This window comes from Ceratotherium simum, chromosome 27, assembly GCF_057802395.1.
Source record: "Ceratotherium simum simum isolate JZ-2026a chromosome 27, ASM5780239v1, whole genome shotgun sequence".
Taxonomy (NCBI): domain Eukaryota; kingdom Metazoa; phylum Chordata; class Mammalia; order Perissodactyla; family Rhinocerotidae; genus Ceratotherium; species Ceratotherium simum.
The window spans coordinates 21,009,003-21,297,360 of record NC_141926.1 but is presented as its reverse complement, the minus strand read 5'-3'; positions in this window follow the sequence as shown (position 1 = coordinate 21,297,360).

The following is a 288,358-nucleotide window of genomic DNA, read 5'->3' as shown; positions in this document are numbered from 1 at the left end:
AGAAATATTCATTTCTGAGAGGAGACATAGAGGATCAGTCAAGACCCCATCAGTCAGACTGGCCTCAGATTTTGAGGCCAGTAGATTTCTGTGTCTCATGTATAGTCCTTTCAAAGGCATTGACCCCGTCTAGAAACTCTCTCAGTTATGGGCAGAGTCCTGAGCCATTTCTCCAGACTATGCAATTTTCCCTCATTTATCTGAACGATGCCTAGATGAAAAGAGATCAGATGTACTGGATTGAAATGTCTAGTTTTTTATTCTGTCACAGAAGAAGATGTCAGCTAGCTGGAGGTCTTGCATGGGAGGACACAGGGTTCTCTCCTTGGACCTGTGCAGTTCAATGCGTTCATCAATAATCACAAGGAAGATATAAAGGGCATGTTACTCAACTCATGACAAGCACAAGGCTGAGGGGATAGTGAATACATTAAAAGACAGAGTTCAGATCCCAAGAGATTTAATAGCCTCAAGCCATTTTACAGCCATAAATAGTTCCTGAACTTTGAGCCCAAAACACACAACTCTACAAGTATAAATATCACAAGATAAATCTTAGCAATATCATATGTGGGAAAAGAATTAGATCAAGAATGGAAGTTAAAGATTTAATCAATCGTATACATAATGAAAGCCAACAGTGTGACTCTTGTCAGATTAATTTTATGGAATCTTTTAGACATTGTTAATAGGAATATAATATCCTCAAGAAAGGAATCAAAAGCCTTTTCAGGCACTCTGTTTTTCAGGTCACATCTGGAATATTGGATGAGTCTGAGCTCTATACTTCATTTGTACAAATTGGAATACCTGTTCTGTTAATGTTTCATGGATACTTACTATGTATAGATCATTATACCACTGATTTAAGATAAACAGTCTCCTGGTCTTTAGGAGAGCAAGTTAATAGTCCTTATTGATATATAACAGGGAAACTCAGCTAGATTGGGCTTGTAGAAGAAGAGCTCAGCACAGAACAAATGTCTGTGAAATATCACAGTTACCGCGGAAGATTAATGCAATTTGGAAACAAGGCAGAATTTATGAGGTTAAGAAAGTGAAAGACAATAGGAATGCATTTCAGGATTTAAGCATGGGACTAGCATGACGTTTACTTTTAAAAAATTACTCCAGTTATAAATGTAATATTTTCTTGTCCTTCATGTACAAAGTTCTTTCTAAGAGAACTGCTTTCTTTGACATTAGAAAATTCATTCATTACAGCATTGAATTCAGTTATTTTTCCTATTTGCCCTCAGTTCCAAATTAACTAGTAGGATTTGACTTGAATGCTCTGAGATAAAGAAGCAAAGAAAGTCTATCAATGAATTATTTGTGAATTATGCAAAATATAAAAAGTCAACAAATTCCAAAGGCTCAGTTTACTTCCTTCAAGCACCAGTAAGTCAAGAGAACTCACTCAATGACCTTTATATCTTAGGTGAAATTTCCCCAGTACCACTTGGCAAAGCAAAACTTCCAATTTTAAAAGATAGTATACTATTCTTTCTTTAATGTAAAAGATTTTATTGCACTTTTCTGGTGTTATTTTTCTAAAATTATTTCAAAAAAATTCATTGAGCAAAATTAAATGCCAGTAACTTTGTGAGCTACTATTGATACAAAAATCATAAACCAGAGTGACATCGCGTCATGGCGGAGTGAGCTTTCCCATGAACTCTTCCCCCCATAAGATACAACAAAAGGAACAGTCACAGACCAACAACGGAATCCCAGACAGTGAAAAGCTAGATTGGAAAGATCCACACTGCTGCACATCTGAGAAAGGAATGTGCTGCACCTCTGGAGGAAGTGGGGAAAGGTAAGGAGAACTCCTCTCCCTCCCCATCAGATCAGTGATCCCTGGCCGAGCCGCTCCCAGAGAGGGGGGAGGGGTGGCCCTCTTCAGGGAAACCATAGATCTTCGGGCTCTCTCAGCCAGTGGGAAACTCCCACACAGAGGACTCAGAAGAGCCACAGGGCTACCATCAACATCTGAGCACCCCAGAGAGCAGATAACGAGGGGCGAACGAGAAGCTCCCCATGCCAGGGACCCAGAGGGCAAAAGAGAGAGCCCTCCCCTCCCCGCAAACTGGACCCTGCAGCTCAGTCAACCAGACCAGACCAAGCGATCTGAGACAGGCCAGATCAAGCAATCCAACCTGTGGATCCAGCGGAAAAACCGAGGATGGCAGCAGAAAAACCACGGAAGAGTGCAGAGGGCTTAGATTACACAGCCCTTTACCAACACACAGTGGCCGCGGGTGGAAATTGCAACCAGAGATTTCCAGGATGAGGAAAAACAAAGCCAACACAGGAACCACCATGCAAAGATATATGAAATCACCAGACCAGAAGGAAAATGACAAGCAGCCAAAAACCAACCCTGAAGACACAGAAATCCATAATCTAAACGACAGAGATTTCAAAACAGCTATCATAAAAACACTCAATGAAATATGAGACAACACAGACAAAAAATTCAATGAGATTAGGAGTTTCTTCACAAAAGAGATTGAAATCATAAAGAAAAACCATTCAGTGCTGATGGAGATGAAGAATACAATGGAGGAGATAAAGGAGAATCTGGAATCTTTAAAGAACAGAGCTGACAATATGGAGGAAAGAATTAGCATTTTAGAGGATAGGAATACAGATATGCTCCAGATGGAAGAGGCAAGAGAACGAAGACTAAAAAGAAATGAAGAAAGTCTCCGAGAAATATCTGACTCTATTAGGAAATGTAACATAAGAATTATAGGTATTCCTAAGGGAGAAGAGAGGAAAAGAGGAACAGAGAGCCTATTCAAAGAAATAATAGCTGAGAATTTCCCAAATCTGGGGAAGGAGCAGGAAATACCAGTAAGCAAAGCCAACAGGCCACCTAAATATATTAACAGACAAAGGCCCTCTCCACGACACCTAGTGGTAAGGCTGGCTAGAGTCAATGACAAAGAAACAATATTAAGGGCAGCTAGACAAAAACAAAAAATAACGTACAAAGGAACTCCCATCAGGCTCTCAGCGGATTTCTCAACAGAAACTTTACAGGCTAGGAGAGACTGGAATGATATATTCAAAATACTGAAAGACAAAAACTTTCAGCCAAGAATACTCTATCCAGCAAAAATATCCTTCAAATATGATGGAGAAATAGTAACTCTCCCAGATAAACAAAAGCTAAGGGAGTTCATGGCCACGAGACCCCCACTACAATAAATACTCAGGAAGGCCCTCAGGCCTGAAAAAAAGAAGAGAAAGGGAACACAAAGCTTGGAGCAAGGAGAAAAATAGGTAGATAAACTCAGAAAAGTAGTAGCTCTTTACCAGAATAGGTTAGCAACCACTTAAATACTAAAATCAAAGATCAAAGGAAGGAATTCACCAAAAATAAATTTAACCTCATCACTGTAAACACACAGCCACAACACAAGATAGAATAAGGTATAACAAGAACGACTTAGAAAGGGAAGAGGAAAGTGATTGAATTGACTTAGTATAAGAAAATAGGAGGCCATCAGATAATGGAATATCTCATACACAAGATTTTTTACACAAACCTCAAGGTAACCACTAAACAAATAATCAAAACAAAAGCACATATGATAAACAAAGAGAAAACTAGAAGAGTCATAAGACAGAACAACCAAACTGAATTGGCAGTCCAAAACAAATGGGACAAGAAACAAAGGAAATGCAAAAGAACCAGAAAATAAGTGACAAAACAGCAACATTAAGCCCTCATATATCAATAATTACCCTAAATGTAAATGGATTGAACTCTCCAATCAAAACATACAGAGTAGCAGGATGGATTATAAAGCAAGACCCAACAATATGCTGCCTCCAGGAAACACTTCTCAGCTCTAAAGACAAGCACAGGCTGAGAGTGAAAGGATGGAAGACAATACTCCAAGCTAATGGCAAACAAAAGAAAGAAGGTGTTGCCATACTCATATCAGACAAAGTAGACTTCAAGATAAAACAGGTTAAGAAAGACAAAGAAGGGAAATATATAATGATAAAAGTGACATTCCACCAAGAAGACATATCACTTTTAAATATATATGCACCCAACACAGGAGCACAAATGTACATAAAGCAACCATTAACAAAACCTAAAAGGAGACATTAACAACACCACAATAATAGTAGGGGATCTTAATACCCCAATTACATCAATGGATAGATCATCCAGACAAAAAGTCAATAAAGAAATAGTAGACTTAAATGAAAAACTGGACGAGGTGGACCTAGTAGACATATACAGAGCACTCCATCCAACAACAGCTGACTACACATTCTTCTCAAGCATGCAAGGAACATTCTCAAGGATAGACCATATGTTGGGAAACAAAGCAAGCCTCAATAAATTTAGGAAGATTGAAATCATAACAAGCATATTTTCAGACCATAATGCTATGAAACTGGAAATGAACCACAAAAAAAAAACTGGGAAAGTGACAAAAATGTGGAGATTAAACAACATGCTACTGAACAACAAGTGGATCATTGACGAAATTAAAGGAGAAATCAAAAACTATCTGGAAACAAACAAAAATGAAAATATGCCATACCAAACCATATGGGATGCAGCAAAAGCAGTCCTGAGAGGGAAACTCATAGCAATACAAGCCCACCTTAACAAACAAGAAAAAGCCCAAATAGGCAACCTTAAATTACACCTAACAGAACTAGAAAAAGAAGAACAAATAAAGCCCAAAGTCAGGAGAAGGAGAGAAATAATAAAAATCAGAGCAGAAATAAATGAAATTGAGACCAAAACAACAGTAGAAAGGATTAATGAAACAAAGAGTTGGCTCTTTGAGAAGATTAAAAAAATTGACAAACCCTTAGCCAGGCTTACTAAGAAAAAAAGAGAAAAGGCTCAAGTAAATAAAATTAGAAATGAAAGAGGAGAAATTACAACGGATACCATGGAAATACAGAGGATTATAAGAGAATACTATGAGAAATTATATGCCAACAAATTGGACAATCTAGAAGAAATGGATAAATTCTTAGACTTATACAACCTCCCAAAACTGAACCAAGAAGAAATGGAGAATCTGAATAGACCAATCACAAGTAAAGAGATTGAAATAGTAATCAAAAACCTCCCGAAAAATAAAAGTCCAGGACCAGATGGCTTCTCCAGTGAATTTTATAAAACATTCAAAGATGATTTAATACCCATCCTTCTCAAACTATTCCAAAAAATAGAGGAAGTTGGAGCACTTCCTAAATCATTCTATGAGGCCAACATCACCCTGGTACCAAAGCCAGACAAAGACAACACAAAGAAAGAAAATTACAGGCCAATATCGCTGATGAACATCGATGCAAAAATCCTCAACAACATATTGGCAAACTGAATACAGCAATACATTAAAAAGATCATACACCATGATCAAGTCGGATTTCTACCAGGGACGCAGGGATGGTTCAACATCCGCAAATCAATCAATGTGATACATCACATCACCAAACAAAGAATAAAACCACATGGTCATCTCAATAGACGCAGAGAAGGCATTTGACAAGATACAACATTCATTTATGATAAAAACTCTCAACAAAAGGGGAATAGAAGGAAAGTACCTCAACATAATAAAAGCTATTTATGACAAACCCACAGCCAACATCATACTCAACAGAGAAAGGCTGAAAGCCATTCCTCTGAGAACAGGAACGAGGCAGGGCTGCCCACTCTCACCACTCCTGTTCAACATAGTACTGGAGGTTTTGGCCAGAGCATTTAGGCAAGAAAAAGGAATAAAAGTAATCCAAATAGGTAACAAAGAAGTGAAAATCTCACTATATGCAGATGACATGATTTTATATATAGAAAATCCTAAAGAATCTGTTGGAAAACTATTAGAAACAATCAACAACTACAGCAAAGTTGCAGGGTACAAAATCAACTTACAAAAATCAGTTGCATTTCTCTATGCTAATAATGAACTAACAGAAAGAGAGCTCAGAAAGATAATACCATTTACAATTACATCCAAAAGAATAAAATACCTAGGAATAAATCTTACCAAGGAGATGAAGGACCTATACAATGAGAACTACAAGACATTATTGAAAGAAATCCGTGATGACATAAAGAAATGGAAAGATATCCCATGCACGTGGATTGGAAGAATAAACATACATAGTTAAAATGTCTATATTACCTAAAGCAATCTACGGATTCAATGCAATCCCAATCAGAATCCCAATGACATTCTTCACAGAAATAGAAAAAAGAATACTAAAATTTATGTGAGGCAACAAAAGACCCCAAATAGCTAAAGCAATCCTAAATAAAAGAACAAAGCAGGAGGCGTCACAATCCCTGACTTCAAAACATTCTACAAGGAAATAGTAATCAAAACAGCATGGTACTGATACAAAAACAGACACACAGATCAATGGAACAGAACTGAAAGCTCAGAAATAAAACCACACATATACGGACAGCTAATTTTCGACAAAGGTGCTAAGGACATACAATGGAGAAAGGAAAGTCTCTTCAATAAATGGTGTTGGGAAAACTGGACAGCCACATGCAAAAAATTGAAAGTGGACCATCTGCTATTGCCATTCACAAAAATTAACTCAAAATGGATCAAAGACCTTAAGGTGAGACCTGAAACTATAGAACTCATAGAAGGAAATATAGGCAACACACTATTTGACATTGGTCATAAAGGAATCTTTTCGCATGACGTGCCTACCCAGACTAGGGAAACTAAAGAAAAAATAAACAAGTGGGACTTTATCAGATTAAAAAGTTTCTATAAGACAAACGAAACCAGAATCAAGATGAACAGACAACCCACCAGCTGGGAGAGAATATTTGCAAAACATACATCTGACAAGGGGTTGATCTCCATAATATATAAAGAACTCACACAACTGAACAACAAAAAAACAAACAACCTGATCAGCAAATGGGCACGGGAAATGAACAGACACTTCTCCAAAGAAGATATACAGATGGCCAATAGGCACATGAAAAGACATTCAACATTACTAATCATCAGGGAAATGCAAATCAAAACAACACTAAGATATCACCTCACACCCACTAGAATGGCTATAATCACCAAGACAAAAAACAACAAATGTTGGAGAGGATGTGGAGAAACAGGAACCCTCATACACAGCTGGTGGGAATGCAAACTGGTGCAGCCTCTATGGAAAACGGTATGGAGATTCCTCAAAGAATTAAAAATAGAGATGCCGTATGACCCAGCCATCCTACTACTGGGAATCTATCCAACGAACCTGAAATCAACAATCCAAAGAGGCTTATGCACCTCTATGTTCATTACAGCATTATTCACTATAGCCAAGAAGTGGAAGCAACCTAAGTGTCCCTCGACTGACGATTGGATTAAGAAAATGTGGTATATATATATATAATGGAATACTACTCAGCCATAAAAAAGACAAAATCGTCCCATTTGCCACAATATGGATGGGCCTGGAGCATATTATGTTAAGTGAAATAAGCCAGAAAGAGAAAGACAAACACTGTATGATCTCACTCATACGTGGAATATAAACCAACACATGGACAGAGAAAACTGTACTGTGTTTACCAGGGGCAGTGGGGGTAGGGGGTGGGCACAAGGGGTGAAGGGAGTCATATATATGGTGAAGGACAAACAAAAATATACAACCCAAAATTTCACAATGTTAAAAACCATTAAAACATCAATTAAAAAACAAATCATAAACCAGTCTCTACCCTGGAAGAAATCACATCTTAGTTCCAGGACATCCTCATGACCTCAAATGATTACAGTATAACATGACAAATGCCAAATGAGTGCTTTACAGAAGACGTTAGCGTAGTATAGAAAAGATTGATTATTTGTTTTGCTTGTAAGATTTGGGGAAACTTCACAAAGAGGGTGAGAGATTCACATAGAAATATGAGGGGAAAAAAGTCCTCTGAAGAGACACAGATCGTATAACTAGAGCAGGGTTTCAATCCAGAATCTGTAAAACACATTTCAAATTCTCATCAAAGGGACTTTGTGTTTAGTCCAATTCAACAAACATGTATTTAATGCTTATCAGGGTTGAGGCACTGTTCTATGAATTTGAACTGATTAAAATTACTTAAATTATTTTTTATTGCTAATTATTATCAGCTGGACATGTTCCATGTGCTTTATATGTATTATACACTTATTCTCCACAAGAATAAGATTAAGAATAGATGATTTTCTTCAGCCCATGGAGCATGAAGTCTAGCGATGGGAGGAAGACATGCATGGATATAATTTCAATACCATCTTAGTCACTTCTGGCTAATATAACAAAAATACCATAGCCTGGGTGACCTAGACAACAAATGTTTATTTCTTACAGTTCTGGGGGCTGGAAAGTCCAAGATCAAGGCACTGGCAGATTCAGAGTCTGGTGAGAGCCTGCTTCCTGGTTCATAGACTACTGTTTTCTTGTTGTGTCCTCACACGGCAGGGGGATTGCAAAAGAGATCTCTAGGGTCTCCTTTATAAGGGCACTAATGGCATTCCTGGGGGTTCCATCCTTATGACCTAATTACCTCCCAAAGGCCCCACCTCCAAATACCACCACATTGGGGTTTAGAATTTCAACATATGAATTTCAGGGAGGCATGAATAGCCCAAAACAAATACCATGCAGTTAGTGCAATGATGGATGAACACACAGGGTAACACTATAAAAACACCAAGAACAGGATTTTTGCCCAAACTCAGCACGAAATTTAGGATAGGGAGCTGTAAGAAATATGTCATGTTAGCCTTCACAAAGGAGATGATGCCCAAACTCTCCTCAATGATGCATAAAATACTGGATAAAAGCCAAGGGTAGTAGAGTAAGAGGCAGGGAGAGATGATTCTGGAAAAAGCATGAGATGACCCCAGACTTAGGGAGGTAAAGAAACACTTAAAACCACACAGCTAATACATAGGGGAACAAGGTTGTCTGAGAAAAAAAAATAACTGTTTTTAATTGGATATTTGGGTCATAACTATTCAAATTAATGAGTTGATGTCTAGGTTAAAACATTTCCATTTAATCAGGAAGAAATTCTTACTTACTAACAGGTATACTAAGATCTGGCTCCTCTTTGTGCATGGTCTATTACAAACTGTCTTCTTCTGCCTTGAGCCCAGCAGTGTACATGCCGTTCAAAGTTAAATGGGAGTGGTCATTTAGAACTTTGCTATGGGGAAATTCTATATAGAGATTGATTTATTGCTTTTTGGGTAAAGGGCTTAATTAGTTCCTTTTTTCATTTAATGGGGAATCCAGCAAAGGAATAGGTAAAAACACCTTGATAGATAATAATGACAGCTATACTTGTTTAGCTCTCACCTATATTATTGGATTGCTCCAAAATCCCAAAGAGAGAGAGAATATAGATTTCATGGCCCTGTTCTGTGCATAAGGAAATGCAGGCACAGAGAGGTGATTTAAGTTGCTTGAGAATGCTGGCACATTGACTTTCAATCTAGTACTCTACACAGCACACCCAGACTTGTTTTGAGATGACATTGGACATTTCTTTTGGACACCTAATTTATCTCACCTATATTAATTTTTGGATTGAGTATGCAATACCATTTGGATAGTTATAGTCTATCTCATTTTATCATTTCCATTACAAAAGTAGCGCTTTGAAATGGAACATTGGTTATTTTGGCTACTTATGATGAATTGTTTTTATCATGATGTGATAGAATTTTTGGTAATTTTTTTCCAAAAATAACAAATCAACTAGTTTAGTTAAGCTATAATGAAAGGAGACATCATTTCAGCCATTAAGAATCATTGGTTTATACAACCAAAGAGTAGAGGCTACCTTCTTTGATTCTCTGAGACAACACAATTTATATTAAGAATTTTTTTGTCTACCTTATTTATTTAAACCACTCCACAAATGAAATTATCAGCTTCTTACTATAAAGAGACAGCGAAGAAGGAAAAACTTTATCTGGGAGCTGAAATATGGTGACTAGAAAAATGCCTAGAAGATTTCAAAGTCAAATATTAATAGAGGACTAAAGGAGAAGAAATATAGCATGATGATCTCTGATCAGTCTCTTTTAGAACTTCCCGTGCATTTCCATAAGAGCCACGTGGCTAGGGAAACACAGGTCAGCAATGTCTTTAAACTCTGGAAGGTATTCTCCTCTCCCCATGTACCTGTACTGAACTGGCAGAGAATTTCATCAACCGTCTATTGATTTTTTCAACATTCTTAGGTTCTGTGATGTGCTAACGCTTTCCTAGGTATTGGAAATGCAAAGAAGAATACAATGGTCCTTGTCATTAAATATTTCACAGATTTGTATTCAGGGAAGTAAACAATTATGATACAAATTCTGTAGCACAAGTGTGTACGTTCCATAGCACAAGTAAAGATAGGAGATAATAGAAGAGTATCTAACTAAATGAGACAAATGATCAAAGACTGTTTCTGGAAACTATGACATGACCTGAATCTGGAAATGCAGTACTTATCCTGGAGGAACTGGTGAAGGAGTCCCTGTTAATAGTACAGAAACTACAAAGCCACAGATGCAGATAAATGGTTAAATACTATGTCTCAAGGTATTGGTTCTGGACTCACAAAATTCATCTCAATCAAATCAAGATTGAGTGTAGAGACCAAAATATGGCTGATGCTACACGTGGAAGTCAAGGATCAGAGGTGCAAAGAAAGGAAGGATGCATGTCCTGGAAATCAGACGGAGACTGAAGTTGTTAGTATCACAATCACTGGTGTGTTTTGTTTGTTTGTATCTTTGTAGTGGATTTTTACGTAATTATAATACTCCAGAGCAGAGCTTCAAAATGGCAGGGATTAGTGAGTGAAGGATGATCTATATACTTTTTATAAAACTTGCTTAAAATTTTCATAATGCAAAAAAATGAGGAAATGGTGGAGTTTATCTTCGTGTAAAAGAGCAATATTGCCCATACCAATATCTCATTTTTCAACTACCAGTGTTGTTTCCGCTTTCCCCTTTTATTTATGTAAAAAGAAATGCAGAGACTGCAGAGTGGGTTAAGAAAACCTTGTTAAACTTTTTCAACAATCCCTGCTATAATGTTCAAAGCAATTACTTTTGCTGTCAGCAGGAATAAAATTTACTACCACCAGAGAGGGCAAAGAATCAAATGTATTGCTAAGAATTACAACATAAACTGCATGCAAATAACCCCACAAGTTCTAAGGGCTTGTCTTCTATTTGTACAGCTGAGGCTTCAGTCATAAGTTGCTGCTTTTTTTTAATTTCCCTAGAAGCTGGAGTACAATTTTCTCGTTAATTTCGGTGGCACACAAAAGTCTGCTAATGCCTACCATCTTGAGGGGAAATATTATTGGTGCGCTTTTACAAAAAAAACCACAATATTTCTTTCTAAACAAACCACGTAGTAAGAACATTGTGCTATCAAAAATAATGGAAATGACACAAACAGTAATTTTTTTTTCAGACACATATTTAGACTTGACCTTCATAGGCAAGCTTGAGTGTAAACTTTAGTCTACTGCTCTCAAATAGACTTTCAGTGAAAGCTCTTAATGTTAGGCACAGTTCATTTCTGCAAGTGTATTACAGAATCCTGAAACAATGGGCTTGGCTCCCTGATATCACAGTCTCTACAACTGGAACCACCTGGTCCCCAACCCCAAAGTCTTATCCAGATCAAAGCACAGCCACACTTTTAAAGTTAGTACTGGTAAATAATAACGCATGTACATAGTTTAATATGTCAAATAATTCTCAAATAGTTATTAAACAACAGGCAGCAATCCTCTACTCTATCTTCCTCCACCAGATATAACACTTTTAGCAGGTTCATCTCGTGCATATTTCTATCTTTCATAAATATCTTGTATTTGGTCAGGAAAACAGAATCCAGTCTACATATTCCGTATGAATATTTTAATACTGGGAATCAGAGACTTACACAATTTTCAGCCTAGGAATCCACAATTTGGAAAGTGGATCCAAAACGTCTTGTCCTGAAACATGGAAGTGAGTAGTTTTCAAGAGCTCTCCCTAAAGCCACTGCAGATCTCAAGCACCTCTGGACAGCTTCCATTTGACTACTGCAATCTGCCGTACCAGGACTGGCGATTTGCTAGTACCTCACTGAAAAGCTGGTAGACTTCAGTCGTGTCCTGATATTAAGGCCTCTACTTTTTCTTTGTATGAGTAAGGAGATTCTAGAAAATGTAGTTCTAGGCTTACTCTGTGCAAAACAGAACTTAGAATGCTCTTATGATTGTGTGAAAGTAACGTGCTTATAAATGATTCGATACTTGACACCTTTTTTTCCTGAAGTTGATAATTGCTACTTTTTTTTTCAGTTACTTGTTTCTATAATTATCACACATGGAGTTCTTAAACACCTCCCGGCACTATTTTCTACATGTTCAATCCCATCGGATAATTTACCACTTCCAATCCATAATCATGGAAAGTTCTACTGGCACCCTCTTGCTCCAATCTGGAATATTTGCTCTCCTGGCCTGATGTAAGGCTTTCTATCCTTCTTCTGCTGTTCTGGATTCCCCATATCCTTCTAGATCCTGCATTCCCTTTCTTGTTTGCCCTTTTATTTTGAGGAAAGATATTCTCTAGTAGTTTTCTGAGCGCAGAAGAGGTTAGCTTTTTACTCCTCATATATCTCAAAATACCTTTAATCTCCCTGAACTTTGATTAAAAGTGTGGCTGTGTATAGACTTCTAGGCTGGAAATCCCCTTTCCTCAGGATTCAGAATACACTGCTCTATTGTATTTAAGCTCTTGATGTTACTTTTTAGAAGGCACAGGCATTTCTTTTCTGATTATTTTGTGTGATCTTTTAGTTGGTAGTGTTGTTTTGTTATCTTCTCTCAAAGAATGTAGGATTTCCTCCTTACCACTGCTATTTCACAATTTCACAGATGTACACCTTGATGTAAGAGTGTTTAGGAATGTTTGGCAAGGGGTAGGGGTGGGGATTAAATTTATTGCCCTGGTCACCTGCTCAGCCATTGCAATCTGGAGACCATGTTCTTCAATTAAGGGCAATGTTCTTGTTCTATTTGATGATTTTCTCTACCTTGTTTTTTTTTCCTTCCTGAAACTCTGAGTAGTCTAATAGTGAGTCTCCTAAGTTAATGATTTAATATTTTAGCTTTTTATTTCATTTATTTACCTTTTTATATTTTTTGTTCTTATTTCTGATAGATTTCAGCAACTTTATTTTTCCTTATTTCTAATGTCAAAGCCATTATTGCTGTTCTTCTTTTTTTTTCTGGTATGGTTTTCAGATCCCATTTTGGTTTTGTGGGTGGAATAACTTTCCCTTTTTTGGAAGATATTAATTAATTATCATTTTTGCCTTATTTTGACATTTTTTTCTGCACTGAAATTTTTAACTGAATTATCTCAGTTTTCTCCAGTTTTCTCAACATATTTATATGTTGATTTGGTTTCTCTTTCATGTTTTAATTCTTACTCAAATATATGGAGAACATAGGCAGTCCATTCATGTTGTACAATGAACTCACTCTAAAATCTATGAGAAAGGGTAAAAATTGTCAACTAGCGGACTTTGGTAATCTGAGTCAGATGTGCTGCATTCATGAATGAAATGCTAGTACAATGCATATATTTGGGATCAATTTTTTTCCTATTAAAAAAGTCTTCTAATTTTCTTCTAGATGTAATGGCATTGGGAGGAGGGGGTGTATACTCTGGGCAGATGAGCTCTGGATCAGGTGGAGGTAAGTGGCTAGGTGTTTTCCCTGCTTGGTAGACAGTTTTCAGTTGAATTGCTTTAAGTCCTCAGTCACATCTTTGGCTTTTATGGTGCCTGATGTCCCTAGGTGCAGGTACTCACTGGGTCCATTTCCTCGGAATAACACCCTCTAGTCTGAATGTGAAGGAGAGAACATGAAGGAAGGAGCAATTGCCTTGCTGTGTGGGATACAAGGACACCTGGGGAGCAAACTTCTCTGTATATAAATTTTTGCTGTCTTTCTATTTTTAGCTCCACATCTCAACATCTCCATATCTGCCTTCCATGTCTTCTTACACCGGTCTTAAGGCTGTCCATTCTCTTGTAGCAATCCAAATCATTTCTCTCTTATTTTTTTTTCCTTTTCTGCCTGCCTGTATGTTGCATCTTTCTCTCCTGAGCTGGTTACCAGTTACATAAGACATTCTGCTCAACTAGCAGCAGTGGTCTTATGTTCAAACTGATAGCAAATCTCAAAAGACGCAATAGGCTTCATTGATTCCACATTTATTCAGTTTTTAGGAAAATACAGTAAGAGCAATATAACATAATGGAGGTTTCATGACTTCTGGGTGCAGCTTCTGAGGTACCGAAGTTACTCTGAACTTTTATGTACATGGTTATGAGAGATGAGCGCGAGTGGTATAGACCAGCTCACCTCAGGGAAACCATCAATTCTTGGATCTCTTCAACTTTTATCTATATTTTAATCATGTATCCATGTATCTGCTTCAGATTTGTGTGACTTGTTACCATTCTCTAGTGCAAGTGTGTTCATGGTTATTCTTTAGTTACAGGTTATACATTAAAAAAAAAAAAGAAAGTTAGATGCTTTGTTTGAAACATAACTTCAGCAAAACTCTCATTTACCTTGCTGTATTATTCCTATAAATTCCTTAAGTTAGAGTTGCTAATTCAAGTAACCAATTCTTCTCGGGCAACTTTGAAGTCAGAGAAAATAATACAGAGCAGCTATAACGCTTTTGTAGGACAAATCACTCACCTACTTTTGAATCATAAAAAAAAAAATTTGGACATCTTTTGTCTCCTTTTTTCTCTTATCCTAGACTTGATCTTCTGGGTTTACAGCTTTCTTTAATTCTCCTTCTTATCATCTGAGCATATTTATTAAGGGAGAATTGCACATGCTTGTAATCTACCATGTGTAACTGGACGTTCCAAAGATTCAAGAACTTTTGATCACATTCATAGAAAAAACGGCAACAAAGAGAAGAAAAGCTATTTTAGTACCACTTCCCAAGGTTAGAAAAAATAAAAATAGAAACCAAAAATAATTATGACTTAGCCCCTGCTCAACTATGTTAAACAAAGCATTAGAGGAAGCACAACAGTCCAACAGGAATTTTATAGACCAGTCTAAATCTAGCAAATAACTCACAGCCAACTCTCATTATGATGTGAAGCAAGTAGACCAAAGACTTGCTGGTACTTAATATGATTCTTCTTTTGCAGGTCTCTTTTTTTTTTTTTTTTTTTTAATTGATGTTTTAATGGTTTCTAACATTGTGAAATTTTGGGTTGTACATTTTTCTTTGTCCATCACCACATATATGACTCCCTTCACCCCTTGTGCCCACCCCCACTGCCCTGGTAACCACAGTCCAGTTTTCTCTGTCCATGTGTTGGTTTATATTCCACATATGAGTGAGATCATACAGTGTTTGTCTTTCTCTTTCTGGCTTATTTCACTTAACATAATACGCTCCAGGCCCATCCATGTTGTTGCAAATGGGACGATTTTCTCTTTTTTTATGGCTGAGTAGTATTCCATTGTATATATATACCACATTTTCTTAATCCAATCGTCAGTCGAGGGACACTTAGGTTGCTTCCACTTCTTGGCTATGGTGAATAATGCTGCAATGAACATAGGGGTGCATAAGCCTCTTGGGATTGTTGATTTCAGGTGCGTTGGATAGATTCCCAGTAGTGGGATGGCTGGATCATAGGGCATCTCGATTTTTAATTCTTTGAGGAATCTCCATACCGTTTTCCATAGAGGCTGCACCAATTTGCATTCCCACCAGCTGTGTATGAGGGTTCCTGTTTCTCCACATCCTCTCCAACATTTGTTGTTTTTTGTCTTGGTGATTATAGCCATTCTAACAGGCATGAGGTGGTATCTTAGTGTTGTTTTGATTTTTTGCAGGTCTCTTAAAAGACATACTGGGGCATTTGTAAGTTCCTTTTCACAGATTAATGATAATCAAATAATAAAAGTAATTGATTATGAATTAATTCAAGATACTGTTACAAATTAAGTATTGTTCTTAAATATTTTCTATAATAGCATGTGGATTCTCATTTGTATGTTCCAGTTTTAAGGAAACTCTAAAATTATCATTTGCTGAAAGTATTATCTTTCAAAACACAGTTATTTTGGAAAAAGAACACAAAAGTAGAATGTACAAAATTGCTTTTCTCTTCCACTTAAAACTGTTGGCAGAAGTCACACAAAGCCTTTAACTGCCAAAATGCATTACATCACAATTAACATGATTTTGGGAAAAAAACCTCTAATATCAATGTAGAAAATTAACTATTTGCAATATTATAACTGGATCATAACAAATGAAACTAATGGGTTGAAGTCAGTGAAAGAAAAACCTTTAATAAAATTTAATAAAAAATAAATTTCTTAAATTTCTAAACTGGCAAGTTTATGAGTATGGCATATAAATGACTAATTGTCAGTTTCTAAATGAGATTTGAATAGTCAAACTCTGTCGTCAAACTTTTACCTAAAAACAAAAAACATTCCCACAAAGAGTCACATTTGGAGAGCCTGTATAGTAAGAAATTAAAATTTAAGTATCCCTGATGATGATTCAAATCATTACATTTTATAAAACTCCAAGCCCTGTGATTGCAAATTTAGTAAACACACCAGAAACCTGTTAAATAGATTATTTTATTGTGCCAACGTTTTATTAGCTTACCAGGTCTATTTATTTAAGACGACCTCATAGCCTTATAAAATAAATTTTATTTGATACACGTGATGCAACTATTTAAGGAAATTTGCATACTGGCATTGACTTCTATTGTTGCCTTAGGAATTGCCATTTTATTCTGACGTACAATTTCTATGAATAATTTAGTACGGCAAGTTAAATTTGTTGTATGGGCTGTTACCTGGAATCAGCCAAACTAGAAGGCTAAGGGCACAGTCCTCCAGACTGCCAAGTTTTTCCCAAGAGTTCTGACCCTACTGGCAAGTTCAGGAGTTTCCCTAATTATTGAAGTTCAAAAATTCACTGGAAAGACTCACAGAACTCTTGGAAATCTGATATACTCACAGTCACGATTATTACTGGGAAAGGATACTAATTAGAACCATCCAAAGGAAGAGACCCATATGGCAAAAGTGGGTGGTGTTACCTGCTCCTGACCATGATGTGTGAGCATGCACACAGACTATTGCCTACCAGGAAGCTCATCCAAGCCTTGATGTCCCAAGTTTTTATTGCGGTTTCATTGTGTAGGTGTGATTGATTGATTAGCTGCCCAAGTGGTTAAACTTAGTCTGGAGATCGACTGATTTCATGTAACATAAAGTCTATACCCTTTAAACACATGGTTGGTCTTTCTAGCATGGGCAGCCCTACCCTAAGACTATTGGGTGTGACCTGACCCATCCCAAGACATCTTGTTAGCATAAACTACCAGGTGTGATCCCGGGGGCCCACCATGAACAGTAAAATGACTCCTATCACTCAGGAAATTGCATGTGTTTAGAGGTCACCTCCTAGGAGCCAGGACAAAGGCCAGAACTCTCTTTGGGCAAGTCTAAATTCCTTACTAGGCAGCTGTTCATTCTCTTCCTTGTCATAAGATCTACAAGGAAATAGCAACAATACCAATAACAACAAAAGATTGCAATAACATCACAATCACATTGTGATCTTCAGTGTGACTGTAGAGAATTTTTAAAACTTCCATTTAAATTTGCAATTTAACTTCTGAAATTTTTCTCAGACTATTTTTATGACTAGATGATGTATACCTGTTTTTAAAATATAACAAAGCATATAACATCATAATCAATAAGAAACAATTATTTTGTTAAGAGATAATTGGTGACTATTGAGGATTAAGTATAAAATCAACTATAAAGTTATTAACTATAAAAAAACTGCATTTCAATCTCAGTTCTCCACTTGCTAGTGGTGTAACCTAGGGCAAGTTATTAATCAGTAAGTAGGTCCATATCTTTCTATTTTCAAATGAAGATAAAACCAGTATCTACCTCATAAGTGTTATGGATTGATTTGTGACTCCAGAAAGGATTTGTTGATGTTCTAGCTCCGAGTACCTGTGAACGTAACCTTATTTGGAAATAGGATCTTTGTAGATGTAATCAATTTAAGATGAAGTAATTAGGGTGGGTCCTAGTCCAATATATTTGCTGTCCTTATAAGAAGAGGAAGATGCCATGTGAGGAGAAACACAGGAGGAATGCCGTGTGACAACAGAGGCAGAGATTGGAGTGATGCATCTCAGGCCATGGAATACCAAGGATTGATGACCATCCCCAACAGCTAGGAACAGGAAAGGAAGGATTCTACCCAGAGTCTCAGAAGGAGTATGGCCTTGCTAAAACCTTTGCTTCAGACTTCTAACCTCTAGAACTGTGAGACAATAAGTTTCTCTTGTTTTAAGCTACCTAGTTTGAGGGACTTTGTTACGGAGCCCTCGTAAAATAATACACAGAGTAAATAGTATTTGGTATATTAAATGAGCATAAATATTAAAAGAACTTACAAGAAGCCCTGAAATATAGCAAGCACTAGGCAAATGTTTACTGTTTTTAATTCTTGCAAACATGTAATGATTTTCAGAGAATATAAATAAAAATGTGATTCTGACCTACTGACAATTAATCTGGAAGATTTTATTCTTGGACATAACCTGGAATATTACAGTTTCTGGATAGGAAGCTCAATGTGTTTTTCTACCCATACATAGTTACATTAATAACTGAGGATGGGAACTCTATACATTGTTTCTTCGTGTTTTTTTTTTTGCTTCTTATAACCACTCTTTGACATAGGTGTAGTGAGGGCAGAAAGGTGTACAAGGCATTTCCACTGAGTCATTAAGATTATTTACTCAGACTTATCCCTGCAGCCAACATTCTGCTTAGGGAAGTGGAGACTAAAACAGAAATGTAGGCCGTAGTCTTTGCCTCTATAGAACTTGCCATAAAAATACTTCTATTACTGAATTACAAAAACTAGTCCCAGAAAAGAAAAATAGTTTTCTCAGCATGAGTATTCAAATTTCGAAGCCTGTTTGTGACCAGTCAGGATCTAAATGGAATCCAAATGCATTCTATCATGCATTGGATTCAATAGAGAAAAGCCTTTGACACATGGAGAGAAGTCAACTTCATCCCTGTTGAGATCCGTATAGACAGTCTCTAAAAGTGTTTTCTCCTGATAGCTAGTTAAGTCATGAACTAATTGAGCACATACAGCTGGGAGAAACATTAAGTATCAGAAAGAAGTTTCCCCTAGGAGTTTATTTATGAATTCACCCACTCATGTTCAACTACTTCCTATTACAAGGTTAAATTTGGACTTTATAATTTTAAAACATGTCAGATCATGACATTTCTCTGCTCGAAACCCTCTGATGCCTCACCACCTGACTACAGCCATAGTTCTCCCAGAGGCCGACAGCACCCTACAAACTGGTTTCTCATTATTTCTCTCTCTAATTTCATCTGTTTTTTTCCTCACATTATTTGTTATTGAGTGTTGCAATACTAATGTTATCCAAAATCGAACATTCTAATACGTAAGTAGCAACATGAACAAATAAGTGGAAACTTATATTTGAAAAGCTATATTCAAAACATCAGGAAGGAAAACAAAATAAATAAGTTTATATGTAAATTCCATCAATATTTACCATTAAAAATGTTTTATTTTCTGTGCAGTCACATCCATATGCACATTTCCAGATTAAAATTCGCATCACCGATAACAGCCTAAAATTATTTTAGGCACTTCTAAGTATAATAAAGAGATACTAAAGACCAAGATTACTCTCACCAATATTAATTGGACAGTATTTTTTTAATAAACCCAGCAAACCACTATAAAGTAGATTTAATAATATCCAGAAAAATAATAATAATCTTCAAATAGGTCTGAAGAAGAGTATGCATTACACATTTAGCGTAAGTCAATCATTACTCCTAAGGCGGTCTATTTAACAAAGAACATCCACATTTGCCTATCATTTTATTAATGACCATGTGATGCCAGTTTTATGCGCAATAAACCAGGGACAGAAGTTCATTCTGTTCCTTTATTACACTGATATTCTCTTATACTTCTAAAACACCATAGAATGTAATGAAATATCTCCAATTCAATGGAAGTGTTGATGAAAAATATAATGATGGATGGGCAGCAGGTAAATTACACTTTTACATCAGCACTTTGGTGTGTGTGGAAATCATTGCTATGCAGAGGACACGAAGGTTTTCTCAATGTGTTACTTGTTTCTGTTAGAATATTCACATATTCCTTCTTCTACAAGGTATTCCAAAAGACCATATTGTGAACGAAACTGGGAACCCCTCCCTGGTCTAACAGGCAAACTCAGCAAGCAAGCTGCATAGGCTTAAAGTGAGTACAAAAATCTGTGCTGTACTGTGAAGCAGCCATGCAGGCCTCATGAGCCTGCGTCTAAATGACCTTGCAACCCCTCATCTCAGGACTGAAGACGCCAGCAGGATGAATTAGCAACAGGAAGAGATGACATTCTCTTCTTTGGTGTCACATTTCCCAGCTGCATTTCCTAGAGATTGAGGGAGAGGTAAAGACCCTGGTCCTTGCCTCCCTCCACGCGTCACATCAACATTCCAAGCCTTGTTTGATGTATAACCAAAAAGTTCTTGTTGTCTTTGAAGTATATGACTATTAGATGTGTAAGTTCTTTCCTGCAGGTACATTGCTTTGCTAAAAAACATATAAACTGCACTCAGATCTGTAGACCTTGGAACAGTTCCTCAGAACACTCTGTTGGACTGTTTCCCTGGACTCAAGTTCCTCATTTTGATTATCGAGTAAACTCCTTCGTTTAACCTTTACCTAGAATCTTTAATTCAGTGGACAATATCATATTCACTTTTCACGAAAACAGATTTAACATTGCCTGCTTTTGAAAAAGAAAAATAAATGTGGAAAAATTAGGAATTGTATAAATAGATCTTTGAACTTATATTAAACTTTCTCAATAAGTCTTTTTTTAAAGAAATCTTTCATGACAAGAAGCTGAGGTTTTTATACTATTTTTACGTGCTGTAATTGCATTTAAAATAGTGATGAAAAATAATATTGCCTTTGAATTTATGCCTACAAGTAGAAAAATGCTACCAAGTTTTCTTTTGACAAAAGATGTGTATTTTCTTGTTCTGTTTTCCTCTCATCATTAAAACAGATATTGTGAATATTTTCTTGTTATGGTAGTAGACATTCTTTTCAACTCGTAGTACTTTCATTTTCTATTTATTTAATGTTTCCAGATAAATTTGTTTGGAGTGAATACTCTGAGTTTATCAGCTCTTATACACAGTTCATTTCTACTCACAAGTCAATTGCGTTACAAGTAACAAGATGGATCCTAGAAAAGAAAGTCTACATTGGGAAAGAGGCTATCTATCAAACTAGTTTGGCTAAATCAACATGGCTTCATTGTGTTTCAATAGGAACTAAAAATAATGTTTGAGCATTGTAGCAATCAAAAGGTTTTATTTAGTTATTCAAAGTGTTTAGATTTTTGTGTATCTATACATAATGAGTGTCAGAACAATATTCCTGAAGCTCTAAGTAGAGTATTTTTCTTCATACAATTTATGGGTAAGATTTTCTGTTTTGTTACATCGTTTGCTAGAATTATAAAACATTTAAAAAAATATTCTACAGCATTCACTGGGAAAAAATACTGAAGGGTACTTAGCTAATCATGAATAACTGATAGAATATGTAGTAAGTCTCCTGGGGGTTAATAGACCATTTCTTTAAGACTTACTTTGATTTTTCAATAATAATTCCCATGTATTTAGGAATAGAAAAAACACATCTTAATATAAACAAGAATAAAATAAATTCAGAAGAGTAACTAGGTAACTAAAGATATGGGTTCTAGAAGGAAGATAAAGTACTTATATTTAAGCTTTTTGTTTTTTATGTGTGTGGTTTTTGTGAATGTTATTTTTCAATTCATTTTTATCTTCAGGCTGAAGCTCTAAACATGTGAAGCCAGATGTCAGGGAGAAGTTTAGAAAGCTAGCTAACTCACTCACCTACCAAAACTCACCTCTCAGGAAACAGTCCCAATTTTCAGATAGCTTCCCCTTCCTCTCATCCCATGAGATGGAGTTACACGGTTAGTCCTTCCGTGGGCTCCCTTACAAACTATGAGCACTTAGCCCATTCTACAATACTCTTTAATTCTAATAGTTAATTATTTGAATTATGGTCAAGAATATTTAAATTTTAAAATTTTGTTAAATACAGAATTTTTTTTTTTAAAGATTTTATTTATTTATTTATTTTCCCCCCAAAGCCCCAGCAGACCGTTGTATGTCATAGCTACACATCCTTCCAGTTACTGTACGTGGGACGCGGCCCCAGCATGGCCGGAGAAGCGGTGCGTCTGTGCGCGCCCGGCATCCGAACTTGGGCCGCCAGCAGCGGAGCGCGCGCACCCAACCGCTGAGCCACGGGGCCGGCCCTAAATACAGAATATTTTTATGTGAATCTTTGCTGGAATGGTTTATGCTTTGAAGTAAAATTACGATTTTTCTATTCAAATTGTATTCTCTCCAAATTTTATTAATTGGAATTCTCCCTAATAATTTGCCACAGAGCCTTTGCTAGTTCTCACTAGAGTGCAAATATCATACCATACTTGCTATGGCAGTTACCTGAGGGAGGTAATGAAATCGTGGGTGTTGGTCAAAGAAGAATAGAGCTTAATTTTTAATGTTTTGATATGTACAAGACAGTGTATTATTCTATAATAGAAAGCGTTGAATTTTTGAAGTCAGAGCAAAATCTGAATTTGAGTGGGTCCCTGAGCAGAAACAAGATTTACAGTGGTGCAGGCGATCCTCTCAGAGGCCTCATGATTCAGCTGCTCAGATGTTATTAGAAGTATCTGCAAAAGAGATATGCAAACCTGGTTCTTTGGAAGAAGGCAAATTTGATGGTTCAGTGCCTGTCTCTTGAGTTTTGGACCTGAAAGAACATGAAGCGGCTGCTCACTAAAGCCCATTTGAAAGAGAACTTGCTACTTCTTTACCAGCAGTAGGTGGAAACTAGTCCCACTACTATAGGACATCAGAGGATCATGAGGCCACAAATACTGGTCATACCTTTTGTAATGCCAAAAAGACATTCAAATAAAGAGAGAGAAACACAACATAGAAACTGGCTCACTCAGAAATTAGAAAAGGATAATCAAGAGCACGCTAAGATAGAAATTGAGAGGAGTCTACCATATGTATAATCAAATTGCTTCCCTACACATAGGGCAGACACTTCCCATCACAGTCAGCTAAACACTCTGAATCACTCCCAACAAGATAGAGCAGGTTGTCTGGATCAGCTGTGTTTTCACCTCGTCATTCCACACTCTAACAGGCCAGCAGTTTCTGGGGAGTGTGATTTTAATACAACTATAAGTAGAGCCTATGGTCATGAGTCTGCTCCCATGCCTTGTCACTGTACAGTTGGTTCCCTGGTTGAGGACTCTTGTGATATATGGATTCAATAAACCTAAGTCCCTAGAGAGTGGTGCTACTTGAACCCTATGGAAAGAAAAGCAAATCCAAACCTGAAGAATGTGTCTATTGTGGGGAAATAAACCACTGTTCCTTCCAATATAAAAGAGGACCAATGTCAGGGCTGGCCTGGTGGCATAGTGGTTAAGTTTGCACACTCTGCTTTGGCAGCCCGGGGTTCACAGGTTCAGATCCCAGGCGCAGACTGATGCACCACTCATCAAGCCATGCTGTGGGGGCATCCCATACACAAAATAGAGGAATATGGGCACAGATATTAGCTCAGGGCCAATCTTCCTCGGCAAAAAAAAAAAAAAAAAGGAGTACCACTGTAGTCAGCTTGCCAACAGATAGTCAATAGATTTCCTGGAAGAAGAAGAAGAATACCATATTAAGAACGCAGACTTGTTCTTTCTTGTTGGAAATTTGAATATTTAAGCTGGCAGTAGCTAAATGGGCCTTCACAAGTGAGAATGCATGTTATTAGTTCCATGTACAGCTTAACCTATGCAAATATAACTTCTTCATTTATGTGCCCATCACGGCAGCAGTGGGGTGGCTGTTGATAAAGACTTGCTGACATCAACTTGCTGATTAATTATTTTATATTTTCTGGTGGGCATACAAGACAAAGATTCTCCTTCTTCATGCCGACTCCTATATACACATCCACATATCTCTACCCCAGAACTCATTATCCTAATCTTTCAATCTTTTCGGATTTCTAGGTTACCTGGTCCTATCCATTGGTGCTGATCTTGTTTGGCCCCAGATACACAATTTTCAAATGCCAATAGTTTGCAGCTGAATCTGCTCAACTTTATAACTTGTTATATCCAATAGGAACTAGTTCATGATTGGCAGTTCCAGATACTTGGTAATTTCATGTTCCATGGTCAAGTTGTTTATCTTTGCCAGGACCAGTATCAAAGAAGAAAGTATATTTCAAATGACACATAATTCTGCTGATGACATGACCTTTCTCCAGAATGCCAGGACGCTGTGTAGTATGTATATCTTACTGGGGCTTGTCATAAACTCCATACCTTATCACTTTTCCACGAAAGACCTCTCCAATAACTTAGTGCCTGCTGGATTGTGGTTAGGGGATGCAGTTAGGGGAAGTATTTCCTTATAGCGCTTTGAATTGTTTGAACATGCCTGCTGGTGTCAATAGAGCACCCATACTTTCTTATAAGTGTTCCAGATGTGGGACAAATAGAAAAAAGGAGAGATGGGGCTTGAAAGCTGTCAGTGGTCAAACATCAAAAACAGTCAAATTATTTATTACATTCACATAGCAAATGGAACCCAGAGTTTACTGAACAGTGGTCTGTAGTCACTATCCTAATCACTGGGACTGTGTTGAACATAAGGAAATGTCATTTATTTTGAGATTTGACTGTAATTTAAATTGATGTTTACTTTGTCAAACATTAATATCTCTGCTATGGCTCTACGGTGTAACAAAGAGTTTGTAAGTACATTTATTATAAACAGTAACTTTCCAGTATGAGAAAATATTTGGGGAATATGAGCTGCAGCCCCCAAAACCAATTGACCTGGAAAGAACATGAATTTAGCCTTGAAAAAATTACACATTCACTTAAATGTCCTTATTAAGACAAACAAGATAGTCCAAATAACTGACGATCTAAGTCAAATATTGAAAGGAAATATGAGCAACAAGATATTTACTGACATCAGAGGATGAACTGGAAAGGAAGGAGTTAAAACAGCTGGGCTGTGATTCATTTGTCCAATGACTAAGGGCTGTGTGCTCTTAGGAAAAAAAGAACGAAGGCAAGGGTCTCAGTCTGATAGTCTTACAAAAATGATAACTTAAGCTCTGGACGAGTAGATAATGAAGTTTGTTAGCAGAATATTCCTATCTCCAGAATGCCTTGAGCACTGATTTTCTTGTTTTAGGATTGTTTATGATAAACAGACCCGTAATATGTGAATTTATGGGACATGGCTCCTTGAAGAAGATGACCTAAGAAAATAACTATCTGGGGTAAAAAGAAAAATGAAGATGTTTAATAACTTAATGATCCCTGCTGTGTGAGGTGACCTGCAATCCTCATTTAAAGACTTCGTTTACGTTGGGCCTGATAGCATGTGTCAATGGCGGACAGGAGCCATTTGTGGATGTCCTCTCTGCGCTTTCTTTCTCTGTAACCTCATTTGTTAGTAAAGCTTGCTCCTGGTGAAAAAAATCTCTGATTTGTGTGTTTCCAATTAGACACTCAGATCTCTGTGCTAGCTCAGTGTTCTACTTTTTAGGTGCTTTACTAAAATTGATTTTGTAAAACTTTAATGAGAGTTTTCTTATCTCAATTCATAGTTAAATTGGTTTGTAGTTTTAACTTTTATATGATCTTTTTAAAACTTGGGTAATACATCTATATTACTTTCATAAAAGGAATTGGGAAACATTCCATACTTTTTTTTAAGTCTAGGTATAGTTAAAATAACATGAGATGTTAGATGGAGACTTGAGCATCTATCCGTGATTTCTTCTCACCACTAACTTAGTATTTAAAGTAATACAACAATCAAGTCCCATTTGGTTTGTCAATGACAGTAGGTTGTGCAGGGATCTAGGCATAGATTGCAGGTATTATAATGTTGTCTACGTAACAACATGTGGGACTCCGGGCCTTCATGACAGTATAGTGACTTGTGCCACTTGATGCCCGGAACAAAGCCTGGGAGTTTACTGTCATTAAGGGGGCTTGGCAAGACAGTGGCTTGAGATTTTGCTCCATAAGGAACTGTAAAAGCTGAGATCTATGTGACTCCGCTGAATTGTGTTGACCCTGGTGTAAACGAAACAGACTAGACCTATGGGATGATGTGTTTCCATGTCTGCACAGTTGAGAGAGAACGTTCTCTTGCACTGTCAGGGTTGGAGGTAAGGAGATAGTGGCTGGGAGGTTGGGGGAGAGGCTAGAGCATGCACAGGAGCTTCTTCCCAGAACTTCAACGCAGAAATCAAGGTTTTGCTTGCTTCTTCAGCCCCCAGTAGCTGAAACTGGTGTTTTGTCATCTTTTACCTGTATAAGAGACACTAATACCTTGGAAAGCACAGAAATGAAAAATTATGAGCAGGTAAAGAAATTTACCACTAACTTGAGAAGACTCAGGAGTTTGAAAGAAGACCAAGCTAAATATCCAGAAAAGGTGGTTTCCATTATGAGTAGAAACGACAGAGGCAGCAAAATGTAATTCAAAGTAAACTTAATAAGAATGCTTAAGGAGTCAAACTTAAAATATAAAAAAGATTTTCTGAAATTTTAAAATAGTAATTTTAAAATTAAAAACTGCACTAGGTTGAAAACAGGATAGTTACTTCTAAGAATCTGATTCATAGGATTAGATTAGTGGTTTTAAGATTTTATGCTCATATAACCCACCTAAAATTTTTTAAACACGATGTACTTTTGACACATTTTTAAGGTGATATCTAAAATGAACTGTTTAGATATTCTTAAACGAGTTTAAGAAGTTGCAAATAAATGTTACCAATTTAGCGTATTGTAAATATTGACTTTATTTTATTTTTTATTTTTTTTGTGAGGAAGATCGGCCCTGAGCTAACATCTGCCAATCCTCCTCTTTTTGCTGAGGAAGACTGGCCCTGGGCTAACATCCGTGCCCATCTTCCTCCACTTTATATGGGACGCCAGCACAGCATGGCTTGACAAGTACTGCGTTGGTGCGCGCCCGGGATCCGAACCAGCGAACGCCGGGCAGCCGCAGCGGAGGGCACGCAGTTAACCACTTTCACCACCGGGCCGGCCCCAATAGTGACTTTAGAAAATAAAAACGTTCACGTTATTCATTTACATCAAGAAATAAAAATGCCAATATATATCAAAATACCACCCAAATCAATTTTAAAGTACATTAAAAAAGTTGTCTCTAAAGTTAGAAATTTTACATTGATCTTTTTCTTCTTGAGCTTACATTTCCATCCTACTTCTTTCAGAGAATTTCATACCAACGTAAAATATTTCATAATTGTAGTTATTTTTTATAATGGTTATTTATTTGCTACTAGATGTGTATATGAAGTGAAATTTTATTATTTTTCATTCTTGTCCTCATAAGGCTTTAAGTATTAGAAATATTATTCTGATTTGAGGTATTATTTTAGTTATTATTATAGACCATTGACCATAATGTAAGTATATTTATGAATTTTAAAGTAATGGGAATATATAACGCTTACAAAGATAAATGGGACTTAATTCTCAATAGTTCATTTAACCTTATATAGCTATCCTTTATTACTTCTATGAGACAGGCTTCAACACTGAGTCTATTCCTAAGTTCAATTTATATTGATGCAACATTGAGAAACTTTGTTTAATATAAGCAAGTGCATATGAATGGGATGAGCTTCACTGTGCAATGTCACTCAACAATATGCCAAATATGATGCAGTGCTCTATCCTGAAAACTTATTCCTAGTGGTTATTCCACTGACAAATCGATTAGATCTTCTTCCAATTATGTTGAAAACAAAAAACTGGAAATATTTGATGTGCAAAACAATTTATTTCCCAGTCATTAGATGCATTAATTAGACAATATTGTTTAGGAGTAAACAATGAAATTGAAAATAAGAGCAAGGGAACAATTATCACAAAAATCAGGATGGTGGTTTCCTCAGGGAAATGAAGATGGTTATATTTGGGTTGGAGCACACCAGGGAATTTCAGAGAAAGAGGAGTTATAACTGGATAAGTTATAGTTATTTCTTAAAATGTTATACATATATAATATATTATATTTAGTCATGCATCACTTAATGACCAGGATACCTTCTGAGAAATGCTTTGTTAGGCAATTTTGATCATTGTGCCAACATCATAGAGTATACTTACATAAACCTAGATGGAGTAGCCTGCTACACACCTAGGCTGTATGGTACTAATCTCATGGGACCACCAGAATATATGCAGTCCATTATTGACTGCAATGTCATTACGCAGCATGACTGTATATGTTATATATATTCTATGTATATATACGCACTTGTGTGTATATATGTTTAGAAACATAATGTTAGAGTAAAACAAAAATCAAAAAATTATAAATAAATTAGTAACACGGTAAAATTAGTAATAAGAGAATTTAGATAAGGTAATGAATTTCAAAGATATAAGGAGGCAAGTGTTAGGAGATGGCACACATATTTGGTCTTTAAAAATTGCAAGGTTTGCAGACTTTTTTCTTATTGAACATTTTAGGGCAATTTTTAAAGTCAAATAATATCAGAGCTAAACATAATGCATTTCAACTACTATCCAAATATAACCAGGTTCTACTGAAGAAAGCTGCTTATATTTCTGCAAATTGAGGGCATGACATCAAACAAATTAGATATAGTAAGTTATAAAAGAAACTATTTCAAAAATATACTTTATACATCAGGGAAACGTGTTTGCATAAAGACAATTTCCATAGATAATGTAAGATTCTTTATTCATCAGCAGAGCCAGCAGATTTTTTTCCACCTAGATTAAGAAGATCATCTCATATAGTAGAACTACCTGCAAAAAAAATTCTTTTTCACTCACCCCGTGTGAAACATCGTACACCCTTTTCTGGGCCAAGTCCTTTAATACGATTAGCATAAAGGAAAGTAGAAAATAATACACCGTTAATAGTGCACTACAGTTTGATATCAGAGCTTCCCTGGCTCTGAAAGAATGAAACTGTCAGGGAAGTTTTGCTAGGAAGAAGTGCTGAGGAAGTTTATGACCCAGGGAGGCAGAAAACCTCAAGCTTCTGAGTAAGTTAGATCTTTGTCCAAGATCCTATTCCAACACAAACCAGTTGCGATACCCTGAACAAGTCCCTTCACTTTCCTAAGCTTCAGTCTCTCTATCTGCAACATAGGTTTTGTGAGGTTTAAAAGTGATGTACATGCAAAGCACTTAAAAAGTGTTGTCAGTAAATGTTAGTTACAAATTTTACTTTAGAGACCTGGAAGACATCCCAGGTAAACAGAGTGTGTTTGGGAAAGAAGAGATGAGTGGTATTAATATAATACTAATATTAATATTTCTGAAACATTTTTCTTAAAGTAAAGCATGCATGAACTAAAAAGCATAAATCCTAGCTCAATAAAATTCTATAAAGTAAATGCACCTATATAATTACCACTGATATCAAAATTTGACATTGTCTGAGCCTTCAGTGTCTCGCTTATTATCCTCCCAACAAAGGTAACCACCATAGATTAGTGTCATCTGTTTTAAACTTTATATAGATGAAAGCATAGATGTGTATTACTCATATGTATATATTCTTTGATTCAATGTTTTTTTTAATTGACATAACATTGGTTTATAACATTATATAGAAATTTCAGGTGTATGTCATTGTATTTTGACTTCCGTATTGACTACGTCGTGTTCACCACCCAAAATTTAATTGCCATCTGTCACTATACAAATGTGACTTAATCTCATACTGTGAGATTCATCTATGTTGTTGAGGGAGCAATAGTTTTTTTATTTTTTTCTTGTTTGTATAGCAGTTCTGTCCAATAGAAAATAATGTGAGCCACATATGTAATTTGAAATTTTTTAGTAGTCACATCAAAAAAGTAAAAACAAATAAAATTAAATTTATAAATTTATTTTATTTAATTCAATACATCCAAATATTATTATTTTAATATGCAATCAATATAAACATTTTGAATGTGGTGTTTTACTTTTTTTTTTTACTAAATATTCAAAATCTACTGTGTTATTTTACACTTACAGCATGTCTTAATTCTAATTAGCACAGACTTCAAGTGCTCAGTAGCCACATGTGGCTAGTTGCTGCTGTATTGGAAAGTCCAGCTGTTTATTATATTAATTTATTTGTCCATTCAACTGTTAATCATATAGTGTGTTCTTCCTAGTTTGGGGCTATTACTATCACTGCTGCTGTAAACATTCTAATACATGTTTCTTGGTGCTTATATGTATGCATTTCCATTGCACATGTATGCAGGAGTGAAATTACTGACTTATAGACTATGCACATGTTATAGGCAAACAATTTTCCAAGGTGGTTGTACCAATTTACTCTCCTGCCAGCAGTGTGCAAGAGTTCCAGTTACTTCACATCCTCCCAAATACTTTGTATTGTCATTTCTTTTTTTCTTGTTTGCCACACTGGTCAATACCATTTTAAATTACATTTCCTTGATGAAAAATGTTATTTACCACTTTTATGTGTTTATTAGTCATTTTGATAACTTTTCGGTTTGAAGTGTCCGTTCTGACTTTTTGTCTATTTTAAAAATTGGTTGCCCATCTTTAGTTATCTCCTTTTATGAATTCTTTACATATTTTGATATATATTTTTGATACACACACACATATATATAAGATGTACGTATATATAAATTAAAGGACTTACTTTATCAGACCGAGACCTAGTATGTCTGTAGTTATTATAACAATGACATATGTGCAAAAAGATAGTTAAATAGAGAGCAATAAAAGAGTGAGTCCAGAGACAGTTTCACACGTATACACATACCTGATATATAGCAAAAGTACCACTGCAGTGCACTATGGAAAGGATGACATTTTCAGTAAGTAATGCTGCATAAATTAACAATCCAAATGGACTTTTGGGTATCAATATAAAATAAGAAAATTTCCTCTATCTCTTCCTCACAACATACACAATAGTAAATTCCAGATAAATTAGAGGCCTAAATATAAAAAGAGAAATAACAAAGCTTTTACAAGGTAACACAGGATAATATCCTAATGACATTTGTATAAACCAAAACACAAGCATAAAGGAAAAGTTGATATATTGGATATCAACCTTTTTAATGACACGTTTACTTATGTCTGAGTTTATAGCTAATTTCTGATAAAATGTTATTTGCAAGATGAATAAGTTATTGAACTTATTGTTAATAGATAATAAAGTCAGATGCCAAAACACTTAAAGAATGCAGAAGAGTCTAAAGTGAAAAGAAAGTCTACCTTCTAACCTTGCCCTCACTCACCTAATTACCCTTTTCTTGAATATCATTCAGAGATACAAAGGGAACCCTAGAACTTTACCTCATTTTTGCTTCACTCTCTATTTTGGAGCACAGTTTCCATCAGTAGTACCAAAGCCAACTGTCATATGATAAATTTAAGTTACACATAGACTATTTGGGCCTCCTCTCTATCAGAATTCTGAATACAAAATTATTGTTCTCTTCCTTCAGTGAATGACTTCACTGCAATTTCAGTTATCTCCACTTTTGATTATGGTGATAACTATGCTTCATTTAGATACGAAGGTTTTGGGAAGAGAAAGAAGACTCCAGGACAATAAGTTTCCCCCAGGGTGACAATTTATGTAAGACTCTCCATAAATACTTCCAGAATTTCCAGTTCCTCTAACATGAGTCCTTATGTTCTGCTCTTGTTTTTGGAGGCCATACACAAATGGCCAAAGGGCACATAAAAAGATGTTCCATGTCACTAATTATTAGGGAAATGCAAATCAAAACGACAATGAGATATCACCTCATGAGCATCAGAATGACTATCATTAACAAGACAAGAAATAACAAGTGTTGGAGAGGATGTGAAGAAAAGGGAACACTCATACACTGCTGATGGGAATGTAAACTGGTGCAGCCTCTATGGGAAACACTATGGAGATTCCTCAAAAAATTAAGACTAGAACTACCATACCATCCAGCCATTCCACTGCTGGGTATTTATCCAAAGAACATGAAAACATGAATGAGTGAAGGTATATGTACCCCTATGTTCATTGTGGCATTGTTCACAATAGTCAAGACTTGGAAGCAACCTAGGTGCCCATCAAGGGACAAATGGATAAAGAAGATGTGGTATATATACACAGTGGAATACTACTCAGCTGTAAAAAAAGATGAAATCCAGCCATTTGTGACAACATGGATGGACCTTGAGGGTATTATGCAAAGTGAAATAAGTCAGAGGGAGAAAGTCAAATACCATATGATCTCATTCATAAATAGAAGATAAAAACAACAGCAACAACAAACAAACACATAGATACAGAGATTAGATTGGTAGTTACCAGAGGGGAAGGGGGGAGGTAGAGGGTGAAAGGGGTGACAGGGCACATATGTATGGTGATGGATGGTAATTAGTTTTGGGTGGTGAACATGATGAAATCTACACAGAAATTGAAATATAATGATGTACACCTGAAATTTATATAATGTTATAAACCAATGTTACCCCCTCAAAAAAAAGAAAAAAAAAGAATCTCCTAGTTTATAAGAATGTCATACAGTGGTATAGGCAAATATGAAGGCTTATACTAGAGGTTCTATTTAATTTAGAAGAGTGGGCCGGCCCCGTGGCTTAGCGGTTAAGTGCGCGCGCTCCGCTGCTGGTGGCCCGGGTTCGGATCCTGGGTGTACACCGAGGCACCGCTTCTCTGGCCATGCTGAGGCCATGTCCCACATACAGCAACTAGAAGGATGTGCTGCTATGACATACAACTATCTACTGGGGCTTTGGGGGGAAAAATAAATAAATAAATAAATAAAATTATTAATTTAGAAGAGAATACAAATAAAGTGCAAAGTAAAGTTAGCAGAGTTTTGATCTGAAGATTCTCAGTGGAAGAAGAAACATTTGGCCTGGACCTTGAATAATAACTAAAAAGGATTCAGCTGAAAAGTAGGACAGTTTAAGCAGTGGAACTACAACCCTAAGAGGGACTGCTCATCATTCCTTTACTCACTCATGGATTTCATGCAAACATTTGTTGGTCAACTACTATATTCTGTTGTTGTGTTAGACATGAAGATATAAAAGTGAGTGATTACAAAGGAGCCTACTACATAGCGAAAAAGATAATAAAGAGATAATAGTAATACAATTGTGATATTATTTACATTTAAAAACTCAACGTGCCCTTGATGACCTTTAGTGGTTACTGTTAAAATACTAAATCCGAGAGATATTAAGTGTTTACTTTTAGGGTTTCCTGTGTCTGTTTCCTCCTATTTATTTTATTCTTCTGGTAGTATCTTTATTACTAACTCATGGGCCCAGCTAATTCATATGGTAGTGTATAAATTGTTGTAAAACTCTTCACAGAAAATATTTTTAATCCCATCAGCTGGATTTAGAAAATTGAGCCATCACAAGATTATCTAGTGTGGTTTCCATGGGTATTGTTTTAATGACACTTTTCTGTGCTAACTTCAAGAGTAGATGTACTAAAATTGGCGCCATATCAGCCATGCTTTCCTTTACACTGAGGTAGAGGAAAGGTTTGCTGGCCCTTTATAGGGACAAAAATTCTATATACATTTGAGAATTTTGAGTAGAGCTCTCACATCCAACTGAAAGGATCCAAACTGATATAATTGGAAAAGTTTGCAAAAACACCTAATTCCTCTGCACGAGGCATCTGTTAGAACATAAAACACACATCTGCACACATAGGACACATGAGACCTGATATAAGGACAAAAATCTGTGACTCAGTTTTGTAATTCAGAGTAAGGATCTAAACCTTGTTTAATAAACAGATCTGGAGTCTGGAATAAAATACAACTGAGGTAAAGACTCTTTGGGGAAAGGTTTTCTCTCATACACAATGAGCTTATAATATTAATTTAAAGGGCTTTAAGAATACATGAGTAAAGTTCCTAGGATAATCCCTGTTCTTCAAAATCTATGACGGTATTTACTGGAGGTTTGTTTTGAAAACATCTGAACGTACTAGGAAAAAAAATAGCTGTGATGAAAGTGGAAGGTGTGAAGTTAGATAAATTTCAGTGATGTAATAATTAATATAAAGGACATGTAAAATTATATAACATGCAAATTATGTAAGCTGGGGGGTGATGAGGGCAAGGGAGAAGCAAAAAAAAGCAAAGCCATTCCAAAAAGGGAAGAGTAAAATATTTCCCAGAGAACATGCACTATATAAAGAGGGGATAATGAAAGAGACAATCTACACATTGGAGGTGCAAATATAGTTAATAGCCTGAAGAGAAGGTCACGGTAACCTCCATCATGGAACAGGCGTGATGAAGAAAACAGTGGAAGCTTTTTTCTTTTTCATTTCTTAAAATTAATTGTTTGTATGAAGAAATCACTAGCAAATCTGACATTATAACTCTATTCTATGGCTATTTGCTCTTTTAGATACTGGTGGTGACAAAGTTAGCGGCATAATACATTTACCAAGATGACTACTAAAGAATTATGTGGTTGAATTATACAAAAGGATTATTCTACCTGCAATTTCTTGGTTTAAAATTTTAAAAATCACAGATTAAAAAAAAATAGTTTAACTTCTAAAACCACAGCCCCAATAAAAGTTTTTAAATTTACAAAGTTATCTAAGCTAACCTAAGTGAGTAGTTTGCATAAGTGCTTGACTCTTCATAATTTAGATCCTGTGGCAATTTTTTAAAATTAAAGGCCATATATTAACTTTATAACATAATGAAGCCCTGAACGCAAGGACAGAAGAAATTGTTGATCCGTCCAGTGCAAAAGCGTCATCGGTGGTCTTGTAGAAAGGTGCAGGAAAGCCTGACTCACTGGGGAACTGAGAGAACCAGTGTAACAGGGAGGATCCTACAATCATGATGTTTTCTTGGGTGAAGGGTTGGGGATAGGTGGGTATAGATGTGATTGTGCGTCTGGGAAGCTGAAACTTACATTAAATATTAGACCGTGTCCACGCAAATACCCAATAACCATTCTATAGATGAAAAAGGTAAGGTGAGGGGCTGGCCCGGTGGCATAGTGATTAAGTTTGCACGCTCCACTTTGGCGGCCTGGGGTTTGTGGGTTCAGATCCCTGGAGTAGACCTATCAAGCCATGCTGTGGCAGGTGTCTCACATAAAAAAATAGAGGAAGATTGGCACAGATGTTAGCTCAGGGCTAATGTTCCTCACCAAAAAAAAAATATATATATATATAAAGTGAATTTCACTTGAGCCAGGCTGAGGACTATAATCCAGGAAGGCAGTCCCAGCAAAGGAAGAAAAGCTTTCCAGAGAAGCATGATTTTCAGTACAGTTTTATACCTTTTCAGAACAAATAATAAAAATCAAACATACCCGGGATACATGTTCATCAAAGTTTCAATGATGACAGTTGCAGACTAGCAGGTCAACATGACCCTGATGTCTGGGAAAAGAAATCTGTCTTCAGGAGGACTGATACTGGCCTTACCAACACTGGCGTCATAAGAAAAGAGGTATGCATCCTTATCTTCAAAGAGTGCAGTCTTTTACTTTGAGACAATGTTTAATGCACTCTTTGCTTTAATGGTTAAAGCAGATGTACAATGTATGCTTGATAGGCTATAAGTCAAGCTTCTTTAGTCTCGACAAAATCAGGTTTAAACCAGAATAGCCATCCCATACATCCCAATATGTGGAAATTTCTTACCAACCACAAAAATGTTATGATCATAGATTCCTAGCTATTGAGTGTTTTTATTACTCTCTTTATTTCTCTAAATTTTTTTCTTTGTTTTTATGTTTGTCATTTTAATTGTCTGGATTTGTCAGAAGTTATCTCTACGCCCCTTTGGAATTGAGTCAGAAGGGAGTAAATGAGGGTAGGTATGGGAAAGGGACAAGAAGAAAGAGAGAAATAAGGAAATGTCAACCTAAATAAAGAGAGAAACTGAGGCAACCTCGAATCACCAGAAATTGAGTTTATTTGGGAATAGCAGAGGAATTGCAATTCAGGAAACCCATGCTGTAGTAAGTTACAGGCGAATCAACTGAAGGTTTAGGGCAGGCTGTGTTTAAGACAAAGAGGGCAAAGAGGGAGAAGTCCAGCCAGAGTCCAAGCAGTAAGTTCATTGGCTTCAGATTCTTGGCCGATATTCGTTGGTCAGTTGCTAAGTCTCTGTCTTCTGGAAATCAGGCATTTACTGGAAATCAGTCTCTCAGTTCTTAAATTCTGTTCTTCTGAGGGTACATGCCTGAGATTCTCCATTTCACCTCCTCCAGTTCTATTTTAGATTGAAATCCTTTCACAGAAGGAAAATGATTAACTTTGAATCATTTTAGATGGTGAAGAGGAGTATAATTTCCCATCCCAAAGTATTTCTTTTAGGCTGATTATTTTTAAGAAATGGCGGACGTAGGAAAAGCTCTGAAAACTGAGTAGAATTTACCCTTTTGTAAGAGACATTCACATTTGTAAGGGAAATCTCCATTTGTAAGGATGTGTCCAGCTCTGTACCAGGAAGAGAAGGATGACTAAGCGTCCAGAAACTCTTATCAATGGAGAAAGCAATGACCTAAATCTGCGTAACAACCTTACCCTTGTTTACTGTGTTTTTACTGATTACCACCCATAACTAACTCCCCATCCCCAACATCTTCTTTGTCTTTAGCTGGAGATGGTATTTAAGGTGGTGGTTTGAACCATTTCAGGGAGTCACTCACTTTTCCTGGGTATCTCCCATAGATACAAGAGGTATACATGTTACTAAACTTCTGTTTGTTGTTCTCTTGTTAATCTGTCTTTTTATTACAAGGAGGTCTCAGCTAAATCTAGAAGGGAAGAGAGAAAATTATTTTTCCTCCCCTATAATGGAAAAAGGAACAGAAAGATATTTTTATTAAATGTCCTTAGTGCACATGAACTTAAAATGTGACTAATAGATATCCTATTAGTTAATTTTTTCTATCATTCTTGTGCTGGAAGAAACCAAATAAAAATTAAAATGAAGCAAATTGAACCAACTTCTATAGATAAAAAGGAGAAAGTTTGTAGAGTGAATGAGTTAATAAAAATCCCCAGATTTACTTCCGAGCCTTACCTTAAACATTGGAAGAATTTAGTTCAGGGTGAAAAATATTTTGTCTTTATATCAAAGATCTAAGAGATATCTCAAAAGACTAAAATTAGATCCTTAGTCTCCTTCAGATGGAAAAGATCAAACATATGTAAAAACTTATATGTCCTTGTAATGGAATAATCTTCAGTTTGATTGACATTCACACTATAAATAAAAGGAAAGTTTTAATTTTCCAGCTCAGTATGGATCGTTGGAAAACTTAATCTTTTGGGAGATTTCACATTTACATAACAAAATTTATTATCTGTAATTAACTAACCTTTAGAAAATTCTATTTTTAATTTCTTCCTGTCAAGATATCTGGAAAATTCAAAGTTAATAAGCATTGCATAATCAACTGCATTAGTATAGAAGCTATAGCAAGCATTAGATGGATGAAACAGTCAAGTCCTAAGTTAATTAAAGAGTTGTCAACCTATCACATTGTTCACTTGAAAACAAATGGAGAAATGTTTTATACCATTTCTGAATAACAAAAATACACGTCTTCATTTTATAAAGTAGTAAGCTAAAATAACTTATTGATCAGCAACGTTTCCTTCCAAGTCCTTCCGATTTTGTGAACACCCAACTTAACAAAGCCTAAATTAAAATCTAACTATTTTCATTGCTGGGTTTTTATGTATATGTTCTGTCATTAAGGTATGCACACACACATATTATTATATTACAGACACACACATACATGCACACGTATATATGAATCAAGAATGCTTAAATAAATTTGCTCAGAAAAGAGAAACTGATTGATACCTCATTAATAAAATGCAATATTTGGGGCCATATTTTCTATAAGACAGAAACCAATTGATCTCTCTTGCACAAAACTTAATTACCGTTCTATTGACAACAATTTGAACTACTATTTTATTATTATACTTTATTGTGACCACCATGAGTTATAAAATATTCTAGGCAATTGAAATCCAATCAAAGTTGCACAACTTTACAGAATCAGTAATATCAAAAAGTCCGGTAAACAGTGCCAGCCCTTCACCAAAAGCTCACCCAGAAATCTCTTTTGCCTTGTTCCAAGTCTAACAATGAAAAGAGTTAAAAAAAAATTCAGGTTGTATTCTCACAAAGATGTTTTTCCCCTGCTTGTGTTAATAGGAAATAGTCATGCTTCTTGGGATTTGATGGATTTTTTTTCTTTGAATAAAAAAATAAATCAACAAAAACAGTTATAAAGAAAACATCCATCTTCCTCCCACAGTATTATCAAGCTCTCTTAAATGCTGTATCTATTCATTACACTGCATAGCAACCAAGGCAATAGTAGCAGACGGCAGTATGAATTTAAATGAGATCCAATGTTCTGTGGGACTGTAGGAGGTCTTCTCCATCAGTTTCTTGACCAGGCATATGAGATATCCACAAGATCAAGCGCTGAAAACTTCTCAAGTCATTCATGTCTTTCTGTTTTACTAGATTGCTCGCTTTCTCTCATATATTAGTCTTTTACTCATCAAAGCATTTATGATAAAACTGATTAAAGAAATCCAAGATCTATGTTCTGAAAGATGATAAATACAACAAAATTCTAAAAGAGTTGGTGATCACACAGCATTTATGTGTTTACACACACATACACTCTTTTTTAATAATCTAATCTGACTTCACAGCATGACCTTTGCCAAAAAAAATGCAATCACATAATTTCCTTAAAATTGTATCAAGTTTATACTTGATATTACTTACTAGATTTTTAAAATATGGAAACCTGGCTTTTTTTTTTTTTTTTTTTTTGGTGAGGAAGATTAGCCCCGAGCTAACATCTGTCACCAATCCTCCTCCTGAGGAAGATCGGCCCTGGGCTAACATCCGTGCCTATCTTCCTCCTCTTTATAGGAGACACCTGTATGTCATGGCTTGACAAGCGGTGCGGTGGTGTGCGCCCAGGATCCAAACCTTGGGCTGCCGCAGTGCGGAGTGTGCACTTAACCGCTACGCCACCGGGCTGGTGGCAAACCTGGCTTCTTTATAACATGCTTTAGAGAATTTAAAGAAGCCAAACATTATTAAAGGGCTCAAGCTCAATAATTTCTCCCCAAACCTGACTCTCTTCAATTATTTCCTATCACAATGATTGAAACCTCCATCTATCCAGTTATTTGAGAAAGAAATTTGGGATTTATCCATCCCTGTGTATAACCATGTTCTATAGATTTTACCTCTTGAAACTATTTCAAATTTTTCTGCTTGTCTCCATTTCCACCAAGTCCACCTTCGTTCAAACCAATATCATCTCTTGACAGTATTACTAGATTATTGCTATCCAATGAATGACAACTTTGTTATACAAAATTCATGAATTTAAAGTCATTAAGAGTTAAATTTCTGCTCATTCTTGCAAAAATATCTTCAAAAATATGTTCTAATACTAACCTATAAATTATAAACAAATGAGAAATAATTAAATCGTATGTTATTCACATAAGAGAATTTAACATGATATTTTATAAAGATACAAAAAGCCTCTTCTTAAGTCAATATCATAGACCACTATTTCTTGGAAAAAAAGTTTGTAGAGAAAAAGAAAATAATCTTATTATATAATTAATACACTTTTATCAGTATGATTGTTATATGGCAGGCTTTTTAAGGCAACAGCTATAATAAAATGGTAAAATTTGGTAAGGCAAACTTTCTCATATAAATAAATACTTTATTTTCTCCACTCCTCCATTGATCTTTCTTTTTCTCCAATAACTTTATTCACTTGAATGAATCAAAGTAAGACCAATACAAGGTTTTTATGATTAACTCTTTATTGAAGACCTATGGAAATTATAACAGAAAATAAAAACATCACTAAAAAATAAAATAAATAAAAATAAAAATAAAACTAAAATAGTTGTTTTATATAAAACAACTATTAGAACATTTCTGAGTCTGTTATTTGACAGCATATGTTCGCGAAATTAAACGCGAGTGTAAAAATCATATGTCATACATATTCTTTTTTGTGTGTGAGGAAGATCAGCCCTAAGGTAACATCCGATGCCAATCCTCCATTTTTTTTTTGCTGAGGAAGACCGGCCCTGGGCTAACATCCGTGCCCATCTTCCTCCACCCTATACGGGACACCACCACAGCATGGCTTGACAAGCAGCGCTTCTTGCGCCCCCGGGATCCGAACCTGCGAACCCCGGGCCGACGCAGCGGAGCGCGCACTCTTAACCACTTGCGCCACCAGCCAGGCCCCTGTCATACATATTCTTAATGATGCCGAACCTATTTGCTCTTAATTTTAAATGCACTCATCAGGTGTGCAGTAAAGGGGAAGAAATTTTTCTCTACTTCCTCTTGCCTTAAGATCCTCTGCTTTCATATTCTCTTTGTATCCAAAGTACTCAGTGTCATTTGTATGGTACATCCACTCCCATGAAGGAAAAAAAAAAACCAGTGAAATAATTCCAATTAAGACATTAATAACAATGAATTTGACATGCAGAGGTATTTGTATTTTGAAAAGAGATTCCTTATGGAAATATTAATTCTAAGGAAGACCAGTAATAGAAGTACATTAGCCCATGACCTCTTTTGTTTGGAGATATTTTAGAGGATGGCCTGACCTTCAATGGTAATTAGAAATTGCTGCTGTCATCAAAGTCAATGCTAGTGTTTTACACGAGGCTTTGTGTAAAAGCAAATGACTCCAGGAGGAAATAATTTGATGTGTGTGGGCAAGTATGTCTTAATAAGAAACGAGAATCTACTTAGGCATGCAACCACCTAAGTCAATCCAGCACCATCAGGCTTTTCAGTTTTATTCCCTTAGATGCAGCGTGGACTAGTGAATAGAGCGTGATCCTTAAACGTTAAATAAGATCTGTCACCTAATGCCACCTAACTCTATACAACTCGTGTTAGGTCTCTGAGCTTCCGTTTCCTGATTCCTCTGGGAATTACCAAATCTAATAACCACTCCCCTTTTCTCACCCAACTTGGCTTCTGTCCACACATTGCTTTGATGATCAGTTCCTCTTTCTCAAAATCATATTCTTCCTTTCTTTTGCTTGTTGACTCTCCTCCCTCCCATTTCTCCTTCAATCTCTAACAATTTTTTCTCATTTCCTTGTCTCTTCCTGAAATTTTGGTGTTCCTGAAAGTGTCTTGTTTCATTCTCTTCTTTTCTCATCTAAAAGCTATCTCTAAACCAGAAATTTTTGATTATGTCTTGTGTCATGCACCTGTTGGGCAGTCTTGTGAAGCCTATGAACCCTTTCTGAGAATTATTTTTTAATGCGTGAAACAAATAGAAAGGACAACTAAGCAAATCATTCAAATATAGTTCCAAAAATATGTTGAAATACTATCTTAGAAATTAAAAGATCTAGAGACAGGTCTAATAAGTATTATAATTTTAAAATAGGGATAAGCACCAATAATTCAAAATTTCTGCAGTAACTATAACGTGATATGAAAGTGTCTGTGATTTATGTTGGTGATAAAGCAAAGACTCAGTTAATACTACTGTGGTCTATTGTTTAAGAATGAGAAGCCTCAATTTGTTGCCATATACACAGGGCCCACAGAGCTATAGGCATGTGTTGTGAAGAAGTCTCTCAAAGCATAACTCTACCAGAGAAATCTTGTGTCTTGTGATAGTCAAAGAACTTCCACCTGAAAATCCTTCAACATCAGTCACCAAAAGCTTAAAGGAAAGCTTAGTAATCGTAAAAGGATTAAAGATCAAATAAGGCTTAAAATTCTAGGCTCAAGATTGCAGCTGGTATTTGGAGTAAAGTTGAGTTTCTCTTCCCAATTTTTTTCTGAAAATGTACAGTGTTGATTATGAGCAATGTGTCTGATTCCGAAACATCAGCCAACTTGGAAATACAACTTGCCCTGCTGGGTTTATTTGCAAATAAAATAAGAGCAAGAAGAAAAACTCAGGCATGATTATGAAAGATACTAGAATGTGGAAAAGAGATTAAACATTATTAAAATACTTTTCCTAGGAATTAGAAACAGTTTTATAATTTAATAACCAAACAGCTGATTGCACAAAATGCCAAAACAAATTAAATTTTCATTTGTGAACAGGAATAATGAGGTAACAAATAAAAAAGATTGAGCTAGGGTTTTTCTGCCACTGAAGATTAATAATTGCCTAAGGTCTATATTCAGAATTAAGACATATTTGATTGTTGAGAAAGATAATTCATAGGATGTGCAAACACTCTAATGTTGGACTGGAATCATGACATGCGCTGTACGCAATTTCCATTTCACCATCATTGGAGTCCTATTATTTCCACTATTGCCTGTTTCATTATATATACTAAAGAGAAGTAAATGTGTCCTTTTTAGAGAAAAAAATGCAATACAAAAAAAGATTTATTAAAAAAATAATACTCCTTGGCAATGTAGATGTTCAGCATAATGTTGTCAAGTTAGTTGTTGAGAGAGATTAATATCTAAAAGATGGTCCAGTCTTTTTGCAAAGAACTGACAATAAGAAAGAAAGGCTCAGGTCTGGCCCAGTGGCATAGTGGTTAAGTTCACGTGCTCTGCTTCGGCAGCCCGGGGTTTGCAGGTTCGAATCCCAGGCATGGACATGTGCACCACTTATCAAGCCATGCTGCGACAGACATCCCACGTATAAAGTAGAAGAATGGGCATAGATGTTAGCCTAGGGCCAATCTTTCTCGGCCAAAAACAAAGAAAGAAAGGATCTTGTGGAAATATTTTTTAAAACTATGTTATATTGGTGTAGTGATTTACTATAGTTTTATTTTTTCAAGACTTTAAAAAATTATTTTATCATGTTTACATTCTGGATATTAATGATATGTCAAATACTAGGTTAATTATTTTATTTCCACACCAAAAATTTAGAACTTTATTTTTTTAATTGTATGTTGTGTGTCAGGGTTTATTTTAAAAATAAGTGTATGAAATTTATAATATTAAAAACATATAAATTTTAATGTTTGGTCAGTTTTGTCTCCCACTTTTTCAATTGTAAATTATCAGGGCCCCTTGGCAGAGTCTCCCTGTGATGGGTCGTCTGTTTTAATTAGCACCTCAGCAGGCTCACAGAGCAGAGAGGGCGTGGGTGGTCATCACAGGGCCAAGAAGGCACCACACGCTTCTCCTGGTGTATCCCATCATATTCCAAAATCACTATAAAGTAGAATTTTCTATCTATTGTTACTAATGAAGGAACTAAATCTAAGAGAGATTAAACAATTTAATTAAAAAATTTGAATCCAAATCTGTTTGAGTCCAGGGTGTACTATTCATTTCAGTCTATTACATGATGAATTTGGTCCTTAATGTGCCTCAGACATTTCAACAACATTACCATTTATTATTGCTTAAGTTTAAACAAAAACATTTTTCCTACTTTTAGACTAGGGTAACTGAAAAATTATGGTAAAAGATATTTCTTGGTATTATTGTTATTGTTCTGGGTTTTTAGAATCTTAACACAAGCAAAATATGATATTCTATTTTTTAATTCAATTTACTTAACCCGAAAAGAAACAAAAACAATTCACACATTTCTCCTCCCGAACCCTGTCTCTGGCAACCACCAATCTGTTCTCTGCATCTGTGAGCTTGATATATGTATATAATATATATATATTATATGTAAATATATATATATTATTTCTCCACATAAGAGTGATCATACAGTATTTATCTTTCTCTGTCTGACTTATTTCACTTAGCATAATGCCCTCAAGGTACACCTATGTTATTGCAAATGACAAGAATTCATTATTTTTTATGGATGAATAATATTCCAGTGTGTGTGTATGTGAGTGTGTGTATGTATACCTTCCACAATTTCTTCACCCATTCATATACTGATAGCCACTTAGGTTGTTTCCATATCTTGGTTATTATAAATAATACCGCAATGAACACAGGTGCAGATATCTTTTTGAACTAGTGTTTTCATTTTCTTCAGATAAATACCCAGAAGTGGAATTGCTGGATCATATGGTAGTTCTATTTTTAATTTTTTGAGGAACCTCTCTACCATTTTCCATAGTGGCTGCACCAATTTATATTCCCACAACAGTGCACAAGGGTCTCCTTTTCTCCACATTCTCACCAACTCTTGTTATTTCTAGTCTTTTTCACAATAGCCATTCTAATAGATATGAGGTGATATCTCATTGTTTTGATTTGTATTTCCCTGATGATCAATGATGCAGAGCATCTTTTCATGTACCTGTTGGCTATCTGTATGTCTTCTTTGAAAAGAATGTCTATTCAAATCTTCTGCCCATTTTTTAATTGGATTTTTTGTTTTTGAGCTATTGAGTTATATGAGTTCTTTAAATACTTTTGGATATTAGCTCCTTATCAGATATATGATTTACAAATATTTTCTCTTATTCAATAGGTTGCCTTTTCATTCTATTGATGGTTTACTTTTTGTTGTGCAGAAGCTTTTTACTTGATGTAGTCTCACTTGTTTATTTTTGTTTTTGTTGCTTTACTTTTGTTGTCAGATTAAAAAAATCATCACCAAGACCTATGTCAAGGAGCTTGCCACCTATGTTTCCTTCAAGGAGTTTTATGTTTTCAAGTCTTGTGTTCAAGTCTTTAATCTATTTCTAGTTAATTTTTGTGTATGGTGTAAGGTAGTGGTCTAGTTTCATTCTTTTGCTGTCTGATTTTCCCAACCTCATTTGTTGAAGAGACAGTCCTTTCTCCATTGTATATTCTTGCCTTCTTTATCATAGGTTAATTGACCAAATAAGCATGGGTTTATTTTTGGGCTCTGTATTCTGTTCCATGTATCCATGTGTCTGTTTTTGTGCCAGTACATACAGTTTTGATTGTTATAGCTTTGTAGTATAGTTTGAAATCAGGGAGTGTGATATCTCCAACTTTGGTCTTCTTTCTCAAGATTGCTTTGGCTATTGAAGGTCTTTTGTGGTTCCATACAAATTTTAGAATTATTTGTTCTAGTTCTGCAAAAAATGCCATTGGAATTTTGATAGGGATTGCATTGAATCTGTTGATTACTGTAGATTAATTCTTCCAGTTCATGAGCACAAAATATCTTTCCATTTATTTCTGTCTTCAATTTTTTTCATCGATGTCTTGTAGTTTTCAATGTACAAGACTTTCACTTCCTTGATTAAATTTATTCCTAGGTACTTTATTGTTTTTGTTGAAATTGCAAACAAGAATATTTTCTTAATTTCTCTTTCTGGTGGTTCATTATTAGTGTATAGAAACACAACAGATTTTTGTGTATTGATTTTGTATCCTGCAACTTTTCTGAATTTGTGTATTAGTTCTAACAGTTTTCTGATAGTCTTTAAGGTTTTCTATATATAATACCATGTCTTCTGCAAAGTGACAGTTTTACTTCTTCCTTTCCAATTTAGATGCCTTTGATTTATTTTTCTTGCCTAATTGCTTAGGACTTCCAATACTATGTTGAATAAAAGTGATGAGAGTGGACATCCTTGTCTTGTTAGAGGAAAAGTGGATGTCCTGATCCTAGAGGAAAAGCTTTCAGCTTTTCACCATTGAGTACAATGTTAGCTGTATCGAGGTACATTCCCTCTATATATGCTTTGTTGAGAGTTTTTATGGTAAGTGGATGTTGAATTTTGTCAAATGCTTTTTCTACATCTATCAAGATGATCATATGATTTTTATCTTTCATTTTGTTAACATGATGTATCACATTGACTGATTTGTGGATCTTCAATCATCCTTGCTTTCCTGGAATAAATCCCACTTAATCATGGTGTATCACACTTTTAATATATTATTGAATTTGTTTCGCTAATATTTTGTTGAGGATTTTTGCATCTATGTTCATCAGGGATATTGACTTGTAAATTTTCTATAATATTCTAGATATTTTGGGATATTCTAGAATATTTCTAGATATTCTAAAAGCTAGTGGCTTTCACTTCTAAATTCTTGATTTAGGGGGAAAAACTCTTTATGCCAGGATTTGGAGTTATTAAATACCTAATCTTAAATTTATTTTTAAGAACGATTTGGTTCCAGAAATATTATATAAATACATAACAAGTGACTTGACAAAGTTTCTGACTTGTGGGAAGAGACATGAGACATACACAACTGGACTTTGCTATGCTGATGTGTATCTGGGAGATATTAACTCTGATTGGCCTGATGTTCTACAACTTAATTTAGCCAGAAACAGTCAAGAGAGTCATCTGGCACTACTGCCAGTCTTCTATAACATGATTCTGCCATGAATCTCATATTTTGCAATAATTTTCACTAAAAGTACATACAATTTCTCTGATGTGTGGTCTATACTATTTTATTTTTGATGTTTAACAAGGTCAGTTAATGAACAATGAAAAATGACTGAAGTAGAAAATTATTTCTATTTAGCTTTTGTGAATATGACAAATTTTCCTGAGTTTAAAACCAATCTTTGGAAAACATATTTAATAAGTCACTTACCTCATGTTAGGATGAGAAATATCAGAAGAAATATGTATGTTTTAAGTAATCAACTCTAGATTTTCTTGGCTTATATCTTCAAATCATCTCAGATTGGTAGCTCCTGAAACCTGTTCATTCCCTGAGAATATTATATTTCTTAGCAGCCTTCTCACATGGAAGTTGCTCTTATTGTATTTCTGTGTGTGTTTAATTTTAAATATACATTGCATAACTTAGATTAGATGGTGAGGTTGATATACTCCTTGTTTCTCTACTTCATTTCCTATTGATTCATATATGCATTCATTTACTTACTCAACACTGTCATAAGGACAACTGTGCTGAAGGCACAGAGCTAAGGAAATAGCTGTAATCAAGTCCGACAAGCTCCTGTCCACACAGAACTTACACAATAGTGTGCATTAGTTACCTAGGGCTGCTGTAACAAAGTACCACAAACTAGATGGTTTAGAAGGTGCTAGAGAAGGATTTGTTCCAGGTCCCTCTCCTAGCTTTTGGTAGCATCAGATATTCCTTGGCTTGTAGATGATCATCTTTTCCCCGTGTCTCTTCACATAATCTTCCTTCTGTGCCTATCTATGTCCATATTTCTCCATTTTATAAAGACATTAATCATACTGGAGTTGGACATATACTAATGACCTCATTTTAAATTTATTACCTCTATAAATACCCTGTTTCCAGATAAGGTCACATTTTGAGGTACTAGGGCTTAGGACTTCAATATATCTCTTTGGGGGACACAATTCAACCCATAGCACAGTGGGAGAAAGAAGCAATAATCAAGAGCACAAATTTAAATAAAAAAGAAAGAAAAGAACAAAAAGTATACCACTGTGATAAGTGCTAAGGAAAAAAATGTACAGGTGTGGTTGAGAACCATACTGAGAGAGGGTTGAGGACAGATATTGAAGGAGGAGAAATCTAAGCTAAGATCTAAGAATAAATATAGATCAGCATGTATAAAGCAAGGATGAACAAAGTTCTAACCCAAAAGACTAATACAAGCAAGAGCTTGGTCTATGGTTTGTCAGAAGACCAGTGCCCTAGACACACTGAGCAAGAAGAGAGTAACATGAGATACTACAGGAGGAGTCAACAGGAGGGGGATGTGCAGAGAATCATAGGCAAGTGTAGGCAGCTGAAATTTTGCTCCAGATGTGATGGGAAGTCATTTAAGAAAGAGATCATATAGCCCAGTGGTGAAGTACACAAACTCTGGACTCAGACTCTCTGATTTAAATCCTGACTCTGGGGCCAGCCCCATGGCTTAACAGTTAAGTGCACGCGCTCCGCTACTGGCAGCCCGGGTTCAGATCCCGGATGCACACCGAGGCACCGCTTGTCCGGCCATGCTGAGGCCGCGTCCCACGTACAGCAACTAGAAGGATGTGCAGCTATGACATACAACTATCTACTGGGGCTTTCAGGAAAAAAAAAAAAGGAAGAGGATTGGCAATAGATGTTAGCTCAGGGCCAGTCTTCCTCAGCAAAAAGAGGAGGATTAGCATGGATGTTAGCTCAGGGCTGACCTTCCTCACAAAAAATATACATAAATCCTGACTCTACTACTTACTAACTGTGTGACCTAAGGCATATTTCATAAATGCTCTGGGATCCACCTTCCTCATTAGTCATATGAGGATAATAATTGAATTTACCTCATATGTTTGCTGTGAGGTCTAAATATGTTAATGCTTGTGAAAAATGCTTAGAGAAATACTCGGTACACACTAAGCTCTAAGCGAGTGTTTCCTATTATTGTTAATGCGGTGGCAATTGATGTGCCTATATGATGGTCTCTTTTTTCTCAACAAAGTACAAGGTGAGATCAACAACTACCTGTTACAGTGGAGAGGGCACCACAGATTATAGAATTGTCTTCTCACAATTTTCTCTTTCTGAACTCCTAATCATCAGATTGGACTACCTGACTGAAACTACTAATTATACAACTTATTTATTTATATTTTATCTCTTTGTTTTTTTTGCTCTACTTTCTGCAGATTTCTTCAACTTCGTCTTCTAACACTTTTATTCTTAGTAGCATTATTATTTTCACAAATATTTTTCCTCATTCCCTAAATTGCATTTCTTGTCTCATATTTCTGATGATAGTAATTATATATTCTTGAAATTTTCTTCTTTTTATATGGTCTTTCTTCCTTCAGAGTTTCTTTTATCTATTTCTTTATTTTAGTCTTTGTATTTATATTGAAGATTTTCCTCAAGTTTGATAGTTATTGGCCATCCATTCACGTTTTAAAATGAGCTTCACTAATAGGCGTGAGGTGATATCTCATTGTGGTTTTGCTTTGCATTTCCTTGGTGATTAGTGATGTTGACCACTTTTTCATGTACCTGTTGGTCATTTTTCTGTCTTCTTTGGAAAAATGTCTATTCAGGTCCTCTGCCCATTTTTAAACTGGATTATTTGTCTTTTTGCTATTGAGTTGTATGAGTTCTTTATATATTTCAGATATTAGTCCTTTATCTGATATATGGTCTGCAAATATTTCCTCCTATTCCACAGATTACCTCATCATTTTAACGATTGTTTCTTTTGCTGTGCAGTGCTTTTTAGTATGACGTAGTCCCACTTGATTTTTTGCTTTTTTTTGCTTGTGTTTTGGTACCATATCCAAAAAATCGTTACCAAGATCAATGTTAAGGAGTTTCCGTGTGTTTTCTTCTAAACGTTTTATAATTTCAGGTTTTACATTTAAGTCTTTAATCCATTTCAAATTTATTTTTGTGAGTTGTGTCAGATAGGTGTCCAGTTTCATTCTTTTGCATGTGAATATCCAGTTTTCCCAAAACCATTTATTGACAAGATGATCTTTTCCTTATTGAGTATTATTGGCTCCCTTGTCAGATGTTTTAAAAGTATATGCATGGGTTTAGTTCTGGGCTTTTTATTCTATTCCATTGGTCTGTATGTCTGTTTTTATACCAATACCATATTGTTTTGATTACTATCCTTTGTAGTATAGTTTGAAATCAAGAAGTGTGATGATTCAGCATTGTCCTTCTCTCTCCAGATTGTTTTGGCTATTTGAGGTCTTTTGTGGTTCCATATGAATTTTAAGATTGTTTTTTCTATTTCTGTGAAAAAAGGCTATTATCAAAAAGGGAAGAGATAACAAATGTTGGCCAAGATATGGGGAAAAAAAGGAATCCTTGCACACTGTTGGTGAAAATGTAAATTAGTACAGCCAGTATGGAAAATAGTATGAAGCCTCCTCAAAAAACTAAAAATAGAACTACCATATCATCCAGCAACCCTACCTCTGGGTATATATCTGAAGGAAATGAAATCACTATCTTGAAGAGATATCTGTCTGCACTTCTATGTTCATTGCAGCATTATTCACAACAACCAAGACATGGAAACAACCTAAGAGTATACTGATGGATGAATGGGTAAAGAAAATGTGGCATATATATATATATATATATATATATATACACACACACACACACACACACATATACATACATGCATAGATATATACATATACATATATATACAATAGAATATTATTCAGCCACAACAAAGAAGGAATTCCTGTCATTTGTGACAATATGAATAGATCTTGAGGGTATTATGATAAGTAAAATAGGCCAGACAGAGAAAGACAAATACCGTATGATCTCATTTACATGTGGAATCTAAAAAAAGCCACACTTAGAGACATAGAGAATAGAATGGTGGTTGCCAGGTGCTGGGGGATGGGGAAAATGAGGAACAGTATAAACTTCCAGTTAAGAGATGAACAAGTTCTGGGGATCTAATATTAAATATGGTGATCATAGTTAACAATACTCTATTACATACTTAAAAGTTACTAAGAGAGTAGATCTTAAATGTTCTCATCACACACAAAACAATTGTAATTATGTAAGATGATCAACGTGTTAACTAACCTTATTGCGGTGCTCACTCTCCAGTGTATACGTGTCAAATCATCACATTGTATACCTTCAACTTACATAACGTTATATGTCAATTATATCTTAATAAAGCCAGAAAAAAATGAGCCAGACTAAAATGTTCATCAGAAACTATATGTGAGTCTGTGCATAGAGTAGGGCATGAGGAGGTAGGTTGTCAACTCTTGAGATTCAATTTAGGGTGAAAAAGTAGAGATTCAGCATTTCAGAAGATATTCTCCTGGAATGGAGAATTTGCCGATCTTTTGTCTTGAACAGAGGTGTGGCATAATTAGACTTGCATTTTACACACATATCTCTGGCTGCTGCAGGAGATAATGGCAAAGTCAGGAGACCAGAGGGACATTTTGAGTGGCCCTGGGGGCTTGCTGCAGTCTCCAGAGCTAAGTCTCAAGCCTCCAGCTGAGAGCTTCCTAGACATTCACAACCAAATTGGGGTTGACTCAAGGACTAACTAGAACTGAGACCCAGGAGAAGGGACTCGCCAACTATATCTGCTCAGAACTGGGAAGCGCCATGGGAAAAGTATCTGGAAAAATTCATTCAATATCACAGAATCCAGTCTATTCAGTTAATTAATGATAAACTTGGGGCCAAAGCGGCATATATGTGGTAAGCCAGGCTAGTCTCACACAGATTTGGATGGGAATTTACCTACTATGATTTCAGGGATACTGCAAAGGACAAATTGTCTAAAAACTTTGTCCCCGAATTCCTAAAATTCCAGAATTAGATATTTATATCTTTGTAGTTAACATTGCCTTTTCTGCAGTCTACTGTTCTAATTTAAACACACCTGTAAGAGTATCATGCTAAGCTCACAATCTCTTTATTGTGAATAAACATATGAACACATAGGAAAAGCAAATCAGAATAAAAATAATTGATCCTTGCAAGTTGGAAGTAAAAATACACTGAAATAGGACAAAAGCATTAAAAGATTGGAAAGAGAATGAACTAAATTTAATCGTCATCTGCTTCACAATTTTGCTAAGGGCTGGCCAGAGGGTAGAATAAAATCTCGAACCAGCCATAGTCAAGAAAAAGAATATTCTCTATAAATATGAGCAGAAGCAACTAATTGTCAGCCAATTGATTGGAAAGTCTTTGTAGTAGAAAATATTTAACAAAGATTTTTTTATTTAGGAATAATTATAATAATAGCTGACATTTATTAAGCAGATTAATTATTATGTGCTAGTTACTGTTCTAAGGTGTGTATGTATGTGCATGTAGTATATATATAGTGTATAATTTTGATAATTTTTTTTTCCCTTTTTCTCCCTAAAGCCCCAGTAGATACTTGTACGTCATAGTTGCACATCCTTCTAGTTGCTGTATGTGGGACAGCGCCTCAGCATGGCCGGACAAGCAGTGCGTCGGTGCGCGCCCAGGATCCGAACCTGGGCTGCCAGTAGCAGAGTGTGCACACTTAACTGCTAAGCCACGGGGCGGCCCCATATATAGTGTATATATATATACAGTGTCTATATATGTGTGTGCATGTGTGTATGAATATATATATTATTTTTTCTTAAATTAGTCTTTATCGCCACCCAATGAGTCATATGTTATTATTATACTAATTTAATAGATGCAGAAATTGAAGCACGGAAAGATTAAATGACTTACCCAAGACTAACACAGCTAAGTTCTGATTTAGAAGGATGTGAATCCAACCAGTCTCACTCCAGAGTCTATGAATTTTAACACTGTGAAGATGTCTTGAAGGAACAATATAATATTTTGTTGCCTGCATATATAGAAACTTTTTATTTCTTGTTAACAAAATTACTTGCTTTTATGTAAATACAATCTTAGGGTGTAATTGATAAACAGCACAGTCACAACAAAATCACATGCACACAAAAAAGCCTTCCATTCTATCCCCCAGGGAAATAAGTGTAAAAATGTTCAAGAATCATAGCTTCCCTGGAGGAAGTGGCCCATCGCAGTAAAAGAGCTTTGGGAACTGTGTTTGAAGTCCACAGACCAAAGAGCAGTGTGACAATGAGTAAATTACTTTATTTTCCAAACTCTCATTTTTTATCGCTAAAATGTGTAATAATATCTATCTTAACAATATTTTGTGAAACAGAAATAATACATGTAAAGCAGCTGGCATTTGGTACACAAACAATGACGAATACTTAGATCAACGAAAAGTAACCAACAAAATTCATTTCTGTCCCTGTTTTAAAGTAGAAATAACGCCACACTGGAAATGGGGATTTTGGTTTCCATCACTACCTTTTTGACAATAGAGTGGAATATCTACTGTGGACTCTCCCCTGAGGACAGCCTATAAAATAGTTGAAATCAGTTATAGGCTCTCATAATGGAGAAAGGGAACAAAGAGCTGCAAATTGAAAATACACCTTCATGTTCTCAGCACATTTTGAATTATAGTAGACCCCAAGGAAAACAACACTGATCTATTGAAAACACTAAGACTTTATGACCACTCTGGGTAAAGCTCTATTTGCCCTATGTACAATGTAAATATAACATCACCTTTTATTCCATACATTTTAGTTGTTAGAAAACAATCAGGATTTCTGGCTCTAAGAGAAATAGGTTTCTTGGCAGTAAGAATCTTTATTATCAACTCAAAATAAAATAGCAATTTCCCCACCAACCAATCACACATTAGGGAGAAAAACCACTGTTCTAAATTATGTAACAGGAGTAAAAAGTACTGGTTCTAAGAAGCTTCTAAAGTCATCATTCAGGATTAAAGCCTTAAAATTACTTGAATTATCTATGAGTTGTATGGACCTCTAGGATAACAAAATATTTTCGAAGTGCTGATCACACCCAAAAGTTGCATATATATCCTCAGAAGTATTTGAGTTGGGATGTAAGAGAGCAATACTTGAATTTAAATCTGCCATCTTTGTGGTAGAAAAGAAGCAACTATATGGCCCTCATATCAAAATACTGTTCCTTGAAGACCGCCATTTGCATTTGTAACTCCTTTTGAATTTAAAATAAGCAGTGATGGTCTGTGTTTATGTGAAGTATCCGTGTCTGTCTGAGTTAATTTCCTCAGATTCTGACTTAAAAAAAGAAACAGTATAGATTTTGTTGTTTTATTCTGTTTTAAAAAGAAGACAGACAAAAGGTGTAGGGCAAGAAAAAATGTATGATGTTCTACACTTGTGACTTTCAGAAAAATATATTGATTTACAGAATGGGAATATGGAATAAACAATCATTGGCAAAACCAAGATTATCGGTACTTAAAAATATTTTTGTTTTTCAACTATTGTACTGACAAAACTCCAAAAGTTTTACTACTTACACTTAGATTTGGTGAGACTGTGGGGGAAATACCTTTTCTTACATTTGCTGGCAGGAATGCAAATGGTTCAATCTCTGTTATGGGAATTTGGTGATATCTAACAAAATTACATATGCTTTTTCCCTTGACCTAGTAATCTCACTTCTAGGAAATTATTACTAAGATACAAAAGGACAAAAGAGCAAGGCTATTCATTGAAGCACTGCTTGTCATAGCAGAAGACTGGAAAAAGCCCAAATATGGATAAATATGGAATTGGTTGTTAAACTATGGCAATTACATACAATAGAGTACCGTGCAGCTAAAAAATGGGGTAGGAATACCTCCATATAATACTAGGGTGGCTTCCAGGATATATTGTGAAGCTAATAAAAAGCAGAGTGGAGAGAAAAGTATTTCTTATTTATAATTCAGAATTTATCATTCTTAATGACGTATTCATAAAATTCTATAGTGTTTTTTAAAGTCATTAATATTTTGGCTGTGTCTCTATTATGGTCCCAAGAATGGTGTTTCACAAAGATTTTCCCAATTTGTTGCACAATAAGAATTTAAACTTGAAAAAGAAACTTGCAAATTCATTTTACATGTCTTCATATAGACAAGTTCCAAGTACATTTTGTTGAATAGATGTGATTTTCATCTTAAAACTATATTAAACAGTATGAAATCCAAAGTCCAATGTTTATGTATAAGAGTTTTTTTCCCTTTACATTTAAATTTTACTTTCCACTATCATTCACTTAGAGTCTATGTTTTATCTCTATCTCACGTGATAAATTTCTGTTTTTGTAAGGGAATGCCGTATATATTGGCAAATTTCATTACCTAAACAGCCTGTATGAGAAATTCATTTTATCACTCTTTCATAATTTCTCAGTTATAAGTATGAACAAGATTACTATTAACCATCTCTCAGTTTGTCCATCCATGTAAATGTTTGTTATTTTTTACCAATTATATGAAGCAGTGTTTTATTGTTTTGGCAAACAAAACAGAGAGGCTATAAACCATAATGGGCCATGAATTTGTTTCTAAGTTAAGCTCCATTAACAACTAAAGAATGTATGTATATTTTTGAAAATAGTATACCAATTTCAATAAATTTGATTTTCTTTAATAATAATATAACAGATGTACTGAAATAAACATGCAGCTAACAAATATTTCCAAATTCAGGATTCTTTCAAAATGTCCTTGGTTTTCAATTTGTTTCAGCAGGAAGACAAACACAGCAGTGCTTGGAGAGATTTTGAAAAAAAATTACATTTTCTAATCTCTGATCAAGCAATCTTCACTGGCTTCCTTCTGGAGCTGTCACTAACTGGAATGATTCTAAGGAAAGTGATACTCACTACGTAACCTTGACCAAGGTGGACAGCAAAAGGAATTCCTTCAGGCACGCAAAATCTTTATTGTATTGGTTAATTGTACTGAATTAGATAAGCAATTTGCTAACTAGTCTTTGCACATTGTCAAAATCAACAATTAATGTTTAACTATTTAAATTATTTTTTCAAATGAATGGTTAAATTCTTCTAGGTTAGCAAATCACTTCAGTTGATTTGATAGTTTCCACTCTTCCACTGTACTTTGTATTACATTGACCACAACTGAATTTTTGATGGCTAGGAGGAAATTTCATTAAGCAGTTGTGGTCACAGCAACACCAAGGCACAAAATATTATTTAAAAAGTATGTGTTCTTCTTTGTTTAAGAAAAAAAAATTTGTTCCAGCTTTACATAAACAAACTACTCAAACATAAAGTTCAGCTTTGGGTGACTAATATAATTAGCTCATAGGGAAAGGAAAAGAGCACTATACAGCATGAGATGCAAAATGTGTTCTTTCTAATTGGGCATTAGTTGCTGTAACCCTTTTGAGTGAGCAGTTCCTCTCCCACACTAGCATTTGAACATGCAATTTAATTTGCTTTTGTTGATGCAATGAGAGATTTTATTAATTCTGAACCAAGTTCCCTGCTAGTCAGTAATAAAGTGTGAGAGCATCTGGCTGGCTATAGAGAGGCAACTTGGAGAGTACTAAATCCAAGGTCTTACCATGAACAACTTTTGTTCTAACCACTGGAGTTATCCAGTGGCATGCTAGCAATGTGGTCAACTTGTCCAGAGATGAAGATTATGATTCCCTAACACGTTGCTTCTTCCTGACAGATCCCATCAACTCAACAGTATTGGTTCAGCATTAGAGATCACTTCTGTCAGTTCACTTTCCACTGCAATATAGTTATGTGAAAGATGTTACCATTAATCCTTTTGTAACTGAAACATTAATTTCCCCACTCAGGGAATTTACTCTGAAAAAGAGGTTAGCAAACCCATATTGTGCTTCTTTTTCACTTACAGAGATCAGTGAGGAGAACTGATTTACCCAAGAATTTGACCCATCCCACAGTAAAAAAGCATACATTAATTTCAACGCTTCTGCAAGTCTTCGCAAAATTAAATATGGCGCATCAAAAATTCTGTAGTCTAGTGACATTTTAAGAGGCCTGCATTTCTCATGTATGACGAGTGACTTTTGATATTGTTGGGAAACAGAAGAAAATATAATATTACCTTGAAGCTAAGGAAATCTGAAAATCTGATGTAATATTTAAGAAAAAAAATATTTCCTTAATATGAAACTTGACTAATTCTATCATGGCGACTCATATTAATACCTTTTCTTTAAAAGATGAGTGTGCATGTGTGTGTGTGTGTGTGTTTGTGTGTGCACGCATGTGGATTTTGGGTCCAAAAGTTACCACAGGAAGAATAGAAAGACTGACTAACTGTGCATGGTTTTATTGTTGATCAAGTTATCTTTACCTCTAAAATTTTCTGATGTGAGTTTTTTATCTTTGGATTGCCTTGGTAGCAGGAAGGAATGAGTCATAAAGTGAGAAAAATTTTGTAGTAGTGAATAAGATTTTTAAAAAAGTTCAGAAATATGCCTTGGAATGATTGAGGAGAATCTCAGAAATTAGAGAGAAAAGAGCAAATCACAAATCTAGGGAGTAAGGCTAGGGACCCTCTTGATGAGGGTTTGTTTTGTGTGTGTGGTTTTCCCTTGTACTACTGAAACAGTATGTTTGTCACTGGCTTTCAAATTATCTCTCTTTATTTCAAAATTCCCCCTAGTTATCCTTAACTATTCAGGATTTGCATTTGCAATCTTCATGTTAGAAGAATTTTATGTAATTAACCAAGAGAATTATAAAAGGAAGTTTGGATGTCTTTGCATCACTCTTCCCCCGAAACAAGTGCCCACGGGACGAACATCATGTCAGGTGGACATGAGTCCCAGAGTTATAGACACAGATCAATAAAAAAGCCAAGGATGTCGAAGGCAGAGCTGAGAGAAGAGAGAAGGGGGACATGGCAGAACTTGTCACAATACCCGCACCTCTGTTGTATGCTTGAGGCGAACTAGCCCACTCACAGGAAATACTTGTATAAGAAAAATAATCACTTTGAGGGCAAGACAGCTATTTTTTTTTTGCCCACTGACTGCATATTTGGTGTTGAAGGAACTGTTTCATTCTTTCCTCATGAGAAATCTGATTTCAGGATTTAATCACTTTAGATGCTGTTTCAGCAGAGGAACAAGGAAGCATGCTTACAGATAGCTACAAACAATGCGGATTTTCTCCACAGCCCCTTCACTTCCATTCTAGTACTCACTGTGAGGCCTCCACCAAAGATTAATCTCTTCAATCGCACATAGTGAACGGAAACTGAGCTGTTTTATTTGTGAAATTAAATTGTCTTCTTTTTTTAAACTCCTTTGTTTATTTTTCTTGTTATCAGCTAATGTGTTAGCAAAATGCTACAATATTGAAATGTCAATAATCATTTATCAAATTCACTGTGAGGCTTTAAATGGACTGAAGCAGCAGAAAATGATTTGCATGCAAAACACTCATTGCCTAAACAGACTCATAAATTTGAGTGCATATTTAATCAATTAGGTTTATTTGATTCACTAGAAATGTATAAGATTCTTGGATCATACAAAATGCAGAATAAATAATAGTATATATATTAGGAGTTTTCTAAATTAAACTCACTGAATGAGTTTATTGCACAAACAATGAACATGCAATTAATTGCAAACAATAAAGAAGTGGGCCTTATTCTATTTCCAAAGGCAATTTAAAAACTGATGAATCATAAGTTGTACAAAATAATAAATTTTTTTCTTTCCAAAAATCTTATTTTATTTTTGCCCAGTAGGTAGATGGAAAGTATCATTTATGTAAAATTTCTTAAATGATACACTCTAAATACATTGGACTCAAATACGATAATTGTAACTATGCTATAAAATAGTCATGTGATAATTTTACCCACTGAATGTGTATCAATAAATGACATGTACTATTCCTGATGCTCAATGGAAATAATTAGAAATCAATGCTCTCAGAATTTCCTGTATAAATGAATAATGATACACAAGTTTATTTCATAGGTGCTAACAACAGGATACCAGAGCAGGAATCATTACTTTATCAATCAAGGTACTCAGATAGTGGGATAAATTTTGGCAGCATGGCTATGTAGATATTTTTATAAAAACCCACCCTTGTTCTCAAGCTGAGACACTCAAAAAGAGCATTTTCAATGCTTGATTCCCTCACCCAACTTCCCTTGGTGTTCTGAGAATCACACAAGATGTTATTGTAGGAAGAGGAGTTGAAAATGAATGAGAAGTGTTTCCGAGTGGGAGAGAAAATCATGTAGCCAATAACTTAGAGAATGCCAGACTAAGAAAAGCTGAAACCCGGGAATGTTATCTAAGTTTTCCTGCCAAGTTTCCTTGTGACCTTAGGAAAATCTCAGCCATTCTGGAGCTCACTTTTCTCAACTGTAAAATGATGTGGTAGTAATAGTGATTAACAAGATACCTTTGGAGCTGGTCTTTGAATATTGCCACTTTACTATTAAGTGCTGCAAAAAGCTAAGGTATGTAACCAATACAACTTTGCTGTAGGAATTTCAGGAATAATGAAAATAATCTCAGAAGGAAGTTTTGAGATGTAAGGAATGTAATGAATGAGGAATGATGTGGGAAAAAAGTACGCTTGTAAGGAAATATAAAAGACTGAGCTGATGTAAGATAAAAATACTTAAAAATAATAATAATGATGATATCTTTATAATAATATCAGTAGTTAATTTTTGGAATTAAGACAAAAATACTGGAAAATGTTGGTATATCAGAGGAAGGAGGACAAGAATAAAAGTATTATAAGGTCCTTTATTATCAAGGAGGGAACTTTAATGTTGATTAAATATAGAGCTTGCTAGGTTAAGTATAGATGGGAAATGGTTTTATAACAACTAGTCATATATGTGGTAAAATGAAAATGGAACCTTAGTTTCTATCATACAGTTTATCCATGGGGAAAAAACAAAATTAAATTCTCACCAAGTCCTTACATTAAGGATTGACAGGTAAAGGCCAAATGTTTTAGTTTTCTATTGCCATATAAGAAATTACACAATCTTAGCAGGTTAAAACAACATCCATTCATGGTCACAGTTCTGTAGGTCAGAAATCCAGGTGGGCTTAGATAAAAGTTCTCTGCTTAAGTTCTCAGAAAACCAAAATCAAGGTGTTGGCCGGGCTGGGCTCTTGTCTGGAAGCTCAGAGGAAGAACCCACTTTCTGGCTCATTCTGTTTATTTGCTGAATTCAGTTCTTTGTGGTTGTAGGACTGAGGTCCCCATCTCCTTGCAGGCTGTCGGCAGAGTCCACTCTCCACTACTAGAGACCTCCTGCATTCCTCATCATGTGCATCCTCCACGTTTAAGGCAGCAACCGTGCGTCAGACCACTCCTGTGCTTTGAAACTTTCTGTCTTCTACTGCTGCTGCTACCTGGAGTAAATTTTCTGCTTCTAAACGGTTCACTTGGTTAAACAAAGTCCACCAGGAGAATCTCTGAAGCTTAAGGTCAACTAATTGGGACTTAAATTACATCTGCAAAATCTCATCACAGCAGTTCCTAGTTCCATGTTTGATTCCAAGAAGTGGGAATCTTGGGAGATGACCATCTTCACCATTATGTCTAGAACACAAAACTTTTAACATTCTTAGGGAAAAAAATATGAAAAAACATATGTTGAAAACCTAAAGATGATATAGGCTTTCTTAAAAAAGAAAGCACTAAAAATAAAATAAATAAATTATTAGATGATGGTAAAATACAAAGCTTTTTTAATCCAAATTCCTTAACATGTAGAAGTCATTTCTGATACTTATAACTAACAAAGGAATTTTATCCATAATGTAGAAATAAGCCTATGAATTAAGAATAATAAATACAAGAACCCATTACAAGAAAAATGTCCAAAGGATATAATCAGACATGTTGCAAAAGAGGAGATCTGAAAAGCTAATTAACATGTCAGAAGATACCCAAAGTTGTTAACCATCAGGGAAATGCAAACTCAGACTTCAATTATGTTCAATATTGCACCTATTAGATTATGAAGAAATTAACAGCCCACCAAAATGGTATGCAGCTTATTTTAAACTGAAAACATCTGAAGAGACAGCACCTGCAGAAAGAAACATTACCTAAACTTAGGAAAGCCTCCCTCTGAGAAAATACAGTTACACAGCTGACAATGACCCTCCTCTGAGGGATTTTCCTGTTTAGCACCAGGAAGGGTGAATTTAGCCACCTTAAATTCCCCTACAGGGAAACTTCCAGTCTGGAAGAAGACAGACTGTCCATTCTCATTAACATCAAAAAGCCAAACAGAATCTTTCATATTTTCCCCCTGAAGCCCTAACACCCTTCCCACACAGCCTTTATCATTGAGTTGGTATATCAACCTTTACTCTGGGTATTTGTTGAGATACTCATTAGTTAGTGCTCTTCTGTGCAAGTGTAAATAAACCTTGTCTTTTCTCCTGTTAATCTATTATCCCAGCCCCCTCCTCTGACATTTCAAAACTAAGATTTTCCTCTTAAAGTATTCCTGCCAACAATTGTCAAACATTAAGAATTTTAGTAACACCCATCGTTGGTGAGCATTTAGAGAAAACCCTTGTGTATTGGTGATGAGAGGTTAAATTAGTATATTTGGAAAACATTTGGCAGTTTGGAAAGCAAATTGCCATTGTTTTATAAACCTGAACATAAACATATCCTGTGACCAAGCAATTCCACACATATATGTTTTCTAGAAAATCTCCTGCATAAGTGAAGCAAGAACTACTTAAAATAGGAGTCTTAGTTCATAGCAACTTGTTCATAATAACAAAAATCTGGAAATAATCTAAATGTCTATCTAGAACAGTATGAATAAAAAATAGATTATATTTATCCAATGGAATATTATATGGAACAGTTCTAAAACTTTTTAGTTCTAAAACAAATTTATACCCTAAAATTATTCAATGCAATCCCTATCAGAATCCCAATGACATTCTTCATGGAAATAGAACAAAGAATCTTAAAATTTATATAGAACAACAAAAGACCCTTAAGAGCCACAGCAATCCTGAGAAAAAAAATAAAGCCGGAGGTATCACACTCCCTGACTTCACAATATACTACAAAGCTATAGTAACCAAAACAGCATGATACTGGCAGGAAAAGAGACACACAGATCAATGGAACAGAGTCAAGAGTCCAGAAATAAAACCCAACATGTATGGACAGTAAATCTTCGACAAAGGAGTCAAGAACATACAATGAAGAAAGGAAAGCCCCTTCAATAAATGGTGCTGGGAAAACTGGACAGCCATGTGCAAAAGAATGAAAATAGATCATTTTCTTACACCATACATAAAAGTTAACTCAAAATGGGTTAAAGACTTGAATATAAGACCTGAAACCATAAAACTCCTGGAAGAAAACATAGGCAGTGCACTTTTTGACATCAGTCTTAGCAGTATCTTTTTGAATACCATGTCTACTCAGGCAAGGGAAACAAAAGAAAAAATTAACAAATGGGACTACATCAGACTAAAAAGCTTCGGCAAGGCAAAGGAACTGATCAACAAAGTGAAATGACAACCCACCAACTAGGAGAAAATATTTGCAAAGCGTATATCCAACAAGGAGTTAATTTTCAAAATGTGTAAAGAACTCATACAACTCAACAACAAAAAAATGAGCAATCCAATCAAAAAATGAACAGAGGATATGAACTGACATTTTTCCAAAGAATATATGCAGATGGCCAACAGGCACATGAAAAGATGTTCAACATCACTAATTATTAGAGAAATACAAATCAAAACTACAATGAAATTTCACCTCTTACACATCAAAATGACAATAATCAACATGACAAGAAATAACAAGTGTTGGAGAGGATGTAGAGAAAAGGGAACACTCATGCACTGCTGGTGGGAATGCAAACTGGTGCAACCACTATGGAAAACAGTATGGAGATTTCTCAAAAAATTAAAAGTAGAAATGCCATATGATCCAGCTATCCCACTACTGGGTATTCATCCAAAGAACATGAAATCAACAATTCAAAAAGATATATCCACTCATATGTTGGTTGCAGCTGTTCACAATAGCCAAGATGTGGAAGCAACCCAAAGGCCCATCCACTGATGAATGGATAAAGAAGATGTGGTGTATATATACAAAGGAATACTACTCAGCCATTTAAAAAGACAAAATTGTGCCATTTGTGACAACATAGATGGACCTTAAGGGTATTATGCTAAGTGAAACAAGTCAGACAAAGAAAGATAAATACTGTATGATTTCACTCATATGTAGAAGATAAACAAACAAACACATAGATAAGGAGAATAGACTAGTGGTTACCAGAGGAGAAGGGGGTGGAGAGAGGGCAAAAGGGGGAAAGGGACATATATGTATGGTCACAGATAAAAACTGGACTGTTGGTGGTAAACACAATGTAGTCTATACAGAAACTGAAATATAATGATGTATACCTGAAATTTATACAATGTTGAGAGTCAATATGACCCCAATAAAATAATAATAAAAAAATTATTAAGGACCCTGTGTTGGTTAATTTTATGTCAACTTGACTGGACCACAGGGTGCCCAGACAGTTGTTTGAACATTATTCTGGGTGTTTCTGCGAAGGAATTTTAGGATGAGATTAATATTTAAATTGACAGACTTGAGTAAAGCAGACTTCCCTCCATAATGTGGGTGGGCCTCACCCAATCAGCTGAAGGCCTGAATAGAACAAAAGGCCAGCCTCCCTGAGCAAGCAGGAATTCTCTATCTGACTGTCTTTGGGCTTCATCTGTAACATAGGCTCTTCCTACATGACAGCTTTCAAGCTTTCAAACTGAAACCCCAGCTCTCCTTTCCTTGGATCTCCTACACAACTGGCCTACCCTGCAGATTTTGGACTTACCAGCCTCTATAAATGTGTGAGCTAATTCTTTATAATAACTTTCTTTTTATATGTAGGGAATCTCCTATTGGTTCCATTTTTCTGAATTACTCTGACTAATATAGATCCCAAAATCTTTTGTTTTTGTGGATTAACATGGGGTAATATTTACTGTATTATTAATTAAAACAGATATTCTTAAAATATTTACTTATGAATTAATTGAAAAATAACAGTGAGAAGCCCATGGTATGTTAACATAAATAGTCTAATTTTATTTAAAAAAAAAAGCAACAATATTTTACCAAAAAAAAAAAATATTGATGAGAACGCCACCAAATGCTGGTGAGGATGTGAAGCAACAGGAACTCTTCTTCATTCCTGGTGGGAATGCAAAACGGTACAGCCACTTTGGAAGACAGCTTGGCTCTTTCTTACAAAAACTGAAATACTTGTATCGTATGGTCCAGCAATTGTGCTCTATGTTCACACAAAAACCTGTACACAAGTATTTATAGCAGCTTTATTCATAATTGCCAGAACTTGGAAGAAACCAAGATGTCCTTCAGTAGGTGAATGGATAAATCAACTGTGGTACATCCAGACATGCTAATAAGAATGAGCTATCAAGCCATTAAGGGACATGGAATAACTTTAAATGTATATTACTAAGTGAAAGAACTCAATCTGAAAGGCTACGTACTCTATGATTTCAACTACATGACATTCTGTAAAAGGCAAAACTATGGAGACAGTAAAAAGATCAGTGTTTGCCAAGGGTGAAGGTGGGAGAGGGATGAATAGGCAGAGTACAGAGAATTTTTAGGACGGTGAAAATGCTCTGTATGATACCATAATGAAGAACATATGTCGTTATACATTTGTCCAAACACATAAAGTGTACAACAGCGAGAGTGAACCCTGATGTAAGCTATGGACTTTGGGTGATCGTGATGTGTCAGTGTAGTTTCTTCAATTGTAGCGAATGTACTGCTCTGATGAGGGATGTTGATAATGGGGGAGGCTATGCATGTGTGGGGATAGGGTATGATATTTGGGAAATCTCTGTATTTTCTCCTCGATTTTGCTATGAACTTAAAACTGCTTTAAAAAAATAAAATCTTTAAAAAAATTGGTGAGAGGAATGCACTATTTTACATTTTTGCAAATCTCTTTAATGTCTGTCTTAATAAAAAATAGCTACTTATGCCTTTAAATTGTTTTTGAAATTTGACATCAAAATTCTACTAGTTGTAGTTTTTTAAATGTTGGTTGCAATTTGCAATTTGAAACCATATCAATGAAGGTTTTGTACTTTGTTACATTAAAATCTATTGGTTTATCTTCTACTTTGAATGGATCTTTACCTAGGCATGCTTTTGTAACATCATGCATCTATCATTTAGAAAATATTATTTTGCAGAGTTCAAAGTTTTGACACATTTCATTATACAATATTAAAAATTCATAATTTTAATATCTTAGCAGAAAAATTATCTAAGCATTGGGATACTGTTGAACTCAGAGTGATGGATATAAATTTTCCAAATTCTAATTTTTGCTTGATAGTTTTAAATTTTTCATTGGTAAAAATACTGTCAGGATTTTCTTAAAGTGACAGATTTACACTGTTAATTTTCAAAAATAGATCTTCCAAATCCCCAAGCCGAATGACTATTGTGTGTCTGTCAGTTAAGTGTTTAAGTAAAAGTGACATTCCATAAACAAGCAGCTAGTTCAGCTTGCAACAAAAGCAATTGCACAAATCATCTTACATTGGTTTGCATTTGGAGAGCTTTATGTGTATTTCCCATTTCTTCATACAAAATATTTAAAATATTGTATTCAAGTACAGAGATTTAATACTATTAATAGTTTACTGCCTTGTCAAGTCATTCTTAATTGAAGTTGGCTTTTAATTTTTTGAACTGCAAATGTAAGGCAGTGAAGACCACAATGACTCCTAGAACTATTTGCTTTGATTTATTCTAAGGTGCCAGCAATTTTGCTGCCACGGTTTTAGTAACACGAGTGCAAATGTCAACACAGTGAAAAAGGCAAATAACATCTTACTATATAAAAAAAAGTTTTGAATGTTCAAACTACCTGAAATTGTCATGTGGACCCCCAGGGTCTGCAGGCAACCATTTGAGAATTGCTGTTACACAGCACTGAAAATGAATGAATCAATTATACACAGCGTGTTGAATGTATCTAGAAACATGTTGCCGATTTTAAAATGACATTTCAGAAAGATACATGCAGTGTGTGATACCCTTTCTATAAAACTTAAAGATAATGATGGTTAGGAGAGCATATACACATTTTAAAACTGTGTTTTATAAAAGCAAAGGAATAATAAATCTAAAGTCAAGATGGTAGGTTACCCCTGGAGGGAAAAGCATAGGAATAGAATAGGAGTTGAGCACACCTGTAGATTCAGTAATATTGGCAACACTCTATTTCTCAAGTTGGGAAGTGAGTTCATGGAAATTTGTTTAATTTTTACATTTCATAACTAACATGTTATTATATTGTTTATGTTATCAATTGTAGCATTAAAAAAGTTTCCTTTTTTATCTATGAACTGGTACTTTTATTGTGTTTTCTGGATCCCTTTTAAGTCAGTTAAAACTCTTTTTTACATTTATTACTCTGACATTTTTTGAAAAAACTTTTTCATCTGTTGTACTCAGGATTGGGTATTTCTAGAGAAACCAAGATTTTCTACTCTCTACCATGTTGATTTAATTATTAAAGGCGCTGAGAATCAGGATCAACAGACCAATCAAAAAAATCCTTCTTTCCCCCCCCATTATATAATATAAATTCTAGGTATTTGACAATGGTGCTTGAGACTGAGTAACCAACGTGCCTCTTCTCCCATGCATCACTTCCAATGTAGCCTTCCTCCTGCATCCCGTAATTGAAAGAATGACCTGGTGCTCCATCCAGTTACCCAGAGACCAAAATACTTCAAGAAACCCCCACTTAGATGAAAAAATTGTATTTCAAGTTTAACATGTCCTAAGGCAAACTCTGAATTCTCCCCAGTATCAGCTGCTAAACTGCTCCTATGAAACTGTTCTCCACCTCAGGAAGTAGAACTACCACTCTTTCAGATGCTTAGGGGACAAAAAACTAACTAACAAACTAAAACTTGAAATCATCATCTTTCTCTCACAATCAATCCGTCAGCAGAGACATAGGCTCTGCTTGCAAAATCTATCCCATATTTAATCACTGCTTTCTGCTGTGATCAGCTAGGACTGTAGTCAAAAGCTCTATCATGTTTACATGGGATGGCTGTGATGGTCTAACCACATCGCTGCTTCCACTCTTGCACTGCCATTCTCTACACAGAAGGGAGAAAGAACCTATTAAAATATTTATTACAACACGTCACTCTTCTGACTCACGCCTACCAATGGCTTCTCATCTCTCAAAATAAAACCTAAAGCCTGAACTGCAGCTTCTGCTGGCACCCCCATTTCAAATCAATCTTATTATCACTCATGTTCCTGTCACCTGCTGTTTAAGATCTTCCAACTTTTGGGCCTTGGACCTTAATTTTCCTTCTGCCTGGAATGTTTTTCCAGATTCCCTCCCTCCCGTATTCAGGTCTCTGTTCAAATATCCCTTACTCAATGGGGCCTTCCTGACCAACTTACGGAGAATACCAAGCTATATCATTCTATTTTCCATTATTTTGCTTTTACTATTTGTTATTGTATGTATACTTCTCTTTATTTGGATATATTTTATAGGTATGTATATATATTCATGCATTTAACTTTAAAAATTTCATCATGCATGTTTACATATATGTATGTTTTTTTTAATTTAAGATCTAGGTCCCTCACTAGTTTGTTAGTATTATATTTTGTCAGTATTATCATCTATAATACCTAGAATAGTACATATTCATTTTAAACACTCAATGTATTTTTGTGAGTAAAGGAATAAATGAATGAATGAATGAATGACTCCAGAAGTAAGACACTTCTCTGAATCAATATCAACTCCTTCCTCTTTGCTTTTCTGTAAATTTCATGCCTTCCTATTCCACTGCTGCCAATATGTATATATATCATGTATATGTATGCTATGAACTGAATGTTTTCATAGCATATATATTAAGCCTCCTCTCCCTTATGGCTTCTACTTACTGTGGCTTGGACCATCCATAATTTTGACTGCCTTATGGATTCTACTTGATAGTTTCTCTTGGTGTGTCTCTTGGTTTTAGTACCACTCCACAGCTCTGTATTTCCTGTTGCCTCCATTTGGCCCACAGTTGAGACTAAGACAGTCATAAGCCAGACAGTAATCTATGTGGCAAATTGATGCTCTCAGATCTCTTCTTAATGAAATCCTGCCCTTGAACTAGATTTCTAAGAGTGAATGTTAGGGGAAAAAAATACTTAAATTAAAAATAATAGGAACATTGTTAGATTATGATTCACGATGCCTTAAAAAAATTAAGATTCATAATTAGTATTCATAATCAGACCTTTAGTGCTGACTGGCAATCACCCTAAATTTTATAGTACATTTCTTGTAGGTGACAATCTTATACCTGTTGCTCTATCCTCAAACATCCCAAGTTACCTTCTTCCTTAATCTCAGCTGACTTTATGTTCTGATTATCTATTGCTACATAACAAATTACCATACGATGTAGGGCTAAAACACAATGTGCCCTCTGACCACAAATTATTTAAAGTATCCCCACATGAAAAATGTTCCTGTCCCAAGGCATGAAAAATGAATTATTCTCATTATGCATTGGCTTGATGTCCAAGAGATCATCATCTAACCAAGTGAAAATGAGGCTCCATGATTACGGTTCTCCAGATGCCCCCACACACCCTTCCTCCTCTTCCTCCTCATCCTGTGCCTCACAATCTGAAGACCCATGAACTATAACGAAAAGTTATCCATCAAACCACACTCCCAACATACACAACGTGACAGCCATAAGGTAACCACAAAAGAAACTCCCATTCAAAAAGGGGAGGGGAGAAGGACAGGAGACACCAAGAATTCACAGGTTCATGGCAGTTTTGAAGTCCAGCCAAAGCTGTGAGACCAGTTCCTTGATTAGGATACAGATATGCTCCTTAGGAATGATTCTCTGCAGTCTGGGTTTCCTTCTCTGAATTCCGTATTTACATGAGAAACAGTCTGTGTTTGCAGCTAGGGACATTTCTCAACTTCTTCCTGCCAATAGATGTTTGGAAGCTCCCAATCTTCTTCTCATTTTGTACCATTTCTGCCCTTTTAGTCCAAACATGCAATACTTAAAAACTCCCTGGGTAACCTCTATGCCAATTCATAATTAAATCCATAGATAAAATTACAACCACTTTGTTTTCCAGGCCTTCTCTACTTGATTTACTTATTTGGGTGGTGTAGGAAAATGTCCTTAAGATTCTTTGAGACTTTTCTTAGATGGTACATAAGACATCGTCTTACATCTTTCTGATGTCTTAATAAAAGGTCTCACGGAAATTCCTTAGACATCTTTTTCCTGAGGCCATGTTCTATTGACAGTGCCTGGCCTTTTGCCATAATGTCATTTCTTAATTTGATAATCACTTGTTGCAAGAAATTGGGGACGAGAACTAATTTTATACTTGATCCCAACTAGTCCTTGTTCTTTTATCTTTTCTCTCAATTCTTCTTAAAAATATACCAATCTCTTCCTTAGATCATCTCTCTTTCTTTGTATTTTGTCATATGCAGTTAAAAGAAATAATTTGGAATTAGTCTGTATAGAAATATCCATAGTCAGATCCAACAATGTGTTAGGTAAAATTTCTGTATACTTCAGTGCAAGCAACAGTTTCGCTAAGCTTTCTGCTATTATGTATCCTTAGTCATCTTTTTTCCAGCCTTCGATAACGTTTTTTCCACTTTAAGTTCTTTCAGTAACTGCCTACTACCTGTTCTCAAGGCAATAGCACAAGTTCAGTGTTTTGTTGTTGTAGCAGCCCATTTCTGGTACTAAAATCTGTTCCAATTATTAATTTTTGTATAAAATGACACCACAAGACATAATGGACTACAAAACCAACAGTCATTTATTTTGTTCGTGAATATGTAATTTGGGGCTATCTAAGTGGAAACAGGTTGGCTTTGTTCCACATGACATCAGCTGTGTGGCTCAACTTGGGCTGGATGATATACTTCAAATTAGCTCACGGACGAAGTTAGTCAACAGAGGTTGATAATAGTTTAGGATCCCAATGAAGCATACTCCATAAGAGATGGCCAACCAAGAACCATAGACGTTGGACAAGTTCCAAAATGTTTCACCCTTGTTTTGCATTCCCAGGACATTGCATTCAAAATGATATCTGCACTTTTATTCTCCAGCTCAGCTTCTTTATGAGACAAGAAGTGAACAAAAAGAAGGAGAGTGTTTACTCAATGTTCCTGCCACACATACCATAGACCAGATTTTTTCCCATTTGAAACATTTGATGAAGGATTTTCCTAAATGAGATTTTCTTAAACTGATTTCAAAGAATGATAGGTTCTTTTAAGTATCTGAAATTGTAGGGAATGATGCACATGTGCATTTTTCTTAGACATAAGTCCATAGAAAATGTCTTTCTCTTCAGTAAATTCAGTGAGTTAATATGTAACTAATGTCCTGCTTCCACTACACCTATATTTCTCTAGACTCTTCCCTGCCTTTTAACGTCGAGTCCTTCTCCTTTCTACACCTGTGCCCACTTTTCACCCTAGCACGTTAACGTAATTGGCTTTCCTCTTTCCTATGTATACCTAAATCTAATTCTTCTAAGTTCCCACCTTACGTTTAAATCCCAGTAATGCTGATCTCAGGTCACTGTATCTATAGTTCCCCTATTTCCCTTGGGGTTTTATGTCATATTTTAGTGCTTCGATTATTCTTGTTATTTACCTAGTATGTGCACACGTAGTTGGCACAATGATGACATTGAATAAATGTGTATTGAATGAGTGAGTTGGTAGATATTTTGTCTTTCAAACTAAATTATAAGCATGAGAGAGAGAGAGAGAAAGAGAGAGAGGGAAGATAAAGAGACAGAAAGAAGCATGTCCTTGTGACCTGGTAGAGGTAATTTAAATTTCTAAATGATCAGCTTTTTCCTAGAAAGAACATCAAACCCTACCATAGTATCATTTAATTTTTTTTCCTTTCCCAAGACATTTAGATAGAAAATGTTCATATGCAAGACCTGTTTTATTTTTATCCTTTGATTATTACCATTTTAAATGGTAACTCTTCATTCAATGTTGGCCATAATTTTCTGGTGACCTTCATGTCTAATTTATTAGAAATCCTTTCTTTTTTCCCTGCCCCCTTACAAGATTTATATTTCAGAATATGATCATTTCTTATCTTTGAAGTTTGAGTATGTTAATATTAAGCCTGAAAATTAACCTTTAAGTAGCTAAGCATTTTTCAATGTTAGTTTTAGTTTCTATTATATACATGATTATCTTAGCTCAGGCTGCTATAACAAAATTCCATACAGTGGGTAACTTAAAACAATAGACATTTATTTTCCACAGTTCTGGAGGCTGGGAAGTCCAAGATCAAGGTGCCAGCAGATTCAGTTTCTGATGAGAGCCCTCTTCATGGCTGGTAGATGGTCACCTTCTCACTATATCCTCACAAGGCAGAGAGAGATGAGAGCTCTGGTCTCTTCTTACATAAGGACATTAATCCCATCATGGGGGCTCCACCCTTATGATCTCATCTAAATCTAATCACCCTAAAGATCTCACCTCCTAATACCATCACATCGGGGTTAGGGCTTTAACATATGAATTTTGGGAGGACACAATTATTCAGGCTGTAACAATGATTTATATTTATTTGTAGGGAAGGAAGTTATTCATGGAAGAATAACTAAAATGCATGAGGAAAATTGAATGTTTAAAGGGTAAGACATATGTCTGATAGCTAATATCACTGTTAGCTCAGCTACAAATGAGCTTCTGGGCTGTATCACCTCTGTAGGTTTGCAGGTGAGTCAAGGTGCCTCTATCCTTTTCTGCAGCAGTGGCAATGATGACTCTTCCTTTCCTCTTGGAAGTTTGGCTGCACACAAGCCCTCCTCTAAAAGTTCTCTTGCTGTGTTGATTTTGTCTGTCAACAGGTGGCTCACGTCTCTGGACAGATGTTCTCTATGTCAATATTGGGTAGCCCCTAGAAGAAAAACTGAACCTTCCCTTCCTCACTTTTCTCTTTGTTTCAAAACTGAAATTGAGCATGTCAAAGCCCAGACTTCTGGAGTTGCTGCTTATGGACCTGATCCTGATCAGGAAACCCCCCAAACCGGAAATGTTGATAATGTCATGTGACAAAAGTGAGATATAGACAGCTAAAAGAATATGAGAATGTGAACAAGAGGTAAGAATATTTTCATGTTAGCTATGACAGTGTAAACATAAGATTATTTCTCTGAAAGTTATTTGTAGGATCTGGTCATGGATATGAGCAACGTACCTTTCCAATTCTGGATACAGAGCAGTCAGTCGATATTTTATTGGGAGTGTTGTAGTTGTTGTTTCTGAACAGCTGAATAAAAGCAATTTCACAGGATACTATTTTGAGTAATAGTAAAATGTATGTGCACACAGCACATGCATAGTGTTTGATAGGAAAAGATGATAATTAATCAATTAGTATCCATTTTACACCTAGCACTGTTGGGCAATGCCTGACAGTGTGTAAATGCTCTACTAAAGAATAACAAGGAAGCACAAGCAGTTTCTATTTTGGCCTAAACATCATATTACTTTCTGTTGGGTTAGTCAAATATCCTAAATCTTTTTTATTAACATCTTCCTGAACACGCTGCATTTCTTATACTTAATAATGTCAAGAATTTTCACTGTAGAGTTTACATTTGATTTTGACACACAATAGACAATTCCTAAGGCAATTTGTAATTCCAATCCATTAGTCTAATGGATTGCAGCTGCTGTGAACAGTGGGCATGTCATTTTTTGATAATGAAGTCTAGTAACACATAGAATATAAAGATAAATAAACTGAAAAATGACTCTATATATAGCATACATAAATGGTTATCTTTTTTTATAAAATTCTAATATCTTTTCTATAAAATCCCATTAATTATGCATGGCCAACAGAACTTTTAGAACATTAACTTCTAATACATATGAATAATTGCATTATAAAATATTCAAGAAAGTCACTAGAGTGATAGATCTTGCTTTAGAAGTCATGTTTAATCGATATTTTTTATTCCTTGCCTTTCAATTTCTTCTTTTATGAATCTATTATAATTACTTGCCTTGTTGATTTATTACTCCATTTGTCATTATAGATTTTGTTTCCCCAAAGCATGTCATGCTACAAAATTGTGGAAGCTTTCTTAGTAGAGCTGACCTGCTCACAGAGAATGAAACCTGACGTCACAGCAGGTCTGCTCGAGTTCATGATTTTAACTTCTCTCAGTCCTTAGTACCATTTCAGGAAAAGCCAACTATGTTTTCCTTGAATTCTTTTCCTGCAGTTAAAAAGACAATTTATGTGTTTTATATTATACCTGATTTTTATGATATGAAATCTGAAATTTCCTCCCTTGGTTGCAGAATGAAGAGGAAATGCAAAGTACAAAACCCACCAGTTCTAGGCCCCAGTGGGCTACCCAATTAAGAAAAGAGCTCAAATAAATGGTAAATCTTAGATTTACTCATGAGAAACTAATCTCCTTAATATAAATATTCTTCCTCCTTTTTTCTATAAAACTCAGTGCATCCTAATTTCTGTTAAAATTTATTGCACGATATTAGATAACCAAAAGTGTCTTCATCTTCTTTGTGTTTATTAAATTATATGGATTATTTCCATTGTTTATTCTGGAAGTTTTTATTCTAAACATATTCATCAGCATCAACATACACTTTCGTTGTTTATGGAGAAGAAATATACTACCCTGCATGTTTACATATATATGTTGAGAGAGAGACACACAGAGACAGAGAGATAGAAGCAGAGACAGAGAGTGAGAGGGGTCGGGGGGGAAGAGACGAAAGAGAAGAAAAGAGAAAGAAAGAAAAGGAAAGAGGTGCAAAGAGAAGGAAGAAAGGAGAGGGGAGGGAGAGAAGAAAGGATGAGGAGCACAGACCTGGAGACAGTGAAGGTATTTACATATACTATATAATTCTTAGAGATTTCCACACAGACACAGACATAGACACACACACACACACACACACACACACACACATTAGAGAGGAATGACGTGAGAAAATAGGACTAATATAGTCGACCTTAGGAATAGAGCATTAGCAGCATCTACATTCCTTAAAGAAATGGAGGTAGGAGGGTGAGATGGGTAGTTTGGAAGACATGAGCTGTCTTTATCTCTGGAAATGCCCAGATGACAATATTTAAGAATTCTAGCAGACCCGCCCAACCAGAGCAGAAACATGCATCTATGCGGACATGATGGCTCCAAGGCCGACTTCTTAAGCGAGGGCTTTGGATGTCTAAATCCTGGGAGAATTAAAACTAATAACAGAAATGTGTCTTCCAACACCACCTGCAGGGGGCGATGCTGAGGGAGGCATGTGAACCCTGGAAAAGGGCTTCTGGGATGTACAGATGCTGCTCAGTACCTCTGGACCAGCTTCCCTCCTCAGGCAGCTACAGAGTGGCCAGCACATTTGTTGAGACTCTTGCTCATTTACGTAGAGGGAGGATATGTAGCTTTAGGGGACAGCAGAGCTACACGGTGGCCAGCAGCAGGGGTGGCCAGGCGACAGTGGAGGCCTGGCAAGAAGCTCAGGTGAGCCAACGTGGTCAGCCGTCTGGTGAGAGAGCGCAGGCGACTCACAAAGAGGCTTTTTCCTGCAGCAGCTGTCGAGTGTCAGGGAGACTGGCCCTTCTCATCCCTCCTCCACGGAGGTGAGGAGTGAACTCATCCTTGGCCTGCAGTTTCTAGGGAGGGGAGAGAGTGTGGAATGTTCTTATACATCTTCCTTCCTAGGTCTGCCCCTGGTGTTGCATACCAGAGTAGAAAGACCCTCATGGGGCCAAGCAGAAAGGACCCACAGAGCACCTCCAAGCTCTTCCAAGGGCTAATGGCCAAAAGGCATGGGTGAAAATGAGGCACACTAGAAGATTTTAGGTGGGAGTTTGGCTTAATTGATGCCTGGTCTTCCTCACTCTAAAGTTCATGTGCTGTGACCCCAAACAGATGTGAGGTCACGGGGAGAAATGTCTGATGATGAAGCAGCCCAGACACCACCAAATCCAGGGGCACCATCTGCATGGGCCGGTGACTGTGGGAGAGAGGGGGTGGGGTGCATTGTTCAACCCAACTGCATTGCATGACCACCCCGCAACTTCTAACCAGGGCTCTGCTAAAGTCACAGTACGTTTCTTAGAGCTCTTTAGGGAATTTAAAATACTGTACATCAGGAACATAGAGCTTTCAAATGTCAATGAGCTGTTCCAGAGAGTGTCAGGGCAGTCACAGAGAATAAAACTGCTAGAAAATGGACTGAAATTTTCAGTCTTCAACTGAATATTTGGACAAACTAGAGACACATATAGAGTCAAATGTAAGTTATTCCCTTCAACTTCTTCCCCAAATTGCAAATACAGGATGATTTAAATTGTGTAAACTAATGAAAAAAACTAATTATTTGTGTTTGTATTTTTTTCTCAGCAGGTGCATCTGTATTTGCCTGATGACTTTTCCTAAAAAAATTTTGAGTTATTTTACACCTTAGGATCATTTTACGTTGTAAGAATCCTGCAATCTTCTTAGAAAAATGATTTCAAAATAGGTTGTTTTAAATATAAACATTCAGTGATATCTAAAATAGACAGTATTTTAAATTTAGGCAAATAGAGCACTTTAGATTGTAACACCCTCCTCTCCCATACATTCCTGTCTTAGGCATGGTTATTGCGATTTTGCAAAAACAAAATCAAGTGCTTGGCATTTTATTAGCAGAAATAAATTTCCAATAAACTATGATAATACCAGAAACTTTGTTGTTAGTGCCGTCCAGTTGATTCCAACTCCTAGCGACCTTGAGTACAGCACAGCAGAACGCTGCCTGGTTTTTCGCACCATCCTCTCATCTTCCGGGCTATATCAGACAGTGCTCCACTGCTGTTCATGGAGTTTTCATGGTCAGTTTTTTTGGAAGTGAGTGGCCAGGTCCTTCTTCCTAGTCTGTCTACCCATTATCAGTCAGTCTCTACTCCCTCTTGCTCCAGCCCCTGACAACTATTAATCTATTTTCTGTCCCTGCGAATTTGCCTGTTTTGGGTATTTCAAATAGATAGAATCATACAATTTGTGGCCTTTTGGAACTGACTTCTTTCACTTAGCATGATGTTTTCAAAGTTCATCTATCTTTTAGCACGTCATTACTTCATTTCTTTTTATTGATGAATGATATCCCATTATATAGATATACCATATTTTGTTTATCTGCTCATTTCTCTTAGGCATATTCCTAGCAGCAGAATTGCTGGGTCATACAGTAACTCTATGTTCATCTTTTTGAGGAACTCTCGAACTGTTTTCCAAAGTGGATACATAACTACACAAACCCACCAATGACGAATGAGGTTCTAATTTCTCCACATTCTCAATACTTGTTATTGTCTATCTTTTTTTTTTTTTTTAATTTTAGCTACCTTAGTGGATAGAAAATAGTATCTCATTATATTTTTGGTTTGAATTTCCCTAAAGATTAATGATATTGAGCATCTTTTTGTGTGATTTTTAGCCTTTTATTATCTTCCTTGGAGTAGTATCTATTCAAATCCTTTACTCATCTTAAATTTTTTTTTGTCTTTTAATTGTTGAGTTATGAGTTCTTTGGTCTGGATATTAAACCCTTACTAAAAAGGGTACTGAATTTTGTCATGTGCTTTATCTACATCTATTAAGATTGTCATGTAATTTTGCTTTTTATTCTGTTAATGTGGTATATGCTTTGTTTTTAATTGAATCAGCCTTCTTACAAGATAGTCATTTCTTCTATATTATCTTAAAATCAAAGAAGATAAAGCTGAGGAAAAATGCCCTCTAGTTTGGCAGAAAATTATCTGTCATCAAGTTTACTATTGTCATTAATATTCTTTTTTTTGGTGAGGAAGATAGGCCCTGAGCTAACATCTATTGCCAATTTCCCTCTTTTTGCGTGAGGAAGATTGTCCCTGAGCTAACATCTGTGCCAATCTTCCTCCACTTTTGTATGTGGGACACTGTTGCAACATGGCTTGACAAGCTGTATGTAGGTCTGCACCTGGGATCCGAACCCATGAACCCCGGGCTGCCAAAGCAGAGTGCATGAACTTAACCATTATGCCACTGGGCTGGCCCCATACTGTTGTTATTTTTATACAACATTGCACTAGGATAATTTATATATTGTTTTATTCAACTGAGTAATATTGATTCCCTGTAACATGCTTGGACATAAGGAAATCTAAAGGCATAGCATTTCTTTCAATGCTCTAACAATGACTAAGGAAGAAAAATGACAATTCTGGTATAATTCCTGTCATTTAAATGTGACTTGAACATTGCATATCCAAATATGCTTTCTAAAAATTCTAGCAGAAAAATTGTTTAAGCAGATCTGTCTTATTTTCTCTTCTTATTTTTTTTAAAAAATATAGCTTATGGTCCCTAAGAATGTTGAGGAAAATGCAAGAAAATAGACTAATGTAGTGATACATATCTTCTTCCATGGTAACCTTTTATCCAGGTAACTCAAATATCAACCAGAGAAAAGCAGGTGAGCGCTTTTCCCCATATTAATGTTGAAGCAGTTTGGATTCTTAGCAGATGCCAAGATGGATTAGAACTGCAGGAACGAGAAACAAGCATACGAAGGATGAAGAGGAGAGGAAGCACGAGTAGTTAGGGAGAGCCTTAAGACCAGAGAGCAAGTCTTAAGGAGGAAGACATGTGAAAGGAGAGGAATAAAAGGGAAGATTAAGTAGAAAGAGATTCCGACTGTAGTATAGCTCAGAAAATATCTCAGCTCAGCATATGGGAAGCCCCAGAGCAAAGACAGACTGTTGGAAGAGTCCCATGTTGAGTCGGAAAGACCCAGATTTAGTAACCATTTCATGCTCAGCCATTGACCGGGAGTAGGTAAAATGCAAAACTGTATATCTGCTAAAAGATAATATAGGAGGAAATCTATGTAACCTTGTGTCTGGAGATGGGATTTTATATACAAAAACTAAAAGCACAATACGTGAAAGAAAAAACTAACAAATTGAACTTTATTTAAATTGAAAACTTCTGCTCTGTAAAAGACACTATCAGAGAAATAAAAGACACACACAGGCTTGAAGAAACTATGTGTAGAACACATATTCAATAAAGGACATATCCAAAACTTACAGAGAGCTGTTAATATTTAGCAATAAGAGAGAGAGAAGTCAAGACGGTGGCGTAGGCAGACTCTGAACTCACCTCCTCCCACGGACACAGCCAATTTACAACTATCATGGAAAAATTACCCCTGAGACAGAACTGAAAACTGGATACGAGGACTTCCTGCAAGAAATGACAACCCCAATTGAGGTGGAAGACGTAGAAATTCCCTCTAGAGAGAAAAAAATGCCACCTTCATAAGCCACAATGCTTCACGGCCACCCGGGAGCGGCCCACAGGTCTGCAGCCCTCCCTGGAGGCGCGGGACCCTGAGCCGGGAGAGCCCCTTCTGTGGGCATTTTGTGGACCCAGCACAATCGAGATGAGTGGCATAATATCTGACTTTGCCTGCTACTAAAACATTGGGGAGTACGCCCCAGAAAAGCTGGTTCACAAAGACATTAAAACCGGCTCTTAAAAGGCCCATGCACAAACTCACCTGTTTCAGAAAGCAACCTAAAACCACCAGAAAGAAAGGTACACAGATCTTTGGTGAAAAGAGACTTACCTGATAGGCCCTTAGTGCATCGCAGTGAGAGGTAAGACCTCTCCAGGGACTGGGACATTGGCGGCAGCCATTGTGGTGGCCTGGTGTGGGCGTGCTGACACAGACACCATTGGAGTTCTCCCTGGGGCCTGCTAGCCCAGGGTCTTCCCCACCCACTAGAGCTTTGATTTAATCCAGCTCAGCCAGGGCAGGCAGCCCACCCTAGGGGCAACAACAAGCCTTCGGGCAACTTGTGGGCCTGCTAAGGGAGCTGCCTGGATTCTCCACAGCCTAGTGACTGGGTCTGCCTCTGTAGGGCAGGGTGTGTGCAAGGAGTGGGTGGAGAGTGTGGGGCTCCCAACTTGGAGAGACTGGGTCCACTTCAAGAAGTCAGGGGACATGCACAGGGCAGGACTGTGTTGACTGTGTGTGTGGACCTATAGGTGGTGAGGCTTATCAGCTGCAGAAGACTTGTCCTTCTCAAAGAATGACATAGGGGGTTGGTCCCACCTTCCAAAGCCTGAAACAATTGGGTGCTGCTGTGCCTGAGGCCAGGCCCACCAGGCTGCAATCCTCAGAGAGTTGACAAGGGACCTAAAAGCTAGAGGCTTATAGCAATTATAAGCCCCTGAGCCTAACAACCTGCCACACTGGGGGCCTACTCACTTAATAGAAATACAGCAACAGGAATGTGCTATTAGACCTTGCAGCCAACTGTGCTGGGAGACCCCACACCTGATAAAGAGACTGAAGTGCCCACAACAACTACACATAGTTGGGCATTACAACAGCTGGCCAGGGGCATAGCTCAGCCTCCCTGGGCACCTACGGGAAGAACAATCCTGCCACAACAGAAGGACACATGTAGCCCACACAGGGGTCACTCCTGGAACATTTGCAACAGGAGAGGCGAGAGAAGCACACTGCCAGGCCTCCTAAGGCATCAATTATATAAGGTCACCTCTCCGAGAGCAGGAGAAGTCGCCAACCTACCTAATACATAGACAGAAGCACGGGAAAAGAGGCAAAATGAGGAGGAAAAGGATTTCGTTCTAAGTAATGAACAGGACAAAAACCCAGAAAAGGAACTAAGTGAAAGAGAAATGAGCAACCTACCCGACAGAGAGTTCAAACAACGAGTGTTAAGGATGCTCACTGATCTGGGGAGAAGAATGGATGAACTCAGTGAGAATGTCAACAAAGAAATGGAAGATATAAAAAAGAACCAATCAGAAATGAAGAATACAATACTGGAAATGAAAAGTTCACTAAAGGGACTCAAAAGGAGAATAGAGGATCCAGAAGAATGAATATGTGAGCTGGATGAAAGACTAGAAAAAATCACCCAAGCTGAACAGATAAAAGAAAAAAGAATTAAAAAGAGTGAAAATAGTCTAAGGGACCTCTGGGACAACATCAAGCGCACTAACATCCATGTTGTATGTGTCTCAGAAGGAGAAGAGTCAGACAAAGGGGCAGAGAATCTATTTGAAGAAATAATTGCTGAAAACTTCCCTAACCTAAGGAAGGAAACAGACATCCATGTACAGGAATCACAGAGAGCCCCAAACAAGATAAACCCAAAGAGGCCCACACCAAGACACATCATAATCAAAATGTCCAAAATTAAAGATAAAGAGAGAATCCTAAAAGCAGCAAGAGAAAGACAAGTTACATACAAAGGAAATCCCATAAGGCTATCAGCTGACTTCTCAGCAGAAACCTTACAGGCTAGAAGAGAGTGGCATGATATATTTAAAATGCTAAAAGGAAAAAACCTACAGCCAAGAATACTCTACCCAGCAAGGTTATCATTCAAATTGGAGGGAGAGAAAAAAGTTTCCCAGAGAAGCAAAAATTAAAGGAGTTTTTCACCAAGAAACCAGTACTGCAAGAAATGCTAAGGGGACTTATTTAAGGGGAAAAGAGAAGACCACAAATAGGAAAAATTATCTATTTCCATGATAAGAGGGTAATGGATACAAATGCACAAAAAAGAGGTTATATATGGTATCAAAAACATAAAATGTAGGAGGAGGGGAGTTAAAGAGTAGAGCTTTCAGACAGAGGACAAATTAAAGAGACCATCAACTTAATATAGACTGCTATGTACATAGGTTACTATATATGAACCCCATGGTAATCACAAACCAGAAACCTATAATAAATACACAAAAAACTAAGAGAAAGGAACCCAAACATAATACTAAAGAAAGCCATCAAACCACAAGGGAAGAGAGCAAGAGAAGAAAGGAACAGAAAAGAACTACTAAAACACCAAGAAAAAAAGTTAAAAAATGGCAGTAGGTACATACTTATCAATTGCTACTTTAAACATTAATGGACTAAACGCTCCAATTAAAAGGCATAGGATGGCTGACTGGATAAAAAAAAAAAGACCCATATATATGCTGCATAAAAAAGACACATTTCAGACCTAAAGACACTCACAAACTGAAAGTAAAGGGATGGAAAAAGATACTGCATGCTAATGCAATGAAAAGAAAGCTGGGGTAGCAATACTCATATCAGACAAAATAGACTTTAAAACAAAAACTGTAAAAAGAGACAAAGAAGGGCACTACATAATCATCAAGGGAACAATCCAACAAGGGGACATCATAACACTTGTAAATATCTATGCCCCCAATGCAGGAGCACCTAAATATGTAAAGCAATTATTAATAGACATAAAAACAGAAAGAGACAGTAACACAATAATAGTAGGGGGCTTTAACACTCCACTTACACCAACGCATAGATGATCCAAACAGAAGATCAATAAGGAAACATTGACCTTAAACGACACAGTAGAAGTGATGGACCTAGTAGATATATACAGAAAATTACATCTGAAAACTGAAGAATACACATTCTTTTCAAATGCACATGGAACATCCTCCAGGATTGATCACATATTAGGCCACAAAACAAGTCTCCATAAATTTAAGAAGATTGACATAATACCAAACATCTTTTCTGACCACAACGGTATGAAACCAGAAATCAATTATAGGAAGAAAATCAGAAAAGCCACAAATATTTGGAGATTAAACAAAATGCTACTGAGCAACAATTGGGTCAATGAAGAAATCAAAGGAGCAATAAAAAAATACTTGGAGACAAATGAAAATGAAAGTATGACATGCCAGAATTTATGGGATACAGCAAAAGCAGTTCTAAGAGGGAAGTTGATAGCAATACAGGCCTATATGAACAAACAAGAAAAATCTAAAATAAACAATCTAACAATGCACCTAAAGGAACTAGAAAAAGAACAAACAAAGCCCAAAATCAGTAGAAGAAGGGAAATAATAAAAATCAGAGCAGAAATAAATGAAATAGAGACTAAAAAAACAATAGAAATAATTAATAAAACCAAGACCTGGTTCTTTGAAAAGATCGACAAAATTGCCAAACCTTTAGCTAGACTCACCAAGAAAAAAAGAGAGAAGGCACAAATAAGTAAAATCAGAAATGAAAGAGGAGAGGTTACAACAGACACCTCAGAAATACAAAAGATTATAAGAGAATACTATGAAAAGCTATATGCCAACCAATTTGACAATCTGGAAGAAATGGATAAAATCTTAGAATGATACAACCTTACAAAACTGGACCAAGAAGAAATAGAGAATTTGAATATACCAATCACCAGTAAGGACACCCAAACTGTAATCAAAAACTTCCCCAAAAATAAAAGTCCAGGACCAGACAGCTTTCCTGGTAAATTCTACCAAACATTCAAAGACTTAATACCTATCCTTCTCAAATGCTTCCAAAAAATTGAGGAGTGGAGGAAGCTCCCTAACTCACTCTATGAAGCGGACATTGCCCTGATACCAAAACCAGACAAGGACAACACAAAAAAAAAGAAAATTACAGGCCAATATCACTGATGAAAATTGATGTAAAAATCCTCAACAAAATACTAGCAAATCGCATACAACAATATATTAAAAAGATTATATGCCATCATCACGTGGGATTTATTCCAGGGATGTAGGATTAGTTCAACATTCTCAAATCAATCAATGTGATACACCACATTAATAAAATGAAGAATAAAAATCACATGATCATCTCAATAGATACAGAGAAAGCATTTGACAAGATACAGCATCCATTTATGCTGAAAACTGAATCAAATGGGTATAGAAGGAGAGTACCTCAACATAATAAAGGCCATATATGACAAACCCACAGCTAATATCATCCTCAATGGTGAAAAACTGAAACCTATTCCTCTAAGAACAGGAACCAGACAAGGATGACCTCTGTCACCACTCCTATTTAACATAGTACTGGAAGTCCTAGCCAGAGCAATCAGGCAAGAGAAAGAAATAAAAGGGATCCAAATTGGAAAGGAAGAAGTGAAACTCTCACTATTAGCAGATGGCTTGATTTTATATATAGAAAACCCTAAAGAATCCACCAAAATCTTTTAGAAGTAATAAGCGAATATGGTAAAGTTGCAGGATACAAAATCAACATACAAAAATCAATTGCATTTCTATACACTAACAACAAAGTAGCAGAAATAGAAATTAAGAATACAATCCCATTTACAACGGCAACAAAAAGAATAAATTACCTAGGAATAAACTTAACCAAAGAGGTGAAAGATCTGTACACTGAAAACTCTAAAATGTTGCTGAAAGATATTGAAGAAGATACAAAGAAATGGAAAGATATTCCATGCTCTTAGATTGGAAGAATTAACATAATTAAGATGTCCATACTTCCTAAAGCAATCTTGCAATCCCTATCAAACTTCCAACAACATTTTTCACGGAAATGGAACAAAGAATCCTAAAATTTATATGGAACAACAAAAGACTCCGAATAGCTAAAGGAATCCTGAGAAAAAAGAACAAAGCTGGAGGTATCACACTCTCTGATTTCAAAATATACCACAAAGCTATAATAAGCAAAACAGCACGGTACTGGCACAAAAACAGACACACAGATCAATGGAATAGAATCAAAAGCCCAGAAATAAACCCACACATCTATGGACAGCTAATCTTCGACAAAGGATCCAAGAACATACAGTGGAGAAAGGAAAGTCTCTTCAACAAATGCTGTTGGGAAAACTGGATAGCCACATGCAAAAAAATGAAAATAGCCCGTTACCTTACACCATACACAAAAATTAACTCCAAATGGATTAAAGACTTGAATGTGAGACCTGAAACAATGAAACTTGTAGAAGAAAACGTAGGCAGTACGCTCTTTGACGTCAGTCTTAGCAACATATTTTCAAGCACCATGTCTGACCGGGCAAGAGAAACAATAGAAAAAATAAACAAATGGGACTACATCAAACTAAAAACCTTCTGCACAGCAAAGGAAACCATCAACAAAACGAAAAGACAACCTAACAATTGGGAGAAGATATTTGCAAACCATACATCTGATAAGGTATTAATCTCAAAAATATATAAAGAGCTCATGCACCTCAACAACAAAAAAACTAACAACCCAATTAAAAAATGGGCAAAAGACCTGAACAGACATTTCTCCAAAGAAGATATACAGATGGCCAACAGACACATGAAAAGATGTTCAAAATCACTAACTATCAGGGAAATGCAAATCAAAACTACAATGAGATATCACCTCATGCCCATCAGAATGGCTATAATTAACAAGACAGGAAACAACAAGTGTTGAAGAGGATGTGGAGAGAAAAGAACTCTCATACACTGCTGGTGGGAATGTAAACTGGTGCAGCCACTATGGAAAACAGTATGGAGATTCCTCAAAAAATTAAGGCTAGAACTACCATATGATCCACCTATTCCACTGCTGGGTATTTACCCAAAGAACGTGAAAACACCAACGCATAAAGATACGTGCACCCTTGTGTTCATTGCAGCATTATTCACAATAGCCAAGACTTGGAAGCAACCTAAGTGCCCATCAAGAGAAGAATGGATAAAGAATATGTGGTATTTATACACAATGGAATATTACTCAGCTATAAGAAACCATGAAATCCAGCCATTTGTGACAACATGGATGGACATTGAGGGTATAATGCAAAGTGAAATAAGTCAGAGGGAGAAGGTCAAATACCATATGATCTCACTCATTAAGTAGTAGACAATAACAACAAACAAACACATAGAAACAGAGATTGGATTGGTGGTTACCAGAGGGGAAGGGGGGAGGGAGGAGGGCGAAAGGAATAATTAGGCACATGTGTGTGGTGATGGATTGTAATTAGTATTTGGGTGGTGAACATGAGAACAAGATGAATCCATGCAGAAATAGAAGTATAATGACATACACCTGAAATTTATACAATGTTATAAACCAATGATACCACAATAAACCAAAAAAAAAAAATTCAGCAATAAGAGGACAAAAAAAAAAATCCAGTTAAAAAATGGACAAAAGATGTGAAGAGACACCTCACCAAATAAGACATACAAATGTCAAATAAGTGTAAAAATTGTAAAATACTATGATCAACAATCAACATTATTTGTCATGAAGAAATTGTAAACTAAAGCAATGATAATTTAGCACTACATAGACATTATAGTGATAAAACGTAAAAAAAACTCTGACGATACCAAATGCTGTTGAGGATGTGAAGCAACAAGAATTCTCATTCGTTGTTGGTTGGAATGCAAAATGATACAGCCACTTATTAAGAGTGTGGAAGTTTCTTACACAACTAAACATAGTCTTACCATATGATCCATCAATGATGCCTCTAGGTATTTACTCAATTGATTTGAAACCTTATAATCACGCAAATATTTGCATGTTAATGTTTATAATAACTTTGTTTATAATCTCCAAAAACTAGAACCAACCAAGATGTCCTTGTATAGGTGAATGGATAAACAGACTGGCACATATATAAAGTATATATTTTCAGCAACAAAAGAAATGAGCTATCACTTTATGAAAAGACATGATGAAGCCTTAAATACATATTGCTAATGAATGATGCCAGTCTGAAAGGGCTATATACCGTATGATTCCAGCCGTATGACATTCAGGAAAAGGCAAAACTATAGAGACAGTGAAAGTATCAGTGTTGCCAGGGGTTCAGTGGGAAGGGGAAAGGGTTAAACAGGTGAAACATAGGGAATTTTTTTTTAGGTTGCTGAAACTATTTTGTAAGATACTGTAATGTTGAATACAGGCTCCATGCATTTTTCAAATCCACAGAATTTTATAGCCCAGTGAACCTTAATGTATGCAAATTAAAAATCATTTATGATATAGAGACATCCCAGGAAAGAATGCAGACTGTGATGAGAGACTCTAGCTTTATTACAAATATATGAACTAGTCTCACAAGAAAAGTGGAGGAAAAGGTGCTGACCTAGGTAACTTTGTAGATGAGTGGAGTCTGTACGACTAAGGGCAAAATTAACTGCAAGTAAGCATCCTAGAGTTCCTCCAGGGGGAGGGTTTATAATTCTGATGCTGCTATTATGTATACAGGAATTGAACAATTAAGACAGTGAATAGCAGATAGTGGGAGCCAGGTTTTTTTACAGTTGGAGTGGGATTTTACCAAAAAGCAATGGGGGGGGGGGCTAGAATGATCTATGCGTAATGGATTAGAGTTGGAGATATTAGTAAGAACTCATGTTTAGTTTAAAATAGATATACATGTTTGCATACAGAAACATTTATAGATATGTGAACATACATGGGTTGGTATGCACGCATATATTTCATTTCTCTGTTAGCTGAGAGTGCCCAAAAGAAATGAAACCTTAGTAACACTGAGCGTGCGTAGTGTGCAGATCATGGTTTCTGATACAATTATCCGATAAAAGGAGCCAATTCTCCTCGGAGAAATGGCTGATGCTAGGACTAGGGAAAGAAATTTACAAGATGAGACTGAAGCATCTTATCACGCCTAAAAGTAAAGAAGTGCTTAAAAAACCTCTCACATTGATGTGGGAGGGGAGAGAGGGGGACAAGAGCCAACTGAAAGAGCTCCCAATGGCCAGAGCTAGAACAATTGGAGTAACAAAATCAAGTGGTATTGAATTATAACCCAAAGTATAAAATACACATCCATTTATACTGATATAAATAAATGATTGAATAAATAAATGAACGAGAGAGAAGAGAAAAAAAGAGATAAATCTCCCATGCAGAGGAATCCCAAATAATGTGTGTAGATACTCTGCCATCAAGAAAGGGAAGTATAATTCCCTCTTCTTAAGTGTGGGTTGTGTATTGTGACTTCCTTCCAAAGAGTACAGTATGGAAAGGAGAGGAGAAAAACAGAGTAGGTTTATAAAGTGGAGAAACCTGACAACCACTACTTCAGTCTGGTGATCAAGAGCCATAAGTCATGTTGCTAGTGATAGAAACAGCACTTTACCTCCTTGATCTTCCTCCTCCAAACCCATAACCTTACTCTAGTCATGAGAAGAACATGAGACAAATTCCAGTGGAGGGACATCCTATAATGTACCTAACCAGTATTGCTCAAAACTCTCAAGGTCATCAGAAAACAAGCTGAGAGACTGTCATAGCCAGAGGAGCCTAAGGAAACATAAGTCAATGTAATATGGTGTCCTGGAAGGGATCCTGGAACAGAATAAATGACTTTATGTAAAAACTAGGTAAATCTGAATAAATTGTGGACTTTATTGAATAATAAGGTACAACATTGGTTTATTAATTTTAACAAATACAGCACCCTAATATAAGACATAATAATAGGGGAAACTGTGTATGGGGAGGGGTAAGGAGGGTATATGAAAACTCTATATTATCTTCTCAATTTTTCTGTAAATCTAAAATTGCTCTAAAAAATAAAGTCTCTCTTTTAAAAAAAATTTATAACTGTGTTTATGTTATTTAAATTCTTGGCCACTACGCTAGGCAATTCACAAAGAATGTGTTTGAAAGTCTAAGTACTAAATATAGGGGAAAAAAACATGGATATAAGGAAGAAAAAATTTACATTTAATGATAAATAAGGAAACCTTTTATTTTTTTCTATTTCTTATATAATGGGAAGGATTAGAGGTATTTCAAATAAATTATATCCTTGGGCCTTGAATAAATCAGGTAACTTGACTTTCTTCTGATGAACACAGTATATAAAGCAGAACGAGCCGATGTTATAAAGAAGTCCAGATGACTGATTCTATTTAGGCTTGGGAGGATACGGTTTTGGACATCTCAAAATAGTTGCATAGACCTACCCATCCAGATACCTATCAAGTTCCACCAGCTTTAGTAGATATGCCTGTATTGTATGCAAATCTTCCCTCTTACCTCATTTCATTGGGCCTCCAAAACAATTTTATGAAGTCAAAAAGGCAAGTACTTTTGTATCCACTTCGTATTTGGAAAACCAAAAATGATTCTTGAATGATTAAGTGATTTTTCACCATACGTATTTGTAATAAGCAAACCTAGTAGTCAATTCCAAGATGGGGCAATCTCATAGTTAAAGCAATATTGCAGTAGCAACTGTAGAAGCTGAGTTGCTGTCACAGCAGCAGGATTGGTATCAATGTGTCTTAGATGTGGATACAAAGTAAATGTTGCTTATTCTCTATTTTAGAACATCTTCAATCTCTTTTGCCTCACATAGAAACAATGCAGTAGAGAGCAGTCAATCCACCGTGATTGTTTCTTGGCGTATTTTCTCCAGTCATTATCACATAGATAGAGGATTTATTTTGACCATAATAGCAAGTGATCTATTATTTTGAATCTAGAGGAAGAGACAGCTGAAAAGGAGTTCTGAAATGGAAATTGTGACATTTACTGTGGGAGCAAAGATCTCGCACAGAAGCCAGGTGGTGACCATTTACAATTCAGACAGATAAAATCCCGCACCAGAGTCGGTTTTGCTGTTGTTGTTTTCCTATTAGAAAAATTAACATAAATAATTCAAGCCTCTTTTTTTATTCCCTGCCAGATTAGTGCTTTGTGCAAAATTAAGTATTAAAAGACTTTTTCTACTGGATAAAATGTAGTCTTGTGAGAATTGATTTCTTTTCAAGCCATTGCAATTGTTTTAGTCATTTCAAGTTTTTATAACACCCTGATGATCATTTAACAGGACCAAATGATAATAGGGATCCCATGCAGCTATAATTATAAAGATTTATGCTTATAATAGAATAAACATTTGTTTCAGGAGAATTCCCTAAATTTAACTTTCTATATATCTTTTGGGCAGCATAGATGCTGCAACAATAATATTAATTTCCCTGAGACATTCAGCCTGTTTGCCTAGAACTTGATTGTGAGCCCTTTCGCTAAATATTTTATTGGAGGGGTCTTTGCATGTTATTCTCTAAATTTACTCTTTGAAGTGCTGCATTAACACCTATTTTGCTAGCTTTTGCATGTACACCCTGCAGTTATAGTCTGAGAAAAGATAGATGAATGAAAGTGATAGTTGTGGTTCATATATTTTAATTACTTGAATTGTGAGTTTTGTACTAGAAGGAAACTTTGATTCACCTAATTGAACCAATGTGACCAAATGAAACTCAAGATGATTTCATAGATTATTCCTTCACTAATTCCATCAAAGGAGAGGTTCTAAAACCTGATAACCTACACATGTTCCTGACTTGTATCAGGCAAGGCTGAGCAAAAGCCATGGTAATCAACGACTGTTAGGAGACTGCACTATAGTCAGAAACAGCCTGTGAGTAGTAACACAGTCACGGCGCATATGATGGGAATGATGCCTGTTAAAATATCATCAAAAAATTACTTTAAAGGAGCATTTATATTCTTAGATTTTATGGAGTCTTCCACCTTAATCCAAGTGGAAACTTAAAGTTTCTAGGTATATTAAAAGAGCTGATTTTCTTTTTCTTTTCTTTTATTTTTGCTGGGAACGATTCACCCTGAGCTAACATCTGTTGCCAATCTTCCATTCTCTTTTTTTTCTCCCTCCCCAAAGCCCCAGTACATAGTTGTATATTCTAGATGTAAGTCCTTCTAGTTCTTCTATGTGAGCCACTGCCACAGCATGGCTACTGACAGACGAGTGGTGTGATTCTGTGCTGGGAAGCGAACCCAGGCCATAGAAGTAGAGCATGCTGAACTTCAGCCACTAGGCCATGAGGGCTGGCTCAAGAGCTGATTTTCTATATACCTCTTAGCATGACCTCTTTTTTCTCTTCTGGATTCTAGTTTCCAGGGATGATATTTTAAGATAGCTAAACATTTCTCTTTCCATTCTGCCCTTATGGTGTGGCAAAGCATTTTCTTTTTCGTTAAGTAGTCGTCATTCAGCTCTGCTTCATTTAAATGTAAAATGTATAATTTATTAAACTTTTTATTTGTACTACTTCCCCCCTCTCAGTTTCATATCTCTTTAACTTTTATATCCGCTAATGTTAAAAGTAGGATCAGTGGAACATCTCCTTACTACCACTACTGTTTCTGTAATTTGGTCACATTTAATGTTCTGTATCTTCAAATGAAGAATTCTGTTATTCTCAGCAACATTTTTAAATATTTGAAAATATCTTTGATAATTTTAAATTTTCTCTTTATAAATTGACAAAAGACTTCACCTATTTGTGCTTTATTTCTTTGTTTACAAAATACATAAATTAGGAGTTGAAAAAAAGAGAATTGTCTTTTATATTACATTTTTCCTATTTATTTTAACAGTAAATAAATGCTCATTTTTGCTCTACATGGTCAGAGACTAAACTATTTGTTTTTCAAATTGCTTCATAATAAATTTCTAGAACAACTTCCTAATGGGTAATGAAATTGTGGTTGAGATTCAAAATAAACACACACAGACATATATATTCCATCAAAGTTTGTTTGGCAAAACCATTTGGCTAAAACCTGCTGCTCCGTACTGATGCTTTCAGCCTTTACATCCATGTTGAAACTGAGGAGTATTAATTTAAAATAACATGAAGTCCAAGTCAGGCATATTTTTTTTTTTCCTGAGGAAGATTAGCCATGAGCTAACATTTGTGCTAATCTTCCTCCATTTTGTATGTAGGTCACCACCACAGCATGGCTGGTGAGTGGTGTAGGTCTGTGCCCAGAATCTAAACACATAAACCCAGGCTGCTGACATGGAGCACACAGAAATTAATCATTATGTCATGGGGCCAGGCCCAAAGTCAGGTGCATTTGTTGAGAAGTCTTGGGCTAATGATCAGCCAGATGGGGTAGATTTACTTTTCCAAAAATTGCTTTATGTGCAATATTTTTGTGAGAAATGAGTATATAATTTTAGAGATAATACTGAAAAGTACTGAGTGATTTACATATTAATTACAGAAGGCTTAGTACATAAAATCAGTGTTTTCAAATTAGAGAATTACATACAGCTTCTTCAGTGTGAGAAAACATGAGTAAATGTAAGTACGGAAATGAGAATTTAAATGAATTACTATGGTCATCTCCCATGAATAAAAAATTAAACTATGTACCAAATTGATTCAAGAAATGAACTTAGCAACTGAATCAAATTAATATTTTTGGATAGTTCTATTTAGATTTTGGTGGGAAATTGTGTGTTCATGTCTCAGTGAGCTGTATATAATTATTGCACCTATAGCTGCTTATTTTTTCTTTACATATTAACATGCTGAAAAAAGTTAATATTAGACTCGTTAAGGATAGCTTTTTCAATATAAAACATGAGGCATACCAAGAAACGATAAGATAAAAGAGGATGTTAATTAAATCTTAGAAGAAATTATTAAAGAACTATAATCCAGTTCTGATAGGAAGATAGCATTAGTTGCACGATCCAGTGAGAAAAAAGCAAAACAAAACTCAGTTTACTTACAATATGCAGGGCATGATTCCATCATTATAACAAATGTCTCTCTAATTATGTATATAATTACATATTTATATGTGCAGATATTTTAAAAGTCTGGAAAGCTATACATTGCATACTAAAAATGGATATTATTTTTAATGGAAGTTATGCTGTCTTTTCTTGTCTAGATATTTCTCATTTTCCTCAATAAACTTATAAAGTTTGTAAAATATTGAAAGAGATATCCACCAACTAACCATTCTCAAAACTATATGTTCCTCTTAGCAATATTGTGCCACCTTAATATGCCCTGTGGTAATAATTTTATAATCCCTCCTCCTTATCAAGGAGAAAAGAATATCAGTTCAAGCATGACACCATAAGTTTAAGGGTTATTTTGAAGATTCTCACACATCCTAATGAATTTTGTGCCTCTGTGCTTCATTTCTTCTCCGGCGTACATTCCGTTCATCTGCCGTACTCACACAGAAAAGGTTACAAGAGCAAAGCATATTTGCAAGACAGTCTGATTTTAATTTTATAATTATTTCCAGGAATGCCATAATTTTAGGATTTCCTCATCTGCATTATTTGAAGAATCCATTGTAGAACATTACATGAATGATTCAGGCAGGTATGGAAGGGAGATGAGACATAATTACACCAAAGTTAAGTAATTTAGTATTCATGTATATTTGACTCTTATTCTATAAACAAATGTGATTTCTCTTAGAAGATATAACTTTCACCTCGGGTTTGGCTAATATTGACACTGAAACAATACGAATTATTGCTTAGAGAAAGTGATTTAGTAATCTATGTTGTAACGATTAAAAGTCAACCAAATACTAAATTTGTATAGAGAACCCATACATAGTTATATTAGTAATTCTAAGAGCGTGCTTCGTTTCCATAACATGACTCAAAATTTACTTCTGAACTAAAGTTTTATAGAATTCCTTTTTGGAAAACGAACTGACTGACATTTTATTGAAAATGGTAGGCTATGGCGTAAATCACTCGAAGTATAAATCTTTAACTCTATATTCTTTTTTCTATTCATTTTCTATTACCACATACTTAACATGAATTTATTAGATTTCTGTAGATCAGAAGGCTTGTACAGGTCTCACAGGACAAAAATCAAGGCATAGGCAGGCTGTGTTCCTTTCTGCAAGTTGTAGGGGAGAGTTCAATTCCTTGTTCATTTGGGTTGTTGACAGAATTCAGTTCCTTGTGTTGTGGGCCCCAATTTCCTTTTTGGCGATCAGAGGCCACTCACATTCTTGGCCTATGGCCCACTTACTCTATCTTCAAGGCCAACAGTGCAGGTCAAATTTCTCTCACTTCAAATATCTCCTCTCTCTTCTTCTGTTTAGTCTCTCTGATGTTTCTTCCTTTTTTCTTCCACTTTTAAAGTCTCATGTAAATGCATTGGGCCCACATAGATAATCCAGTATGATCTCCCCATCTCAGAGTCCGTAACTTTAATCATATCTGCAAAAACTCTTTTTGCCATGTAATGTAACATACATACAGGTTCTGGGGATTAGGAGAGGACTTCTTTGGGGAGCATTATTCTTTGTATCACAAACATATATACATACTTTTTTCTAGAAGATACTTTCAGAAAATAATTTCTAATTTTGCCATGAAATAAAAGACGAGGATTAAAATTCCATATAATTAGGGGCTGGCCCTGTGGCGTAGCGGTTAAGTGTGGGTGCTCTGCTGCTGGCCGCCCAGGTTCGGATCCCGGGCGCGCACAGACACATCGCTTGTCAGGCCATGCTGCGGCAGCGTCCCATATAAAGTGGAGGAAGACAGGCACAGATGTTAGCTCAGGGCCAGTCTTCCTCAGCAAAAAGAGGAGGATTGGCAGATGTTAGCTCAGGGCTGATCTTCCTCACACACACAAAAAAAATATTCCATGTAATTAAGTCAATACCAAGACCTCTCTTCATTTGATCTCTTAAGATCAAACTTTATTTATAAGTAACATAAAAATTTGTGAATAGCTAATGGCGGAAATTATGTTACTCATAAACGGTAAAGTTGACCATCATAAATTATTAATTAATTTATTAATTATAAATTATTATAATTTATAATAATTATTAAATAAAATATTAATTAATTATATACTTAATATTAAATGTTTTTAAATAAACCAATGAGTTACCATTCATTGTGTATATATACATACATTTGTACACATATGCTGAAATATATGTGATTTATTATTTTATTAATTGTTATATTATAATAATTTTTGTTAATGATATTTTATTAAAATTAAAATATATTTTTAAATATATAGAAAAATACATAAGAAAAATAATAAACATGAATACACACTAGATATTAACACTGTGATAATTGCTAAAAATCTGTGTTCACGTTGGTAAAAATTAGGTTCAAATTCTATATAAGTGATGGTTTTCTAAGGTTATTAGAAAGATAATAAACCATAACATTGCATATAAAAAACGTCATTTTAACCTTTTGAAAGTACAGAGGTATACATATGTGTGTGTGTGTGTGTGTATGTGTGCACGAGTGTGTGCATGCATATGTATGTATGTATGTATATGAATGTGTATATTTGTCCTTCACAGCATCAAGGGCATTGATGATACTGTATGTCAAAAGTGGTTATAAGAGTCAGTGATTTTAGGAAGAATTAAAGTGATATTTTCCAAACGAACATAAAAACACCTGACTCTTATCCCTTCAAGTGATCTCCACTGATAAGCTCTCTGGAAGGAGATTTCAATTCAGAAATAATGACAAATAGGAAGAAAGTGACATCTAACTATTATGTATCTTTTATCCTAAATTTCAGTGTAGATACCCCTGCTACACTGAGCTAAACCAGCATGCTCTTCTGAAATTTCCTAATTTCTAACATAAGTATGATATGACTCTGATTCATTGCTCACTTTTTAGTCTTATATTTTACGTTGTAATAGGAAAAAAGTCAATTTGATATACCCACAATCTCCAAGGAAAGGCATTTAGAAAAAGAGAGTTCATGAGGACAGCATAACTTTTTTGTCATTGATCTAAACAATAGGCAAATTTGGACTCATTGATCGTATTTGTTTTTCTCTTTTGCAGGAAGATCGTAATACTATATGTGAAATATCAATAAAGATTTAACAGAGACTCAACCCTTACAGCATGCAATGGTAAATCTGGTAGATCAATATAATGATTGTAGCTAATAAATAATAAGATAGATATAATTGTATAAATCAGTAAACTCTGTTTTTACCTTCTTTTTGTAAAAATATAGAGCTCATTCAAATTGGACCTAAAAAATCCTGATCACTATTATTGTGGACATAACAACTCCAACAATGAATGATATGAACAAAACATTAATTTAATGCACCATCTGACTTCAGATTTCACAACTTCTTTTGTCTTTTTAAATAAAATTTCACCCTAAAGTAATGACCACTTTCATTGATGACCACTTTCTACCTTCATGTTTAAGACAATTATAGTGTTGGCACTATTTCAACTGTGGAAACAGGACATATCTTATATATCCATATGAAACAGGGCAGAATTTAAACCATTTCACTGCAGCGGTGGCAATTTTGCTAATAACATTAAACATAACTCAGCTGTGACACTTTTATAACAAGGCTTTTTCATGGTCTAACTTAATACAAACACACTGGTTTCTTTTCTTTTGTTTTTTTTTTTTGACCAGAACCACAAATGGACACTCCTTCACGGATCTGCATTTTAAACTAGTATATGTTTCACTCAAGTCTTTGGTTAGAACTTTCTGGCAACTAATTTCTGTTGGAATCCTCTGGTAGAAGAGTGGTCATAAGTGATAAACGAATCAACACTGGAAGCGCTTATCAAAAAAAGTCTTGAGGAGAAGTCAAGATGGCGGGGTAAGCAGACTCCGAACTCACCTCCTCCCGTGTACACAGCCAATTTACAACTACTCATGGAAAAACTGCCCCTGAGACAGAACTAAAACTGGATAAGAGGAACTCCTGCAACAAACGACAATCCTGATTGAGGTGGAAGAGGCAGAAATTCCCTTCTGAAGAGGAAAAACACTGCCTTCACAAGCCACCAGCTTCACAGCCACCCGGGAGCAGCCGACAGGTATGTAGCCCTCCCTGGAGGAGTGGGACGCTGAGCCGGGGAGTGCCCCCGCTGTGGGCATTTTGTGGACCCAGCACAATCAAGACGAGTGGCATATCTGACTTTGCCTGCTACTAAAATATTGGGGAGAATCCCCAGAAAAGCTGGTTCACAAAGAAATTAAAACCGGCTCTTAAAGGGCCCACGGGCAAACTCACCCGTTTCAGAAAGTAACCTAAAATCACCAGAAAGAAAGGTGTACAGTGCTTTGGTGAAAAGAAACTCACCTGATAGGTCCTGAGTGCAACTTGGTTAGAGGTGAGATCTCTCCAGGGACCGGGACATTGGCGGCAGCCATTGTTGTGGCCTGGTCTGGGCGTGCTGACACAGACGCCATTGGAGTTCTCCCTGGGGCCTCCTGGCCTGGGGTCTACCCCACCTGCTAGAGCACTAATTTAATCCAGCTCAGCCAGGGCAGGCAGCCCACCCTAGAGACTGGCCCCACCCAACAACAAGCCCTCAGACAACTGTGGACCTGCATAGATTGGTGACTGGATTCTCTGCAGCCTGGCAACTGAGCCAACTTCAGTGGAGCAGGGCGTGCACAAGGAGCAGGTGGAGAGTGTGGGGCAGTGGTGGAGTGTGTGGGGCTCCCGCCTTGGAGAGACTGGGTCTGCTTCAGGAGGTGAGGGCACGCCCATGGGGCAGGACTGTGTTGACTGTGTGTGTGGACTTGTGGGCAGTGGGGCTTGTCAGCTGCAGAAGACTTGTGCTTCTCAAAGACCCACATAGGGGGTTTGTCCCACCTTCCAAAGCCTGAAACAATTGGGTGGTCCTGTGCCTGAGGCCAGCCCCACCCAGCTGCAATCCTCAGAGAGCTGACAAGAGAACTAATAGGCTAGAGGTTTATAGCAATTGTAAGTCCCTGAGCCTAACAACCTGCCGCCCTGGGGGCCTACTTGCTTAAAAGAAATACTGCAACACAAATGTGGTATTAGAACTTGCAGCCAACTGTGCTGGGGCTCCCCACACCTGATAAACAGACTGAAGGGCCCACAACAACTACAAGCAGCTGAGCATTACAACAGCTGGCCAGGAGCATAACTTGGCCTCCGTGGATGCCTACAGGGAGAGCAAACAGGCCACAACAGAAGGACACACATAGGGGTGACCCGTGGAACATTGAGAACTGAGGGAAGCACACTGCAGGCCTCCTAAGGTATCACTTATTTAAGGTCACCTATCCAAGAGCAGGAGACATAGCTGACCTACTTAATACGTAGACACAAGCACAGGGAAAGAGGCAAAATGAGGAGTCAAAGGAATACATTCTAAGTAAGGGAACAGGACAAAACCCCAGAAAAGGAACTAAATGAAACAGAAATGAGCATCCTACCTGACAGAGAGTGCAAACAAAGAGTGTTAAGGATGCTCACTGATTTGGGGAGAAGAATAGATGAACTCAGTGAAAATGTCAACAAAGAAATGGAAGATATAAAAAAGAACCAATCAGAAATGAAGAATACAATACTGGAAATGAAAAATTCATTAGAGGGACTCAAAAGCAGAGTAGAGGATACAGAAGAATGGATCTGTGAGCTGGAAGAAAGACTAGAAGAAATTACCCGAGGTGAACAGGTAAAAGAGAAAAGAATTAAAAAGACTGAGGACAGTCTAAGGGACCTCTGGGACAACATCAAGCACACTAACGTCCATGTTATAGATCTCCCGGAAGGAGAAGAACAAGACAAAGAGGCAGAGAATCTATTTCAAGAAATAATAGCTGAAAACTTCCCTAACCTAGGGAAGGAAACAGACATCCAGGTACAGGAAGAACAGAGAGCCCCAAAAAGGATAAACCCAAAGAAGCCCACACCAAGACACATCATAATCAAAATGTCCAGAATTAAAGATAAAGAGAGAATCCTAAAAGCCGCAAGAGAAAGTCAAGTTACATACAAAGGAAACACTATAAGGCTATCAGCTGACTTCTCAGCAGAAACCTTACAGGTTAGAAGAGAGTGCCACAATATATTTAAAATACTAAAAGGAAAAAACTTACAACCAAGAATACTCTACCCAGCAAGGTTATTATTCAAAATGGAAGGAGAGATCAAAAATTTCCCAGACAAGCAAAAATTAAAGGAGTTTGTCACCAAGAAACTAGTGCTACAAGAAATGTTAAAGGGACCTATTTAAGGGGAAAAGAGAAGACCACAAATAGGAAAAATTATCTATTTCCATGATAAGAGGGTAGTGGATACAAATGCACTAAAAAGAGGTTAGATATGATACCAAAAACATAAAATGAGAGAGGAGGGGAGTTAAAGAGTAGAGCTTTCAGACAGAGGTCAAACTAAAGAGACCATCAATTCTGTGTAGAAGGAGAAAGGAACAGAAAAGGACTACTAAAACACTGAGGAAAAAAAAGTTAAAAAATGGCAGTAAGTACATACTTATCAATAGCTACTTTAAACGTCAATGGACTAAATGCTCCAATTAAAGGGCAAAGGGTGCCTGATTGGACAAAAAAACAAGACCCATATATATGCTGCATAAAAGAGACACACTTCAGACCTAAAGACACTCACAAACTGAAAGTGAAGCTATGGAGAAAGATACTCCACGCAAATGACAATGAAAAGAAAGCTGGGGTAGCAATACTCATATCAGACAAAATAGACTTTAAAACAAAAACTGTAAAAAGAGACAAAGAAGGACATTACATAATGATCAAGGGAACACTCCAACAAGAGGATATAACACTTGTAAATATCTACGCACCCAATGCAGGTGCACCTAAATATATAAAGCAATTATTAACAGACGTAAAAACAGAAAGAAACAGTAACACAATAATAGTAGGGGACTTTAACACTCCACTTACACCAATGGATAGATCATCCACACAGACGATCAATAGGGAAACATTGGCCTTAAATGACACACTAGAACAAATGGACCTAGTAGATATATACAGAGGATTCCATCCAAAAACCAAAGAATACACATTCTTTTCAAATGCACATGGAACATCCTCCAGGATTGGTCACATATCAGGTCACAAAACAAGTCTCCATAAATTTAAGAAGATTGAAATAATATCAAGCATCTTTTCTGACCACAGCAGTATGAAACTAGAAATCAACTATAGGAAGAAAATCAGAAAAACCACAAATACATGGAGATTAAACAAAATGCTACTGAACAACCACTGGGTCAAAGAAGAAATCGAACTTAAAATCAAAAAATACCTGGAGACAAATGAAAATGAAAATACGACATGCCAGAATTTATGGGATACAGCAAAAGCAGTTCTAAGAGGGAAGTTGATAGCAATACAGGCCTATATCAACAAACAAGAAAAATCTCAAATAAACAATCTAACAATGCACCTAAAGGAATTGGAAAAAGAAGAACAAACAAAACCCAATATCAGTAGAAGAAGGGAAATAATAAAAATCAGAGCAGAAATAAATGAAATAGAGACTAAAAAAGATAGAAAAAATTAATAAAACCGGGAGCTGTTTCTTTGAAAACATAAACAAAATTGACAAACCTTTAGCTAGACTCACCAAGAAAAAAAGAGAGAAGGCACAAATAAGTAAAATAACAAATGAAAGAGGAGAAATTACAACAGACACCTCAGAAATACAAAAGATTATAAGAGAATACTATGAAAAGCTATATGTCAACAAATTCGGCAACTTGGCAGAAATGGATAAATTCTTAGAATCATACAACCTTCCAAAACTGGATCAAGAAGAAATAGACAATTTGAATAGACCAATAAGGAGATCGAAACAGTAGTCACAAACCTCCCCAAAAATAAAAGTCCAGAACCAGATGGCTTTCCTGGTGAATTCTACCAAACATTCAAAGAAGGCTTAATACTTATCCTTCTCAAACTCTTCCAAAAAATTGAGGAGGGGGGGATGCTCCCTAACTCATTCTACGAAGCTGACATTACCCTGATACCAAAACCAGACAAGGACAACACAAAAAAAGAAAATTACAGGCCAATATCACTGATGAACATCGACGCAAAAATCCTCAACAAAATACTAGCAAATCGCATACAACAATACGTTAAAAAGATTATACACCATGATCAAGTGTGATTTACTCCAGGTATGCAGGGATAGTTCCACATTCGCAAATCAATCAACGTAATACACCACATTAATAAAATGAAGAATAAAAATCAAAATTAAAAAAAATCATAATAATAAATAAATAAGGTGGTTGGCCACAAAAAAAAAATCACATGATCATCTCAATAGATACAGAGAAAGCATTTGACAAGATACAGCATCCATTTATGATAAAAACTCTGAATACAATGGGGATAGAAGGAAAGTACCTCAACATAATAAAGCCCATATATGACAAACCCACAGCTAATATCATGCTCAATGGTGAAAAACTGAAACCTATGCCTCTAAGAACAGGAACCAGACAAGGATGACCACTGTCACCACTCCTGTTTAACATAGTACTGGAAATCCTAGCCAGAGCAATCAGGCAAGAAAAAGAAATAAAAGGGATCCAAATTGGAAAGGAAGAAGTGAAACTCTCACTATTTGCAGATGACATGATTTTATATATAGAAAACCCTAAAGAATCCACCAAAAAACTTTCAGAAGTAATAAATGAACACGGTAAAGTTGCAGGATACAATATCAACATACAAAATCAGTTGCATTTCTATACACTAACAACGAAGTAGCAGAAAGAGAAATTAAGAATACAATCCCATTTACAACGGCAACAAAAAGAATAAATTACCTAGGAATAAACTTAATGAAAGAGGTGAAAGATCTGTACACCAAAAACTATAAAAGATTGCTGAAATAAATTGAAGAAGACACAAAGAAAGGGAAAGATATTCCGTGCTCTTGGATTGGAAGAATTAACATAGTTAAGATGTCCATACTTTTTAAAGCAATCTACAGATTCAATGCAATCCCTATCAAAGTTCCAACAACATTTTTCACAGAAATGGAACAAAGAATCCTAAAATTTATATGGAACAACAATAGACCGCGGATAGCTAAAGGAATCCTGAGAAGAAAGAACAAAGCTGGAGGTATCACACTCCCTGATTTCAAAATATACTACAAATCTATAGTAACCAAAATAGCATGGTACTGGCAACAGACACACAGATCAATGGAATAGAATGGAAAGCCCAGAAATAAACCCACACATCTATGGACAGCTATTCTTTGACAAAGGAGCAAAGAACATACAATGGAGAAAAGAAAGTCTCTTCAACAAATGGTGTTGGGAAAAATGGATAGCCACATGCAAAAAAATGAAAGTAGACCTTTACCTTACACCATACACAAAAATTAACTCCAAATGGACTAAAGACTTGAATGTAAGACCCGAAACTATGAAACTTCTAGAAGAAAACGCAGGCAGTACACTCTTCGACATCGGTCTTAGCAACATATTTTCAAGCACCATGTCTGACTGGGCAAGAGAAACAATAGAAAAAATAAACAAATGGAACTACATCAAACTAAAAAGCTTCTTCACAGCAAAGGAAACCATCAACAAAATGAAAAGACAACCTAAAAATTGGGAAAAGATATTTGCAAACCATACATCTGATAAGGTATTAATCTCAAAAATATATAAAGAACTCATGCATCTCACAAAAAAACTAACAACCCAATTAAAAAATAGGCAAAAGACCTGAACAGACATTTCTCCAAAGAAGATACACAGATGGCCAACAGACACATGAAATGATGTTCAAAATCATTAACTATCAGGGAAATGCAAATGAAAACTACAATGAGATATCACCTCCTGCCTGTCAGAATGGCTATAATTCACTAGACAGGAAACAGCAAGTGTTGGAGAGGATGTGGAGAGAAGGGAACTCTCATACACTGCTGGTGGGAGTGTAAACTGGTGCAGCCACTATGCAAAACAGTATGGAGATTCGTCAAAAAATCAAGGATAGAACTACCATATGATCCAGCTATTCCACTGCTGGGTATTTGTCCAAAGAACTTGAAAACACCAATGCATAAAGATACATGCACTCCTGTGTTCATTGCGGCGTTATTCACAATAGCCAGGACTTGGAAGCAACCTAAGTGCCCATCAAGGGATGAATGGATAAAGAAGATGTGGTATATATACACAATGGAATACTACTCAGCCATAAGAAACGATGAAATCCAGCCATTTGTGACAACATGGATGGACATTGAGGGTATAATGCAAAGTGAAATAAGTCAGAGGGAGAAGGTCAAATACCGTATGACTTCCTTCACTAAGTAGTAGATAATAACAACAATAAACAAACACATAGAGAAAGAGATTGGATTGGTGGTTACCAGAGGGGAAGGGGGGAGGGAGGAGGGTGAAAGGGATGATTCGGTACATGTGTGTGGTGATGGGTTGTAATCAGTTTTTGGGTGGTGAACATGTAATCTATGCAAAAATAGAAGTATAATGATGTACACCTGAAATTTATACAATGTTATAAACCAAGATTACTGCAATAAACAAAAAATTTAAAAAAATAAAATAAAATAAAAATAAAAAAAACAAAAACCACAAAAAAAAAAAAGTCTTGATTCTATATCATAACATAAATTGCTACAAAATACAATCTTATTATACGTTTTACAGGATAACATCATATTATACCTTATCCTGGAAAAGTCTGCCAAAATTGAAAATTCCACATTGTTCAATAGCATTGAGAGTGCTTCTTGTTTAATGAATTCTTCTATTAAGATTCTAATACATATGATAATGTGGATTTTGAAATCTCTCTCCCTAGTCTGTGAGATCCTTAATAATAGGGATCATGCTTGATTATCTTTTTATCCTTAAGATCTACACAGCTCCAGTTCATAGCATATGTTCCATACATATTTGATTGGTGAGTGAATGAACAGTGGTTTTTTAAATACTATTGTATTTTTTGTGCTTTTTAAATTTAATTATTTTATCAAAAATACGTATTTATTGAATGCTTATAACGTACAAACATATTTTGTAGGGCACAATGATGAAGAATGGGCAGAATTTATACCTTTGAGGATAAAATAGAAAAGCATTTCAGGTAGATAGTAGAATGAAGAAAGAACCAGGGATGGGAAAACTTATGAAATATATTGTAAGGACAGTGGCTCAGTTCAGGCAACGCCAAAAGAAAGGAAACATGGTTGAAGGAAAGGATATAGCAAAAGTATTTTGAGATCTGGGCAGTGAAGACCTTAAATACTGATGAATTTGAATATTGTCATTGTAGGCCATAGGCAAAGGGAACTCTAAAAATTTTTGTTAAAATAAAGAAGCCATCAGATCTGTGTTTCGGGAAGCTTCATCTGACAGCGAAGTATGAAACACAACGTAGAAGCAGAGGGTGGAGGCAGAGAGACAAATGTAACAGCCCTTCTTCTATTTCTACCATCGGTATTGAGGCCTTAACAAGAATAGTGGAAATGAAAATAAAGATAAGAAATGAGAAATACGCAAAGATCTGATATTGATCCAAGGACCTCTTGATCCAATAGGACCTACCAACAGATTAAATGAGGGCGACACTGGGAAAGGAGAAATCAGACTTGAGGTTCACATTCGCACAATCACACAGATATTAGGCTTGATTTTGCAAATGTCGTTATTGTCATAAATTTGATGTTGCAAAATACCACAAGGTGTTTCTTCAGTACCACAGGACCCATAGTAAACCTAGTAGAAAAAAACAAAGACAAAAACAAGATAGGTGCCTCAGTTTATACATATTCTTTGCACAGTATTTCCTGACATTAGCAGCAGATGATTAGTCCACAGTGTTCAAAATTCAAGCAAGACAATTACCTGGCTAAAACGACTAATTAAGGCAGCCCAACCTTACCTGGGCTGCACTTACATGTGTTGGCGACTGGAAGTTATTACTATGCGTGTCACTAACTGCCACCCTTCTTAAGAGCTTACTTTCTATCCCCTAAAATTACATGTTTTCTGTCTTTTATGATAAAATATATTGAACTGCAGAGGACTTAGAGGTCAGTAGTAGGAGGAATTTTATGTCCTTTAACTTAAACATACAATATCCATTTACTAATTTAGATTAAAAAATGTCTGAAGCAGAATCTCTTGTGCTATGTTTGCACACTGTGCTATGAATCTCTTACTTTCCATTTTTGGCATTATTGATTCTAATTTTTCTTTGTAAAAAAGCCCCTTTTTGTTCTTGTTATGTTATATGCATTAAATTTATTAACCAACTAAATATTTAAAGAGAATTGAACTAGAGGCGATGTATCTATATTTTTACAGGAATCATTGCAATCAGTAGGGGGAATATCACTGCTCACTTTTTAGCACACCGGATACAGAATTTTTCCCTTTAAATCTTGTAGGAAACATAATATAAAAATGAAATATTTTTTAAAAACTGTACCAAAAACTGAGGGATTGAAAATTAGAAACACATAAACACAAAGGATAACATAGTGTCTAGTTTATAAGACAAACAGGCTCTCAATCTGCTTTTTATCTCAGCTTTAAAGCACCTAAAGTAAAAGCCTAAATACCTTTAAAATAGTCTAATAGAGGAAAGGAAGACAGGAAGGCAAGGGAGAAAGAAACAGAGGAGGAGGTGGAGAAAGAGAGACATCTGTTCAATTTCAACTTCCTACAGGAAGCTTTGCAGTTTACCAGTGATTAACTCTGATTTTGGCCATGCCCTTCAGGGAAGATGTATTGAAACATGAAAACCCCAGTATTTATAAATAAAATTGGTGTTTAACGGAGTGAATTGAGAAAGTAAGATTGTCATCATGCCTATTCCTCATATGCTGTCAAAGATAAACAAAGCTAGACACTAGTTAAAGTGGTAATGACAGATTTTAATCAGTAATATGCTATGACAATTGAGAAGAGAGTCCGGTGGGAACTGAACTCAACTTTGGTTTGTACAGAGGTAACCAGTTTATCTTAAAAGGAAGATGAGAGAATAGGAAGGAGGAATGTTCAGGACTTGAGCAGAGCCAGGGGAGTGAAAAATTACAACAAGCAGGAAGTGGGGGGATTGGTCCATGTGAAACTCATCTGGGTTTGTTAACTGGCTCTTGTCACAGTCAGGCTCCTACCATCCCAGAGTCTGGGAGACAGGGGCCCTATCTTCAGGTGTGGCTGGAACAAACAGTAAAGGATTTTAGCAGCCTTGAGTTTTCTCAGGCAGGCACTTTAAGGGGGGCTGGGATTATTCCATGGATGTAGCCTTGAGCTGTTAGAAACTGTTAGTGTTTGTTCAAATCTTTATAAGCCAAGGTTGAGCGCTAGTCCAGAAGAGGCCTCAGAGGTGCTTGATTAGAGTTTGGTCAAAGAGAGAATCCTTGTCAATACACAAGGAATTTAAGGATGGGATTCAGCATTGTTCTTCTAAAACCAGTAGACATGCCTTAGCCCCTGATGGGAATCTCTACCTCCAAAGGGTTAATAAAAATCAGTTAATTTTCAGGCCCACTGATGAATATTAAGTTGGCTGGGTCCATAGGTAGAAAGGATTGAAGCTAATGGAAGAATCTGATGCCAAGAGTGAGGATGGGGATTTCTTGAGACAGGTATGCTGGAGGAGAGGTGAGTTTGCTGGAAGTGGTGGAGATCTCTACCCTGCCTACATGCAGGATGGTTGCTGTGAAAAGAAGATACAAACTAGACCACACCCTTGAGAAGAGTGGCCAGGATCCCTGGAGGCACATCTGGGGTCAGTGGAAAGCTGCTGGTAATGGGGCCCATCTCTGAGGGCTCAGGAGCACATTGCCAGAGAATGCAGGAGGAGCCTGCAGAGAAGCACTGTGCAGTGGCAAAAGAAGCAACAGCAATAACGACCTTCCCCATGGCTGGTCCAGGCCCCTACACAGGTCTGTGTCACTGTGGGAGCCTGGGCCCCCAGGTTTTGAGGTCTAAAAACCAAACAGAGTCAATCATGAAGATTCTACTTCACCATAAACTCATTTAATTCTATGATTGGGGGTAAAAGATTATTGCATTATTGAAATTATTTTGATATTTCCTTTTCGCTAATATTGCTAAAAACAAAATTGTTGACATCTAGCTAGCCATATTTATAATTCATTAACTTTTCATGAGATAAATTATGGTCAAGTCATGTTTTAAATGGATAATATAGATATGGATGGATAGGTAGATAGCTCGATAGGTAGATAGATATGGAACTTTTCCTTAGAGAATTTGGCTAAATAAAAAGATTCTAATGTTATAAATTGAATGTCTAAACAGAAAAAAAATTCAAAGACTTCACTATTGGAGAAATGTAGCTCAGTAGGTGAATGCCCATGGTCAATGGCCAGAAGAATATAATGTACTTTGTGTAGACTCGCAGAGTGGTAAGAAATAAGAAATCTTTAGGGCCACATGGGCCAGTTGTATTTGATGTTGAGTCTCCCATCCAACATGCTGCCAGACGTGTGCTTGTCCTGCCTGTGCCTGAACACTTTCAGTGACGCAGAAAATATTACAGCCTGAGGTCCTGCCTCTCCAGAGAAAGGCTGAGGTATCTTTGGACGTCTGTGAGTAGGACAAAATTCCTCTTTACATTTAGCAAAAATTATACTCCCTGGCATTTCTACTTTATCATTCCGGTTTGAAACTGCAGGGCCACAAGAAACAAATCAAATGCCTTTTGCACATGAAAGCTCTTGGTCTATTTAAGAGGAGCTCTCAAATTCCCCTTGAGTCTTCTCTTCTCCAGATTCAATATCCGCAATTCCTTTAAGGAGGCTTCATCTGTCATGCTGTCAATTCTCTTCACCATTCTGGTCTCCTCCACTCTGAATGTCTTCCGCTTTGTCAATATCTCTCTTAAAGTCTGGTGCTTCAGACTGAACAAATTTAGACTCAACCAAATGACAGGCGGAGAACTATCATTTTCCTTGCTCTGTGCTCCTATGACATTCCTCATTCTATACGCCTATCAGTGTAACCAAGATCAAGATGACTTTTCTTGGCAGTATGACTTGTGATGACTCATGTTATTAACATGACTCCCGGTGCCTGGTATTGAATTTACTGTCAATAAACTGTCAAGATTTTTTTAACTAATACGGCTGCTCTGCCTCTGTATTTGTGTAGTTATTCTGTTAAATGCTGTGTATTTTCTTGTTTTTGATCTGAGAACCTTGATTAAATCCAGCTAAATTTCATCATATAAACTTAGGCGTATCTCTCTGGCTTGTCAAAATACTTCCATGTCTTGATTCTGTCATTTACTACCTCTCCCACGTTTCATAAATATATAATGTTATGCTTTATAAGATTTTATAATGTATTATTTTTAGTTCCAAGGTTTCGACCATTTAACTTAGCCAAAAACCTAATCACAATTATATCCTATCTAAGGATTCTTTTCAAATATCAGTTAATCAGTTATCTTGCATTTATCTTCTCCACATTTCTATTAAAGACTAGACAATAAAAATTGTCCATTGGATTAGAAGCTTTGTGATGTTACATGTTTGGGTTTCTGTTGTGTAGCCAGCATCTGGCAAGGTTAGCATGTGCCGAATATATATTTAATGAATGAATTAATCATGCTACTTACACACTATGCTGTACAAGATGCATGGATATGGAAAAGCTGCTCATAAATAATTTCTGATATGTAGATGCTCTTAATGGAGCATCCTCATAAAAACATTTGAGTCAGTTGATAAACAAGCAAATAAAATATTCATGGGTAATTTATCTTAAATTTTAACAGGAAGCAGTTACTTAAAACAAACTACTATTTAAATTTTTAAAAAAATAAATATTTGTCACATAATTTAGATACAACTGGATTTTCAGGAAGTAGTTTTCCACCATCTCTAAAAATAGTTCCCTCTTTTCTTTCAATTATGGGGTTACCTGTCATCAAAGCAGGAAAAGAAACGAGCAACTTTATGTCAATTAAAGGGGCATCATAAGCTGCTGTTCTAGACAAGGTAGGTTGTATTGAAAATAGTTCCTGAGGTACAGAAAATTCCTCCTTCCCTTTTTCATCTCCCTAAAAGATTCAACATATAAGGATTAGCATCTTCATATGTGGTAAATCTAAGACAGAAAATTTATTGGAAGTGTTTTCTGTATGCTGTCCAAAATGCTACTTTATGAGCCAGAAATTCAGGGAAAATAGTGTTTATTTTGGTCTTTTGGCATCATTCTCCTAGGTCATTTGAAAACTAGAAAATAACTGGGTTTGAGAAAAAATTCTATGACTGGGAAGAGCTATACTGAATACAGCTTTAAAAAATTAATGATATGCATGAAGGCTTATTCCTAATTTTAACTAGATTTCTCCATCACTATTGGTGCATGTAGGTGAAAAGACATCTCAGAAAAAAATTTTTAAAAAACTGTTAAGATTCACTATCCTTTTGCTAATCAGATATATAAAAAAGTATCTTTAAGGCTAAGCTTGCTGACTGAGGGTATTTTTGAATCCTAATAACAGTCTTCCAGTCCCAGGAAATGGCAGATGCCATTGTCTGAAAATCATGAAATCAGAGGGGCAAAATGCCCCTTCTGAAGGTCACTTAACACTACAATGACTACGTCTTCGACTTAACTAAAGTTATCGCAAGTCAACATTTTGGGTTAAATTTTCCCTTTTATGTTGAAGAGAATGCTAAATTTACTTTCTAGGACATAAACTAAAATAAAAAGGATCCTTCTTATCTTAATCTATTGCTTTGCCAATTGTGGTCACTTGTAAGTATTGGTTGCGCCACAGTTCCAGGTCCAAGTCCAGGTCTATGGGAGTATCTATCAGCCTTTGACTGCAGTGACGTTTCTGGCTCTGTGATGTGCGAAGGTGCTTCGGAGGCTTCCAGTGGCAGCTACATGGAGACTGCACTCTTCTTTTATGGACCGTAGGAAAATACTTGCACCAGGCTTATGATTATTGTAAATATTCAAAATGTATGTGACTCATGCACATTTGCACTTTAGTATGTTAACTCCATCTACAAGGTAAAGAAGATTGATTTAAAGAGGAAAATAACATGTACTAAACCATGAATGACTTCCTCAAATGTGTCTTGTTTACCTGCACAGAGCCTCTGCGTAATCAATTCCCTGACCAGTTATCAATTTACTGTCTCTCAGGTCCAAATACACTCTTCTTTGCTGACTCTCGAAACGGAGTTGGGCCCATTAAATATTGTTCCTTAGCCAGTTGGCACAATGCTAAGCTTTATCAGTAGAGGACAGTGAAGAGATTTTGCAGAAAGAAAGAGCTCTCCCTCCTGGTCTGAGGTGCTCTTCTTGGCAGGCTCCTGCAGTGCACAGGGCATCCCCAGGGTCCAGCTTCCCATAGCGTGGATGGCTTCTCCAGGGTTGGTTACTGAAGCTTGTGTAATTCTGCAGCACACAGTCCCTGCAGTGCACAGAATTCAGCAGCCCAGAGCCCACAGATTAGTCTGGAAGCCCCCACAGGTGGTTTTGTAGGGTGGTGCCTCCAGTGACACACCTTCCAGGAACAGCTTCCCTTGGCACTTGAGAAGGCAGACTTCTGGCAAGTTCCACCAGTGTGGCCTCTCAGCTACTTCTCAGGCATGTAGCTAGGGTTGTACCCCCTCTAGCAAGAACTGGCTCTCACTGCTGGTAGAGAGGCCAGGATTTTGTTTGGATGCTCTATCCTGAGGGTAGTGGCTGTTCATTATACCTTATATTGCTATGTGTTTAGAGTTTTTTTTACTTCTCGCTAGCCAATCTCTCACTACTCCAATCCACTGTTATAGTTAACAGTTTTTTATATTATTTTATCCTGTTCAAATTGCTCTGTAGTTTTTGTTTCCTCATTAGACCCTGACTGATACCTTAATTAATGCATATTCATCTTTCTGAATTCAGCTCAAATGTCCCATCCTCAAGAAAGCCTTCTGACACCTACTTCCAGAAGAATTCAGATTCTCCTGTTCTGTTAGTTGATCTCAATGTACCATATACTTTTCCTTTGTAGAACTTACCACAGCTATAATTTTACATGTTTCTGTAACTCTACGAGTAATATATACCTCTGTTACTAGTCTCAAAGTTCTATGAAGGAGGAGTAGGATCTCTGTATCTTTTCACCATCATATCCCTAGATTCAACACCAGGTCCGGCACATAGAGGCACTCTAAATATTATTGCAAGAATGAATCAACCCCTTCAATGCGACTTAGGCCAAATGCCAAAATGTAGGAGACCTTTAGATGTACATGGTGGTTTCTGAGCACCTGTTGGAAAATTGGTGAAGGTGTAATGACTAGGAATTCCAAAAAGAATGAAGGTAAATATTACTTTTGGTGATTAAAGATAAATTTGCCTCCACAGAGTGACCAATAAGGCAGTGTTCTGCCTCTATGACCTGTTGTTGCAACTTCCACATCATCTCTGGCTTCCAAAATCTCTCCTGATCTATCACTTCCTCATTTACACATCATTTGCTATTTTTCTTCATCCCACTGCCAACTACTGAAATGATGTGCAAGCTCATCAGTATTCCAAAACACACTTTGGCCTGAAAGCACATTTAATGATTTTTTTATTTGATTAGTGAGAGGGTAATGAATAATCACATAAACTGTTTCTGATTTTTGTAAACCCAGCAGTGACTTACTTTTTATTTTCTTTCCTGGTCTTGACATTTTCATTTCTCCCCTTTTAGTACTGGGTCTCTTTTGCTCCACGTTGTCACACGATTCCTAATTTGTTTACCAGCTATTCTCCTTTACTCTCCTGAGATTAACGTATAAAAATCTCATAAGGCCTTTCTCTTCTCACCCATTCAAGAAACATTTATTTAACGCCTACTGACTTTGTGGTCAGTATTTTTATATTGATGAATTTCCAAAGCTTTTTAACTTTGTGATTCAACTTATATATTTTTTTATTTCCTCTAAAATTCGTGTATGAACTAAACATTTTTTAAATCAATAAAGTCACATTTTATAATAAAGATTTCAATAATCTAATTTAAGGAGAGTCCCTCAGAGTCATACTATCTATATCCTACATCTCTTATTCTCCTTTATGAGACCTCTGTGCTATATACAAATGTTCATAGGAGTGTTGAGACCATCTATTGTCCTATCCTCTCTTCCTGAATCCATTTCATCATTCCTATTCCAAGTCAAGGTAATACGTCAAAGCAAATATTTATTTTTCTACTGGACCAAGTGAAGATTCTCTAAGTCAGGATTCTGTTGCTAAAACCTAGGGAAATTATGCCCATACTTCACCATGTTACCATAGTTCTTTATAGCTTATACTTTGCTTTTCTTGTAACTTGGAAAAAGTTTCCCACTAACTACCAAGTTTAGATCATGAATTCCTTTTCTTTTTCTGATGACTGTTTTTTCTTTTCTAATTATTTCTCTTTAAAAAAATTATTTTATTGTGTTAAGAACACTTAATATGAGATCTACCCTCAACTCATTTTTAAGTGAACAACACAGTATTGTTGACTATAGAAACAACGTTGTACTGCAGGTCTCTAGAACTTATTCATCTAGTTTAACAGACTCTTTATGCTTTTTGATTAGTAACTGCCCATAATCCCCCTCCATCCTCTGACAACCACAATTCCCCTTTTGATTCTACAAGTCTGACAATTTCAGATATCTCATATATGTAGAATCATGTAGTATTTATTTCTCTTTTACTGGCTTATTTCACTTAGTATAATGTCCTCAAGGTTCATAGATGTTGTCACATATTGCAGAATCTCCTTCTTTTTTTAAAGCTGAATAGTATTCCATGGTATGTATATTCAGCATTTTTTATCCATTCATCTATCAATGGACATTTAGGTTGTTTCCACATCTTGGCTGTAGTGAATAGTGCTGCTCTTTTAACTACTTTAGCTATCAATCCCTCATTTTTCTTGTGCTTAAGTCAGTATAGGCTATATCTCTGTTTATCTTTTATTTATACCATTTCAATTTAGTGAACAAACCTCTAATTATTCTTTTTCAGAATTACAGTAATGATAATATTTAACCTCTCAAAATATTACGTAACATTATTCTACTTTATCCTTCCATCAACTTAAAACTTCCTGTGATGGTAAATTTTAAAATTATATCTTCTACTCTGCAATAAACAAATCCTTTAATTGACACTCTATACTCTAAGATACATGCTTGCTATAAACTGTAATCATGACTTTTAAAGATGTAATCTATATAAATGTTGAGTAGTTATTGGATCTACTAGTCAATTACTAGTAGACACATGAAAAGGACTAGAAGGTAAATCTAAACAAGCAGTTCTTGGACAAATGGAATTTATGATTAATGTCTATACTTTCACATAAATTATATCCAATATCTGTCAGCAACTTCTGAATTATTATAGGAGTTCTGTTATGTAGTGGTCGAGATCAAAGGCTTTGGAATGAGACAGATGTGTATTAATGATTAAGATGTCTTTTCTCATCTAAGTTGTGATTTTTCTGGTTCTTGTAATAACATTTTCTCTATTATGCTAGGAGATTCCAGGTCCTATTGAAATCTTTTTTTTAGGTAGGCAGCCACTGTGTTTAAGTTGAGCATGCAGGCTCTGCCTGCTTTTACGGGTTGTGGTTTCAACGACACTTAGTTTGTAGAGTTTTCATGGTGTTATTTTGGTCTGCTTGTTTCGTGTGGTGCTACTGGGCTCTCCCTGGTTCCTGCTAGTGCCGCTTGGAGATCAGAAGGAGCTTTCTCAGACCTGGCCACAAGGTGCCTCAAGTTGGGAAAGGGAAACTCCAGCCCCTAGGGACAAAGAGTCTTTCCCAGACAGATCCATTTTTTTATGGTAGGTTCATCCTTGCTGGTCTAGCCTGGCTCACTGGTGTTTCTGCGGGAAGTAGGAGGGTCTCAGGTTTACAAGGACAAACATGCTGTTGTGGTGAAATCTCCCTCACCAGTTCTGCCCAGTTGCCCCTGTCCCTAGGCAAAGGAGGGAGTCTCAGATCATGGAGACAAAGAGGCTTCCTGGGCTAGGATGCTTATAGTGGCAGGATCCCCCCTCCCAGTGATGCCCGGCTCACCCAGGTGTCTTTTAGTGTGTGTGTATGTGCACGTCTGTGTGTAGGGGGAGGAAGAAGCAATCTCAGTTCTAGGGAGTAAGGAGATCACTCCCTGTGGCTGTTTTTTTTTTGTGAGGAAGATCATCCCTGAGCTAACATTCATGCCAATCCTCCTCTTTTTGCTGAGGAAGACCAGCCCTGAGCTAACATCTGTTGCCAATCCTCCCCTTCTTTTTCCCTTTTTCTCCCCAAAGCCTCAGTAGATAGTGTATGTCATAGTTGCACATCCTTCTAGTTGCTGTATGTGGAATGCCGCCTCAGCATGGTCGGACAAACCGTGCATAGGTGCGCGCCTGGGATGCGAATCCGGGCCGCCAGTAGCGGAGTGCAGAGCACACGCACTTAACTGCTAAGCCACTGGGCTGGCCCCCCAAGAAAATACCTTGAAACCTTCAGGAATAGAACTAGAAACCTTGAGTATAGAGTCTGGAGAGGACATTGAAATAGATACAGCTAGACAGGGCTGTACACGGTCTGAACAAGCACTTAAGGGTAAGAACAGCCACGAAAGAGGCAACAGGAGATGAAAAAGAGGAGACCCCAAGGAACAGAGTTAGAAGCTGGAGTTCCTGGAGGAGGTGGCCAGTAAGATATTTCTGATAGCAGGATCAGCAAAGGATTTTTAAGAACTGTGACAACTAATATTCACTTTAAGTTGTCAATGATGATGTGATCTAAACCTGTCATTTCATCCTCATCCATCAGTGAAAGTTTACTTAACACGTATCTTTTTTGAGAAAGTGAAAAAATTAGCACAACGAATAGCATGTCGTGATAACATGCAGACAGTGTACATGGGACATTTAAATGACCCATAAAAAATAATTCTTTGAAAACAAGTAGTCTTAGCTAACTAAAAGAAGAAGAATGACTCCCCTCCTCATTTTTCCCCAAGACTTCCTTGTTAGAATGAAAAATATACTGGGTCTTTTACTGTACATCATCTGGGTGTTTGAGTCTATCACAGTTGGCTCTAAATGTACAAATTGCTCTGCATGACATGGCAATACCTGCTAAAATGAAATTAGGCCCAAGGTTATTGGACCATGACAGATATCCCTAAGTCTGCTTGAAAAAGTCAAGAAAGTCTTCAGAGGTAATGCTTCAGCTGAATTTGAAAAATGGTCATGACTGTCAAGTGGACAAGGGAAGAAAAAATATTTCTGAAAAGCTAAGTGATCTGACAAAAGCTTGAAGGCATGAAGGAAATAGGTACATGAAAACAGCGAATGACTAGAGCATAAGAGATAATTGGAGAAGAATGGAATGTTGGAGCTCAGGAACTAAATAATGAAAATCTTTGAGTGCCGTGCTATGCATGGTAGAAGTAAAACTTTATTTTATAGGCAGTAGAGAATTGGTGACCATTAAATATTTTTAAAGGGGGAAGTGATGCGATCAGTATTAACAGTAAGAAAAATAATTCTTGTGCACGTACATAGCATAACTGGGTAGAAGATAATACCACAGAAAAATAGGAGTAGACTGGTGCAAAAATTCCAGTTGATTGACAATGGGAGTCTAAACCAGAAGAGAATAGATCTGCATAGCAGAAATAGACAGGAATTGATGGATATAGAAATATTTTTAGAGTAGAAACAATGAGAGTAGAATCAGACTGACATAGAGAGTCTGAGAGACAACAAGGTAGATGGTAATGACTTTCACCAATTTCCAAAATACATACAATCATGTAGACTTTGGAGAGGTAGGATGGAAAGGCTGAATTCAGCTTGAGAATGCTATAGAATATATAGATGTTCAATAGGTAAATGATCCAGAACTAGAAAGAAAGGCTCAAGGTAGAGAAAAAGATGTGACTATTTGTCATGTGGTAATTGAAGCCTGAAGTATAAATGAGATAATTCAAATAGATTTGTGAAGTTAAAAGGATGGAAGGAAGAAGAAGAAGCTGTGCTGCACACCAAATACACTTGGAGAATGGATATGGTGGGTCGCCTGGGCTGGAGATTTAGGAGGGTCCAAGAAATAAAGGAAGAAGTAAGAATATAAAAATGAACAGGAGTGTGTCAGGAAGCAAACACTTCACCAACGGTATCAGAAGCTGCAGAGAAGTCAGGCAAGAAAGGCATGAAGTGCACCCTTTGTATTTAGCACGTAAGAAGACATTGACAACGTTATCTAAAACAGCTCCAATGGAACAGCGAGAGCTGGGTCTGTGTTGCAGTATGTTGAGGCATCAATGCACAGTAAGACAGTAACGACAGTGGCTAGTCTGTTTCTTAAGGAGCTTGTCTGTGAGCAGGAGAGATATTTTCACTTAGAAGAGCAATATAGTAAGGGAAGAAAGATTTGGGGATTTTTTCTATTGTTGTAAGCTGAGAGCAACATGAAGTCAGTTGTGTGTATGGAGGGAGAGAGACAATGAGAGACAGAGAGAGGCAGAGAAGAAGAGAAGAGAAGAGAAAAGAGAAGGGAAGGGAAGGGAAGGGAAGAGAAGAGAAGAGAAAAGAAGTTGAAGTCATAGGGAAGAAAGGAGATACGTAATGAAGTTTAGTGTTAAAATGGCAGTAGATGAGGCCACCACACAGGTGGTGGTAAGGATCAAGGTGGATCCACCTTAAGTACTAAGATGGACTTTTTATCCTTTGAAAAGGGAGGGAAAGAAGGAAGAAAATTTGTGTGTGTATACATATACTTAGATATCTCTGATTTTAGGGGCTTTGCACATGCAAGTCTTGATTGTTCCTAGGAAACAAGGATAAAAGTAATTTCTTAAAGATGAGGAGGCCAAGAATTATCCACTTGAGAAGAGTGGAAAAATTTTGAAATAGCCAGACAAATGGGAAATACATTTTACATGGGTGATATTATAGAATTTTTAAAGCAAAGCTAAAATTGAATACCATAAATTTGAAGTGGCAGAAATCCACAAAATTATACAATTTTCTCAAGCAGCCTTCAGAAAATGGGCATAGGAATAAAAACACAGTTGGTAAAAGTAATCCATGGCTGGGTTTTGTATAACAGGGACATCAGATGAACAAGGGGCTTAGGAAACGAGGGTACATGCAAACAGTGACTGTGGGACTAGACCAGAAACTCAAGGTGGTTCAGAAAAAGAAATAAAGTAGCTAGACATAAAGAAAAGCTAATAGACAGTAAAAGAGAAAGGAGGCAAGGAATTAATTATCAGAGTGGGGCCAAAATGAATGTGTGGTGGACAGACCTGCCCTTAATATTTGAGGGGGCCCAGGGCAAGAATACTAATGAAGGCCCTTATATCATTTACCTAAATATTAAAAGTAAGAAATCAAGAAAACAAACTGTTAAATGTAACATAATTGATGCTACCTTGACAAATATATCTTTATAAAAACCTGAAGGATTGGAGTTCCACACCAGAATGTGTTGGTTTAGGAAGAGCTGCTCCTCAGGTCCTGCCCTCCACTCTTCTCTTCACAGCCACAGCTCCACCCCACACTGAGAGACTTGAAACATACATGTGTGGACACCCAAGTCCTTGTGTCCAAGATCCATTTACATCCTTCATAAACATCTTGTGCCTAGGGATGTGCACACCATGTGCGGATCTCCTGAGGAGGATAGAGCTGTGGAAAGGGCTTGTGTAAGCTTTGAAAGCAGGAACAGGCCCATCTAGGCTAGAAACTCCAGCTTCCTGTGGCTCAGAACATAGTCTACGAAGGAGGCTCCAGGTGGGTGCTTATACTTGGCTCCACAGACTCCTCACCCCATCAGCAGCGATGTAGCCAGAGGAGGAGCAGAGCAGGGCACTGAGAAGGGGACCCTCTTTCCTGCAACCAATGGATGATGTTGGTAAGATTAGAGTTAAGGATATTAGTGACTCCAGAGTAGAAGATTAGGGTTTAAAATTCCACAGGTAGTATATATATGATCACTAAAAGACATCTAAGGAACGTGTGTTCAAGGGACTGAATTATTGAAGTGAGAAAGCAATCACGTTTGGCAGTTAATAACTTGTGTGAGGCTAGCTCTCCAGATGAATCAACTCAGACATTCAAGTCCTCAAGGTGAGAATCAGAATTAGAGTGAAAAAGACTGGAGAAGGAGCCAAAAACTTTCATGAATGAGGAGATATGCTGAGGTTCAATACAGGGTGGTGATGATCAGGAAGGGCAGAAACAGCCAAGTGGCAGAGACTTCAGTGCAGAAGAAATTTGGATGAACCCGGACATGGAATCTTTGCAAGCCGTGAAAGAGAAGCTGACACCACTTTCAAGGCCTGTCATGAACAGGGCATGCGAACATAAACGTCCATTACTCCAGGGAGAAGAGGTGGGTTTCAGTTAGTTGAAAAGCTAGGAACAAATAGGATGAAGCAATAGGAGAGCAATAACTCTCTATCCCTCTGTGGTAGGTGCCATAACTACTTTACTCACCATTCCATCACCAGTGCCAACCACAGTGCTGGGACAGTGTATAAACCTAACAAAAATGGGCTGAATTCATGAACTAATTTGACATAAGGAAATGCTTTCTATCAGCCAGATCTTTCCAGGAATGAGCACAGTTGCCTTAAAAAATCATGGGTTCTCCAAGTATAGTAGTCCTTAGAAAACCACCTCCCTCAGAGGAACGTTGCAGATCAATGGAGATGACAGACAGCATTAGATGTCTTTTCAGTTCTTTTCCAAAATTGAGAGTTCGTCATGATAATTTGGTTAACAAACATTTCTCACACCAGTGGTTAAGCAGAATGTGAGAAAGTCAAATGAGACATACCTTTTGTATATCTGGTAAAGTATCACTGCAGAAACATTTTTGTTATCGTCTTTATGATTAATAATCATCACCGTAATAATTGTCTTTATGTTAAGGAATAATATAGAACTCCACTAGGATTTTCACATTTGAAATTTTTTTTGAAATTTCAGAAGAATGTACAACCACATAATTATTGAAATAACTAGAAACTGTCATTAATTTTTGCCTGTATTCTCACCAACAGAATAGTTATGACATTGTTTTTCAAAATGCAAATCATAATTCAGTAGTGAGTCATGAAATCAATTTGACATGTAATGACTAGATTCTCTTAATGTGTATATACCAATTGATCATAGAGTTAAAAGTCATCTTTAAAGATAAATTTTATTATTTATCTATTCATTTATTGACCAACCAAAATTTACTGAATGTCTATGCTAAGTGCCAAGTAATGTGTTGGAATTTGGAGGTAGAATGCTCAGCTTGATAAGCAAAGATCATTACTTCACAGAGCTTAAAGCTGTGGTGTCCAATATGGTAGCCACTAGCTACACATGGCTATTGAGAACCTGAAGTTTGGCTAGTCTAAACTGAGATGTTAATGTGTAAAGTACCTACCATTTTTCTAAGACTTAGTATGGAAAATAGAACGTAATATTTTAATTAATGATTTTATATTGACATGTTGAAATGGTAGTATTTTTGATATATTAGGTTAAATAACACAAATTAATTTCAACTGTTTCATTTTTTTAAATGTTGCTACTAGAATATTTTAAATTAAGCATGTGGCTCACATTTGTGGCTTGTGTTATGTTTCTATTTATTGGATAGCACTGGCTTTGAGTCTAAGAACAAAGACAGATAATTAAGCAAGAAATTGCAATAAAGTGTACTAAGTGCTATAGAAGGAAAATTTAAGCGGCCAATGGGAGAACATGGGAGAAACATGTCATTTAAATTAAAAGAGTAGAAAATAGCTTCTCATAAGAAGAGATGTTTAAACAGACACCTGAATAATGAATAAGAACAAGACAGGAAAAAAAAAACTGGGATAATAAATAGTAGGATGGCAAAAAACAAGGAGCAAGAGAAAAATCAACGCTTGACAGACTAAAAGAAATGTAGTAAGTATAGAGAATAATGAATGTGTGAGAGTGGTACTGACCAGTGAGGCAGGAAAAGTAAGAGACCAGGGCATCAATGATTTTAGAAGTCCTCTAGATGGACTGGCTTTTATAGTAAGGTCAATGGGAAGCCAACGGAAGATTGTAGGCAGGATAGGGATATGACCAGGTTTCCTTCTTAGAAAGATCATTGTGGCAACAGAATAATGAGTTAGAGATAAACAGGACTCATCTACTCTAAGGTGCTGACCACGAAGATGAAAAGAATTGTCATTTGCCTTAATTATTGCTTAGATGTGGATGGAAAAGGAGAGGGAAGGGTCATGATCACTCTCAAGTTTGGAGTCTTGGCACTTGAGTACATACTGGCATGAATGTCTTTGACCCTTGCCCATGGAGATTGTAAACACAGCAAGAGGCAGATATTTGTGGCAAAAATAATCTGTTCAGCAAAATACTGAGTTGGCTTTGGAGGGCCATAGACGTGGGATGGATATGTTAGCAAGGCAGAAGAATAAGGGTCTGGAGCTCTGTACAGAGATATGGGCAGAGGATAAAGATATGCGTGAACCTTCAAGGAGTAAACAGTCTTGAAATCAGTTATGGTTTCAATAGATACAATTATAATTATCTGAGCAATGTGAGTAGAAAGGAAACAGAATAAGTCTTAGACCAAATCCTAAGGATAATCAGAATTTTAGATATTATTTCTTGATAATATCAGACCCAATGCTCACTTTTTGTATCAAACATATTATAATGCTCACTTTAGTATCTAAAAATGAAATACATATTTAGTAAAACCTACAACCTTCCATAAAGTAAAACAAAATTAAGAGAATGCCCTAAATATAATATTAGAAAGAAATGAAAGAAAAGTAATGTATAATGAAATGTGTAAACGCTGGGACAATTCTACGCACAAGAAAATAGTAAGGAAGAGTCAAGATTTTACCCTTCTTTGTAGAATCACGGTGAATGCGGCAGCTGCAAATACAGACCAATACATTTACTGGTAGTTCAAATGCCACAAATGATGTTGTCATTGGTGACATGATTTTCCAAAACAGTCGAACATCTCTTGGTAAAGTTTTGAATTAAATAATTTTCCTCAAACTAAGACATAGTTTTATTCTTGGAAAATTTCATTTATATTACAACTATGAAACAATATACTGTACATGTATATTTAAAACAGTTGGATTCTATGATGAGATTTTTTTTTAAAGTTTACATGTATACTAGGCAGGACATTTGAAAGGTATGCATGACTGCAGAAAAGTCTTCACTCTCTGTAACATTATTTTTGCTTTGTAGGATGTCTAGCATTCCTGACCTACTGCCTACAATAGTGCTGATAGTCCAGCATCCCAATTGTTATCACAAATAAACATATTTCCAACAATTTCCAGAAGGCTTTGTCAAGAGATGTTCAAGTGCTAATTTAGGGAGGACTAGATCTTCCAAGGAGTGTTTTAAAATGTAGTTTTTATTATTATTCTGATATTGTGAGGACAACACATCAGGAGATGATTGCCATTGAAAAGGTAGTTTGTTCCTCACAGTTTCCAAGAGGAGGGGGCATGCCATACCATGGAGGGCCACAGGGGGAAGCACCAGGGTCAGTCAGGAGGCAGAGAGACGGGGAGGAAAATGTAGGCAAGAGTCTTTATTGTGGTTTCCAAGGGAAGAAATGGGTGAGGGAGGTTACGCAGATTTAGGAATGGCCAGTTTGAATAATTTCGGTGGACTCTGGGGTACATGGGCTGTCATAAATCTGGTACCAGGCCCTGAGGTGATTAGGGCAGGGGAATATTGGCCAGGAATGTAAGAGCCTAATGGAGGAGAGGAAGGTAAGAGTGTGGGCTCTGGACTGGTTAGTTTTCATTTGAAAGGCATGCTCCCTGGTGAGTCCTGTACTATCTCTAGGAATTGGCTAGCCCTGGGGGGGGGGGGGGCAGTCTCCCCAGGATCAGTAAGGCCTGGATATCAAAACATGAGAATAAAAAGACATGCTTAATACAAAAGGACAGCAAACAAAGAGTCGGAAGAATGGGAGTGAAACCAGGAGGATGTGGTCTCCTGGAAGCCAAAAGAGAGATTTTTTTTTTCAAGACAACAACACTGTTAGATGTGCTTAGGGGCAGCTATGATAAGCATTGATATAGTTATGCTAAATTTTGCAAGAGGCAGATCATTTGGATCTCATGAGATCAGTATGAGTGGAATCATAAAGAGCAAGTCTGATTTCTAAGGACTGGGAACGAGGAAGTAGAAACAGCGAGCGCGGGCTCTTTCAATAAGAGAATCCTAGCCATCTCAGTGAAGGGAGAGACTGTTAGCCATAAGAACCTGTAATGTCCAGGAAAGGGACATTCTAATTTGTTCATTACATTTTTGGTTTAATTTTTTAGAAGACAGAGATGTAAGCATACATAAAAGTTTAAGAGAAGGAAGATACATGGGGAGAGTGATAGGTTAAATCCACAGAAAACAAATAATTGATTTTCCCCTAGAAATGTGAGAAGCAAGGAATGAAGAGCAAAGACAGAAAAATGAACTTTCTGCAGCTCATGGGGAATATAATTCTTTCTAATAGGAAATAAGGAAGAAGGATGGACTGAAAATCCATATGAGTTTGTACCTTTGGGGACAGAAGGCTGAGAGACATGTGTTCTGATGATGTCTGTTTTATTCCATTTTTTTTCTAAGAAGTAGATGAGCTCATTTGATAACAATAAGATGGGAGAAGAAAGGATTTGAAATGTAAGGAGAATTGAGAAGTTGGAAATAGCTGTGTGGAGACTCGGAGAGAGAGCCAATTAGAGAAATAAGTCCTAAAAAGAATGAGGTGAGGGATTATCTAAAACATGCAGTGGATATATTTAGAATTTTATTGTAAGTTTCTCCTGCCTCTTAGACGATAAAAATAAGTGTACTGAGAACACATGGTTCCAAAGGAAGCAGTGCATAAGAGTTTCTCATGATAACTTTGTGGAAAAGATTATATAGTTCTACAGGAATGGGCATGGGTAATGAAGAAAAATATAGGACAGAGCTGAAAGACATTTCCTCAGGATAAATCCGAACAGCTAACAAAATATGTAACTGTTCATATCAAATGCAAGAAGTTAGAAACTTCTTGAAAACTACACATCATATATCTATGCTTATGATTATTCAATCATATGGGTTGATTCTTCTATCCAGTTGTTCCTGTCATGGCAGGTGGTTTTCATGGCATGCTGAAAAAGGGAAGTAAAATGAATATCCACACCAAATTTGCAATAGTCAAGTTGTAGGAGGTTTGATGAACTCTGCACAAAATTGACCAAAGGATTGTGTTATGTTTGCAAAAGGCATAGAGTCTTACATGAAGTTTAACAGAAACACAGTTATCATCTCTCCAGTCTCATGACTAAGTCTTTCCTTTACCAGATGTTCAAGATGAATGAAGGCATGACAGCCCAGTGCCTCAAAAAAAGGCTTTAGTACACGTTTTGTTTTTTTTTTGTGAGGAGATCAGCCCTGTGCTAACATCTGCCAATCCTCCTCTTTTTTTGCTGAGGAAGACTGGCCCTGGCTAACATCCGTGCCCATCTTCCTCCACTTTATGTGGGACGTCACCAAAGCATGGCCTGACAAGTGGTGCGTCGGTGCGCGCTGGGGATCCGAACCGGCGAACCCTGGGCCACCGCAGCGGAGCACGCGCACTTAACCACTTGCGCCAGTGGGCTGGCCCCAGCTCACGGTTTTTTTTTAAAAAAAACAAAACAGAAAAAACAGCTGTTCTTTCAGTGGTCACTTCTCTTTGAGAAGTCAATAACTAAAATGTAAATCTTCACACTTTCCCGAGTAGAGTTTAGGAATTTCCAGCTGTTGCAAATTGAATTCAACAAACAATTAGACACTATCTTGGCGCTGTGGAGACACTAAGATGACAAACCACAAAGAAGCTAATTATCAAGTTCTGGAGATGGCAAAGTATACATAACACACAGTGACTACTATAATTCAGCCTTACAACAGTGATTAAAAACGTGAATTTTAGCATTAGATAAATCTAATTGGTTTCACCCTCCTTAAACTGTGTAACTTAGGGCAAGTTATTTATACTTCCTAAGTCTCAGGTTTTCTTTTCTATAAAATGAGCAGGATGACACTTACCTCATTGTGTGGAGTACCAATAAATGAAGTAAGCGTCAAGGTGTTTATTATGATGCCTATCACATACTAATCATTAACAGATAGAAACTGACGCAGTGTATAAGAGAGTTGAAGACATTAATTCAGACTAAAGATAGTAGGGTACAGGAAGAAAGGGTGTCTCCTTCCCCAACTCACACTCCCAGCTAAAGCTAAGTACAAAATATGAGTCATCTCCAATCAAGAAAGTTCCAGGAAAAAAAATCCATTTTAAAGTTGGTGTCAGCATCATCATGTCGAAAAATAAATTCCCTGATGCAGGTCATCACCCTGCAAGAGGCTTTCCATTTTGGGAGCTACACATATTAGATTTCGCTATCAGAAAATCCCCCACCCCCAAACATCTAAATTACATCAGCTGTAATCTGATTTCTCTGAATTTACTTGAACAGCAACAAAAACTGTGTTTCCATCTTCGGTGCTTATATCACTACCATGACAAATACCAATAGAAAAAAATAATAGTCTCTTGGATTTAGCCTCAAACTTATAACACATCACTTTGGGTTCATGACCTAATATGAAACTCGTGAATATAAATTCACCCACGAATAAATCCATCACCTCAACAAAGTATCCCTTCCAAATGACCTGCCCAGGTTAAAAACACAAAATCAAAAGAAATATTTAGCCTCGACTACTCCCTTCTAAACTCCCTCGAGTATATCTTGAGCAAGAATGTGCACACAGTTGGTAACACTGTTGTGTGAAAACTAAGCAACAATTTGCAATAAGCCAAGAATGGCTCATTAATTTTGACCTATTTTCTCAGTCAGTTTTCAAGAAACATGCAAACTGTCTGGGTGTAATGTGTTTAAATAAATGTGTATGACTAATATTTTGTAGGCATGTATTATAGGGTTCTAAAACTACTGTTGTAAAACCAATCTCAAAATGATTCTGTCCAGGTAACCATTATTATCCCCATTTTACTGTTGAGGAAATTCATCCAAGGTCACAGAGCCATCAGTGAAAGAGCTGGGTCCTCATCTGACTCTAAACCTCAGGCTTTCACCTCACAGTGATACCTCTTTAAATGAGAGCAATTTGGAAACTTCTTCCTCAATATTTCTCTGCTGAGCTTTGAGAAATGTACTTGAGGTATAAAGAACAAGAAGCCTCAGAAAGACATAGAACTCTCCTTGATTTTTTGAGGAATCTCCACACTGTTTTCCATAGTGGCCGCACCAGTTTGCACTCCCACCAGCAGTGTATGAGAGTTCCCTTCTCTCCACATCCTCATATACCAATAAACAAACACATAGAGACAGAGATTGGATTGGTGGTTCCCAGAGGGGAAGTGGGGAGGGAGGAGGGTGAAAGGGATAATGCTGCACATGTGCGTGGTGATAAGTTGTAATTAGTATTTGGGTGGTGAACATGACGTAATCTATGCAGAAATAGAAGTATAATGATGTACACCTGAAATTTATACAATGTTATAAACCAATGTTACTGCAATAAACAAAAAATTAAAAAAAAAAAAAAAGAAAGACATAGAACTCACTCCTCCTTCAGCCTCTACCAGTGTAATGCCTTATCATCCAGCAGAACCAAAGGCCTGTTATCAAAATAAGAGACAAATGTGGTGGTCTTGCAACTGATAATACAAAAATGGCTATATTTATGTGGAGACAGAAGTGCATGTGTATGAGTGTGTAGGTGTATGTTTTTTTTTTTTTTTTTTTTTTTTTTTTTAATAATTTTATTTATTTATGTTTCCCCCAAAGCCCCAGTAGATAGTTGTATGTCATAGTTGCACATCCTTCTAGTTGCTGTATGCGGGACGCGGCCTCAGCATGGCCGGAGAAGCGGTGCGTTGGTGCGCGCCCGGGATCCGAACCCGGGCCGCCAGCAGCGGAGCGCGCGCACTTAACCGCTAAGCCACGGGGCCGGCCCGGTGTATGTTGTTTACTAAAATTAGCAACCTGCATAGGACTGTGTGGTAATAATCTCATTTTTTGCAACATGTCATATATATATGCTTGTAAACACATAGAAAAATTTAAAAACTAGACACCAAACATCAACTATAATTACTATAAGGAATGAAATATGGAATTTTCTTTTTTAATATATATATTTCAGAAATGTTTAACTTATTTTCGCAGTGGAAATATATACTTTATCATAATAAGGGACAAAAACCTTTCTGTACCGTATAATATGTTAACTTTAACTCTGAGAGGATTCTATGACTTGTCTATTATTCTATCTCCATTTTGCAACTGCAAAACTGAGGACTCAGAAAGATTAAGTTGCACAAATTCACAGAACTATTAAGTGGCAAAGCTAGAATTTTAACCCAGGTCAAAAGCTTATTTATTTTTCACTGTCTTCACTTGACCCAAAAGAATGACACACATTCCTTTATCAGATTTCCTTTTTGTTTGAAATTCAGGGCTAGTTTTTATTAAGTACAGGTAGCTATACTTAAGATTTACAGAAATAGGAATGGTTGATTCACCTCAACCAAACCCTGTCTTAGCATATAGCTAATATATGAAATTGCTTTAGTTGGATGTTTAGGCAGATATTAAATAAAAATAGTAAAAAACAAGCTTGTAAATCCAAATTTTCTGAGAGAAAGGAAGTCGTATTGTTGTAGTTAAACTAAAATTTAAATGGATGTTTTGGTCTTTTTGAACAGGGATTTTGGTGGTTGCAAGGAGAGATATTGGAAATATGCACTGTGCTTTAAGAGATGGAACCATGGACGTCCATAAGAGAAGAGGCCAGTGAAGGCAATGGTATCACACTCATTTCAAATAGGTGAGGAAAAAATGAATTTTTCATTAAATGGTATTAGAACAACTGGAAAGTCATTTGGAAAAAAATCACGTTGTATTTCAATTTTATACCTAAATAATTCCAGATTGACAAATGATTTAAACACACAAAAAAGAAATATTTAAAGTATAAGAAGAAAGCATGGAAAATTTATTATTATATCAGACTAGAGAACACTTTTAAAATATAAAGCAAAATCAAAAGCTGCAAAAGAAAAAACTATGTTAAAAAAAATTCCTGGCAGAAAATATCACAAACGAAGGTAAAAGACCAACAACAAACTGGTAAAAATCTTTGCAACTAATATCACAAAAAAAGTTACAGTTTATTTAACACATAAAGAGCATCGCTGAAACAATCAGAACAAAAATCTTAATGGAATATAGACAAAGTATATGAATAAACAGTTCATAAAAAAGAAAATACAAATGACTTTTAAATATGTAAAGTTTCTCAAATATGTTTCAAATGGAATCTCTAATGAGGTGCTATTATTTCTCCTCTTACATGGCAAACATCAGGAACAGTTTGATAATGCTTTGTGTTGTTGAGGGGAAGGGAGGCATGGGGAAGTGGGATAAAGGAGTAGAAATTTCCATGCATTGTTAATAGTAACATAAATTGGCTCAATCACTATGAGAAGAAATTTGGCAATATTTGCCTAGGAATTTGAAATAATGTTATACCCTCATCTGTATTATGAAAAATGCCATTTTATCACTATTTTAATAGTAACTCTCATGGCTCTTACTAGTGGAGATGAGATACCATATACCCTCTTTGCCTAAATTTCTGATCTCGTTATCTACACCTGCCCAGGGAACATTGGAGAATTGTTGTCTTTGGAGTTATAAAACTTCACTTTTTCACCTTTAAATCTAGAAAATTACAATTCCTCATATTACTGTTGTAAGTATTAACTAAAGTATATAAAATTGTTTGACATATAATACACTTATATGTGCCTGGTTAATTCATTTGTTTTATCGTTCATTCATTCACCTAAGCATTTCCAAAGTAAAAAGCTGCTAAAACAGTCATTATCATTTGTCATGAAAAAAATTATCTCTACACTAAAAATAAAAGAATTGGACATATAATATTAAGTATTTCTTCTAAATTTGTTAATTTATGATTGTGCTAGACTTCCCAAAGTTAGGCATGCAAGATTTTAGAGCTTCTGCACTGATTACACTAATTTCTGTTCCTATCAAATAGTAAACCAACATTTCCTAATTTTTACTATCAAAAGCACTGCTGGGGAATTTAGCATTTCTAGAGAATCCGACTTTGACAGTGGCATTACAAGCAACTGTAGAGCAAGCTGGCATACTCACAATGTCCGTCAGTACGGAGTGAAAAGAAGCTAAAACAAGAAATTCAAGTAATGATTGTCAGCAATATACTTCTCTAGACCACACAGATAGGCAGGCAGGAGCAAGCAAGAAAAGCCATAGCCTTAAGTCTTTGTGGCAGAGTGAGCCAATAATAGTTTGATAAATAATAACCTAGGGACTTCCAAGTCCAGCAACAGAGGATGAGCTAATTGGGATCTAACCTCTCGCTGAGAAAAAAATTTTTTCTACACTGCATAAAAATATTAGGAATATCTAATTAAAGGCATCGGAGAGCTAATAAGCTCATGAAAAATTATTGGCCCAGGATGTGGGAGAGGGCAGAGGTCCATGTTTCTTTTTTATTTATTTATTTTTTTTTTGTGAGGAAGATCAGCCTTGTGCTAACATCTGCCAACCCTCCTCTTTTTTTTTTTTTTTTGCTGTGGAAGACTGGCCCTGGGCTAACATCTGTGCCCATCTTCCTCCACTTTATATGGGACGCCACTACAGCATGGCTTGCCAAGAGGTGCGTTGGTGTGTGCCCGGGGTTCCGAACCAGCGAACCTTGGGCCACCGCAGCGGAACACGTGCACTTAACCGCTTGCGCCACCGGCAGGCCCCATGAAGTTCATGTTTCTGAGAGCTTCATGGAGTTAGGGGGAGATATTGAATTCAGAGCCCAAAGGGAGGGGTACTAGTGAGTCCTAGTAAAGAAAAACCAAAGGTGTTTTTGCAGAAAAGGTAAACGATCTCTGCAGGTCAGAGGTTTAAGAAGGAAAAAGAGCAGTGAAAAGAGCTAAAGTGCAGGTAAGCACGAAAGAGCGTTGAATGATGTCGAATTGGGGTTAAAATTTATGTGGAACTAATTCACAGGAGTATAATAGCAAATATTAGGAAGACAGAGTTAAACTGCTCTATGTTTCTTTATTTTCTAAGAAAAGGATAAAAGGTACCAATTAATACTAGACTTTACTAAAATTTGAAAATAAATGAATGGAAAAAGATGAACTATGCAAATGGTGTCTATATGTACCTTATAACGTAGCTTCACATGCTTTATAATGCAAAATGTGACAAGGATACAAGGACAAATCAATGACACAAAAATCATAGTTAGAAAATTTCATCTATCTCAGTAACTACTAGAAAGTTAGTTCATAAAGATATAGAAAATTTGAACAGCTTGACCAGCAAACTTTCTCTAATGGATATATATAGAATATCATTCTTAAATGTAAGGTACATATTAGTTTCAAGAACATGTGGAATATTTACAAAAATTGACTCTTTTTAGGGGCAAACAGGAAATATCAGAAAATTTCAAAGAACCTACATCATAAGAGTAAGTACTCCACCACAATATATCTAAGTTAGATTTAGTAACAAACAGAAAACTAAACAGAAAGCTTAAATATTTGTGTGCTTGGAAATGAAAAACATACTTCTAAGTAATCCATATATCAAAGAAAAAATTGCAATTATCATTAGAAAATGGTTTGAATTGAATGAAAATACATATCAGAAATTGTGGGATGCAACTAAAACCATATTTAGAAGAAAAAATACAGCTAATATATAGTACCTAAAAAGGGAGAAAAGTTGAAAATTGTAAGATAAGTATCTGTCTCAAGAAGTTAAAGAAAGAACAAAAAAACCCAGCAAACTGAATTAAGACACTATACAAAAGGAAAAAGTAAGTATTAAGGTAGAGATTAATAAAATAGGAACTAAGAACATGAAAGAGAAAATGAATAAGTCAAACGTTGAGGCTTTTAGAAGATTAATACAAATGACAGGTCGTTCTGAAACTGATCAAGATAAAAAGAGAGAAGAGACAAATAAACATTATCAATAATAAAAATGGGGAAATTGTGACAGGTACCTCAGTTGTTATGAATATAAAAAAATAAAATAATGTTAAATAAAATACATATGATAATAAAAAATAAAGTATTAAAATAATATTAATAATAAAATAATATTATATAACAATATAACTTTAGGACAATATGTGAAAAATTTTAGACAAATGGACAAATTCTTATAAAAATAAAACTCGTCAAAATAAAAATATCTTAATATTTTAATACATTTTAAATGTTTAATATGCAATAAAACGTTTCCCACCAAGAAAATATTAGGTACAGTAAACTTTGTATGTGAATTCTACTGAAAAAAACCATCAAAAGATAAAAAAAGGCTAATCTTATAAAAGTTTTTCCATAGACTATAAGAAAAGGGAATACTCTGCAACTAGTTTTATGATGCCAGCATCTTATTGGAAGTAACACACAATAACGACCTGACAAGAAAGAAAAATCAGAGACTACTTTCACCAGAAATCCTAAGCAAAATATTAGCAAACTAATTCAGCAAACTGTATAAAGAAAAATAGATATAACCAAGCTGTATTTATTACAAGAATGTAGGATATATTGAACCCTTGAGAATCAATTTAACTCATCAACTTAAAGGAAAAAAATCTTACATTCATCTCAGTGGATGCAGAAAATCATAACCTACCAACAGGATGGCGATGATGATAATCACTTAGCAAACTAGGAATTTAAGGAAACTTCCTTGATTTAATAAAAGGTATTTTTTATAAACTCAATTAAAAATGAAGACTTTTTTCTTTTAATCACAGAAGTGAAACAAGAATGCCTGTTAAGATCACTTCCAAACAATCCTGGAAAATAAAAAAATAAAGATAGAAAGACTTGACAAGAAGTAATAAAAATGGCATTATCTTCAGAAAATATAGAAAGATTTTAAATAATTGTGAAGAAAATTATTAGAACTCTTAAGCAAGCATGATAATTTGGCTGGAAAAGTGATTCCTATGCAAAACGCATTTGTATAAACTAGCAATAAACAGTTATAAAATGAAGTATTAAAAATACACACTTCAGTATGTGCAGTAACATATGAAATAATTATGAATGTCTAACAATACTATGCAAGACTACTAGACAGAAAACTATAAAATATTATTGAAAGAGATACAGAAAGAACTAAATAGAAGATGAAAGAAACCTTGGAAATCACTTAAGATCTAATAGTTGTCAATTTGCTAAGAGTGCCTCCATCTCCAAACACACACACACACAGACACACAATCTGACATTTTCTGAAAGTGTATATTAGAGCCGTGCTTCTTAAACTCTAACTTGCATATAAAATATCTTGAGAAATTGTTATTGGGTTGTTCTGATTCAGCAGGTCTGATGTGAGTATGCTTCTGGTTTGAGGACCACACTTGGAGCAGCAACGAAACAGAATTTTTATTATTGTAATCCCTGGGACACTACTGACATTTTGTAGACAAGAGCCAGGGGTGTTGATCTTTGTGTAATGGATGGAGTCAGAACCAACAAATGAAGAAGCGTTCCATTCAAAACACAAGTAGTACACTAGTTGAGACACATCTACAGACTGACACTCTCAATGGAAAGATGAAAAAGCCATATCCAGACACGTTAAGTGATTTATATAAGGACACGTGCTGACTCAATTGCACACTCCAACACCAGAACCTAGGGCTCTTACTTTGCACCCTAGTGATTCTTCTGTAAAAGAAAAATTGCACCAGACACATTAAACATGGCAAAGAAGACTTTATTTAACATAATTGCAATAGGAATCAAGACTATTGCAATAGGGCAGAGAGAGTGAACTCAACTCTGCTGAAGCAAAAGGTGGCAGGATTTTTAAATGCTCGGATGGGCTAATGGAAAAGTACTGGAGAATGTTAGGGGGAAGTTGGTCAATGAGATTAGGCCATCAGTGTTGCTAACTGTGGCTTATTGAAGTCAGGCTCCTTTCCTCCCACAGAGACTAGGAGATAGGGACCTTATCTTTCTTGGTTAGATTTCAAAGGGATGGCTCCCAGGTGCTTGAAGGAGATGTTCCTTGGTTGTAGAAGATTTATATCTCAAAGAATAAGATAAAGAATTTACAGTCTGCAAGTTTTCTAAAGGAAATGTGCTAAGTAGAAGGAAGTCAGGCACCTATTGTCAGGAAGAAGCCTATCCAAATTTAGTGAAGCTGAAAGGAACATTATGGCCATCTTGGTGAGTATTACCCTCAAAAAACTGTGTTCTTAATTATTTTCTCTACCTTTCTTTTTTTTTCCTTCCTTCCTCCCCCACTCCCTCCCTCCCTTCCTTCCCTTCCTGTTTTTAAACTCCTCTGGTTTCTTCCTGTCTTTCCTTTTTTCTTCTGTCTTTCCTTTCTTCCTCTCTTGACTTTCAGATTTACACACACACACACACAGACATTTCTTCATTTAGAAAAGATAAGAAATGCCTTTCACTTACTTAGGAAAGGAGACGTCATTTAATATCAAAAGACAGGTAATTTGTTTGTATGATACTCAATTGCAATTGCAGTTAATAAAATGGAGGAAATCATTCTAAAATCTAGATTACAGCCCTATACCTCTTCCAACTTTCTCCTCCCCCTTTCTTTCTCACCACTCTGCCAAATTCAGTTGCTTAGTCCCCAGAATACATGATACAACATCTGTGGTGGCTTCCACTGAGATTTATTTAGCCAGGTTTTCATTAAAATAGCAACTGAATTGACTCAATAAAATGTTGCTTATCTTATTAAAGCTCTTTAGAGCTTTGCAAATTTGCATTTAATACTCTTTAGTGTCATTACAGCATTAATAATCTGTGCCTAAAGAGTAATAAAAAAACTTTATACTTTCTATTTAATAGAGGTAGCTTCATAATCCTCCATTTTCATGCAACTTGGGCTTTTAAAATACCAGAGAGAAGCTAAAGGGAGAATATTCATATGCAAAATGTGGTCAAGTCTCCGTGGAATTGCTTACTAGGCTGAGTGAATCTGAGACTTCTGAAGTTGGCCTCTCCACATTACTCTGTCCAGGAAAATAGTGCACATCCATTGTCTCAGTCCTGTGTAGAGGATCAGAATGGGCCACCTCAAATGTGTCTCTTTGGCTTGATTATTTTTAAGAACAAAACTCTGAAAGAAATTTTGACCCTCCCCCTAACTGCCTAAAAGAAGTTAAGATAGAAGACCTGTTCCAGGAAGGAGCTAATACCATAAGATAACTGTAGTGTAATGTAAAATGGGTCCCATTGTCTATAGAGGGCCCAGCAAAGACTTGCTTAACCATCATTTGCTTTTCCATCTCCCTGTGAATTGCTTTCCTTGCATGTGAGGTCTCAAACTACTACTCCCAAGGTCGTCCTTTGTCTTTGCTAAAGACGGTATTTAAGGTGGTGGCTTTGGCCATTGTGGAGAGTTACTCAGTTTTCCTGGGTTTCTCCTATGTTTACGTGTTATTAAACTTTGTTTGATTTTTCTCCTGTTTTTCTGTCTTGAGTCAATTTAATTCTTAGACCAGCCAGAAGGACCTAAAGGGTAGAGGAATTGTCTTCCTCCTCTATACTTGTAACATGTACCTTCAACACCTTTTTAAGAAGGAATTGCTTTTAATTTCCTTGGAATCTCTTCATTGCTTATGAGAATGAGATAGAAAGAGAGCAAAGAGAGGTGGGGATGGATGTGTAAGTAAGGGAAATGATACATTGGCTGCTGCTTTTAGATACGTCTTTCAGATCCATGTGCTTAAATGAATTATTAAAGGAAATAAGAAAATGTGATGAATGATTTCTGGTGCCTGGCTTCCACCTGACATCTAGTTTCTCCTGGCAGAGTCTATTTGAATTTGTAGAAAAAGTGAAAAGAAAAGAAGATATTGAGAAATATTTCAAATCACCGCAGTGGGTCCCACATTTGCAAAAACAAATGTGCAAAGACACTGTGTAGTAATTTAGGTGTACAGAGCTGACCAACAGGCGACCAGGAAGGCCGATGCAGGAGGACTTATATGTGAATAAACTTTTAAAGATGTTAAATAGCGTAAAAATAATAATTCCAGGAAATATCTGCAATTTTTCCTAGCTGTAGAACATAGTGTAGTAAGAGAGTCATTCACATTTTCTGTAGTTCAAGATCCGTTTAGATGAAAATCAAAGTGAGGGGGAAGAGAAGCATAGAGAGCTCCACAAATGATAAGACACTCAGACCTCTGCATTTTTCAAGAGTATGTGTGCTGCAATGTAGTGCTTTTAAGTCTTCCCCAGGCTGCTTTAAACAGTAAGCATCTCAGATTTCCTATGAGATCAAGGCTGATTTTTCCAATTTAAAGATGCCTACTGAAAACAGAGACAAGCCTTCCTAGCTGTACTTCTTCACACCCGCAGAATACCATCTCCAGCAAATCAGCCAGAGTCATCTGTCAGTAAAACAGAACAGAGATATTAAGAGGAAAATAATTCAGGAAACAATAATCGGACGATGAATACATCAAAAGCGGACCAGAAAAATAAAAGGACATGCTTTTACATGCAGAAAAGGAGACCAGAGGAGATGTGCACGGAAAGCCCGTGAGGTGAATGATAAAGGTCTTCAAATTAAGCAAGAATGTGAGTGAACAGCACATCTATGGATTGACTACAAAAGAACAAAGGCAAAACAGCTTCAAGTTATTCAGGGGAGAGTCCCGGTCAGAGGGAGGCACCTCTGGTGAGCCATGGAGAAGGGAAGAAAACAAAGCAGTTATTTAGGCAAAGAATGGCGGGAGCTGGGGTTGAAAATCAGACTAACAAGTCATGATGTTTTTAAAAATAGCCTTGCTAAAGTAACTTCTCTGAAAAAAGGGTACCGAAAGGCCTAGGAGAGGCCAGTTCCCTTATGTAATTTATCAATTAATTCAGATACAAGTTCCCTGGGAAATTATTTTGCTTTGACTTATGCTGCAACATTTATTTTTTGCTGTTGATCTTTGCACTATTAAAACATTAACTTATGTTGTAATGGTTACTTGGCACTATCAATACTTCTAGTGATGTGTTGAAGAAGGAGACCCTGAAAATGTCTGCCTAGGAGGATTTCAGAATTGTCATGGGCTGATGAGTGATGTGTGAACCCTATTTTCCTCATTTTTAATGGGAGGGTTTATGACGACCCTTTTCTACCAGATTACACTGAGTGTGTGAGGGTGGGAGGTGGTGAGGGGGATATGTCTAGGGAAGGAATAACTTGACACTTGTTGGTTTGCTAGAACATAAGAAACTGTTGTGGAGGCTATTAAAAGATCCTAGATTTGGAGCTAGTGCTGTAACTGAATGAGGTTTCTCTTGAGGAGTGGAGGGAGGCAAGTATGAGGAAATCTGTTTTTCAAGTGTGATGGAGACTAAAAAGAAGGGTAGGCTTGTGGTAGCCTGCATATGTTGCATTTTTGTTTGTAAATACTGACTTCTCATCTCTGGGGAATAATTGAACTTCCCCTCTCGCTGGCCTCAGTCTTGGCCATATGTCATGCTTTGACTGGTCAAATAAGAGCAAAAATGATGTGTAGCATCTCTATCAGATGGTAAAGAGCCAGTGCGTAACTTGCCATGCCTTTCTGTCACTGGCTATAGGAAATGGAAGCATGGATCCAAGTTAAGCCTCCATCAACAATGGTCCTAAATATTGATATAAGCCGAGGCTCCTTGCTGAACCTAGATAGACGTGTTGCACATTCAAAGAATAACCCCTGTTTTGTAAGCCAATGAGATTGTGAGGTTGTTTGTAATGCAGCAAAATCTCTTATACCCTACCTGATTCAGAAAGATAATACAGATATATTTGTCATCAAGTGGAAGTGCCTTACAAGTTGGAGAAAAGATAACCAGAGTAAAAATAAAATAAATATATCATCTACATAGTACTATTACTTAATTTTTTTTGTTCAATATCCCAATCTTTCCTGATAATATTTGTGTGTAGATAACTTCAGAAAAGCACACCATCTCAAACTGACAGCTTATCAGGATCATGCTGTCCTAGCATCAGATGGTCATTGTACTGGGGACCAAAATAATAATAATGGGATCCATAAGATCAGATAGGTCTAATCAGTGAATTTGAGGGGAAAGGCTATGGATCAGACAACTGTGAAAAATTCAGTTGAAGTCATTAAAGTTTGAATTGAGATAAATAATCTAGAAAAAATACCAGAGTTTAAATGAAGTAAGGTAATATAAACAGGAATCCACAATGCCAATTTGTCACGGGCTAAGAACGGTCAAGGTCCATAGGTTTACAAATATTTGTAGGACAAATATTTCCAGAGCACCATGGAAAGTTCTTGTTGAAGATTTTTGCAAAAGGTTGTCAGGCCTCTATCAGGGGTCTTTCAATTTGAGAAAATGCCATAGTTACTAGAAAGCAACATCCCAAGTGTCCAGTACGTTGAGCTAAAGAAGTCTCACTTCTATATAACTAGAAACTTTCACTCTCTGTGACTAAGGGGAGATGGTTATCTGTCCTTGAGCTGAATTTCTAAGCCAACAGAGTTAAGGCAGGAAAGTAGCATGAACAAGTTTAACTCTTCATGCAATACTGCATTGTAAAAATAGCACAAGTTTGGACGCCAGAAAGCCCTGGATTTGAATTCAAGCTCCAAAATTGTCAACCATTATACTGAGCTTTGCAGAAAAAAATAGCCATTTAGGATCATTCTGGGAAAATTTAGGAATGCTCTACGCCTCTTTTATAACTACATATGTCATGCTTGTATATTTTTTCTTATACTTTCTATTTTGTCAACTTACATAAAAAATATTTTAGTGTAAGGGGCATGCATCCTTGATGGAGCAGTGACTATAGAGATGCATTTATTTCTAGAATAGCTCTGGGAAAATCCCAGGAATCTAACTGTCAATGTACTAGTTCTAGAGTATTTTCCTTTATTCACCCAACCTCTGAAGACTAAGAAGTAGTTGTCTTCTAGGAAATACTTTCAGGTCTGATACGCAATTATCCATTAATTAAAGATTAATCTTAGCTTTGTAGAGAATGAAGCAATATAGTTATTGTGATAAATAGTTGCATCTAGAGTATTTAATCCGTTTCCATACGGTGAAGTCTGTGAATATGCCTTGGTATAGGAAACATAATTTTTCTGTTGAATTAAAGCCTTCTCTTTTCTGATGAATATAGATTTCTACAGGGTCAGACAATTGCAGCTCCCTAATTAGTTACAGAATCAAAACGAGAGTGAAAGAAAGGCTGGAGTTCTGGCTTTTGATTTCAATACCTGCACTAACTGTATCTCCAAGATAGTCAAACCTATTTGTACCTGTATATTAAGAAAATAGGAATTGTGCTCTCCCCACCACCTTCTCAGGGACTGGGGTGAGTATAAAAATTAGCACATATAAATTCATATATAGTATGTACACATGGAAGATATATAAAAAAGCCAAAATGCACAAAAGATCTTCATTTGTTTTGATTATCCTCATCTGAGATTGAGCTGAGATAAAGATAAAAGTTTGGCACTAAAATCCATCCAAAAATGTCAAGTTTTTCTAAAAGTTTCAAATTCTACTTGCTGAAGTAATTTTTCCATATATTTATTTACCAAACCACAAAAGTTTATTCCAGAAGCATGACAAGGAAAACCTGTGTATCAAGTAGAGTACAGATAATTCTCAAGAAAGTTAGCAGAGAATAATATTCGTTCCCAGTGGTGTCAGAACAACTATGGAAGTCATATTAATAATGATACAAATAATCAAAGTAAAGCACTCTATGACATCTCAAGCAAACGAGAGACTGTCTGGTTTTATTTGTGTACAAGATGCTATGTGCTGAATTGTGTGCCCCCCAAATTCATATATTGAAGTCCTAACCCCCAGTGCCTCAGAATGTAACTGTATTTAAAGATAGAGCCTTTAAAGAGGTAATTAAGGTAAAATGAGATCATATGGGTGGGCCCTAGACCAATATGATTACTGTCCTTATAAGAAAAGGAAATTAGAACACTGACACACACAGACTTAGAGGTGACCATGTGAGGTCACAGCAAGAAGATGGTCATCTAAAGCCAAAGAGACAGTCCTCAGAGTGAAATCAACCCTGCTGACACCTTGATCTTGGATGTTTAGTCTCCAGGACCATAAGAAAGTAAATTTCTGTTGTTTAAGTCACCCAATCTGTGGTACTTCATTATGGCAGCCCTAGCAAACTAATACAGAAAGAGTTTCTTGTCTTTTCTCAACCTTAACTGTAATTTCCGAGTATAGCTGAATATCAACTTTTAAAATAAGGTGAGATATTTGTCTTGATTTTGGTATGCTTTATCCAATATAGGCATAGCATTTTAGGAGACATTTCTTCAAGTTGAAGATTTAAATGAAGAAGACTTTTCAGGATAACTTGTTTAAATGTGGCAGTGCAGAACATCACTTTGGTTAAGGGCTGTAGTAGATTGCAAATAGAGGCACAATCTTTCATCTTTCCTGTGTTCACATCCTTTGTTGCTCCTCCTATTAAGAGGTAGAATCTATATTTCCCCACTTTCGAATCTGCACTGGCCTTGTGACTTGCCTAGGCTGATGGAATACAGCCGAGTTGACAGTGTGCCAATTTCCAGCCTAGGCCTCCAGAAGCCTTGTGCACTTTCTCTTGAAACTTGTGTCCTCTGTGAACAAAAGCCACATGGATGTTGCCTGTTGGATGACAAGAGACATGTGGCCCTGTCATCCTAGGGCCACCAACCATAGAAGACCACCAACCAACTACCAGGCATTTGAATTAAGCTATGTTGACTTATCAGCCCTCTCTCTGTCCAGCTAAGATAAGACAAATTTGGTCCAGACCAGGAGAAATGTCCAGCAGACCTGTGGACTTGTGAGCAATAATAAATGATTGTTATTTAGCCACTAAATTTGGGGGGTATTTTGTTACATGCTATAGGTAGATAACACTGGAAAAATTTATGGTTTTAATCTGGTACTTGACTTTTGCTTCATTTCACGTTTGGATAGATTTTTCTTGTCGTCTAATTAGGCTTAAAAAACTCCACAATCTAAGAGTCATTATATCTATCTCAAATTATTTCTGTAGCATTACTTAGAATGTGTTACTTTAAGTGTATACTAATCACTTATTATAGATGTGGAAGTTGTACTCAGTCGCCAGACCTACTCTATTTGATCAATTAAGTTCGTTTAGCTCAAAGCATGCAGACACATAGACACATACACTCATCAAAAATGGAACTTAAATTACTTATTATCTGGCACAATTTAGTAAATTACTAAAATCAATCTTTGAATAGTAATTGCTTGTGTCATAGATCTTTACAGGTTATTTTGTTTCACTGCTAATTTACAACCAAAAATCTCTTTAATCATGTTTCTATGCACTGTGTAGTTCTTCCCAGAGTTTATTATGCATAGTTGATGCTCAACCAGTGTTTCTTACCCGGATGAATTAATCGAGAAGAAAACTTGAGGGGAAGGATTGCAATTTCTCTTCTCTTTTTATCCTCCACGTAATTCTTCAGGACTGTGAATGCAGTAAGAATTTAATAATGAATGTTTTTGAATATAAAAATACATGAATGCTACTGGCATGGCTTACAAGTATGATTATTCAAGCAAGTGAGAACTATGGACACTTATTTAGTAATAACTCCTCTAAAGTAGAAGACGGTGGAGGCCTACCTCCCCCAACCATCTTGAATTTGTATTTCTTTACTTTCACTTCATTTCTAATGGTATAAATCACCAAAACCCTTGAATCCATTCTTCTTCCTTCAGCTCAATATTTGTAGCTAAAATCCTTTTTGATTTGTTTTATTCCTGGTTACTTTGAGTCATCTTGAGGCACAAACCTTAGCAATGGTCCATTAGTCAGGTGAGATATGCTCCAGCTGCCTGTTAATAAGTTCTATGGATATCCAAGCTCGGCCTGAGTCTTGATTCTTCTGCCATGCGTTTGATACTTGACTTCTGAGTAGCTATGGAACTACAAGCCTAGCAAACCCCAATCTTGTTTTATTACTCTACCTATACAACCTAACATCAAGGGTTTTTCCCTGCTGAGAACTCCTTCTCCACTGATCCTGTAGTTCTTCCCCAAATGTAACTTCCCTGGCTGTGCCTTGTCACTCTGTGTAGCACTTGAAACTGTCTCCACTGGCACACCAAACGTGTTCCTTCTCTATTATTAGTCCTTAGCTATATTCTTTCCTAGGGCTGCTCTAACAAAGTACCACAGACTGGATTGCTGAAATAACAGAAATTTATTGTGTCACAGTTCTGGAGGCTAGAAGTCCAAATTCAAGGTGTCGACAGGGTAGGTTCCTTCTGAGGACTGTAAGGGAAGGATCTACTCCAGGTCTTAATCCTTGGCTTGTTGACGGCCATCTTCTCTCTGTATCTTTTCATATCACCTTCCCTTTATGTGTGTCTCTGTGTCCAAATTTCCTCTTTTCAGAATGATGCCAGTCATATTGGTTTAGGACCTAAACTAATGACCTCATTTTAACTTGATTACCTCTGTAAAGACCCTATTTCCAAAAAAAAGTCACATTCTCAGTTATGGAGAGTTGGGACTCCAACATATGACTTTTGACAAGGGGGACATAATTCAACCCATAACACTGGTTATAGTCCTAAATTGATGGTACTGATAACATGGACTTGACTTTGTCATCTTCTTGTTATTGATATTGAAGGACAAAAATTTATGCTAAACAGAAACCAAATATAACCCAAGGATTCAATGGTGAAAATGATCTCTGTCCTCTACCCTTCTTCTACTATGCCATCTTGATGTGCAAAACAGCTGTACTGTTTGGTTTTGTTTTGTTTTGATGACTAGAATGCTAAGATCAGGTGGGTAAGAATATTAAAATAGAGCAAGAAGATGCATAAATAGAATATCTAGGATCACAGAAATAAATATTTTTTAATATTAATCAACTTCGTTCTAATAAACTTTTTAATTTAGAGTTGTTAGATTTACAGAAAAGTTGTAAAGATGATGTGGATGGTTCCTCTACACTCCTCACCCAGATTCCCATATTGTTAACACCTTACATGAATTAGTTTGGAACATTTGTTATGACTAAAAACCCGACTTAAGTAAAATACTATTAACTAAAGTCTACACTTAATTTTGTGTGTGTGTGTGTGAGGAAGATCAGCCCTGAGCTCACATCCGTGCTAATCCTCCTCTTTTTGCTGAGAAAGACCGGCTCTGAGCTAACATCTATTGCCAATCCTCCTCCTTTTTGTCCCCCAAAGCCCCAGTAGATAGTTGTACGTCGTAGTTGCACATCCTTCTAGTTGCTGTATGTGGGATGTGGTCTCAGCATGGCCGGAGAAGCGGTGTGTCCGAACCCGGGCGGCCAGTAGCGGAGTGCGCACACTTAACTGCTAAGCCACGGGGCCGGCCCAGTCTACACTTAATTTGGATTACCTGATTCCTCTAACATCACTCCCCTAATGACTATCATCGTCTGTTCTAGGATCCTATCCAAGATACCACATCAGGCTTACTTGTCAGTCTCCTTATTCTCCCCTGGTCTGTGACTGTTTCTCAGACTTTCCTTGATTTTCATGACTTTAACAGTTTTGAGGAGCCCTTGTCAGGTATTTTGCAGAATATCCCTCAATTTGAGCTCTTCTGATGTTTCTCTCATGATCGGACTAGTGTTACAGTTTGGGGGACAAATATCACAGATGTGAAGTGCCCTTCTCGTCACATCATATCAGCTGTGTTTGCCATCAACATGGCTTATCACTGATGATGTTAACCTTGATCACTTGGCCAAGGTAGAGTTGGACAGTTTCTCTGCTGTAAAGTTACTTTTCTCTCCCTTTCTCATGCTACTCTGTGGAATTAAGTCAATAAGTGAAACCCACCCTCGAGGTGGGGAGTGCTCACGCTGATTTTTAGAAGATGTTTCTTTTTCCTTCAAGACTTTTGTAGCCCTCTCTCTTTCTTGCTAAAGTAAATGGGAAGTCTGGGCTTTTTAGTTCTTCATTCAATTAAGTCTGCTCAGAAACATACAAAAACAAGCAAATAACTTGGTGATTCTAGCAAAAGAACATTCTTGCAGAATCTAGAATAAATATGCAATGTGTTAAGTTCCTCTGCTTTCCATATGTCTTTTCTCTTGAATAGCGAACATTTTATAGCACTTACTAAGCAATCGGCAGCTTTTAGGTCTTTGGTAGAAATCACTCCTGGGTTGAGCCACACGAGTTCAACATTCTGATCTATTAATGACTTTTCCAAAGGACTGTGCTTCCCTGAGAGAATCAGAGTAGGGTAAGCAAGCAGTGACATAATTTTGCCTCGAGTAGCGTAAAGGAGGGCTTTTCTCAGCCTTCCCTATACTTTTAACTTATGCCTAAATACAATGATGCATATTTTTTATTAACTAGAAGACTGGCTTTTTGTCAAAGCAGAAAAGATGTATTTTCCCTTGCATCAATAATGCAGCTTTGCCGTGGGAAAGAAGAGTAGCTTCAAGATGCAATCTTCTCATTTTCTAATTAGTCTAAATGAAGGAAAAAAACATAATTAGTTTTGGCCAAATTTTGATGGATTTCTTTCCAAATTGAAATAGTCAATAGTAAATAATCCATATCACTTAAGGAGTAAATTTGATTAAAAAGCTGCAAATACAATGTACAACTAACTCATTCTGTTTGGCTTACCTCCAGGCTCCTTTCGTTATAGGCGATGAGATGGGCAAGCCAAACATGGTACCTCCCAGGATTACAGCTGCTGTTCCTGTCCTTAGTTTCCCCGGAAAGGCAATGGCTCGGAGATTTTCTGGTAACATGATACCTGCCCTATCCAGCTGGTCTTTGGAATATAGGAGGGCATCTGACCTAAGAACATCCAATCTATAAGTTACTCAGGGGTCTAAAACCCTAAATCCTCAACCTGTCAGAGACAATGATGACTAACATATATCAGTTAGATTATATATGAGTGATTGGATATGAAATAGAAAGAATCAAAATTTTCATATTTGGAAGATGAAATGCAAAGAAAAGCCAAGACCAAGAAGAGTTAAGTCATGTTTATAACAGAACAGGAGAATGAAGATAAATGAACTCCATTCATTGGTGCAATAACATGATTATCCTATTCCTCAAACTGTATTATATCCTTGCAATTTTCATATAATATCCTGGATTCCATGATACTTCAGTGTGATGTCATTACTGGGTTTTTGTTTTCCACATTTCTGCACATAACCTTCTATTTCTAGAATGGTAACTGATCTTTGAAACCAAAACAACAACATTTTTACATGAATGTTTTATACAACAGCATCAGGTTTTTCTGTGGTCAACATGATCAAAGATTTTGACCAGGATAATGGAATTTAAAAATGTCCAGCCATAGTCCTCTCTTCCTCGTTCTGTAGCACAAGACTCATATTTCAAATAAGCACTTGTCAAGGTTCAAGAGAAATGCAAAATTGCTATGTGAAGAAATGCTAAGAATTTTCTACTGACTCGTTTATAAAGGTGGGATGTTCTACCATTGCTGTGAGAACACAGGTAAGTAACTCAGGAGAGACTGTGCAGGATGGACTATTAATCTTACACCTATAGGTTTGAAATCCAAAGAATATTTGTTAATCTCAACCAAGGTACTATGTCCCCTCATAAATTTAACTTAACATGACTGATTCCAAAGACTTGCTAACACCTGGCTGGGGAACACTTTACATTAGAAAATAGTCAAATGCTATTCTTCTCATTCTTGAGGTATTTCTAGACCAACTTTGATTTAAGTTAAACTATGAAGTCTTCAGTTGTTGGGGAACCACTACTTTAAGATATTTTGTATTATGTTTGTTCTGATAATCAAGGTTATATGGAGGGGGAAAGCCATGTGCATAACTCTTCAACATTAACTAACTAGCGAATATTGTGCTGCTTCCATGGATAAAGTTTTACGTATTAATATCTAATAAAATTTATTAGCAATATAAATTGCTTTTATCTTGAAGTGATGTCATATATCCATTTCATAGATACATTTACTATATTAATCCACATCATTGGAAGACTTTCACTTTAGGAAGCAGCATTTTATAACAGGTTTGGGTTACAGGCTTTAAATCAGATTTACTTGAGTCCAAGTCCTAACTCTGTCACTTACTAGCCATGTGACCTTGGGGCAGATCCCTTAATTTGTCTGGGATTTTCCATCTGTGAAGTGAAGATAACAATGGTTCTTATATGAGAGGGTTCTTGTAAGGATTAAATGAAGTAATACATAGAAAATATTTAGAATAGTGCCTGACACTATCACCAAGACAGAATTTTAAAGTTTCTTTTTGGGGTTAATGTACTTATTGTGAACAACCTCCTATTCTTTTTGTGCAACAAGATAGAAGAAGAATGTAAATATTTATATAGGAAGGAAAGGAAAAAAGAAAGAATGACAAAAAGAAGACAGGTAGAAGGGAAAGATGGCAAATGTGGCTAACAGAAGGTTTCTCAGGCACCTGTCCTGCAGAATGATGTGAAGTGGGCTGGAAAGGTTTCCACAATAAGCCACAATGAAGTTTGCAGACCTAGGGAAGGCACAGCATTTACTGCATTCTTGAAGTGTATGCGTAGTGGAAATAAACTAGGATTGGTCAGACTTTTTCTTACCTGTGCTTTGATTATCTTTTTGTTCCTCTTCACTTTGGTGGAAACAGAAGATTAGGAATAAAGTAAGGTGTGAGGCTTACTTACGTGAGGCTAATACCTTCTCGGAAAAATTAGGTAAAAATAACCTGAACGCTTTAGAGAAATAGTGTCATAAACGCAGCTGCAGTCTCAAAATAGTGTACATTGAATTTCGGAGCTCTTTTTTTATTCCCCTTTTAAAATATGCCTATTAGTTATTAAGTAATTTAGAATAAAGACAGACAACATATGACATTTGAAATAGCCTAAATTCAAGAGTGCAAATAATGAAGATCTGCTGTAAATGGCAGAGATGGGAATTAATCCTACCAGGCGGTCACAGGGATGCTGTTTTCAGTGTGCCCTAAAGTACTGGTCTGCTTCATCTTGCTCCAGCATCAATCTCTTTCTCAGCGGGAGTAATGGCATGCCCGCTCCAAATGTAAGAAGCACTGATTCAAAAGATAAAGCAAAATTAGAGGTATTTAAAGATGAGTATCCAAAGAAAGTGACTTCATTACATGAAACGTTAACCTATGATACATTTTGTTTTGATTAGCACAGATGCAGCATTCATGAATATTTGTGAAATATTGCTGAAAAGAAATTTGTAGAAGAAAATAAGAGGTACACAATAGAAAAATGTGAAGTATGAGAACTAGTTTCTACTGAAAAGTTCAAGCCAAAACCAAATTGTGTCAAAACCAGCATATAAAACTTACAGCCTTATGTCTAGCTCTATTAGTAAATGTTTTGGATTATCATAGAGCTAAGAGGTAGAAATCCCGGTGTTGTTACTTTAAAACCATTTCTTATACTCCCCCCAGTTAAAAAAAAAAGTTGAAAAACTTTTTAAATGCTTCCATGAGAAATTGTGGGTATAAGCAAATTTTCACATATCAGGTAATTATTGCATTATTAGATTGATTATCAGCCTTCACTTGTGAAGTTATCCTTTCAAAACTTTAGAAAAAAACTTTAGAAAAGTTTTTATATTTATCAGTGTATACTGGGCCCTAAAATCAATTCATGACTTTGCAAATATGAATTATCTATAATCGATATGAAACCCATAGCATAATTCTATGTTTAAAGATTTAATAGTTATAAAACATTATCAAAAATGGGATGGAGGGGATGAGATTCTCATATCTACCTTAATATTCTCTATAGAGAGTCTCAGTGTTTCTGATGTCTCATGTGTGAAAATAGACTGGAGAACAGTCTATCTTCTTATCTTCAATGATGTAACAACTATAAAAATACACCATTCACACCTCTTGCTACAGGGAACAGATTGATACTCAGCCCTGCTGCGGCTTTTCTGGACCTGTCACCACAGTCATGACAAGGTCATGCTTGCTGTGGGCTGCTCCTAGCTGGTGACTCTGCACAGTGGGGGCAACCAACGCGGTCGCACTCTTGCAAGACAGGAAAGTCCTCAAATGGCATATTCAGCTTGAGGATTCCGTATTGGCCTGATCAAACCTCTTTTGGAACTGTGCCAGAGTCCAAGAAACTTTCTGTACAACTCTCCTGCATTCCTCTCTCCTTCACAGTTGTCAGAACTGCAACCTAGTCTGCTCTTTTCTCTTTCTCTAATTCCCTCACCATGTTGAACAGGTATTTCCACCAGTAAATCTTATGCATCTCTAATTCCATTTTTTTTTTTTTTTTTTTGCTGAGGAAGATTTGCCCTGAGCTAACATCCATTGCCAATCTTCCTCTTTTTTTGCTTGAGGAAGATTAGCCCTGAGCTAACATCTGTGGCAATCTTCCCCTATTTTGTATGTGGGTCACTGTCACAGCATGGCTGATGAGTGGTGTAGGTCCACGCCCGGGATCCGAACCCTTGAATCCAGGCCGCCAAAGCAGAGGGCACTGAACTTAGTCACTAGGCCATGGGGCCAGCCCTCTAATTCCATTGTGGATTTTGTTTCTAGAAGGAACCAAACTAACACATTATTTCCAATATATTAGCCCTGATAACTAATATCAACTGGATGAGTGATTTTGCCTTAATTTTATTCCATGTGATTCAAAGAAAATCAAGTATTGCACTTAATATATTCAATTATTCATACACTTGATAATTATTAAGGTCTTTCTATATGTTACATGTAGACACAACTTCGTTGTCTCAAACAGAACCTTCTAGTAACTGACATAGTCTCACGGTTGGAATTACTGTGATGGTAAGAATTTTCAATTCTGATTTTGACAGTCAAAAGTATCTCTAATTATAGAAAAATTCCCAGGATCATTTTAAATTTACTCTGTTTTTTATTTGTGTCTATGTATGTTGTTCATTTAGATGTGACAATGAGATGCTTAAGTAGAACTGTGTTCTATTCAGCTTCCCTTTACCTGGACTACCTAATCTGGGTACCAGAGGCTTGTTTAGCAATGTCTCTGATGTTTCAATCAAGAATTCTCCCCAAAAGTAGCATAAACATTCCTTCAGAGCAAGATTCCTCAACCTCGGTGCTATTAATTTTTTGGACTGTATGATTCTTTGCTGTGGGTGACTGTTCTATGTATTATTAGATGTTTAGCAACATGAGAGGTCTCTACCCATGAGAGGAAAATAGTAACCCTTCAGTTGTGACAATCAAAAGTGTCTCAAGACATTGCCAAATATCCCCTAGGGAGACAAATTGCTTATTTGAGAACCATTGTTTTTAAAAACTTCTTAAAATACCTGCAATTTAAAAAGAAAATGGAGGCGCTGACCTGGTGGTGTAGTGGTTAAGTTCACATGCTTTGCTTCAGTGGCCCAGGGTTCACAGTTCACAGATCAGGATCCCGGGCATGGACCTACACACCGCTCATCAAGCCATACTGTGGCGGCATCTCATATACAAAGTAGAGGAAGATTGGCACAGATGTTAGCTCAGAGCCAATCTTCCTCACCAAAAAAAAAAAAAAAGGAAAAAAAAAGTATTTATTCAGAAGAAGAGAACTCGCAGAATTAAGAGGCCACAACTATAAAAGCAATTCCAGTAAATCAATTGGTATATTATTAAAACTGGGGGTCCTTGACTATAGAATTGTCAAGATAAAGTCACATTTCTTGAAGTTCAGCTAAAAATTATTTTGAAAAATGATGTTTAAAAGACCCTAGTGAGATGCCGTAGAATAGTCCATGAGTTTTCACCATTTCTACACAATCATGAATATATTTATTATCAGATTTCCATGTCCTTTAAAAAATATTTTCAAAACACAGTATGATACCTCAAAGGAACCATTTAGTGAAAGCTATATTCCAAACTACAGTTCTGCGGATATGGGTACTCTTACACTGCTACGAAGTGACCCTTTGCTACTGAAAAGAAAGATTTACCAGAGCAATGATCAGTAGTGGTTCTGCACATTATTTTCAATCAGCAGTTTTTCTTGAATAACTCTCACTGGACAGGTCATGAGACACAGTCACTTTGACAGATTCTGTTATAAAGATAGAGAACAGCTATTCCTCCAGGCAAAGCATGCCAAAGGAGAACGCGTACCTGTAGCAAATCTAGAAGGGGAAAAAATTTACAGTGACTGAAGCTTGGTAGAAATGGTCAGGTCACACCTGATTAGAATATGAAATGAATAATTGAGCATGATTTTATAGTCTCCTAAAATACAATAAAGTAACTAAAATGAGTTTGCTGTCAACATGAGACTAGTATAATTAAATAAATAAGATTAATTTGACACAAGAAGCTTTTAAACCTATTTTATCAAACGCATGACATGTTTATATTTTTTGTGGCAGAAAGCAAAGAAAATAACACTTGTTTACCAAGAAATTGCTACAGGATATGGATCATTCAGGAACTAGATTTTCAAAGAAATTAATCTGTCACTTTTTTAAGTCTAATAAATTTAGGATTTTCAGAAATGCACATTCAGGTTCATCTCCAAAAAGAATGACTGAAGCTTTTTAATACCAGAGGCTTCTCTAAAATTTAAATAGTATTTTACCAATAGCGCCTAGCCCAGGGCGAGGCCTAGAATGTGAATTCTCCTTAGCAATACTCACTAGTTAATTCTTTACTTGATGTCTCAAAAGAATATCTGCAGGTAGTATTTATTTTAATCTTCAAATCTACATAAAAAGTATATTTCCCCTTTCAATTCCATCCATTTTTAATTATTTCTGTCACAAAATCAGCTGCCACCTGTAGTACAATATTCTCCCAAAATATACATTAAAATAAAAACCAAACAGGAAAATGCAGAAGTAAGAGAATCATTGACTTTGGACAACTATATAACCAATAGGATGTTTTTTAAGCAGGATACTTTTAAAACTGACTATATATTGATTGAACAACTACCAAAAAAACCCACAAAACACAGAAAACAAAAATACAGCGTTCGAATCTAACCAGTTATGTAGCAGGGACAAGCTGTTATTTTAAAGTTATCAGCAATTTATTTCTGTTGTTAAAGAAGATTCTTGACTTGACATTTTGCAGCTGTGAAAACAAACAAAAAAGAAATAACATGCTTGGAAAATGCACCTTCTGCCTTCCTGGGCGGAAGCTGTAGTTTGTCCTTGGACAGACCCTCCCTCAGTTACCGGGTGGACCACTCTGCTGAGCTGGTTCAAGCAGGCAGTATAATTCTCAGGGAAGCCTTAACTCCTGCCTGAGAAAGACACATCGTATATTCTGATCGCCTAACCTGGCCCTAGGCCACATGAAACATTCAGGAGTCAGAGGAGTGGTTGCCCCTGAAGGAAGAGGTGTTTTGAAGATCAATCATTCCTTGACAAATCAAGGCAGCAGGCTCTAATCTGGGGATAGGGAGGATTTATTTCTCTCCAAAGGATGGAGCTGTGCTCCACAGAGGGACAGAGCAGTCGAATTGGACTCCTGAAAAGTGAAAGCGGACCCTTGAGAAATGGTGGGCGGCTGGAGGGAGTGGAGGGGGCAGCGGAGCAGAGACAGTAAGGACTCTTGGCGGAGAAGGAACAGTGAAATCTGGTAACCAGTTTGTGTGTGTGTGTGTGAGCCTTTATCTATTTTTTTGCATTGTAATTTCACTGTAATGTTCCCAATTTTTCAGAAAGTTACTTATTTTGCATTTTGTTTTTATCCTACAGTTTCATCCTGCCTTTTCTCTAGTGAATAGCATATTTGTGAGCGTGTGTGTGTGTGTGTGCAAGAGTGTTAGTGGAAGAGGATTCAAGGTATGACTTTGTGATATAACAATGTGTGCACAGGGTTATCGCCTGGACAGATGATTTTTAAAGAGTCAAAGTAATCATCAGAGAAACTCAGAGTAGGAGTGTCAAGCAAGAGATGAGAAACAACTACTTAGGATGAATTTGTGGGAGAAATAATAGTTCCTGTGACTACACACAACTACCAAGGACAGGACCCTATAAAAGTCAAGGCCTTACAGCCATCACACAGAGAGACTACTCAAGCTATATTCTATATTATCCAGTTATGTGACCCCTGAAGATATGAGAACTTGGTATTCAGTTTTTACTTTTAAGAAAATGTTAAAGTTAGACAGAAGAAAATAAAACTCAGGCAGAGATTTGCCCCCAGAACCTTCCTTTCCACTTGCCAATATTTCCCAGAAACATAAGCAACATGGGAGCCCCTGTTCTTGCTGAGTTTATTCTGTTATAGTAATTGCAAAGTCCACTTTTTCATATATCAGTTCATTTTATTTGATCACTGCTGCATTAATCAAAAATTGCATCTTCACGTGGATTAGGATCATAAAGGAAGGAGAATCTTGAAAAATATAAACTACAAATCCAAAGCTTTAGGTTGTAATTTCTTTCAGTTTTCATCTGCGGTTCTGTCCTTTGTTTTGCTTTGCCTTGTTTTATTTTCACTGAATGCAAGAAAGAATCAAAGTCAATGAAAAAAACTGTTGACTTGGATTCACATTGAAAAGGCTGTCAGGTCAGCAAACATCCTCAGCTACAGATAAGAGATCTCTTTTGCTTTAGACAGAATTCTTGCTACTGTATTGTCATCTATATGTTTTAATTATTTTTTTAAAAATTCCCTGTCTTGCTGTATGTTCCAGACAAGTAGCTTAGCTTCACGTTTCTAAGCCCTTTTGCTTGTCCTTCCCAAAGGCTATGGATCTTAGTCATTGGCAAATCACTTTAATGTAAAATAAAGGAAAAATTGAAACCAGTGAATGAATCTGACATCAAGTCACCTTCCAAGGTGAAAACTTCTTATGTATCTCCACAACAGTAAGTAGGTATGATTCTGGGAAAACAAGTTATTACTTCTATTTGATCTCAAGGTGTGTTGAATCACCCAAAAAAGGAAATTATCTTTAATGTCTGTAGGTTTAAAAAATATAAAATACACTTAGGAATTTGAACTAAGTGAAAAGGCTTTCCTAGAGAACTCCAAATATCTGAGAAGTCATTGATAAGATTTTAATATGTATTAAATAACTTTCAACAATTTTGTTAGTTAGGATGGGAATCATTAAGAGAAATTCTGTTAGAATTCTATTAGAAATTCTAATATTATATTAGATTGCATTTTGAATATGACTTTGATAATCTGTTTTTTCTCAATGCTTGAAACAAATCACATTATAAAAAATAAATTTAAAAGTTATTTTTTAAATTAAAAAAATAATTAGAGGGCCAACCCTGGTGGCCTAGTGGTTAAGTTTGGTGCATTCCACTTTGGTGACCTGGGTGTGGTTCCTGGGCGCGGACCTACATCGGTCTGTTAGCAGCCGTGCTGTGCTGGCGGCCCATGTACTAAAAACTAGAGGAAGATTGGCATGGATGTTAGCTCAGGGCGAATCTTCCTCAGCAAAAATAAAATAAAATAAAATAATTAGAGATTCACAAGAAGTTTCAAAAGTAGTACAGAGAGGTCTGTGTAGTTTTCACTCAGTTTATCCCAAAGGTATGCAACTATAGTGCAATATCAAAACCAAGTAATTGACCCTGGTCCAATGTATGTGTAGAGTGTGATGCCATTTTGTATAATAACCACAACAGTCAAGATATAGTGCTATTCCATTACAAAGCTCTCCTTTATGTTTCCACTGCATAGTCACACTCATCTTCATCCCCTCACTCCACCCCTGTGATGGTTAATTTTATGAGTCAGCCTGACTGGGCCATGAAGTACCCAGCTATTTGGTTAAACATTATCCTAGGCATGTCTGTGAGGGTGTTTCTGGATGAGGTTGACATTTGAATCAGTAGACTGGGTAAAACAGATTGCTCTCCCCAGTGTGGGTGGGCCTCATCCAATCCACTGAAGACCTGAGTTGAATAAAAGACTGAGTAGGAAAGAATTCTTTCTGCCTGACTGTTTGTGTCATCAGTGTTCTGATGTGTTTGAGACATCAGTCTTCTTCTGCCTTTGGACTCAAATTCAAACTGGAACTTATAACATTGGCTCTCCTGGTTCTCAGTACTTCAGACTCAGACTAGAAATAAATCATCAGCTCTCCTGGGTCTCCAGGTTGCCGACTACAGATCTTGGACTTCTCAACCTCCATAATTGTTTGAACCAATTCCTTATAGTAAAGCTCTAAACATTTATCTCTATCTATCTATCTAATCTCCTATTGGTTCTGTTTCTTTGGAGAATCCAGACTAATACACCCCCTAATCTCTAACAATCACTAATCTGTTTTCTATTTCTATAATTTTATCATTTCAATAATGTTATATAAATGGAATCATATATTCTGTCATCTTTTCAATCAGCATTATGTCCTTGAGATTCATCCAATTTGTTGTGTGCATCAATAGTCCATTCCTTTTTATTACCTAGTGATAGTCTATAAATTATGTTTTTGTCAAATTTGAATTCCTTTCTCTCTTCTCCATAAAGTAAATAGATAGAATCTTATCTAAGACTAAAACAAAACGTCTAGAATTAGCGCATTATACATACACACCCCATAGATACACACACACACACACAGGCACACACGCATGTTCACGGACACACAAAAGATTTCTTTTTGATTAAAAATGCTTACATTTTAATTCCTGCTGATAATGCCCACTGCCCTTGCATTAATATCATGTTGGTGCCTTAAATGACCTCATATCTTAGAAGACAATTCTACTTTCATTTAGGATCCAACCTCAAAATTTCCTACTGGCCACCTGACCAACAACTAACTGGAGAGATTTTGGGCCTGATAAGGAAGAAGAGGGATTATTGCCTGGATAAACTACTGGATGTGGCTAATATACGCCTCAAGAGATAGAAGAGAGTTCATGGAACTGGGTGGTGTAGTGCTAAATAAGCAGGATACAACACAAACTTTAATAAAGAATAGCTTATCAATATGAGAACATACTCCTTTGATACAAGATTTAACATCCTCACTGGCACCTTGGGTGGCAGTACTAACATGTCCCTAGGATCACCCTTGAAAACTTGGAAAAACGGATAGTGTACACTAATTGAAGTAGAAATGCCAGAACGATAATGACATTGAAGGATGGCTTCAAAAATTCTGAGCACTGGGCTAAGAAACTCTCTTGTTGATTGTGTCTCACAGTAGGATCCAGGGGACATTCTGTTTACTAAAATAATGAATCATGAATGAGAAGGCACTAGAATTGTTGAGAAGTTCACAAGTGGCTGTTCTCTATAAGACTGACAATAGAAAATGCTATTACATAACTGGCATTTCTGATAACAGTGAGGATAATATGTTTTCAAGATGATAGAAGCTAAGAAATGATATTTGCCAGCAGAAGCAAATGAGTGCAGATATCACAATTAGGATAAGAATGGAGTGGCAGTCAGGGGGTTCCTTTCCACACATGCCTATAGGGAAGTCTAATAAAACACAGTGCTCCTCAAAACAAGATAGATCGGTAGCCAACAAAAGAATATCAAAAAGATATCAAGATTGGATGATGTGGTAGACTGAATAATGAGCCCCAAAGACATCAAAGATAAGGGAGAGGTAGAGAGACATACTTTTAAGAAGAGAGAAGGTGATATGACATCAGCAGAAAGAGAAAAATTAGAAGATGGTATGCTGAGTGTTTTGAAGGTAGAAAAGGGAGCCATGAGTCTAGGAATGTAAGAAATACATCTCTAGAGGCCAGAAAAGGCAAGGAAAGAGATTGTCTCCTGGAGCCTGTAGAGGTTGTGGTCCCTGCAAACACCTTGATATTGGCCTAGTTAAACTGATTTCAGAGTTCTGGCCTCCAGAACTCTAAGACAATAAATTTGTGTTATTTTAAGGCACTAAGTTTGAGGTAATTTGTTAGAGCAGCCATAGAAATTTAATACTAATTATCAGAAGGCTGAAGATAGTCACCAAAATAAAATGTCGGAATCCTTTCCCTAGTTTATAGACTTAAACTGATTTTCAATCCAGAACTCATGGCTAAAGGAAAAGCTTTCTCTCTAACGGAAAGGAACTTGCACCCTCAAGACTAGTCTATTCAGTAGTAATTCATCTAATAGTTCCCCAAAGGTATCTATGATCCAATACTTGCTTAAACATGAATTGAGGAAAGGGGAATTCCCAGATGTTTAGAAGATTTGCGGACAAGTTGACATTCACATCAGTGATGAAAAGATGAAAAGTACCTCCTAGTTAGAATGAGGCCAAATGGAGGCCAGATGTCGCTCATAGTGGGTCCCCTGTGTCTACAAAACCACCTAGTACCCAGTGTCTCATTGTCTGAATTATAGTAGGAGTGAATGCACTTGGTATATGGAAGAATCCTTCTATCAGTCTCTTATCCTTCAGGGTAATAGCTACAGTTGTGAGGAAGACCAAATGAGTTTCTGAAACTGCACACTCCCCAAAATAGTTAATGAAAAACAATAACACATACTGGGGAGAGGTAGAGATTAATGTCACCTTGGACTGCTGGATGATGCCTGGGTGGGTTACGCAATGGGTTATTAATGTTGGATTTTGCTCCCCATCAGATCCCAAATTAATTCAACAATTTGAAGCTACTAAAAATGGGTAGAACATGGTGGTTGACGATGGACGACTGCAAATAATCAAGAAGTAGCCTCTCTTGCAGCTGCTGTGTCAGATGCGGCAGGGCAGAATAGCATGGTTTCTGGCACCTAGTAAGTGTCCAATGATCTTATGAATGCATACATTTTCATCACTATCAGAAAGGGGGACCAAAATTAGTTCTTATTAAGGTGAAATGGACAAGGGGATACATTTAACATATTGTTCGAGGGCTATATTAACTTTCCCGCCCTGTGTTGTAATTTCATCCAAAAGTACCTGGACTGTATAAACAGTCCACAGAGTATTGCAATTGATGACGTAATGTTAATCAAGCCAGATAAGCCAGAAGTGGCAAAATGTTGGAAAACTCAGTAAGGAAGACTTGGTCTAGAGTGTGGGTATAATCAACAGGCCCTTAAAATGGGTCTCACTATCTCCACTTCCTAGCATTTATTCTTCAGTGTAATCACCTTCCCTTGATTATGGATAGGACCTGTGACTTGCTCCTAATCAATAGATGATGGCAAAGGTGACAGGAGATACATGATTGCACGTATAGGATTATGTTACAGAAGACTGTAGTTCCTGTCTTGCTGGAGACTTCTTCTCTCCCTTGCTGACTTTGAAGAAGGAAGTTGTCAAGTTGTGAGATTCTTATGGAGACAGCCATAAGCAGGAAGTACAGGAGGCCTCTGGCCAATTGTCAGAGAGAAAATAGAGCCCTCAGTATATTAGCTTTCAAAAAATTAAATGTTCCCAGCAACCACATGAGCTTGGAAGAATATCTCTAGCTTTAGATGGGACTACATTCCCAGCCAACAGCCTGATTACAGCCTTGTAGAATACGCAGCCATGTCATACCCAGACTCCTAACCCCCAGAAATTATAAGATAATAAATGTTTGATCTTGGTAAGTTGAACGGATTGACAAACTATTTCAGAAAGAGTCAGACAGTAAGTAAATATTTTAGGTTTTTTAGTCCATAAGTTCTCTGTTGCAACTACTGAACTCTGCCATTATAATAACAAAACATACATAGAAAATACATATGAGTGTGTTGGGCATGATGTCCCATCTAAAATAAAGAACAAATGTATGCATTTCTCATTTCCAATTAGAAGCCAGCATATTACCTTGTATAAATCTTCAGCTCCTGGAGGCATCATATTCCATGTGTGCGAATAATGTTCAAACGAACTCACTTACTGAATAACATGGAAAACTTAGGCCCCCAACTTTGTATGAGCACCAGAATAGAAAAGTGCAGTCCAGCCTGCAGGATAAGTAGCCCTGTCTCTTGAGTCATCCAACCCTCTAGGCTTTGTGTTATCAGGACGCTTTATGGTTGGAAAAGATATTATATGGAGTTTATGGCAAGGCCTTAAATTACAATGTAGCCCCACAGAATTCTGGAGCCAGACCATGCCATCTGCAGAAGAAAATTATACAACATTTGAAAATCAGCTCCTAGAATATGAGCCCAAGTACAGATGTAGCATCTGACATTGGATTATCAAATGACTGTGCAACCAGAGATGGCCATATGAGCAGGGCCTATTAGACCCACTAAGGCTTAGGTTGAGTGAGTGAACTGTAATTCAGTACATGAAGAAGTGTTACATCTAGGATTAGACACCAGCTGGGCTAGAGGGCTCAAGTAATCTGTATAGCCAGTATTCCACATGTCACCACTCTGCTTCACTAGATCTCTACCACAGCTCAGATCTATGGCTCATAAGGGGTTTCTTTATGACTAGATGATGGAGGATGCAAATCAAGCTTAGATGTCACAGATGGGTCAGCTCTGTAAGTGTGTGTGATCCAAAAATGGACGCTGTTGTATTACAACCTCACTCAACAGGTCTTGAAAGACTGCAGTGAGGAGAAATCCTCTCAATGTGCTGTTAGGAGCACTGCATCTGGTTATCCAATATGTAGAAAAAGAGAACTGACAAAAATAAGTGTATACACAGACTTATGGGCAAGGAATTGCCAACCACCCTGGCTAGCTGGTCCAGGGTCTTAAAGGAGAAATAAAGATTGGAAATATAAGTAAAAATAATGTAAGAGGAGGAGACATGTAGATGGATTTACAGAAATGGTTATGAAGCATAAGGATCTTTTTTAACTCACGTTAACAACCACTGGAAGAGATTAACCGTGGAAAAACCACTAAACAATTAGATAATCAGGATGACTCTGTTACTTGAAATAAGCCAACCTCTGTCATCTGCTACCCTGGTGCTGGCACAATGGGTGCATGAATGAAGTGATTATTGTGTCAGGGATGAAGGCTATATAGAGTGCAACAACATGTATCCCCCCTCACCAAGACTGATTCTGTTACTGCCACTGCTCGATGTTCAACCAGCTATCCACTAAGACCAACCCTTAGTCCCTAAAATTTTCATCCTTCAAGGAGACCAATCATCCACTTGTTGGCAAGTTTATTGCATTGAACCCTTCCAATCCTAGACAAGGCAGTGAATTTTGTTTACTGGGATCAGCACATATTCTAGGAATTGGTTTGCCTTTCCTACCTGCAGGGTCTTGGTCAGTACCAATATTTGAGAAATTATAGAGAGTTTGATCAACATAGATTCTACATAACATTGTCTAAGACTAAGGGACCCATTCAGCAGCAAGGGGAAGGTGGGAGAGTTGAGTAGGTAAATAAGTAATGGATGCTTTGGTGCTATCACATTCCACACTGTACAGTAGCCACTTGTCTGTTAGAACATCAGATTGATCTCTTGTAAATGAAGCTGAGATACCAGCTTAAGAACCATAACGTGTCAGGATTGGGCATCTTCCAAGATAAAATATATACCCTAAATCATGGACCAGTATACATTGCTGTATTGCTCATAGGTAGAAATATTAATATGAAAAAAAAGGTGGAAGGGAGAATCACCATTTAGCATTATTCTAAGTGGCACACATCAGTAATTTGTTCTTTTTTGCAGGTCCATATTTTCCAGTCCACAGGGGGAGAATGCTCCCACTAGGGGACACAGTAAGGGTCTTATTAAACTTGCTAGATGGGGCATAAAACCCCTCAGTGACGAGTGCTTGGATCACCCCACTAGGCAAGCCAACTAGATCAGCAGAGGGGCCAGCTCAGGGCAAGGGAAAACTTGAAGTTAAAGGACAAGGAGGATGATGAGTATCAAAAAATGGGCTCAAGATCAATTGCAGCAATGGGGATTTTAGTTCTTTCCTCTAAATATAAAAGTGAAACTGGGAGAAGCCTAGATGAGGCAAAATTATCCATCCTTAACGCATTAGGCCAACGCATCCGTCCCCTAGTCATTAAGAATGTCACTTGCCAAAAGCTCTCGGTTGCATCCAGCACTGAAATTACTCTCTGCAGTGGGAAACTGACTCAACCAAAGTTACATCCTTTCCCAAAGTGGCCCTTGTCAATGTCTGACTGATGTGGTGCTACAAAGGCCCAGCTGATTTGCCTCAGTTTGGGATAAATAGAAAGGACCATCTCAGAACTCCTTGTAAGATAGGCTGAGTCTTCATTTGCAACTACATTGTGAATGACCTTCTCCCTCTGCCCAATTTTGCCTGCTTACCTCACTTTCTTATGGGTGAATGTCCCCAAACCACTTGCCAATACACTCAATCTAAGGAAACCTAACCTAAAACACAAAGACACAGCCTTACTGGTTTTAAATGTGGGTGTGAGTGTGTGTACTCTAAATATAAAATATACATTTATTAAATACAAATATATTTGTATTAAACACAAATATATATGTAGGAAATACAAATACATATATATACACATATATATTCTAAATACTTAATATATGTGTGCTAAATACAAACACACAATTCTAGTATTTATTTCCCATGGTTTTAAATAAAACTTATAAAGAACTATATTGCTCCATTTTCTAGGGTGATGAGTACAATTTACCAATTTGTAAAGCAAAGATTTCAAACTCAGTTGCAGAGACAAATTTAATTTCTAATTTAAAATTTACTCCAAAAAATGCTTGTTCACAAAATTCATTTTTAATTCATTTGGTATTTATAAAAGGATTTACAAATAAACTGTGTATCACCTGATGTCTCCATAAAACACAGTTTTAATGAAAGGCTTGGCAACCCTGGAAGATCAAACATGCAATTTCTATACAAATTTTTTTTAATATTTATTTATTTATTTATTTTGTGTGTGTGTGTGTGTGTGTGTGTGTGTGTGAGGAAGATCAGCCCTGAGCTAACATCCCTGCCAATCCTCCTCTTTTAGCTGAGGAAGCCTGGCCCTGGGTTAACGTCCACACCCATCCTCCTCCACTTTATATGGGAAGCCACTACAGCATGGCCTGACAAGCGATGCATCAGTGCGCGCAGGATCCCAGCCCCTGGCCGCCAGCAGCGGAGCGCGCGCACTTAACCGCTATGCCACAGGGCTGGCCCCTATACAATTTTTAACGAGATTATTTTTCTGTGATTTTGTTAGTAATTAAATTTCTAAGAAATACTAACAAAATGGCCCTTTCATACTGAAATGTGTGTATCACCATCCCTTTGTCTGCTGAAACTCAAGTGTAAGGGAAGAAAAATCAAATTCCAAAACCATCTTAAAGACGTACTTTAAATGATTATTTTAAAATCCTTTTAATCTGAGTTATTAAATACCTACATTATATGTTTTCATATCTTAGCATCATCTCTTTAATAGTTTTTCTTGGCAAAAATAACAAGAGAAAGAAAATGAGTTTCTTTTACACTGAAGTGAAAACTTCAAAGGTGTTATGGATCTTTTCACATCACATCAAAACTACCTTGATTGTGGAGCAAACTATTGACAATCAAGAGCAAGTTCAGAGTAATTTTAGAAGCTGTGAGTTGGTCTAAGTTAGCAAATGGAGAGAGTCGAGTTTTCTGAAGGGGCTCTCAGAGGATACCTCCTTTGAAACAGCAATTTTAGAAGACATTGTGCCCATAAATGTGGCCTCGCCCAAGGAGCACGGTTTGGAGTGTCAGTGCCAGAGACACCTGCTTTGGATAAGAGAGATTTGCAGCCTCTTCACAGACTTCATCCTCCAGGGTCTCCTCCAAGAACTCCAGAATTTCCTGTTTATCCAGTATGCCAGACATAATCTCACTTTTAGTAGGATGATCGTAAGCATAACACTTTAAGAAGCTCCTAATTTGGCAAGTAACAAATGTTTTTTGCTCTGTAAGATATGACTCACTCTCTACTGAAATTTCCAGATCTGAAGTTTCATATATCCCTGTAAAGTCAAGCAATTGTAGCACATCAAAGACCCATTATTGAAAATAAAAATATCTAAAACAATAAAATACCTATGATTATTTCATAAAGTATAGTGATTTTACTTTGATTAATACCAACATCATGATCTAATGGTTAAGATTCAGCACTCCCACAGCCATGGCTGGGGTTTGTTTCCCAGTCAACGAACCACACCACCCGTCTATCATCTATTGGTTGTCATACTGTGGCGGCTGCAAGTTGCTGTGATGCTGAAAGCTACGCTACCAGTATTTCAAATACCAGCAGGGTCACCCATAGTGGACAGATTTCAGCAGAGCTTCCAAACTAAGACAGACTAGGAAGAAGGACCTAGCTGCCCACTTCCAAAAAGATTGGCCATGAAAACTCTATGAATAGCAGCAGAGCATTGTCTGATACAGCACCAGAAGGTGAGAGGATGGCACAAAAAGACCAAGCAGAGGTCTGCTCTGCTATATACAAGGTTGCCAGGAGTTAGATAGACTCGATGGCACTAACAACAAAATACCAACGTAATGTGTCAAAAGACCGATTACCATTGCTATTATTATATAGATTATAGACTATCTAGTATGTGCTATGTGTACTATATATTACTGTATATACACAGTAGTATAATAATATATACAAATATGTGTGTACACATAGATATATATACATACATGCGCATACTTTCTACTTCAAGCATTCATTTATTCATTTTTTATTCATTCAACAAATATTTATTGAACTACTAACATGGGCCAGACACTGGCGGTATCATATTGGCAAGGAAGGCATGGTCCCTGCCCTCATTAAACTTACAGTTTTTTGAGCATCATAAGAGTTAACATTAATGGAAAGACTATAACTGACATACACTCTGCATTGGGTTAACTATTTATTCATATTATCTGATGTAATTTGTATAAAAGCTTTTTGGTAAATATTATAACTAAAATTTAAAAAGAAAATCCAGCTAGAGTCATTTGGCTGGCAAATAGCATGAAGCCAGGTCCATTAGCACACAAAGTCTAGGCACTGATTCAATAAGCCATGTCCATGTTTATGCAAACATTGAGGTTATTTATTAAGCATCTTCACTGTGTCAGACAGTATAACAGAACCTAGGAACAGACTTAATTAATAACACAAATTGCTCGCTCTTTTAGAGCTTATATTCTAATATTATAATACAATATAATGTATTATAGGAAAGATGGAGCAGTAAACAAATAAATACATAAATAATTTTCAAGTGATATAAGCTCTATAAAGAGAATAGAGTCAGGTAAGTATTAGAGAGGGAAGTGGAATAAGGTTATTTTATATAAGGTGGTCAGGGAACTCCTCTGTGTGGAAATATCATCTGAACAGAGCCCTGAATGATCTGAAGATAAAAATCCATGTACAGGTCTTGGGGAAGATCAAGATAGACCCTGAAATGGGAACAAGTTCCTTGTGTTCAAGGACCATCAAGCAAGCCAAGAGCAAGGAAGGTGAATGAGTGAGCAAGAGAGTCATAGGAGGTAAGGAGACAGACACAAACAGAGATCAGAGTATGTGGGGTCTTGCTGACTATGGAGTACAGGTCTAGATTTGAATAAGAGTGAGATCACAGCTGTTATTGATCAATGGATTCATTATTACATGCAGCAATAGCCTTATTTAGATCAGGGTAGAATGAAACCATGTAGCTGAAACAGCTATTGATCATAAAAGTGGAGTAAGAATCAGGAGGAAGACAGAGACTTGATCAAAATTATACTGCCCGGATTTGTTGTAAATGTTTTAGACAATTAACAATAATAATGATAAAGATAATAATAATAAAGTTTGGAAGGATGCATAAAGCCAATTTTTGCTTTAAAAAAAGTCAAATAACTTTCCTCTGGTCATATCACACATCATGTGAAACAGAAATATTCCATGACATTAAAAAAAAAGGTTACAGGGCCGGCCCGGTGGCTTAGCGGTTAAGTGCGCGCGCTCCACTACTGGCGGCCCAGGGTTCGGATCCCAGGCGCGCACCTACACGCCGCTTCTCTGGCCATCCTGAGACCACGTCCCACATACAGCACCTAGAAGGATGTGCAACTATGACATACAGCTATCTACTGGGGCTTTGAGGAAGAAAAAAAAGGAGGAGGATTGGCAATAAACGTTAGCTCAGAGCCGGTCTTCCTCAGCAAAAAAAGAGGAGGGTTAGCATGGATGTTAGCTCAGGGCTGATCTCCCTCACGAGAAAAAAAAAAAAAAAGAAAAGGTTACAATAAGGAGAAGTAGAAGATAAAAATTTAAAAAATAAAACAAAATAAAATGTTGAAATAGCAACTGAAGACTAGGCAATGGGGCAAGGGATATAAGAGAAAATTCTGAGAGTCCTACGCGTTTGAACTATCAGCCATCAGAGGCTGGAATGGGGCAGGAAATCTGAGACTGCACGTAGTTTAAGGCAATTGCCTTCTTAAAGCTTGGTCCAGGGCAGCAAAACAGAGAGGAAGATTTCCCAAAGCGCAGAAAGCTGGAGGTGGGGTTAGAGAGCCAAGGAAATTCGCCAACCGCTCACAAAGCTGCAATCCTGTTGTAAAGCAGACTCTCAGTTCCATCCTGTTCTTCCTGCTTGTAACGTACCACCTTCCTCCTTCTTCTTTACGAGCCTTCATAACAGCAATCTGTGCTTTTTGACAAATACTTTTACTGGTAAAAAAATTACCACAGTGATTCAAATTCTTTATTGTTCTAATTTTCAATGTCAAAACAGCAGAGGAAAAGGTAAAGCTAAGGTGGGTGTCACGGGAAGCTAACTCAATTGTTTGTCCCCTGATTCAAGTGATACTATAATATGGATGGGAAATCTCCGCATTTTATTGACTGACAAAAATTCTAAGCCCAAGTACCTGATCATTGAATGCAAAAAAGGTCTTCATCATTGCCCTCTACTGTGTGATGGAATATATAGGTTTCTTGTTCTTGGTAAGATTTACCTTGGCTTTTCTGTCCAGGAAATTGCCAAAAATCTTCAATGAAGCCAAGTTCCAGATGCTTCAGTTGTTTTTGTTCTGCACGTTTAGGTCCCCCTCCTTACCGTGTGTGAGAGCATCAAGGGGAAGGCTTTGTATTGGAAAGCTATAATGTTTTTGTACACTGATTTTGCAAATGACTGCTTGACTAAACCAATTTATAAGTTCTAATATTGCATCAGTGTATTGTCTTTGTAGATATTACATGAAAATAGCAAGAATTTAAAAAAATAGCCTGAATAAGCAAACAGGAATTTCAGTGGGAAGCAAAATAGACCTGCAATTAATGTTATTCTTTTGGGAATTTTTATTAACTAGTTGAATTTTGATAAATCTCTAATTTCCAAGACATTTTGTCTTGAAGTCACAATTTACAAAGAAACTATATAGGGGGAAAATCATACGTTTACCAGAAGTCACTTAAGGGCACAGAGTCATATGTGTACACAGAGCCCATTCATTCTTCTCTACATCATTTACCTAATGATGTCTCATATATTACCTTTCCACCAATTAAATGCAAGGTACTGAAAGAAATTTAAATCTGTCTATGTGAGTGCATATACGTCCACATGCTTGTGTAGTGTATCTTGCAAGGTTTTATTCTTACTTTGATTAAACAACAAAAAACAAAATAGCAATTCAAGGAAAAACAGAGACACAGATTCATGCGCAAAGCCCTTTCTGCTGTTTGCACTCCTATCAGCAATGACCTTAGTGAAAATCATTATCCTCCTAAGAGATGGTAAATGTGTTCCTTTCGTGTAAATAATCAAGAGATGGTAAGGTAAGTGGATGAAGAATTTGTGGTGTCCCTGAAATTTAAAATGTAGCAATTCCATATTGTGTAGCTCAAAAAAAAAAAAAAGAGATTAAGTGTGACTTGGATTGAATTTCGTGGAGAAAGCATGCTGACTTATTGGACTTTTCCTCTTTTGTTACTGATGATTATTTCAATTTCTAAGATCATTTAAAGGACTAATTGCAATCTTTTAGAGGCTTGCTGTGTTTGTTGTTATTACAAGTTCATTTAATTATTAGTTACTTATAAATTGCAAATATTTATAAGGAGCAGAAAGCCATCTTTCTAAGCTGCCTTCCCATAGCCAGGAGAGTGGATTGCATAATATTGAAGGGTCCAGTCTGCAAAAAATAATGTATCTACTGGTCTTTTTTTTTTTTTTTTTTTTGTGAGGAGGACTAGCCCTGAGGTAACATCCGATGCCAAGCCTCCCCTTTTTTCTTGAGGAAGACTGGCCCTGGGCTAACATCTGTGCCTATCCTCCTCCACTTTATATGCGATGCCGCCACAGCATGGCTTAGCAAGTGGTGTGGCGGTGCGTGCCCAGCATCCGAACCTGCGAACCCTGGGCCACTGCAGTGGAGCGCATGCACTTAACCGCTGCACCACCAAGCCAGCCCCTCTACTTGGTCAATAAAGAAATCTTTTCTCTCAATGACTTTTCCTCTGACCTGAGAACTATAAAATTATACCAAAAAATTAGATTTATCACAAATTAGCTTTTATATAATAACTGTCAAATAAGTGCTTTTTCAGAAAAAAATCAAAGAAGTGATATTTAGTCAATTTTAAAAATTACATTTATTATTTAGCCCATAACGGTAAGGAATGATATTGGTTGGAGATCTTAGTTCTTCACAAAACTGCCTTTATTATTATCTAGCATCTTATATACCATCAACATCACTTGGGAGCTTATGAGAAATGCTGAATGAACCTCTGACCTCAATCTAGACCTACTGAAACAAAAACTCTGGAGGTGGGACCAGCCATGTGTGTTTCAATCATCCCTGCAAGGGAATCTGAGAAACACTTAAGCTTGAGAACCACTGGACTAAGTGATCCACTTCTTGGAGAAAATTGCATTCCAGAGAGGAAGAAACAAGCAAATGGATGACTGGCCAGGAATGCAAATCCAAGCATTACCTCTAAAGGAAGACAGTGTGGAAGAAAAAAACCCTTCCCCTTCCACAGTAGGTAGAATTTGTTGATTCATTAATTCCAGTGAATATAAAATAATAACAAGCATTTATTCTGACCCTTTCCAGTGCCCAGCGCTCTGGGACTGTTATCACTAATTCCCAAAGTCATTTTTAGTCTACAGATTTGAGGGCTCAAAGGAATTAAAAAATGTATTGAATGCCAAGGTCGCACATCTGGAAATAAAAGTTAGTGTTCAAAATCCAACTCTGCTACCCCTGGCCACCTCTGCCAAACCCCCATTCTTTCTGCCAGATATCAGTACCTCCTACTTAGGACAAGCTTATCACAACCTACAAAGGCAACTGAAAAGGGCTGTTCAGAATAGAAGAGACCCTGGTTTGAGTGTGGTTCTAGGTGTTTAAGTTAAATTAGATGTCATGTTTAGGCTCTTTGTTTTTTTCAAAGCTCTTTTCTTCTGATCATCATAAATTCTCAAAATCCTCATCTAAAATATCTACTGTCCAAATCCCATTGTATAGCAACTGCTTGCTTATCACTGTCTCAACCTAAATCTTTTAGGAGTGTCATAGACCCTTTTTGAGAAACTGAGGGAATCCCAGGGATTTCTTCTCCTCTCGTAAACAGTGCATCAACACCTATAAATATTTGTTAAATTAAGATTGTTCATAAACAGGCAGACTTGTCCCTGGAATAGGACAATTTCTTGAGTACCCTGGGCCCAGTGCTTGCGAGGGTAAGGGACTCTGAACCTCACTGTTCTTCTCTTAGTATCATTAAAATTCCATTATAAAGTTTTGTGTGTGTGTGTGTGTGAGGAAGATTAGCTCTGAGCTAACTCCTATTGCCAATCTTTCTCTTTTTTGCTAAGGAAGATTGGCCCTGGGCTAACATCCATGCTCATCTTCCTCTACTTTATATGGGACGCTGCCACAGCATGGCCTGATGAGTGGTGTGTAAGTCCGCACCCAGGATCCGAACCTGCGAAGCCCGGGCCGTCAGAAGTGGAGGTTTCGAACTTAACCACTACACCACCCAGCCGGCCCTAGAAATTTTTTTTTAATGATATTACAAAGGGCCCCTGAAACTTGAACACAAGACAGCTTTTTTTCAAATAGGACTTTTTTGGTGGATCCTGGCTGATTCAATTGGTTGGGCTTTCATACTTCCTAAAGTGATATCCTTCCTCATAAATTCTACAATTTCTCACATTGCTTCCCCTTACCTGAGTTATTAGCAAAAGGATTTTGTCTTTATGGTTTTATCCTTAGCCTGACCCATGTGAGGTGCAAAAACTTTCTGTTGAGTGAGTATTACATAAAATATCTTAATTCCTACTATAAAATTATTGTAAAAATTGAACCTTAAGGATTTCTACTGTCACATTGCCAATATTCTTCTTCTCTCCAAGTCTTAACAAATATGAAACACAAGTTCCAACGTTTATGATGTTCAGGTCATTTTATGACTCATTTTATCCTGACATCAATATGATGTAGGCACTATTACCATGCTCATTCTATCCCTGAGACACAGAATGGTTTTGTAAACTGCCCAAGGTCATTTGGTTACTAAACAGTGAAACCAAGAATTAAACTCAGCACACTGGCTCCAGAATCCATGAAGATTCTGATTCACAGGGTCAATCTTAGTGTTCTCACAATTCAGAATCCTTTCTTTGCCTATAAAGTCAGAACCAGAAACTTGTTGGGTTGTTATTTATTTATTTAAATTACAAAAATTAATTATATGGTTGAGGAAGTAATTAAGTAAGTAGTTACTAATTTTTCATTAATAAAATATTTATTATTATGGTTAAATAATTATCTCATGTCTTTAAAATATTAATGCAATTTTTCATAATCATAAATAGTAGCTTCCAACCTGTACAATACATATTTTAAATATTAAGTACAAACTATCATTAAAAATGATGAAACTGAAATATAGCCTTGAAATCCCAATGCCAAAGTGATCTGTAACCTCCTGTAAATTACATAAAAAGAACTAACAGCTAAATCCGTTCACAAAACACCCAACAGGGTGGTTCTATTGCAGACCCCTTCACAATCAATTCAGCCCAATGAGAAAAGACCCATCAATCAATCATCCAGACATTTAATCAAAACACACAATGAAAAATCTATCAAAACAAGGATCTGAAAGCAATTGAACTTTGATTACTCGAACACCAAAGGTGTGCGAAGTTTGAGCATTGAGTGGCCTCCTTGTCAAATAAAAGATGGAGATATCTTTTTTTCTGTGAACTGGATTGCCCCAAGTTATTCCCAAAGGAGTTTGTATCAACTGATCAATTTTCTAAAAAGCAATTATTTCTTCCCAAAAGTTTACAAATAATCAAGCATGCAAGGGAGAAAGCAGTATAAGTGTGTTTCGTCTTTTAAAATTCCTGCAGAAACTTGTTATAAATAGAAAAAGAAACTAGGCCAAATTACCAAGTGTCAATTATACAGCAAATCAGACACAAGATGAAATAAAATTGTACAAGGGAAATTGATTTCTGGCGTGTTCACTTATCCCAAATTCAGGTAGCTAAGTGCACACTTCCTTCTCTGAGTTTCTAAAACAGTCTCACAAGCTTTATTACAGGCTACACGGTTGCAGAAACATCAACATTTTTTCCACTTCTTTCAAGTTTACTAAAGAGTAGTAAAGATTTTTTCTTTTTCAGTTAAGAATTGCTTTGTTATCTACTTGTCAATACGGCCCACAGACATTTTTAAACATTTGACTGAATATCACTAAATATCTAAACTTCACTATGAATCATTTAATTAGGGACAATTTGCATGATCTAAAATCAATTGAATAATTATTCTCGATTTGGGGAGTGGCTAAAAATTGGAGGTGGATTTAGATTTAAATTTTTAAAAAATGTGGAAAATAAACTAGCTTTCATTGCCAAACAATTCTGTCACATCTTTTGAAAAATATATGAATAACATTGTTTTCCAGCTTAATTTTGTAATAATAATGGAGTGCAATATCGCTTTGCAAATAATGGTCTTGCAAATCCAGCCAAAAGAATTACAGATTTTATTACAGAATTTATTCAATTACAGAATAAAATGTAATTGAACTTCAGCTATACCTTTTTGGAAGAATATGAGGATTAACCACGTTTTCGAATCTGAGGAACTAGTTTAAGCCCAGTTCAGCACCACCACATTTTGTGGGATTCCAACCACAACACCTCATCAAAAAATTACTATCACTCTTTCCTTGAAGTAGAATTTTACAGAAAGCATCTTTGTCATCCAAAATGGACAGAGGTGGACAAAGAATGACAAACTCCTTTGCTAATATGCATAGCTTAGATGAATGGGTAAAGAAAATGTGGTATGTAGATACAACGGAATATTATTCAGCCATAAACAAAGAAATCCTGCCATTTGTAACAACATGGATGGAGCTTGAGGGCATTATGCTAAGTGAAATAAGTCAGACAGAAAAAGATAAATACCGTGTGATCTCACTTATATGTGGAATCTAAAGAAATAAAATAAAATTCATAGATACAGAGAACAGTTTGGGGTTGCCAGAGGCCGGGGTGGTGGCAGGGGATGGGTAGGCAAAATAAGTGAAGATGTTCAATAAATACAAACTTGCAGTTATAAAATAAATAAGTCCTGGGGATGTAATGTACAGTATGGTGACTACAGTTCATAATACTGTACTGTATATTTGAAATTTGTTAAGAGAGTAGATCTTAAAAATCCTCATCACACACACACAAAATTTGTAACTACGTGTGGTGATAAATGTTAGCTAGACTTATTGTGATGATCATTTTGCAATATATACAAATATTGAATCATTACGTCGTACACCTGAAACTGACATAATGTTATATGTCAATTATGTCTCAATTTAAAAGAAGAAATGAAAAAAAATAAAGGCTTTCTTCAGCCTAATGTCTTTTTTATTGGGTTTTGAACTGCTCCTAATATTCTGGAGATTTAATGCTTCATTACGATGCTCAGCCCCCAAATCTCATTCCCATATAGTTTCCAGGGTGTGTTGAACACAAGAATGTTAGAATAGCATTGATGATCAGCTTCTTTCACTTTTAGGTGGTCAGCCAGAAACAATGGCTCTGGTAGAAATGATCCAGTGCATCCAGAAAAATTAAAGACCTCATTTTGACTTGTCCTTCCTCCACTTATTTTGGTAGAGATTTCCCTCCACATATTCTCCAGGCAAGAACACTCTTCTTATCTATCCCATACCACACAAAGAGTTTGAAAAGTTGATTTTCTACTTTCTGCTAAGCCTGACAGACTATTGTTTCTCTATAACTGCTCTGAAAACATGAAGCGGGTAGCGCTGCAGAGAACACTTGGATGTAAAGGAGCCACCCAAGGGCCAGCCCCGGTGACCTAAGGGTTAAGTTTGGTGTGCTCCACTTCAGCGGCCCAGGTTCTGTTCCCAGGCATGGACCTACACCACTCATCTATCAGTGGCCATGCTGTGATGGCAGCTCACATGCAAAATAGAGGAAGATTGGCAACAGATGCTACCTCAGGGCTAATCTTCCTCAGCAAAAAATAAAAATAAAAAAATAAAGGAGCCTTCCAAGATTAGCGCTATAAAAGAAGCCAATGGACCTATCCAAAAGGGCGTACTGCAGACTCTGCCCTGGATCTCACCCAAATGCCCAGCATCCACATTTTGGCCCTGAACCCACTAGTTTCAGATTTTTGAGATGTCACGTTCTCTGTGTTAATTCTGAGAAACTGTTTGGCTGCCCAAATCTGGGTTTTGTATCCTAACATGAGAAAATGGCCCAAATGGTTCTCCACTTAGGCTTCTTGTTGGGCACTACCTCTCGGTTATTCCTTTGGCAACTAGCTCCCTAGCTGGCAAAGCTAACTTTTCTGGCTCTTCGATAAAGAGATGGGCTCTTCTGAGGTAGCACATCCTTAGATGTCATAATTACTTATTTTGCAGACAGTCTCCCCTCTGAGAACTCCTGAAGAATTGAGATCATCTCTTTTTTTCTTTTGAACCTCTGAAATAGAGCAAAAGGTATGGAAAATGAAGAAGCATGGTAATTCCTCGTCTTTCCCTGATGATTCTATTATCAAGACATGAGCTCCTGGGGAATGTTAGAGTCATTGTTCTTAATTTATAGATGTCTTTTATAGAGATAATAAAGGTACAAGTTTAAGAAAACAGTATTTTCCACAAGTATCTTTAAACCAGCTGGGGAGTTAGGCGCACACACCTTTGAGGCGAATTTTTCATCTGCATTTTCACTATCATATTTTCTTGGAGAAATAATTTTATGGATGGAGTTGTTTGCATTCCCCAGAGATCTAGGAACCACTCGACTCTGCAATGAGTGCAGGCAACTCATTAAAATGTTCAGTAAAAGCTTCCTCAGACCCAGGGAGGAAGAACAAGCACTGAGGGCCTGGGCTGTGCCCGAAGATCATACTCATATTTTAGTTTCTTCCCTAATTTACAGAATAAAAAAGTAGATTAAAAGAAATACTATAATATAAATTATAATAAAATAAACAGTATCATCAAGGGCCAAGCCAGTGTGTCTAAAACCAAAAGAGACTGAAAAGCCTTTATCTACAACCCTGAGCTCCTGAGGGAAGACGCTGGGTTTCAGTCTTGGGGTGGAGTTCGCTGAAGAATTGGTTAAAGGCCTCTAGAGAGAAAACCTGAGGTAAAATAGCCTTCCTGGGCCACATTCAATGCCTCAGAGGGTAGAGGAGCCTGTAATCAAGCAAGGCTGCCCTCAGCTACTCCCCATCAGCCTGGTGCAGACACCCCACCCACAGCCTCCCCAGACTCGCTCCAGTCACTCTGTGCTCTCACAGTGGTGTCTAATGGAGTTACACAGGATTTTCTAGGACCTGCCCTGTCAGGAGTGAGCATCTTTCTCATTGGTTCCTCACTCTGTCACTTATGAGCTCCCTGGCTTTGGGCAAGTTACTGACCCTCAGTGCTTCAGAGTCCCCACTGGCAAAATAGGAATTGTAATAGCACCAACCTCACAGATGATTTAATACACGCAAAGCATTTAAAACAAGAACATAGTAAAAATGATTCCAATAAGTATTAGATATTGTTGGTTTAGCGCTTGACCCTTTTCAAAGCACGCATCAGTGACTGGATTATCACAAAATTGCAAATCTAGTGTCCTGGGTATTGACCCCCACGGACCAAATTAAGAAATTCATCCTCAGAGAATTTAAGTCACTGTGATTTGCCCAAGTGAACACAGCCACCAAATGGTGGAAATAAGGCCAGGATCTAAGCATCTCCATATTGGTTCAATTCTCTTTCTAGGGTATCATGCTGACCCAGGTTATTAAAAGTTTTCCGTAGCTGCACAGCAAGACCAATCTGTGTGATTCCCCACAGTTTCACCCTTTAGATTCTTGGGTTTCAGGCCACCAGCAAGAAGGAAGGTATAGGTTTGCTAATACCTTATTGCAAATTAGTAGTGGTAATAGTACTGGTACTATTAATTGTGGTGGTAGTAATAGTGATAGCTCTCATTTACTGAGTCCCAGGTATTATGTTCTTTACATTTAATTTCACAGTTGATGCTCACAACAACCTTGTGAGGTGCACACTCATTCATTATTTATCAAGTAAGGGAGTGAGGTTTCTCAAAGGCATCTTTCATAGATGTAGAAATATAAATCCCCTGGAGATGCAAAAAAATGTCCAAATTCAGGGATTTATTGGATAACAATACCATGAAATTCCTCTTGAAATCTTAAGAATTAGATTTGGAAGACACTTAACAAATCATATGATTCTCAACATTTTATTTGGTACAATAGGAAATAGAGGTCCAGAAAGGATGAGCTCTTTGAGGAGGGTTCTCCATTGACTTAGTGGCAGAAGCAAAATTAAAATACATCTGTTGTCTCCTTATCTAAGTCTTCTTTCTTCATCTTCTCTTTCTCTCTCTGGAATACATTTAGCTCTTTCTATAACAAGCAGCCTATTTCTTTTCTGGATGCTTGGAGAACATTTCTCAAGGTAGAATTAAACTCATTCCAAACGCTAAGTAAATTGCCCACTTCTGGATTGACTCTGTGGGTTTCTCTTTGTCCCTAAGCCTTCCTCCCCACACTAACAGCCATATACAATGTATAATCTTCAGGATTGTTACTAAACACATCTTCATATGTCAGCCCTCAAACATGAGGCCCTTATCTACATCCAGAAACACCCAAGGCTTCTTAAAATCCACAATGTGGATGTGCAAACTAAATTTTAAAATAACTGTCAGTTTCAGGAAATGGGCTACTTGGCTTTAGAATTCATTCTATAACATTTTATAGATTAAACACTAAAAACAGAAAGCTAATATATATTCTTAACACCATCACATGCAAGTATAAGGAGAAAAAGGTCACTATATATAAACTCTAGCAATAACCCAGAGAAAGCAGCCAAACAAATGCAATGAAAGAGAGAAAATGTTATCTACTGTATTTCTTTTAGGGTGGTCAATGTTTGATGTTGAATGTAAGATCTTTCCTACGTTAGGAACATGAACAGAACTGTTCCGCACAAGAAGATGGAACAGTTTGTTCTTCCGGGAGAAAAAAGGAGAGCAGATAAGAGAGAGGAGAGCGAGACAAAGCCAGCTATACGGCAGAGGCTTCGTACTACGGTTATTGGACCATTTCTCTATGTACGCCACCTTCTCCAGTGAATTCTATAAACTTATAAAATTCTTGGGGGTAATTGTTTCCGGAAATAAAAGATATAAATTCCTTAGCAAAATTAACACGTGGCAAAACAGTGGAATATGTGAACGTGGAGGCAGGAAGGAACAAGAACCACTAACTTACAGAATTCCTGGGGCCTGCTCTGAACTGCCAAATACCACTGTGTTGAGACACGCTCGGTTCTCTAAGAGACAGACAGCGCTGCTGGGAAGAACAGAAGCTTCCCTTGAAGAGCAGCCCCTCAATGCTAGAATTCTCTATCAGTCAAAAGCTCATTTATTTCATCAGAAATGGTTTAGGACATGAGCTCTGGAGACAGACTCTCTGGGTTTGAATTCTGACTCTGCCACTGACTACCTGTCAAACCTTAGTTAACTCAACCTCTCTGTGCTTCCTTAAAATGGAAATAATAATAGTCTCTTCTTGTTAAGGTTCTTTTGAGTGTTAAATCCATGAAAGACGTTTGAGTGCCTGGCACAGAGTGTGCTAAACACGTTAGCTATCATTATTAATAATAACTTTTCTAGCAGCCATTCCACAGCCTGCCCACCCTACTACTGGCCATTTGACACACAGCATTTCAGCCTCATTACATCATTCTAGTAAAACCCAAGCCATTCAATGAGAGAGAATCCTCTGATTACACACTTCAGCCTACTCAGCAGTGTCACGTGGTTACCATGTCATATCTGCCCTCCAGCCTCCCCGCTTCCTTGACCTAACCCAGATGTGCTAGGTATAATTCCTTCCCCCATCCTGGCTTCCCGCTTTTGAAGCACTATGTTTATTTACTCTGCCAATAAACGACTTATTCCACAGTTTCCCATGCCAGTTGGTAGGACTGCTTTATTCATCATACCCCTTGGGATCACCCCACAAGAATAAAAATAAACTAACTTCTATCTTCCATTTTCTTATATATTCCTTGATCTTCCCCCAACTGACACTTTTCACACATAAATTCCTATTAATAATCTTCATATCTGCCATTTTCTTTCAGTAACAATAAGATCACAAAAATCCTCAAGTTCACCCACTCTGAGAAGATTCCCTCAACTTGCTTCTTCTCCAGCTAATATTTTAATCATATTTTTCAGAAATATAGAAGTATAGCCCATTCACCTTTCTTCACCTTCAAGTTGTTCAACACCTTGAAATATGACTTATGGTTCTATAAAATCTTAGACACTTCTTAAAATTCATAAGGAAAAATCTCTGTGGGTGTGTGCATGTGCACACATGCACATTTGCATAACTTTCCTTGTCCCTTGTCTTTCCATATGTGTGACATGTGACGATATGGACTCAGATGTCCTTTATGAAATTCTTTCCGTTTGGCTTCTGTGACACTGCACTTATCTCCTTCTTCCTGCCTCCCTTACCTAGACTCCAAAATGAATAGTTTATCTTTAAATCTGCTCGTTATCTTGCTTACATAGTTCACTCTTATTTTGATACCGACATTACCTTTTTTAGGTCAATGCTTATTATTAGCTTGATTCATCCATATGTTTGATCCCAATGATTGAAAAGTTTTGATATGGATTATTCACTGTTAAATATATTTTGCTTGTCACATTTATTACTCTCTTTGATCTTCTCCTGAAACGGAAGCTCTGGATTGCCCATATGTGGTTGATGAAACATCTTGTTTTTTAGGACATGGTCTGAGAGCCCTGTGGGAGACATGACCCAGAATCCTGACACCTCCCATCCTGGATGCTGACTCAGGAATCCTGGTTCCAGATACCAATGAACATTTCCTACAGGCATTTTAGGAAGTGTCTAAATAACTAGAAGTCCTGGTGTGGCTGCTAAAACAGTCACATCCAATAGAATCAGTGAAGGCTGCATTTTAATGTATGTAAATTTTGAAAGATTAAAAAAATGCAAATGAGTTTTCCATTTACCATTTTTTTGAACTTATAAGAAAATTATACACATTAGTGTTGTGCATTATCAAAGGCAGAATTCTTGTAGAAACACAAAACATTTTCACAATCTTAATGACAGATCATGAAGTCCAATTCCACTATTTTATCATAGAGGAGATACAAACTTCCCAAGGTCCTACTGTTAGTTGATATTCTCGCTGACTCAGTTCAGTGCTGCTATGATTAAACAAGACTGACTTTTCTGAAATTGAATATTATGAGAATTCCTAAATATTATTTTATTATGTTTCTAGTCTAATAAAGTTCTTCCATATAAAGATGTTATTGATATTTTATTATGTCAAAAGGACTGCAGTTAATATATGAGTGTTTACTCCTCACATTACTTTTAATTTAATATGCTAAGATACGGAAAACAGAAGGGGGGACTTGTGGGAGAAAGCACATACATTGCAAATGGAATTTGAGTTAGCCAACAATAAAAACACAGGTAAATAAGACCCATACTCTCAGCAGAGGTTAAGTCAAAACCACAAAATAAAAGGTAGTTGAAGAGAAGTGGGCAATGATAGTAGGATCACTTAGCTAAGGAAAGCAGTAAGATCAATTATAAAACATATCCAACTGTCCCTGCCCTCACAGTATAGAGAAAAACAAATCAGTTGGATAACACATATTACCTGTCAATAATAGATACAACAGCTCAGTGAAAGTACTTTCTTTTTTTATGACTCTGTACCCTGAGTGGACTTGTCACCAGGAACATGGATCAAAGTAACCAATGATCTTGTCAGTAGCAAGATTTAGCTTGAAAAACCCTGTGAATTTTACAAAAACTTCAGGCACATGAAGGGGCTGGACTGGTGGTACAGCAGTGAAGTTCACGCATTACACTTTGGTGGCCCAGGGTCCGCCACTTCAGATCCTGTGCGGACCTACTCACCACTCATCAAGCCATGCTGAGGCAGCTTCCCACATAGAAGAACTAGAAGGACCTACAACTAGGACATACAACTATGTACTGGGGGCTTTGGGGGGGAAATAAAGAAAAAAATTCAGGCATACGATATAACTTTTTCATAAATTGTCCCTCAGTGAAATACTCAAACATAATGTTGGAGTCAAGAGGTAGGATCATGAAAGGAATCCCCAATCGTTTGGTACCATGATCAAAGGATGAAGATAAAGCATATTCTCAGATCATTACTTTCAAATTGAATGTTGCTTCCATTGGTGTTCTGAGAGAAGTGAGCAACGTGGCAATTAGGACTGAGGTTTCCAGGCAAGTGGATAGCAACTACCCATGGAGGAGATCAGTGGGAACCCCTGAAGGGAAAGACTTTTCTCAGAAAGCAGTTGTTGATGAACTCACACACTTGCCTAATTTCTTGATCACAGGAAGAAAAGCCTGGAGTTTAGAGCACGGAAGAATTTCTTTGTCGTTTTGAAGAGTTATGAAGATGTCTCACTTACTCACTGGAGTGGAAGACCATAACACTGAAGCAGATGTTTGGTTCTTTATAAAAGGCTAGATACTTCCTGGTGAGATCCAAGTTTGGACTTCTTGGGCATATGTGTCATTAGCAGTGGCCCTGTTAGAACCCAACTGACACTAGTTTTCCTTATTTCCTAAGAACTAAGTAAATTGGGCTTCATCAATCACTCCATACTTCCCTAATTTTGTGGAAATATGTCAACCCACTTTGAGAAAGCTTGGTTATCTGTTAGAAAGTTTCTGTTGGATAATGATTCCAACTGGTTCTAGCAACAGAGTTTTCACTGAAAATAGTGGCTCAACCTGAACTCTGGCAGAAGGATCTTGGAAAGTTCAAAAAAGAAACTTCTTGCTTAAAAAGATCTTTCTATATCTAAAAAGATTGTAAATTGTCCTTCCAACTACAATATTTGCTAGTCAGCAGGAAATGGATTAGATTTCTTTTTCTTTGATGAAGCGGCTCGGTGTTTTATATATGCTGTGAATACAAAACTCAGGCGGTGGTATAAATAATTCTTTCAGAAAGGAGTCTTTTTCTAACGAGAAGATACTACAATGAAAGTAGTATGGGTGATAATGTTCTGTTTTTACAGATTTCTGTGTAGGAATATTTTCAGTCAAGTAACAGTTTTATAAGCTCCTTTTGGACATTCATCAGTTTAAAGTACAACCTGATTAGATTAAAGCAGAATATTTTTTGTTTATCCTCAGTTCTCCAATCTTTGCTTCAGAATCTTTTTTTTTTTTTAATTTGTGGCTCTTACTTAGAATAGTAAGTATTCCCTGGATATGTTATATCATTAAATTTGTAACATGAGAAGATAAAAAAAAATAAAATCTTTGAGATCAGACACTGAGCTTCATGATACAATATCCATCCCCAGGAGCAATGTGGCATAATAAAAATAATAATAATAAAACATTGTTATTCTGGAGAGATTGCTCCCTCCTGCTATCTTCTTCGTTTTGAAAAGAAATTATGTCAGGACAAAGCATATAATTAATTATTCAGATTAGTGACAAATATTTTATTTTTTAATTCAACTATATATAATAATTAATGATTAAAATAATTAAAATATATTAAATTTTGAATGACATGAGAAATGCTCATTAATAATGTTAAGTGGAAAAAGAAAGAGCACAAAATGACATTTTAACAACAGCCAACTCTAGGAATACATAGGATGGCTATTTTCTTCCTTCTTTTTTCTATGTTTTCCAATTCTGCTATGATGAGATTATAGTCTACTATATTAAAAATGATAACCTTGTGTTTGCTATATTAAAAATACAACCATAAGTGTAATTTTAGAAATATATCATGTGTCTACAAACACAGTCTTATTTCCAGCTTGGTCTCTCACATATATTCACATATACCCTTTTGGAAATTGTCCCTACACGTTTTTTAAATTACAGATTGTAATATATAGGGGAGAGGACTAGTTAGCAGAGTGGCTGTGTGCCACTCAAAGCATTGTTCACTGTGCAAGAGCACCCAGCCCAGTCTACCTCTGCAGCCACAGGTCTGCGTCTACCCCGGGAGGTGAAGGAGAGGTGCAGCTTTTAATAATTTGTACATGGGCACAGTATGGGCTAGAGGAGACCTTCTGAGCAAATAAGTTCCCTATATGAATGTGCTTTTATTTGGCAACTTATATAATACCGTGTCTACCATTTAGAAGCCCATTTCTATACATGAATGTCTAATTTACTTTGGGAGGTTGAAATCTACTGGATGGAAAGGCAGTGGGAGGCAGATGGGGGAGTAACGGGATGGGGAGGAGCTGAGGGGCAATTGGCAGATATGGGAAAGAAAAGATGTCTCCTAAAATTATAGACATCTACAAAGCTTTAGAAAATAGTTTTAATTAACAAATGCTGTATTTAGACACAGAAAACATTTATAATTGGGAATAGATGGAAGAGGGACAGTTCTGTATTTAAAAAGCCCACATTACAGTGTTTAACAATAACTGTTAGTTTTATTTATTTATTATTTTTTTTTGTGAGGAAGACCGGCCCTGAGCTAACATCTATTGTCAATCCTCCTTTTTTTTCCCTTTTTCACCCCAAAGCCCCAGTAGATAGTTGTATGTCATAGCTGCACATCCTTCTAGTTGCTGTATGTGGGACGTGGCCTCAGCATGGCTGGAGAAGCAGTGTGTCGGTGCGCGCCCGGGATCCGAACCCGGGCCGCCAGCAGCGGAGTGCGCGCACTTAACCGCTAAGCCACGGGGCCTGCCCCCAATGACTGTTAGTTTTGATTTGTTTAGTTATCAGTAAATAATATATTTATATGATGACACTTGTATTTTTTCCAGATAATACCTGAAAATACTAAAAATATAATCCTTCAAATGTGAATTTAAGGTGTGGAAGAGAAATTTTGGGAATAAATAAAGTTGAATCTGCTCCCACCCCTTCAGCTGAACTTCTGAGAAGCTTTATCTTCCCAATAAAAGGAATGGATATACTTCTGATCTCTGTTTGAGCTATTGTTTAAATGCATTTTCTGGGAGGTAATTTTAAAGATGATTTTTAACATCATGTACAGAGTGTAGAGAAAGGTATTAGATCCATTCCCATTTACAGGAATAGATTTGATGAGAATTATGTTTATAATGAGGATTATGTTAAAATATATCACTCATGGATGCCATTACCATTATAATATTTCTAAATCATTTCCATACTTATTACAAACATGCTTTCTTAATATTTTAAAATCAACCTGGTTGGAGTGCTGAAGATGGTAAGCATTTGCACACATGCTTATTTCCAATTTGTCTGGTTCACCCTATCTTTCTTTTCAGAATTTCAGTTATTATAGGCATCACACAATATGTAAGATAGTGCCCCATAGTGTATTGTGTATTGTACCCTTTGCTTGCTAATGCACAATCTCTACAGAAGGTATAAATAAAAATTGATTAGAAGTGTTTTCCCTACCATCTGGAAGTCCAATATCAGGCTTCAATGAACAGCCTTCAACACTTATAGACTCTAATATCCTGGCTCTTTGTGATAATATTCTAAGGGCAAATCCACTTCATAGTTTCCTTTTTTTCCCTTTTACTACATTAACCTATTGCAGTTTTGATTTCAATTACCTTGTAATGCATATAAAAATAAATTATAGAGGGAAAATATTATAGAGAGTATTAACAAGTTAATGGTAAATTAGATGCACTCTCTTCTTCATTATGCAAATTTGTAATGCTGTGGAACATTTAGCACTCTCTCCTGGATAGCCCTCAACATTTTATATGCAGATAAGTCAACAGCTCTAGTGAACTTTTGCCTTACTCGTGCATTAATACAAGAAATAACTGCTGAAGTTTTTCCAATTGCTTTACCAACCTACAGGTAGGATAAACGCCAATTCACTACTTCATACAGAGCATCCATTTCTAGTCATGTCACTCAGAGTGTTCCCTCTGAAAAAGATTGTTGTGCTCAGTGGTGAGTAAAGTGCTAATTTTGATTTAAAAATGAAACTTTCACATGCATTTGATTATTTTTTCTCATTAAAGTGACGTAAAATCATTGAGCAAACAAACGAGTACAGTTTTCTTGTCATAATTAATGGACATCATTTTCTTATCTTGCAATAGTTTCCACTTTTCTTTTTATGTTCTGGCTATGTCAAAATAATGAATCAGTCTCAATTTATTGAAGTTAAATTGGGAGACATGGGTCAAAGGGTACAAACTTGCAGTTAGAAGATGAGCAAGTCCTGGAAATCTAATGCAAAACATTGTGATTATAGCTAACAATCTGTATGACATAAATCAAAGTTGCTAAGAGACTAGATCTTAAATGATCTCATCACAAAAAAAGAAATGATAGTTATGTGACACGATGGTGGTGTTAGTTAACGCTATGGTGGCAATCACATTGTAGTATATAAATGGATTAAATCAACACGTTGTACACCTGAAACTTACACAATGTTATAGGTCAATTATAGCTCAATTAAAAAAATAAAGTTGAATTTATCCACACAACAGTTATTTTTGCAAAATAATTTATTTTTAGTCTAAATCTTATTCTAAATCTATTTTTCCTTAAGTTGGTTTATAAATTTTGAGGCAGAATCATCTCAAAACTCTGCTATCAATTTGAAAAGTTTTGGTTCTAAATTGCCTTAAAGCAGTTAACTTTAAAATTTTTTGAGAAGGAAGGAAGGAGAGAGGGAGGAAGGAAGAAAGGAAAGAAGGGAGGAAAAAAGTGAGAAAGAGAAAGGAAAGAGGGAAAGAAGAAAGGATGGAAGGGAAGAAGGAAGGAAGGTTTTTTCAATGTTACCTTGAGTTTTTAGATATAGATGTACATGGATAGATATATGTAAATGCAGATAAATATAGTCATAGACATAGATAAACAAGCAATTTCTACCAGTGGCTCAGTTACTCTAGGTTCAGAAGAGATTGAGTTTTTGTCCTTGTGTAGTTGAACTCCCATTCTCTTACTTGTATGGCTTTGCCTTCATCTCTCTCAGTCAGATAGCCCTGTATCCTCAGTCAGGATAGCCCCATTTTTAAGAAAATACCACCATACCACCATTCCTGCTCTTTGTAGATCTTTAGAGCTACACCAGATGAATGAAAGTTGTTCATTTTATAAATCACTTTGGATTTTGATTGCTTAACACAACTGTACTACATTCTAACTGATCAGATGACAGCAATGGAGGATAAGCATCAGTGTATGGTTATTCCACTAAAATGTGTTTGAAAGTAGGATTTCTGTGTCTAAAACACACCAGAGAAAATGTGGTTCTCCAAAGTTCCAGCTGAAAAGTATAGATTAAAATTATTGGCCAAAATTTATTATGAAATAATTGACACAATTCTTATTAGTTGGATAATATGGGTTCTCTATGTAACTCATTGAGAATAGTTACTATTGGCAGAGTTTTCGTTTACAATAATGATGAAAAGTGCGTACTAGCTTATGTTTATAAGCTAGATTGTATACATAACAGTTTCATGGAACTATTAGCCATTGTATATTGAAGTTTTTATATTTAAAAAGTGTAAGGAAAAAATCCAGAATTTATAGTATCTTCTAATCTAAAATGTCCTTAGACTCTAATTGTTAAGAATTCTAAAGGGTATAAGATTTTACTGTACTTGCAAACTAACAAGTAAGTCTGTTACAGTTTCGTAGAAGCTGATGGAACACATGGGACTCTTGGGTCAGAGATAGAAGGATTTATTACCCACAGAAAAAGCAATACTGGAAGTGTTAGCATAATTATGTCAGTTCCCTGAGACCCAGTTCCCACAGGGAGAATGCAGATTGGCCTAGACACCTACACAGTGTAGGAAACATGACGGGGGGGGAACATTTAGCTTGGGGAGTTAGCCATTTTACAGCAGTGAGTAAGCAAGTCTGCTCCTTGTCAGAGTAGGAGATGTTACTTCATCCCTCAAGATTAGTCACTGCAAACACAACCTGTGAAATGGCCCAGGTAAAGAGTGACCAGAGCCTTACTTTCTTGGCAATTCAGCATTAAATTTCCAAAATTAAAATAAAAACTTAGATAATAGACTCTACTACAGAATGTAAAGTATATAGCATTCTCCTAACATGAAAATCTCATTTGCTGTTTCTTCTGACATTTAGACAAAGAAATAGTTGAAGACCAAGGAAAAAGTAGGAGAAAAAGATAGACTGAGAAAGATCCCACTCACTAGAATGAGGCAGCCATTAGTGGAAACCGCTACGAATTGTAGGGCTCCATCTGGAAAGAGAAGGCATATTATCCAAGAGTTTCAACAACAGCCATGTTATAACACTCTATCTAGAAGTATTCCAAAGCACCATTCAGTTGTAAGCAATCCCACTAGTAAAAGGATGTCTCCAACAAGTTCTGGAAACTTGGTAACAGGGTTTTAGATCTACTAGCATCTAGAAGTAAAATTCAGAAATCAGGAGATGGGTTCCATTCCCTAAAATAGACAGCGGAAATAAGGCATGTACCTAGTGCTGTGACAGGACCTGGTAAAATATATAAATGACTGCAGTGGGAATTAGGAAATGCAGCCCTTGGGCCCCCTACACTTAAGAATAGGAGGAAATGAGATCTATTAATAGGGTGGGAAAAATTTGTGATGAGAGACTGAGCTTCAACTTCAGAGTCAACACAGCAACACCAAGTCCTGAATCAGTTTCATGCATGAGTCAGAGCATAAACAGGAGCCCTGTGGTGACAGCTCACATCTAACTGGGGACGTGAATGGTTCTAAGTTCCCTGTATCGTTAAGTGAAGCTTTAGTCACAAGAGGCTTCTTACCTCAAACCCACAATGGTCTGACTGCTGGGGTAAGACTAAATACACCAATGTTAATGAACACTTTTTAATTCATTGATGAAAGCAATTTTTTTAAAAGAAGGGATAAATTAATACTCATAGATTTCATGAAGTAAGGGCTTGATTAAAACTTGCATCATCCGTAAGTCAAGATGTAAGGCTATAATTCCATTTTTACGTTTCATTCTCTAAGAGCATTTTGAAGGTCTGAATCAGGGCTATTCAATGTTCTACTTATGAATAACAATAAATAAAAGATGTATTTTAAAAGAGTCATTTTGTTTCATAAATGTTTATTTTTATCTACTCCCCCATGATTTCCAAGTCCTACTAAAAAATATATAACTGCTATATATCAGAAAAAAGGGAAAACTACTTCCTAAGATATGTGTGATAAATCACAATTGTGAGATTTATTAAGCTATAATGCCAGCAGTAATTCTTCTAGGGTTATCTTTTGTACATCAAGGTATGCTATTATTTGAACTATTTCTGTAACATTATAAATATTGTTAATATAAATATGGCAATAATTTAAAATAGCACAATGTGAAAAAAAACTCTTATCTTACCATACATGGAGTTGGGCTCATTTAGTTGCAAATGACAGAACAGAAACAGACTGGATCAAAAATGAATTTTAATGACTGTTGTAACTGATGAACTCAGGGGTCTCAGATCTGCTTTCAGGTACGTCTGCATGTAAAAGCAGAAACGATGTAATCAGCATTCGTTTCTTTGCCATCTCCTGGCTCAGCTCATCTCGACTCCTCATTGTCAGATAGATCCTTGCTTTGTGGTTACAAGATGGCTGCCCACCAATTTCCATCCAAGAAAATAAGCCAGAATCCTGTTTGCTGGTAGCGTCTACATATGTCATGTGATCCATGTTAGGTCATGTGCTCAACACTGAACCATAGTGGCTTTGACCTTGATCTCCACTTTGGCAATGCACCGGAGAGAGGGATGGAGCCCCACCAGGGCTGCATGGACTGAGAATGGAAGCGTGGGTATCTGATCCTTGAATCAAATTTCTAAGTCGTTACTTTAACTATGGCAGATAACTTTGGAGTATCCAAAATGAAATACGGACACCTCACCTGCTTGTAATTTTTAAATGGTCTTTTGAGGATAAGGCATGAGGAGAAAATAAAGCATTCAATTCTAACCAGAACCACCGTTGTAAGTAAATTTATTCTATTCTTTCCATCTAAATCAGGCAAAGGATAAAATATGCTTCATTTCATTTTTTAATAGGTTTCAAAATAAGCTTAAGAAAGGAGATTGTAGTTTAATTTTAATACATACTATTTAATCATATTTTCTTATTTGTACACTGCACGATTAACTTATTACATGCTGTGGAATTACAGTTAATTTCGATGCTTCCTTCTTCAAAATCTCTATGATAATATACATTGATGTCAGAGTTCTGTTTTTGAATATGTGAGTGAAAATAGAAAGAATGAAAACAATTTTTCATAAATGCTTATTTGGGCATCTAAAGCTCAATCTGGGATCGAGTTTAGGCACGTACAAAGATACACCTGCATTTGTCCATTATCGCACCAGAGCTGCTCCTGTGGGTTGGAAATTGGCATAGCCGAATGCTTAGGCATGGCTACAGTGAAGTGCAGCAAGCCCTTTAACTCCCTGGCTTCTTCGACGCTGACAGCAATGACTCCAGTTTAAGCTGATTTTTAATTCAGATGTTCATATATGTTTACATGATGCATTTCAAACATAAAACTAATCAATCCTATGTCCTTTCTTCATTGACCTAGTTTTATCCGCATTTACACACCTGAGTTAAAGGACAGGTAGAAGGAAATTCTGCTTGTTTATACCTCTAAAAACCAGCGTCTCTGTTTCATTTTGAGTGTTATATTCTTCATAGAATGCAGACAATAATTTAACCTTTCTCCAATAGCACGAACCTAACTTGCCCCAAGGACTCGAAGCAGTGAAGTATAAGATGAAACTGGATTATTGTAGGAGCACTTGTGACTGGATCTGTCTGAAAGTCCCTGTGTTCACTCTACTGCTTTATTGTGATGCTCTGTTATGAGCCTTGAAGTAGAAAAAAAAATGAGCTGGTTGAAAAATACAAGAAATTGAACATCATTAACTTATTCAATTTATGAAGTAAAATTGATATTTTTTTTTCATGATTCCCTAAAATAGATAGCAATAAGCCAAAATAAGGGAGGGGAGTAATTAAAAATAAACCCAACCTGACGTGACTTTCTGATCTGTGTATGGCCATATATGAGTCTGCAGAGTACATAGATAAAGGGCTGATATGTTTTTGTGGTCCACCATCCTCTCTCTCTCCCTTTCTCTCTCTTTCTTCCCTCTCTTTTTCTTTCCTTCCTTCCCTCCTTCCCTTTCCCCCCTCCCTACCTCCCTCCCTTCTCTCTCTCTCTTTCTTTCTTAAATGAAGGTAAAATATATGCTGAGTGCGTTAGGTCCAGCATATGTATATCCAGCTGAAATATCTGAATAAGAGAACCTATAGTTATTAACACTATTATAATAGGCGAATTCACATGTGCTAGCTCACTTAATTCTCAAACTAATTATATTTTAGTGTCATTATCCCTCCTTCCTACAGATGAGTAAAGCCAAGCTCAGAGATTTTGTGTAACTCGCCAAAGTCACACAGTTTTTACGGCAAAGCAAGAATTTGAACGCAGGCCACTCTCATTTCCTGTTAAACATAGGCCAGTGTTACGGGGTGCTAAAAGTGCTTTAGGGAGAAAAAGAAATGACAGTTTCTATTTAACATGATAATTTGAATTTATGCTTTTATTTCCATATCTTACTTCCAGGAGCCACTGTAAGCTTTCTACCCCAGCATCCTTTCAATATAAATTTCACTTATTCTGAAATAAATTACTGTTTATGGTACAGTTGCACAATATTTTTAAATTGGTGTTTCAGCTTTTCCCAGTACTTACTTGCAATTTTCTTCAGATGTGGAATTAAAGGAAAATAAGACTTTCTACCAAAAAAAAGGAAAGAATGGCTTTCTTGGCATGCTCTTTAACGATTTCACTTTTTCCTTGTTAGAAGACACAATTATCCTTAATTTTGGCAATTATGCATCAATATAGCAATTACAAAAGGGAAAAAAAAATAGAAGGATGATGATCTTTTTCCCTCCTTCAGACTTTCTTGGCATTATTTAAAAACTAAAATATATATATCATATTGATTTACAGCATATCTGGGTTATTAACCAATTTTTCATTGCATTTAGATATAATGCTTCTACAAAGAAGACAGTGATAAAAATCAATTGGGAAATACCAAAAGTTTCTACTGATTAAAAGGGATAATTTGAACTCAAAATATTTATTTCCATGTTGTAATATAGAGAACTATGCCATTCATCTAAAATATCTCATTAAACATGTAACTTCAATCTAAAAATGTTGAATTAGGAGGGTCTCTGATAGGGCAAATGGAATCTTTTCAAAGTAGTATTCTGCGAAAGGAGAATGTTTGGAATTCAGCACAGTCTGGAGGTAAATAATATTCCCCTGAAGCAAAAATTGCTGCGAAAGAAAGGACAGCAGTCAGCTTGTGCTCCTTTTAGCTGCCAGCTCACTATACTGCACAGCAATCATGACAGGGAGCATTCAATAGAGCACACTTGCTGTTTGGCAGTGTCCCCCCTGCCTGGAGTTTTCTGAACGGAACTATGATGTGGCGAGGTTCCCATACCATTATTTTTAAATAAAATATTACATATCATTATAACCAGCTATCACTGCAATAAATGAGACCTGGGCACTCCAATATCTGATAAGACTACAAATGTATGTCAGAATTTCTCTATATTTTCAATTCTATTGAATAAGCTGCAGAAAATCCTGATTCATCTAAAACATGTCTCAAGAAACATGCCCTTTGATTTATATTTTTGAAATTATGTTTCATTCCTATCTTTTAAATCAAGTATTGAGTTTTTCTCTGAAGTTTACCCTCCATTGAGAATTCACTGAATTCTCACAGAGCTACATCTAGAGTCTTTTATGGTGATTCAAAGGGATTGTAGCAAAAGTCGTACACATATTGACTATTTCTAACCAATGTTAAAGGCACAGTCAGGGAATTAGTGTGGTTTCTAATTTAGTCTTCTCTGGAAATCATGAAATTTTTCTCTTTTCCTCAATTTTGCATCAGCACTGGCTACATGGAAGCTTTTATGAGAGAGCATGTTTATGTCTTCATCCATAGGAAAACTAGTAGATGGAGACCACACGTGACATCGTCTCACGTATTGGGGTTTTCTTCTTGCTGGTAGGAAATACAGCCGAATGAAGGCCCCCAGATTGGCCATGCCTCTTGTCACAAGGTTATGATACTAGCACCTCATACGATTCATGTTTATAATAAATGATAAATACATAGTTGATAAATTGGCCTAAAGCTACAAGTTAGCTATGGCAGTGATAGTCACTAACAAAAAATAGTGTTTGGAACACTCAAAGCCGAGGATGAATCTTACTGTCTTTGGGGAGCATTTTTTTTCCCAGGAGAACGATTTAAATCCTCCTTTGCAACACTCACTCTGAAACAATGACCAGTGTGTTTGTTATTCGCTATTGACTCTGAGCTTCAAACTGACCCTTCTTTGAACAGCTCTGAGAGGCTTGGCTGGGATTCTGCGAAACTCATTTCCTTTGCCAGCCGGGTCCTTGTTGAGCTCTGCCGACAGGTGACACAGGAGGAGACATGAAGTTTCTCGTTGCCCTTTGTTTCTGACAACACCACCCCACTAACAGATCTTCTCTGGGGCAGGAGCAGTTGGCATCAAAAGTAGCAGGTTGGCTGACATTTTCCATACTCCAGACCAGTCTCATTTCATCTCCTGAGAAACAACACACCAGCTGGCCCGATCTTCCTTCTGAGAGGACTGGGTCATGTTCCATGGGGGCCTGTCTAGAGTCCCTATGGCATCTGTACTAGTCAGGCGATGTCCCACTCTCAGAGATCTACAATCCACAGCAGAATTTCTTCTTCCTTGAAGCCTCAATTCTGCTCTTAAAGCCGTTCAACTGATTAACTCAGGCCCACCCAGGTAATCTAGGATAATCTACCATACTTAACGTCAATTTATTATCAACTTAACTCCTATCTACAAAATATCTTTATGTAATACCTAGACTAGTATTTGATTGAATAACTGGGAGTGATAGCCCAGCCAAGTTAACAGATAAAACTATCCATCACAGATTCTAAGACTGGAAATGTGGGTATTTGGCTGTACCCAGAAGAAAGTAAGGATTTCAACTGTGGAGTTACTCTAAACATCCTTTGCCAATAAAGCACTTACGCTCCCGTGTCTGAAGTCACTTCTTCTTGCTTAAAGAAGCTATAATAAAGTGGCCTGAGGCAGTTGCCCTGTAAGGACGTGCCTATTGTTCCCAAGACACATCTGAACCATCCTTTACTACCCCTAGATCACTAACTAGGGTCAGATGTCAACTTGTACCCTGTAGAAAATAGTTTATATTCCAAAAGAAGTGCAAGATTTTTGATTACTTACACTGTCATAAGCCTGGGAATACATGTGGGAATGGATCCCCAAAGGTTACATTAAGAAGGATGGAATTAATCACTCATTGGGTGGATTGATATGAGGTATACCCAAAATTCTAAATGTGATATATTAGCTCATGCAGCATAAAGGGAATCTATCAGTTTACTTGGTTGTTTGTCTGAAACTTGGATCAGTGGTACCTGTAGTCAGTAGGTTTCAGATGCTAGAACTTTCTTGGAATAATATTGATATAGGAATATGAAGACTTTGTAAAATAGAAATATTAGAGGGATTTATCACATGTAGTCTGCACACCACCAACCCTGCTCTCACCCACCCCCACCAACTACACACACCCACTGAGAGGGCCCAGGGGACACTTCCAACATTTATCTCTCAGAGAGAGAGAGATAAAGAGATCCAGAGAAAGATATACATATACAGGTGCATTTATATATATGTACATATATTATATATATTTTATATATATAATATAACAAGAAAGATAATGCAGAATAACATCAGTGGATACCTACAGTGGAAGAACTAGATATATATTTGTATTCTATTTCAGAGTTGGCAAACTTTTCCTAAAGGGTAGGACAGTAAATATCTTAGGCTTTCTGAGACAAGAGGCAAAATCCAAGATATTATGTAAGTATTTATATAACCATTTAAAATGTAACCATTTTAAAATATAAAAAATGTTGTTACGTGACAGTCAGTACAAAAACAGGAAGCTTACTGATGGTAGCTTGTCACGCCTGTTTTATATCATCAGAAAAGTAAATGTGATACCAATATTCACTGTTTATAAGAGCATAGCTAACTGGGAAAAATATGTACAATTTGACTGCATTTATCATATTTTACTACTCAGATGCTCCTTGAGTTCTAGGATTTTTGCTTTGTTCATTTTGAAATCCCCAAAAAACGAGCATAGTGCTCAGCACACAGAAAGTTCTCAATAAATATTGGGTGAGTCAATCAATCAATCAACAATAAAATAGGCCACTCAGTTCTCTTCAAATTGTGCATAAATTTGTATTTTCTTATTGCAAAGGCACCACTACCTCACAAATTATTACCACTTTCTAGTAAAAACAAACAAACAAAACATCTATGGATCCCCAATTCTCATATATTTGAAGTTTCACATTGTTAAAAAATGCAAAAGCAAATGCACTTCGTATGGGTGAAGTTTCACCTCGAAATTATTTCTTGTGAAAAAACTATAGTCAGATATGAACAAAAACAGTTCAACTATATTGAATTTACAAGTTTTGCTTTTTTGGCTGTCTTTGCTTAAAATAAATGTTGCTAATTTATTACAAAAAGCAAACATATGGTCATATATGTGTGATCTGAGATTGAAATTTATTAAATTTGTCCCATAGCAATGTGTCTATAAACACAAAAGCTGTAAATTCTTTTAAACAAACATCATGTAATAAAATAAGTCTTTTGAAGCAATACACACACATACACACACAGACATTTTTCTGCATTATTAGAAAGAAAAATATGAATAGTTTATACCATTCCCCTGAAATAACATAAATGGTAAAATGTTATTATAATGTCAAATTTATAACCCGCAAAATTAATCTATACTCTAAGAGTTTCCTTTCAAGAAATTTTTAAAATAATATTTTGCTCGTTATACCCCGATCCATTCAAAAAGCACCTAGCACAATTAGCTGGTAAATTAATTCACTGCCTCTATAATTTTACATTCTGTCTTCAAGAACAAAATCAAATATTCATATAATTTCTGGAAAAGAGTCAAGAATTTGCCCTAGTTCAGTTTGAATTATTATACTACCTGCTCTTTATACAGTGTTTGACCTTTTTATGAAAACCAGATCTCTCAGCGGGAGGCATGGGATTTTCACCACTGACACACAATTTAAGCCCTGAAGCTTTGTATAACAAGGGAAGGCCCTAAAGATGAAACTCCCACCATGCTTCCAGTTATTTCCAGAAAGCTGTGTGTCACCAAAGGGAGAGAAGTATGAGCAAGAGAGAATTCTTCAACAACAGTCTAGGTCAATCACTGCAGTGCAAAATAGAACTTCCGTTGGTGCCCAATTCTGATTCTAATGCCCACAGGGATTTCCAAGAAAGGAGGAGGAAAATTATTTTGAGAAAAGGAATTTTCCTTTTCAAAGTTTTCTATATTTTGACGAACTCCATGAACAAAGGAGAGAAAGCAGCAGTTGGAGCAGAGTGTCAATTGTGTCACTATGTCCTGTCCTTTAGCCCTGCCCATCTACCCATTTTTTCTCTTTTTCACTCTCCACAGCCTAGTAGGCCTACTTACTCTTAAAAACAGGAGTTCGCTTCTTACCAGCTCAACAGAAAAAAGGTCTTCAAATAAAAGACCTGCATTCTGCAAAAACAACAAATGCTTGAAGTTAAGAACTTACATTTTCTGATAAACTAAAATATATTTAAAAAATAAATTATGTGGTATGTTAGAGGTATGATGGGGATAATAAGAAGTAGAAAAAGGCAGATGAAGATTGTCACAGGAAGGGTTGGGATTGAAAGCTGGTAGCCCTGATTGAGAAGTGACATTTGGGCAAGGAATAGAGGTTTAAGAACATTCCAAGAAATGGGAACTGCCAATGGAAAGACTCTGAGAAAGAAACATGTGTGTTCCAGGCACAGAGAGGAAGCCAAGGTGGCCAGAACTCAGTGAGCAAAGGGATGAGTATCAGCATGTGAAGTCAGCAGTGGGACAAAGTCCAGATCCTCTAGGACTTTTGTAGACTGCCAACAGTCTTCCCATTGGTAACAACAAGAGTTAGAATAATGACGTGCTGTAGGTCAATAGCCAAAAACTATTACTCCATATCTATCTAAGGTTGAGAGAAAACTCTCTATGATTCTCTCACATTTCTGTACATCTTATAGGCTGAAGCAGTGACTGCCCTTTTAAGGTAAGGATGTTTGTACAGAGAACAGCCTTGGGAGATTATAAGTAAATAAATATATGTATATATACACACACACACACATATATGTACATATACATATATGTGTATATATACCTTTACATAGATTTGTGTATACATATATGTATTTTAATGAAGATAAAATCACAACATATTATTAATACATATGTGCTACAACTTAATGAAACTACTAAAAATATGAGTGGAAATTAATGAGTTAAGTACTCAAATGAAAACTTAGAGAAAGAACAACAGATTAAACCCAAATAAGGTCAAAGACAGAAATAATCAAGTTAGGGATAGAAACTGTGATGGTTAATTTCATGTGTCAATTTGACTGTGTTAAGAGATACCCAGACAGCTGGTAAAACATTATTTCTGGGTGTGTCTGTGAGGGTGTTTCCAGAAGAGATTAGCATTTGAATCGGACTGAATAAAAATCACCCTCACCAATGTGAGTGTGCATCATCCAATCTGTTGAGGGCCCAAATAGAACAAAAAAGGCAGAAAAAGGTGAATTTTTGCTCACGCTTCTTGAACTGGGACATCTATCTCTCCTGCCCTCAGACACCAGAACTCCTGGCTCTCAGATGCTTGTACTCCCAGACATACATCATTAGCTCTTCTGGTCCTCAGGCTTTTGTACTCGGACTGAATTATACGACAGGCTTCTGGGTTCCCTGCTTGAAGGTAGTAGATGATGGGACTTCTTGGCCTCCATAACCATGAGAGCCAGTTACTTAATAAATCTCCTATTATACATATATATATACATGTAATTGATTCTGTTTCTCTGGAGAACACTGACTAACACAGAAACAAATTATTGTAGAAGAAAACAACAAAAGAGATGAGCAGTAACTCAAAAGTTGTACCTTTGGCAAAATGAGTAAAGTAGATAAACCCTGACAAACTCATGAAGAAAAAGACAGGAGGCTAAAATTAATTGTAAAAGGGATTTTAAAAAAGAACGTAATGAAAATGAAAAGCAACTCGTGAAACTTTCTATATGAGGGAAGGAAATTTATGTGCTTTGTTTTCTTCTGTCTTCTGTCATCTAAAACAGTATCTGGCACTTAGTAGACACTCAACAAGTATTTATCGAATGAATAATTAAATAAATGACTTGGATGAGAATGGTTTTAAAGAGCTAGATTTGCAGGAACACTATTTGCTTTTACATTTATTCATTGATTTGAATTTTAACGTTTTTTAAACGTGACATTGAATTATGATGCCAGGAAGAAAGAAAAATATAAACAAGAAGTAGGACGTGTTAATGTTGCTAATCTTCTAATTTTGTTTTTCAGCTCATTTTTGGTGCTTTCTCTTTTTTTTTTCTGGTTTCTACAGATACCACAGGGAAGACTTTGTTCCTGTTCTGATTTTCCTCATCATTTCTCACAACCCCACGAGATACATCATAGGGATATTATATTCTGCCTAAGAAACTGAGTTAAATCTATTTCTTTTGTGTTTTTTATTTGATATTTGATTATGTCTTATTATAAGAGTGAGTTTGCCTTTCTCCCATGTGAGCTTTTTTTCAGTGTATTTATTCATTCATTAGAACAGAGTTCCCAAAGTATGGCTCCCTGACAATCATAATCACCATCCCTGGAAACTTGTTAGAAATGCAAATACTCAGGTCCCATCCCAGTTCTACTGAAAAAGAAACTCCTGGGTGGGGGATGGGTCTCTCTACAATCTGTCTTATCAAGCTTCCAGGTGGTTCCGATGCACCCTTAAGTTTGAGAACCTCTGCAATGGTTCTGAATGGTGGTATAAGGAAAACACAAGCTTTAGAATCAAATAGGCATGAGTTTGAATCCCAGATCTATAGGTATGCAGTTGCTCTGTAACTTTGGGGAGATGACTTAACCTCATCAGCCTCAACTCCCTCATCTGCAAAATGAGTATAATAATGTAAAACATCCAGAATTGTTGTGAGGACTCAATGCAATGTAAATAAAATGATATTTCAACACATTGTGGCTTTTTATCTAATAAGCACTTACTGAACACCAGCTATCCTCCAATGGGTGGTTGTTGATGGGAGTTATGAAGGCAGAATCCCAGTTCCTGAGTTACCTGGGTTTCACGCTATCAGGGGAGAGTCATGGGCTCTGCCTGTGGGATGAGTAAACTCAATCTGAGTCCAGGGAAAAGCGTGTCTTTGAGTCCTGCCTCAGTGTGGAGGAGAGGAAGATGCACTTGGAGCTGGGATCAGGGCTCCAGGTGACATCACACAGATCTGGGACCTGCGTTGCTCTTCCCCTGTATATGACTGTAGCAGAGAGAAGACAAAAAAGAAAGAAGTAGAAGCTGAGGCAGCCCCCAATCCAGATGCCGACAAGGGAATGATACAAGGTCACTAAGGCCCCAAACCCTAAAAACCTTGGGCAGCACTGGCCCAAGATCAGCAAAGAGAAGATTTGTTTCTTGGAGGCCTCCAGTGCTGTCTTTCCTTCACACACAAGCTATAAAGGAGACCAGGCACAGCAGGCAACCCAGTTGCTCTATATTTAGGGAAAGAAGAGACTTTCTGATATTTTTTCTGAAAACTAATAGAGGACCTAAGTCAGTAAAAGTGCCTGTGACTGTTATTTTGGTAACGATCTATCCAAATGCCTCCCCCGTGTTTTTTTAATGATCTAGGGGATCTACTCAACTTGACATTGACATTTATACTCTGACCTAATTCCTGGCCTCAGGGCAATTTGGTAGACCAGTGGTTCCTGGATTTGTCTCTCTGTCGGTTAAAGCTAATCTGGTATCCCAATCTTTGGATTTTTACTCCGATGACTGGGGTTTTCCCACTACCCACTTCTCTTATACTAGTTTATTGCCTTTGTGCCCAGGTATCCTAAGTTCTTTTTCTTTTTTTTTTTTGTGAGGAGATCAGCCCTGTGCTAACATATGCCAATCCTCCTCTGTTTTCTGCTGAGGAAGACTGGCCCTGGGCTAACATCCGTGCCCATCTTCCTCCAGTTTATATGGGACGCCGCCATAGCATGGCTTGACAGGCTGTGCGTCGGTGCGCGCCCGGGATCCGAACTGGTGAACCCCGGGCCACCGCAGGGGAGCGCGTGCGTTTAACCGCTTGCACAACCGGGCCAGCCCCCGGGTATCCTAAGTTCTCAGCAGATCGTCTTTCCTTGTCTCCTTTCTTCAGATAGGAGTTTTCTACCTCCTGCTCTAGTCCACTGGTTTTCAACTGGAGAGGGAGGTATGGATTTTGCTCCCTGGAAGACATTTGGCAATGTCTGGGCATAGTATCGGTTGTCACAACATGGGGATGCTACTGGCGTCTATTGGGTAGAGACCAGACAAGCTGCTAAACATCCTACAGTTCAGAGAACAGCCCCCTACAACAAAGAATGATCTGACCTAAAACGTCACTAGGACTGAGGCTGAGAAACCCTGCCCTAGTCCCATAACATGTTTTCCTGTCCCTCTCTCTTTGTGCCTCTTACAGATGCCCCACACTCCCAGGATGCTAACTGCAGGTCTCCTGTAATGCTGATAATTTTTTCTGTCATTATGATTCTCATTAGATAAGGATCTTTAAATTCGTTGAGAATGTTATAGAAACTATATCCTGAAAGACATCTCTTTCTACCTCACAGCCCCCATTGCCTGATTTCCTGGTTTCAGATCTGATCTCTGGGCTCATATCCCCATGTGTAGACACCTGACCCACCTTGTTCATCTAGACTCAGGGCTTTACTCGCTTCTGTGAATCCACTCAGTTTCCCATACTAACCTTAAACTAAAATGTGTGTTAAGTATCAAGTTATGCTATATGATGTACCGATTATCTGAATATTGTTGGACTTTTTAGTGAAGCTCATATCTAATTATCCTTGAATAGAAAACTACATTCTATAGTTTTTGCTAGTGTGTATAGTTTTTTCAAACAAAACATGTTGCTTCGACTTTGTACAATAGTCTATACCATTAGCTTACTATGTCCTAAAACCAAATAACTTGAATAAATAAGTAGGTGTACTATGAACATCCTGACTTTATTGCTTAATATTTGAATCAGACACAATACTTATACTGAGTTAATAAATCAAAATCCCCATGACTTGAAACAATAAAGTCTCACTGCTCCTTGCAAGGGTGCCATTCTGCTTTATACCACCCTCACTGAGAGCCCCAGGCTGAAGGAGGCTGCAACGCATGCATTCATAATGGCCAGAATAGAAAAAAGTGTATGCTAAAGAGTGAATGAGCTCTTAAAGCTCCTAACCTGGAAGCCAGATCGTGTCAGGGAAAACAAGACCACCCCCAAGGTTCAGCGATGTGCTGGGAGAACTCACAGGCCTCAGCATATGGTCATACTCACGAATGTGATTTATTACAGCAAAAGGATACAAAGCGAAATCAACAAACGGAAAAGGTGCATGGGTCAAAAGCCAGAGGAAAGGGCCGGCCAGGTGGCTTAGCGGTTAATTGCGCGTGCTCCGCTGCTGGCGGCCCGGGTTCGGATCCCGGGCGCGCCCCGACGTACAGCTTCTCTGACCATGCTGAGGCCGCGTCCCACATACAGCAGCTAGAAGGACGTGCAACTATGACATACAACTATCTACTGGGGCTTTGGGGAAAAAATAAATAAAATTATTAAAAAAAAAGCCAGAGGAAAGCAGGTGCAAACTTCCATGATCCTCTCCCAGTGCAGTCCCACAGGATGCACTAATTCCTCCATCAATAAGTGTGTTATGTCCACGGATTATTCTCTACTCGGAAAACACCTAACTTCAAGGAGGTAGAACAGAGAAAAACAACTCTCCCTTGTGTTGTGGGAGATCAAAATTGGCAAACCTGAAATATGTCTCTTTACCTTGATTATTTTCTCTGACAGACATTTGACCTCCGCCACTAACTCCCTAAAAAAATTTAACTCTGGGTATGGACAGACTGGCAGGGTCCTCACTAAGCCCATTCTTAACAAAGTTCTGTTTACCAAACATCTCCATTTGCAAAGGTATCTCCCTCTGTGTACTGGGAAGAGGTGGGGATGATGTCCTCTCTGGAAACTCTTATCAGGACGGAAGGAGAGGGCTTAAATCTACATACCCTTGATTGCTGTGCTTTCTAGTAATCTCCCATAAATGATTCCCCCACCCCCAACATCCTCTTTTGTCTTTAGCTGAAGATAGTATTTAAGATGAGAGCCTTCGCCATTTGTCGAGAAACTCAGTTTCGCTGGTTTCTCCCATGTATACATGTTATTAAGCTTGGTTTGATTTTCTCCTGCTAACCTGTCTTGTTAATGATTTGGCCAGCCATAAGAACCTTAAGGGAAAGGGCGGAGGGGGATTCTCTCTCTTCCGCAACAGTGTCCAGGTGCAGAACTGGAAATAGTTGATGGAAAAAACTGATAAACACTACGATATTAGTTAATATTTCACTAACAAATTAAAAAATAAATGGACATGATTAAACTTCGGCCATTATCACATCTGTTAACAATATTTAGTAAATACGTGCCATAATGTTTTCAAAATTTAGGCACAAGGGTTCTATAATTTTGAAGATTTTCATATTATTTCCTAATACATATATTTTAAGTTTTTTGTTTTGATTTTTGTGCAATCTCTACCTCTCATGATTTCATAGGGAATTAAATTATCTCTGGGAATGGTAATTTTTTTCTACCCTTGGTTATTTTTTTTCCTTGAGAAGTCAGAGATAAATGCCATCTGGACACAACATTTTATCATCAAAGGTTTTCATTTCTTGATCATCTGTTCTGGCAAGATACAGTTTCCTTCAGTGTTTATTTTTCAAGCCCTGAGAACTATTTGATTGTGTCTGGCACCTGTTCCTCTGCCTTCATCTGTTAACACAGAGGCAAATGAAGCTTTGGGGGTTTGGCAACGCCTCCGTCTGCTACAAATCCATCACCCTTGCCATGTTTTGTAGCTAGGATTCCTGCAAAACAATATGGTAGAGGGCGATACACTCAAGAAAGTAAGATTACCATTTCTCATCAAACCAGAGAGCACCACTGTGTGTTGGGAAAGAGGTGCATTGCTTGACCTCTGGAGCCAGCTTTGATAGGTTCCTCCTTCCAGAGGAAATTTCCAGAATTGCAAAGTTTCCTGATGGTATATGTACTCCAGTTTAAGTACATTAAAATCTCTTAGGCTTCCTCCTTCAGTCTTAGTCTTGGTTTCCATTTCCACATATGTAGGGCTTATCTGCTATTGGACATTTACCAGATCCAGTCCAGCATTTTTCTACTACTATATAAAGAGATGGCAAACATACCTTTTGTGATTTCTTTAGTACCGTTTATTTTATTGTACATTTTCTTTTTCCTTGCGTCTTTCTGTCCATATTAGTTGATTTTCCATTTCTCACCAGAGGAAAACATGATCCTTTTATTTTCCAGCTTCTTCTCAAATATATATTTTAAATGATTTTCTAGAAATTTGAGAATGATTCACAATATAGTACATTAATTCTGATCTACAAAATAAGATAGTGCTTGTTTCTCATTATGCATATATGTGTGTTTATGCATGTATATATATACACACACATATATGCGTGTGCAGATTTGTGCATGCATGTATGAACGTGCATAACTTATATACAGTATGTACTTATGTATATATGTATGTACATAAAGTACATATGTGTGTACATATACACACATATATACACATAAGTACATATACACACACACATAAATATGTAGCATACTCTAGATTTCTATACCAACTTTGCCCCTTCACTGGAAATTGTTCACTGTAAACAACACTATGCAAAGTCCTTGTCATGGCTCATTCCATTCTAACCTTCATGACTTTGTTAAAACACTGCATGTTTCAGATGTACTTCACTATATTTCAATTTCTGTGTAGACTACATCGTGTTCACCACCCAAAGACTAATTATGCCTGAAATTTATATAATGTTATAAACCAATGTTACCTCAATAAAAAAAAAAAAAACTAAATATCCCTCCCGTTATTGGACCCAAGCCTGAATTCTACTAAACAATTCAAGAAAAAACAAAGGACTTCACGCTGACATCTTGGTCAGAAGAAAAGTTGCCAGGTTTTGCTTCCAAATCAAAGGAGTAACAAAATACAATAATATATTTAATGATTACGTATTTCTATTTTTCAACTAGAATTTACTCAATATCAAAGTTAAAATATCTCCAGTAGCATATATTTTTGAGTTATGATAGAGGCATACTCCATATATTAATAGAATAAAATATTGTTTATCACACAAAAAAAACACCTCATGTTGAAGGGAATATTTGATCACAACTCCACTGCCTGCCAGCTCTGTCCCTCCTATTGTTGCAAATGTTCATGAAAATATCTTTTCACGATTAAAACTTTTTGGTCTGATTTGTGAAGAGCTTACTGCCTCCTTACATAATTCTGCATTTGAATATAAAGCTTACCTACAATATTTTCCTAATTTCTACCCGCAAAATTTATTTAACCATGCAGTATAGCCTTAATCAACTCTTACACTGGACCTGTACTTCATGTAAACATATCATTATTTATTTCTGCTATAATGGTCACTGCTTAACTAGATATGAACTTGCTGTTCAAATCATTTCGTGTGTGCATTTTGTGCTTTTAAATAAGGTTTAGAAGATTCTAAAAAAACTGGCAGTCTGGTTTTTATCTGAAGTTGCCAGGGGTGTTGCTAAGAGAATAAGCAGTTGGCTAAGAGATGATTTCAAAATGCAAAGCAATTTTAAATCAAATACCTTAAGTATAAAAGGATAGCTTCTTGAGAAGCAAAAATCAAGCAAAGATGCAAAGATAATACGAAGCAGGAAAACCTTTTACAACTGAAAGAAACTTAGATATTAAGACCTTATATTCCCAATCAGCGGGTTGTTTTTTAATCTTTAAAGATTAAAATTAATAACATAACCTAGTGGTTACATTCCAGGGGCTCCACTTCGGTGCCTGGTTCAGTTCCCAGGTATGGGCATACACCACTCATTGGCAGCCGTGCTGTGGCGGCAACCCACATAGGAAATAGAGGAAGACTGGCACAGATGTTAGCTCAGGGCAAATCTTCCTCAAGCAACAAGAATAAGATTGGCAACAGATGTTAACTCAGGGTGGATTAAAAACCGTTAAGAAAACAATTGAACTTAACGTTTTGAACCTTAATATTAGGAATCTAACACCAAATGACTAAGAGAGATGACAGTTCTTTAAAAAGAAATATCTCTGAGTATTTCTCTGAATGCTTAATTTTAAAGACTTATCTGTTTGGTTGAAGGTAAAATTTACCTCTTCAAAATGAGGTTGTTAAAATATATATATAGTTAAGAAGTAGGTTATAGTTTATTAACTCAAGCAGAAAAGCAACATCTTGAAGCCAGTGAAGAAAAATGTTTGGGTTTTCATACTGTGTGGCCAGGTCAAACAATGCAGAGAAAGAAAAGAAGGTGGCATGTCAAAGCTGAATTTGCAGAACTTAAATCCTGCAATGACAATTCTGTCACTAAAACAAAGGCATGAATAAATGACATGAAGAGCTGAAGGGAGTGTAGTTTAATCTTTTTTTATTCAGCCGACCGTATATCTAAGTCACAATACAGAAAAACTTACCAAACCATAATGTGCAGCAGAAGCTACCGATGCTCAAATTGTTTTCCTATCCACTCACCCCCTCAAGAGGGAAAAGATTTTTGTTAGTCTTGTTCAATGATGTAGTCACAGTGCTTAGAACAGGGCCTGGCACTTAGCAAGTGCTCAAAAAATATTTGTTGAATATATGAATGAATGAATTCATAAATAAATAAATGCATGACTTAAAGTAGTCCAACGGATACGACTTTTTAAAATTCACTAAGGAACATATGTGAAGCCATGAAGTGATTTAATATATCATCATTCACTTAACCTCTGGTTATGTTCTACAGAAAGTCAATGTTGAAAGAAAGACCAGTAATGAGATCAATAAATTGTGCTTCCATAGTGTAGGTGGCCCATCATAATTTTTGTCTTTTACCTGCCTTTCACAGCGCTTGATAAATCTCAATATATGTTTGCCAAAGATGAAATGAATAAATGCAATTTCAATATTGTAACAAAAATAAAGATGCAAGTCCATGTAACTCTGGAGGTATTTACTCCTGTAACACATTTATTTTCCTGCGCAAGGCCATTATGTTTCATAGCTCCAGGTAGACAGTGGATCAATTGTGGAAGTCTACTCTCTAAAAGAGATGTAATACTACCCCAGGAAAATAAATTCCATCTTATTTATATATGTAGTTGAGGAAGAAAATCACAACTTACCTCTTAGAGGAAAATGAAGTCTCTAGGGAATAATATACTTAAATAGACACAATTTAGGAAGCAACTTAAGTCATATTGCATGCAGATTACATGGTAAAGAAGGATTGCCGGTGGGATTTGGGAGCTCATATCTTTGGGCCAGCAGTGTTCAATTAAACTGGGCTTCTTGAGAAGTGAAAGTGATCTCAGTAAGAAGCCTATGGGGAGGTTTGGGGGTCACAGTGTACCTGGAATTCACTGATAAATAATGCACTGGGCTTTAGAATCTAAGATAAGGATTAAGAGTAGACCCGAAAACTGAATTATTATATCTGTAAACTGTGCATCGCAGAGTTCAGCTTGTACAGAGGGCTGCATGTGGAAAAGATTGTGGGGGGGGAGGGTACAGATAGTGCTGAACAGGGTGAAGTAAAGCCCACAAGACTCTAGAACTCCATTCTGAAATGCACTGTGTTTCTGCTTTTATGTTGAATAATGAGGAAATTGAGAATGCATGTAAATTTCTTGATGGGTTGATACCCTGAAAACAGTTCTTTATGACATTATGAAGCCTCTTACCTCCTAAATGCCATTCAATTAGAACTCTAAGGTTCTAAGACTTCATAAAGATATACTCATAATATTTTCACCCGATTTTCCTATTATTTAGTTGAATTCTATGAAAAGAAAATATCTTTAAAATTCTTTTTCTATTTTTTAGTTTTTAAATATGAATATTCTCATATTCTCTTTTTTCACTGAAACAATGGGAGTTTACAGTCCAGATGTTACTGCCCCTACTCAGAAGCAGTTATTAAAAGTAAAACATACATTTAAATGTTTCATGCAAAACTAAAGACCGTGTATTTTCCATTAAGATTTGGTCTGTCATTAATATTCTATAATGCCTATAGTAGACAGTCTAAAATGGATCAAGATTTTTTCCCCAGTTAGAACTTTTTTATCAGGAAAAGTTAATGCACTATAATAAAAATACGACTTCAATTTTAGCTTTGTCTACCATGAGTAATAGAAGATCTATCTTGGCCCAAGGCACACTGTGAATTTAAAATCTTTGCAATTTTTCGTTCTCCTCTTCAAGTCAGGAATGGGCTTGAGGTGTCATAAGAATTTCAAACCTGGAAGAAATGTCTAGCCCAGCATCTGCAGCACCTTAATGCAAGAGGAAGGATTGATCTGGAATAATCTTACAAATAACTTTTATCAATCTGATATTTTAAAATCCCACTAAGATAATAAAGCTAAGAATCTAAATAAAGCTTCACTACCCCTTCTTACCCATTATAGACAGTAATATAAACAAGTTGTTACCATTTAAGGATAATGATAATATATCCAGCTTTTGTATGTTAATTCTAAAACATTATTTTGTTATAAAAGTTTTAGAAAGTTGTTATTCTTAGGATAATAGGTTAGATATCCTCAGTAGAAATATTCAATATTTAAATGTTACCATTAAATTGTTTTATTATATAAAATATCTCCAAAAAATGAGATCTTAAAAATCTTAGAGATTTCTAAAATCATAATACACAAATGGATAAATAACATGTATACAAAGTAATAAATGCAAGTTTAAACAAGAAGATTGATTGAATAATGCTAATATCACCAGTAATTGAAAATATAAAAATTAAATCAACAATGAATGATGCTTTATTCACCCAATTTTTTTTAAGAAAACTTAGAAAAATATTTCGTGCTTAGGAAGGATGTGATAAAAATTATACACAGCTAGGAAACAAATATGTCAACTTATTTTCTAGAAATACATTTGGCATAATATCAAGTGGATAAAGCAAGCTATATTGCAGCCTCTCTAACAATATAATTTTACTAAAATAAAACATGCACGGAAACACACACACACACAAACACGTATGTGAGAGAAGACAAGAAATTCTATTAGAAGTAAAAACATCAAGTGGCCACAGTAGCTGTTGTAGAATTGAAGAATTATGGCATTTTCTTTTCTACTTTAGCTTTAATAAAGTTATTTTGTTCATAATTAAAAATCACAATTACCAAATATGTTGAAATATAAAAAATGTCTATAGTAGTGTCTTGATTAATATATATATGTTTTGTACAATTTTAAGTTTGTAAAAATATAAAAAATGAATGAAAAATATTGTAAATAATGGAAAACTATGAAAGCAAGGATAATTTAATTCACTTTAATCTTGTTGGAAGTCATCTATTAAACAAGAAATTACCATTGGTAAACACATAATTCTCAGACTTTAAGATTTTATGTTATGAATAAAAATTCAGTAACAATAATGCATTTTTTCTTTTCATTTAGGCCCGTTGCAATCCTGTTGTATTTTAGCCTTGGTGTGTAAGAACTGTTTGAGCAAATGAGAATTACTTCTTATCTTATTATTTAGATTTCATTATGTCACATGCCTTTTGATTTTTGAAACATATAACCAGAAATTGTTCTTGCTACAACTTCTATTTAATGGTATATTTCTTTAGAAAAAGCAAAATCTTTACATGTAATATGGAATCTACTGCATTCAGTAATACTGATTTATTAATATTTAAGATGGACTCCAGCCTAAACTGCATGTTATCTGTTTTTACCTAACTTTGAAAGGACTTATTATCTCTAATGCTAAATCATTTGATGTTATAGAAGCGATGGCAAACATTTTTTGTGCATTTACTATGTGCTAGGGACTTTATAGTCATTCTCTTATGAAATCCTCATAATAGCCATATGAGGTAAATCTATTCTCTACCTCATTTTCTCTTAAACGGGATCTCAGAGAAGTGCAGTGCCTTGTTCAGGAGAGGACAGGAGATGCTTGAGGACCTGGGGCTCAAATCCAAGTCTGTTTCTGGAGACGGAAATTCACTCACTATGATCTATGAGCAGGTACTAAACCTTGCTTTCCCTTTTAGTCTAATTAGTTTGTCACAATACTTGATACAAATATAAAGTCTTTAGGTATGCTCTGATTGGAAGTTGTTGCCATGGGGCAGCTTGAGGCAGCCTATCTAGAAGCAGATCATCTTATGTGATTGATTTAGGAAGCATATTTGGCTTTCTCTGGTTGGTCTTGAATTGGAAGCGGAGACAAAATAGGGGAAGTTGGCAGTCATAGACCAAGTCCTGACCATATGTGCACATTGCTGCCGAGGCTGTAGTTTGGCTTCCTGGATTGGTGCTGCAGATTGTTTCCTGGGCTTCCAATGTGGGCCGGAGTTCTAGCATCATATGTGGTCTGGCCCTTTTCTATTTGTATATTCAGTCTCTTCATGGTCATCTTCTCCGTCCTCCTATCTTGCCTTTCTGCACTACATCAATTGTGTTTCTCTCTCTTTAGGGATTTAGCACTGGGGGAGGGAGGACAGCAGGAAGGGAAGCAAAGCTTTTATGAGACTAGTACTGGCAGGATCTGATGTGGATGTCCGCTGGGTATGGTGAATACTCAGAGAAAGCCAACTGTTTCTCTTTACAACCTTCTGATCCAAAGTGTGGTCCTTGGACCAGAAGCATCAACATCACCTTGGAGTTTGCTACAGCTTTCTGAATCAGATCCTGTATTTTAACAAGATCCTCGGATGGTTTGTGTGTACAATAACATTTAGGAAGCACCACACTAGATGGCCTTTGTGAGTTTCTCCTAGGTTTTCTCATTGGCAACCTCCAATTGCAGTTCTCATGAAGTTGGTGGTGCCGTCTCCACTGACTGCATTATTTCTCTCAGTCCCTGAGTTTCTGGCTGTCCACTTTACTGTTGGGTCATTTTAACACTTAGGCAATACTCCTGCTTGAAATGCCCTTCAGGACAGCTCCAGCCTGAGTTGGTCTATGTAGTGCACAGAAAATATAGACTTTTGCTCCCTAATTAGTGGAAGTACAACTTTCCAATGTCTCTCTCTCTCTTCTCCCTCCCTCATTGGCTCTTATAGACAGTCTTAACCACATCCTCTCATACTGGACCTTAAGTAACCCAAAGCCAGAGACTATACATCAACCCCACCCCCCAGTGGTCCCCTTAAACCCTTCTTCCTTAGCCTAAGGTGAGAAGGCAGCGTTCCTCTCCTCTTCTTTAATGTAGATAGGAGAGCAGCAGAAGGGAAGGAGCACAAAACATTTCAACAATTCAACAAAGGAACTCTATCTTTTGAGCTCCAGATTTTAAATGCTGGAGATTGGAAACACCTACTAACACTAACAGAAAGACATGTAGAATCTCTTCCAGGTAGCATTACCTGGAAAGGGTAAAGCCCCTCATTTAGAATAAAGGGATGCTTACAACCTATTGCATTGTTCTTGACTTTGTGGATCCAAAAGCCCCACAGAGGTAGAGGGACATCCTGTTGCAGCAACAGTGGTCAAGGCAGTTACATCACAGGGCAGGGAATCAAAGATTCGGGTCACAAATCAAATGCAGTTGGAGTAAAATCCGCCAACAAACATTGTACAGAAACTGCAATAAAGGACGTGGTCATTTTTCTTCTAAGACTTTTGGCTGGCCCTTGTCTGTTTGTATATTCTGTCTCTCCATGGTCATCTTCTCTCTCTTCCTACCTTGCCTTTGTACACTTCTCATCAGTTGGATTTCTCACTTTAAAAATAAAACAGATTTTTAAAAATATGTTTTATTTATTGTTGGGCTTGGTTTGCTACTAATTTTTTATTAAGACAATTTTTTTAGAGCAGTTTAGGTTCATAGCAAGGTTGAGGGGAAGGCACAAAATTGAGGTGAATTTCCATATACTCTCTGCCCTCACACATGCATAATCTCCCCCATTATCAACATCCCCCACCAAAGTGCTACGTTTGTTGCAACTGGTGAATCTACACTGACACATCATCAACCAAAGTTTATGGTTTACATTAATGTTCACTCTTGGTGTCGTACATTCTATGGTTTTGGACAAATGTATAATAACATGTATCCATCATTATGATATCATACAGAATATTTTAACTGCCCTAAAAACCCTCTGCATTCCACTTATTCATCCCTACCCTACACACCCCTAACCCCTGGCAACCACTGATTTTTTACTATCTCCATAGTTTTGCCTTTTACAGAAAGTGATATAGTTGAAATGATACAGCATGTCACCTTTTCAGATTGGCTTCTTTCACTTAGCAGTATGCACTTAAGCTTTATTCATGTCTTCTCCTGACCTGATAGCTTATTTCTTTTTACTGCTGAATAATATTCCATTGTCTGGATGTACCACAGTTTATTTATCCTTTCACCTACTGAAGGACATCTTGATCGCTTCCAAGTTTTGACAATTATGAATAAAGCTACTATAAACATCCATGTGCAGGTTTTTGTGTGGACATAAGTTTTCAGTTCTTTTGGATCAATACCAAGGAGTATAGTTGCTGGATTGTATGCTAAAAGTATGTTTAGTTTTGTAAGAAACCACCAAACTGTCTACTAAAGAGGCTGCACCATTTTGCATTCCCCTGGATGAGAGTTCCTGTTGCTCCATAGTCTCACCAGCATATGCTGTTGTCAGACTTCTGGATTTTGGCCATTCTTAGAGGTATTTAGTGGTATCTCATTATTGTTTTAATTTGCATTTTCCTGATGATATATGATGTGGAGTATCTTTTCATATGCTTCTTTGCCGTTTGTTTATCTTCTTAGGTGAGATGTCTGTTAAGGCCTTTGGCCCATTTTTTAAAAAGTTATTTGTTTTCTTATTGTTGAGTTTTAAGAGTTCTTTCTATATTTTGGATAAGAATCCTTTATCAGATATATATTTTGCAAATATTTTCTCCCAGTCTGTAGCTTGTCCTCTCATTCTCTTGACATTGTCTTTTGCAGAGCAGAAGTTTTTAATTTTAATGAATCTAGGTTATCAATTATTTCTTTCATGGATCACGTCTTTGGTATTGTATCTAAAAAGTAATTGATGTTACCAGATACATCTACATTTTCTCTTGTGTTATCATCTAGGAGTTTTCTAGTTTTGCACTTTACTTTTAGATCTATAATCCATTTTGAGTTAATTTTTGTGCAAGACATATGGTCTGTGTCTAGATTCATTTGTTTGCATGTGAATGTCTAGCTGTTCCAGCACTACTTATTGAAAAAACTATCTTTGCTCCACTGTATTGCCTTTTCTCTTTTGTTAAAGATCAGTTGACTATATTTTTGAGAGTCTATTTCCGGGCTCCTTATTCTGTTCCATTGATCTATTTGTCTATTCTCTTGCCAGTACCATACTGTCTTGATTAATATAGCATTATAGGAAGTCTTGAAGTTGGGTAGCGACAGTCTTTCAGCTTTGTTCTTCTCCTTCAACACTCTGTTCCCTGGTCTGGTCCTTTGCCTCTCCATATAAACTTTGGAATCAATTTGTTGACATTCACAAAATAACTTGGTGGGATTTTGATTGGGATTGCATTGAATCTATAGATCAAGTTAGGAAGAACTGACATCTTGGTCACATTGAGTCTTCCTACCCATGAAAATAAAATATATCTCCATTTCTTTAGTTCTTATTTGATTTTGTCTATCAGATTTTTGTAGTTTTCCTCATATAGATCTTGTACGTATTTTGTTAGATTTATACCTAAGCATTTCATTTGGAGTGCTAAGGTAAATAGTATTGTGGGGGTTTTTTTTTGTTTTTTGTTTTGTGAGGAAGATCATCCCTGAGCTAACATCCATGTCAGTCCTCCTCTTTTTGCTGAGGAAGACCAGCTCTGAGCTAACATCTATTGCCAATCCTCCTCCTTTTTTTTTTTTTTTACCCAAATCCCCAGTAGATAGTTGTATGTCATAGTGGCACATCCTTCTAGTTGCTGTATGTGGGATGCTGCCTCAGCATGGCCAGAGAAGTGGTGCGTCGGGTACATGCCCGGGATCTGAACCCAGGCTGCCAGTAGCAGAGTGCACGCACTTAACTGCTAAGCCACGGGGCTGGCCCCAATAGTATTGTGGTTTTGTTTTTTTGGAAGATCAGCCCTGAGCTAACATCCATGCTAATCCTCCTCTTTTTCCTGAGGAAGACTGGCCCTGAGCTAACATCTATTGCCAATCCTCCTCCTTTTTTTCCCCAAAGCCCCAGTAGATAGTTGTATGTCATAGCTGCACATCCTTCTAGTTGCTGTATGTGGGACGCGGCCTCAGCATGGCCGGAGAAGCAGTGCATCAGTGCCCACCTGGGATCTGAACGCCGGCCGCCAGTAGCGGAGTGCACGCACTTAACCTCTAAGCCACAGGGCCTGCCCAGTATTGTGTTTTTAATTTCAATTTTCACTTGTTTATCAGTATGAGGTTTTATCTAAATTCCTCCAGACCAAATAACTGTTATCCAAATAAGAATTACATTTTTCTATTGTTTATCTAACTCAGTCAGTGAGTTAATGTGGAAACAAGTCTTTTGTTCAATCAGATCTCTCTGTAGTCCCACTCACATAGACAAAAGCAAGTATGAAGCATTTGTGAGTCTTTTTCACTCCTAAAGATTCTGTTCTATAGTAGAAGATTCTGATTAAATTGATTCACATGTCAATTCACTTTTCTATACTGGAGAAGTTACATTTATAGTTATTTCTCAATAATAATAACTAACACATTAAGTAGCTATTCAGAGACAGACATTGTTCTCATAATTTTGAGTATATTACCTCATCTAATCTTTAGAACAACACTATAAGTTAGATATTATTATTATTCCTACTATATTGATAAGGAAATTGTGGATAGTGATTGAGACACCTTCTCAAATTTATAGACAATTTATTTGAATAACCCGTGCCCCTTACCAGTATATTAGGCTTCCCTCCTAATTATTATTTTTCTACCTTATAAAAAAAGCACTGCAGGGTAAATGATATATCATACTTTATAATACAAAATCATGACTGATCAATTCTAAAAATTTGAAATAGGAAAAATTATGCACTTTTTTAGATGGACCCAAATATCTGTACATGATCAACAGGATTCAACAGCTCCTTTAGTAACTTAGTAAATGTAAAGGTAACTTGGTAGATGTTAGAAAAGTAGATTTCTATTCACTTCTTAATGACCAGAAATGACATGATGCCTTCATCATCACAAATGTGTTGTTTGATATTTTCAAGCAGAAGATGAATAATCGTGCTCACCACATACACAAAGAAGGAACTCCCTAATTGAGAAGGAAACTGGATGAAATGACCTCTGGATTAGTACCTAATCAATTTATGTCTGCCTAGAGAAATAGGCATTTTCACTGGCTAACTCTACTTCATTGAGGAATGAATGAATACATGATACAAAAATAAATACAACTTTATCTTCAAATAGTAGAGTATATTAACTTTCCATTTTTATTAAGAATTATATTTTAAACAAGTGTTGAAGCAGAAGAGCTTTTATATTTAATTTTTTGTCTATCAGAACATTCCTATAAACAGAACGTTCAATTGTCTGTGTATTTTGATTGGTAGATTGTAGAATTGTATTGCTTTGGGATCATCTTTAATGACTTGACCTAGACATGAAGTAATATAAGTCCTAAATGAATCACTTCAAAATGATACAGATCATCAAAATCTGAAAGAGAAAATTTACAAAACACTGAACACTTAATTAACAAAAAAGAAAGCATTAATACCTTAAGCATGGTGCTTTATAGTTTATAAAATGTCTTCACATAAGGTATTACATTTGCTACTAAAACAAGCTTACAATGTTTATATTATTTTCAGCTTATTGAATAGATGAGAGAAAAAAATCAATCTTTGCACATTGTACAATCTTTGCACAATCTTTCTATTACCAATGCCTGAATGTCTTATCCTCAACATTCTTCTGACAGACTTCTATTAATTTCAAAACCCAACTTAACTGGGTTTTCTCTTGTGATCTCTTCTATAATTTCCACAAAAGATAATTTTGCCCATCACCCTGCCTGTACATACTTCTGTTAGAGCATTTACGTCACCATTGAATTTATTTTACATGATCTTCTTTACCAGGTGTTGAATAAGTAAAATTCAGGAACTAAGTATTATTCTTCTTTACATCCTCAACATCTATCGTAATTTCTGTCTATCTAACATCTATCAAAATATCACAAATCAGGTGCTTAATAAGTTTTTCTAAAGAATTAAAATACTGAGTAAGCTATGTAATATATAGCTATAATTTAATTATATAATTATATTACACAATTATATAGTTATATAATTATATTATAGTTTTATAAATTATATAATTATATTATATTACATATATTATATTACATATATTATATTACATAATTATATAGCTAGAGTAGGTTGTAAATAAAAGTGAACCCACATTTTCTGCAGTAAATTTCTGCTTTCTGTTGATCAACAGCCACTTAACTAGCAGGTTAAAAAATAAATAAAAGAGAAAAGCTATTATAGATATAATATGTTTTTTAAATTTTTGAAAATCAAGATGACAATTTTGCTAAATTTACACATAGTGTTTTTTGTTTTGTTGTTTTTTTACCTTTGTTGTTATTTTGTTTAACCAAAGTGACGCTCAAAATTTACCGACGCTTTTATGCCTTCCAGTAACACATTCACACCTTCACAAACTCACGTGCACCCACTTCTAAGTCAACACTGCTGATATGGCTAATTGGCTTTACATAATGAAAGTGAATATAACATTTGATTTTCCTGAAGTTAATAGTGTGTTTCTTATAATCATCTTTACTTCACTTTTATATGGTAATTTAGAATGCCAAGGTTTGCAGAAACTTACTTATTTGTTGGTAGTATACATTTGTAATTATTTGATTTCTTCTAGCAAAGTTAGTGGACGAGACACTATTCTTGGATACCTACTAAAAAATATCTGATTACTCATAGTTCTCATAAAGCTATGGACTCATTCTAATGATAAAAGTCAAAAAAATATTAAAAAGAAACTCAGATTTAAGCCTAGAATAGAGCACAATAACTAGGTTAGTGATGTTCTCTAAGTATAGTTTAACAGTTAAAAGTAAAGCAAAAAAAATTACTGATGAATTCTGCCATTTATTGTTGAATTTCTGAATTCCAGATTTAGAAGGAATCTCAAAGAATTATTTAGTTCAACATTGTATGGAGTTTGACAGTGCAACTGTGGGGCTAACTTCCCACACCTGTGTAACAACCAGACCTAACACAGGAATCACTTCTAGTTTATTATCATCATTGCCTTCAGAACTTCATTAGTAATTAGATTCCTGATCATAATGAGTCCACAAGATTGCAAGCCACATTCATAGGGCTCTACTAAGTAAGTGGAACAGAATGATATCTAAGCAGTTCTTGCCCAGTGACTAACTAGAAGTGTGGAGATATGAAGAAGGAAAGGGAGAATCAGTGCTTTACGTATTTCAGAATCGCAGCCTCCAATAAGGAAACACAACTCTTTGTTGCCTTCACAGTAAGTCCCAAGTTTCTAACATTACTCCTTTTCCTCCCACACGTGCACACTAATCTATCATCAGATAAGTGTGCAAATTCAAATAAACAGTTTGTTTTATGAGGTAGCAAAATATTTCAAAAATACTAACCAATATATTTTGTTGTAGTGATTGTTTTCTAAAACTCTTTTTATCCTTTGTTCCTTCTAGTCAGGAAATGACTAGCTGACTTTTACCTCAGGACAAAGACGACATTACAGGAAGGGAGAAATAAAAACTTTTTCCTAGCTTTTAAATATCGAAAGTCCAACCACAAGAAGAAACAAAAAGGACTCTTGTACATGAAAAAAACATAGAAGTAACAGACTATGTGAGTATCTAAGAGAAAAATCCTCGACCCCACAGATTTGATAATTATTTACTGGACTGCCAGAGAAGAAAGTTAGAAGAAAAACAAAAAGTGTGTAGATATTGTGGACCTCCGAGAAAGGGGACTAAGCAGCGAGATTAGAAACACCACGTGCTTTTTAGAACGTTTGTAACTAGAGAGTACCTTTCTCTGTTTGTCCCTCTTTCCTGAGTAATTAATTGTGAAGCCAGAGGTCCTCAGAGTAGTAAGACAGATGAGTTTGAGATGTCTTCACAGATTCTCCATTCTCCAGCATGGCCTTGAAAAACAAAATGTTTCTCAAGCCCTTGAGAATAGCATGGAACCAGCAGAGGCCTTAACTAACGTCTAAGAATCTCCAGTATCCCAGTGTGGTGGGAAGAAAGCAGCAGAATGATGTCTATGTACCCACAAGTAGCACTGGACGTCCTTAGAAGCAGAAAAGAAGAACAACACAGCAGTAACCTGCATGGACCAATGATCCAGACCCGCCTGGGTCGCGGACATCGCAGAGAATTCCAGCAAGCACAGGTTACAGAGAGCTAGGTGGGGCCCCTTGCCAATCCCCCTTGCCTATCACAAATGGATATTAGATACAACTTGGGGGAAAAAGGTATATGTTAATTCATTGGGAATATGTTTTTACTGTTAGGCAAAATAGGAACTAGAGAATTATTTCTAGTTATAGAAAAATATTGGTTAAATTATTTTCATAGTAAATTTATGGACTGAGATTTGTAGACACTGCAGTTTCAACAGCATCTTCCTTCTCTCCTACTTACATCCAGAAAGGTACGGGAAAGCAGTTTGAAAGGGAGATTAGACCAACGTAGAAGTGAGACCAGAGTATATCTTGTCCATAATTTAAATGTATTCTTAGGGATGCTATGTCTCCTTCCTGTCCAGCATCTAGAAAAGTAAAGGAAAACAATGTTATTTAAGACATATTTACTGGGCTGGCCCTGTGGCTTAGTGGTTAAGTGCACGTGCTCCGCTACTGGCGCCCAGGTTTGGATCCCAGGCGCGCACTGATGCACCACTTCTCCAGCCATGCTGAGGCCACGTCCCACATACAGCAACTAGAAGGATGTGCAGCTATGACATACAACTATCTACTGGGGCTTTGGGGGAAAAAATAAATAAATAAAATTATAATAAACAAAAAAGACATATTTACTGTTACATATTCTGTTATTTGCTTTATTATTACCCTATAACTTTGCACAAAAACTCAACCACATGATGAGGCAAGAAGTAATGTGTCTTTTAAACAAAAGGAGTTGAGAAAAGGTAAGTAAATTTGCTCCAAGCTTTCTTTAATCACATATTTTACGCAATTGTGGGAAATTTCTGTTGTTTGTCAACTATCACCAGACGGTGAAGAGGAAAGGTCTAGCAAGCAGCCAGCTTATTGTTTGACAACACCTTTGACAGATATAAGCTCAAGAGATATAAGATGGGTTTTGCCATATCTCTTCTCATTCTATAGTGTGAAAATTGAGTATTAGATTTGACAGTTCTCATCCTTAACACAAGTTCTACATTCCAATGCAAAGCGCTTTCTTTCATGCCCATTATTTAACCACTTGCTGCGGTGAAAGGTGGCTGGACAGTGGCTCAGAAAGGCATCCAAAAGGATATAAAGAAACAAACATGCACCGATCATATGAGAAGCACGCCAGATTAATAGGGAATTAACACCACTAGGAGAAACTTCTAATCAATGACAGGAGTGGGTGGATAAATATCTCATTATCTTATCCACATGAGAGACATATCTGGTATTTGTTCCACAGTTTCCTGAAGATCCCCGCAGGACTGATGCCTAATCGCCAATAGCAGTAACCTGCTTTTAACATATTCTCATTGAATTTCTTCTCTTCCCTGACTTACTTCCTCACCACCCTGTCAGTGCCTTTTGAGATCACCTTCCGTATAAAATGCTTGTGTTCAAATCCTTCCTGCTGGGTCTGCTGCTGGTAGAAGCCAGCCTAGATCACCCACAATTCCATTGACTGAGGCAAATGCATCTATCTTCTGACTGGAAAATTATGACACCTTTCACAGTTCCGGGCAATGCAGGACTCACCTGTAGGTTTAGAGTCTCATTGCCTTTGTGGTTTGCTCTTGTATAGAGACCAGGGCCAGCTTCATGAACTTCCACACAGGGTGCAGTAGCACAGGGTCCCACAGTCAGAAAAGGATCTCACGTTTGGAGTTTAATGCTCTCCATTTGTTGTCTTGATATTCTATTTTTTTTTAATTTTATTTATTTATTTTTATCCCCAAAGCCCCAGTAGATAGTTGTATGTCATAGCTGCACATCTTTCTAGTTGCTGTATGTGGGACGCGGCCTCAGCATGGCTGGAGAAGCGGTGCATCTGTGCACACCCGGTCCGAACCAGGCCGCCAGCAGCAGAGCGAGCGCACTTAACCGCTAAGCCACGGGGCCGGCCCCTGCCTTGATATTCTTAATAACGTCACCTTTATCTTGTGTTTTGTAAGTGAAATCCGATGGGATAATGGAGCACTTACAGGAGGCTTAGAGCCTTAGGTCAAATGCAATTGAGTCCCCACCTCCTCCAGGATAGCTTTTTGGCTGCCCACTTCCTCACTCCCATCCAGCAACTGCTGCCTCCCTCTGTCCCTGATGGGGGCCTGGATGTGGTAGCAGGAAAGGTCAGGAACGGGCGTGGTCACTGTGCACGCTGAGTCGTGGGGCAGGGCTGAGGCAACGATGAGGGTTTGCACTCACCCTGTGGATATCCCCATGTCCAAAGGAGCATGATATTAAATAGCAAACAAAATGACCATGAGAGGTGAAATAGTTTCCAATTTGATGCCATAAAAAATTACAACAAGGGGCCCGCCCGGTGGCGCAGCGGGTTAAATGTGCACGCTCCGCTGCGGCGGCCAGAGGTTCACAGGTTGGGGTCGCAGGTTCGGATCCTGGGCGCTCATGGATGCTCCGCTTGTCAAGTCATTTGTCATGCCATGCTGTGGCAGTGTCACATATAAAGTAGAGGAAGATGGGCATGGATGTTAGCCCAGGGCCAATCTTCCTCAGCAAAAAGAGGATTGGCATCGGATGTTAGCTCAGGGCTGATCTTCCACAAACACACACAAAAAATTACAACAGACTTAATGGCTTAAAACTTTATGCTTACAGTTCTGTAAGTCAGAAGTCAAAAATGGATCTTACTGAGCTAAAATCAAAGAGCTTACAGAGCTGTGCTCTTTCCTGGAAGCTCTAGGGTAGAATCTGCTTTCTTGTCTTTTCCAGCTTTTTTTGCACATTCTTATATGAATTTGATCCAAAACATGGAGGAATCAGGAAACATCATCTTGCCCTTGTTTAAAGTGTAGAGATTTTACATTGAATTTAAGGTTCTCTCCTTTGATTTTTCCCAATCTGTCTAAATTCAACCTTATCAATATACCTAAAATTGTGTGTGTATATGTGTGTGACCGGTGGTGCCACATTATCAAAAATTGTGTGGTATCTCTTTTCTAACACTTAACACAATACAGAACTGCTGTGGTGTTTCTAGGGGTTTCTAGGGGTAAAATGTTGGCAGCATGGGTAGTAAGTCGGTTTGTTAGCTTGCTGATTTGAGATAATGTCACCTACCAACACAACTGTAGATGTCACTCTTTCTATCACTGTATTATTATTGTCGCTACCATGACATCTTGACATTTCTTCTCCAAGCCATGATACTTTTAGTTTTATTTTTCTTATTTCTTAAAAGCTACCGCCGTTGTATTATTCACGTATGAAAAATATAACTAATTTTTGACTCTATAATTATGTAAGAAAACATAATATATAATCTTCAGCTGAGAAATATTGCTAGACTATCACAGAAAAGTAAAATGAGCCTAATAATGATTTAATATATGGTGCTTAGACAGAAAATAAAAGGCATTCACTGTATTATCATTTTTCTAAACAGTTTTTGAATACACTATTATTATTTACTTCATTTTCTTTAATATTTGAAATTACATGCTTTTACCTCTAAATTTTTGCACGAAGTAGTTGTGTATTGGTTATTAAGACTCTGTAGGTGGTTATTTCAAGTTAATTCACTATGAAAGTACTGAATCAGCAAATCAGCTTTACTAGAGTGGCACTCAAGTCATCAGTGCAGCAGAAAGGGCCAATTAAGTATTGGTTTCCTTCCCCCACAGCAGACCCAGCCTCATTTTACCAACCCGCCTGATGTTCTTCTTCTGTTTTCTACTTTTATCTGCTAGGTTCTATAATGTGTTTTATTTCATCATACTTATTAGCTATGGCTTCCAGAAAGAGTTCTATCAGGAAGGCAGTAGAGCTTCAGGACATGAGATTTGGCAACTTAAACATGGGTTCAAATTATATCCTCGTCACTTTCTGGTTTGCAACCTTGTTCAATTGACCTCTGAACTTCAATCTCCTCATTTGCAAAATGGGACAAATAGAAACTCACTTTTAGGAGTTTGTGAGAATCAAGTGAGAAGGGTGCAAAGCATGTAACGAGCTGCCTGTCACATGGTAAAAACCCGAAATAATAAATGTTGTCTCCATTGTTGCTATTATTATGACTACCATAAAATTAATGATTAGGAATAATATAGAAATACAGAATCTATGTTTCGTTGTGTAAATTTTCTATTTGAAACTGGAAGCAAATATATGGAAAGTTTCTTCTATTTTAACAATTAAAATGTTAATGAAAACTTGAAAAAGAAAGAAAAGTTACACTTGTGAATTTAATTATTTTCAAAAGTAGAAGCTATGTATGTTTATCTCAATGGAATTCATTAATAGGAAATATAAATAATCTTCTGAGCTTAAGTCCTGAGTAAAGAATTCCTTTAAAATATTTTGCTCAAGGAAAATGTTAGTGTGTAAAAGATGCAATGTCTATTCAATATAGTCAATAGTCCAGACTCTTCTGTGCTGTGAATGTATCATAATGAGTGGGCAGATAAAAGTAGTGCAATAATTATAAGTTTTCACAATATAGCTCTTTTTGCATTTCTGGAGTATCTTAAAGGAATAATTTTAATGTCACCCAACTGATTATGTCTGTCCTTAACATACAGGGCACTTACAAATTACTGGACCTGACCCCCTGGGTAAAATGAATTCAATCAAAACACTTCAATCTCAAGAATATGGGCTTTATTGTAAATTACTTTGTCCTTTTAAGAATTTGGACTGCATTTTTTTTAAAACAAGTATTGTATGTTGCTCATAGGAAAGGTACTGTCACGGTAAATATTAAGTAAGAATGTAGATGTCATGGAATTATTTCATCAATGTAAGGATAAAAGTATTCAATTTGAGTTCTCAAAAAACTTTTTAATTACAGTCTATGTTTGTGAGTCCAGTCTTATTTGGTCAGAAATATCAGTTATTAAAATATACATTTTAGTTAAATGGATATTTGAGATTTTGAGAGACTCATCTCAAAATTAAATAAAAATATTCAAAAAAGGGTGATAAAAACAAATTTGTCCTGGCAATGGTTTATTAATGTATATGAACATCTATTGTTTGTTAAAACCTGACTGAAAAATGATTTCATGAATGTGCTTTAGAAACCTCAACATTTTAGTTGACCCATAATCCTCTAAGAATATTACACAGTGACTATAAACTTATAAAACAATGAGAACTTCTAAGTTAATTTAATCAATAGAATAACTACTAAGATTTTTTAGATCTTAATCCATCAGATAATATTTTCATCATGGTCAGTAATTCAGAATCTATTGCAATAGTACAAGTACCCAAAGGAGAAGGTAATCCAAAAATTAGTTGTATTTTGGTGTTCAATTCTCATATTTATATTGAACATAGGTGTTTGAATTTTTCTAGGATTTATAATAGCGCAAATTAAATAGTCAATTTTTTTTCTTTTTTTTTTTTTTTTGTGAGGAAGATCAGCCCTGAGCTAACAATCATGCTGATACTCCTGTTTTAGCTGAGGAAGACTGGCCCTGGGCTAACATCTGTGCCCATCTTCCTCCACTTTATATGGGACACTGCCACAGCATGGCTTGACAAGTGGTGCCTCAGTGCTCGCCCGGGATCCGAACCCGGGCTGCCAGCAGCGGTGTATGCGCACTTAACTGCTACGCCACAGGGCCGGCCCCTAAATAGTCAAATTTTTTAAGATTTAAATCAGAACACTAGAAAACATTTTGATTCCATTTTCCTTGCTCCCTAGCTCAACTGAGTAGTTAAAAGAATTGCCTTGTAAATAGATGCAGGGCACATGCCCAAACTAATCTTCATGAATTCACTCTCTACATAAATTAGGAACATTACATCCTAATTTCTCTGCAAAGTGAACCATATGTGATAGCAGCATTGGAGGTGGGGGAAGAATAAAGGTTTTATAAATACATCAAAATTTCATTTTGCTAGATGATTTCTATCCAATTGGAATCTTCTACAAGCAATGAAATACCTAGATAAAACAACTCCTGTTATTTAGGAAGCCAACATTAACAGTTTTATTTATAATTAAAAGACTTTTGATGCTGCTAAATTTGACTTTGTAACCAAAATTCTTACCATATAAAAAATGCCGTAGATAACATCCGAAAACATCAACAAATATACTAAAGTTTCTCTAAAATTAAATAATTTGAAGAGAGATTAATATCCAGAGAGGCAAACTTCATTATTTCATATTTAAGTTCTGTTTATGAGAACTAAAGTTATTGGCATGTTTCCATACGGCTCCTTAGAATTAATCACACTGCTATCAATTATTTATCAAGTTTCACTGCCTAGACATAGGAAGAATATGGTTACAAAATGTTGGAGATGCCAACAAATTTGAGTTATAGCCCTAAGGGCCCAGAAACCCAATTTTGAATATTGTTTTATATTAAATTAGGTTCTGATCACTATGATTTAAGTTTTTTCTTTTTCTCCCAGTAGCCTACACTTACTAGTTTGCTAGATTTTTCTTTGTTGTTGTCTATAAACAATTTACCTTAGCTTTTTGTTTTTTTCCATTGTACTCCTGCTTGAATATGGTGTCTAAAATGAACAAAAGACAACATTTATTTTAAAATTCAACAATAATAACTTAATAGTAACCCACTTCTATTTTGTTCTGCCATGGTGACTTAAATGGGGATGTAGTTACAAAAGAAATCCGCATAGATGGAAAGAGTAAGTTTTTAAGCAGGAAAGAAAATTTAATTCTATTCCCTCAATTATAAAAGTAGGATTTCTGAACCATACATTTAGGAACTGCTTTTGTTGACGTATCTATCAGAAGCAGCCGAGTGCTTAGACGTTGGGAAAGTCAAACATGTAGTTAGAACCTTGCCACAGCAGCTAAACTTTTATACAGTTCTGAGCACAGGAGCAGAGAAAGCTTCAGATTTTATATTAATATCTTATATCACAGAGTTTGTACAATGTCCAACATTTATCCATTTGAATTTAGCCCTTTTGACAAACGCACACACACACATTACTTCAATAAACATACTAGAAAATGAGAAATTGGATGAGAAAAACTGATCAATTACATATTTTCAACAAATGTGAAAAACATCTAGAAGTGAAGGATGAAGCATATGGGTCATGATAGGGAAGGATCCAAATGAAGCTCAGGTTTGAGTTTGAATGAATGGGAAATAGTAACATCTGTATTGGAGTAATTAGACCAAGGCAACAGAAAAATATCTATAGAGTAACTATGATAAAGATTTATTACTTCTTTAAGCTCCCACCAGCCATGATCACAAGCAGCAATAGATACAACAATTGGTCTATGTTCAGTCTCAATAAAATGACAATATTTCTGTTCAGCCAGTGTGGGACTCTGAGGCCGAACTTTGGATTTAGGCAGGATATTGAAAGGAAGACAAAAGGCTATACTTTTACTTTTTTTCAAAAGTAAGAAAATGTGATGAAGACTGATAAATCTTGAAACAAGGTATCCTCTTGCACCAGATTGTTTCTGAATACAAACTTCTTTGCAACAGAGTATTTCAGTGAATATAGAAGCAAAATACATAATTTTCTCATACAACATCCTTGTTCCAGAAAAGAGAGCTGGGCTAGAAAGATATTGATTACTCGGGCATCAGTAAATAATACATTTCTCTATAAATTATCACCAGTTTAAACCTAACCATAATTTGTCACAATTCCATTTGGAAGACTTCAGAATTTGCCTAGATTGAGTCCTTGCGCACAGCTTTGTATATATCCATGTTACACTGTCACAACTAAGAAACCACCATTGATACATTGCTATAAACTAATCTTTACAATGTATTGAGATTTCACCAGTGTTTCAATTAATCTCCCTTTTCTATTCCAGAATTCAACTGAGGATACCATATTACATTTATTCATCATGTCTCCTTAGCCTCCTCTGATCTATGATAGTTTCTCAGTTTTCTTGTTTTTGATGACCTTGATGGTTTTGATTTCTGAGGAGGTATGTTGTCCCTCACTTTGGATTTATCTGATGTTTTTCTCATTATTAGACAGGTTTTCCGGGGTTTGGGAGAAGAATATCACAGAGATGAAGTGCCCATCTCATCACATCTATCAGTAGGCATTTGTCCTCAGGATAACATGCTCAGTGATGTCAAACTTGATCACTTGAGTAAGGTAGTGTTTGCCAGGTTTCCCCATAGTAAAGTTACTACTTTTTTCCTTTCTATATTCTATTTTTTGGTACCAAGTCACTAAGTTATGACCATAGTCAAAGTGGAAGATTAATCTCCATGTTCTAGAGGTGGAGTATTTCTCTCTCTTTCTAACTCCATTGATAGAAAGATAGATATCAATATAGATATGGATAAATATATTTTTCTATTTATCTGTATATTAGTTTTCTAGGGCTGCCTTAACAAAATACCACGGATTGAGTGGCTTAGGCAACAGAAATTTGTTTTCTCACAGTTCTGGAGGCAGGAAGTCCAAGATCAAGGAGCCTGCAGGGTTGGTTTCCTCTGAGGCCTCTCTCCTTGGCCTACAGATGGCTGCCCTCTTGCTACCCCTTCACATAGTTGTCCATCGTGCCTGCATGCCCCTGATGTCTCTTACTAGGTGTCCTAATCTTCTTTTTTTTTTTTTTTATAAAGACGTTAGTCAGATTGAAGGCATCATTTTGACTTAATGAAGGGTATCAGAATATTCTACCCCAAGATATGCTTCTTTGGCATATGAATTATTTGGATCTAAAGACAATTGAGAACCAGATGCAGTAAAAATTCTTTACCTCCCCCTAACTATCTAAAAATAAATTTCTCTCTTTACAAAATAAATTTACTTTTATAAAGGAAATTTCCATTTGCAAAGGTATCTCTATACCAGGAAGAGAGCTAATCCAGAGACAACTGATCACCTGAGAGACTCTTATCTGAATAACAAGACAACATTTGTTTACCACAGATTTCCTCTCCTGTCCCTCCTGTATCTTGCTGCCCCTGCCCAGAAGCCCAAAACTCCATTTCCCTTTGTTTAGCCTCTGATAATATACACGCCTCTATCATTCCAGTGCCTCCTTGAACTACATTTTACTTTGTGTACTCCATGTGAATGTGTGTAAATAAAATAGTTTTTCTGTTTTTAATCTGTCTTTTACCAGTTTGATTTGCAGGTCCCAGCCACGGATCTTGGAGGATAGAGGAAGAGATTTTTTTCCGCGCCTACATCAGTCACCTCTTTAAAGGCCTTATCTCTACAAACAGTCTCATTCTGAGGTGCTGGAAGTTAGAGTTCCACATATGAATTTTGGATAGACACAGTTCAGCCCGTAGCATTATCTGTCTGTCATTTGGAATTCTTCTGTAAGGAAAATGTGTCCCTTCTCCTTTATTTATTCAATCATTTATTTACATTATTATGGATTCAATAATTATTGGGTTACAATCCAATACTACATTATTTATTTTGTTGTTCAAATTTTTCCAGCTTGGGTGCTCTTTCAGATTGACACCCATGTCCCTTTAAATGCCCTCATCCTTAAAAAAAATTTTTTTTTTGAGCACTTCTTTACTTTCGCTTACCACATGATGCTCCGAGCTTGTCTTGTATTTTCCCTACTCTAGCCCTAGAATCAGCCATTTCTCCTAGGAGCCCTAGTTTCTTTCAGTAGAGAATATCACTTCTTATTATTCAGATCACATCTCACAAATTTCCTCCTCAGGATGGCTTTCCCTGAGTAACCAAAGTTACCTGCGTCTGGACCCTCAGCACTTCCATTATGGTCTTGTTGTCTTTTTTCTTAGTAATCAAAGTAATTTAAAACCACCTTGGGGTTTGCGTATTTATTAGTTTATTGTTTTTTTATTACTTTATTGTTTATTATTACTTTTATTAGTTTATTATTATTTTTGTCTGTGTTCCTAGGAGGAATAAACTCCATGAGAGCAGAAACATTGTCTGTTTTGGTCTCCACGCATATTGCAGTGCTCACAAGAGTTCCTGTCTTATAATTAACACCCAATAAATATTTTCATGCAAAAGAATTAATAATTTATTTGGAAGCTACCTTAGGTTCAATCTGCTGCATTTCTTCTCTCATTCTTTAGAATGATTCTATAAGTAGATAATAACAACAATAAACAAACACATAGGGACAGAGATTGGATTGGTGGTTACCAGAGGGGAAGGGGGGAGGGAGGAGGGCGAAAGGGATAATTCGGTACATGTGTGTGGTGATGGGTTGTAATTAGTATTTTGGTGGTGAACATGATGTAATCTATGCAGAAATAGAAGTATAATGATGTACACCTGAAATTTTTACAATGTTATAAACCAATGTTACTGCAATAAACAAAAAATTAAAAAAAAAAAAGATAGGCTAGGTCAAGCTGCAGTAACTAACCCTGGGATTTTAGTGACTTAATAAAAGCTTATTTTTTAGCTTGATCAAGGTGGTTTCAATCATATACTCCTTCATATTAACTTGTGCTCCACAATTATTGAGCATGGAAAGAAGTAAGGTCTATCAACTCTACTCATATTTCATTGACCAAGCAAGTCACGTAATTCCAAAGGAGCATGGAAGGAAGGCTAAACTATCTAGAGACCTGGCTAAAAGGAAACATGATTACTAACAACTAGTACTAATGAATATAAATATTACTGCTTGTTTGTTCATTTAATATTTGTAAATTCTTTGGGACAGATGCAGTCTTAGTTTTGTTTGTTTTTTTTTGTAGATTTCTCCAATTAACCTCACATATAATAATCATTAAATTATATACTTTTTCTTTTTCTAAATTTAATTTTAATTCTTATCTTTTCCCAGCTTTTGAGGCTGATGTTTGCAACTAAAACTAAAGGTGTTATGAACACCTTTAGATAATGTCCTTAAAGACATACTTAGGATATATGAGCGGATTTGCTTAATTTACAGCAAAAATCATGATTCTCAATGTGTATATTATAACAAAAATTAAGATAATAGATGAAACTTTTCATGGCTCAGTGGACTGATAATATGCTGGGGTGATGGGTGATCTACACCATCAGTTTTCTGGCCGCTAACATGTTTTTAGTGCTAGGCTGTCGATAGGTATTATGTGGGAAAAAGGTTTGTGGTCAAAAAGTTTGGGAAATTCTAGTTTAAATAAAGTAAATTTAAAAATTTTCGTGTTTACTTCCTGTTGGACTTTTCAAAAATCCCATTATGCTAAATGTATTCTATGAATTTTCTGAAAAATTTTTGATATACAGCATCTGCCAAAGTACTTGAAGGCAGGTTTAGCCTTGGTCCAGAAAAAGTGGAGCCAAAAACAAAGGTTTGCAGTACAGAGGGTATGTGTGGAAAGTCAGCCCAGAGAACGGGAATGAGGGATAAGGAATAAGAGAAGAACAATACAATACGAGGATGAGTTATCGAATTGGTCGCTGCCGTGATTGACTAGTGTTGGATCTCACTTGTGACCTTTGGAGGACCCTTATGAAATGCATCTTAGAACAGACTGCCTTGGCATGGAAGAGGGATGGTTTATCCACCAAAACTATTCCTAATACATCAATGATGGCTCCATGGAGGTTTACTGCCTTCACGTCTGGGTTCACATGTTTGAATGTGAGGTTGGTTCATAACAGGAATGTCAATTGTTTGGGTCAGATAAGTCCCTGGGTAGAAAATAAAGGCAGAGGGCCTAGGTCTAAATGAAAGCTCATAAGACACACCAATGCAAACTTGAGCAAAGCCTGCTCAGAACTGGTTGCTGCGTCAGAAGCTAAAGTAAGAGTTGGGACCCAGTGGTTATGCTTGAGGCATCCAATACACTGAAGAACACATCCCCCAACCTACTCCCTGCATCCTATAGGATGAAGAGTAAAACATTGGGAAGATCTAATCTAAAGCACATGCAGTAAAATATATATTCTCTGCAGAAGGCTCTAGAAGAATGTGCTTTGAGAATCAACTTTATTTTCTTATATTGGTCAAATCGATTTAAATAAATCTTATAAATAATTCAAATATTGTATCAGTAGAAACAGTAGCAAAACATAATAAAATATTAATGTTCTTAATAATGATCACTTTTTAAAATATTAGCATTAAGGATAGTATAGTGAATACATTCAACTCTATTAAAATTCTTAAAGCTTTTTTTTCATGTATTTAAACATAATACTGACCATAAAAGATTGAGGGATAAATTCATCAAACAAATTATAAGTTTTACAAAAAACATATATGATACATCTCACTATTGAGGAATCTTCATAGCATTAGCAAATAAAAAGATATAAAGGAACTTCTAATCTAGCCTCTGGGTGCACTCAATTGTCACAAATTTTAAGGGCCATCATAAAGTAAAATGCAAAAATATATGTGTGTATGTGTGTATGCACATATATGTGTGTATATGCATGCACACATTTGTTTTTTACAAATAATCTTATTTTTCTACATGCAACTTTATATACTAAGTTCATAGTTTTCTCTTGAGAACACATGCATGGAATGTAATGGGAGTATTATTGCTTTCACAGACTTAACATCTGCAACTCAATTAAAAGCAAAACTACAGAAAAGCAATTTAACGATACAATAATTCTCAAGTCATTGTACACAATGAAAAACGTTCATTGAGCAGTCAGCATATCAAGGACGTTGCTTCCAAAATATAAAAACAGATACAACCAACAGGAAAAGCACCTTAGAAACCAGAGAGAACACAAAGCTAAAAGATTGGCTTTTAATACTGTAGAAGACCCAGGGTTTGGGCTTTCATGTTTTTCATGACCTTTATAATTGGATCTCAATTGATAGGATTAAAGTGTAGAGTGTGAAAAGGGAATAGTCATAATGATATGTCTCATACATTTCATTGAAAATGTATTTTCTTATTTTTTCAAATTATCTTTCCCCAAATCATCCAATTGAAATATTGTTTTCAAAATGAACTTGGGAATTGAATCTGGTTTAGAATTTATGGAAAATAGCACACAAATATCTTGAATTGATTATGCAGCCTTGAAAACTTTTATGTAAGTGTTCAATTCCCTCACTGATCAGTGAACAGTAACAAGTGTTGCCATTTGCAGGAAACAATGGAATTTTCCAATGAAGAGTATATGTCAGGGATACCTTAACCGTCAGAAGTCAGAAGGATACTGGCTCAATGCCTTCCTCTATACGTAGTAATGGAGTATTTTTTAAATCAAAAATACTCTTTGTCTATATTCTCTGATCATTGTTTCAGTGAAGAGCTATTCATTTAAGCTTAACTCCAACATCAAATATAGGTCATATTTTGATCCAAGAGCAAATATACCATTTGATCAAAGACTTATTTCAGCTATCACATTCCACATCCATATGTAATTATATATGGAACCAAACCCAACTACACTAACACCAAAAATGCAGAATCTAAAATTCAAATAAAATGTTTAAAAGTATTTCTCACTATAATGGTTAATTTTATGTTTCAGCTTGGCTAGGCTATCATTTCCAATTATTTGGCAAAACAGCAATCTTGATGTTGCTGTGAAGGTATTTTTTAGATGCAGTTAACATTTCAAACAGTAGACTTTTAGTAAAGTAGATTATCCTCCATAATGTGGGTGGGCCTCATCCAATCAGTTGTAGACATTATGAGAAAAGACTGAGTCTCCCAAGGAGGAAGGAAATCTGACTCCAGACTGCTTTCAGATTCAAGACAACGTCAGCTTTTTCTGGGATTTCCAGCCTTGAGGCCTGCCCTGCAAATTTTGGACTTTCCAGTCCCCACAATTGTATGAGCCAATTCCTTAAAATAAATACCTCTGTCTCTCTCATATGTTTTTCTGGAGAACCCTGACTAATACACTCACTGTGTTGATTTTTGAAAGTATAAAGTAAAGTAAATTATTGTGATTCAATATCACCATCAAATACTATCAATATAGAAAATTATATCAGATGCAATTTGGGGCATCCAGAATCAAAATCAAACATTTTTGTAGAAAAGTAAGAAATGCTAGTACAGTAATAAATCTAATTCCTCACATCTCCTTAGTGTATTCAGTTTACAAAGCACTTGTACATACGAAGGTTCATCTTTTGAACTAACTAGGTGAAGACGGGCAATGGGTGAAAATTGTGCGGTATTATATCAAAGATACTTTTCCACTTAGACTCTAACATTCTCGAGAACTTGTGTTAGTTAAGATTCTCCAGAGAAATAGAATCAATAGAACACATATATACAGAGAGAGAGAGGTTTAATTTTAAGAAATTGGCTGAGGGCCAGCTCCGTGGCTTAGTGGTTAAGTGCGTGTGCTCTGCTACCAGCAGCTGGGTTCAGATCACGGTGCGCACCGACGCACTGCTTCTCTGGCCATGCTGAGGCCACGTCCCACATACAGCAACTAGAAGGATGTGCAACTATGACATACAACTACCTACTGGGGCTTTGGGGAAAAAAAAAAGGTGGAGGATTGGCAATAGATGTTAGCTCAGAGCCAGTCTTCCTCAGCAAAAAGAGGAGGATTAGCATGGATGTTAGCTCAGGGCTGATCTTCGTCACACACACACACACAAAAAAAGAAATTGGCTGACGCAATTGTGGATTCTGGCAAGTCCAAAATCTGCAGGGCTAGCCATCAGACTGGAAACCCAATGGAGAGTTATTGATGTTAAAGCTCAAGTCCAATGACAGTTTGGAGGCAGAATTTCCTCTTCCTCTGGGGACCTCAGTCTTTTCTCTCTTAAGGCCTTCAACTGATTAGATGAGATTCACCCACATTATAGGAGGTAATCTGATTTACCCAAAGTCTACTGATCTAAATGTTAATTTCATCTAAAAATTACCTTCACAGGAACAGCTAGACATCTTTGACCAAATATCTGGTACCACGGCCTAGCCAAGGTGACACATAAAATTAATCATGCCAGATCCCTTCAAGTTGCATTAGAACAGAGGTTTTGATCTCATTTAGCAAAGCCATTTTTTAAAATTAGAATTTAGATATGGTATATATACACAATGGAATACTACTCAGCCATAAGAAAGGATGAAATCCAGCCATTTGTGACAACATGGATGGACAATGAGGGTATTATGCAAAGTGCAATAAGTCAGAGGGAGAAGGTCAAATATCGTATGATTTCCTTCGTTAAGTAGTAGATAATAACAACAATAAACAAACACATAGGGACAGAGATTGGATTGGTGGTTACCAGAGGGGAAGGGGGGAGGGAGGAGGGCGAAAGGGATAATTCAGCACATGTGTGTGGCGATGGGTTGTAATTAGTATTTGGGTGGTGAACATGATGTAATCCATGCAGAAATAGAAGTATAATGATGTACACCTGAAATTTATACGTTATAAACCAATGTTACTGCAATAAACAAAAAATTAAAAAAAAAATTTAGGTTTTTAGTTTTTTAAAACTTTGCACACAATACAAATCATATTTTTGATATAGTCATATGAATTGTAGCACATGCATGTTTCCTGAAACTGCAACCACTACTGAAATAGAGGATAATTCCAGCACTCCAAATAATTCCCTCATGCTCTCCTTTGTCATTCAGTTTCCCCCACTCCTACACCTAATTCCTGGTAGCCCATGATCTGTTCACTGTCTCTTTAATTTTGCCTTTTCCCAAATGTCTTATCAATGGAATCATATAGTCTGTAATCTTTTGGGACTGGCTCCTTTCACAGATTCATCCAGATTATTGCCTGTAACAATAGCTAATTTCTTTTTATTGCTTAGTAGTATTCCATTGCATGAATATAAGACATTTTGTTTACTCACTCATTGAGGGATATTTAGGTTATTTTATTTTTTTGTCTATTATAAATAATGCTGTCGTAAATGTTTATGTACTGATTTTTGCATGAACCCATGATTTTAAATCTCTAGGATAAATTCCTAAAAGTTAGAATTTTGAGTGATGTAAGTGTATATTTAACTTCATAAAAAACTGGCCAACTGTTTTCCAGAGTGGCTATACTGTTTTTCATTCCCACCAGCAAGATATGAAAAGTGTCAGCTGCTTTGAATCATTGCCAGCAATTTTTTTTTTAGCTATTTTAATGAACATGGAATGGTATTCCATTAGCTTATATTTTCATAGTGACAAATGATTTTTCCTGTGTTTATTTGCAACCTGAATATCTTCACTGGTGAAGTATCTGTTCAAATCTTTTGCCAACTTTTATTGGTTTCTTTGTTTACTTATTGCTGAATTTTGAGAATTCTTTATATATTCTGGATATATTTTCTTTGTCAAATATGTGCTATTCAAATATAGTCTCCAGAGCTGTGGCTTGTCTTCTTATTCTGTTTATGGTATCTTTCAAGCAGTAAAAGTTTTTAATTTTGATGAATATCAACCTATCAATGTTTCTTTTAAGGATGATGCTTTTGGTGTCTTATCTAAGATTGAATTACCTAACGCAATGTCAGAAAGATTTTTTTCCAATCATTTTTTCTTAGACTTTTCTAGTTTTACATTTTACATTTAAGTATATAATCCATTTTGAGTTAATTTTTGAATATAGTTATTCAGTGTGAAGTATAGGTCAAGTTTGTTTGCTTATTTATTTATATGAATATCAGGTTGTTCCAGCACCATTTTTTTTCAAAAGAAAGTCTTTTCTCCATTGAATTGCCTTTGTGCATTTTTCAAAAAATAATTGAACATATTTGTGTAGCTCTATTTCTAGATTCTATATCCACTTTAATTAGTCTTATATGTCTATCCTTTCATCACTACCATAGTTTCTCGATATGTCTTTGTACTGGGTAATGTGAGTCCTCCTACTTTATTCTTCTCTTTCCAAATTGTTCTGAATATTCTCGTTCCCTCTTCACGTGAATTTTAGAATCACTTCACATATTTCTACAATAAATGCTACTGGTAGTTTGATTGGGATTGAATTAAAATATATAGATTCATTTGGGAAGAATTGGCATTTTGACTATACGGAATCTTCCAGTCCATGAACACAGTATGTCTCTTTATTTATTTAGGTCTGCTTTTATTTCTTTCATGAGCAATTTATAATTTTCAGCATGTATTGTTCTACCCACATTTATTAGATTTATATGTAAATATACAATTTTTAGGGCAATATCACAATGGTAAATAAGGATAGTTTTATTTTTTTTGTAAAAATTGGTAAGTCCTTTATCTCACTTACTTGTCGCATTGCACTTGCTAGGACTTCCAGTACAATATTAAATAAGAGTGTTGAGAACACACACACTTGCCTAGTTCCTGATCAGAGGAGACAAGGATTAAATAGTGTTTCCCAAAAAGATATGTTGAAATCCTAACCTGGGATACTGTGAGTATAATCTTATTTGGAAACAGGGTCTGTGTGGATGTAATCAAGTTAAGGTAAGGTCCTACTGAATTAGGATGGGTCCTAAATTCAATAATTTGGGAAGAGATTTTAGAGACACTCAGACAGACACACAGAGAGAAGACAGTCCTGTGAAGATGGAGGCAGAGATTGGAGCTGTGCTGTCATAAACCAAGCAATGCTGGGGGCCACAAGAAACCACCAGAGGCAAATAAAAATGATTCCCTAGAGATTTTAGAGTGGATGTGGCCCTATTGGCACCTTGATTTTGGACTTCTTGGCCCCAGAACTGTGAGATAATAAATTTGTCTTGTTTTATGCCACTGAGTTTGTGGTACTTTCTTATGGGAAAATAGGAAAATGATATTTTCCTTGGAAAATAATATGAGGTAAAGCAATAAGTATTTCACAATTAAGTATGATGTTAAAATGAAACAAAGCTTTATAACATGTATACGTGGGAGCGACCCAGAAAAACAGTTACTTGACAAAACAGTGGAGGTTCTCATCTTAAATACTATCTTCAGCTAAAGACAAAGGAGGATGTTGGGGGTGGGGAAATTCAGTTATGGGAGATTACCAGAAAAGCACGGTAAACAAGTGAAAGGTTATTATGCAGATTCAAGGCCTTGCCTTCCGCATTAAGTTTCTACAGATGAGGTCATCCCCCCTCTTCCCAGTACAGAGAGAGAGATATCTTTACAAAAGGAGATTTTCCTTACAAATGTAAATGTTTGGTAAACACAACTTTGATTAGAATGGGCTTAGCAAGGACCCTCCCAGTCTATCAATACCCAGAGTTATCTATGGTGATGGCCTGTCCTGGGGACAGGCCACTTATACTAAATTCTTTTAGGCAGTTTGGGGGAAAGTCAAAAGTCTTTCATGATTCTTCTGAGGCTTTATTCTCTTCTTCTTGAAATAATAAGCATACCAGAGTGGCACATCTTGGGGCGGCCTGCCCCTAACCCCATCAAATGGTCATGTTGTTTTTATTAATATGGTAGATTAGATTGATTGGTTTTCAAAGGTTGAACTAGCCTAATATTCTCAGGTTAAAATATTTTTGATTATATTATTTTATTTATATACTGCTGGATTCAATTCACTAATGTTTTTAGGATTGTTTCATCTATATTTATAAAGTATATTAGTCTGTAGTGTTTTGTGGTTGTTGTTTTGGTAATGTCTTTGCCTGATTTAGTTATAAGGGTAATGCTGGCCTTATAAAAGAAATTGGAAAATATTTGGTTCTCTTCTATTTTCTGAACACATTTGTGTAAAAGTGGTATTTCTTTTTTAAATAGTACCATTAACCAGTGAGACCATCTGGGTCTGCTCTTTTCTTTGAAGGATGGTTTCTAAATACAAATATGATGATTGTATTAGATATCAGGCATTTTAATTTATCTATTAGACCTTTAGGGAATGTTGGTAGTTTGCATTTTTCAAGGGTTAAATCATTTCATCTAAGTTGTTAATTTATGGGCATAACACTGTAGAATTTCTTCATTATCGTTTTAACATCTGTGGGGTCAAAAGAGTAATTTCTGTCTTCACTGTTTTTTTTCCTTAGAGAAGATGACAAAAGGTTTATCAATTTTATTAATTTCTTTTGAAGTCTCAGCTTTTGTTTCACATATTTTTCATGTTATTTTTCTGCTCTCCCTTTAATTTATTTATGCTTTTATATTTCTTATTTCTTTCCTTCTGATTGCTTTGGGTTAATTTTGCTCTGCTTATTTAGTCTTAGGGTGATAACATAAGTTATAGACTTGAGTTCTTTCTTCTTTTCTAATATATGCAATTAATGCTCAGATTTCCCTCCAAGCTGCATTCCACAAATATGAATATATAATATGTTGATTTTCCTTCCATTCAAAATATTTTCTAATTTTCCTTTAGACTTCCTTTTTGACATATGGATTATTGAGGAGGATACTCTTTAAAAAGTATCCAAATTGTCTTAGTCTGTTTAGGCTATTATGATAAAAATGCCATACACTGAGTGGTTAAAACAACAAGCAATTATTTCTCACGATTCTAGACACTGAGAAGTCTAAGATTAAGGTGCTGACAGATTTAGTGTCTGGGGGGAGCCTGCTTCCTGTTTTGTAGATAGCTGTGTTCTCGCTCTGTCCTCACATGTTGGAAGAGGGGCAAGAGAGCTCTTTGGGACCTGTTTTATAACGGTACTTATCCTATCCTGAGGACTCTACCCTCATGAACAATTCGCCTCCCCAAAGCTCCACCACCTAATACCATCACGTTGGAGGTTAGGATTTTAACATGAATTTTGCGGAGGACATCAACATTCAGTACATAGCACAAATATTTGGGCTTTTCCAGATATCCGTCTTTTATTAATTTTTGAATTTAATTCTCTATGGCCAGAGGACATACTTTGAATGTAAATTAGGAAGATGTGTTTTTGACACAGAATGTGGTCTATCTTGGTAATGTTCTCAGCACACTTAACGACAATGTGTATCTTGTTGTTATTCAGTACACTATTATAACAAATCAGTCAAGATAATTGATAGTATTCAGATAATCTATGTCTTTGATTTTTTTTTTTTTGTCTTATTCAAGCAATTACAGAGAAATATGTTTAGGTGTGTAAGTGCAGTTATCTTTTTATCAATTTTGCTTCATGTATTTTAGACACGTTATTAGCTACATATAAATTTAAGATTCTTCTCTCTTCTTGATAAATTGATCCATTTGTCATTATAAAATGTCCAATTTATTCCTAGTAATTTTCCTTGTTTGGTAATATGTTGTATTATTCAGGGTTCTCCAGAGAAACAAACCAATAGATGAGATATGATATAGATATAGATATAGATAGATTTATCACAAGGAATTGGCTCACATAATTACGGAGGCTGCCAAGTCTGTGATCTGCTGTCTGCATGCTGGAGACCCAGGAAAGCCAGTGCTGTGGCATCAGTCCAAATCTGAAGGCCTGAGAACCAAGGAAGCTGGGGCGGTAAGTCCTAGTGGGAGCCCATGGGCAGAAGAAGACTGATGTCCCAGCTCATGTGGTTAGACAAAGAAGGAACTCTCCCTTCTGCTTTTTTGTTCTATTCAGACCCTCACTGGATTCAATCCTCACATTAGAGAGGATAATCTCTTTTTGCTCAGTCAACCAACTCAAATGGTAATCTCATCTGAAAAACATCCTCACAAACTCACCCAGAAATAATGTTTAGCCAAATACCTGGGCATCTTGTGACCTAGTCAAGGTGACATATAAAATTAAGCATCACATCTGCTTTTCTTGATGTAAATATAACCACTCACATGTGTTGTCATTGTTAGAGTTTGCATAGTATATTATCTTTTTATTTTTGAATAGACTTTATTTTTTAGAACACACACATTTATAGAAAAACTGAGAAGATAATACTGAAAGTTCTCAAATACCCCTGAACACAGTTTCTCCAATTATTATCTTATATTAGTATAGTTCATTTGTTACATTTAATGAACCAATATTGATACATTATTATTAACTAAAGTCCATAGTTCATTCATATTTACTTAGCTTTTACTGTCTTTTTCTGTTCAGGATCCCATCCAGCACACAGTGTTACATTTTTTTGTCATGTCTCCTTAGGCTCCTCACAGCTGTGACAATTTCTCAGCCTTTCCTTGTTTTTGGTAACAGTGGCAGTTTTAAGGAGTACTGGTCAGGCATTTGTAGGATGCCTTTAGTCTGCTTACTTTTGTCTCTGCTGCTGTCTTTGGGTTTTGCTAAAAACTCCTTTATAATCAGGGTCTGGACCCTGCAGCTGCATTCCACTGGTGTTAAGCAGGAGACTCTCTTTGATATGGTGATAAGGAATGGGGGAGGGGAAGTAATCTATGATCTCATGATTAAATTTCAGTCTTCTAGTGGGATTGTGTGCCTGAGCTGTGACCTTCACGGTGTTTCTTATGACCCCTCCCCCACTTAGGTGAGATGGAAGACTAGAGCTGGTTGGATTGGAGTAATTGCCCTTCCCTTCTATGTGAGATAAGTCTTCAGGAAAGTCTTTTTCACTGGAAAATAAGCCATTATTATGGATAACACAGTAAGTCTATTTCAAAATGGTTACTTTTCCCTTCTTGTCAAAGACAAGAGGTAATTTATCTTAGTTCCTCACCTTGAGAACCTGGTAGAGTTCAGGGAGATAAAATCTATAAAAGTATGGTGCATGACACCACCCACCACCCCCCAACCTCCTACCCCAAGACTGTGTCTCTGATTAGTTGCTCACTCTCAAGCTAGTCAACACTCGGCCTCCAGCAATTCATCAAAATTAGTATTTACATGTTCTTACCTGTTTATGACTCTACTCAGCTGGGGTTAATCAGCTCCAGGTAAGAGCTCATCTCAGCAGTAACTTTCTGAATACACCTGTATCTCAAGAATTTGGGGTGGCTGTTTGCCCTGTGGCCTCAATTTTCTGACAGGACCAAGGAAAATTGTTGATTTTCAGGGTTTTTTACCTTGTTGTAAAGATGGAGGTGACTATTTCCTAGCTCTTTACATTGCGGAGCTGAAACCAGAAGTTTTATCTTTTCTTCTAATTTATTCATATCATTATGTTCCAAGTGTGTTACACACCACATAGAGTTAGGTCTTATATTTTTATCTAATCTATCTCTTTTTTTAATGGTTGTGTTTAGACCATTTATATTTAATATAATCATCGATATGATTGAATTTATCTCTAACATTTTGTTATCAGTTTCTGTTTTCCTTTTCTGATTTTCATTCCTCTGTTTTTTCTTTCTTGTGTTGGTTGGGTTATTTGAATTTTTTCAAATTCCATTTAAATTTATGTATTGACTTTTGATTGTATCTGTTAGTATACTATTTTAATAGTTGCTCCTGGTATTGAAATATATATACCAATTTTTATATAGGACACTTAGAATTAACATTTTACCCTTTCAAATAAAAGAAAGAAACCTTACAATTCTACAAGTCTTTTTACTTTCCTAGCAATGTCATTTTAAGGAAATCACTACTTTCACTTGTTTTGCTAAAAGCCATTTTGATAGGAAGGCATATTTGAGTCACTAGCTATTAACTAGCCAGTAGTTCAAATTTTCCTCTCTACTTAATAGGAATTATTCTATAGAAGATTTTCTGTAAAATAGAATATATGTATGGGACGCATGCCGCTTGTGTTTAACTTTTACCCTTGTATATCAATACTTTGAGGTCGTGAGCCATAACATACTTTATTTTTAATCTCTTTGGTGTGTAGAAATTGGTAGGGCAGGAATAAACTGAAAATTATGAGTCTAATACTTGGAGGATAAGAGGTGCTAGACTGGTGTGCTGTAATGTTAAGACAGTGGGAACTGAGGCATAAGGACACATCGTCCAGGCCTAGATGATAAAACTGTATTTTACTCTTATAAATTGAGTTTAAGAGAGATATTTTAGAACTATTTTAGCAAGAGGATCTTGACATTGGTTGCTAACATCCTTATTATTGGAGAAGTACAGAATGGAAAACACCAGAGCAGAATTCCTCAGATCTCTCCTTTAAGGAACAAAGTGCTGAGTACTGAAACAAACACTGTAGTGTTCTTCAGTCAATTCACTTCCTGGGTTAGAATGCCTAACATTTTCAATAGTTCAATAAAACACCTGTATACCAGAAAGCACCATTGGGGCTTCAGTGGAATAAATATCTGCCTTACATGGTGGACACTTGTCAAATGGTAAAGACGATAGCGACAGCTTGAATAACTTTCATTAGGCCTAAGATAAGCAACACATGCATTGGAAAGAAAAAAGAAGAATCATTTATGTCATATCCTACTTGTCCATAGAAGGAGATCTTAAACTCAATCAACCATTCTTACTTGAAAGCTATGATATGCCCAGGAATGAATAGATTTTCAAAGCAATCACTGAGCACGGATGATCTTTCTCTCTCTGCGCAATTTTTTTTTCCATAATAGATAAGATGAAATCTCTAAATTAATCTATTGGTGATGATAATTACACAGGCCATCATTAAAACCACAAAAAATGTTAACCCACTGTGTAATTATATTCAAAATACACTCTATCATACAGTCCATAGAATACTGAAGATCAATTTAGCAAACACAAGAGTTTGTGACTTTATATTACTAAGCATTAAAATAAAGTATCTTGATCCTCTAAAATTGAAAGCCTATGATAACTAAATAACACATATTATGTTTTTTGTGATATTCCTAGTTGAATATAAACACTATATAGATACTGTTGATATTGATTGAGATTTTTGACAGCATGTCACATATTTTATCCTGTTACCTACCAATTATCTTATGTAAACTGTTGTACATACTGTGAAAGGACTTTGAACACAATAGATTAATTCATAAATTTATATTAAGAATATTTCAAAGGTAAGGAAACTTAAGCTTACAGAACTTCGGAAATATATCCAAGATCACATACCCAGTAAATGGCCACAAAGAAATGGCATCTAAAGGACAGTTTATTAAATAAGACATATCAAATGAGGATAGTTTATTGTTGGTTAATTTTACTCCTTGGCAAGTATTTGTTAAATATTTTATAAGAATGATGGAGACACAGTGCATAAAGAATCATATTTCAATCCTAAAACTATTAAAGAAAGTCAGGACATGTTAACACTTTATTTATTATGAAACTGTATTGTGTGGCACCAACTTTCAGTGCTATGAGGCTTTAGGGAAGAGGAAAATCACTGTAGAATATGTTATAATTGATAATTTAATTGAGATAAACTTGAACTGGGCCTTGAGGGAAGCATATGATCAGACTGGGCAAAAGAGAATGAAATAGGGCATTCCACGAATGGTGAAAGAAGACATGTGGAGAGGGAGTCTGAGTACAGCATAATCTGAAGTGCCTAGAAGTGTACCCCTCCACAATCTCAATTTCTAGCATGTTAGTCTCCCACACTCCATTCTAATATCCTAGCTCACTGTCTCTGGTCCTCTTATCCCCAAAATTCCTCCACCTCATCAACTGCTCCAATCCATTGGTCCCACCATATTTCTCTGACTCTCAAAACTCATCTTTTTTTCCTTCCCTACAAGGATTAAATTCCATGATCAATAACTCATTTCTTCTCTTCTTATCCAGCTTTGATTCTAAAAGCCATCATTAATAATACTCCTTTACACACATCTTTTCGTTCTTTGTGATTTTTCTCCTCATGTTTCACTCTCTCAGCAAAAAACACAATGTTGTTGAAATCCAGTATCCTGCTCGCTCTATAACTTCACCTGAGTTGAATATGACAGGAGAACACACACAGTGATGAGCTCTTAGTCTTGCCTTACAAATCTGATTTGTTTTTTTAGTTAATTTAGTCTTTTACCTTCCTAGACAATTTTATATCTTTACGTCTCTCTTTGGGGTCCCAACTCCTCCTCCCACTCTTCACTCACAGATGATGAGCTTGCTGAAGAGAAACAATCATAGAACTTTTATATCAAATGCTACCAACTTACCTGCATCTGCATATGTAGGTTCTTTCTTTACTTCTCTTTTCATATTGTCCATGTTCACATCTAAATTCGGCCTCTTCACTTATGCCCCGGATCCGTCTTGTCTCATCCGCATAAGGACTCTGTACCTATAATTATTCCTTCTTGTTTGCTGTGTTATCAAATTCTCCCTCGTTATTGGAACTTTTCCATTAGTATGCGCACATATACTAATATTATCTACTTATTCACCCTCCAGCTACTGATCATTTCTTTTCACTACTTTCCAATTAAACCCTTTAAAAGAGTTTTCTATATTCTATCTCCATTTTTCCTCTCATTCACCATTGGTTTTCATCATCAAGCTTTCATATTCTTATCTCCAGTTGAAACTCATCTCATCAACAGCGGAAACTGTTTCTGTCAAGGTCATCCGTTACCTTTACATTGTCAAATTTAGTGGTCAATTCTCAGCCCTCTTCTTCATCTATCACAACTAATCAGAAGCCTTCTTCTTAAAACATTTTTTTGTGCTTAGCTTCTTAGATACTCTCTTTCACGTGTCTCCTGAGGCAATACTGCTGCCAATTCTTTTTCTATCTCATTTGTTCATTCTTTCTCATATTCCCAAATTCCACATATTTGAGAGTCCCAATTTCAGTCCCTGAGCCTCTTCTCTTCTCAATATATGCTTTTTAATCTTTTCTAGTTCAATTTCTTTCAATGAGATCTGCATGTGACACTTTCCATATTTGTGTCTCCAGCCCCAACATTGCAACTGAACCACAGATTTATATATCCAACTATCTACTCAACATCTTTGCTTGGATGTCTAATAAGCATATTACATTTTACATATCTAAAAATAATGTCTTCTTTTCCCATTCTAACTTGCCCTTTTCCAGTCTTCCCCATTTCTGTAAATGTCATTTTTCCATTTGTTCAGTCCCAAACTTGGAGTCCTCTTTACTCTTTGCTGTCTCTCACACCACATATCCAATTTATCAGCATTTCTTGTAGTCTATCTTAGAAATATATTTAAATTCCAACCACTCTACATAGCTTCCACAACCAAGTGGTTTAAGTATCTGAATCGCTTATGGATATTATTTCAACAGACTCATTAATGGACTCCCTACTATGTATTTTCAATGCTAGAGTGATGCCATAAAACACAAAGGCATATAGAATGATTCCTTTACTGAAACTGTCTTATGGATTGCCATCTCATCTAGAGTGGAGTTCAACTTTCTTATGAATACCTACATGATCTGGCCTTCCACTGTTTCTTAGACATAATCTACAACATCCTGCTCACTCTTTGTATTCCACATATGTCAATCTCTGCTATGAGGTTCTCTTCTTATTATAGTGACTAGAGAGCTTTTTAAAATTTATTCCAGAAAGCCAAAATGTTTCATAGGACCTGCTCCAGATTTTCTCTAAGAAGTATAAATTAGTTCCACAACAGGATGGAATGGTTAATGGCAGGGTGGGGTGGAAATATATATATTTTAAAAATATACATATATAATATTATATATTGTATAATATATTATTTATTTATACACAAATATATAAGTACATATTATGTTAATTATATTATTTATTCTATATTATGTGTATACCTAAAATATATATTTTTTAGCCTGTGAGTCTTAGCATATATATTTATTGAATATATTAGCATTCACTAGGAACCATGCCAGTCCATTTAAATATGTCCTAATATTAAATTCTCATGACAAACTCATACAGTGGACACAATCATTATCTGTTTCTTCTCCTTAGTCTTTTTTTTTTTAACAAATGGGAGAACTGAGGTTGCAAGGTGTTAAATATCTTGCCCAAGGCCATGTAACTACTAAATAGTGGCTGAGATTTGAATACAGTCTCATTACATGTGATTTTTGTACTTTTTTCTCAATTCTTTTCTTTTTGCCCCATTGACTTTGGGTTTAGCCATGTGAATTGTTTTGGTCAAAAAATGTGAGTGTACATATGCATTCTGTTTCTAACAAGAGGCGTTAAAAGAGCTTTCATGGATCACTTCCTCTCTTGTTCTATGCGAGAAGAGCGTGCTCAGGGAGCCACAAGTGCCACAGCCTTACTTCTAGGCAAGAGACATATTTCTGCTAAAGAACTGCACATGTAGCATGGAAGAGACTTACCCTCAGCCAACCTATAAACACATGAACAAAATGAATGTTTGTTATTAATAGCCACTGAACTCTTTGGGTTGCTTGTTATGTTGCATTATCATAGGAATAGCTGACTGATACGGTTCATAAACAGTGTTCCTTGTCCAAAGTATTAAGGATAATTACTGCTCTAAAATAAGGGCAGAGAAGGAAAATAAATTTATCCTGTAGCATAAGAGACTTAGCTTAGGTATGAACATGCACATTGTTGCTAGAAAGCCTGGGTTCAAATGTTGTCTCTATTCTCCCAGCCAGTAAGTTTCACTGGCTTCCTGAGATTCTGTGTCCTTAAATCACATATTGAATAATACTGTATCTCTGTTGAGCTATGGTAAATATTAAGTATAAAAGACATGCAAAATCTTCTAGCACAGAACCAAGCATACACCTGATCTTCAATATATATTATGTTTTATCCTGATAATGAGGAATATAGAAACTTACATAAGCAAGCACACCAATATAGTCACCTTGAAAGCATCTAATAGAGAGTAAAGACTCAACATAACATTTGAGTGTATTTATGAATGAACATTCTCTTTACATTCCTCTAATGATTTTATCTTATTTTGTAATTAAGTCAACCAATATAGGCTAACACAAGTTATTAGAAAAATATTCTTTATTCCATTACTGGTGTCCATGTAGTGAAAAGGGAATAATTCATTTAGCATTTATCTAGTTACTTGGATTTACAAAATGGTCAACATGGATTATTCTACATTAAATAAATAAGTTGATATTACCCTAAAGCTAATGAAAAATCAAATCTATTTCTTTGAAATATATCATGTATTTCAGGGAGCTTGCATTGTGGTCATCAGCTTCTTGGTGTAAATGAATAAGTAATCTGCATAATTGGAAGGTGAGATTTCTATAGCCAAAAGCGTTGGAGAGGGGTCCTGGGAAAATGAATGGTGAAATAGATTTAAATATTCCCCAAACCTGCCCCCCTTCTCCTTGAATCAAATCTGACAATGCAACTGAAGTAGCAAAACCAATAACCCCTGAACAACATGGATAATAAAAGCAGGTGATATGTTTTCCCCTCAAATCCTTAAATAGGAGTGGCTGTAGAGAAGCAATTGGCAGCTACATGATCTGAATAGTGTTAGCAACTATGCAGGAGGTAGCAGAAGTAAAAGCAATAGCGTGTCTCACATACCTGAGAAACTCAGTATGGCCAATAGATACTCCCTTGAAAGCTCAACAGGACAATTTGAGAAGAGCATCTGAAATGGGAGGTGGATCTCTCGCTACACACTACAGTAGTAGGTGAGAAAAAAGTTCTGTGTTGAGATCTAAAAGGATTGGGAAGTCTGAGGCCTCTGAACGTTCAGAACTAACCAGCCAAACTCCTTTCCAGGACAAAGCCCCCCACACAGGATAAACTTCTAAGAATAGAATCTAAATTGAGCAAAACAAGGAAAATAGAAAAAGAAGTTCTAGATAAAAGTAGGAAAGATACAGAAAAATTCAGGAAGCAAGTTGCCATACTTTTGAACATTCTTTAAGACAATCTAAGGGCGTATCACGAGTTGTGAAGTTATTAAAGCAATTTTGAACCATTAGTTTTCTTTTTTATAAATTACATTTGAAAAAACTAGTTGGTTACCTTTTGAAGATTCTAGAAAATCATTTTAGGTAAGAATAAATAACAGAAAAGGAGTGAGGACAAATCTCATATAATGTAATTATAACAAAGAAAAGAATTAAAAGTGAAATAACATTCCTATAGACAACAAAAGAATGCTAGAAAGAAATGCCCACAAAAGAGATGAAATTTACAATATTTTTAAAGTGCTAAAGAATTATACAAATAATACATATGAGAAAGACATAGCTTTATAACTCAGAAATGAGGGAATAGAACACGGAAAAAAACTGAAGCTAAAGAAAACATATTTCAGAATTGAAAACAAAATAAGATAAGAATAAGACAAGGGCAAATAAACAAAATAGATAATGCCTATGAGAAATAGATAATATAAAAAAAAACAAAAAGAAATGAAAGGATGAAAATAAATTGAGAGAATGTGGTAAACATAGAGACTAGTCAAAGAAAAAGATGCACCCTATGTAAAATAGGTATTGCTGAAGACACCAAAGCAAGAGAATAAAATAAATACTAAAAACTATAATTCAAGAAATTCATCTCTAGATTAAAAAGGGAAAATATCAGACAGTAAAGGAAAAGATCAGTCAGCAAGAATTCATGAGGATTTATATTCACAGTCATATTCCCTAGCTTAGTCCCCTGGAAATAGCTAAAAATAATAACCATTCCTAGTATCCAGATTGAGGTGTTAGAATACTGTTTCCCACTAAAAGAAATTATTTGGAGAATTATCTGCTTCCAGTTTGGATGCAGACTAGCCAAAGAAGAAAAATTTTGAAATCAATGAGGATCATAGGTACAATAGATCAAACCACACCAAATATATTTCAATTCAGGAGTTCAAAATGACACTTAAAAAAAAAAAACTAATTGGTTATCTTTTGAGGTTTCTAGAAAATCAAAACTCTTTGTTTTGACAGTTGGTAAACAAGAGAAAACTAGCATCTATTTGCCTTTCTTATATTAACTTTGTCACTTAGTGTTAGCTAAGACATATGAAATGAAATCTATTTTATTTTTTATTTTTTTTTAATAATTTTATTTATTTATTTTTTCCCCCAAAGCCCCAGTAGATAGTTGTATGTCATAGCTGCACATCCTTCTAGTTGCTGTATGTGGGACGTGGTCTCAGCATGGCTGGAGAAGCGGTGCGTCAGTGCGCGCTCAGGATCCGAACCCAAGCCGCCAGCAGCGGAGCGCGCGCACTTAACCGCTAAGCCACGGGGCCGGCCCACACCCTGAAATCTATTTTAAAGATACATTCTAGTTCTGTGAAGAAGAAATTTTTGAATTTGGATAAAGCCATTTTGCAACCCCAAACGACTGAATTAAAAAATCCATGGCTGCTAATATCACAACATGAGGGACAATCATATATTATATTCTTCGTAATTGAATTAAACACATTATCTATGAAGTAGTCTTGCCAAAACATTGACCCTAAATCTCATTAGACATAGAGATCCAATTACCAATTAACAAAAATTACAACTGACTGAGAAACATATTAAATCACAACATAACGATCCAATCAGCAAAATCTAGAGTGTGGAAAAGCATAGAGCAAAATATCCAGTTCCTTAGACAAATAGGTTGCAACTTAAAAAATAAAAGAGATCAAGGGGGAACACATAGATTTACAAAAAATTAAAACGAGACAAAATTAAGTATAAAATAATAAAATTTTTTAAAAAAGTAAAATAGAGTTTATCACAAAAGCCAGGAGCTAGTGAGGAATATATGGAGAATTTCTATTTTCTGACCTACTAGTTGTTAAAAATGTGCTCGCTTTTTAATAACTCATAAAGTTCTCAACTTTTAAACATTTTTTATTTAAATATAAAAATGTTCAAAAATAATATTGAAAAGGGAGTTTGGGATATACTAGGTTAAACACTGTTAAACAGATTTTTTTTACCTTAGAGATTCTGAGTCTTAACATTGCTAATGCTTACTGTGAATCATCAAAAGAGCAATTTAGCTTGCAAGATTTAACGATGTAATTTGTTGAAGAATTCTCTCTTTTTTCAAAAGGCTTATGAACAGTCCTCAATCTCAATGGGGTCTAAAGCACAGCTCAGGAAGTGTTCATCTATTCAATGTATACATCTAGTCTACTGGTATCCTAGGCCATCCTAGCGCAATGTATAGTATATTCCACTAAAAATACCAATTATCACGTAACTGTACTTAACTTACTAAGTAGTCTTCAGTCTGGACAATGTTGTGCACTGCAGCCAAGGATTGCCGACGAAAATTTTATGTGACAACTATTTCAGTTCCAGTAAAGTATCATTGAATTCATTCCGAAACATAGCTTTAGTTCTTGATTTTTTGGCATTTTCTATTACTTTCTTGATCACTAAAAATGGATATATCTTTTTTCAATAAGAATAACAAACCTAAGATTTAATAGGATGATGCAAAATTAAGGGATATGAAATAAAAATCTCACAACTAAAGCAATTTTATAAAATAACTCTGTTATATACCACAGAATAACTGTAACAAACTTACTTAACTTGCACTATTTGTTCCCATTAATTATACAGGATTGAAGCTCACCTTCCAATATAAGACCAAATACTGTGGCTATCTACTGACAAGATGATTTTTTCCTCTGGAATCCGAGAGGACTCATATTCCATTGAGACAAGTAAGTTTAGGGGGTAATATAATCCAAGGTTATGCAGAGAGTAGTGTATTTTCTGTATTATAAGATTCAAAATTAACTCTTAAGTCTTTATTCTATCACAGTGTTTGGGTAACCCCAGTTGTGAGGTCGCCTTATTTGAGGCGAAGATTCAATAATGAAGTTCTTTGGGTACTTCAGTAACCAGATTTTTTTTTTCTTTGTGAGGAAGATTAGCCCTGAGCTAACATCTATTCCCAATCCTCCTCTTTGTGCTGAGGTAGATTGGCCTTGGGCTAACATCTGTGCCCATCTTCCTCTACTTTATATGTGGGACCCCTGCCACAGCATGGCTTGATAAGCATTGCATAGGTCCACACCTGGGATCTGAACCTGCAAACCCTGGGCTGCTGAAGCGAGCATGCGAACTTAACCATTACGCCACCAGGCCAGCCCCCAGTAACCAGATTCTTAATGTCAAAATTTAACCTCCCACAGATTGTGGGAGGCTCCCTGTACTTATTCATTGAATACTGAGCACTTTTTAGGTCAGCAAATATGGTAGATCCAGTAAACTCCTTTTGCTTACATCAAAAATCAGTCTTCAATTTACTGTTAAAAATAAAATAGAGCTGAAAAAATGAAAAAGTAAGGCTTTCATAAATCTTTCTTAAATAAACATAACAACAGATATCATTAAGTATGTTATTAACTGTATTAGTTTGCTAAGCTACTATAACAAAACACTATAGACTGGGAGCTTGAAACAGAAATTTATTTTTTCACAGTTCTGAAGGTTGGAAGTCAAAGATCAAGGTGCCTGCAGGTTTGGTTCCTCCTGAGACCTCTCTCCTTGGGAAAATCCGAAATAAGACAATCTGACTGAAGTCCAAGTGAAGGGCATTGCTAGAGAGAAGGGTGGAAAGATGTGTTTTTAGGTTTTCACTAGGTGCCAGCAGCATCCTCCCACAGCAATTGCCAGTTATAACAACCACATTTGTCACTAGACATTGCCAAATGTTTCCTGGTTGAGAACCACTGCTCTAGAATTAACCTCTCTCTTACTGTGTACTTAAAAACAAGAAAATTAAGTCTTGAAAAAATTAAGTCTTAAAAGTCTTGAAAATTAAGAGGCAGGATAAAAACATTTGCTTTCAGAAGACACAAGGATAATAAATTTAATAGGTAGAATTGGGTCATGCATACTTTCTGTTCTATAGATCTAGTTTTGACCTCTTCTTTTGGACTTAGGATAATTTTCCAATATTCTATTTAAAATATATTGGGCCAGTCCTGGTGGCTTGATGGTTAAGTTCGTCTATTCTGCTTCGGCGGCCTGGGTTCGTTTGCTGGGTGCAGACCTACACCACTCGTCTGCCAGTGGCCATGCTGTGGTGGCGGCTCACATACAGAAAGAGGATGATTCGCAACAGATGTTAGCTCAGGGTGAATCTTCCTCAGCAAAAAATAAAATAAAAAAATAAATAAAATATATTAACATTGCATATAAAGCATTACTGTCTTAGTCAGTTTGCTATAACAGAATACGATAGACCGAGTGGCTTATACACAAGAGAAATTTATTTTCTCACTGTTCTGGAGGCTGGAAGTTCCAAGAGCAGGGTGCTAGTGTAGACAGGTTCTGATGACTACCCTCTTCTGGACTGCAGACATCCATTTTCTAGTTGTATCCTCCCACGGCAAGAGGACGGAGGACCAGAGAGCTCTCTGGGGTCCCTTTTGTAACGACACTAATCTCATTCATGAGGGCTCCCTCTTCATGGTCTAATCACCTCCCAAAGGCCCTACTTCCCAATAGCATCACATTTGGGGTTAGGATTTCAACATATAAATTTTGGGGGGACACAAACATTCAGTCCATAACATAATTACCAATCCCGACCTAGAACATTAAAGAAAATATAGTAGACACTCAGTTAATACATGTTAAATGAATAAGTGAATGTTCAAAACTTAGTTGAATAATATTGGTCATCCATTCTGTTTTCTCCTTGAACAACTCTGACGGAAATTATTTTTACAACTGGCTTTTTATTCATATTTAATTTAAAGAGTTAATAATGGTTGCCAAGTTTTATTCAATTCTTTCTTTGGCATCGATTAATATAATAGAATCATTTTTTCCTTTAATTTATCGATGTCATTAATTGTGTTAAAATATTTTTATATTAAAACACCTTTGCATTGTTTGCAAATTGCACTTTTCTGTTCTATATTGCACTTTTAGAATGTTAATAAATTTAACTTGTTAAATTTTAGTTTAGGATTTTGTTATCTACATTCACAAATGAGAGCATTGTCTAGTCTTAATAGTGCTGAGTTTATCAGTTATTTTGTATCTGCTTTATATTAACTTCCCACCTCTCTCTTGGAATTCATGGATGATTAAGTTTGCATTATATAACTACTGAATACAAATCTTGTCAACTCCATGCTTTTCGATATTTGTTTTGAAAACATATTTTTAATGTGGCTAAAATTAGGTATCAAAAAATCCAGAGGTAAATGTGTCCATCAAAAATACTAAAAAATCAAATGTGAGTTTATTTCATGTCACAAAAATTAGCATACACTTGAGAACCTACTATGTAGCAGATACTCAGAAGAGCACCGATCATAGACAGAACTAAGACATAGTTCACAACTTTCAAGAGATTCAATCCAAGTAGCATATTAAGCATAAGACTATGTAGAAAGGCAGAGTGTGTGCTATACAATTCTAACAATGAGAGCTCAATCTCTTACACAATTCACCTCTCTAGAATGAAATATTTCTCTTTTCAAAACTTGAAGTTATTGCCACATGTACCAACTCATATCTTTTATTTTTATTAATCCTCTTCAAGAGACATGTCAAACATGGAAAGCACACACTCGGTTTCTTGGGGAATTTCTAGAGAAGTGTCTATCCTAAGGAATACTATTTTTTTCTTTTTGGTTGAACTAATTGACTAAATAGGAAATATATTAATAAATTATTAACTACTTAATATAATTATTTCTATATCCTTTTAAGTTGTTCAAAAGAGTAATTTCTTCAATATATCAAATAAGTTGTTCTTATTTGGGACTAAAAATATTCAATCACTGATGCATCAATATGAGCATCAAGTAGGAAAAGGATTCCACTTTCTAAACCACCAGGATTTTTGTAAATACAGAGCTCAAAGTACATAACTAACTCAAATGTTAGAGCTGAGATGCATTAAGTGAGTACAGATCAACAGCTCTGTTAAAACAGCCTCATGATTTAAGGATTATTTTTATATAACAGGGACTCCCACATTTTCCCTGTAAATATACCAAAAGAATTATTTAAAGAATGGTACAAAGCTGAATGTTTACAAGTGCTTCCTCGGTTAGATTAAAAATTATTAGACCTTCTGCTTTATGCTTATGACTGAAACCTAGCCTAATACAAGAGCCAGATCCAGCACAATTAGGCCTCTGCAGCAAAGGCAAGAAATGAGACCTTTTGACAGCCCTGGAACATTGCATTTCACAGGGCTCAGTGCACAGTAGGTAGCACAGGTGTTCCTGTAATTACAGTACAATGGGAAAATTCAGGGCTCGATGGCTTTCAGATTCTCCAGTCTCATGTGTGATGTGATGTGAAGATCACGTCAGTGCTGCCTGCTTTCTCTGTGATGGGATGTCATGACGTGCAATGCAACTGAAAATATTGTATTCTGGCTCTCCAAAGCTAGACTAAAGTTATATATTTGGATTCTGTCTCCATACCTTCTGTAGGTCTGCATCTGTGATTTTACAAACGTGAAAAAAAAATATTTTAAAAGCCTTTGTTGAGTTTACATTGTGACTGATGTCTTCCCTCTCTTATTAATTATTAGAAAGCTACACCCAACTCTGCTACTTCCCGAGGCAGTCTGCAATAATTATCTTCAACAATGTCCTGTATAATGTGAAAAGAATTCTGGTGATTATTTTTTGCATTTTCTTGCCAGAATTGTGCCAATTTCAAGTTTTAGTTCCTAAACTCCCTCTCAGTGAACTAGAGTATAAGAGATAGAAGCTTAGGTACAAAAATAGGATCAAGTATGTATCCATTCAAAGTCACGTCATATTCAAATTTTGAAGAACGTTTGATGTTAGAGGACATTTTGTTGAAGGAGATTTGCAAGTTTAATTTTTTAAATCACAATGAAATTGACTAAGTGATAATTTAATGCAGAGTCATGAGCTCATAACTGAATCTTTAATAAAAATTGTTCTGTCTTTCCAAGTTTGCTTATAGTAATAGGACATAGCAAGATATTTCTTTTTAATTATAGAGTGTGAAAGCTAAGTTGTGCTTATAACTGGCTTATCCAAAGTGAGAATTCAAAATTGTGTTTAAGGCTGGCACACCAGTTGAAACTAGGCAGAAAATCTTGGAAGAGAATCAGATGCAGGGAGGGTGATCCCCCAAATCTGCAAGTAAATATGCCTAAATACTTAGAAAATCACTGAACCATGTATGTGTGTGGTGGGCATGCCAAACAGCTATGTTGGGCTTTGCAGGACTCCTGAACGATGGTATTAAGGATTTCTACACTTATAAATGATCTATTGGTTATTCATAATTATTTCTTTACTTGAAAAATGATATAAAATTAATATTTATTTTTTACTTTCCTTTCTGTTTCATTTTATATTATGTTTGAAGGAAAATAATTATTTTTAATGTTTGCAATAATCATCACTATTTTTATTGTCGTAACCAACAAAACTGCATGAGATAACATACTAGGCATTGGAAAATGAGATTTTCTTGAACTTTCCCACTAGAAATTGATAATCCAAGGTAGGCAAACCTTCCATATAGTGAGATCTCAGCAGATATTTGTTGAATAATTGAGTTGATGACCTGGATAGTATATTGGAAATGACCTAATAAATATGTCCAGGTTGAGATTTCACTTCTTTTCCACATTTCATTCACCTATTATTTCAGGAAATAATCATTCTTTCAACACTGCTGGTAGCCTTAGTATCACTGACTCCAAAACAGAACATGAAACTCAATTTCAGAATGAAAGACGAAACCAGGAAGTTGTCAGGTGGTGGGCACAGCCAATATTCATTTTCCTTCCTCATAATTGATCATACTGCATAGTGTGACTTTATTGGTATATCTGCAAGACAGACACCTCTTTCTCTTTGCTGCCACTCAGAACCTGAGAGCTTAGCTGTCTTCAGAAACTTTACACAAGTCTCTTCTCCAGCCCAAACATCACAGGAATGATTTTTATTTTCTTCGAAAGAATTCATACAGATCAAAAAAAAAATACTCTCCAGGGCCGGTCCGGTGGCCCAAGCGGTTAGGTGCGTGCGCTTCACTGTGGCGGCCCAGGGTTCACCAGTTGGGATCCCAGCGCACACCGACGCACCACTTGTTAAGCCATGCTGTGGCAGTGTCCCCTATAAAGAAGAGGAAGATGGGCACGGATGTTAGCCCAGGGCCAGTCTTCCTCAGCAAAAGTGAGGAGGATTGGCATGGGATGTTAGCTCAGGGCTGGTCTTCCTCACCAAAAAAAAAAAAAAAAAAAAAAAAAATGCTCTCCAATAGCCCATTCTCAGATGTCCTTAAACAAACATGTATTAGTGACATATGTATTAAGTTTTGAACTATTAAACCAGGCAACACCATTTGATATTAAATAATTATGTAATCTTGATACTTTTACAATTTATTTTAGACTCAATGTTATAAAATTGGCATAAGTCAAAATATTTTATACTTCTGTACATATAATAGTTACTGTTAGCAACTGTTACCATGTAAGAATAACCAGACAATGTTGTAAACATATGAAGAATAGACAATAATTGATTTTTCCAACTGATGCCAAAGGTCTAATGGGGTCCACTATTCACCACATAATTTTTATCTTATTAGACATTCTTTGTGTCATTACTATACCTCCTCTTCAAATTTAAGAACGTAGAAAATAAAAGTGGGATATTGATCAACAAAAAGGATTTAAAAATGTTTCATAAGAAATTGACATTGGATTTTTATTTGCATGTTTGTTGTTATAATGGCTCCCTTGTTTTTTACAGTACACTGAATTTTTATATTAACCAAACTTAAGTAATCGAAATCTGGGCAACAGGATATTTGTGAGGAAATTCTAGGAACTGGGTCAGAGAGAAAGTCTTTTCCTTAAAACCTGAGAGAAATACATGTTCTATCACTACCACATTAAAATAAGAATTTATTTTTTCTCAAACACTTTGTGTATCTTCAGATGGCGTCCGCCAGATATGGCACACACTCTTCCGTAGCGCTGTAGTAGTCACTATATAGGGGTTGCTTTACTTTCAGCCGCTGAGCATACTTTAATTTTGTTGTTCTTATTAAATTTAGAATAAATCAGAGGTTTCAACACCATGAAACAGAGGTGGAACTAAAGTGGGACTAAGAGTTTCAAATACATGATTCTACACCAAATGTAGTGTCAGGTAATGCTTGGATCTCGTCTTAAGGCATGGTGAAGATGGCCACAAGCAACAGAGTTTTTTCTGCAGCTTCCAGCAAAGGGCAGAGCTGAGTTTTCTCCTCTTCTTACTCTAGTCAAAACAGAAATGATTGACCATGTACTTTTCTTGACTCCTTTGGGTCTCTAATTGGGACAGGCAGAGAGGGATGGTGCAGTTTTCAACATAATCTTCTACTGAAAAAAAAAAAAAATCAAACTGTTTCTAAACACAGAGATATTATCAAGGATCTGCAGATATGACTTTTTGTTCTCCCTTCTTGCAGAAACATAGATTATTTTGTGGAAGGGTCACAGAAGCTTTGCACCCCTTTCTTAATTACAAAAGCAATGGACGTGATCAATTAACCTCATTCGCTTCCCATGAGGACAAATGCTATGGTATTAGGGAATCTCGGGGACTCGGTAGGGATTTTGCTCATGTCTTGCCACCTGAATTCCCACATTATAGGTTGATATTTATTAAATTCACCTCTAGATATTAGACTTGATTTCAAGTTTGAGAATACTTTATTGTCATTCTAGCACTTTCCTCCATTTTCTTGGAGGAGAAGTCTTGGCATGTGTGCGTGTCCTGCTTATGAATAGTAAAAAATCATTATGTCTACTTTCCAAGAGCTTTTCAGATACTTCATTTAACTGAATCAATAATATATGTGTATTTCTCTCTTTCTAAAAATACGTTCAAGTTAGAAATACCATAAAAAACTTAATAATACTTATGCTGTGATGAGGCAATGAGACAGAATTGTGTACTCTGTTTAGACATCTTTATGCTGATTTTCATTGCCTTCCTACAGTCTGCCCCAATGTCTTATGCATAGATTACTTATTTATGCCTGAGTTTATTCTGAATCTTTTCATCACTAACGTCATCAGGTGGCTATTACTTCTCTATTTACTCTTTCTTCCAGAGAGTCAAGATACTAAATGGAAAGGCCATTGTATACCTTCATAGAGACTAGCTTTGTCAATTTTTCTTTTTAATGTGCATGCTATTCTTCATAATCTAGAAGTTTAAACATCTTCTTTTCTCTGTATTTTAATTGATATATTTAGGCCATTTACGTTTAAAGTTATTAAGTTTATTATTGATATTAATATAATGGATTGATAGCTACCATATTTGTTACTATTTTCTATTTGTTGCGTTTGATCAATGTTTCTACATTTGTCTTCCACTCTTTTTCTGCCTTCTTTGTTTTTTTTTAAATTATTTTGTTGGGGTGATATTGGCACACAACATTGTGTAAATTTCAGGTGTACATCACTATATCTCAGTTTCTGTAAAGACTGCATTGTGTTCACCACCAACAGTTCAGTTTTTATCCATCACTGTACATATGTGCCATTTTACCCCTTTTGCTTTTCCCCCAACCCCTTCTCCTCTGGTAACCACTAATCTATTCTCCTTATTGTTTGTTTGTTTCTTTCACATATGAGTGAAATCATACAATATTTGTGTTTCTCTGTCTGACTTATTTCAATCAGCATAATACCCTCAAATCCATCCATATTGTCACAAATGGCAAATTTTGTCTTTTTTATGGCTGAGTATCCCATTATATATATATACCACATCTTCTTTATTGACTCATCCATTGATGGGCACTTGTGTTGCTTCCACGTCTTGGCTATTGTGAATATTGAGCATTTATAGGACCATTTTTCTTTTTTCTTAACATATTAATTATACTTTTTTTACTCTATTTTTGTCTACTAAACCATTTACTTTTTGTAAAAAAGAATCTTTTTTTTTTTAATTTTTTGTCTATTGCAGTAACATTGGTTTATGACATTGTAAAAATTTCAGGTGTACATCATTGTACTTCTATTTCTGCAGAGATTACATCATGTTCACCACCAAAATACTAATTACAACACATCACCACACACGTACCGAATTATCCCTTTCACCCTCCTCCCTCCCCCCTTCCCCTCTGGTAACCACCAATCCAATCTCTGTCCCTATGTGTTTGTTTATTGTTGTTATTATCTACTACTTAATGAAGGAAATCATACGGTATTTGACCTTCTCCCTCTGACTTATTTCACTTTGCATTATACCCTCAGTGTCCATCCATGTTGTCACAAATGGCTGGATTTCATCATTTCTTATGGCTGAGTAGTATTCCATTGTGTATATATACCACAGCTTCTTTATCCATTCGTCCCTTGATGGGCACTTAGGTTGCTTCCAAGTCTTGGCTATTGTGAATAACGCCCGTCAGAATGGCTATAATTAACAAGACAGGAAACAACATGTGTTGGAGAGGATGTGGAGAGAAGGGAACTCTCATACACTGCTGGTGGGAGTGCAAACTGGTGCAGCCACTATGGAAAACAGTATGGAGATTCCTCAAAAAATCAAGGATAGAACTACCATATGATCCAGCTATCCCACTGCTGGGTATTTATCCAAAGAACTTGAAAACACCAATTTGCAAAGGTACATGCACCCCTGTGTTCATTGCAGCGTTATTCACAAAAAAAGTCTTTTAAGAAGATTCTGTCATTTATCAGGAAACTAATTTATTTGTGGTATAGTAGGAAAATATTTTTCATCTTTATATTAACTTTCCTGCCTATTTCTTAGGTTTTAGCATGAAATACACATTTTTGAGGTCAAAAGTGTTCAGATATGGTAATTTCATATTCAAGCTAAAATTATTAATTTTAGAAGCAAATTTAATTCTGATAGATCTGGAGTATGTACGTTTCTCTTATGGCATATCTTTAGGAAAAATCCTATTTCTTTATTTCTTGCCTCAAAAATTGTGCTTTTTATCTATTGGGAGCTGGGAAAAAAAATCATTTTATCCCTCTATCAACAAGGCCTTGGAAAGATCTAACTGATGGATGTAGATTTCCACAAAGAAGTCAATTCATTTCCCAAATTTCTAGATGAGGTATTGTGTTTTGTGTCACCTGTTTTAAAGATTGCAATTCCTCTACCTGTCTATCACGGCATGGGCCAAGAGTGGAGCTCTCCTACATTGAGCACAAGTTTAGAAACCAGTTCTGTAAATTGTTAAATACAACATTGCTGATTGAAGAAAATTCCTATAGGACAAAAGATTTTAGGTCAACCAGAGTAAAGTGTGTATGATTACCTTTCACAAGATACTTTATGTAGGTTACCATTTTATAAAGTTTTCAATTCTAAAGCTCAAAGCATTTACTCAGCATTAAATTTGTGCAATTTCTTAAAAGTATTCATACCAGATCAAGAACTTGAGGTTTCTGGTTCCATATATAAAGATCTCGGAAGTCACCATTTCATCCTAACAAGTAAAAATCTAAACAAACTGAAAAATCAACAACTCTTCTTGAATCTGTAAGAGAAGGGAGGACACAGGGCAAACCTCTGTCTTCAAGAATGAAGAGACAGACAGCCGAATACAGGGAGTGATGGCTTACTGGGGCTGATATTCATGAGCAGAAACTTCTGTGGGAACCAGAGCTGGTGAAGGAAAACATAAACTGCCATTGATGGACTACTGAAGGCTTAGTGCGGACAGTTCTCAGAGACATAGAGCAAGAGTATAATAAGTATAATGCTTCTAAGAGAATCCATGATCAGGTATATACTATTAAAATATTAACATAAAGATATGTTCCCACAACCAAAGCAGATGCACACACGCACAAATGGTTATCATCAAAATGTTCTTATGAACAATCTTCCCCTCTATCACCAGCCCAGTAAATGAGTCTTCCGTGTACTGCTCAGAGGTGTACATGCCCGAGAGCCGTCTTTTCTTTTAAATATATCCAAAAGTTATTTACAAATTAATTAATTCACTAGCTCTACTTTTTGTCATCCACTGTCATCTCGAAACTTCTGAAACACTTGGAAATTGTGAAATGAGGAATGAACTTTGTCCACAATAAACATAGGTGCTTAACAACGAATGCCCAGGTAGAATTAGAGTTATAATCCAAAACTGTCTGCTAGATATGGAGATACTAGTAAAGAGCCCTTCCATTTGCCCATCCTCTTCTCCCTCCTCCACCATCCCAAAGACTAAATATGGAAATGCATCTAGCTCCAAGGGGTGGATTAGCAACAGTCAGTTCCAGAAGACAGTCCTTCCTATAAATTAACAAAAGGACAATTATAAAGGATTTATTTTATTACCTGTACCTTCTACATACTTTTGGCACTTAGGATTTGTTTGTCTTTCACATACACAAAATATTAACTAAAATGCACATATAGAACAATAGTTAGTAATCTGAACTCAAGAATATAGAACCTTCTGTCTGCACTTCCTGGCCCCGACCACAACCCAGTGAAGAGTCAGAATACTGCTTTACAAAATCAGGTTTCACAATTCCATTCCCCAAACACAATCACTTCTATGAATTCACAGAAAAAAAATTAGAGTATTTCACATTCTCCACATTCTCTATGCTATACATGTCTAAACATCTAGAAAGACTGGATAATTCAAATAAGATCTCAAATTTGTCCACTACACACACAGTAGCATTGAATAAATTACACACATACAACGAAGGCTGTAATCTGAACATGTCTTCTGAATAGGAACACACAGGCCTAGAACTCTTTGTCTCTTCACTTCTGTCAACTCAGTGGACAGGACAAGTATAAGCATCTCTAATGTTTGGAGGTGGGTTTAACAATTTCACTTCCACACGTCATTTTCAGAGGATAATCTCGCCTATGAATTTTAACACAAAGTATATTAGTTTGCTAACTCTACTTCTGTCTTATCCTGGCAACCTCATTAACATCTAGAAAGATTAAATGTTGTAAATTTATTACTCACTTGTCCATCATATGCACTATATAAGCAGCAAAATAAAACAAAATGCATAGAACATAGGGGATAATGGCTAGTCTTGTCTCACCATAAACACACAGACAAGGAGCCTTTTCTACTCCCTTCTCCCCCAAGCAGTGCAAACACAATGCAGTACGTCTCAGTGAGGTGGTTTGGCCACTCCACTTCCAAAAAAAAAGAAAGAAAAGAAAAGAAAAACCACAATATCTGACATGAATTTTACCAAAAAAGATATTGGAAGAACATTTTATTTTACAATCACCACTTTTAACATGTCAGGCATTTCAGAGCATCTAGAAACGCTAGCTATTTCAATAAGTACTTAGCACTGTCAACTCTATGTACAGTAATGAGGACTAAAATGCACACACAGAACGATGGTTATAGTACAAAACTGTCTTTCAAGTATGAACCACCTGGCATAGAACCTTCTTCTCCTCTTGTGGAGACCTTCTATTCCAACCCTCTAATCCACCAAACAACTGTGGGTGTGACGCTACTAGTATTGTTGCTAGAGGTGGTGGTCTAACAACTCCATTTCCAAAAGTCATTTCAAGAAGACATTTCATGCTATAATTTTTTTTGAAGGATATTTGCATGTGATTTTCTAACTCAACGTAATCATTTGCGAGCAAACTGCTTGCTTCTAGAAGGCCTAGATATAGCAAAATAGGTCTACTTCGCAAAGGTTCCAGGAAGTTTGAGAGCAACTTTTTCATATATACACAGGCCTTTTATAAATGGCAGGAAAATCTTCCCAAAGGATGGTGGGTACTTCTTATTTGACAAATGTAAAACATCATTCTACCCTTTCTCTCTTCAATATCAAGATCAGGTAAAAGGAAAATCACACATAGGTAGGCTACTGACCACTCCATCTGTCCTCCTCCTGGTACCTTCTGGGCCTTGCCTGGACAGATGGAGTCTCATCCAGTTGGGATACAGTGGTGACCCAAGATCACAGATTTGTGTGGCTCCACGGCTTGAAGTTGAAGTGTTGGAGCTGTAAATACCCACTGTGGACCCACCTTCTTGAGTCCTGGAGAAGCTTAGGGCATCAGCTTTGTAAGGGTGATCCTCATTCTTCCCGCCCAGTGGCATAGCGGCCCGAGGTCTAGTGGGTCTTCCACTGAGCCACAGTCACCACAACCACCATCAGCTTACAGCATGGGGGTGGGTGTTGCCTTTGCCTGAGAGCTTCGACCAGGTAGCATGGATTCTGGGCTTCCTTAGGATGGAGCTGTGACCTGCCCCTACCCCCCATCTCTGGCACCTGCCAGACCCACCTAAATCATCCTGCTCATCTCCTTCTCTGAGGTCCTAATGCCCTGCTTCTCACTCCACTCCATCTGAGTTGACTTGGCTCTTCTATCCTCCAGGGAGAGAGGCTGGTAACATATTATTTCGTTATTAATTTTTATGTCATTCAGTAGTTTTTAGTATATTCTCAATGTTGTGCAATCATCACTACTAAATTCCAGAATATTTTCATCACCTCCAAAAAGAAACTCACACTCAGTATTTTCATTCCCCATGTCCCCCTCCTCCCAGACCCTTGCAACCACTAATCTACTTTCTGTCTTCATGGATTTTATTCTGAACATTTCATACAAATGGACTCATATATTCAGTGGCCTTTTGTATCTGGCATCTTTCACTTAGCACAATGTTTTCAAGGTTCATCCATGTTGTAGTGGTATCAGTACTCCACTGCTTTTTATGGCTGAATAATATTTCATTGTATGCTATATCACATTTTGTTCATCCAGTTATCAGTTGATGGATATTAATGTTGTTCCCACTGTTTTGCTATTATGAGTAATGCTGCTAGGGGCGTATATGTAGAAGTTTTATGAGGGCATGTTTTTCTTGGGTATATAAACGAGTGTAGAATTTCTGAGTCATTTGATAACTCCATCTTTAATTTCCTGAGGAACTGCCCAACTGTTTTCCATAGTAGTTGCACCATTTTACATTTTATAAGTATTCCTAATTTTTTATGGTCTCTACAACACTTGCTGTTGCACATCTTTTTAATTACAGCTGTCCTAGTGACTGTGAAGTGGTATCTGTTTGTGGTTCTGGTTTGCATTTCCTTAATGACTAATGATCCTGAGTGTCTTTTCATGTGCTCATAGGTCATATATATACCTATCTTCTTTGGAGAACCATTTATTCAAATTCATTGCCCATTTTTTAATTACAGGATTTGCATAGACATTTCTTCAATGAAGATATACAGATGGCTCATAAGCACGTGAAAGATGTTCAAGATCACTAGTCATTAAAGATCCAGAAATATCTAAAGAACCCTTACTACTCAATAATAAAATGACAAAAAGTAAATGGGGTTGTCTTTTTATTGTTAAGTTGTCAGAGTTCTTTTTGTATTCTGGATTGGGGACCCTTATTAGATACATGATTTGCAAATTTGTTCTTTCATTAGGCAGGTTGTCCTTTCAGTTTCTTGATAGTGTCCTTTGAAGACAAAAGTTTTTAATTTCGATAAAGTCAATTATGTATTATTTTTTTCTTTTGTTGCTTACGCTTTTGATGTCATATAAAAGAAACAATTTCCTAATCCCAGGTCACAAAGAGTTATACCTATGATATTTTCCTAAGAGTTTTATCTCTTATATTTAGTTCTTTGATCCATTTTGATTTATCTTTTTGTATATGGTGTGAGGTAGAGGTCTAAATTCACTCTTTTGCACGTGGATGCACAGATGCTCCAGTACCATTTGTTAAAAAGACTGTTTTTTCCCTACTGTGGTCTTGGCACCCTTGCCGAAAATCAATTGGCCATAAATGATTGTGTGTATTTATAGACACTCAATTCTTTTCAAATGATCTAATATGTCTATCTTTATGCCAGTACCACATAGTCTTGATTACAGTAGCTTTGTAGTAAGTTTTAAAATTGGGAAGTGTGAGTCTTCTAACTTTGTTCTTACCACTGTTTTGGCCATTCTGAGTCCCTTGACTTTCCATATGAATTTTAGGATCAGTTTGCCAATTACTGCCAAAAAAACTGGCTAGGATTTTATATAAATGACATTTGATCTATAGAGCTATTTGGGGAGTATTACCATTATTTTAATGATATTAAGTCTACCAATCCATGAACACAAGATGTCTTTCATTTATATAGGTCTTTTCTAATTTCCCTCAAAGATGTTATGTAGTTTTCATTGTACGAGTGCTGCACTTCTTCTGTTAAATTAATTTCTAAGTATTTTATTTGTTGTAAATGGAAGTGCTTTCTTAATTTCATTTCTGAATTGTTCATTGCTAGTATAGAGAAGTCCAATTAATTATTGTATATTGATTTGGTATCTTACAACCCCGCTGAATTCACTTAGTTCTCATAGTTGTGTGTGTGTGTGTGTGTATTCCTTGGGATTTTCCAAATACAAATTCATGTCATCTGCAAATAGAGAAAGTTTTACTTTTTTCTTTCTAAGCAGAAGGCCTTTTACTTTAATTTCTTGCCTAATTGACCTGACTATAACCTCTATGCAGAGTAAAACTAGTAATAGTAAACATCTTCAACTTATTTTTGATCTTGGAGGAAAATATTGAATATTTTACCATTAAGTATGATGTTAGCAGTGGATTTTTGTAGATTTCCTTTATCAGGTTAAGGATGTCCATTTCTATTCCTTATTTGTTAAATGTTTTTATCATTAAAAAGTGTTGGATTTTGTCAAATTCTTTTTTTCATCAACTAAGATGATCATTTTTTTCTCTATTCTATTAATATAGTGTATTACATTGATTAATTTTTGTATTTTGAACCAATGTTGCATTCCTGGGATAAACCTCACTTGGTCATTGTGTATAATCCTTTTTATATGTTGTTGGATTTTGTTTGCTATATTTTGTTGAAGATTTTCATGTCTACATTCATAGTGATATTGTTCTGTAATGTTCTTTCCTGTGATGTCTTCATATGGTTTTGGTATCAAGGTAACATTAGGTGATAGAATGAGTTAGGAAGCATTTCTTCTCATATTTTTTTTTTTTTTTTTTTTTTTTTTGCTAAGCGTTTGTGAAGGATTGGTGTTAGTTCTTCTTTAGACATTTGGTAGAATTCACCAGTAAAACCATCTGGGCTTCGGCTTTTCTTTATGGGAAATTTTTAAATTACTAATTCAATCTTTTCATTTCTTAATGGTCTATTCAAATTTTCTATTTGTTCTTGAGTCAGCTTTGGTAGTTTGTATCCTTTCAGGAATTTGTCCATTTAATCCAGTTTATTTTGGTTTTGGCATGCAATTGTTAATAATATTCTGTTATAATCTTTTATCTTTCTGTAAGGTCAGTAGTAATGTTCCCTTTTTCATCCCTTATTTAATAAATTGAGCTGTCTCTTTATTTTTTGGTCAGTTTAGCTAAATGTTTGCCAAATTTGTTGATCTTTATGAAGAACCAAGTTTTTTATTTTAATGTTCTCTATTGATATTCTATTCTCTATTTCATTTGTTTTCCAGTCAATCTTCATTATTTCTTTCCTTCGGCTTGCTTTGGGTTTAATTTTTCTTGGTTTTTTTCCAGCTTTTTGAAGTGGAAATTTAGATTATGGATTTTATGTCTTTCTTCTTTTTTACAGGAATTTATAGCTATAAATTTCCCTCCAAGAACTGCTTCAACAGATTCTATAAGTTTTGGTATGTTGTGTTTTGATTTCTTCTTTGATCCACTAACCAGTGGATTCAAGAGTATTTTGTGTAATGTCCACATATCTGTGAACACACAATTTTCCTTTGTTGATTTCTTATTGCATTCTCTGCAATCAGAGCACATACTATGTATGATATCAGTTGTGTTTTATTTGTTGTGATTTGTTTTATGGCCTTGCATATGGTCTATCCTATGGAATGTTCCTGTGCACTTGAGGAGATCCTGTTGTGCTGTATTGGTGTGCTTGATGGTGTCCCACAGGTCTCTGAGTTTCTGCTCATTTATCTTCACTCTTTCTTCGTTCTATTCCTTAGACCAGGCAATCTCAACTGGCCTATTTTCAAGTTCGTTGATTCTTTTTTTGTCTGCTCAAATATGCTTTTGAGCTGTTGTTGTTTTTTATAATTTTTATCTCTTTATCAATATTCTCTTTTTGGTAAGACGTCATTCTCATACTTTTGTTAGTTCTTCAGACCTAGTGTCCTTTAATTTTTTGAACATATTTAAAGTAGTGGATTTGAAGTCTTTGTGTAATACCTCCAATGTGTGGACTTCCTCACAGAAGTTTCTGTTGACGGTCTTTTTTTCTTGTGCGTGGGGTATACTTTCCTGTTTCCTTGTGTGTCTACTACAGCATGTTGTTGTTGCTTAAAACTAGCCTTTTTTTTTTTTTTTTTGGTGAGGAAGATTGGCCCTGGGCTAACATCTGTGCCAATCTTCCTCTATTTTTGTATGTGGGATGCTGCCACAGAAGTGGCGAGCAGTGTCTAAGTCCGTGCCCAGGATCCAAAACCTTGAACCTTGGGCTACTGAAGCGGAGCACACGAACTTAACCACTATGCCACCAGGCTGGCCCCTAAAACTAGACATTTTAAATAACTGAATGTGGCAACTATGGGAATCAAACACTTCCCTCTCCTCAGTATTTATTATATTGCTATCTGTTGTTTTATTTAGTGACTTTTCTGGACTAATTCTATAAAGTCTGTATTCTTTGTTGTGTGTGGTTACTTAAGTCTCTGCTCAGATAGCTTAGTCATCACCTAATGATTGGACAGAGATATCCTTAAATGCCTGGAACCCAGTTTTTGCTGACAGGCTCTTTGTGTATGTTGGGGCATGCCTTCATCACTAAGTCAAGCAGTTTACAATTCTGCCTTATCCTTTTTTTCCTGCTTTTATAGATCCTCAAGATTGACCAACAGCAAGAGGATCTTCTAAATCTTTTGAGAACATGTATACCACCCTGGGCATGTGTACACCCCTATGCATGTACGTGGCCTTCCAGATTCCCAAACATATTGGAGCTTTTCAAACCTCTATGGACATCTCATTCCTAGTTTTTCTTTTGAAGCTTTTCGGTTACCTTGGTTCTCCCATCTGTAGTACACCACCATAAACAGCTATGATGTTAAATATTTGCTCTCTATGTTTACAAAAAATTCCTCCTGGGAAAGGCCATTCACACTGGGCAAGAGTTGAATCAAGTCAAAGAAAGACAGCCTTGTAAGTGAGAGCCTTCAAGGAGCCGACAGATAAATCAAATAATAATAATTATACATGGTACTTTATAGGAATTCTAACCCATTCTGCCCCTCCAGTTGCTGCCAGGCTAGTGGTTTTCTCTATGACTGTAGGTTCTTGGTTTACAATGCTAACACAGAGCTGAGGAGGGGAGAATGGGAATTAGGCAAGTCAAAACACCATGGAATTATCTGTTCTTAACATGATTCATCTATTCTCTTGAATAAACACTCCCTGAATGGCTGCAAAGCCTTTGCTTAATTTTCAGAGTACCAAAAAGTTGATTCTGACAATTTTTGCTACTGTTCTAGTCGCCTTTATGGAGGAGATGATTTTTGCAGATCCTTAATTGACCATTTCACTGATGACATAATAGCAGTTTATTTTAAACCGCTATCATCTTGGGTTTCTAACTCTATGTGCTTTTTCTAATATTAAACAACGTAGGGACAAATGATAAGAATGGATGATTATTTGTCCAATTGTGAAAATAAAGAGCATATTATTCATATAAGATCCTAGAACATATTGAGAGTCATTTTGGAATTCCACACAATAAATGTATATAAGATGCTTAAAAATTAAAGACTCAATATATGTTAACTGTCCTGGTTGCTGTTATTGGTATTTGAAGTGCTACATTGTTGTCTCTGAGTAGGGTCTTGTGTACTGTCTCAAGGATTTTTCTCTTGTAATTTTTCTAATACCTAGCAGAGAGGCCATCCCGTGATTAAATTCACTGATGATGTAAAGTTGGGCATTCTTTCTTATGTGTTTGATGATTTTCCTTCCTGAATTTAACAACAACAAAAAAAAGAAGAGTATTTTTTTCCCATTATTCATTCAAAGCTTGTTTTTAAAATGGTAGGTTTGGATATTTATTTAAAATTTTCAAACCACTTATTCTGATACATTTATAACCAGTCACACTAAAAAAAAATAAAATGCTACTCTCTTTATAATAATATCCTCTTGGGGATATATAAATACTCTGGACTGTAATTCAGAAGGAACTATAGAGATCTAGATATAGTTGCTTTTGTAAAATATCATACTTGAGAATATCTCATATCATGGTATACCATTTATACTGTTTAAATTGATATGGATAAAATCCGTAGGTCCAGTTCTCCTCCCTTTGGCATCATCACAAACTTTCTACTCAATCTTTGTGCCATAATTCTATTTTTTAAACATTTTTTGTCATATCTGACTTACAAGAAAAGTCGCAAAAATCATACAAATTATTCTCATATATCTGTCTCAAATCCTCACATATTTACATTTCACATATTTACTGTATTCTCTCTCTTTCTCTTTCTATATATATTTTTCTTCCTGAAAATATTAAGCATAAGTTGCAGACATGATGCCCTTTCAGCTCTAAATATTCACTGTACATTTTCTAAAAATGAGGATATTTTCTTCTTATATAAAAAGAAAAATGATGGTCAAAATCTGAAAATTACATCTTGTTTTTCTGTTCATGATTCAAGATAGCATCTCATGTCGCATTTAATTGTCATGTCTCTTAAATATGGATCAGGTCCTCAGTCTTGCTGCTTCTTAACACTTACGAAGGGTATAGGCTAGTTACTTTGTAGAATGTCCCTCAATGTGGGTCTGTCAGATGTTTTTCCTTAATTATATTCTGGTTATATATTTTTGGCAATAATATCAAAGAAATAATGTGTGTTCTTCTCAGTGCATCATGTCAAGAAGCACATAATGTCAATTTGTCCAATTACTGGTGGTGTTAATTTTGATCACTTGGGTAAGGTGGTGCCTGCTAGGTTTCTCCACCGTAAAGTTAATATTTTTGCCCTAGTAATTAATAAGTACTTAAGTGGAGATACTTTGAGACCATATAAGTATCCTCATTTTACTTAAACTTCTGCTCACTAATTTTATTTTTTATTGGTGATTTTTGCTCAAAGCAATTATTACCTTGGTGACTGCCAAGTGATATGCTATTATCTTTTAAAAGGAAAAAAATCAAATCTCTTTCATTCATAGTATAAAGTACCAGAGCAGAGAAAAGGCAGGATTAATTGATTTATTCACTAGACTCTATTGTCATTTCACACATTCTGATTGGTTTTATAACTTATGATCTTGGCCTGGTTAATATCTTCGTTGTAGTTTTAGGCAAATTTTCATTCAAAAGATTAGTGAATTTAAAGAGAATAAGCAAAACCATTTCACAATTTAATTCTGACCTAGATATTTTTTTAATTTAAAACTTCAATGATTGCTTTGGTTAGTGCAACATTATATTAGAGTTTATGTGGTTTGGCAAAACACTTGTCATTGCCATAATTAATTTTTACTTAGAACAAGCAAAACATTCATCACATTTTAGATGGAACTCAGCATATCAGAACAGAAGGAAGGCGGTGATTGACACAATGTTTATGTGACAGATACAATCACCACATAAATACACATCTGATGAACTTGAAAATTAACTTGCTGTGTGGAACAGAAGTGCATGTTTTTAGAATTCAAATTCCATTGCTCATTTCAGCTAAAAGGAGAGTAAGCACATAAAACTAACAAACTGAAACAAAATTATTTTCTTTACTAAGCCGTTTCAAACAACTGATGGCTGAGAGATGCAGAGGCCAGAGCTTTTAGATTCCAATGATATGCGATGAGTGAAATATTATTATTTTTTTAAAGGGAGAGAGATCACCAGTTTGCTTGATAATAATAAGCATTGATAATATTTTAATGAAATTTATTCTGATCTTTCCAGCCTTCAGAACCAGAGGTGCCCGTACAGTGAGTAGTGGAGCTACGCTTCTAGTTCACTAGTAGCTTAGTTTGCAATTCTGATTCCCTCCTCCTCCTCATGCCTGCTCTCTATTATGCTTCCCAGAGACTGGTTTCACTGACTCTTCCTCCGCGTTATCTTTAGGGCCTTGCTGCTGAACTCTTCATGATTCCATGAATGTTTACAATCCAACTTTCTTCCAGACTAGTTCAGTTTCTCCACCTCTAACACAAGAATGTCCTTTTGCTGACGCACAGCAAAGAGAAAGCAGGACCAGAAACCAAACATAATGAAAAGCAATAAAATCCTGCACTAGAGGGAAAGTACCAGAGTCACTGCTAAATATGACAGGTGGACTGCAGCCAGCATCCCCTGAGTCCCGCAGGGTTGAAGTGTGACAGTTCCTGTAAATCTTCGGTGTCAAAAAGGTCAAAAGACAGCCCTTACCATACTATTAGTCTCAAAGTGAGTTTCAATTTTTTCTTGATCCAGACTATAAATAATGATAACATGTTTTACAACAGCAGCAAATAAATGATTTAAGAGGGAGAATTTTTTTAAATAAAATCCTTCCATTTATTTCAAAATAGTCATTGGGTCATTGAATTGAACATGAGGAATTGTGAGATAGTGGGAAAGAGGCTAGAAATAAAATGGGCTTGGAAGTCAGATTTGAATTCAAAGCTCAGCTCTGCAATTTACCGCTCTGTGGCCTTAGCTTAATTTCATGCCCACCCCAACCTTAGTTTTCACCCATCTTACAGGCAAATTGTGTAGTTTATTTTTAATTTATTGACCTTGTACGTTAAGACCTCACTGAACTTGTTGATTAGCTCTACCAGTTTTTTGTGTGGGTTCTTTAGGATTTTTTATATACAGAATCATGTCACCTGCATATAGAGATTTTTACTTCATATTGTGTGTTTTAACAAAGCATTCTATGCACAGCGAATACATGTAACAGGTAATGACCTAAGTTGACTCTTTTCCTTTACTAATAGACTACTTTATACTCTGATAAGGATGAGTCTAAAAGAAATGGCTGGAGAGGAACCTCCTCCATTCTCTGCAGGCAGCTTTCTGATCTAATGGAAATTCTTGGGCCCAACTTTAAGATCTTTAAGAAAAATGACTCAATTAAAACAACACGATAAGGAATAAACATTCTCCATTTAGATTAGCAACCTCTCCTTTCTCAAGCTATTTAAGATAAAATATCTTTTCCAAACATGGTTTTATGTATGATCTTTTAAAATATCCTCTTGAAAAAGAGATCAGACTATTTCTTCATCCATATAAATAGGAAACTGAAATATGAAGCTTGTCTCAAAAGAGAGAACAAAATAACAAAAGAAAGAAAGACTTCTCAGTATTTATTTATTTATTGCTTTATTAGCATCAGTGACTGTTATTTACATCTCATGTCAAAAATGGACTGGAAACTCAATTCATGTGTGAACAAGAAAATTAACACTATCTTAATATATTTGCTATGAGGGAAAAGGAAACCAGTCTCTTAGCCTCTTAAAAATTTACTGTGCATGTTCAATGTCAAAGGAAAAAGAAAAAAAATATCATTGTTTTACAAAGTTGGACAGCATCTGTGTTATTTTATAAAAATCTTAAACAATTATGTTTCTGAGGTCACAGGTAATGCAGTGCAGCACATCTCTTAAGTATTTTGAAGTGGTTATACGCATCGTTATATGAGATCATTTCATTTATTTTAAATAATTCAATTTTACGTTGTTTAGCTCCTTTGCTGAGTTTGGTGATGTACTACCAAGCTCTTCCCAAATGGGGAGAAAAAATTTATCTCTGGAGAAATTGTGGTTTGGGATCCTAGTTTTCAGGGTGGTAGTTCCCAAGAGGAAAATTGTTTTGGAAATGTAAGAAAGGATCAACAATCTTTAATTCTATCAAGAGTTTAATCTGGTAATGAAGCCTGAAAATTTCATTTTTGTTAATAGAAAGAGAACCAGCATGAAATGTAGAGAGCAAAACATTTTACTGGCAGCTAACACAGCCACACTGAGTCATCACAGACTCAGAGAATAAATTTGATTTAATTATATTGGAGAGAAGAAGAGCAAAAGTGGAATGAACCCACACAGTCAGCCAAATGCAAACAAGGCACACAACTCAAATGCTGTTACCTGTGGAGAGGTAATATGCCTTAGGTGTAGAGCTGAGATTTTCGTCCTTGCACTATTCTTAAGCGTCCTGACACTAAACAATATCAGTCGTATTTAAAAGTATCTATCCTTGCTGGGTATTTTGCCTCATTTCTGATACGGCTTCTTTGGAACAGTACTTCAATTATACACACAGAGAAAACCAATAAAAGAATCCAATAAGTGGCATGCTCATTACTTTGGGTTATTCCTTAATGGTCCTAGAAATCCATTTTTCTGTAGTAATGTATAATGTCCTCCACCTCTAAGTACAGTGGTACTTATCCAAATACAGATAACATTAACACTCCCTCATCTTCCTTAGGGCCCAGGTTGTTCTCCGAATGGTTGCTAAAGAAATCTAGTACCTTGAGGGTGAATCGATTATTCTTCACACAGAAGGGCAGCATAGCGTGGAGAAGTAACCTGGATTGGAGTCAAGAGACCTGGAACTTTCTGCCAGTTGTGCTACCATGGCGAATAATTCACTTCTGTTTATAAAGGTTTCTGAGTGACCTTTCTGTACTTAAAGATTTCTCATTTGTAAAATAAAAGGGTTGTTGGGAGAGTTCTTCACAATTCTGCAATTCTATGATCTTAGCCCGGTTTATCAGATGTATAAATAATGAAAGTCAGCACAAACCCATTAGGAATGACAGTCGTCGTGTCCTTCATTAGGAATCCACAAATTACCTAAAGCAATGCTCAGTATCACCAGAAGTAAAGCCTGTATTTTAAATTGTTTTGTTATTTGTTTGGATTCTTTTTTTGGGGGGAGGGGGGATAGTTATGAACACGGATAAGTATACAAGCCAAGAATATACCACCAGGTCCAAAATATTACCTTGAACATCTTTAGCCATATACTTCAACATTATTCTACTTGGAGGTTTTCTTAATACCTAAAGGAAACAGAATTAAACAAAACATAAAAATCTACCAATATTATGTCATCCCTTCATAGTTTATGTATGTTGATTTCTTTTTCTGTTTGCTAATGTCCTGTGTGAATACAAGATTTTTTTCTTTGACAGTGAGATTAATATTCAATAGCCAATCGAAAGTGATGTTTATAATTTTAGTTTCCTGTCGCATTTCGAATTCCTTTTAGCACAGTCCTAGTTGTTTAGCAGTGCTTTCCTTATTTTGGGAGCGAGTGAGGAGGGTTGGTTATAAAAAGCTTTTGTGTTGTTCCTGCTGCTTCCTTTTTGGCTCTAGCTTGTAGTAAAGATACTTTTGCTTCATCTTCAAGGAGTTTCTTGCAGAAGGTCGTTTATTAGGTAGTCACTAATCTGTGAAAAATCCTAATTACTCTATTTTTAACTAAGTGAGGAAACTAGCATTGCATTTGAATGCCAAATACCAGGCAAACCAAACAGACGTGCAAAATAAATCAATCAATCCCTGGTTAAAGAAAATGGTTAAATGGATCTCCCTGTTAAAGCAGTTAAAAGGAGAGGATTTCTACCAGCTACGCTAAAGCTAAAAAAACAGAGGGTTTATGATGTTTTCCCTTTAAAGTTAAAGTAGGAGAAAGAATAATTTATGACAGCTACCTGGTTCTTATTCTCATTCCAGTGGAATCTTAGTGCCCCCTACTGATCCTTAAAACATGTTTTATATTAACAGTATTTTTTGGTTTTCTTTTAGATAAATATTTTTCTCTTATGAGATTATGGAAATCCTCCCAAAACATTGTTTTACTCATCTGAGCTTTGTAAAGATGTTGAATGGAAGTGACTTCAAGTTATACTTACAGATATCTTCCTGGAGCCCAACTCAAGTTGTCAGTTAAACACAAAGCACTATTTTCAGAGTCAGTTAATCTGCATGTTTTTCTTGAATTGTTTTTGAACCACAAGGTGAGGTATTTTCTTTTTTTTTTTCTCCTTTTGTAAGTTTAATTTTTATTAAAGCTGTGTAAAAATATATTTAAAAGTTATTTTAGGTTTTGGGTAGACTATAGCCCTATAGGGCTTTTAATGGACAACTAGCTATTCATTCATGAGTCCTTCCCCACCTGTGTTCCCAGAGGCAACAGAGTTCATGTTTGCTAGCTGCATCTTTGGAAATCTATGCTTGGATTTCTAAATTATATGCTTATGCATCTATTTCTCTTTCTTTCTCTCTCTCTTTCTTATTTTCTTCAAATTAGCCATTTTCTATTGACTTCCTATAATGGAAAATAATCATAAAGCTCTCTACCGCACACACGCAAACACACACATACACAATCACATCCCTCATCACATATCACACACCACATAAAAATATCACTTATAGCTAATCCTTTATTATATAATAATTTTAAATATTTTCTTGGGTACCTTTGCTTTGTGAAAATCATAGACATAGACCAGCCTTGAAAATTCCCTGAGTAGACAAAACAAGTTTAGTCACACAAACAAAGCTTAATTTAGCTTATTTTGCAAAACTTAACTTGATGCGGGTCATTTTTTCCTTACGTCTCTGGAAATCACAAAAAACTCTTGAACATTTTCCCAAGTTGATATGAGTGAGGTAACCACTGACCAACTTCCTATCATTTAAGAAAATTCAAATATTATAACGAATCACTGTGAAGAATAAACAGTCACTGCTTTCTCCCTATATAAGCTGCTTTGTAACAATATACGCCTGAGCCTCATTCCGTGTTTTGGTTTGAATGCTCCCAGTTCGTGAACTGTCTTTTTGGTTTGTGCACAATAAACTTATACTAATTACTACGACGGTGAACCATTGGTTTTACTAATGCTATTTCTGAACTTTTGACAGCGTGTCCTGCATACAAAAATAACCCTTAATCTTTTTCTTATATATAGTCATCCTTAAATATTGGTATATTCTGTGTTATTTACACATATTCATGGACAGATAGTTTTTGCATATGAATAACAAATGTACATTTTTTGAAGTCAAAATAAAAAGGTGAGGGGCCAGCCCAGTGGTGTAACAGTTAAGTTCGCGTGCTCTGCTTCAGCAGCCCAGGGTTCGCAGGTTTGGACCCTGGCACGGACCTACACACCGCTTGTCAAGCCATGCTGTGGCAGCGTCCCATATAAAGTAGAGGAAGATGGGCATGGATGTTAGCCCAGGGCCAGTCTCCCTCAGCAAAAATAAATAAATAAATAAATAAATAAATAAACAAATAAATAAAAAGGTGGGTAAAAGTATTTAGTGAATTTGCAGAGAGAAGAAAGCATCTTTTTCTGGAGAGCGCTAGACTGGATTCCAGAGACCTGAGCAGCAGTCAGAACACTGCCACTCACTAGCCATGGAAGCTCGGTGATGTCATTTTACTTCTCAAGGCCTCTTATTCTCCATCTGTAGAATGAAGACATTGGTATCTACTTTCTAAAGTTCTCTGATCCAATTCTGTAAAAATATAATATCGTATAAAATTATAGTGTATTTGATTATATTATCTTACATGCTCATAACAGATTTAAAATTGTTAGTAGGGAAACTCAGTGACACTAATATTGCTTCTTAGCGTCTGATAATGAAAATATGTTCTTTCCTGTCAGTTGGACTCTTTATACAGTGGATGCTTTATTTTACATTCTAAAAGCCTGGAAGAATGCTAACCAAACTTTAACATGCATTCAGTTATTTACCTGGAGTCTGTTAAAATGCTAATTCTAATTAGTAGATCTGAGGAGAAGCCTGAATTACTGCTGTTCTAACAAGTTTTGCAAACCTCTCTTAGAGCAGCAAGGGCCTACAGCTTAATTTCAGCTGGACACTTGTAGAAAGTGTCTCCAGCGAGCTGCCCACCATATTCTCCGACACACAGCTCCAGCTACCCATTAAGGATTTTCAGTCAAGATACTGAGAAATCATCAATGGCATTCCTGGAGAATTCAATTGACGATGTATAAATATTATCTTTCAAACTACTGCAACCTATTCTATTTATAGGCTCTTAATAGCCAAGCCATCAAAAAAGAAAAAAATTGAGCAATAATGTAGATGCTTTATTTAAACACCATATGATATCCACTTATTAGCAAATTGTCGGCTTCTTGAGAACTTTACTTTGTTTTTCGTTTTGCTTTTTTTGTGAGGAGGACCAGCCCCTGAGTTAACATCCAATGCCAATCCTCCTCTTTTTTGCTGAGAAAGACTGGCCCTGGGCTAACATCCACGCCTATCTTCCTCTACTTTATGTGGGACGCTGCCACAGCATGGCTCAACAAGTGGTGCATTGATGCTCGCCCGGAATCCGAACCGGCGAACCCTGGGCCACGGCAGTGGAGCATGCGCACTTAACCGCTTGTGCCACCGGGCCAGCCCTGAGAACTCTACTTTTTACTTAAACAATGGATTTATCTCACAGAGCTGTGAGTTTGTAGTTAGCAAAATTTGTCTAAATAACTTGCAAATCATTTTTAAAGTTATTGCTTCCTCTTATAAAAAGTGTAATATTTTAATTCCTCTTCAAATCCTACCACAAAAACTATATAAATCAGAGAAATATACTTAACATTAACACTTGATCACAAAATCTGACTACAAAGCATGCTGTGTCTAGGAAGAATACCTAAGAAACACATTCTCATATAAATTACCTCATCCTAAAAAAGTGACCTCAAAAACAAGAACAAACGAACAAACAGAAAAAGAATCCCAGTACATTCTAGAATGCAATTGATACTGCTGGAATATAGTCTGCTTTGAACAATTTGTCCCAGCTGCACTCCATCAGAAATCACTGGGCTGAATCAGTAACACTTCTTTCTGTAGTTTATCAGGAAAGACCGTGAAATACGGTTCTTTTTTTTTTTTTTAATTCAACACACCTAGCTCTAAGACCACACCCATAACTCATTGTCTTTGACCTCTGCAACCTCATTTCACTATACCAGAGGGGAAAAAAGGCCTACACTATTTCCTCAAGAAATCAAGAAAATCAAAGTCAATTTCCTTTTGAACTCTCCTTCTAAGGTAACGAGGAGAAGTAATCATCTTCTTACAAATCCTCCCACCAGCTTCTTTTTAATGCTTGCTAGAGACCTGAACAAACTCCTCTATGACATCCCATATACCTCTCCTCATTCAGAATTTAATGGACAGTCTGACCTTCAAAAAGCAGTCCTGATTAAATCGACCAAATATGTGTCCTTCCCAGGAAAAAGTGGTAGCACACAATCTCTGTTATTTCTTCAAGTTTCTTCACTTGAAGAAAGAGAAAGCAATTCATTTCTTTCTTTCTTAATTAATTTAACAAACACATACTGAGTGTTCCCATATGTTACACACTCGGCAAGCCCTGAAGATGCAGGGATGAGGAAGAGACAGTTTCTGACCCATCCTGAACTTCTGGTCCCATAGTTCAGTAGAGGCCAAGCCCAAACTAAAGTCTGAGTCCCCAAATGCTTGGCCTTCAACTTCTTTGTTCCCCAACACCAAAAAAGTGTTTCTAATATACTGAATCTCAGTATTTGTGAAAGCCAGAATGAACCGTGGATCCTTACAAAGTATTCCCCTTCCCCTTCACAACAAATGTTGGTTCATTTCATCTGGGATTGGGTCCAGGCTTCTATTTTTATATGTCTACAGAGGAGATTCTCCATGTGGAAGATTTACATGTTATCAGTGGTGTTTTCTCCATGTATTGTTTGTGTATTCACTCAGATATTAAAAAATGGATTGGGGAAATTAAAAAAAGAATATGGTTTATAAAATCACTTAACTAAAATTGTTGATAATCCTAAATCAAAATATCGATGTGCATTTCTAGGTGTACAATTTACTGCTGAGAATACCTTTGGCACTAGAAATATCTAGTTAATTCTATGATATTCTTCTTTTTTATATCCACTGTGTAGGTGGAATATCATTATAAAAACAGTTCCAATTTATGTGCCAGATCTAAACTTGTATGTTTAACCATAGGAGGAATAATCTTACTGAAAGCTAAAAGTCTAGACATATTTGAGATCTGAAGGTTTTCTGGGAACTAAGAAGGGTCCTTTTCTTCAAGCCCAGAAATAGGAGAACAGAAAAATATAAAGGTGGCATGCTGGGAATTTCATACTGCTGTCTGGAAAGTTACAGGGAAGAATGAGGATTGCAGCCAACATGCAGAGGGTTACTATAACCAGCCCTGATTCCGGGTGCTGAGGCATTTTATATATTCCTTTAAAAACCTTCAAGGACTTTAATCTCAAGATTCATGTAAAATAAGTCTCTGAATGATGAGGCAAAGAGAATTTGATTGCTGATTACTTCTAGTTACCTCACACAGGTTTAGATTAATAAACAAAAGTAGAGAAAGGGTTGCCTGTGTATTATGTAAGATACATCACAAGAAAGTGACTCTTTAAAGCACTAAGTGCTTTGCTATTTTTGGACAAGTCCTGATTATAATACTTGGGGATGTTTTACAAGATGTTATAATAGCATGCCCCCATTAGCGGTAGCCAGCAACACATCAACGTTACAACAAAATACAATTACAAAATCATCTTTCAATTTTGTTCTAGCTTTTCTATATCAAAATCAGGTGGACCTTTTGCCTAAGGTTAAACATTATCCATATAATGCAGAATATTTTATTATTGCTGAGGATTTTTATTAAAGTTAAATTTTCAAAATAAACATGATGTATCAGAATAGCAGGCTCTCCATCATAAAAGCACTGCTTTTTGATTTGATTGCTGATTACTTCTAGTTACCTGACCGCTGATTTGATTGCTGAGAATTTGATTGCTGATTACTTCTAGTTACCTCACACAGGTTTAGATTAATAAACAAAAGTAGAGAAAGGGTTGCCTGTGTATTATGTAAGATACATCACAAGAAAGTGACTCTTTAAAGCACTAAGTGCTTTGCTATTTTTGGACAAGTCCTGATTATAATACTTGGGGATGTTTTACAAGATGTTATAATAGCATGCCCCCATTAGCGGTAGCCAGCAACACATCAACGTTACAACAAAATACAATTACAAAATCATCTTTCAATTTTGTTCTAGCTTTTCTATATCAAAATCAGGTGGACCTTTTGCCTAAGGTTAAACATTATCCATATAATGCAGAATATTTTATTATTGCTGAGGATTTTTATTAAAGTTAAATTTTCAAAATAAACATGATGTATCAGAATAGCAGGCTCTCCATCATAAAAGCACTATTAAAATAGATGTTTAATTTTTCTTGTCACCAAAATCATTTCTTCAAGGAGTTGTATCTACTTTTATTAGTTTTTTTGTCCAAATATATTGATAAACTATATCTTTCTTGTTTAATATGTCAAAAGCATTTGAAGTATATTGAAGCATATCTTCCATCACAATAAAAAACATCAACTGTTCAACTTTTTGAAGATAGTAGTTAAGAATATAAACTCAGATGTGGATCAGACAGATTTAGCTCAAATTTCAGCTTTGATTCTTCCTCAAACATGACCTTGGGTATGTTACTTAATCCCCCATGATTCTTCTCATTCCTCTATGAAAATGGAGATGAATCTCACAGAGTTTTCCTATTGGTTAACACCAATAAATTGTAGGTATTATGTACATAATGTATAGTATATTATATATATTATTTTTTAAACAGAGGCCTAGTTGGCATAAATTAATTGTTATTTAGAAATAAACATAAGTGTAGATAAGCCCAATTTGTGATAATTTTAAGGACTCTTTAGACAGTAGTCTTGGGATGTTTATCCTCTTCAGCCAGTGAAGTCCACTCAGCTGAGTACACCAAAGTCAATGGTCTTTGGACTTGCAATGTATTTGCTTTGGAAGAGTTTAATTTGATTTTTTTTAATTACAATTTTTCTCAATACTCCCAAATGATATTTAATTCCTTTCCCAGGCTGATAGATCTTATTGATTTTGACCCTTGGAGCTTTCTCTCCTGAATTCTTAATTTTTCCTTCTAGGTATTATCTGCTTTAAAATGTCTTTGAGGCTTCAAACTTTTCTGGAAGAGAAACTAAGAAGTTTATATATAGCCAATAAGAGGGGTTAAAAAGACTACATGAATTGAAGGTATATACCTCCTAATGGAACTAAATTTTGAAGGGGATTTGAAAATTTGAAGAGCATTTGTAACGTTGATGTGTTGCTGGCTACCGCTAATGGGGGCATGCTATTATAACATCTTGTAAAACATCCCCAAGTATTATAATCAGGACTTGTCCAAAAATAGACTATCTATTTTCAATTGGGTGCTCACATATCTTAACAAAATCCTAAAATAAATCTATTATATTACAAATCTCAGGCAAGGCAAATACTTTTAAACTTTGAAGTATCTGAATACGGATTTTATTAAGCAGAAGGAAGGTATAATTTAGTAAGAATCTTACCAAATGAAATTGAAAGAGTGTCACATAGTGAGCCGTGACGATATTACTTAGAAGGAAGATCTTTATGTCACCATATCAATAGAGAATTTATTCCATCCTGGGTGATGGGGATAAACTGACTTGCAAACTCGCCAAAAACTGTGAGATTAATACAAAAGAACTAGAAGAGAGAAAACAGAATGTGATAAGAAAATCTCCTGAAGTACAGTGAATTGTACCTTGGGACTTTGCATCATAGAGCTCATAAAATGAAAAATGTACATTGATTTTTCTGTCAGCTCACTTAGAGAGATGCTATATCAAACATTTCTAAAAGTAGAACATTCCATTGGTTTCATCATATTAAACTGGGAATAAAACAGTGTTTTGGTAAAATTGTTGTAAAAACGCATCAGAGCTACTGCTTATCAACAGAGAAATCAAGGAACTGAAAAAAAATCATGGCACTCTCCCAATTATTAACTATATTACTATATTAACTATAATTAACACGATATACAGTTGAAAGACAACTGGTATAAATATGGATAAAATATCCAAGAAATGGAATAATTACTTTTTCTCGTAGCTATAATACCATCACATTCTGGTCATTGAATAATTTATCCTTTTCATGACTATAAGAGAATATTAAGAGTTGGGGTAAAACTTGAGGGGATTTTAAGATCTTGTCACTAAATTTATATTCTCAATAACAGAGACTTTTCAGACAAGATATTACTATATGAAATTCATACTTTAATCATCATTTTAGTCAGCAAATTGGAAATGTGAGAGTTCCAGCAACAGTCAATTCACTCCCATTTTATTCTCAAAGAAATACAGAAAGAACCAAGCTGGATGACTGGTCCAGTGAATACCAAAACTACGTGAGCAGGCATGCCTGCTTAGATAGTTCCACTGCTCCTGGCGTGTACTGATCTCTTTCTACTACCGCCCCTCAGGAGGCTGTAGTCATTCTGTGAGAATTGTTACCTGCCTTTGTCCAAGCTAAGTTCTTCCAGAAATGTCCTTGGATGATGCTGAATCATGAAAAGAGAATTAAGTTCTCAATCATCCCTCAATCCAACCAACCTTGGAATCATATCCAGGGTATTGGTTATAAATATATTATTAATAACATAGAACATAAAATACCTTGATTAAGAATGAAGTTTCTGAGTAAAATCAATCTCGTTGAGATTTAAGACAAATATTTGATTGCTATATGACTCGTATTTCTCTTGTGAAAAATGAGGATAATAATTCATTGAGAAATATTGATATATATGAAAGCTATAAATCAATGAGAGTTTATGAGAGATAGACAATATTTGAGACAAGTAACAGGGAAAAGCAAAAACTGCACAAAAAGCACACAGTACATGTAGCCAGAAAAAAATAGGTTCAGTTTCAATCATAGGTTTTTAAGCTGAGGCTACCTATGCAATAGCAAGTATAGTTGCAATAATAGACCTAAAAAAGAATGTCATTGCATGATTACCCCTTTAGTTTAGTGCTGCTCAAATAGTAAAATAATAGGATTAGAATCAAAGATAGGTCACTCAGTTATTTATATATACAATACCTAAATTATATATACGTAAAAATATATAATAATATATGATATATAATATATAATTATATAAGTAAATAATATATACTAATATAACAGTATATATAATATAATAATATATAATAATAAATAACATATACTAATCACATATAATATAAATAAAACATATATAGCTAATATATAGTCTCATTTTCCTACATACAGAGAATTAGGCACCACATCTACAAAGTGGCCATGGCTTAAAAGATCTTTCCGTACAAATTAAAACCTGAAGAAAGTAGGAAAGTAAAAGCACGTGGTGCAGATGGGGAACGTAATAAGTTAGAAAACCACTTTGTGTCCCTGATAGTTTTTGTTACTTGTTAAACTATCCTCATATGAAAAGAAGGAAGTTCAGCGGAAGAGAGCAAGTATACATTCTGAAAGTTTGAAAAACTAATTTATCCACATGGCTTTGGCAACAGGATAATAGACATAAAATACATATACAAATATCCTTTTATTAGAACAGCAAAGCTATATTTTTCAGCAATTGTCTCTTGGGGATGCAGACTTTAAACACCTTAAAAGCTCATAAGCAAAAATGATAGGTGTGAAATATTGTACAAAATTCAAGTGGAGAACAATAGGGAGATGGAGATATTTTCCATTTCCTCAATTCTTAAAATTATTGCTGTATACCAGAGTACATAAAATATTAAGGAAGTGACATTAGTCTACCTCAGTTAAATTTTCTACTTTTTCCTAATCTTATTGTACCAAATCCATGTAATTTTCTCACTATTTTACACCTCACATTCTTTGTTTTCATTCATAAATTTTATACTCCAGGTTGAAAATTGAATGAGGAGGGTTCTCCCCTCATATTGTGTGTGTGTGTGTGTTAATGAAAAAAAAGTAGTAAAAACAAGGAAAAATTTGAGGATATTTGACCTTTAAAAGAAGAGAACTGTGCAGAAGTGAGATCCCTATGTATACAGCTTTTCCCTGAGGGAAATCAGTAACGTGCACAGTGTGGGACAGCCAGGACTAAAGCCTAAAGCTATGATTTTACTGGTTTCACACATTCCAGGACAGATTTCAGATCTTCAAAAGCAGCTGGAAATTGAGGAGAGAAAACACATAAATGAAGAATTCACACACGTATATAAACTCCCTTGAAATCATTGGCTGTACACTGAAGTAAGGATGCAGGGAGGGGGCATTAAAGAACCCAGTGGAAATTTGAAACTGGAAAGCCTAAAGTGGTGAACAAAGATTTAAGCTGTTGATCAATACACAGAAGACATGGTTTGTAGTGTAAATCATGCCAACAGGCTTGGCAAACAGCTAAGGCTTCCCATTCAAATCTAAGAATTGCTATGTTTTCAGGTCAAATACTGTGTCCCATGGCGAAGAGATTATCCTATGACTAAAGGCAAACAGAAAAGTTCTGTCACAACAAAGTGTAAAACCAAGCCTACAAAATATCAGTATGATCAGTTAGTAATGTATTTGCCAGAAAAAATGAATAAACACTCTTTAGAAGAAGATAGTTAAATCCAAACCCACTGAAATGTATTGTATACAATAGCTAGATTTATTTGATAAAAAAAATCAGTAGACATGCCAAGAAAGAAGAAAATGTGTCTCATTGTTAGGACAAAGAATTGTCAATGGAAAAAGCCACTGAAATTAATCAGATGTTCTAATTAGAAGATAAAGTCTTAAAACATCCATTTTAAGGGTATTCAGGAACTTGAAGACAAAAAAATTGTAACTACTAAATACATGGGTATCTCAGCACTAAAGAGGAAATTAAAATATAAATAAATTGATGTTCTAGAATAAAAAATACAGTATCTGCAATAAAAACAATCACAAGCTGGGTTAGCCAGGGAACCTGAGGATAGTTCAAAGATGTTATCCAATTTGAAGACCAGAGAGAAACAAGACTGAAAAAGTGAATAGGTACTGTATTACCTGTGGAACCATATTGAGTTTTCTAATATAAGTGTAAATAGAGTCTTTTTAAGAGAGCAAAGAGAGACTGATCAGAATAAAAGTATATTTGGAAAATAAATGCAAATACATATCCACATTTGATGAAAAATATAAACAAAAAATCCAAGATCAATAAACCTAAAGCAACATATACATTATAAAATAAACAAAACAAAAAGTCCTTTGTTACATCATATTCAAACTGTTGAAAGCCAAAAGATAAGATAAAATTTTAAGCCACCCAGATAAAAATGGCAGATTATATACAAGGGAGCAACAGTACGAATTACAGCCCATGTCTCCTCAGAAGCAATGGCTGCAAGAGGACAATGGAAAGAACATTATTAAAGTGTTGGGAAAAAACCTGTCAACTCAGAAATGTACATAGAAAGAAAATATCCTTCAAAAATTAATGCAAAATGGAGATGTTTTTCAGATAATTGCAGGATGAGAGAACTTGTCACTAGGACACCTGCACTACAGGAAATGCCAAGGGAAATTTTAGGCTGAGTAGAAATGATACAGGCTGGGAATTAGGATGGGCATAAAGTATTGAGAGCATGAAAAATAACAAATATGTTTACTAGTATAATTTAAAATTCATGACAAAAAAAGTATGAAGAAAATAAGAAACATTGAATTATATTGATGCAATGATCATTACTTTTATGAAAAATTGTTAATTATTAGCTCAAAGTAGACTTTGATGAGAAGGAATAATATCATAATCCCCTGAACAGTCACCTGCATAAATAAAAAATAATGTGAAGTCGTATAGCTAGAAAGCTACTAGAGGAATTAATATAGAACAGTGAAATACCTAATATATCAAAAGAAAGCAGTCAAGGAGAGAAGAAATACTAAGTAAAAGACAAATAGAAAACAAGTAAATGATAAACCTAAATTCAAACATCACAGTATTTGCATTAAATATAAGAGACAAACAATCTAATTTTAAAACAGATGTTGTTGCTGTTGATCACCTCTCATTCACCCTGTTGGTAAGGAGGCGTCTTCTACTCTAAATAGTATGAAATGACTAAACAAACAACACCTGGCACTGGGCAGATGGGAGAGACTGCAGTTTATATTCATGTAGACTCACAGCCTGGAGAAGGAGGATACTGCACACCACGCAGAGCCACACAGGAGTTGTACTCGGGGATAGCGTGAATAAGCAGAAGCTGAGAGAGGCAGGTTTTGTGGTAACAAGAGAGTGGGATGACCCTGGTTTCTGGGGAAGATGTGATTGGCTTGTTTAAATAATTCCACAGGCTGGCAGTGAACGGAGACCTGGTACTCAGGGATAAACAGGCCTAGTGCCTGGACCCCGTGCTAAGGGGGTTGTTTGGCTAGGAAACCTTATTTTCAAGGGCAGAGGTGAAGGGAAACTTGAGGTTAGGGTATCTGAGGCCTTCCCGGTGTTACCAGATGTCAAGGCACTACTTAATATTGAATCTTAATTTCAAGTCTCACACCTAAATTGTCTGGCTGGGTTTTTTAAACAAAAGTCTCACATTTATGAGGTCTAATAGCAAAAACAATTTAAATATTAAAAAGTCAGATGGATTGACAGTAACAGGATGGTAAAAGGCATGCTTACAGAAAGCATAAGAAAGTAAGGTGTGACTATAATTATATTAGACATTACAGACTTCAAGACAAAGAGTATTACCAGCTACAAAGAGGAACTTTTCATGTTGATAAAGGATAATGTCATCAGGAAGATATACTACTATGAGATATGTGTGTACTAAAAATCAGAGCGTTATAATATTCGAAGCCAAAACACAGACAACTAAAGGGATAATTAGATAAGTTCACACTCATAGTTGAATATTTTAAAACAATTATCAATAATTGACAGAAGAACTAGACAAAAATGCTAAGAAGCACATATAATATTTAAAAAATATTTTTATCTTTCAATCTACCTGAATGAAATTTATAGACTACTACCCTACCTCCAACTTTTCAGAATTTGCATAGGAATTTCACCAGAATAGACCATATGTTGAACCATAATATGCCTTAAAAAACAAAATAGTACACAGTATGGTCCTTGACCATGTGGAATTAATTTGTAATCAACAAAAATAAATCAATTAGAAAAGACCCAAATATCTGGAAATTGAACATAGACAAACATACTACACACTGTTATGGTCTGGATGCTTGTGTCCCCCCAAAATTCATATGTTGAAATCCTAAACCCCAAGTTGATTGCATTAGGAGATGGGGCCTTTGGGAGGTTATTAGGTCATGAGAGTGGAGACCTAATGATTGGGATTAGCACACTTATAAAGGGACCACACCGAGCTCCCTAGCCCTTTCTGCCATGTGTGGATACAATGAGGAAGTCTGTGACCTAAAAGAGAACCCTGAACTGACAATGCTGGCACCCTGGCCTTAAACCTCAAGCCTCCAGAATTGTGAGAAATAAATTTCTGTTGTTTATAAGCCACCTAGTCTGTGATATTTTGTTTTGAAGCCCAAACAGATTAATATACACACATTTTTAAATAACCCAGTGATCAAAGGAGAAATTACAAAGGATTTGGAAAATGTGAATGACATAAAATCAAAACATATTAAAATGTGTGGGTTGTATCTATAGCTTTAAATACATAGCTTTAAATGTTTGTATTAAAAATTAGAAAGGTTTGAAATCACTAAACTAAATTTTCATCTTCAAAAGCTAGAAAATGAAGAAAAATAAAGCAGAAAGTGAGAATAAGGAAATAAATAATAAATACAAGAGCAGAAATCATTGAAACAAAGCACATAATAGAAATATATTAACAAAAGCAAAGTTTGTTCTTTGAGAAACTTAAGAAAGGTTGGTAATGGAAAAAATAAAACAGAGAGAGAAAACAAAATAATGAATACCAGGAATGAAAGAGGTGATAAAAGTAGAGATCATACCAGAATTAAAAGAAAATAAAAGAATACTATGAAAAACTCTGAACTAATTATTTCAGCAATTTACATAATATGAAAAAATTATTTGAAAAACAGAACTTACCATGACTGTCACAAAAATAAATAGAAAATCAGAATAGGCCTGTATCTATTAAGTAAATTAAGATTATTTTTAAAATACTTGCACAAAGAAAATCTGCATGGCCAGATAACATCAGGTGTGAATTCTGTGATTCATTTAAAGAAGAAATATTGAAATCTTAGAAAAGCTATTTCAGACAACACTGGAGAGGAGAAAAATTCCCAGTTGATACATCAACCTGACAAACACATTCTAAGAATAGAAAATTATAGACCAATATCACTCATGATGATAGACAGAAAAATCCTTAACAATACCTTAGCAATGTGAATTCATCACTATATTAGAAAAAAGCATGATACCTAAATGATTGAGTGGGGTTTATCTCAGAAATGCACATTTGTGCAATATTTGAAAAGTCAATGTAACTTAACTCGTCATATTGTAGACTAATGGGAAAAAAGCCATATGATCATATCAACAGTTTAAGAAAATACACTAGAAATTAAATAATCATTAAAAATAGTAATAACCAAAATCTTAGCAAACTGTAGTGATACTTCATGAACAAATGTGTCTTATCCAAGGAATACAACTTTTATTTAACATTTGAAAACAAAACAATGTATTTTGCCATAATAGCAGACTAAAAACAAAAATGATATAACTATCTCAATAGACATAGAAGTTATTGAATAAAATCAATAAATAATGTTATGAGAAAATTAGGAATAGAAGAGAATGTCCTCAATCTGATATGTGGAATCTATAAGAAACCTAGCATTAATACAATATTTAATTGTGAAATAGTGAACACTCTTTCCCCCCCCCAACATAAGAAAAAAAATTAAAGATGCCTGCTGTCATCAATTCTATTAAACATTGCTCTGGAAGCCCTAGCCTCCAGTAAAAAATAAAAATAAATGGGAAGGGTATATCATATACACAGACTGTAATATTAAAACGTTCATTCTCCTAAAATTCATGTATGGAAGTGTAACCCCAATTACTATTCCAACATGCTTTCTTTTGAAAATTGGGTAGTGTATTCAAAATTTATATGAAAAATAAATGATCAAAACTAGTGAAAACAATCTTTAAATAGAAGAACAAATTTGGAAGATTTACACCACTTGATTTCAAGGCCTTTACATAAAGCTACAGTAATCAGAACAGTGTAGGGTATAGAAGTGGCAAGAGGAAAGATATAAAGAACCCAGAAATAGAACCACACGTTCAACTGATTTTAGCAAAGGCATCGAAGTAGTGCAATTGAGAAAGGATGGCCTTTTCTACAAATGGTGCTGAAACAATTGTCTAATCAAATAGAAAAAAAACGAGCCTCAACATCTATCTCACTCTGTGCACTCAAAAATTAATCCTAGATGGATCATCGGCCTACACTTTAAAATTAAAACTATGAAGCTCCTGGAGGAACAAACTGAACATCTTCAACAAGGTAAAGCTTTATTTGAGTGGATCCAAAAACCACTAACTATTAAGACAACTTTTGAAAAATTTGTCTTCCAATTAAGAATTCTGCTTATTAGAACACACCATTAAGAAAATTAAAGACAAGCCCAAGAATTCTAATACATTCAAAATTCTCATTTATGACATACAACTTGCATCTGCCATATCTATCTATCTATCTACCTATCTATCTATCTATCTATCTCCAAACTAGAAATCAAAAATAAATTAAAAAACAAAATAAAAATTTTCAGCCAAAAAATTTAAAATAAAAATGACATATCACCTCATACCCATGTGAGTGATTAAAACTGAGAAGTCTGATAATACTAATGTTTGGTGAGGATGTGGAACAACTGGAACGTTCATGCATTTCCAGGAGAGTGGGGATGTAACGTGTTATAACAACTTGGAAAACAGTTTGACACTTTCTTATAAAGCTTAACATACCCCTGTCCTAGGACTTAGTAATTCTATTTTCAGGTATTTACCCAAGGTAAATGAAAACATATGTCCACAAAAAGACCTATACCAAACTGTTTATCCCAGATTTATTCATAATATCCCCAAAGTGGAAACCCAAATGTTCATCAACAGAAGAATGGATAAACAAATAGCAGTGATTCATACGATGAAATAACACGGTACGATAAAAGAACACTATGGATAATACAACTACACGGATACATAAGAAAAACATTTTTTAAATTAAAGAAACTAGCCATAAAGAAGGACATACTGTATGCTTCCATTATATGAATGTCAAGCAAGCAAAACTAATGTACAGTAAAAGAAATCAGAAAAGTAATTGTCTAAGAGTGGTTACAGGTAACGTGAAGGCGGCTGGAGCAAACTTTCAGTGGTATGGAGATCTTCTGTCTTGAATGGGATGGTGATTATATAAATACCGTATAATATATAAATATATTTATATAAATAAATAATATACAATAATTTATTTTTATATAAATAATATATATACATATAGTATATGTTTATCAGCAGTATTCAAATTGTGCACTTAAGATCTGGCATTTCACTGTGTGTAAGGTTTATCTAAAACAAATAATGTGCAATTATAATAAGTTAAATGCAATTCAACACAACATTCATTGGGCTGTACTCCAGACTCTGAAGTTGTACCTGGTCTCCAGTCAGAGGGGTCTCAATGTCATAATCATACAGACTAGCAGCTGCTGACTTTGCAGCCTTGAAATGCCTTGTAAAGCCAAACTCTAAAATCCTCCAGGAAGCTGGGGTGGTATTTGTCTACTCAAGCTGTGCATCTCTCCCACCTGACTTACTTCAGGTATATTAGCTTTGTATCGCAGCACAACAAATGACCAAAAACTTAGCAGCTTAAATAACTTCCATTTATTATCTCACAGTTCTATAGGCCAGAAGCTCAAATGAGCTTGGCTGGGTTCTCTGCTCAGGGTCTCACAAGACTGAAATCAAGGTATCAGCAGGGCCACATTCTTATAAGGAAACACTGGGGAAAAATCAGCCTCTGAGACAATGCAGATTTTTGGACAAACTCCATTCTTGACTCTCATCAGCTGAGGTCCTTTGCTGGCTGTAAGCCAAGAGTGTCCTAGAGGCTGCCTGCATTTCTCTTGCCATGTGGTCCCCTCCATCTTTAAGCCAGTAATGAGATGTTGAATCTTTATCATACTTTGAATCTCTCTGACTTCCTCTCCTGCTATAACAGGAGAAAACTCTCTGCTTTTGGGTTAGGTTCTTGTTATCTTAAGGTCAACTGACTTGCAACTTTAATGACAGGTGCAAAATTCCTTCACAGCTCTACCTGGATTAGTGCTGGATTGAATAACCAGGGAATGGGAATCTGGGGTGGAGGGTGGGGCAGAATCTTTAGAATTCTACCACCACATAAGGCTTGTGAATAGTGTTTTCCAGGGCTAGCACGGATGAGCCATGGAAAGAACCCCATTCTTGGGGCCTCAGGAAATCATGGAGGGAAAGTGTAAAAGATACCATCTTATCAGCCAGATGAAATATTTCAAGTACTAAAACAGCAAAATAGGTCTAATAAATATACTGCCAACAAACAAATGAGTACAGTCAGTACATCAATATCAATATATCTCACACTTAAAAAGAAAACTTCTCTTGAAAACTCTAAAGAAGTTACATATCATATGTTCCAGCAAATGATGACTCAACTATCATAATACAATTCCTTATATTTGTGTAGCACTTCATATTCTTTATACTTTGTTTGGAATCACATGCTAATGAAGAGGAGGAAGACTATCCTCTACCCACTCTGGGTCCTTTCTGGCTGGGCTACAAATTAAATTGACATGAGACCGAATAGCAGGAGAAAATAAAACAGAGCTTTATAACATGTATACATAGGAGAAACCAGAGAAACTGAGTTTCTTGACAAATGGCAGAGGTTTTCACCTTAAATAGCATATTCAGGTAGACAAAGGAGGATGATGGGGGTGGGGGAGTCAGCTATGGGAGATTACCAGAAAGCACAAGACTATGCAGATTTAAGTCCTTGCCTTCCACACTGATAAGAGTTTCTAGAGATAAGGTCATCCCCCCTTCACCCTGGTATGGAGAGAGAGATACCTTTACAAATGGAGATTTCCCTTAAACAGAACTTTGATAAGAAGGGGCTTAGCAAGGGCCCTCCAAGTCTATCGCTTTTAGACAGTTTGGGGAAGGTCAAATGTCCTTCAGAGAAAATAATCAAGGTAAAGACACATATTTTGTGGTGACCAATTTAGATCTCCCGCATTAACATTTCAACTTTTCTTAAACTTTGCAAGTTTACACTTTTTCTTAAATAAGCCCTTCTTAATCTTGAAAATAAAACCAATAGCAATAAGAAACACTTCACAATCTAGCAAAGAAATAAATCACTTAGGAGTACAAGTTAAATTAATTAGCATTAGCCAGACAGTGAAGGCAAGATTGATAATAATTTCCTTCATGCTAGATAAAGCTCCGATAAAACAAGACTACTAGTTACATATCCTATTTCAAGCTGATCTATTTCGTATATGACAAAAACATATAGATGATTTAACCTTTGGAAGATTAGAAATGCGGATGATCCAGCAGAGCAAGTTAGTGGATACTACACTGGGGCAAGAGGCTCTTTTAGTCTCATTCCTTTCTAAGAGAAAATGTTTTAAGTATTTATGTTTTAAAATGTAAACAGTTTTTGGCTCTACATTGTTTTCAACATTGTTGCATTATTTGATAACCGTAGACATAATATTATTAATATTATTTCAATGATTTTTATTTAATAATAATTCAAAACTAAAACAAAAGGATGCTGAAGTCCAGCATAAGATCATAGTTTAATTGCAAAAATCTGAGCAGTTGCTAGGTGACAGAGGAGTCCTCTAAGAAAGCATTCAGGAGCTTTCAACAAAATGAGTCATCAGCGTAGAATTTTGGAGCTCTTGGTGTCTTCATCTTCATCCACAAAAATATCTGGCTCCCTCAGTGCCTGGTTTAGCTAGGTAACAAGGCTGGAAAAGGAACAAGCAGAGAAGCTTAGGAAGCAAAAACAAATAGAATGACATAATTATAGAGAAAACATTGTCTCATTTCCATTGCCAAAACAAAGACAAAAATTATAAAATGAATGAAACGTGAGAAATTTTGACAAAATAATAAAAAATTAAACTGGGGCTTATCTACTCCTCTGCATGTAATTTTTTTTTGTAAAATAAAGAGCAGTGTATGTGAGAGGGATTTGTGCACAGCAGGGAAGAAAAGACACAGAGCAGAAGGGTTGCTCCCAGTGGAATTATACAAGAAAAGAAATTGTGGAAACACTGTTATTGTAAATCCTTAAAAATATTTGCTGTTTTTCTTTCCCATTCTGCTTTCCCCATTTCCACTGCCACCCATTTCACCTCTCATAAAAACATCTTTATCAGCTTTTGTTTTCATTGTGTGCAACAAAAGCCAGGGAAGAATAGTGGGAATGACTATGTGAATGAAAAAAATGCCCATATTTTGACCAAAGTTGACATCACTCTCCATATTCCAATTGGGTATGATTCAGAAGGCAAGGGAAGAACGGGGAGGAATGAGACTTAATTGAAATATAAAATGAAGAAAGGATATAACTTGAGTAGTTTCTATTCAACAAGGACTGAAAGTAGATTTTTTTTAACAAAATAGGAAGCTTTTCATCAAACAGGCCATTTCTGTTTTTGCCCAAGCATCATGCATAGCAATGCAGAGCAGAAGTTGCTTTTTATATGTAATGTAGTAGATTGGAAAATATTAAAAATCTAAAGTCATATACTTAACCGTTATATAGACTTACTGACATGGAGTTAATATTTTGAGTTCTCTTCTCTACTCTAGAAGTAACATTGACTCAGAATTTTCCACATCCATAAATTAAATGTCTGTTCTCAAAAGAGTCACCTTCTAATGTTTCCTTAACTCTAACAGGTCATAAGCAAAACTCTACTGTCTTTCAAATTGGAATTTTAGGAAGCAGCATAACTTAGTGGTGGTGCTTAGTGGAGTTAGCGATAACTGAGCTTGTACTTGAATCTCACACTACTTACTAGTTTGGACACACCTGTCCCACAGGTTCCACATCTATTAAAAGAGGAAGCTGGATATTTGAACTTAATGATACAGGGGCTAGAAACTGTTCCAAACATTGAACATACTGTGATCAACAAGATAGACAATGTCCTTACACTAGAAACCTAAATTCTTGTAAATGAATAAGACAGCAAATAAATGAACAAGGTGATTTTATAGTGTTGTATCTGCTATATGGAAAATTAAAAGAATAATTTGTTAAGAGTGACTAAGTGAGGGAGACATTTCCAATTGGGTGGTTGTGGAAGGTCTCAATGAGGAGATAACAGTGGGACTGTCCCTAAATGGTATGAGACAGCCAACTTAGGCTCTAGAAAGACTTTTCCTGGTAGATAGAACATAATGTACAGAGGCCCTAGGATATAGAATTGTTTCATTGGTAGGTAGAGAAAAAAGGCTGTGATGGTCAGAGGAAAGTAAGTTAATGGGGAAAGTGGTAGGAGACGGCATGTGGTAGGAATGGTAGAAACTAACCATGGTCAGATCACACAGGGCCTTGTAGACTTTCATGGATGCCTTATGTTTGTCCCTTCACATCCATTTTCTACTCTTTCTCTCATATTCTGTGTATCCAGAAGGCAGAACTGTGTAAATTGCCACAGTGGGTTGATTTATGTTCTGTTCTCCAATTGGATTTGGCCAACTGATGACTCTAGAAGGAGATCCAGAGGACCAGAGGAAAAAGAGGTGCTAATATTCATTCATCCCAGCTAATTCCTTACTGAGTTACTCTGGGGCAGCTGCATCCCTCTATAGAAAGTCTCAACTCCTGTGACGTAGCCCTTGCCATACAGTTACTCTCTGTGGATTCCTGTAACTGACCCCAACTCTTCGAGTCCAGGCTTGGTGAAGTCTCCCTGCTGTTTCCAGTCCTGAAGCACTCTACTGTCTCCTGCTGGTTTACATAAACTCTGACTACACCTGCAATAATAATCCTATTATTGTATTATCTTTTAAGTGCCTGATTTAAAGGAGCTACCTGTTTCCTGTTGGGACCTATCTGGTACAAACATCATAGTAAAGATTTGATTTTAATTATAAAATGCAAATTATCGGCAAAATGCCTCATTTGATTATTCACAATTGGAAAACACAATGCAATCTTAGTCTCACTATGGGAAATGGAGCTATCAAAATAGCCCCTCTCTCGCTCTCTTGGCCAGTGTCCAACAGTGGCCAGGACAGGCGTTTGTATCTGTGGCCTTAGAACAACACAAATTTGAATGCTTTCAAATAAATTTCTTGGCTTATTTCTCCTTCGACTTCCTGACTTGAAAAGACAGAACGACATAAGAGTATCACTGATGTTAAAAGACAAGTTGCAGATAGTGTTAAGAAAAGTTTCACTTCTACACACAAAAAATAAGATGATAAAGAGAAAAGAAATTTGTAGAATTAATTTTGATATCATAAATATCCCCTTTAAAAGCTGTATAAAAAAAAACCAAAAAGGGCATCTATTGTCTGGAATACTAGAAGCCATTTGCAAAACGGACTGCTAGAATGCTTGAATTTACAGTACCTAGAGTGTTGGTTGCTAGAAAGCATTGTTCAATCATCATTTCTTCGCCTAAAGAAAGGAAATATTGAATTTTGTAAGATGAAGCATTGGATCTAAGTATAGGTTGTTCATTTGAGAAATACACAAAGTTTCTCTTGAGACAACTCATATCTGCTAAGTTTCTTCAGCAAAAGATATAAATAGTAAGATCCACAATCTAAGTTTAGGTTTTGTACAAACATAGATAAAATGCTTGAGCAATTCTCTGAAGCTCTAGCAATTCCTGCCCCTAGAACTGCATCCAAGATAATACACTGTGTTTACACAGGCAAACAGCAGCAGAGGTTTGAAGAAGAATCTGGTGATTTTGATCAGTGAGGACACCCAGTAATTTTATTATTGAATAATTAAGATCAAAATTTGACTCTTCATTTAACATCAGTTTTGAATTTATTTATTTATTTTAAACATTTTGTGGCTGATTAGTTATACAAGGTGTAAGGATAGAGAGGCTTGGCAATTCTCTTTTCAAATTAATTTGTGTACAGAGGACATTTAAGGACAGGAACTTTACTATTTACCCAATGAGAGCATTTAGTCATGACTTTAAGAAAAAAAGTCAAATCTACATACAATACAGGAGAAAGTTGACAAGTATAACAGAAAATTAAACCACGCAGTATTTTCACCAAGTTCAAACGTCCAAGACCTGTCATTTTCCTACTTGTCTTAAGGTAATATTATTATCTTTTTTAAAAGAAATTGTTTCTCTGTCAATGAATTCAATGAAGCCGTAAGCAAGGCCAATGGAAGCATATGTTAGATGCTGAGTTATTGACAAGTAAGATCTTTATTGTTGAAAGTTGTATGTGATGCTGGTTTAAGCAGTGTTGGGGGAAATGAGAAGGTTTACATGATCTTGTTCATTTAGAGGTTCAAGGGCACCTAGGCCCAGATATTCCAATAAGTCACATTATTTACATTACATTATACTGAATGTAGATTAAAGTCATGGAGAATAAATAAATAATAACCAAAACAACAACAACAACAATAATAACAAAATGCCTCCTTCGTATTTCTAACAGATTCTGAACATACGGGCATTTCCTTGTCTATAAATCTTCCCTCTTTGGGCAAACAGTCTATTCTTCATTCTCAGACTTAGCATTTCTTCATTCCTATTCTCATTCATTATTTATAAATTCTTAACATTTAATCATTCTTATTGATTCATTGGTTCATTCAACAAATATATTTGTGTGATGCCTAGTAAATACCAGGATGACATTAAGTAATGAGGATACAGAAATTAATAACACAGAGACATGATTTCTGCTATGAAAAGGGTTAATCTTTAGTTATAAACTAATAACATGATAATAAGAAGCAAAATAAAAATCAATTATTACTTTATAGTTACACTAGGGTTTTGAATGATTCTTTACTAGGAATAAAAAATTAATGAAATATAAATGGGATCTCTCTATTTGAACTAGTATTTATTAGTATTTACTAACATATTTTTACTAGTTTTTTTTTTTTTTCTTTTTGCTTAGGAAGATTTGTCCTGAGCTAACATCTGCTGTCAATCTTCCTCTTTTTGTATGTGAGCCACCACCACCGCATGGCCACTGACAGACAAGTGGTGTAGGTCTGCACCCAGGAACCGAACCCGGGCTGCCAAAGGGGAGCATGCCAAACTTAACCATTAGGTCACGGGGGCTGGCCCTAGTGTTTTTGCTTTTTACCAAGGGTAAGGAAGATCATTATAAATACAAGAGATTGAGAAAGCCGCGATGTTGTTATCAGGTGTGACTTATTGTCAGTTTGTCTTAATTGGAAGGGTTAAGTCAATTTCAGTGTTCTAGGGAGAGGGTCTTCATTTACGCAAAAGGAATTTGACAAGAACATTTTTTCTGAACAAGGGCAGTAGTATACATACTTTGCTTACAAGCAGGTATTCTTATATCAGGTCTTTTCTAGAATAAACTGAACTTTAACATTTCTTTTTTTTTTTTTTGCCCCTCTAAACACTTTCTAAACTATATGTATACTTTAATTTTTAATAATTTACTTCAAGTTATCTCAAGACACTGTTAGTAATTAGGATTAACTTTTTAGCAATTGACATTCTCTAATGATTCATTTTCTAAACAGAATGTCAGAAAAAAATCTCACAACAAATCCTTAAAATATAAAAGCAATGACGTTTCTAAAATATAGGCTTCTCTTCAGCTCCAGGGTGTGTGTAATGCTCACTGATGTCAT